The 272,226-nt window shown below is 35.6% G+C and overlaps 17 protein-coding genes and 1 pseudogene across 34 annotated transcripts; 9 read left to right on the top strand and 9 right to left on the bottom strand.

Annotated features, from left to right (window-relative positions):
* Nucleotides 1-23,228: 23,228 nt before the first annotated feature.
* Nucleotides 23,229-25,443, bottom strand: LOC126714504 (N-alpha-acetyltransferase MAK3). Its single transcript, XM_050414678.1, has 4 exons — nucleotides 25,180-25,443; nucleotides 24,958-25,078; nucleotides 24,261-24,316; nucleotides 23,229-23,606 (listed from the first exon to the last, which is right to left on the bottom strand). The coding sequence occupies exons 1-4, from the start codon at nucleotides 25,375-25,377 to the stop codon at nucleotides 23,361-23,363; spliced, it is 621 nt and encodes a 206-aa protein (XP_050270635.1). The 5' UTR covers nucleotides 25,378-25,443; the 3' UTR covers nucleotides 23,229-23,360.
* A 12,457-nt stretch (nucleotides 25,444-37,900) lies between these two features.
* On the top strand, nucleotides 37,901-40,688 carry LOC126714503 (ethylene-responsive transcription factor ERF113-like). The gene is made up of 2 exons (XM_050414677.1): nucleotides 37,901-38,444; nucleotides 39,657-40,688. The coding sequence occupies exons 1-2, from the start codon at nucleotides 38,312-38,314 to the stop codon at nucleotides 40,346-40,348; spliced, it is 825 nt and encodes a 274-aa protein (XP_050270634.1). The 5' UTR covers nucleotides 37,901-38,311; the 3' UTR covers nucleotides 40,349-40,688.
* Nucleotides 40,689-56,408: 15,720 nt separating this feature from the next.
* LOC126714502 (protein TRIGALACTOSYLDIACYLGLYCEROL 2, chloroplastic-like) lies at nucleotides 56,409-66,535 on the top strand (annotated as a pseudogene).
* Nucleotides 66,536-68,461: 1,926 nt separating this feature from the next.
* Nucleotides 68,462-71,316, bottom strand: LOC126714501 (uncharacterized). Its single transcript, XM_050414675.1, has 4 exons — nucleotides 71,149-71,316; nucleotides 70,913-71,067; nucleotides 68,992-69,117; nucleotides 68,462-68,872 (listed from the first exon to the last, which is right to left on the bottom strand). Exons 1-4 carry the CDS (start codon nucleotides 71,191-71,193, stop codon nucleotides 68,743-68,745), a joined length of 456 nt encoding a protein of 151 aa, XP_050270632.1. The 5' UTR covers nucleotides 71,194-71,316; the 3' UTR covers nucleotides 68,462-68,742.
* Nucleotides 71,317-107,467: 36,151 nt separating this feature from the next.
* On the top strand, nucleotides 107,468-108,501 carry LOC126714500 (40S ribosomal protein S29). Its single transcript, XM_050414674.1, has 3 exons — nucleotides 107,468-107,635; nucleotides 108,106-108,205; nucleotides 108,309-108,501. Exons 1-3 carry the CDS (start codon nucleotides 107,574-107,576, stop codon nucleotides 108,315-108,317), a joined length of 171 nt encoding a protein of 56 aa, XP_050270631.1. The 5' UTR covers nucleotides 107,468-107,573; the 3' UTR covers nucleotides 108,318-108,501.
* A 6,960-nt stretch (nucleotides 108,502-115,461) lies between these two features.
* LOC126701966 (uncharacterized) lies at nucleotides 115,462-116,364 on the top strand. The gene has a single exon (XM_050400449.1). The coding sequence runs from the start codon at nucleotides 115,462-115,464 to the stop codon at nucleotides 116,362-116,364; it is 903 nt and encodes a 300-aa protein (XP_050256406.1).
* A 192-nt stretch (nucleotides 116,365-116,556) lies between these two features.
* Nucleotides 116,557-117,477, top strand: LOC126701956 (uncharacterized). The gene has a single exon (XM_050400441.1). The coding sequence runs from the start codon at nucleotides 116,557-116,559 to the stop codon at nucleotides 117,475-117,477; it is 921 nt and encodes a 306-aa protein (XP_050256398.1).
* Nucleotides 117,478-126,765: 9,288 nt separating this feature from the next.
* On the top strand, nucleotides 126,766-129,941 carry LOC126714497 (cytochrome b-c1 complex subunit Rieske-4, mitochondrial-like). The gene is made up of 2 exons (XM_050414672.1): nucleotides 126,766-127,126; nucleotides 129,027-129,941. Exons 1-2 carry the CDS (start codon nucleotides 126,931-126,933, stop codon nucleotides 129,668-129,670), a joined length of 840 nt encoding a protein of 279 aa, XP_050270629.1. The 5' UTR covers nucleotides 126,766-126,930; the 3' UTR covers nucleotides 129,671-129,941.
* A 129-nt stretch (nucleotides 129,942-130,070) lies between these two features.
* On the bottom strand, nucleotides 130,071-132,201 carry LOC126714499 (protein COFACTOR ASSEMBLY OF COMPLEX C SUBUNIT B CCB1, chloroplastic). Its single transcript, XM_050414673.1, has 4 exons — nucleotides 131,755-132,201; nucleotides 131,485-131,609; nucleotides 130,542-130,694; nucleotides 130,071-130,462 (listed from the first exon to the last, which is right to left on the bottom strand). The coding sequence occupies exons 1-4, from the start codon at nucleotides 132,109-132,111 to the stop codon at nucleotides 130,276-130,278; spliced, it is 822 nt and encodes a 273-aa protein (XP_050270630.1). The 5' UTR covers nucleotides 132,112-132,201; the 3' UTR covers nucleotides 130,071-130,275.
* Nucleotides 132,202-144,482: 12,281 nt separating this feature from the next.
* LOC126714496 (uncharacterized) lies at nucleotides 144,483-155,943 on the top strand. The gene is made up of 10 exons (XM_050414671.1): nucleotides 144,483-144,872; nucleotides 146,697-147,115; nucleotides 147,196-147,332; nucleotides 148,053-148,166; nucleotides 148,270-148,353; nucleotides 149,094-149,270; nucleotides 152,287-152,443; nucleotides 153,155-153,315; nucleotides 153,400-153,526; nucleotides 153,834-155,943. The coding sequence occupies exons 2-10, from the start codon at nucleotides 146,798-146,800 to the stop codon at nucleotides 155,511-155,513; spliced, it is 2,955 nt and encodes a 984-aa protein (XP_050270628.1). The 5' UTR covers nucleotides 144,483-144,872; nucleotides 146,697-146,797; the 3' UTR covers nucleotides 155,514-155,943.
* Nucleotides 155,944-158,634: 2,691 nt separating this feature from the next.
* LOC126714495 (uncharacterized) lies at nucleotides 158,635-170,327 on the top strand. 6 transcript variants are annotated; one of them, XM_050414667.1, is made up of 16 exons: nucleotides 158,635-159,016; nucleotides 159,611-159,705; nucleotides 159,813-159,926; nucleotides 161,080-161,184; nucleotides 161,331-161,402; nucleotides 163,235-163,347; nucleotides 163,732-163,863; nucleotides 164,500-164,568; nucleotides 165,068-165,155; nucleotides 165,280-165,351; nucleotides 165,431-165,531; nucleotides 165,955-166,072; nucleotides 169,106-169,177; nucleotides 169,283-169,393; nucleotides 169,753-169,846; nucleotides 169,959-170,327. In XM_050414667.1, exons 1-16 carry the CDS (start codon nucleotides 158,920-158,922, stop codon nucleotides 169,976-169,978), a joined length of 1,473 nt encoding a protein of 490 aa, XP_050270624.1. In that variant the 5' UTR covers nucleotides 158,635-158,919; the 3' UTR covers nucleotides 169,979-170,327. The 6 variants fall into 6 exon arrangements, with proteins under 6 accessions (XP_050270624.1, XP_050270622.1, XP_050270626.1 ...); XM_050414665.1 differs by having other exon boundaries at nucleotides 169,949-170,327; XM_050414669.1 differs by having other exon boundaries at nucleotides 158,636-159,016; nucleotides 169,753-169,879.
* Nucleotides 170,328-170,786: 459 nt separating this feature from the next.
* Nucleotides 170,787-178,075, top strand: LOC126714494 (uncharacterized). Of its 2 annotated transcripts, none has more exons than XM_050414664.1 (15): nucleotides 170,787-171,139; nucleotides 171,839-171,933; nucleotides 172,015-172,128; nucleotides 172,348-172,452; nucleotides 172,623-172,694; nucleotides 173,521-173,633; nucleotides 174,006-174,140; nucleotides 174,589-174,660; nucleotides 175,051-175,138; nucleotides 175,234-175,305; nucleotides 175,396-175,496; nucleotides 175,831-175,948; nucleotides 176,539-176,598; nucleotides 176,731-176,841; nucleotides 177,681-178,075. In XM_050414664.1, the coding sequence occupies exons 1-15, from the start codon at nucleotides 171,043-171,045 to the stop codon at nucleotides 177,684-177,686; spliced, it is 1,359 nt and encodes a 452-aa protein (XP_050270621.1). In that variant the 5' UTR covers nucleotides 170,787-171,042; the 3' UTR covers nucleotides 177,687-178,075. The 2 variants fall into 2 exon arrangements, with proteins under 2 accessions (XP_050270621.1, XP_050270619.1); XM_050414662.1 differs by having other exon boundaries at nucleotides 177,653-178,075.
* Nucleotides 178,076-178,307: 232 nt separating this feature from the next.
* Nucleotides 178,308-182,700, bottom strand: LOC126714493 (LRR receptor-like serine/threonine-protein kinase RPK2). Of its 2 annotated transcripts, none has more exons than XM_050414661.1 (3): nucleotides 179,111-182,700; nucleotides 178,691-178,802; nucleotides 178,308-178,572 (listed from the first exon to the last, which is right to left on the bottom strand). In XM_050414661.1, the coding sequence occupies exon 1, from the start codon at nucleotides 182,371-182,373 to the stop codon at nucleotides 179,191-179,193; it is 3,183 nt and encodes a 1,060-aa protein (XP_050270618.1). In that variant the 5' UTR covers nucleotides 182,374-182,700; the 3' UTR covers nucleotides 178,308-178,572; nucleotides 178,691-178,802; nucleotides 179,111-179,190. The 2 variants fall into 2 exon arrangements, with proteins under 2 accessions (XP_050270618.1, XP_050270617.1); XM_050414660.1 differs by having other exon boundaries at nucleotides 178,691-178,758; nucleotides 179,111-182,699.
* A 29,045-nt stretch (nucleotides 182,701-211,745) lies between these two features.
* On the bottom strand, nucleotides 211,746-215,375 carry LOC126714491 (uncharacterized). 2 transcript variants are annotated; one of them, XM_050414658.1, is made up of 6 exons: nucleotides 214,808-215,373; nucleotides 214,633-214,713; nucleotides 213,997-214,117; nucleotides 213,512-213,814; nucleotides 212,367-212,432; nucleotides 211,746-212,137 (listed from the first exon to the last, which is right to left on the bottom strand). In XM_050414658.1, exons 1-6 carry the CDS (start codon nucleotides 214,996-214,998, stop codon nucleotides 212,021-212,023), a joined length of 879 nt encoding a protein of 292 aa, XP_050270615.1. In that variant the 5' UTR covers nucleotides 214,999-215,373; the 3' UTR covers nucleotides 211,746-212,020. The 2 variants fall into 2 exon arrangements, with proteins under 2 accessions (XP_050270615.1, XP_050270616.1); XM_050414659.1 differs by having other exon boundaries at nucleotides 212,008-212,156; nucleotides 214,808-215,375.
* Nucleotides 215,376-228,638: 13,263 nt separating this feature from the next.
* LOC126714490 (UPF0496 protein At3g19330) lies at nucleotides 228,639-232,082 on the bottom strand. Of its 6 annotated transcripts, none has more exons than XR_007651616.1 (4): nucleotides 231,771-232,082; nucleotides 230,754-231,683; nucleotides 230,220-230,437; nucleotides 228,639-229,891 (listed from the first exon to the last, which is right to left on the bottom strand). XR_007651616.1 is itself a non-coding variant. In XM_050414654.1 (4 exons), the coding sequence occupies exons 1-3, from the start codon at nucleotides 231,919-231,921 to the stop codon at nucleotides 229,809-229,811; spliced, it is 1,164 nt and encodes a 387-aa protein (XP_050270611.1). In that variant the 5' UTR covers nucleotides 231,922-232,080; the 3' UTR covers nucleotides 228,639-229,363; nucleotides 229,788-229,808. The 6 variants fall into 6 exon arrangements, 5 of the variants coding, with proteins under 5 accessions (XP_050270611.1, XP_050270612.1, XP_050270613.1 ...); XM_050414654.1 differs by lacking the exon at nucleotides 230,220-230,437 and having other exon boundaries at nucleotides 228,639-229,363; nucleotides 229,788-229,891; nucleotides 231,771-232,080; XM_050414655.1 differs by lacking the exon at nucleotides 230,220-230,437 and having other exon boundaries at nucleotides 228,639-229,237; nucleotides 229,788-229,891; nucleotides 231,771-232,080.
* Nucleotides 228,639-245,787, bottom strand: LOC126714489 (UPF0496 protein At3g19330-like). Of its 4 annotated transcripts, XR_007651614.1 has the most exons (4): nucleotides 244,535-245,787; nucleotides 243,995-244,203; nucleotides 243,564-243,667; nucleotides 242,447-243,002 (listed from the first exon to the last, which is right to left on the bottom strand). XR_007651614.1 is itself a non-coding variant. In XM_050414652.1 (3 exons), the coding sequence occupies exons 1-2, from the start codon at nucleotides 245,763-245,765 to the stop codon at nucleotides 243,585-243,587; spliced, it is 1,314 nt and encodes a 437-aa protein (XP_050270609.1). In that variant the 5' UTR covers nucleotides 245,766-245,787; the 3' UTR covers nucleotides 242,447-243,002; nucleotides 243,564-243,584. The 4 variants fall into 4 exon arrangements, 1 of the variants encoding a protein (XP_050270609.1); XR_007651613.1 differs by lacking the exons at nucleotides 242,447-243,002; nucleotides 243,995-244,203 and adding an exon at nucleotides 228,639-229,596 and having other exon boundaries at nucleotides 243,373-243,667; XM_050414652.1 differs by lacking the exon at nucleotides 243,995-244,203.
* Nucleotides 245,788-247,312: 1,525 nt separating this feature from the next.
* LOC126714488 (probable serine/threonine-protein kinase PBL3) lies at nucleotides 247,313-253,316 on the bottom strand. 2 transcript variants are annotated; one of them, XM_050414650.1, is made up of 8 exons: nucleotides 252,280-253,316; nucleotides 250,769-250,986; nucleotides 250,463-250,671; nucleotides 249,288-249,414; nucleotides 248,924-248,995; nucleotides 248,515-248,701; nucleotides 248,139-248,271; nucleotides 247,313-247,818 (listed from the first exon to the last, which is right to left on the bottom strand). In XM_050414650.1, the coding sequence occupies exons 2-8, from the start codon at nucleotides 250,917-250,919 to the stop codon at nucleotides 247,555-247,557; spliced, it is 1,143 nt and encodes a 380-aa protein (XP_050270607.1). In that variant the 5' UTR covers nucleotides 250,920-250,986; nucleotides 252,280-253,316; the 3' UTR covers nucleotides 247,313-247,554. The 2 variants fall into 2 exon arrangements, with proteins under 2 accessions (XP_050270607.1, XP_050270608.1); XM_050414651.1 differs by having other exon boundaries at nucleotides 250,769-250,945.
* Nucleotides 253,317-268,714: 15,398 nt separating this feature from the next.
* On the bottom strand, nucleotides 268,715-270,838 carry LOC126714487 (chalcone synthase). Its single transcript, XM_050414649.1, has 2 exons — nucleotides 270,471-270,838; nucleotides 268,715-269,959 (listed from the first exon to the last, which is right to left on the bottom strand). The coding sequence occupies exons 1-2, from the start codon at nucleotides 270,649-270,651 to the stop codon at nucleotides 268,956-268,958; spliced, it is 1,185 nt and encodes a 394-aa protein (XP_050270606.1). The 5' UTR covers nucleotides 270,652-270,838; the 3' UTR covers nucleotides 268,715-268,955.
* Nucleotides 270,839-272,226: the final 1,388 nt, after the last annotated feature.

Below are 272,226 nucleotides of genomic sequence, written 5' to 3'. Positions count from 1 at the left end.
TCGTTACCAAACCAAACCATGATTTCCTCCTATATTGTTTGCTTGTATTTATCAAATCAAATTGACAAACTATTACGGGAATATTATTTAATGTATTGTTTTCCAAATAAAAATGTAAGAGTAATGTTATAATTATAAACTATTTTATAACATTTTTACAGATATCTTGTGTGAACAATTATTCTTCACCTAAAGTAATGCTACAAACTTTTTTATAAACAAATTTACAAACTGCTGATGTAATCAGTGATTATTGGTAAATAAAAATGTGATATTAATGATAGGCCTAAATGAAAACTAATAAAAGTTAGCCACATCAACCGTTTGTAAAAATGTTGTAAAATAGTTTGTGGCTATAGCATTACTCTTTCACCTAAACCCACCATTAACATTACTTTTTAATTTATCAATAACCACTTATTACATCAGCAATTTCTAAATTTTTTTTGTAAAAAAGTTTGTATCTCTAACATTATTCAAAATGTAAAGATTTCTAAAACTACCTTCCTTAATTTAAATTTTTAACAAAAGAGACGTATTGATTTTTAAATGAAATAAATATTAAGTTAATAATTTATTCAAAAAAAAAAACTTTTGCCTTTGCGAATAATGCTAGAGATTTCAACTATTTTACAAAAAATTTTACAAGCTGCTAATGTATTGAGTGATTATTGGTAAATAAAAAAGTAAAATTAATTGTAGGCCTAAATAAAAACCAAAAAGAGGCTAGCCACATCAATTTTTTGTAAAAATGTTATAAAATAATTTATGGCTATAACACTACTCTTTGCCTTAATATTATTGACTTTAAAAAAAAGTACGTATTCAAGGACATCTCAAAATGAAATAAACAATTAACATTTTGGGATGAAATAGTGATATGAGCTAAATAATCCAGTCTTTACGAATAATTCAAGGTAGAAAGTAATCCTAAAATAAGAAGGAGAAAAAAAGTATTTAGGGCATGTTTGGTTAAGGAAAATAAAAAAGTGGCGTTTTCAGTATTCATTTTTGGTTTTTTGTGAGACCCACCACCAAAAAATTGCTTTGGTTGTGTTTTGTACTCAATATCTATTTTCAATTTTCAAAAAAAAAGTGGATTTGAATATAGAAAATGAATACAACTTTTCAATGTTTTCATTTTCTTTGAATATGAATATAGTGGCATATTTGTAAATACTATGAAAACAAAAAATATACTTTTTTTTAGTGATGTGATGTGTGTGATTGCGAAAAATTACTTTAAAAGAAAAAAACAATGACCAAATCCAAGTATAATGTATTTTATATTCAAATTAGTATTCAAAACAACTTATCAAATACTACTAATTGTGAAAATTAGTGTTTTTTTTCTATATTCAAAATCAGGATTTGATAGAATTAAAAAAAATAAAAAATTAATACACCACTTTTTGAAACCAAACAAACCCTTAATGCTTCCATTTCTGCAATTGAGGAGGGGACACGACCTTTAATGCTTTATTTCCCCCACCCCCCCCCCCCCCCCCCCCTCTCCTTTGCTTTTACTTCTACCTTCCTTTATCACATCACCTGTCATTTTATATGACAAACAAAAATAAATCAAAATTAATAGATATATTTTTTAGAATAAAATTAATGGATATTATGACCTATTATTTTGAATACACGTGAAAATGGTAGAGAAGAAGCTTATAAATTTTTTATTTTTTTATTTGTTTAGAAAATAAGAAACTTTGTAAAGAATAGTATGCAACTTCTTTTTTTGTCATTTTCTTTTTCTCCTTACAGAAGATATATTTTTTCCTCTATTTCCCCTTTCTCTTAGCCCTTTCCCTTTTCCTACCTCTCTCGAGGTGCTACCAAACATTATGTGAATGGCCAAAATAGTAATTTAATATTTAAATTATTTCAAATATAAATTCAAAAAACCACCAGTTAAATGGTCAATATTTTCACACCTACCATCCTGATCCCTTTTCATTTCTTGTCACCTCAATGCTCAATATAATAACCACTTCAATGCTCAATATAATAACATTAGTCGATAACTAGTGCAATGCAATAAACAAATTAATTTTTTTTTCTCTTTTGTGTTTTTGCTAAATATAATTTTTTATAATTATTTTATGACATTTATTTACTATGAATGTATTTGTATATAGAACTATATATTATGACATTAGATATTTATTAAGATTTTTTTTGTATATGAAATTATATATTCTACTATTTAAAGAATATATTTAGTTGATTAGCATGTGAAAATTTTCACTTTTCTTTTATATGTTGCATACCTCTCAAGAGTCTAATAAGATTCTTCATGTGATTAAATAAATAAATAATCCTTTTTTTTGTGATAATGTCCTGAATAATTAATTTCCATGTTTGCATCACCCAAAGGCAAGATTATATTCCTCATTGATTTTACTTTCTTAATTTTAATATAAAAAATAAGAATAAACAAATATTTCATTGTATTATCCACAATTCTGCACCTTTGGAGAATGCTGGGTGTCTAATTAAAATTTTAACTAAAAAAACAGGGAGAAGAATAAAGAAAGAAAAGGCAAGGGATTGAGAAGAAAAGTTGTGGAGAAAAACAGTTGAAAATGGCGTCATCAATGCTGTAAATCATAGTATTGCTTGTTTTGTGTGAATTATGGGTTACAAGTAGGGAAAATTATTGTGTACTCCCAGAATACTATAAATGCGTACTCTCTCCTCTCACATGGATGATGGATCTTACTAATTAAATTTATGGTGGGACTCACCATTTATATGAGAGGGGGGAGTACATATTTATGGTACTCCAAGAATACCTTATAATTTTCCTTCAATTAGTTCAATTGATAAAATTTTCTATTGTCAAATAATAAAATTTGAAGTTTAAATCACACTTATATTAAAAACCAACTGGTGTTTTCATCTAATGATAAAAAGTAGATGTAAATTAAGATTCAATTGTACCTAATGAATATATATATTTATAACAAATAATTCATTATGTTATGGGTTCGTTTGAAATCTGCTTATTTTGCTAAAACTGAAAACTTTTTGTTGAAAGTACTGTAAATAAAGGTAAAAGTTAGCTGAAATAGTACAGTGGAACCCATGAATAATATCAAAAATAAGCTGAATAGTAAAATAAATCGGCAAAAATAAATTTTGTCAAACGGAGGCTATATCTATCTTTGGACAATATTGGTTGCATGATTAGAGTTTGACTACACAAAAAAGGAGAGCGACAACGCCGACAAGAGATTGAGAAGAAAAGTTATATGTGATGATGTAGTGAAATACAAACTATAGTCAGAAAAACAAGAACTTAAAGATAAATTTTATTGAAAATAGAGATTTTGATAAATTGAGATTGATCATTATGGTGGAAGTGATCTCATGAAAATCGTAGCTTCAAGATACAATGCCTAACGTAAGAAAAATTAAGGTCTAACTCTTCAATTACCTGTAACAACTTTTTAGTAATTTTTTTTTTTGGGGGGGGTGGGGTTTCAAATATCTATTTATAAATCATTAAACACGTTTAGAAAAGTATGACAATAAGAGAGAAAGGAGAAAAGCCTTTTTTGAAAAAAATATATATATCTTTCTTATTGTATCTCTATTTAAGTATTTATATATAAATTAAAAGACACATTTTTAAAGTTGACCATTTTTTATAAGTGGGGTATTTTAGGAAAAAAAATTACTCAATTCGATATTTCATGAACAATTATTCCATTTTGTACTTTATTATGTTATATATTAATAATAAATATCTGGTGTCTTCTTTTTTTTTTTTTGAGAAAGAAATATCTAGTGTCTCAAGGTCCTGTTTGGTAGAGTTGTTAAATAACTCATTTTTAGTTTTTAAACAATATTACACACATTTGCATACACTTTTTCCCTCACACATATTTCAAAAAATTACAAACAACATTATTTAAACTCCTCTACCAAACGGGCCCTAATAGTTGTGCACTTGCCAAGGTTGTTTATTGTTTTCTTTAGTGAATTTTTTAGTTTATATTTTTACAAACACTTTCTCAAAAATATTTTTTTTTTCACAAACAATTTCCCAATTATTCTATTTGAAGTGTGTTGGGAAATATGATTTATCTTTCATATAGATTGAATCAAAAGATTGATTATTTGGTGTGAATTATGAGATCGAATAATTGACTTGTTGCAAATGGCATTTAGGCTGATTGAAATTTGTGAGGTCTCCCACTATGATCTAGCAACCTAAAAAAAAGGACAACAAAGTTGACTTAAAATACCATTTTTTGTGTTGATTTTGTAATTCAAATATATGGAATTATTTTTCTTCATTTCATCACATTATTGTTGGGGCATACGCTAGATCTCAATTCACAATTACAAGAAAAAATTTAGGACCACAACCAATTCCATACATATTTTTCACAACTATTTGTGAATGGTAAGAAAAAAGTAGTGGATTTTTTTATTTTTTATTTTTTATGGTAGTGGATTTAATTATAAGATAGTTATGAAAAAATGAGTGTAATTAATTGTGATCTTACAATAACTCCAGTTATAAATATGAACTTTCATTATGTCGATTTGTGGTGGTGAATTACATTATGTCATTAACTGTTTTTGTTTCAATGATTTGTTTTCAACCTTTCCTATTTCTTTCATTATAACTTTTAATACTTTGGAACGAAGAAAAGAAGTGTTAGAAATACATAATAATTGTATTGTATTTCATAAATAAAAGAATATACATCACTGTCTTTATATAGGAGGCATATGTGTGCAGTACAAGTAGAATGTAGTACAAATACAAGTGTGCTATACAAGTAACCTAATTGGGCCTAAAACCCATAACATAATATACATTAACAGCCCCCCTCAAACTCAAGGTGGATGTGAGACCAATTTGAGGTTGTCAACCAAATCACGAGTGCGTCCCTTAGGAAGTGACTTGGTGAAGATATCTGCAAGTTGATCTTTGGAGGAGACGGAGAAAAGCTTAAGAGCACCATGGACAATATGATAATGGATAAAATGACAGTCAATCTCGATGTGTTTAGTCTGTTCATGAAAGACATCATTATGAGTAATATGAATGGCACTCTGGTTGTCACAATAAAGGGGAGTAGCAGAGGAGGTGGACATACCCAAATCCTTAAGGAGCCATCGTAACCAAAGGAGCTCAGATGTGATATCAGCAAGAGCATGATACTCTGCTTCAGTACTGGAGCTGACCACAAAAGTTTGTTTCTTACATCGCCAAGAAATCAAAGAAGAACCAAGGAGAAAACAGTAACCTGTAGTAGACCTACGATCAGTAGGATCTCCTGCCCAATCAGCATCAGAAAATGCACGGAGTACAAGAGGAGACTGAGCTGAGTAGAAAAGGCCATGAAAGAGGGTGCTCTTCAAGTATCGAAGAATGCGCAGAACAGCAGCATAGTGAGTTGATCGTGGAGCAGACAGATAGTGGCTCACCTAATGAATAGCATAGGAGATGTCTAGACGAGTAACTGTGAGATAAACTAGGCTGCCAACCAATCGTCTGTAAAGAGAGGGAGTAGACAATGGTTTCCCCCCTGAGGGAGTCAGACGCGCATTAAGCTCAACTAGAGTGTCAACAGTCTTGCTATCAGTGAGTCCAGCTCGAGACAAGAGTTTAGAAGCATACTTAGCTTGAGTAAGATAAAGTCCATCAGTAAAATAAGTGATTTCAAGACCCAAGAAGTAGCTGAGATGTCCAAGATTTTTCATCTCAAATTGCTGACTGAGAAAATTCTTGAGTTCTTGAATGCCACTGAGATCATCACCAGTTATGATCATATCATCCACATACAGGAGAAGTAAAATAGTGCCTTTGTCAGTGCGACGAATAAATAAGACAGAATCATAATGACTGGCCATGTAACCCAAATGAGAGATGGTAGAGCTGAATTTGGCAAACCAAGCTCGTGGAGCTTGTTTAAGACCATAAAGTGCACGTCGAAGGTAACAAACCTTGTTTGAGTCAACAGAGAGACCAGGAGGAGGTTGCATATAAACTTCTTCATGTAAATCCCCATTAAGGAATGCATTTTTGACATCCATCTGAAAAAGATCCCATTTACGGACAGCAGCAACAGCTAAGAGGGCACGGACAGATGAGATACGAGCAACCGGAGCAAAGGTCTCTTCATAATCAATCCTATACTCCTGTGTAAAACCTTTTGCAACAAGACGAGTTTTGTAGCGCTCAATGGACCCATTAGAGCGAGTCTTAATCTTGTAGATCCACTTACAACCAACCACAGATTTCCCGGGAGGGAGTATCACCAAATCCCAAGTATGGTTTTTAGATAATGCATCAAGTTCCTCTTTCATTGCAATCCGCCATAAAGGGTCAGTGGAAGCCTCACGATAGGTGTGAGGCTCATGTAATGTAGCAAGAGCAGTGTAACAATGATAGTCAAGTAGATGTGTAGGAATAGATTTTACTCGAGTTGAGTGACGAGGTGGAATGTCTTGTGCAAGATCTTCAGGCGGAGCAGGAGCAGGGGACCCAAGCTCAAGGTTGGGGTTGGGTAGCTCGTCTTCAACCTGTTCATCTTCCACCTGTTCATTAAAGGGTGAACTAGAAAAGGGATCAGTGATATCTGGTGGTTGGACAGAGAAGTCTACAAGAGAATCAGGAGCAACTACAGGAGGATCAGGAGCAACTACAGAAGGAATATGTGCCTCATCTGGAAAAAGATCTAAAACAGAGGAGGAAGATAGGGAGGCACGAAAGTGAGAGAGCTCGACAAAGAGGCGATGTTCCCAAAAGACAACATTGCGGGAAACACGAAGACGATGAGAGACAGGGTCATAACACCGATACCCCTTTTGAGTTTCGCCATAGCCAAGAAAACAACAAAGCCTTGACCGAGGCTCAAGTTTGTTATGCTCATGTGGCTGAAGAAGAACGAAACAAGCAGAACCAAAGGAGCGAAGGTGGTGATAGTCTGGAGATGACCCAAAAAGGCGCTCATATGGAGTTTGATTTTGGATAACCAGACTCGGAATGCGATTAATAGTATGAACAGCATAAAGAGCAGCTTCGCCCCAAAAAGGAGCAGGAACTTTGGCAGAGAGAAGAAGAGCACGAACAGTGTCAAGAATATGACGAAATTTCCGTTCGGCTCTACCATTTTGCTGAGAGGTACCTGGACAAGTTAGTTGATGAACAGTGTCATAGGAATGCAAAACAGCTTGGAAAACATATTGAGTATATTCAAGAGCATTATCAGATCGAAAAATTTTGATGCGTTTGGAAAACTGAGTTTCAACCATTTTTGCAAAATTAGAATATACTTGCAATAATTCAGAACGATGTTTCATATTAAAAATCCAGCTATAGCGAGAGTAATCATCAACAAAGACAACAAAATATCGAGACCCACCAATACTAGAGACAGAAGAAGGGCCCCAAACATCAGAATGAATAAGGTCAAAGATATCAGTGGATATTGATTCACTAGAATTGAAAGGTAAAGCTGGCTGTTTTCCTAATTGGCACGAAACACAATCAAAATTTTTTGTAGACACTGAACTTAACAAACCTTTAGAAGCTAATTGTTGTACCCGAGAGGAAGATGCATGACCAAGTCGAGCATGCCAAAGTGCAAGGGAAGGAATTGAAGAAGCTATAGCAGCTGCAGCAACAAAAACAAGAGCAATAAGTGGAAGACGAAGGTTGTCCACGGGAAACATACGCCCAACTCTGGGACCAGTCCCAAGCTCTTGTCCCGTCCTCGGATCATGCACAATACACCCAGAATAATCAAAGATAATGCGATAACCCAACTCAGCTAATTGTCCAACAGAAAATAAATTATAAGAAATGTCAGGAATATTAAAGACTCCAGGAACCGAGAGATTGGAGGTCACAACGAAACCTATATTATGACCAGACATTGTGGAACCATTTGCTGTGCGAATATTAAGAGGGTGCGGTGCAGGTTTAAGGTCAGAAAATAAGGACGAGTGAGGTGTCATGTGATTGCAACAAGCAGAATCCATAAGCCAAGAGGTAGGAGACATACCAAATAAAGTTGAGAGAGAAGAGGAATAAGATGCATTACCAACCGTACGAATGACATTGGCGATGATATTTATAAGGTCATCTCTGGAAATGGTGAAAGTGGATCCAGAAGACTGAGACTTTGCAGAGACAGGAACCATAGGTTGGACACTCTCAGTGTTAGCAACAGTAGCAGCAGAAATGGAAACAGCTGATTTGTTGCGTTGATAGCAAGTCTCAATATTATGGCCAAAACGTTTGCAAAAATTGCAAAAACGTTTGTTGGATTGTCGGCGACGATTGTTGCAAGAGGAAGAAGACTTGTCCTTATTCTTCATTTTGAAGCAAAATATGCAAAAATAGACTGCACAAATGAAATCTACGCGAAAAACTGAGTAAAGAGAACCTGGACAGAAAAAGTCAACCTTGGAAAAGTCAACGGTCAACGGCTTGTCAACGGTCAACGGTCAGTCAACGGTCATGGTCAGCAGATGACGTCACAGGATGACGTGGTGATGATGTCAGCAGAACAGTGGATGCTGACGCAGCTAGGGCTGACGTGGCTGAGGGGATGACGTCAGTAGACCAGGTTCCGGCGCGTGAGAGCGCGTGTCAGCGCGTGCAAGGAAACTGCGGCGCGTGGTGGCACGTGATCAACGTCGCAGCAGCTTTGAGCGGCGCGTGGGGGTGCGTGCGGTCTCCGATGGCGGGGAGGCTTCCACGAATGTGTAGATCGGCACAGGACGATCTTAGTGGTACCTTCAAAAATGAAATCAGAGCAATATTCGCAGCGGTGATGCAAGGAGCAGTGGTCTGTGCAGTGTGAAACTCCTTGACGACGGCGGCTGCAGGTCCGGAACCCAAGGACGACGGCTGGATGACGTCGGAGGTTCAACGGCGAGAGGCTGCGGCTGCAGTTGTGATGGCGGAAGCGTTAGTAAAAGAAAGGAAGTCACACTAATGAAGACAAGACTGCTAAGAAAAGGTCAGAGCAGTGGCTCTGATACCATATTAAAAATATAGAATAATTGTATTGTATTTCATAAATAAAATAATATACATCACTGCCTTTATATAGGAGACATATGTGTGCAGTACAAGTAGAATGTAGTACAAGTAGAATGTAGTACAAGTACAAGTGTGCTATACAAGTAACCTAATTGGGCCTAAAGCCCATAACATAATATACATTAACAAGAAGATCATTGAAATTCATTAACTAATACATTTGGATAAATGTGCAAATGTTTCTTTACAAAAGTCGGACACAATTTTATTTTGTTAAAAAAAATCTCAAATTGTTAAAACAAAATTACAAAAGACACGTTTAATGTTTTATTTAAACATCTCCAAAATCCCACCGGTTCCTATCTATTTCCTCCTCCTCTTCTTCTTCTTCTTCTTCTTTTTTAATAAACCTATCTATTTTCAACTTTGGTTGTAAATTTATGTAATTTTTATAGCTAGAGTTTTGATATACACCACTATATATTTAAGAGTTAGGTCATTTTGGATATACACTACTGTAAGTTTCTTTAAAACTATCTCCCTTCTCCCCTCTCCCCGTGTGTGTGTGTTAAAAATATTTAGTATTCTCAAAAGAAAAAATAGTGGATTAATCCCACATTAGAAAATGAGTGTAAGTTAAAAAAGTTTAAAGCATGTGCTGTATATTTAAGAGTTATGTCATTTTGGATATATACTACTGTAAGTTTCTTTAAAACCCTCTCTCCTCTCCCCATATGTGTGTGTGTTAAAAATATTTAGTATTCTCAAAAGAAAAATAGTGGGTTAATCCCACATTAGAAAATGAGGTTGAGTTAAAGAGGTTTAAAGTTCGTGCTGTATATTTAAGAGTTAGGCCCTTTTGGATATATACCACTATAAGTTTCTTTAAAACTCTCTCCCCTCTCCTCGTGTGTGTGTGTTAAAAATATTCAGTATTTTCAAAAAAAAAAAAAAGCTAAGAGTTTTGAAGTTCAATTGATTTGGTACTACTCTTGCAACTCCCCTTGAAACAATTCTTTACCCCCAGAGTACTAGTCAACTGTTACACCTCAACTCTTTAATAATGAAGCTACGAATTTATCCTTGGGGTCAAATTAAAATATGACAATTAATTTATTTACATAGGTTATGTTTGGATTGGGCTGAAAACTAGCGCGTCTGCGTCTATGTTTTTTTTTTTTTTTTTTTTTTTTTTACGCGTTTGTGAGACTTACGGCTACTGTTCATGCACTGTTCAATGAACAGTAGCCGCAAAGTTTGACTTTTCTCACTTTTTTCAGCCAATAAGTGTATATCATATACTGTTCACGAACTCACAAATTTCACTTTTCAGCAACTTTTTCATTAAAAATGGGTCCCACGGTACTATTTGCACATTTAAAAATTATTTTGCTATAGTGTTTTTCAATTTTCAATTTTCAGCTGTATCGAAACGGACCCATAATCTATGTTATGTTATATATAGTAGTGTAACACAAATCACGTGAGTGTTGGTCTAGTAATTTTTAAGACCTCATAAGATTCATAGGGTCCTAAGTACGCATACTCAAGCATAGTCATACTCTATACTAGTTTTTGGTCATTTTGGACACCCACACAAACAAAAAATAAAATAAAAGTAGTAATGTAAAAAAATTTATAAACATTTTCAACATGTAAAATTAAGTATTTTATAGACTAATAGATTTATAACAAAAAGTATCAATAAACTTAATAGAATTCAACTTAATAGAAATGTGCTAAATCTCATTGTGCACTAACAATAAGAGACAACATATCAGATGTAGAACACTAACATTGTCAAGCCAGGGTAAATTTCAATGTGCATCACTCTAATGAAAAGGGTGAGAATGAGCTAGCGCTCCCACATTCAGTTCCTTCCAATGATATACGCCATGTCTTCATGGCTTCATCCTATATATAACTTTGTGATAGTTGTCCCCTTAAGCATATCAACGTTAAATTTATATGCATCTAGATAAGAACAAGACTTCAGACACAATTTAACTAAAATAACTCCACATGAAAGAGGATCGAGCAATTGTGTTGGCATCTCTTGGTGTTTTCCAATGAGACGTTCCGGGTCCAATTTCCCTCCTCCCCCCAACTATCGAATTATTAAAAAATAAAATGACCAACAAAGTTAACTAACAGACAATCTTAAATATTAAAGCTCCATTTGTTTTGATGGAAATCATTGTATAAAGATAGTTTTCCATGTTTTCCAGTTTTTTTGTAGCATTAGAAAAAATGAGTTAAAGGAAAATTATTTTTGGTCAATACAAAAAATATGGCTTATTTTTAGAGATTATTTTTCACTAATTTTTTTTGGAAAACAACTCTATCTCACCTTAAGCTAAATAAGAGAAGTTAAAATATTGTTTTTTTAACTTATTTAAGGTTACTACCAAACATAGTAAAATAAAATAGTTTTATATAAAACATTTTTTAGAAAATGACTCATTTTCTAGAAAATATTATTGCTGAAACAAACAAAACGTTAATTGGTGAATGTTTGACTATATAATAACATCATTAACCATCACATACCCTTGGTGTGATAGTCACTCCACAAGTATAAGTGCTTGTGGGGTGTGACGGAACAAAAGTTGGAGTTCAAGTTTCCAGGAGGGAGCTTCACACACATACACTTAGATTAAACTAGAGTATAATTTATATCTTGTATAAAAAATAAATAAATAACACCATTAACTACATGCTTTTGCCATATATTTTTTTTCAGGGGATGTTTGGTAGGGGTATTCAAATAACAGTTTTCGTTATTTAAACAACATAACACTTATTTCCACAATACTTTTTCACCTCATGCATTTCCAAAAAACTTAAACAACGTTACTAGAATAACATTACCAAACGGCCCCTGAATCACCGAGTTTTTGGAGACACGATTGAATGTATTAGGTAATTTTTTTGTTAGGAAATATTATGAGTTAAATTTCTCAGCTCATGAAAGGACAATTTTTCTTTCTCCAACTATATGACTTATATTTTTATTATACAGGGAACCAAATATAAACCAAGGGGGCCATGGCGCCAAAACAGTTTAAAACTTTAAATAGTTTTTTTTTTTTTTTTTTTTTTTTTGAGACAGAAGATTTAAAGAAAGAAGCATATTTACTATTTATAGGCAAAAGATTATTAAATTTGGATTAAAATTTATTCCTGGCCCCTCCATATTGAAAGTTGACCCAACAAATTCAAAAAACTAAAAGTCACTTCATTAACGTTTTCTAGTGGCCAGTGACCGCTTCAAAAATAAATAAATAAGTTGATTTCTATATAAAATAAAAAATAAAAAAAAATTATGAATGCGCGGTGTTTTTTGGTTTGTTCAATGGACAAAGTAGCTATAGTAGCTTCTTCTTCCCCTAAAAAAAAAAAAAAAAAAAAAAAAAAAGCTTTTTTTTTTTTTTTTTTTTAAGTCATCGGTTTGTGCTTTTTTTTTTTCTTTTAAATATTTATATGAGCCAGCATATATATTGTTATACTGACACAATAAATTTCACAATATTTTTACAATTATTGAGGTGTTAATTTCTTATAAGTCGAAATAAAATAATAAAATGTGAAATTGTGACCAACGCCTGAAAATAAATTTTTTGTGAAAATATTGTAACACTTGTTGTGTGAATATATAAAAGTTACCGTACTTTTTAGTTTGCTCAATATGTACTATTTATCTTCAGCAAAAAAAAAAAAAAAGTACTATTTATCACTTCATTGGTTTTTTTTTTTTTTTGTTCAATCATCTGTTTGTGCTTTAAAATATATATATATATATATATATAATATTTGTATGAGTTGTTATCACTTGTTGTGAAAATGTTGTAATACTTGTTGTTATCACAATATTTTTCACAATTTTTGATATTTTAGTTTCTTATAGATCAAATAAAAAAAAGGCTAAGTTCACAACATTTTCACATTAATTTCACAACAAATCATAGGTAAGCTATTATTGATGGATAAAAAAGTGATATTAGTCGTGGATTCATTTTAAAATCAGTAACAACTTGTCATCTATAATTTGTTATGAAAGTATTATGGAGATAACATTTTTATAAAATAAATAATAATATATCAAACCGAAACTTACCATGGTTGAAAATAAAGGTATTGTGAAAATATTGTGACATTTTATTATGTTCCCAGACTTCTTTTTTGGTTTAGTCAAATTTGGTGAGCAAAAATTCACTGTTTCACTATTTCACGCACAATTTTCTTTTCTTGGTTTTTTGTTTGTTGTTTCTTTCAATGCATAGTTTAAATTAGTTGTTCCAATTAAAAACCAATAACAATTTACCACCTAGGATTTATTGTGAAAATGTTGTGAATGTAGTATTATTCTAAAATAAAATCATAAAAGATCATACCATGGCCCACCAGAGCTAAAATAAAGGTATTGAGAAAATATTATGACATTTATTGTGTTCATGACTTTTTTTTTTTAGCCAATTTGTTGAGCCAAAATTCATAATTTTACGGACAATTTTCTTGGGCTAACTTTTTTTTTTTTAATTTTTTTTAACACATTGGTTAAAGTAAAAACACATAGTTTTACTAATAAAAAAGAATTATGGAAAAAAGTACTTTTCCCCTTTATGTTTGAGGTAGTTTCATCCCCCAACTTTAAAGTTGAATAATTTCCTCTTTTATATTTTGTAAACAAGTATATAGTCCCTATTATTACTCTCTTATTTAAACCTCAACAAAATCTTATGATTCCTAGAATGTTTCATTGTGCAATATCTAAAATGCCTTACGAAATTTTAATGTCCCATAAATTTTCTTCGTGTATTTTGAGTTTTATATGTTAGTCATATTTAGAAAGTAAAAATAGTGATGTATGGTATTCTATTTGTTACCTAGAAAACACTAATTTATTAGTGGTTTAAATATTCTAAATTTATAATTTTAACTATAATAGAAACTTCAACGACATATGTTTTTTTCTTATTTTTTTTAATTTGTTTTCTCTCTTAAAAAGGTATTCATTAAAAATTAAGTAAGTTAAGCGTTGTAGTTAGGCTCATAAAATAAAATGATAAAGAAGGAATTATGAACTATGAATAACAAAATATTGGGGGAAAATGGGCTTTTGCCCTTATTTTTTTAAAATATCTAGCACAATGCCCCTGTTTTGAAACTTGATTTTTAGAAAATCAAGTTCTATATAAGTTCAATCACTTCAATTTTTTTGAAAATTTAAGTGGAACTTGACATTGCTAATGTTGAGTTACACTTAAAAATATACATAATACTCGATTTTGAGAATATTGAGTTTTACACAAAACTCAATTTGTTAAGATTAAGTTTCAAAAGCAAGGGCATTTTGCTAAATAGTTTCAAAACATAAGTATTTTACTGCATAGTTTTAAAATTAGGGGTAAATGCCCATTTTCCTCCAAAATATTCATTGCAAATGGTTGTAGGTATTTAATTTGATAAAGAGTTTCAATTGTAGCATATGTCATCATTTATTGTGAAAATTTAAATATTGTGACAATATTTTATCAAATCTTAGTTGTTTATTATTAGAAGATGACGACATTTGTTATCATTCTTAGTAGAATTTTTTTTGTGAGTAGATATATATTGTCTTTAATAAATAGGTTCTACGAAATAAAAGAGTATTTTATATCATTTTTTTTTTTTTTGAGAAACCAAACCAAAACTTGGCCTAGCAGAAACTATTATTGCTTAAGGAACATCAAAAGAAAGGAGGTGAACAATATCATCCGGTACATCTTCAAGCTAAACATCTAAGCTCAAGGAATTTTTTGCTCTTTTAGCGAGAGCATCAGCAACTACGTTACAGTTACGTTTCACATGACAAAACTGAAATGAGTTTAAGTCTGAAGCTAAAATCCTAATATCTTCAATAATGTGACCAAAGTCCGGGTGGTTCGAATTCTCTTGGGTGACTACTTGGATCACTTCTGTAGAATCACCTTCAAAGATCATGTTTGAGAGTCTTATTTCCTTGGCGAACAGCACCGCCCTACAACAAGCCAAAGCTTCCATGGTTGCTATTGAGTTGGCTAAAGGGATTGGCATTGTTAGAGCTCCAATTGCTTCTCCCATGCCGTCTCGAATGATCACACTAATACCAGCCAAGGATCTGGTCTTGAATATCGCAACATCGAAGTTTGCCTTGAAAAATGGATACTCTAGAGGTCTCCATTGGTGAAGAGCAGCAGTTGTGGGAGTCGTAACAGGGGAGGCTTGCACCGATAGAAATTCTTGAAGCATGGCACTTGCCTTGGAGTTGATACAGTCCACGGCTACTGTTGGGTGGCCAAATTTCAATGAGTTGCGATGGTTCCACATAGCCCAGGCCACCATGATGAATAGTTCCTTCCTGTAATCCTCCTATACTTGTAGAAAACAATCCAATAAATCGTTAAAACTTTGAGGGCTTGCTAGAGAAGTGGGACGAGCCCAAGATAGAGAACCCTAAACTCCCTCCAACTCTTTGCACGCCCATAGAGCATGGATGGTGTCCTCGGGAGCAGCCTTGCATTGCTCACAAAGATCAGAGGTGCTAATGTGCAGATGTGCCAAGTTGGACATTGTGGGGAGAGCATTGTTACAGTTCCTTCACGCAAAATGTTTAACCTTGTTCGACACTCTTAAACTCCACAAACCCTTCTAGAATTTCCTTTGAGAGGCTCCATCCGAACTGCCTGTAGATTTTGAGTTATCAAGGGAGACCAACAGCTTGTAGGCACTCTTTGTAGAGAACAATCCATTGGCTGTTAAGCCCCATGTGGGTAGGTCAGAGGGCAACCTACTGCTAAGTGGGATACCTAAGATTATTGAGGCTTTATGGGGGAGGAAAAAAATCTCAAACATCTTTGTTTTCCATATACCAAGGTCTTGATTAATCAAAGCACTTACCTTGGTTTCGGGTTGAAGAGAGGTAAGGGGAGAGGTAACAGATCTATTGGACTTAACGGGCAATCAATTATCTTCTTTAATCCTAGTCGTACTACCATTCCTAATCCTCCAAACCATTCCCTTTCTAAGCACATCTCTAGCACTTAGGATGCTCTTCTACACATAAGACCCAGTGGATGAATCTTTTGCTTCAAGAATCGAACAATTTGGAAAAAATCTAGTTTTGAACACACGGTGGCATAGAGAGTTCGGGTTGTTGATCATTCGCCAAACCTGCTTAGCGAGCAATGAATCATTAAACTTCTCTATCTCTTTGAACCCCAACCCCCGAACTTCCTTAGCCTCACATAACCTCTCCCATTTTACCCAATGAACCTTTCTATTATCACCGCTATATCCCCACCAAAACTTTCGTATAAGAACCTCCAACTCCTTAACAAGCCCTTTCGAAAGCTTGAAACAACTCATCGTGTAGGTTGGGATAGCCCGAATGACGGACTTAATGAGCACTTCTCTACCTGCCTGGGAAAGGATTTTTCCCTTCCACCCTTGGAACTTCTTCCAAACCCTCTCTTTGAGATAGATAAAACTTTGTTTTTTTGCTCGACCCACAGGTGCTGGTAACCCAAGATATTTTTCATATTGGCGAATAGCAGGCACATCTAGAAGCTGTTGTATGGCAATTTGATCCCCAGGAGGAGTATTAAAGCTGAAGAAAATATTAGTTTTATCCCTATTAATTTTCTGCCCTGATCCTCTTTCATAAATGGAGAGTAAATCAATTATTTTTTGACATTCCTCCTCCTTAGCTCTACAAAACACCACACTATCATCTGCAAAAAATAAGTGAGAAATTCTTGGACCATTACGGCAGATAGCAACCCCATTAATTTCACCATTAACCTTAGCTTTATGAAGCAAGCTTTGCAACCTAAGAGCACAAAGTAAAAACAGGTAAGGGGATAACGGGTCCCCTTACCTTAAACCTCTGGAAGGTTTTATATTCCCCACAGGTTACCCATTGAGGAGAACAGCATAAGTGACAGATGACATACACGACATAATCAGTTTAACAATACTTTCAGCAAACCCCAAATGCCTCATAACCTTCTCCAGAAAAGTCCATTCAACCCTATTGCAAACTTTGCTCATGTCTAATTTTAGTGCCATATACCCATTTTTCCCTTGGGTCTTACATTTGAGGTAAGGTAGTGTCTCAAAGGCTACCAACACATTATCAGTTATAAGCCTCCTTGGTAGGAAAACACTTTGGGAATTATAAAAAATGTTACGAAGGATTTTTTTTCAACCGATTAAACACCAATTTGGATATCAATTTATAAACCACATTACATAGACTAATGGGCCTAAAATTTGAAACCTTTTTAGGGTTTTTGAATTTTGGAATAAGGGCAATAAATGTTTCATTGAGGGATTCATGAACACACCCCGAGTTAAGAGCATTAAGCACTGTTTAAATCATATCATTACCCACAATATTCCAAAAAGTTTTGTAGAAGATAGGAGACATACCATTGGGTCCAGGGGCAGTGGTAGAGGCCATTTGCTTAAGGGCATGTTGAATCTCATCAGCAATGAACTCCCGAGTCAAGACATCATTCATCTCATCTAAAATTGCCGGTTGGATGCCACTAAGAATGTCATCAAAATCAGATGGATAGGAGGTGGAAAATAAAGAGTTGAAGTAGCCCTCAATCAGCCCACCCATTCGGCCTTCATCCTCCCACCATGTACCCGCATCATCCTCCAAACCTGCAATATATTTTCTTTTATTTCTTTGGTTAGCCCTGCAATGAAAATACCTCATATTTTTATCACCCTCCTTTAGCCACTCAGTTCTAGACCTTTGCTTCCACATACACTCTTCTTTATTCTTTAGCTCCTCAGTATGGGTTCTAAGCTGAAAGATGTGCCCCTGATTGGACCTGTATTCAACAGATTCTTCTGCCAACTTCAATTCCCTCATACTTCGTTGCAAAGTGTTACGAACATGCCCAAAAGTATTTCGGTTCCACACCTTAAGATTAACTTGACATGAAGAAATGTTTCTGTTGAAACTCCACACTAACCCAAGCAGATCAGATTGCTTCCAAGAGTTTCTAATCACCTCCTCACTTGTGCTATCTTTGAGCCACATAACTTCGAACTGGAATGGCTTGCTTTTCCTGTAGAACTTGTTCAACTCCAAGTCCATGCATAGGATAATCGGTTTGTGATCTGAATGAAAACAGTCCAAATGGTGGATCCTAGTAGTTAGGTAGCGAAGGATTCACTCAACTGTTGCCACACCCCTATCTAGTCTAATCCACATATTCTAATCTCCAGGTCTCCTGTTACACCAAGTGAAAGGGAAGCCATTAAACCCTAGATCTTTCAACCTACAACAATCCAAAGCATCTTTGAAACTTTGTATTTGAGCTTCAGTCCTATCCAAACCCCTTTGTTTTTCTTCAGCTAAAATAATTTCATTAAAATCCCTCATAGCCACCCAAGGATAATTGCTTCAGTGACTCAAAGCTCTAAGCAAGGACCAGGAGTTTTCCTAGTTGGCGGTCTTCGGATCTTCATAAAAACCCGTAAACTGCCAGGTGTCATCGACTCCATGGTTTATAAAAGCATCAATGTGACAATTAGAATACATTTGAATATCCAAGTTAATCTTCTCTCTCCATAACAATGCTAGACCGCCAGCCATGTTCACACGTGGCATAACAAAAATATTATTAAACTGCATCTTACGACCTATTCTTTCCATTGAAATTTTCTCAAGTTTTGTTTCCATTAAGAAAACAATTTTGGTATCTTTATTGCTAACCAAAGCAATTAGTTCATCTTCAGTCTGGGGGTTCCCAAGCCCCCGACAGTTCCAGCTTAAGTAACTTATTGCATTCGGTGGTGCTAGAATCCAGCCACCACCTAAAAATTCTCCTTATTATCATCCCTACAAATGTCCATACACTGCCTCTTACCTCCTCGTTCCTCATCTTGATCAATACTTGGCCTATGGTCTGAGTCCATAATCAGTGGTCCATTAACATTACCTGTGCTAGATGCACGAGCTGTTTTTGTCCACTTCCTAGTCAGGTTTGAAGGTGTCACAGTTGGAGACCTGTTAGAATAGTCACCCAAAGGAGTGGTAGGCGTACTAGCCACCTGATCAGCCCCCTTATTTCCACGAAAGCCTTTTCTTCCTCTCTTAAGTACACTTGGTGTTGATTCAGCACTGCTTTCTTCAGGATTCAAGTTCAAACCTCCTATAATTCTCATCATAGTTTCCTTACCTACCTTCTTACCCCACCCAACCACCTTCAACGATTAGCTAGAATCCTCCTCGGACTGACTTTGGCTAGAGGCAGCTCTGCTACTCGGCTTCCTCTACCAAGGAGCTTGTGTGCATGATGCACCAGTAATGACTGTGACAGATTTCCTCACCCCACAAATTGAATCAGCCCTAAGCCACTCACCAAACTGTTGATCCTTCTTTCTCAAATTGCCTTTACTCCTAAGCCACAATGCACAATCCCTCTCTCCATGTGTCACTCTACCACACCAATAGCAAAAATTTGGGAGGCGTTCATATCTAAATCCCACCCACCCCACTTGTTTACCTTCAAACGATAGTTTTCGACACCTTGGTAATGGTTTCGATATATCCATGGCTACCATGACCTTGAGGAACTCATTCCCACTACCATCATCCTCTAAATCCACAACCTCCACAACCTTCCCAATGGTGCTGCCCACTGCTTCAGTTGTGCCTTGAGTAAGGGAATTTTCAAGTACGTTGTGGATCTGAACCCAAAACGTAGCCGTGTTAAATTATATCGTTGGGATTACTTCAATCTCCGCAGCACGTTCGAAAACCACCATGTGCTTATCATACTTCCACGGTTCCAGGGTTAAAACTCGTTCCAAGTCCAGACCATCCTCAAAATCAAAAACTAGAATATTATCTCCAAGGTTGCGAATTTTCACTTCCCTGATCAGTTTCCATAAAGGTTTGAATGTGCACCCCACTGCCTCCACATTCAATACCTGTTTAGTGAAGAAACGACTAGCCAACCTATGGATCTCCTTTTCATTATGTTTTGAAACTTCCGCACCAACTTCTTCATCTTTAGATAACGAAAAACGGGACCACATGCCTTCCAAACCTTCCATACATCCTAGAAGAAAATGCACAAACTAGAGTCACAGCCAATGGACTCACTCCTGCCACCTAGCACTAACAGTTTGGCCTACCAAGATCAAGGGAAACTTGAAGGGAATGAAACCTAGACAAGCAAGGGACAAATATTCTACAGGTGGCTAGAGAGGAAAAACCCTAACCCTAACAGCCAGAGAAACATAGGTATTTTATATCAAATGATATCACGTTATCCGTATTAAAATCTAATAAACGAAAGACATGTGTGCAAAAATAACTACTTACTAACACATGTATTTTAATTGTTAGTGAGTTAGTTATTTTTTGATGACATGTTTCACATTTATTGGATTTTGATACTGCTGACATGGTATTATTTGATACCAAATACATTTTCCTAATAAATTATCATACTAAATAAGTAGCTGATAGTCATATATTAAATATTTTTTCTAAATTTAAATATTGATACTACTTCAAAAAAAAAAAATTTCTATCTTAAATTTGGGCAGCAGCACGTGCAGTCCATATTCTTACTAGTGTTTGTAATAAATCCGTAAGTGTTATTGGAATCAACGCGTTTGACTTTTTTATTTTATTTGATTTTATTTATAGGAGTAATATTAAAATGATTGTTTTTGGTATTTCCAAACGTTACTGTGTATGGCAATTTGGTTGGTCGGTGTTTGGAAATTGGAACACAAAGGGAGAAGTTTGAAACTTTCATGTTGTCAAATTGTTGCTCGTCTCCACCTAAACGACTCATTTAATTTCTTAAAATAAAAAAGGAAAATTAAAAGAAAAAAAAATCTTCAGATCAGTGGTCAAATTGCTAATTGGTTAACAAAGTGCCTGCAAATGGGAAAAATAGCTTGTAATGCCTCAGTGGAGATATTTTCTCAAAATATTATACAGAAATACAAATGAGTTTTATTCTCATATATCCTGCTGACTTGTGCTTCCTGATATATGGGCTTGTTCATGAGACATTTTACTTGATTTTGGCCATATTGCCATCACGGTCATTTTGGGCTTAAAACATGGTGTGTCGACACTCTATTTTGCGTCTCTTATGATTCAAAACTAATAAAGCATTCTCACGAGTTACAATATCTTCTTTTCTTCTCCAAAGAAACTTAAAAAGGAAAAAAAATCAGGTAGAAGTAGAACTACTGAACTACCATCAACTCAGTTGGCTGGTTGGCCTTGGCATACTTTCTTCAAGTACAAAGGTGGTAGCTATTTGAAAATTTATGAGAAATTTTCTCAAGCACTAAGCAGAAATCACAAGAAGAATATCCCATATGTTGGTTCTCAATGATTATCCATTGTCCTTCCACTCATCATAGTCAAAATCACCACCCGCAACACCGTCAAAATCTGAGAACTAGAATCCGGTCAAGTGGTGCTATATATTTGCAGTTGTTGCCTACTTGAAAAAGGTTGGAGAAATCCATGCCCAAAACCCAAATTCGGATACTTGAAAACCTCAAAGATTTTGAAATTTTGTAATAGTAATTCTAGTACTACAAACTAATCCTTACTATGTGGTACTAGAATTACTCAAGGTTAATACGAGTCATGCTCCCCCTGCCTAGTTATTAGAGAACTCGTCCACATCCATAAACCATGGTTGGTTTTCCTCCTGCCCTGTTTTTGGATCAGCCTCTACCCTTTCGGGTTCTATCTTTTCATGATGCATGAGTTCTACCACAAAGTTTGCCAATGCTTGTTCTTTGATAGCTATCTTTAGGCAATAACTCACTCAGTTCAACTGACCATTGCACGAGACAACTAGTGGCATCTAGCCTATAGAAGGGCTTTTTAAGCAGGTGGTCAATCGTTACAACAATGATGTGGACATAGAAATAAAGTACTACACCTAAGAAAAGAAATTGTATCTAAATTTCATGTTAATTTCAATAGCTATTTTCTTAGAAATCACCTTATAAATAGCATTACCCAAACTAATAGGTCTAAAGCTTATTAGCATTTAAAGCACTATCAAATTTGGGTATTAAAGCAATATAAGTGTGATTTACCTCTTTTAACACAGCCATTAGCAACTAACATGACTTTATTTTTCCAAAATTGGCATTAGGGTTTATAAAACACAGCAGACATGATTGCTTTGAGTCTTCCCAAGCTGAACATCGCATAAATTAACTCAGCATTTTCATCTTTTGTGATGGGCTGAGGAAGAAGACCCTTCAAACCATAGAAAACTGGGGAGAAGATGTGAAAAGAGCCTAAAAACGATTTATGAAACTAGCTCCAATCTACTCTGGCTGATATCCAATTGCCACTGCCATCTTTGAGAATGTCAAAAAGTATTTCGTAGAAAGATGAAAAAACTTACAAAGATTAGCTACTGTCAGCCACACTTATTTTTTTTCTTCCATAGCTATTCCTCTTTGGTAAGAAGCTCAAGAAGTTCTTGTTCAAGAATCTTTCAGTACCAAGGGAGTTGAAGATGAGGGCTGCTTTTGCAATTCTGAGACCTGGCTTCTTCTATCTTGGCTTGTATAGCATTCAATAAGATTACACTTATCAAAAAAAAAAGCATTCAATAAGATTATAATTGAAGAACAGAAAAAGATTAATGAGAAGGTTTCTCTTCATGATACGACAATAACAGTTGCAGACTGGGCTAGTTACCCACTTTCTTGCAAGTTATACCTTCATTTTGCCCAGGTTTATGAACAATAACCTCACCAAGCAAAATTCTAAGTCTGCTGTCTGCATGCACCAAATGATATGCTTGCTTCCAACTTTGAGGTGAGGCAAAGACAAACTTTTAAGCATATTACAAAATAATAGGAACTCAAATTTGGCCAACAGGTTGGCGGTTTGCTACACATTTACTCTTCCAGAAGACTTGTTTTGTCTTCCTAAATGCAATATGTACTGGGAACAACAGGTTTTCACTGCTTTTAAGACACAGCATTTCTAATATGCTACGGTATCTTTATCCATTCCATTCTAGTGAATACCTAGTAAAAAAGTGTATATTGTGTAAAGACAATAAATTCTAAAGCTTTCAAAATAAGCATGGTAAACCAATTAGCAATATGAAAAAAAAACAGAGCTTTCTAAGAATAAGCATTGCAAATGATGGATCATGAAGATAGTATACATCTCATTGCGAAATTATGTCAGAGATAAAAAGTTATAGATAAATCATAAATGACTCTAGCACTGAACTGCACAATTTTGTGGATAAACATATACTGAGCTGGAAAATCTAAATTACAAGTGTTGATGTAGCTCACAACATTCTTCATGTGGTATGTGATCATTGTGACTGTAGCTTTCATCTTTGTTTGCTATCATAGGCAGGGAGGGATATAAATCTGGACAAGGGAATAAAAGCTTCAGACGGAAAGCATCAACTCCATTCAAGTAGTACCGGAAGAGCCGTTTTGCCCTAATAAAACCCAGACGGCCATACAGTGCTAATGCTCCTTTATTTGTGACTTCTGCTTCCAATGTTACCTTCACAAAGTAATAATAAAAATAAGAAAGAAGATTAAGAAAATAACAATAATAAGCATGAGTCAGTATATTCCCTGCTGAACATTGCTAGAAAAAAAATGACAAACTCAAGAACACCATGAATCATACTAAAGAATAATTGTAGTTGGGAAATGTTGGTGCAAATGAAGAAAACATCACTATTGGTATCCTCATGGAAGCACACCCATATTCCATTAACCAAGTCATTGAATTTTAATCTTTTGAATGGACCAATCAATTAAATATGCTATTTCAGGTGTATATACCAATCATTTTTTTTTTTTTTTTGGAGGGGGGGGTGGGGGGGCGCAATAGCAAGAAACAATAATGCAGGCCATGATTTAAAAAACAGAATGAAATGGGAAGCCAATACATCATTGCTCAATCAATTTACAATTCTATTGACCTTCTCTGCTTTACTTTATGAGGATGAAGGGAAAGAGGTAAAAGCCAAATAAATCCTAATAAACCACTTAGGAAACCTTAAACAAGTTTGTAAAATCCAAGCTATTCATTTAAATTACTTTCTCTATATGGATCATCACCTTCAAAAATTATATATGGAGGAGTATTTTGGAAAAAATTGATACAGCATAACACACAATGGTAACATTAGAATCCACATTGACATACCTCTTCACAACCAGATTCCATCATCACTTTGATAGATCTGGTAACAAGTTCTGTAGCTGCAACATAAAGGAAATCTCAACTTAGACAATAATAATACAAAATTGTATAGCCAATAAGATGTACCTAAATAAAGTTTTAGAGACACACTAAATCATAAAAGTACTTAATAATGCATAGATATTATGAGAAGCCAGTAGCCTCAAAATTGCACTAGACCATCATTTTCTACTACAACAATCTTATCATTCCTAAGTAACCCAACAACTTAAATATAAGAAATGCATAATCACCAAACAATCATTACATATGTTACTCAACTAAATGGAACAAGATTCTCTTCAATTCAAGTCCTATCCATTTAGTGCATTTCACGGTTAAGATTTTATTTTATGGATCTAATATTGATGACGTGACAGTAAGCACACCTTTAGATTTGTAAAATTTAATCTGAACCATGAAATGGACAAGACTTGAAATTTAGAAAAAACTTTTCCCATGAATGACATCGCATTCTTCATGATGCTTTCTCTTTACAAGCTCACCTCATATCTAAAGAGTTCTATACACACACACACAAACAATCAGACACAGCCACAAATAAAACTAAATAAAATTCAGGATGATCAAATGCAATTAACATAATTAGCTCAATGAAGTTCCATCCCAGTAACTAGATTGGATGGAAGGGAAAAGTTACCAATGCCTTTGCCTCTATAAGGCTTGATGACAACCAGCATAGCAATGTAGCCTCTGAACGTATTTCGATGCTGACCCATCTTACACACCACCGTCCCCACACACTTCCCATTGTGAAAAGCCTAAACCCACATAGAGAAAAAAACCAAACGAATTACAGAGTGAGTGAGTGAGAAATTTTTGGTTTTGAAAGAAACCCAATAGAAGTGAAAGTAAAGGGTACCAGGAAAGAAAGTTGGGGCCAGAGATAGACGAAGTAACGGTAGGTGAAGATGGAGTAAGGTTCACTGAGTTCTTGGTCAACAAGGGACATGACAAGGGGTAGATGGTGTTCACCTCCATAGCTCACGTACTCTATTTGCGATGCATCCAATTCTGATTTTCCCGTTTCTGTTTCTTCTTCTTCATTCTTTCTTTCCATTCCTCCTCCTCTCTCTCTCTCTCTCTCTCTCTCTGCACTCTGTGTTGGTGTAGGGTTTGAAGCACTGGGCTTGGTGTAAGAAAGAAATCAGAGAATATGGATTTTGGGCTCTTTATGGGCCTTTGCTTATAAGGGAGAAGAACAGGTCCATTTAAAAGGCCTAAGTGCTCTACCCCTTCAAAAAAAAAAATAGGCCCATTTTTCAGCCCAAAAATAAATAAGGAAAAATAGACTAAATCAAATAAAAACAACTTGCTATGACCATTTGGTCCAACCACAAGAGTTTTATTGAGGGTTCAAGTGATAGTTCAATTGTAATGACATTTTTTGTTGTATTTGATAAGAAAATATATCTTAGCATGCGATCTCCTAGAAATTTGAATGTGATTCAAAAATGAATTTTCATTAAATTATGTATTTTGTAAGTGCCTTTTATGAGTATATATTTTTATGGTAAAGATAGTGTAGGTACTCAAGAATTTTTGGCTTTGGCTTTGGCTTTTTGGCTTGATTGCCTTGTCTTGAATTCTTTTTGTCCCACATTGGAAAGATGACTTCCCTCCTTCTACCTTATAAGGCATGAACCAATAAGAAAGAGTACCACTAGTTTGGTTAACCAAACTAACTAAACTAGTGGTACTCTTTCTTATTGGTTCATGCCTTATAAGGTAGAAGGAGGGAAGTCATCTTTCCAATGTGGGACAAAAAGAATTCAAGGCAAGGCAAGGCAAGGCAATCAAGCCAAAAAGCCTAAGCCAAGAATTCTTGAGTACCTACAATAAAAGGATTCTTGGGTACCTATAGATAGCATCAACATGACACTATGAAAGTTGATTGTTGTAAGTGTGCATGCATCTTTTTTTGTGTTGCAGAGATATTGTTTATGATATTTCTTACTCTTGTTCGGAAATTTGAAGTATTGTTGCCATTTCTCTCTTTAAAAATATATTGAAACACTTATTTTGGGCTCTTTATGGACCTTTACTTATGAGGGAGAAGAATAGGTCATTTTAAAGGCTGAAATACCCTTACCCTTACTCTCTCTGGGTTCGCCGGTGAAGTTGAACGTTTGGCTGGATCGGCGTTTGGCTGAGCTCTCGTTCTTTCTCTCGCTCTCTCTCTCTTTTACGCGTGACCCGGAAATGATTTGAAGTGAAAATGAAAGTGTAAAATCATTTCCGGGTCAAAGGAGTAAATTTTGGTCAACAGGAAATGATTTTCCAAAAAATTTCATTTTCCGTTGCTGCCAAACACGCGGGTTTGGAGGAAAATGATTTCCTGAAATCATTTTCCCCCAAAACAAACGCACCCTAAATCAATAAATAAGACTTGCTATGACCATTTGGCCCAACCACAAGGTGCTTCCTCCCTTGTTAATTGTGAGTTTAAAATAAACACTTACAGGAAGTAATAGTAGAAATAAGAATTTTCCTAGCAGAAATAGATGAAAGGTTACAAGGTAAGATGGGGGTAGGGAAATCTAACGGGAGTTTTAGAGCTATAAAAGTAATAAGTTCTGAATACAACTTGAAAGGGACAGCCCTTTTATAAGCAAAAGAAAACACTATTTAAACAGTGAATATATATATATATATATATATATCTTAGCATGCGATCTCCTAGAAACTTGAATGTGATTCGAAAAATGAATTTTCATGTATTTTGTAAGTGCCCTTCATGAGTATGTATTTTGATGGTAAAGAAAGCATAAACATGACAATTGAGTGTTGTAATTTGTAAGTGTGCATGCATCAGTTTTTTGTGTTGTAGAGATATTGTTTATGGGGTTTGGTTTACTTCCGGTACTTTTTTTAATTGGACATGTTCTTTTATTTTAATTATACAATAGCAAGTAGTAGTGAGTTTTAATATCCATATTTTATTTAGTTAGTGAATAATATGACAATTTCTCATTAAAATAAAATGAGATTCTAGTTAAAAAAGTACTGGAGGTAGCTAATTTTTTTTTGTTTATGATATTTCCCTTACTCTTGTTTGGAAATTTGGAGTATTGTTGCCATTTCTTTCTTTAAAAATATGTTAAAACACTTATAGAGGTAGGCAATTTCCCTTCAAAGTGGTAAATTCCTCTATTAGTGTGCATGACACACACCCACAAACATGGAACATTGCTAGTGCACCAAACACGAAACGCTATAGATTGATTTTGCCCACACAAATGCAGAACTTTGTAAAATTTTGGCCATAAGAACTATATAATATAGTAGATACATATCTTTGTGTGTTTAATTTAGTATGTATAATCCTTATTAAAGGCCAAACCACATTGCTTCTAATTATTTGGTGGCATCTAGATTATGATTGGCAAAACCAAAAAGCGTTGTTGCTTTGATTTATGTTGAATTCTGAGTACATTATAATATTAACTCATTGACAATTCACAATTTTCAAACTATGAGTACTATTTTTTTTTTACTTAACCCCCAATCAATCAAAACCACTACTACCAGCCACTAAAGTAAAGACAAATGTTTTCACTTATTTTCCATTTGAATAACATTATAAAGAGATAGAATTATCTACCATCTTTGAACGAGCATCGAAAGGGGGGGGTGAAACACATTCTCTACGCATAACTGAGCATTCAGATCTGTATTTCCAATTCGAGACATTATTTTATTATTTAGGTTAAAATACTTTTAGAACTTTTTGGACCTAGACCTTAAGTTTAGAACATTTGAATTGAATGATCAATTATGATTTTGAATTGGTGGTAACCACTTTTTAAACTTATTCCCCAAACATACGTGCGTCATCATTCAAGTGGCTGATATCCCCGGACAAAAAATTAGACTTTTATACATAAAATTTATTTATTTTAATGTCAATTTGTGTAAATGAGTGATAGGAAGAAATTTCAAAATTTTGAGATTGTATTTGGATACTTGAATTTGGATCTGGATTTAGATTTGAATTTAAAAGTGATGGATTTAAAATGCCTTAATATTCCAAATCTATAAATATATTTAGCCAAACAATAAATTCAAGTATGAGATTCACCCTTTTATGGATTGCAAAACAAAAAACTATATTTAAATGCTCTTACCAAACAGGCCCTAAGTATGTCATATGAATTTCTAAAATGTTATGAATTTAGAAGTTATTTCAAATTTAAAAATTTTAAGGTTTAAAATCTTTGATAGATTTGTCAAATTCAAGTCTTTGACCATTAGTAAACTAGTCAAACAAAGTATTTGAATTTTAATCACCTAAATCCAAATTCATGTGCCCAAATTTTGCCATCCAAGCACTCCATTAGGTTGTGTTTGGAAACTTGGATCTAGATTTGAATTTTGATTTTAAATTAAGATATTTGAAATGTTTTGATTTCAAATCCATTGATTTTAGGAGTTATTTTAAATCCAAACATTCTAAATGTTTAAAATCCTTCGTAGATTTGTCAAATTCAAATTATTGACATTTTTTTAACTGTCCAAACAAGATATTTGGATTTCAATCACCCAAATCCAAATGGTCAAATTATGTCATCCAAACACACCATTAGAAAATTTTAGTCATGACTTGATGGCTCAAAATTCTGTATATAAATTTCACCTAGAAAAAACTTATTTCCAAATTTTGATATCTATGACTTGGAGTGAGAATAAGGGGCTGTTTGGATTTTCAGTTTCCATCATCCATAACTCTGTTTCTATCATCTATAACTCAAAATATATGGGTTCGACAGCTGAGAAGTGTGTTTGGCATTGTTTCCAGTTGTTGTTTTCATCACTCAATTCTGATTTTTGAGTGATGAGTTATGGAAACTGAAAACACATTTTAAGTATTTCATGTTATCAAAACTGAGTTATGATGGCAAAATTGTAATTTCACTCAAGTTATGGGCCCCACAATCAGTGTTTAGTCATTTCAGTGGTCAGCTTTTACTCCCAACGTCTCTCTTTCATACCAGACCAAACCCATTTCATTCAACACCCTTCCTTTACTTTCTTCATCTTCTCTTCCCAAGCACAACCTCTCCATACCCTTCCTTTACTTGCTTCATCTTCTCTTCCCAACATCAATATCATGAGAAAAGCTAGCTTAGAAGGAGATTCATACCATAGTTGAAGGAGATCTCCATCTGACGTGCTCCCCACCACCTATGACGGCAAAGACCAAGGACGAAGCTGCAACAAACTCACCGATTTCGGCCTTCACAGATTAGATCCATAATCTTCCTTCCTTGCTTCGTCGGTTTGGGTGTTGGGTTTTTTTTTTTTTTTTTTTTTTTTTTTTTTTTAAGTTTTGGGCTGTGAAAGTTTGGCTAGATCCCACAAGTTTAAACAAATCTCATACATAGTTATGTGGGGATGGGTTTTACAACTGAACAAAAAAAAAAAATGATATTTGAGTGAACATAGATAATTACATCATCCATGATACACAAAAGAAAAGAAAAAAGAAAAAAGTGGGGTTAAAAAAAAACCATGACATAACCCAAGGAAATAATGAAAATAAAAGAGGAGTAGTAAGGACAATGAGAAGTGAAGAAACAAGGCTGAAGGGGGAAGGGGGAAATGAGAAGTGAAGAAAAATGGTGGGGTTCTGAAGGTTCTGTGGGTAACCAAATAGAATTCTCTGAGTGAGGAGTCAGGCATGGGTCTCACAAAAAGTAGAAAAAATTGAGTGATAAGAAGTTGAAAATATGTGCCAAACGGGTGGGGCATAGGAAATTGGGGTATTTTAAGTGATGAGTGATGAGTGACGAGTGACGAAAATTGAGTAAGGAGTGATGAGTGATAAAATTTTAAAAACCAAACAGCCCCTAAATTGCCTTGAAACAACCAATGATAACCTTCTCATTGAAGTGAGGATAAGCTTTTGAGCAACGAACATTTCACCATTGCTAGTCCACCTCCACTCCACCAATGGAACCGCTTGTAGTTAAACTCAACCATTATAAGTTGCGTTAGTTCATTGACGGAGAGTACCACAAGTTGCCCAACCACATTAGATTCTTCATTGTACAAGGTCTTGTGCTACTCAATGGTGTGTATGACCATAGCACTTGCCTTGGGTTCATCATTATTTTTAAACAAATGAACATTTACTTTTTTTTAGTTGATGAGAGGGGGAATTGAATTTTTTGATAGTTTGATAGTTATAAAAATAGGGGATAATTGCGAGGACTTAATATATGGTATTAAAAACTGGACTGGAAGAAAAACCAGATTTACCTTCGATTCCTGAATATATATATTTTTTCTGGTTTTGATTGGTTTTTCTCGGTTTTAGGCAATTTTTGGACCGGACTAGCCTCTAGTTCTCGGTTCAACTGATTGAACTGGCCGGTTCGGTCCGGTTTTTAAAACTAAGGAGGACTATGGAAGGGTCCTATGCATGCCAAGTGGTTCTGCAAATTTGTTTATGTATTTTCTGTAATGGGAGTGTGTTGAATGTTAATTCAATTATTGTATTTATATATGAAAATATGGTTTAATAGTGAGCTTAATGATTATGATATACTTTTTCAAATTTTTTTTCTTCTTATATTTAGGTTAGTATAATTTTTTTTTATGTATATAGTATCCAAATAAATTTAGGGTCGTAAACAAGTCATGCTTTGTTGAGTAGTTAATGTTCGAGTTCGGCTTGACAACAAAAGTAAAGATTTCAAGTTCGACTCAAGCTTGGATCAAACCTACAAACAATGTTTGAACTCAGGCTCATCAAAAAGTCCATAAGCTTGAATTTGTCAGCTTGACTTAATTCATAAATCAAGCAGAACTTGAGATTCAACATGAGTGCATTATCAAATGCTTAAATCTCCAAAAATCAAGTAAGCATAATTAACCTACCAATTACATCATGCTTCTAATCCTACATGTGTATTTGCAATTATTTAGATTACAACTTTACATGATTATATCCATACATTCATCTCTCATTTTGCTATTGTCACCTCACTTTTCACTCCACCTTTGTTTACAACTAATTGTTTTTGCTTCCTATAAGCTATTTTACGACTTAAACAAAGCTTTCAACTTTCAAGTACCTATGGTATTGTGTTGTTGCACCCTTTCCATTTTAGGGAAGTGTTTTTAGGTCGTAAACACATTAAACCTTTCTTGTTCCATTGGAAGGACAAGTTTTCTATAGTGATTCCAAACCATAAAAATTCTCTTCCTTTTTCTAAATTGTTTTAATTTTTTTTTTTTTTTAAATGGGTTCTCTTTACGTTCACTCTCATTTTCTATAAATACTTCATTATCATGAAGACTAATTACTATGTCTATATTTTCAAAAACAGCCATTTATTGACTCTCCACTTCACAATTCTATATTTTAACATTCCAAAACTTATAAGAATAAACAAGAAATTAACTTTAATATAACATTTAAAGAACTTATGGCACATATCACAAAACAAAGATAATATAACAATTTCAGTAGCTACCCAAACAAAGGACTCTACACCTCAACAAAAAAGAAAAAAGAAAAATAGAACTTCATTCCAATTTACACACCAAACTCCCAATTTACAAGCTAAGCTGCTATCAAACAAATACAATAAAAAAGAAGTTAGCGAGTTTTATAGAAACTTCAAAAACAACCATAAGCTGAACATTAAGATTGTTAGAGATATATGATAGGTCAAAAACGTATTGACCCATTGTGATGAATTAATTGATTAATTAGCCAAGTTTATTAATTAATCAAATTAACATACAAACGCGTGGTAGCACAAACAAATAACCAATTAAACTAAGTGCAACGGAAATTAAATTGACACGGTGATTTGTTTACGAATGGGGAAAACCAACACGGCAAAAACCCCATTGGGTGATTTTAAGGTCACTACTCCTGAAATTCCACTATTATCACAACAAGCGGTTACAAGTAAAGGAATCCTAGTACCTTATACCAACCTACAGTTGAACCCTTACCCCAATACCCAATTAGACTTGTTCTGTAGTGACAATTTCTCATTTTGATGCACAGCTCCCAGTACATGACTAACTGATTGCGCGGATCCCAGTACGCAACTTCAATCACCAACTAGAGAAGGTTGTTGGCTACAAAGTTTTTCAGTTCATCCAGAGAATGAAGATCAAGAAGATGCTTGGTTACAAAACCCTATAATATACAAACACAACAACTTCTTCACAAGAATGATGAACTAGGGCAACTTCTATCTCCGGTCACAATTTGCTTGAACAAATTTTACTCAACACTTGTGTAACTTATGAACACTTTGACAGCCCTTAAAATAATCCTTTTATATGTCTAGGGTCGTAAAAAAAGAAAACCCAAATACATAATCATGGATTGAAGTCAAAACAGAACTGAAAACTCTGTTTTTCATAAGCCTCGACAGATGCCTATCTGTCGAGCTGTTGTCGAGCTACGGGGCTGGAACAGCTTTTTAAGCTCGATAGATGGCTAGCTGTTGAGTTAGTTGTCGAGCTTTAATGATTAACACTTCTTTAGCTTGTTTCTTGGACAGACTCGCATGACTTTAACACTTGATCTTGAAACAAAGTTTCTTAAAGTATTAAATACATCCTAGATCTACCCAAATACAAGTAAAGTGCGTTTTGTCAAAGGATTAGTTAATTACATAAAATAGTGATATATGTTCCTAACAAAAGAATCACATATGTCCTAACAAAAGAATCACATATGTCCTAACAATATATTTATATATTAGTCCAATAGTATATGCCCAAAACCAATCCTAATTTGTGTGCAACAAGATAAGCTCCTATTTGTACTAAAAAGTCTATTAACTATAGGATTTAGTCTACTATATATACTCATGTTGGGTTCATTGTAACACGATTTATACTACACTTTCATATAACAAAAATGTAGGCCTTAAGAGTTTTCTCTGTAGATGTAGGCCGTCAAATTGAACCATGTAACTCTCGTGTTCTTGTATTATCTATTTTATGCTTCCACTTGCACATATATTTTAGCATATTCAACATGATAGTAGGATTTAGCCTACTATATATACTCATGTTGGGTTCATTGTAACATGATTTATACTACACTTTCATATAATAAAAATGTAGGCCTTAAGAGTTTTCTCTATAGATGTAGGCCGTCAAATTGAACCATGGTGTTCTTGTGTTATCTATTTTATGCTTCCACTTGCACATATATTTTAGCATATTCAACATGATATTAGAGCAAATATTCAACAAAGATGTTTCTAAGTTATCAAAGAAACAACAGTGGCTAACAACTATAAAAAAAATATAGACATTTTAAGAATTTTAAACCAAAAATAGAAATTGAGAGAGAGAGAGAGAGAGAGAGAGAGAGAGAGAGAGAGAGAGAGAGTTGAATTCTTTGAGAAAAATTGAAAAAACAAAAACAATTGAAGTGAAAGAGAGAAAAGATGAGGCAATTCAAGGAAGCCTAGAGCTTAGGATATAGAATATGTTGATGAAAACACAATAATAATAATGGAAATAACAAAAAAAAAAAAAGAATAATACTTTTGAATATTAATTATTTGGAGATAAAAAAATACACAATACTATTTGGATTGAGGAGCGACATTCGCTTTCACCTCCTCCCTCTACCTCCCCTTGCGCACATATCTAGCCCAATATTTGATTTAATATATATTAGCCTATTAATCACCATAATTAAAAAGAATAAAATAGCCCCTCTCCTTTTCAATGTGGGATTAAATATTTTACTAAATCCTTATCTTCCTTATTAACTCCCATATTTTTATATTTTAGTTATATTATTAATTCATTTTAATTATATAATATTAATATGCCCCAACAGAATATTAGAGTACTACTCTCATTTCTTAGTTAAAAATATAAAATACTAGAGTACTAGACAAAAAACATTGAGGATGATTGCGTGAAAAGAGCTAAAGAAGTCTAGAACGAGCTAAAATGAACAGTAATTACTAAGGGTCTGTTTGGTAATATTGTTTAAACAACAATTTTCGTTATGTAAACACACGTATTTTCACAACACTTTTTTACCCACACGTATTTTCATAACACTTAAACAATATTACTAAAAATATCTTACCAAACAGACCTTAATTTTCTAGAAACATAAGCAAGTTGGGGGGAGAGGTTTGGCTAAGTTAGGCTAAGGCAAAAAGTTAAAGTAACAAGAGAGAGAGGGGGAGGGGGTTTCGCCTTAAAGATGAGAAAGGACCCATAAAGGATGCGGTTACATTAGATGCATGGTGGGCGCATGGCCCACTTAGATGAAAAAAAAAATTGTAACTAAGGGGGCTTCACGTCTAGTCAGCTAAGAAAGAAGAAAAAAGAAAAGGAAAAAGGAGTAATGGATATTGGTCTCAAGTGGGACGTTTATGTTCAAGTTGTTTTTTTTTTTGTTCCTAAAAAAAAAAAAAATTCAAGTTGTTTTGAATTAAGCCTTATTGTTCATGAGTATGTTCATGAACAATTTAAAAAAAAATTTATTTGGACTCTACTTGTTTATTAAATAAGTTTAAAATTAGGGTTTAAACTTGACTCATTTATTAAAAAAAAAAAAAAAGCATAAATGAGTCTTTTACTTTTTTATTTTATTTTTTATTTTATACAAGATAGAAATTTTACTTTAATTTAATCCAAGTGTATATGTGTGTGAAACTCTCTTCTGGAAATTGAAACCTTGGCTTTTGTCCACCACACCTCTTAAATACTTATACTTGTGAAGTGACTATTACATCAAGAGTACGCGGTAGTCAAATAGTCTTTTACTGAGCCAAACATGAATTGTTTATGAATCACTTAATTTATTAGAACCCTACAAACAATGAATTAAATATTTGACAATGAATTAAATATTTGATTAAGTGTGAGTTTGGATAACACTGATGCGTTGGGCGTTTGGCATTTGGCGATTTTTTCCTGGTCTCGTGCACTGTTCACGGACCAGCTTGTACGAAAAAACGCGTTTGTAACTTTAAAACTAGGTCCCATAGACACTGTTCATAGTTTAAAAATTATTTTGTTACAGTGATTTCAGTAATAAGCGGTATCTAAATAGATCCTAAATGATGGAGTTGCACACGGTCATTTTTAATTCTCTATGCAAAAACACAACATTTTTAATGTGTTGCACACAAACTTTGGACTTTTTTTGTAAAAGACAAGTGACCAGTAACCGACACCTTTGATCTCGTTAGAGCTTAAGAGATAGATCAGAACTATTGTGACACATTCTTCATGCCCCTTCAAAATTCAAAAACAAATGCCTACCGCTACCGCATCATCATTAACTTTAATAATGTTTATCTATTCCAGTAAACCACTGAGAATATAAAGTGATAAAATTAAACACACGCTCAGGGGAAAAAAAAGGTAGTTCAGAAAAAGGATAAGATAAACACATATTTCAAAGCCCACCATTATCACTATGTCATTTAGTTCTAATTTCGTACTCACACCACTCCACTTGTCTTTATGCTTCTCAGACAAACTCTAGCAGTGTAGCTGCTTATTACAAAAAACATTGTGGGAGTAGAAAATGAATGAACAACCAAAAGAATTGACAGACAAGATGCCACCAAGTCATGGCTTCCCAGTAATTGGGGAGGTGTGTTTAAGCTTAGTCAAAAAAGTCCTCATGCATGTCCCTAAATTTAGGAAGCCCCCCTTAAAAGAAGGGATGTTAACTTTATAAATATAGAAAGGAAGGAGATGGAGATGGTATTTTGTATAAAATGATATTATCGTGTTACCACACATCTTTGAAGTGATGGTCACTGCACAAATATAAAGTTTTTGTGGGGTGTGGGAGGGGGTAATAAGGGTTGAAATTTAAGTTTTTAGGAAAGAGTTTCACACACATATACACTTAGATTAAATTAAAGTAAAATTTCTACCTTGTTTAAAAAAAAAAAATTGATACCATATCAACGGTATCATAATCCAATAATTATTTTATATACATGTCTTTTGTTTATTAGATTTTGATAAGAATGATGTAATATCATTTTATACAAAATAATTTTTTTAGAGGTGGTGACTGTGGGACTTCACAGCACCGACATGGATGAGATAAAGACAAGTAGTGACTATCCGTCAGGGTTGGCTGATTCTCACTGAGGAGTGCCTTTGCTGCTCACGGAACCTTTGCCGTGCACATCACATGCCCAAAGCCAAACCTTGCAAATTTTTTCTTCTAAATATTTAATATTATTAATTAACTTGATTGCCTCTCGTTTATAGATAGACTTCAGACATGGCAACCAGATCAGAACATCGGGTTTAGGTTTGACCATGATTGTGTTTGGATTAAAAAACAAGATTTTTTTATTTGTTTAAAAAAAAAAAAGTTAGACTAAACGGGTTGTTATTCTTATGACTTTTATCCGGGTTTTTTATGGGTTCAGTCAACATATGATTACACAGGTAGCATTTTTATTCAAAATATAAAAAATCTAATATAACCTTAAGTGTGTAATGTTACCTAATATATATAAATGAAAATTAGTAAATAAAAAAATTAAAATAAAAATTTTATAATACAAGCTTGGCAAGCGGATTTGGATTGAGTATGGCAAATCCATTTGTAACAATCTAAGAAAAGCGCTGCACATTTTTTGTGCTTTAATACCCTAAAAGGATTAGTTAAGTAACAATTGAGATTCTTCATAATCATTTATAAATTTGTGATTGCAATTATCTGATATATGTAAGACTTAGTAGTTAGTACATGATTACACAACACACATTAAAACAATTATATCTAATAAAATCCACACAATTTGGAGTAGTACAATATTTATCCATTACTCTTTTTTTTATTATACGTGTTCAAGTGGACTAATGAGTTTGAATCCAATTTTACCAGGTTTATTACTATGGCAATTTATAATTGAAACAATAGCATTTTACATGGATACATTATTAATATTATCTTTATTATGTACCATAGTAATAAAAAGTATATTAGTAATTATGAAAAAGAAGCTCGTGTACTGCATTTATATTAGATATCTAAGCTCCCATTGGTTATAAAATTTAAAGATTCCAATGGCCAAACTTGCAACAATTTGCTCTATTTTTTATTATTATCTCTAAGGTGTTTATAGTTGAACCTTGTGTGAAAATCAGCATTGTTAAAATTTTTAAACATTTTAGAAGTATATATTTGCACTTTTTTTTATTCACACGTTTTATGCATATTTCTTATTTCGTAATATTTGATTTTGAATATAAAATATTAAGGAAAGTGATAAAAAGTGGCCATGGGAGGTTAGTTCCCGTAGATCGGAGTGAGATTTTGACATTGCAACCAATTGGTTCATTGCACCTGAAATCAAAAATTGCCATTCAATTCACGTGGGATTAATTAGAAAATGACACCTGTACCCCTTAATTTAGTTTGGACGGAAAGGAAAAAGAAAGATCATAGTCTTGGAAAATGAACATTACCACATGGACGGTCCAGGCGTGGCAGTGTAGACCTCTTAAATTACATTGTCTGGTAGAAAATCTTTTCCCTGATTTAGACTTCCAAATATTTTCTTTTCATTCTTTTTGGCTCCTCTTGGAGACAAATATAACCTAACTTTAACGTGTATCAATGAAAGCCCTCAAGCAACCCCCTCTCACTTCCCTTCTCTCTCTCCTATTTTTTCTTTCTTTCTTTCACTCTTCCTTTTCCTTCTCTAATATGATCACTACTCTTTATTTCTCTTCTTTTTCTTGATCTTATTGATCTTTCACAATCGATCACACACAATTTTTATTAGATCTGCCTTTTGATATGGTCACAAGCCATAAACTACTAATCAAACAACTTGGAGAGTTTCATGAGCTAGAGCTACAAGCTCAGCCACAAAGAGATTAACAAGGTGGATCCAAGGCATGGTAAGAGGGCTCTTCCTTATGATGCATCGGAAGAGAAAAAGGAAGATCATGTCTTTTCTGTAGAATCATCAGCTTGGGTGCTTCAAGATCCCTCAGCCATGGATTCATCAACCTTTTCACCAATTATTGGCACTGGGGACAGCAGCCCAACTCAGAAGCAAGCAGGCATGTTAGTTGGGTCAGAGTCTAGCATGAAAGAACCTGCCACTTCTAAACCTACACATGATCAAGGTAAGTTAATATATACTATATTAATTCCTAAATAATACATATTTTTTTAGATGAACATATTTCAAAATTATAAATCCAATCTAATTATATATTATCATATTTAAGAATGATTATATAGCTCATATATAGTACAATCTCTAGCTCTTGGCCTAGCTAGCTTGTTACTAGCCATGGGATTCTTGTTTGAAGTATCCAATCTAACAAGGAAGTAAATTACCATGTCCATTAGTCCATGTGGCCTTAATCACCATAATGATTGACATACATTAGTTGATATTTTAAAATCAAGATGATTTGGCTTTCAAATCATAATGATAGATATATATTGCAATCTGATCAAAATTAAAATGAGTTTGCCCTTGTCTGTTTTGAAAGAAAGAAAAAATCTAAAATGTATATAAATGACTAAAACTCAACAATACATAATCTTGAACTATGTACCAAGATATAATTATTTCAGTGATTAACTGGGTGCAATCACTCCCTATCTCACTTAATTAAACAAACCCCATAATTGTATTGTTTAAGTATTAATTCGGTTCTATTAATTTCTTAGTCAGCCATACAAAATATCTGCATGTAGTTACATGCTTTTAGTTTCTCCCGAAGCACATATATACCATAAAAAAACTTCAATCAAAGATATAAGACTAACACATTATTTAATGGATATATTTAAATTTGTAATATTTAATTTGAACAATGAAACGTTCTATTTCTTGACCATTCTAATGAAATATTTTCATGTTCTTGTAAAATAACCATATTGGTTACTGAAAAGCCTACCTCAATCTTTTATTACATAAACATTGTAACTTATATGTTTAATTATTATCATTCCTAAAAGATCTTGCTATTTTATGCTATAGTGTTGCACTTGATAATTTTTGTTAAATTATCGATTGCATGTCTTAAATGCTTAAACTGTTATAAAATAATGAATTTAATTACTTAACCATTATTCTAACAATGTTCACTATTTTATGTGTAGATTTATTTATTTATTTGAATGTTACAATGGGAGAGGGACATTTGAATCATCCAAAATGTAATAATTGAGTTATAAGACACTTAAAGATTTTGTTATTTCTGTACTACTTCTCATTGGTTTTCAACATATGAAGCATTTGATCTCTCATTCTTGCATCTACATTTGATCCTAAACTACAATGTCTTAAACTTGACTAATCAAGGGCCTTGAACTTCTTGTAGCGAATAATGTAATAAGAAGAAGGCATTATCGAGGAGTAAGGCAGAGACCATGGGGCAAATGGGCAGCTGAAATCCGTGACCCAAAGAAAGCAGCTCGAGTGTGGCTTGGAACATTTGAGACAGCTGAGGCTGCAGCTGCTGCTTATGATGCAGCAGCTTTGAAATTCAAAGGCACAAAAGCTAAACTCAATTTTCCTGAACGCATTGAAGGAGGGACTGATCAGATGGGCTACTTCATGAATGGCCACCAAGGTTCTTCAGCCATTAATGTTGCACCAAGTTTTCCCAATTACTCATTTTCTCATTATGCTCCTCTCCAATCTCCACCACCACCACCACAAACACTTTATCCTCTCCCACCTCCATTGTCAGCTGAAGCATTCCCAAACCTTTTACAATATGCACAGCTACTTCGCAGTAGTGATGATAATGCATTACCCTATGCTACCTCAGGTCTTTATAATTATGACCATGGCCCTTTATTCTCTTCATCAACTTCTTCAGCAATATGTCCAGAACAAATGGAAAATTTTCAGAGCTCTCAGATGGGGGGTTACTCTTCTAGTTCTCATCATCATGTTCTTGAAAATCTATCCAGCTCACAGATGGGGAGTACTTACTCTTCTGGTTTTCATTTCTTTGAACAGGGGAGGGATTCTCAAAATAATAATCCTGGACCTGGGGAAAAGTAAGGTCCATGCATGTAGTTTGCGGGTGGAAATAATGTTGCCAAGAAATTAACATTCTTGGTTTACGCTAATACTTTATCCAAATGCATAAAATATCAAGCTTTCGTGGCTGTACCTTTTGGACAATTATTCATGTTCAGAAGAGGGAATAGTATCCGGCATCTAAGAGTATAAGTAACTAGGATGTGATATGCTTGTGAGATTGGTCTATATATATAAAACCAATTCGTTTAGTACAATTGAGAGAGAGAGAGAGAGAGAGAGAGAGAGAGTTTTGAATATGTATTCGAATTGTTTTTTAATGGCTATCCTTCTTATCATCAGCAAGGATGGCTTTGTTGCACATGTTTTGCATATTTCTTTAGTTGCTACTCTCAGAAAATATTATCTTATTACAACCCTAAAATGCAATGTCATTCTTAAAATGTGGCAAAGATTGGGTCTAAATGCTTTAATGTATTGAATCCATCAAGATTATAACATATGATTACCTTTGGTCATATGTCACAATCTTGATGAATTTAGTGCACCCGAACTAATTCCCTCAAAACATGTAAATTTCACAAGTGAATGGGGTCTACCAAATATGAGAGGGACATTTCATGAGACCGATCTTAAAAGATGATTTCTCCTAGTTGCACCAAAGTTTTGTTGAAAGAGTAAATTAAGCGACTTCTTACTTTCCAGATATGATATTTTTATTTGCTTTTAAAATACGCAGGCCATTTCATGATAAAGATTTGATTGTCCACAAATCTAAACCTAGGATGTGATATGCTTGTGAGATTGGTCTATATATATAAAACCAATTCGTTTAGTACAATTGAGAGAGAGAGAGAGAGAGAGAGAGAGAGAGAGAGAGAGAGAGAGAGAGAGAGAGAGAGAGAGAGAGAGAGAGAGAGAGAGAGAGAGCTTTGAATATGTATTCAAATTGTTTTTTAATGACTATTCTTCTTATCATCAACAAGGATGGCTTTGTTGCACATGTTTTGCATATTTCTTTAGTTGCTACTCTTAGAAAATATTATCTTATTACAACCCTTAAATGCAATGTCATGCTTAAAATATGGCAAAGATTGGGTCTAAATGCTTCTATGTATTGAATCCATCAGAATTATAACATATGTCTATCTTTGGTCATATGTTACAATCTTGACGAATTTAGTGCACTCGAACCAATTCCCTCAAAACATGTAAATTTCAAAAGTGAATGGGGTCTATCAAATATGAAAGGAACAGTTCATGAGATTGATCTTCAAAGATGCTTTCTCCTAGTCTCACCAAAGTTTTTTTGAAAGAGTAAATTAAGCGACTTTTTGCTTTCCAGATATGATATTTTTATTTGCTTTTAAAATACGTAGACCATTTCATGATAAAGATTTGATTGTCTACAAATCTAAACCTTTACATATTTTTAGATTATTTAAGATCATTAATCATCCTTACAAGGCATCCTGTGCATTTTTATACTTCCAAAAAAATTAAATCTTTGCTATGAATTAGACATTCTCTAATTTAAAGACTTGTGCAAGAAGTCGCACCAAAAATTCTTCTCTTTTACTTTTATGCTTCCGGTTCTTGACTTTCAACTGCACAGCCACAAAAATGGAACATAGCGACAGAATAGTGATGACATTAATAAATAGGGAAAAGGTCTTCTTACACTTGCTTATATCCACTATTTTATATAAATATCCACAATTGTTCAAAGGATGGTGATTAACGCACTAGTAAGATTAATGCACCAATAAGAAAGAATGAGTTAATCAAAATTGAGAAAGAATTAAAAAAAAAAAAAGTAGAGAAAGACTCAAATTAACATTGGTAGAACTTAGAAGTAATAAAAAAATGAATTATCAATTAAGAAAGATTGTGATTTTAAATAAAATAAAATGGAGAAAATGAATATATGGGGTTGAACCTAATTAATCTGTTGAGAATTAATAGCATATTCCAAAAATTTGAGATTAATACTTATTATTGTTGTTATAGTATCCATAATTGATATGAAAATATTTATATTTTTAAAAATCTAAAAAAAAGAAGAAGTCTACATCTGGATATACAAAAATGGAGGTAGAAAAAAAAAAGAGAGTGAAGGTATCATTGCCCCTCAATATACTACCAGTGTGTGGACCAAACAAAAGTAAAACCATGACCCTCCAACTTAAATTGACATTGGATACGATTTCAAGTTCAAGCACACAATAGGAAAGAGCATATATTAATTTATGAAAATTTTTGGTCCAAGTTATACTCCTAAGACTTCCAAAAAAGATAAAAAAAAAAAAAAAAAAGACTTCCAAAAAAGAGGTATAAATTATTAACACGTTAGTCCATCTTCTGATCTCATCACTTGGAGTTGGATCTCCTTTAGCCGCCACCCAGAGCGTTTATTTATTCTAACAAAGTTCCTTACTTCAACAACTAATCAGCCGAAAAAACAAAGAGGAAAATTGCACAAACCGGAAAAGAATTTTGCTATCATGTCTACACGAAAGTCCAAAAGAGTAAAGAGCGAAGGGAATCGGGAAAGAATTTTCTAGCTAGTGGACATGAGAGAATAGAAGCTTCGTCACCTCACATGTTGAAAAAAGCTAAATTTGAAATTTCATCAATTGATTTGTACGGAGGGCGTGATCAAACGTGGCACCGCCCACTTTTTTTTTTTTTTTTTTTTCGGAGTGATTTCCTTGTACTATCTATCAACTATGAAAGAGGAAGGGGCCAAAATGGCCTAATTCTACATATTTTTGAAAATTTCAGCAAAATAGCGTTTTTGTAAACTATGTAGCAGAATATGAAAATCGAGTTCCACGTAAAACTCAAATTTTAACGATATTGAGATCCATGGGCAAAAAATGCCATGTAATGCGGCTTTTCTTTGTAAAAAATCCCACATGAAACTTAATATATATAAAATCGAGCTATGTAATTTTCTGCCATATGTAGTATTTGGCCAATTTAGCCAGAGAAAGGTCATAAATGCAAAAAATGACAATACTGATGTGACAGGCTACTCCCGGTAGATAAAAAATATCGTTAGTAGTAGATTTAAATGAGTATTTATAAAAACTTGCCACTTAACAGTTGTGAAAAATATTATGAAAATTTTTGTATCTTTTTGTGTGGCTCACTATATAAACGTGAGATATATGTAGTTTTCCTAGGGGAACTGTTTTTTAACATCTGCACAGTCCATAAATCGGCGGATGGAGACTTCAAATGAAAGCGTGAAGTTTTGCTTTCGGCTCCAACTTAACTTACGTGCGTCAATCTTTGCGGCTGTTAATGTTTGCTCTGATTCGATTACATGTATCTGGAAGTAATCAGTCAAGTACTTGGCCAGACCAAGTAAAAAGCAAAGCCATTCAAGCCTTATCAATTACCCTTTTAATTATTTTGTGACTCACTAACCCAACATGTCATAGATTTCTCTTTTTTGATAAACAAAAGAAGGTTTATAATTATATTATATTGATCTCATCCTAATCTCGTACAAGCTTCTCTTTATGGCTATAATTGGTTGGGAGAGAATAGAAAATATATGGAGTATAAAAAATTAGAAGAAAGAAAAATATTTTTTTTAAAGAGAAAAATATTATTTTAGTACAAATAGATAGGATAGAAATGTGTGTGTATATATATATAACTCTTTTTTGGTTTGGTTGAGAAAAAAGAGAGGAAAGAAACAATAGTTTTGTGTTAATTATTATTATACCTTATTATATAAGAAATTATTTTTTTAATTATTTTTATACTACTTTTAAATTTTATTACTAATATATTAATATTATATTGACTCATGAATATCTATTATCTAGGTTATATGAGGGCCAAAATTATAATTGTACTCCTTCCTATTTTACCCTTTTCTTTTCCCATCAGTTTGGGAGGATTAAATTTTGTGGACTTGGATGGAAACCTATATTCATTTTCATTTTCCATTCTCTTAGTTTTCATTTGTACCAAACAAATGAAATCTTAATCCCTTCCTCATTTTTTACCCTTTTAAAAAATAAAATCGCTTCAACCTCAACTAAAACAAAATATAATAAAATCATCTCAACCAAAGATGGATATTGCCTATGCTAATAAAAATATAAACACTATTTAATTGATTATATAATGTTGGAAATTTATGTGTGAATTATATGGTTAGTTAAATCATCAAGTCTTGCTTATGAGTCATGGTAATAAGTATTGGCAATTAATATACATTGACTAGCCAAACTTAGCGTTGTATCAATTTCTCACGAGGAGACTCTTCAAGATATAAAATTTCAACCACCGTGCATTATTGGCATGATGATCACTATAAAAGTACAAAATTATTGTGAGGAGAAAAGCTGAGGTTCAAGTCTTGAGAAGGGAGGTTCACACATATATACACTTAGATTTTTTTAGAGAGTTTCAACCTATGACGTCTGCTCCTGATTATGCTTTTTACCATCAGACCGAGACACCAATAGGTTTTTGGTGTAGGCGGAAATTGAATCCCAGATTCTTTTATTCAACCATTAGAGATTTTACGAGTTTGAGTTAATTGGAACCCACACACTTAGATTAAGCTAGAATAAAATTTCTATTTTGTATTTTAAATATATATATATATATATAATTTCAAAGGTTGAATTTATAGATTGAGCTCATTCATGTGTTTTCAAGGCGTTAATCATAAAGAAGCAGTCAAAAAAAAAAAAAAAAAAAAATTATAAAGAAACATTCGCTACTAATACAAACATTCTTTTTCCCTTGGTGTCTCACTTTCCACTTCTTTTTAAGGAGAAATATATCAAGAAGAAAAGAAATAAAAGAGGGAATTAAGGTGATTTCTAGGCTGATTGGTAAGAAGACAGGAACGCTCGAGGAAAATCATTCTTTGGTGATATTTATGGGGCTTCCAAGGTTGGAATTACTACTAGGCTCTAACTAGAGTTGGGATGGACGATTCATAGAATAGAAATTTGCTTTTACAAGTACTCTTTTTTTATTCAATTATTATTATTATTTTTTGAATATGAGAGAAACATGAGATAGAAAGCTTATTTACGTAAGTTATAGTTAGCTAAACTGGTAAAGTTATATGTTGTTGAATAAGATATTTGGGTTGGAAGTTGGAACTTAGCCTATGCCATAAATTATTGACTCTTGATTAGAAGATAAAGAGTAGTCATTATGAAACAGACATCATAATGAAACAGACATCATAAGTTGAAATTTTGTTTATATTTATAAAAAAAGAGAGCATTGAAAAAGAAAGCTTATCAGCAGGTGAGTTTGGGGTATGATAAGGCAAAAACAGGGGAATGAGAACGATGTTGTCCTCTTATTCCTCGGCTCATGTGTTTTGTTTTGTTTTGTTTTCTTTGATTAATAATGAATAATAGTAACTTAGGGACGTTGACAGTGAAAGGTTAACAGAGTCGGAAGGAAGGGACAATTTGTCCTCAAAGTTAAAGGCGTAACCGGGTAAAATGATTATTTGAAAATACAAAGAACCAAAATGACAGTAAACACAAATTGAAAAGGAGCAACATGTAGTTTTCCCTTATTTATTTATTTATTATTATTATTATTTTTTTATATCTGAGTTTGTGTCACACGTGTCCAAGTTGTACCTCTGTCAATGCCTTAAACCTGTGTACATTTGTATGGTAGCAAAAGTGCAAAATCCAGAAAAGAGGAAACCATTAGAGCAATGGGTCACATAATTCAAGTCATTAATTTGGTTGGTTGGGTGGATGGAAAAGTAGAATGGTAGAAATGACGATGGTTGAAAAAGTGAGAGGATAGAACTCATAGAACAGATTTTAATTTTTTCTTGTGATGTTTGGTTAAGGATGAAAAAGTGAAAGGATGTAAAATTCTCTTATTTAATTGAAAAAAAATTGAAATGATAAAAAATATAGTTTGTATAAATTTACTTTCTTTACCTTAACTATTAAATTATAAAAAATAACAAATTATATTTTTATTAAAAATTTTGTATGGATGTGCACTTCCTTTTTTTTTTTTTTGGTTACAATAATCCAAACCAAAGAAAAAAACGAATGAAAAGTATCAGAAAAAGACAAGAAAGGGACAAGAAATGTGGGGTCAAAAAAAGATAAGAAGAAAACGACAAAAGCCAAGTGAACGTTGCATAGGGGATAATTTGGTCTCTCTCAAGTGGGGCTTTTTTGTTCAATTTTCTCTGGAGTTTTTTCTCCAAATTGGGGATATTGCATTATGGCGGATTTAGGGAAAAAACACCTAACCCCACTAGTTTTCATTCTCATTTTTCTCTTTCAACTAAACACACCAAAATACTATTTTCTTTCCACTCTTCTCTCCCCCTTTTCCATCCCTCCTAAAATCATCCCAACCAAACGGACCTAATATCTATAGAACTAAACCCAATATGATGGGGGTGTACAATTGCATAGTTTTAGTTAATTTTAGCATGAAAATGAAAATCATTTTATGGCTTAGGGACTTTAGAAGTTGAAATTAAAGCCCATTCTTGGCTTATTTAACAGCATTTCGGCATTAGACCTTCCAATGATAAAGTTATTTGCATAAATAAGATATATTTGAATTTATGACATTTGCTTTATGATGATTAATTTTTATTACCAAATTAAGACACTAATTGATTTTTTTTTTTTGTAGGTAGGATTTGAATTCAAATTCCTTATTATTCAATAATAAAAAACTATATCAGTCTCCGATCAAAAAAAAAAAAAAAAAACTATATCAGTTAAACTAATTAGAAACCACAAGAATGTTAAATTAATCTTATGTAATGTTAGTTAATGGATTCAAATGCGCCATAGCCCAATAATATTTAATATTCCAATGCTGTGGAAGCATTAGAGATGAAATAAAAACAAGGTTTTCGACTGTTCAACACAATATCTTCAACAAGAATTTGTAAGCCAGAGTCTGTGCCTAATATCATGGACTATGAGAAAGAGACAGAGGCATCGTGGATGTGAGAGAGAGAGAGAGGGGCAAGAATGAAGACTGAGTGATTTGTGAATTTTGATAATGAAGTATGGAAATATATGGTTGTCGAGTGTGGACACAGGACACCCATTTTATGACTACTAAAAAACTTAAAAGTTCTCGATCCCTCAATGATCATGAATTAAGGAGAAATAGAACATCACTTTTAAGCATCAAAGTTAACAAAACCAGAAACTGCCCAAAATTTGTTCCAACTTGCTGTTGAAAAATGATATTCCTACCTTCTTATCCATATCTCACAATCGACAGGGATATTGGACTGAGATTAATTTGATTTGAAAGTAGACATATATACAAGGACTTATACTAACTACTGACTAATGACTAATGAGTACAAATTTGACTAATTTTGGATTAAAAAACAAATGAGATATGACTTTTTTAAGTTGGTGCTACTGTGCAGCCCGTGAAAATATGGGATTTTATCTGTTAAATTGGCTGAAGTCCATTTTTGATCTCAACTATCCAAATTCCAAAATATTTAGGGTTTCTTTGGACTACTAAATTAAAAGCATGGAGTCCTAATTATTTTTGTATAACCATGCTTTCTCATGATCAAAAGGGATCCATGGGGAGGGAGCTTTAGAGAGGATGATTTTGATATAGCCCAGCTAGGTGATCTTGAAATCTTGATTCATTAACGACCCTCTTAAAGAGTTTCTCAAATGATCTGGTCATTCTCTAAAACAAATCTTTCAAATCACTAGCACAATTGTGTTCTTGTTTCCATATCTTTGTACCTGTGTTGCTCACATATCAAACATAAAAATATGTAATTTGAAATTATTATAATTCTATGTAATATTATGAATGTGTACCATCGATTATTTAGAAGAAAAAAATGTGCACAATTTAATACTTATTTAAGTAAAAAAGATTCATATGTGCGTATGTGGGGAGTGGAGAGGGGGGGGGGTGGATTTAGGTCCAATTTCTTAGATTATATTTATTTTTTAGATGATATTAATTAGCTTGACTAATAAAATATAAATAAATATATTTTTCAAAGATAATTAAATTCTATTCCCTTATATACGTTGTTTAAAGCTAATATTATAACCTAAATTCTATGCATATATATATATATATAATATTTTTAATTGCATTCTACATATACAGGGCTTAATGGTCCGTTTGGTTAGAGGGCTGAAAAAATTGGAGGATAGAAAATGGCGGGAGGATGGAAAAGTAGGAGAATAAAAAATATTTTAATTTCCCTTCTTTTTGTTTTGTTGGGAGTGAAGAAGTGGAGGGATAGAAAAAGTGAGTTTGTATAAATTTATTCATATACTTTTGTTAAAAAATGATGCCCAATTAAAACAAAAAAGTGACAAAAAAAAAAATACAATCACCCAAATTTATTAAAAAAAAAAAATCATGTTCCAAAAAAAAAAAAAAAAAAATCACATCTAGACAAAACAAACCAAAAAAAAAAAAAAACATTGTCACACTCATAGCCTAAGAAAGAAAGAAAGAAGAAGAAGGAAGAGGCAATGTCCAGTGGAAAGCAAAAGAAAAAAAAAAAAAAAAAAAACAACAACAACAACATACAAGCCCATACAACTTGCACATTGGCATTTTTGTCATTCAGTCATAAGATTTTCTTCATCAAGTTTCTTCCCATTTTGGGCAGAAAACTTTTTGATGGGTTTGGGGAGAAAATACCCGGCCTCACCATCATTCTCCCCTCTCCCAACTAAATACCCTTCAAAAAGTTTTCCCTCCTCATTCCCCCCCCCCCTTTTTTTCATCCTCCCTAAAATCCACTTTACCAAACACACCGTAAATGATTTATTTTAATATATAAATAAGAAAAAAAAAATGAAAAGAGGGGAAAATATGCAGGGCTTAAGTTAAGCATATTTAGTTAGTATTGGCAGTGGCTTGGATAGCCTAGGTCTATCTAGGCCCAAAGGGTGCCTATATGGGTGGTACAATAAAAAATAAACCCTAGCTCTAACTAGGAGGATGCAAGGGCATACACACACACACGCGCATATACATGATTTACCCTGCCCCCCCCCCCCCCCCCCAAAAAAAAATCACATGTATATGTTCCTCCCTAATGAGTTGTCACCCTAAAGAGAAAAGAACAAAATTTCTCTCCAAACTAGTTTGGAGAGAAACCTTTCAAACTCTTCATATATTGTTCTAGTTTCCATTCCAAATAGACCTCATACTCTTTTCTACATATACAAAAGGGTTTTCAAACTTCGTTATTCTTGTTCACCATTAACTGATCTAGGTTCGTGAGGAAATGGAATTTTTGGAGCATGTGAAACAAGGCTTTGTTTGTTTGTTCTTCAATTTTGTTTGGTATATCTCATCATCTATCATCTATTTATATATATGTGTGTGTGTTATAAAAGTTAGATTCCTAAAATTGGTGGATACACAAAGTGATGATATGTGTGTTCTTTTATCAAAGCCTATAACAATGACATGTATAAAAACATCTAATAATTATCATATTTAATAAAAAAAACACCTTGGAAAGAAAAAGGATGGCCACACATTTGATGTTGAAAAGACGTTTGGGGTGAAGAAACTAAATAGAAGAAAAAAAATGCCAAAATTAAAACAACTATTTTCGGTTGCAAACCTTAATTATATGATTATTATGTCATAAATAAATATTACAATAGAAGTCTCCAAGTCTTAAAGCACACTTATAACTCACCAAAATGATTACCATTTGCATCCTCTCTTTTTTTAAGTAGGCCATTTGCATCTTATTGATTTCCCTAGTCATTTCCATTCCAATGTCTATTCAATAATTTTGTTGAAAATGCATAGTTGACTAGTATTTTTTATAAAAAATAAATCCAAAAGAAGATTGAAGCATTGAACTAATAATTAAAAAAATAAGAAAAAAAAATTAGTGTCATTATAATACATAGGCATTAATTTCCTTCAATAATGCCACTTGGTAATTTGTCAATAATCCTTTGACAATAGAGTGCTTAATAATTACCATTTTTTTTTTTTCAAAAAGGAGAGATGTCTTGTTAAACCAATATATATATATATATTTAAATAAATTACAAAAATCATTCGGTCCAATTCAGTCCACTTCTGTCCTCTATTTCGGTACATTTCAGTCCATCTAATAATATCAAATTTGTTATATTAAAAAAAAATAAAATCAAACACACTAGAAAATAAACAATGCTAGGTGTGGGGTGTGGAGTACTGACTCTTCCACTCCCTCCAAAACCCTTTCCAATTCTAATTCCCAAACCTCCTCCCTCCTCTTCTCTCGCATGGACGAAGAGGAATTCGAATTCCAAGACACAGATGGCGAGGATTATACCGGAGTTGACGCTGATGCGCTCAAGGAAGAATTGGTGATTTCAGAGCCTAATGTTACAATCGAAAAATTAGCACTATAAATTTTAGTACTATCTCATTTCAAAGTAATGTACTTTGTTAATAAGGAAGTGGTTTGTTGCTAATGTTGTGTAACTTGTAATAGGTGGTAAGAATGAGTAATTCTTGTCCAGTTGATAAATATATATTTAACAATGTTTTATGTATGTTAGAATTCGTTATATGTGATGGCAAATTCATAATCTTATTGTTTGAGGTACATAAGGTTGTTTTATTGCAATCTTTTGTCTGACAGTTGAAATTCTTGTTATACATTTTCTTGCTAGCCCTATGATCTCCTATCTCAAAGGTTGAATTTGTATATTATTATTAGCTTTTTAAGTTTATGAGTAGAGATTACACTTACAGTCCCATTGATTGGACCCTTGATCACACTAAGATTCTTTATATAGATGTGTCACACATCAAAACTCAAAAGCCTCTTTGTCGATTACTACTTCTACTTGTATGGGATGTCATTGCAATAACAGCAACACCAAGCATGAAGAAAAAGCACAATCGACCAAAGGGTCGTTGTTCATATATCAAAATCCAAAGATGTTACATCCTTATTCCTTGTGCTTTTTCTTGGGTTCTTTTTCATCTTCAATACCAACTTTCTTGTCAACCTCTCCTACCAAGTTGAATCCTCGTTCTACTTGTCCAGTAAATCTGTAAAACTACATGCAGTCCATCACTAGCTACATAATCTTTTGTGTCTATTGTCTTACAAGTTTGCAACAACATATCATTCTAAGAATTCAAAAGCTGTTGGTATACAATTTCTACATGCCTATAAATTAAAAATTCTCATCTGATCGCCTTATGTTACACCCATTACATCTCTCTAAATTCACAATTGGGTTCCCTAGAACCTCTAATAAGCTCTATTAATTTAGAAAATTCATACATGAATATCTCAGTTTTGAATGTCTCATTTAATGCTTCCAATTCCCATATTTGTATAAATACAATGTGAATGGAATCAATACGGAAGTTCGAATTTGATATGACCTACGGAAGTTTGAACATAGCAATGATAATGTTACTGTTATGTTTTAGATGTTAGCTAATTTTATGTGACAAAAATAGTCAGAGAATTTTGAAATTTATGTATTTGGGTTAGGTTAGATGTCTAAGATGAGCAAATGGAAAAATTTAAAGAATAGCACTATCGCCTAGGTGAAACGCAGACTCACTCTAGTGAAACATTAAGGCAGCGTTTGGATTGCATTTTTGGGCAGCGTTTCAGCGTTTGTGTTTTCCCTTTTTTTTTTTTTTAATTGAGAACAGTGTTTTCACGTGGGATGTTGTCTGTCAGTGGGTCTCATACACTATGCACGGGACCCACTATAGTGCACGGGATCCATTACCTCTTTGACCAGCAAATTTTGCACTAAAATGTGTCTATCAGTAGGTTCCGTGCACTGTTTATGAGACCTATAAACTTCTTTTTTCATACAAACTTTCATTAAAAATGGGTTCCACGGTACTATTCACATATTTAAAAATTATTTTGCCACAGTATTTTCAGTTTTCAGCAAAATAAGCGATATCCAAACGGATCCTAAATAAAATTATCTGGTGTTAAAATTCAAATTTGGCTAGAAGTGTGATTTCTCAAAGTCTTAGCCCTAACTATATAAGACACTCTTAAGTCTCTCTAAAAAAAAAAAAATAAGACACTCTTAAGGATGATTTTCTGTAGAGAATGTTGTTGTACTCATAGCCATACAAAGCCAAACTATAAAACTTTCTCCTTAGGCCTAAACAGAGAAAATCCATTATTGTACTTTGATCCTATACAGTAATATTCATTGGTTTTTCATTTTGTCAAAAAAAAAAAAATTTTTTTTTTTTTATTGGCCTTTTATTGTTATAATTATTATTGCTTTGGTTTGGTGATTGGTTACTGTGTTTCAATTAAATGTTAGAATATCTTAATGAAATAACTTGGTCAATACATAAATTAATCTATTGCATAAGCTGTTTGGGGTCTAAATAGAAAATTTCAACTGATAAAACTAAATGCCAATTATGTCAAAAATTGGTTTTTTTTTTTGGGGGGGAATGAAGATAATGACTCCCCCAAGATAGTTGAATTTATAGAAACTCTATAATAGATTAAGTGATTCCAAAATTAGACGTGGAGTTTGAGACTGACCAAGAAACATATAATTTTATTAGAATTATGCTCGTTTAGTTGGATTTAGCAATAGACAAAGTAAAGGGAATAATGATGGTATAAGCAAGTGCTTAGATTGAGTTTATGTTGTTCTTTCCAGTGCGTACAAGGAAAAAATAAAAGAGACAACAATGTGAAATATCATCGCCCAAAAACAAGACGTGATTGCTTAGTAGAGATGGATGTTAGTAATAGATCTAGTAATAAAGGCTGTGTTGTAAAATTTGTGGCAAAGCATACTTATGTATTAGCTTTTACTTGTAAGCTTATGTTCTTTAGATCTTAAAGGACTATCAATCATGCTTAAGATATTGAAATAGGGGAAGACATCAGAGATCAAGGGAGCTCAATTTCCACACAAAGCATTCTTACATTCTCTCAAACCCATTCCATTATATAATTTCCATTTTCAACATCCATAAAACTAAACTCATTATCCAATTTCCCTCCATAACATAGTTCCAACTGTTCTTAAACGGATCATCAATCATCCTCATCAATGGATTGACACATCCACAAAGACTTACAACACCATGAGGTAGCTTTCTGGTTTCTATTATATTTTTTATCATCTCATAAAAGAGTGTATGGTATACATTACGAGGTTGCTTTTTAGGATGAGTTTGGTATGTCATTGAATCTAGTTAGTTAAGATTTAAGAACAATACATTTTATAAACTTTTGGACATTTGAATAAAAATATAATTTTAATAAATTAATAAGTTTTTTTTTTTTGATACCATATGAAAACATTACAAACACCTTCATAGGGCTGTTAGAGTTCACTTAAGTATTACAAAATTCTGGGTAAACCCAGTGGTGGTGGACTGGAAATCTAGAGGCTATAGCTGCCAACTTAACCGGAGGATATAAAACAAAATTGGGGACATAGATAGTATGGAATAACATCCTCTGTTGCTCTAGAAAGGTTAGATCAGCTACCATAGCTTTGTCTAGCCAATGGGGTTTGCATCTACCATTGCAAATCTTCACCAAGTTCCTGCTTTTGGTTAGGATAAGGATAATACCAAAAACCAGCTCTCTAGCTTTCAAAATTGCCTCCATTAAAGCTTCCTGCATTGCCCTTGAAGGTGTCTTGGCTCTGCTGCTTTGGCAACCACCAAAGATTATATTGCCCATTCTATTTTTTGCTTCATAAGCATACCCGCATCTTTTGTATTTTATGCTTCTACAGTTCTTCTGCCGTCCACTTTGAGGATGAGCTGCCAACTCCTATCTGGTAAGGCTTGGCTGGGTGGATTCTGGAGTTCTTTGGAGTGGGGAAGTTCTCTATTGAAATCAGCATGATACCTGCATGAAAGACATTTGGTGGTTAGAATGATTTTCCATAGGATCAGGTCTATTCCCTTCATGAACAACTTGATTCCTTTGCAACCAAATTGTCCAAAGATTTGTGAAGACCGTTTGGAGGAAGAACATATTATCTTGATGCAGATCTTTATTTCTCAAAATACAATCTGCCAGCAAGCTTTTTAAAGAAATCTGGGCCATATCAGAAGTTCTAATTGCTAAGGAGGAACAAACCAAACAGCTCTGGCCAAGAATAGGTGTGAGGATGATTTGATCTCTTCCTTGCACATGGGACAGTTATTGTCAGTAGGAATGCCTCTGTTAGTGAGGTTAAGTTTAACAGGCAGGCAGTCATGTAATAATTTCCAAATGAAAGTATTGATTTTCACAGGCAATTTTACTTTCCAAACTAATGGCCAAGTTTCCTTAGGTATGTCTGTACTTCTGAACTTTGTAGGATTAGAATCCCTGTAATCTTTATGCAAGAGGTCATAAGCCTTTTTAACTTGAAAGTCACCAGAGTTGGAGTGTTTCCAAATGATTCTATCCTGACCTCCATCTGTTTTGGCCAAAGGTATTTGCAAAATCTCCTCACTAAGGGGATAATGATATAACATCCTCACTAGCTCATGATTCCAATTGTTGGATGAGTTGTCCACAAGGTCAGCAACATTTTTATTGGCCAAATTGAGATCCTCTCTAATTTGAGGGCAGCTAAAATACCAAAGAGGGTGATTCAAAGGTAATTAAATAATAAGTTGGCAAATTAATTGAGAACAAATGGGAGTTTCATGTGGTTAAGAGTCTTAAGTGATAAGTTATTTAGGGTCTATTTGGTAAGGGAGTTCAAATAACAGTTTTCAGTGTTTAAATTGGTTTGCATATTAAGACTCTAGACTAGAGTTCAAAGAACAAAAAAATGCGCTCATGTTGCTCTTGAAAGCAAGACCTCCTCCAGTCCTCCTTATTGCTAGAAATGTCTTACTGAATTTGTCATGACCAGGAGATTCAGCCATTTGAACTCCAAAAGGTTGTATTATAATTGAAACTCTCCATATTAGATTAACCTAAGCTATCACAATCTTTGAGGATAAATTAGCCACATCTATACTATTCTTAAAAAGACTAGTAACAGTTAGGTTCTTTATAATCATTTGTTGGGCTTTGTGGAGTTTAGTTTTGTTTGATTCGGTTGACGACCCGACCCAACCCGAATAATGTTACGTGGTTTTTAATGGGAGATTTTTTGAGTCTTAGTTTGTGGAGTGGAGGCTTGGGCTAACAAGCTCAAGCTGTAATGCTCATGGACAAGCCTCTTGGGGGTCTGGGGGCAACGCTTCCGGGAAAATTTTTTGGCCTGTTTTGTAGCCCATTGTGAATCCTATGCGCAGGATGTAGAAAACGCAATTTTGGTGATTAGGGTTTGTTGTTGTCGTTTTTGAGAGATTGAAACACTGTATTGCCACACTTTGTATTCTTCCTTGATAATAGTGAAATCTCTGCAACTCCATGAACGTAGGCAAATTGTCGTACCACGTAAATATTGTCTTGTGTGTATGATTGTTTTTTTCTTTGGCATGAGTTTTCTCTATTTTTGTCTCTCACAGGTTGGGAATTTCAGGTTTATTCCCTACATCATCCACAAAACCCAAATCGACCAAGTACAGTTGATGTAAAACTCAATAAACAATTAAGCATATATCCAAATGTCACAACTTTTAAAATTGTGCTGAATGCAACAAACTTACAATTTTCTAAATTTAAGTTAAAAGATAATAATCATTACAAATCTACATATTATTAAGGCTTGAATCCATTCATGAATTTCTTTAATAATAATAAAAAAAATACAGTTTTTTAAACCTTTCACTTTTTTTTAGATACACAGCATTTTCAACCACTCATTTTCAAAAGGCTAAAAAATAAGTTGTACCAAAAGGACAAACTAAAAACTGAAATTTAGATCATTCTATTTAAGTACTTCCGTACAAATCCAAATGAACCATTATAGTTTTTGATTCCCTAAACAATGTTGCAAGTTTGCCTAGATAGATTTATTTACAAATTGTTGCATTTACTAGAATAATGAATTATAAGCAAGGGAGGTTGTCCTGAATCAAATTGTGTCCATTTCCTATCCTTTGCATGAACTAAAGTAGGATACAGTGATATAACCCTATGATTATTACTGCACCGCTGACTAAAAATGTCTTCAAAGAGGCCAAGCACATAACAAGAACAAGCATCAATGCAGGAGGCAAGCAAAGTATCGTCACCCCAAATGTTCGTCAATTTGAATGACCCATTTGGTGCAAAAATTTCTCACCTGGGGTTGAGTAAAAGATGGTTGGAAATCCTATGGCCCATGTCCCAGGATGCCCAAAGGTGCTATACTCACCGATTCTTACTTTACCGAGTAGTTCTTCAAATTGCTTGCCTCAGTTTCCAACTTTCCATCGAGATCACAGAGGAAACCAGCCCGGATAAGAGCTACATCCGCTGATACAGGACATAGTCACCCACCCTCTATTGTGAAAACTAAGAACCCATTTTCTTTGATTTTGGATGTTCCTCAAACTATTTGGAAGCAAACATTGCCGCCATTGAATGATTTTGGGTTTAGTCGGAAGAGCATTTGGGAAGGTGGGGTTGGGTTGTTTCTAGTGTCCAGTACTGTCCTCATAGCTCTCAATTTGTCTTGGTTGAGGGGGTATCTAATACGGCATAAATTCCAGAAGTATCAGGCTGTGTTTGAGTTTGCTCAAGCTTGTGGTATTAGAACTGGAACACCAGTGAGGATAAGAGGGGTGAATGTTGGTAATGTCATCCGCATTAATCCTTCATTGAAAAGTAATGAAGCAGTTGTTGAGGTGAGTTTGACACCATAATCTTGTATACACGTCTTCTTACTTATCAATTTTTTTTTCATGTTTCCATCTCAACAATGAAATTCTTGAATGTGATCAAGATTTTGTTGATTTTACTTGGTGTATGTATTTTACTTTAATGTATCGCCTTCTCTTTGTAGGTTGATGATGATAAAACGGTCATACCTCGAAATTCACTTATAGAGGTGAACCAATCGGGTCTTCTCATGGAAACTTTAATTGAAATTACACCTTGCAATCCAATTCCAACACTTTCAGTAGGGCCACTTGACCCAAAATGTTCTGAAGAAGGTCTAATTGTATGTGGTAGCCAAAAGATAAAGGGAAATCAAGTAGTAAGTTTGTATGCATTGGTTGGGGATATTCACCCGTTTGGGATGTGAAGCGGAGGACATTGGTATTGCCAACCACTATTCACTGGCTAAACGAGTTCTATCTGCTATTGAAGAAGCAAGGCCATTGCTCACAAAGGTAGGATGTGCATCTCTTGGTTTATATGTTTAACTGAAAATAGTTATTGACTGCTTTGTTGAACTAGATAACGGTATTACTATTGCAAATGCCAAGCAAGTTTATGGAAAAATGAAGAATTTGTTAGTAAAGATATAGAATGTAGTAGCTACATACTTTCCTATTAAGCTACCCTATTTGATTTATTAAGTTACATAGTTAAGGAAGTTATATCTCAAGTTTGCAGTATTGGCCCTTAAAAACTTGATTTCTTTAAGAACTTTGCTGTTGTCCAATTATTTTCTCAATTTAAGACAATCCTTGAGGAATTCACCCATTTTATATTCTTGTAGTCCTCTTCAAGATCAAATTTTCAAAATTGTTTAGGAGGGTTATTGTCCTCAGGGAATTGACAAAGTGTGTAAATGAGATAAACTTCCTAGTCTGCCATCTGTGTCTAAGTTTGACAAGTCCACTAGCAAGAATTATCTTCTTGAGCATTGTGTGTTAGACTCTTAAAGAAATTAGGTGTAAGACGTATTGTGAGTGGGAACTTCTAACATCTTTGGCTTTGGCTTTAATGGCCTGTTTGGATGTTTATAAAGGGAGGGGAGTAGAGTAGAGGGAGGGAGGGTAATTCAATTACCTTGTTTGGAAGTTTTTTAAGGAAGGAGGGGGAGGGGTTTTGAGGGGTTTCAATTACTTCTAACCCCTCATTTTTAATTCCCCAAATTGGAGAGATTTGGAGAGAGAGTAGAGTACATAAATTATTGACCAAGTAAATTACCTAATTTACCCTTATTATATTAACAAAATTACAATGTTTTGTAACGTCAAAAATAAAATCTGTAACCCACAAATTTCTCTCAAGCTCTCTCAGCTTTGTAACCCACAAATTTCTCTCAAGCTCAGCTCTCTTAGCTTACGCTGGCTCTCTCTCTCTCACACGACTTCTTCACTCTTGGACTGTCTTTCACTCTTCTCTCTCTCGCCTAGCATTCTCTCACAAAGGTAAACTTTGTTTTAATTTCTGTTTCATGGGTTTCTTTTAAGTTGAATCAAATAACTATGTTCTTAAAATTGTGATTCTATTGGGTAATTTCTTATTAATTGTGATTTTATGGGGTAATAACATGTTACTTGTGGGTGAGTTTCGGATTTGAGGGCTTTTTTTCTTAAATTTAAAGTTTCAAAGTATTGCTCATAATGTGTTTGATAAAGTGCTTGAGTGAGTCTAGATTGTGAACTTGCATAAATTTGTATATTGTGGCTATATATAGATCTGTGTTTCTTGTTTATTTTTATTGGGTAATTTCTTGTTTTTTGTGAATGGGTTTCTGATTTGGGTAATTTCTTATTTTTTTTGTGAATGGGTTTCTGATTTGGCTCCTCCTAAGCCCCAACCAAAATGGTACTCTCTCAGCTTTGTGATGTTCAAGTTTGAACTGGAAAATGGATCTGATTTATGTTTTTGGGCATTTGGGTTTTGAGAAAACTATTAGCTTTTAGCTTGAAATCGTGTTTGCTTTCATTTTTCCCTGTTATTTGGTTGCTGAGAAAATAATAAAGGAGAATTTTTGTTTGTTTGTTTGTTGTTTATATGATGTTATTATGCTTTCCCATATGCTGGTTTAGCTTGAATCTAATGATTTTTTCCTATTTGGATATTATTATATCATTTATTTTGAAAATATTTGATTTGAAATCAGCTTAAGCAAACCAATTGAAACAGATGGTTTAAGTAGCTTAGAGGCTTTGAATCCTATTAAAGATTTTTTGGGTTGTTTATATTGTGTTGGAATTTTTAATTGCTGAAGTAATATTAAAAGAAAATAGCTCAATCCTGTTTGAACAATAGTATTATAGATGATTGTCTTCTTTTTACCCAGAAGACAATGGTTTAAGGTTTATATGTTTTGATGTGTTGTGATAGTGTGTATTGGAGTATAGGGGTGGTTCTGTTTGTAATGGTATGGAGATCCTATAATCTTGGTCATGCTATGTTGGGTGGTAACTAAAGTTGTGATTCCAATTGGGTTGATATGAATAGGTTTAACCGATTTTTTGGGATGTGTACATTTTGCTTCTGAAAATGTCGATGCAACTTAAGAGTGGTAGTACTTGTGCACTGCTTTTTGGGTCTACTTTGTAGTTTGATATCCTAGGCTGTTGTTTTATTGTCCTATTTTTGTGAATGCATGTGTTGCAGTGGCTGGTATTTTACATTGGTCCAAAAGGAAAAGTTTATCATAAAAACATGCATTAATGTACAAGAAGATGGACTGCTCTGATTGATTCCTTTTGATTTTTTGCATGCAGGGTGTTGTTGATCGTGTTTGTCTCGGTCTCATTCCAACAAGTGAGGGTAGCTGGGTCACTGCTATAAGGGCATTAAGGTAACTGCTAATACTTTGTATATGGTTCCATTCAATCACTTGTTTTTTTGTTTTGTTTTGCGGTCCAAAATGTCTTCAGCTTCCAGGAAATGTTTAAGACTGCATTACTTCCAATTTTTGTTATTTACCTTTCAAAATGTTTAAAATTTCTAAGTATCCTTTCATTGCATTGTTTCATGTTGCTGTTTCGTTTTGTAGTTTGAAACATCTCAAATGTCCAGGAAATGTTTCAAATTTTGAACAACCTCAGTGTTAAAACTTCCATTCTTGGTTTAGGTTTTGTTTCCAAATATACTTTAATTTCCACAAGATTCTTTCTTATCCAAGGCATGTGGACTAGAATTTTAAAGTTTCAAAGAGTTACTCACAATGTGGTCACAATCTGACAATTCAGTAGTTTTTACAATCTCCAGGACACTAGATTTAGCATCTTAGTAGATTGAATTCTTTTATGTCATTGTACTGGTTGTAACTCTTCTTATTTCATTTTTTGGCTAATTGGTTGTAAAGCTAAATTGTCTGTTTGTGTGTTGAATTCTAACTAATTGGAGTTTTTATGAATGTTGGTTAGCTGTTTATTGTGCAATTTTGATTATGTCATTCGCTTTTTGGCTTTAATTAATGTCGGTAGCTGGGAAGGGTTAGTATATTAATCGCAGTTTCTACTGCAGCAATGATGTTCATTAAGTTATATTATGGTGATACTTTTATTTGTCTTGTAAAGTTGTTGATGCTGGCTATGAAGTTGTTTCTTTTATTTGATTTTAGTTTTACTCATTACTATAACCATGAAGTGGCATTTCACTAGCAAGCCAAATACTTTCTAAGTTTTATATTCTTATATAATAGATTACACAAAACACACTGAATTGTAATAGCTTAGTGTATTTATGCATATCATGGATTGTAATAGCTTTGCTGTCATGGGATAATTTTATTAGATGGATAGACAAGAGAATAAAAGGAGACGTGTATTGCTAATTTGGGAATGGAGACGTGGATTATGGGATTGGGAATGGAGACGTCAAATGGCAATTGCTTATGTAGTTTGTCTTGTTGCCTATTGGTTAATACTTCGAAGGAGGCCTCAAAGGAGACAAGTAGCTTACTCAATTAGTAGTTTGAGTTTAGAAAGACGAAGTGTTCGCGATGAACTAATGAGAGAGATAATTGAAAATAAAAAGTGTTGTGATATTATACGCATGGGGCCTGGAGCTTTTTTAGTTTGTGTAACATGCTACGTAAAGAAGGTGGCCTCCAACCAACACAACGAGCAATGATTGAAGAACAAGTTGCCAAATTTCTTTATATATTATCACATGGTGTAAAGCATCGGGAAATATCTTCTTTTTTTTTTTTTTTTTCGTCGCTCTGGTGAGACTATAAACCGTCATTTCCATCAAGTATTAAGATCTATGATACAACTAGAAAAGAAGTTTTTGAAACAACCTAATGGATCTCAAACTTTAGTAGAAATACTCAACAGTTCTAGGTTCTTCCCATATTTTAAGGTAAAAAAAAAAAAAAAAAACATTATTATACTCTAATAGCTTAATTGTGGTATATATAAAGATTTTAATATATAGAAGTAAGTACTCAACAATTTTAGTTCTTCCCATGTCAGGATTGCATTGGGGCAATTAATGGAACGCACATTCAGGCAAAAGTTCCTATTGAAGATGCACCAAGATATCATGGTAGAAAGGACTATCCAACACAAAATGTGCAAGCGGCATGTACATTTGATTTAAAATTTACATATGTTTTGCTTGGATGGGAAGGAATTGCGTCAGACTCAAGAATTTTAAAAAATGCATTAATTTGACGCGATAAGCTAAAAGTCCCCCAAGGTAATTTTGTTAGAAAAAAAAAAGAAATATATATATATATATATATAGCCATTAGTGTATAACAACATAATGAAGCATGTCATTCCTATAGGTAAATATTACCTTGTTGATGCTGGATTCATGTTGAGGAGCACACTTCTTGCACCTTATAGAGGAGTTCGTTATCACTTAAAAGAGTATTCAAGAAATCCACCACAAAATCCTAAAGAGTTATTCAACCTTCAACATGCATCCTTACGCAATGTGATTGAAAGAGCATTTGGAGTCTTGAAGAAAAGATTTCCTATAATAGCAAGCTCAAATGAGCCGTCTTACGGAGTTCCAACCCAGAAAAAAATAATTTTAGCATGTTGCATTTTGCACAATTACTTGATTGGTGCAGATCCGGATGATAGAATTCTTCATGAGGTGGATGAAGAAATTTTAAACAATCCTAAACCCCATGAATAGCTTGGTGCGCAAAGAGAGAGAAATAATGATGATGCTGCCCAAGGAGAGATTTTAAGAAGCTTAATAACAACTGATATGTGGAGGGATTATACATCCAACCCAACTTGATGTTATTCTAAATTTAATAATTGTAGACAAATGCTTCTAGTGGATTTAGAACTGTCTTTGTTTTAATGGGCTAATTCTCATTAAAATTGTTTTATTATTTAATTTTCTTTTTATGGACTTATCATTTTGTATATGATACATTTAATTTGCTTGGGATAAACTATTGAATGAGTTTTGATTGTGACTTGAGAACGTGTTTCTTCCTGTGAGGTTTGTGTGAGACTTTCCTCTTTAGTATGCAAAATGAATTATTCCTCTATATTGTGTTAGAGCAGCACTACCACAGCAAGTTCAAGTTTGTTTAGTATAATTTTAATAAACTTCATTCACTATGATAGTGGCAATTTGCAGGTAATCTTTCTTTTTCTATTGTTTTGCATTATGTCTTTGTCCTTTAAGTTGCATTGGCAACCTTTTGCTTTCGACTTGCTTACGTTTGCCTACTTAGTTGTGTAGGTAAAATGAGCTTTTATTATTTCAACCATGGATAATGTGCAAATATATTTATTTGCTCAAATATTTTTTTATAGGTTCAAATATGTTAGAAAAAAAGGACTATTGATGATGTGGTTAAGAATGATAGAGAATATTGGACAGTTGTTATGGATGATGCACTTATTGATGCACTCTTGCATCAACATCATCTAGGTAATAGAAATGGTTCAGTCTTCACCACACATGCCTATGACAATATTGTGAAGGAATTGCAAGAAAAATTTGAAAAACCAATAGACAAGCAAAAAGTGAAAAATCGCATTAAAACCATCAAGTATAATTGGTCAGACTGCTATGATGTGTTTAAGAATGGATTAAGTGGTTTTGCTTGGAGTCCAATCACCAAAATGTGAAGTGTTGAATCGGAAGTTTGAGAAAGTCTAATCTAGGTTTGTCACTTATACTCTAGGAGTTCATATTGTTTCTTGTGGTACATTTTACAGGCTACTGCATAGATGAGGTCCCTTCTATTCTAATCTTATGTTAAGCTTCCTCTTTACCTATTATAAAATAATTGTGAAGGAAGTTTTTGTTAGTGACTGTCCTCTGTCCAATGCTAGACTTTGTTCTTCATACTAAGTGTGGACTAGCATTACATTATTGTGAGTTTGTTATGGTATTGGCTTAATGATGGTGATGCATTTGGTTTGGATATAGTGATGTATTAAGTGTAACTTTGTAAACTGAAAATTATGTATATAAAAGTTCAAGGCAATTTAATCAAGAATTATCCAAGAAATATGAACGGTTACATCTTGGCACCTTTGATATTGTGACTTTTACTTTGTGTGTAATGGGCTATATATATATATATATATATATATATATGTTACTTTGTAGAAAGATATTTCTAAGGATTAATAGAATTAATAGCTTTGTGTATAATGGGTTTATTTTGTTGTCATTTTCTAACAAGCTAAACCTAAAGCAAAAGAGCTTAAGAACAAACCAATTCCAAACTACGACAAATTGGTTGAGCTTTATGGAAAAGATAGACCAACTGGGGAATAATCTGAAATTGCATCGGAGATGAGGCAATGGTGGGCTACTTCAACCGGAGAGGGCTCTATGGAGAACATTGAAGATATTGATCATTTAGTTGCTCAAAATGAAGTTACTTTGGAGAGCTATGATAATGTGGGTGATAATAATGTGGGTGAAACCTCCTCAAAAGCCAAAAAGAGAAAAACATCAAAAAATGAGGACATGGAACGAATTATGGGAGCAATTCAGGATGTTGCTTTAGCAATGAGAGAAGGAAATTCAGCACTTAGAGAAGGAAATTTAATTTTTGAGAGGAGCTTGGCACGTCTTCCCATTCCTGAGCAAGACGTGTTCCATCTCTTGGATGAGATAGGAATTGATTCTAGATTGCGAATGAGGGCTTATCTCTATCTTATTAAGAATCCAGATATGTTGAGAGCTTTTATTGGCTATCTAGTGGAGAAGCGCAAGGAGCTATTGTTCACAATGATGTCTAATCCTTAAATTTCTCTAACAGTTAGACAAGTAAATGTTCCAAGACAATTTTAGCTTCTAAAACCCTTTTCAATTGATCATTGAAAGGTAAACTCTTGGGATTAATTTTTCTTTGGCACTAGCTTGTGTTTATTTTTAGTTTTTCTCTTTGAAACAAGTCTATTAGTAGTTACAGATATGGTCATAGCTCATTGTAACACTATCCTTTTTTCAGTGGCTTGAAAACTTTGTCTGCTTACATCCATTTTTATGCTTTTCACTTCTTAGTTGTCTAGCATGATACAATGTCGTTGACTTCACGAGTTGACTTCTTAGGTCTTGTGTTATGTCCCTGGTTGTTCAATACTGTTTACTAGTATAGGTGCCTTAGTTGGGGCAGTGGTGGTGGGATCCATGAAAGCTATGTGACAGAATCTTTCATTCTTGTGATATGATCATATGAGGCCTTTGATTAAAAAATTGGCCATATTGCCGATGCTACTGTAGCCTGTGGGTCATACTATGCTCCTCCCATGTGGCTTTGTTGAAATTGAACTTTACAATGGTCTCAGACATCTTTGTTATGTGATATAGAATGAAGAAAAGAAATATGATGGTATGGTCAATGATGATTAATACGTATCAGATTTATTTATATAGAATTCCAAGGGACAAACTTGTGTTCGTGCAACCCACTATTCCATTTCCTCATGTTGTGGAGGTCTTATAAGACTAGTTGTTTATACTTTTTTTTTTTTCTCAAATAATGTTCAGTGATAATGAAGTTTAGACTATAAAAGTATTTCAGGTTAATATAGACAATTTCATCATCTAAATTTTTTTTATCCCTGTGCACATTGAAAACTTTTTTGTATTTATCAAGCTAAACAACAGTGGAAGAATGAAAGTGAAAGAACAGAAGGAAGAAAGCTAGAGAATTTTGAGTAAACTTGTATTTCAGCCCCTGGTTTAATCTTGTTTGTAAGTGATTAGGCTCTCTTTTTTAGCCTGGTCTGGACTTGCCTTAGTTGTTAGACCACTTGAATCTTGATATTTTTTTATTGAAAGTTTTAGACCTTGTTCTATTAAAAAAAAAAAAAAACTACATTTTTTTCTCATTTTAATTATTATCAATTAAGGATGTTTTTTTTTTAGTATAATAAAAAAGCAGAAAAAATATTTAATCATAGACCAATGTTGATTATTTAATTCACATTAAAAAAAATTATCAAAAAAAAATATTGCATGCTATAGTCATAATTATTTAATCTAACAAATTAATCATAGACCAATGTTGCAAGTTCATTTTCAAATAGGGGTAAATTTGTCTATTTAAATCATTTTCACCTTTCCCTCCTAATTTTTAAAACATCGAAACAAGAGAAATGACTAATTACTCCCTTCTCCCTTACTAATTTTAAAAACATCCAAATAAGATGGAGGATAACCATTACCCTCTACTCTCCTCCCTCTCTAAACTTCCAAACAGGCCATAAGTGAACATATAATGCCTTCAGTGTTCTATAGTTATGCTATTTACGGGAAGCATTTGGGCATTTTCCACAGTTAGTTATTGCAGTAAAAGTAATTAAATCAGATGGGTGAGAGTCAATTAAAAAGTTGCTTAATGGGGCTGTGATCCTTCAAGGAATCTCACTTGGAGAAATGTCTGTGTTATGTTGAAGAAGTTGGTAGATCTTTCACAACTCTAGATATATTGACACGTTTCCAGCATACCTGATCCTCGCATATTGAGTTATATTATCTGTAACTGTTGTTGTGTCTATTTGTTTGTCATAGAGAACCACATCATGGCAAGTAAGATAACTGTGTTTCATCATTCATGTTAAAACTAAAATGGTGAACTGTTCTAGTTTACCCTAGCCTTTTTCAGGAACATGGTAGCAGTGCCTGTTGTATTGCACTAAGATTCATGACAAGTTGGCAACTTCAACAATATTTAGAAAATTCGTTATGCAGGAGAAATTGGAATTTGTGTGTCTGCGTTATGTCATGTGCATGCATCTATATGACTAAGAAAGATCCATTTGTGTAATCAGCATTAATGTATTCTTAATTTTATTGTAGTTATGTCTCAGATCAAAGCCCTGGCTGAAGATGTTCAACCTTTGCTGGCTGAAGTTCGTGATAGTGGTTTGCTACAGGACGTTGATAAATTAACCAGAAGCCTTACAGAATCCTGTAAGGAATTGAGGTGAACTGTCCAACCTTTATTTTATGCATAAATTTGGTCATAAATATTAATTGAGAGGTATTGACATCTTGTATCACATGGTTACCGTTTTAGTAGATTCCAACTAATTTCTATTGAGGTGAGATCCTAAATTGACAAACTGCCTAAAATATTTGCTGATTATAAGTCGTGAGCTGTGTTTATTTATTTATTAATTTTTCCCCTTCTCTATACATTTCCATTTCTCGGTCCAACCACCATTGCAGAATATATGCTCTGATATTCAGGGATTTACGGGTGATGAGGCTACAAAACAGAATTTGAAGACACTTGTCAGGTCCCTTTGCAGGATAACGTAAAGACAAATGAAAGTTGGAAATAGGGAAACAGATTACGACAGTTAATTAGATGGTTAAAAATGGTGTTCTTCTTCCATTGTCATGTTAGGGAGAAACTAAAGTTTGTCCTGTTTGGGATTTTTTTTTTTTTTGGTTGCACTTGCATAGAAAGGCTTTGATGCTAGAGGTACAAGTTGCATACTTTTATCTGGTTTAAATGTGAATTCTAGTCAAAGTATGCATTCTCAGCATTTAGCTTGGGGGTTCCGTCCGTTTATTGCAACATCAAACATATGATCATAGATAAATTTCTCATATCGGGTTGTCTCCTCCCCTTTAATTTTTAAAATTTGAGTTTGCAGATGCAGCTAAGGAAAAAGAATGCCTAGATTAGCTCATGACATTTTGAATTTGTTACTGATGATTTACAATCTGATGGGACTGAATGACATTCACTTTTATTAAGTTCTTTTTTTCTTCACTTCTTGTCATTTTACCCTAGTCGTCTAGTAACTTATAAGTTATAACTAGACAACAGTTGTTGCTATTCAGCCAATATTTTTCTATATGCCTGGCAATTTGAGACTCGATTTCCATGATTATGCCAAAGACTCCTCGTTATAATTGGGTGGTGGTTGTCTTGTCCCTACTGGTATATTCGAAGAACACATCTCCAGAACAAGGACATGCAGCAGCTTCTAGAGCATGTATTTGCGCTGCCTTGGTCTTCTCACTTACATGGAATGCCATTTTTGTTGCACAGTAGAACATGGAAGTTTATTGGCCCCAAGAATAGTCCAATATGAACAATCTGATGTATGTGCTATCCATATAGAAAAGGCCGTGAAGCCAACCCCTAGCAAGATACACTTGCTTCACGCATGGCAATGCCATTCCCACCCTGCAACTCCCATCAAGTTAAGACAAAGCAACACAATGGTGGTCCTAAGAAGTTGAACAATAAATGAAAACACTAAATGGTCCAAAGTATAACCATCTGGCTCTCTTATAACATAAATGAATAGACAGCTAATACCAGACAACCTAACAATTCTTATTAATTCACCTGACCAACCAGGCCCAGTTTGTCTCTTACTTAAAAAGAAGCCACATGTTTTTAGAGAAAAGGACTGCATCAGTTGAGAAATTTACACCATTCTTGCGCAGCTTGAAGGAACATCTCAACCTTTCTGACTCCACAGACATTACCCAAAATGCCCCACAAACTGTGTTCCTTAACGATAAAACCCTATGCCCGCTTGTCCAGCATGTTCGAACAACCAAACATTAATGACATCCTCTAAAATGGCACATTGTAGCATCTATATAAGGACCCTGTAATTTCATGCCTTGCGTTGTATAGTAGAGATTTTAATTGAAAGAAACAGGTTTGATATACTACTCTTAACCTTTTGTGATGTGCATCATCATACAAAGAGACGTATAACTGTAGCTTGGCTACTGCTAGACATTGCCACAAAGCTGAGGATACCAGGGCAAGGCAACCAATTCAAAGAATGCCATACATACACAGGAAAAATTTGTGCAAACCTAAATTCTCATTTTGCAAGTGACTTGCAATGTGCCCACTATAATCATTCGATGGATCCATATGAGATTAAAAAAAGCCCTTTCATATATGTGTTTACCTTTGGTCAGGTACAAAGATGGCTTGCATATCAGAAAGTCCAACTTATGCACCGGTCATATGACAATCATATATCAATAATCTTTTACAGTTTCCTATTTAGTGTTGGATTTAAGTGAGTAGTACAATGAATCTCCAGTCAGTTCAAACTCCAACCCTCCTATGCACCAAAAGGTAAACCTCAAACTTCCACAGCTTGATCATGAACCCTCAATCCCTAGCTTGACAATCTTGCAAGCTTAATTATTAGACTCTGCGAAATGGTGGAGCCTCACCAAATTTAAGAATGTAGGCTGTCTCATAAACAGGTCGCAGTTGCATAATCACTTGAGCATCCAAATAGGCATCGCAGGAGAAACACCAAACTGACAGATCACTGTTTCCAAAAGTAAACAGAACACGACCAAGACAGCTTTGTAAAACATTGCGGAGAAAATTAAAAAAAAATTAAAGAAGACAATTTGAAGAAAATAATGCTAATTGTAATATGTATACCTGTAGCTGAGTGCCAGGCAATGATTTGACTGTTGAAAATGCTGCAGCATATGCTTGTTCACAAAACGGCTACAGAGCACGTCCTTACAGCATAAACATAACCAGTTCTCATTTGGGTGTTGGCACCTTTCATATGTCAGTGCTTCCACAGATTAGATAATGCGATATACAGTTCAACGGCCAAGCTTCGCTTAAGGTAATTAAATTATCATTGACATACATAGCAAAATATAAAGTCTAAATGTTTCTACAATTGAGGGCTTTTAAAGGACTAAGGTAGACTACAAAGGTGAGACATGAGTCATTACCTATAAATTACTCGAAAGATTAAACAATATTTAGAAAGACAGCAGTGAATATTCTAGTTTGAGCTTGCATCAGGTTTTAGTTTCATTATGTCAAGGTCACACATTTATAAAAGCAAGTATGCAATAAATTGTAAACAGAATACAAACCTTACTCAGATTCAACTGTATAGTTCAAATCAAACCTAGCTTTTGCAGAAAAATAAGGGGCCTTAATTCTTACTTTCAGTCCCAAATGGATCTGTGTTCTTCCTTTCATCTCAAAAATGTGTAAATTGTAAAATATTCTAAGATTTATAGGTAAATGAGTATAGAACTAGACAGCTTCACTTCTTAACAATGTTTTTTATTTTTTTGTAAAGACAAAGGTAAAATATATAACCATGCTCTCATGCTGTTTAATACAATACTATTGACACTATATAGGTTTCTATATTACAAATCACACCACAAGATAACACGATATGCAATTGTTCTAATAAAATTCTTGAACCTACAGACTCACTCACCCACATCACTCTGCAATGGGGTTACAAATTGTGTTCTAATTGAATACTTTGACTACATGAGTCGACATTAACACGATCTATTTAGCAATCATGTCAAAACCCTAGAACATTAACATTGCCTGTTTAGTAAGTAGGTAGAAAACACATGATTCACGAAACACTTAATAAACATGTAGTATTATGTTGACAAAGACGACATATTTAGCTCATTTAATAAACAGGTTGTGTTGTATTGAGTCTATTGGCATAGACCTAACTCATTTCAACCCGTTTAAATATGAATATATGACTCAAAAATTGACAAGATTGACATTTATTTATTTATACGCACATAAATTACAATAATTTTAATTAAAAAGAAAAACAAATTCTATTCCATAATAACATCAATTAAAATACCGATAGCATATAATCTAAAAGTTCTAAGTTCAACCCAACGAACTTTCATCCAAATTAAAACACACAATTTTTAAGAAATATAAAATTAAATGAATCTTTTCCCCCCTTTGTTTTTTGGTAGAAGGGCCAGTTAAAGACTTTCAACATTGTCCATAAGAAAAGGGAAAAAAAGAGAGTATCAACATAACCATTAAAAATTTGTTTAACTATTCACCTATACTTCAAATCCAAATTTATTTTGGAAAATGACACTTACTGATACGGGTTAAATAGGTTGGCGTCTTGGCAACAAAGCATGAATAATGAACCCAGTCTCTTCATCTTGATTGCGGGTTGAGCGAGTCAGCACAAAATTGACCCATTTATTAATCATGTCACGACCCATTTACACTAAACAGTAAACACTCACCAGCAAAAAAGCATATGGTTTACACAGTTTGTGTCAAGCATTGCCATCCTTAATCTATAGACTATAATGATATAATCAACTAATCACCTAATCATAACCCGTGTGGGTCCAATTATTTTCATGCGAGTAATTTTAGTGAATGATTTCAATTGTTGAAATTGATGGAAGTAGTTGATCATAACAATTCCAAAACAAAATGGGTATGATTATAATTTTTTTAAAAATAAAAATAAATGTTTTGTAAAAAATGGAAATGGTAAAAGTAGAGTAGAGTTGGGGTGTGAGAAAAAGAAGTAAACCTGTAGCAAGGAGTATCGGGTGTGGGAATGTGAGCGAGGTCGGCCGACAGAGAGGCCAGATGGTCACAGCTCGTTCGAGCTTCAACCCAACCCGATTCCGCTCCGTATATTGATAGCAACTCTTCCTCTTCTTGCTGAAGTTGAACTTGGTGGCCCTGACTCAAGATTATTCAGAAACCCATATTACAATCTAATACAAAAAATAGAAGAAGAAGAAGAATTGATGGTTTGATTACCTGTGGAGCAGAGGAAGAAGACGAACCAGTTTCTTGATTCGCCATTCAGAGAGAGAGAGAGAGAGAGAAACCGTAGTGTTAACTTTCAGTAATCGCGTGGAAGCTGAACCGTCAGGTAAAACGACGACACTTCGCTCATTGGGCTTTTGTGAGTCAAAGAATATGGAAAATTACTACTTACCCACACACTTCACCTACCCGAGCTAAAGTTCTACATCCTACTTCTGTTAAAAACATTGTTAAATTTGTAAGGGGTGTCAGGGACATTTTTGCGACAATGGCCAAAAATGCGAGAATGGCTCAAATCCCCCATTCGATTCTTTAGAGGTGTTTATTGTGGAGAATCAAGCCCAAAATTTCAAATGTATGATAAACAAAAGGCTAATAGTGCTTTGACAAGAGAGAATCAAAATGCTAATAACAAAAGTGCAAAAAAAGCATAAAAACATAACAAGTCTGAAACTTCGTCCCACAGTCACCGAGAAGAGGAAATTGAGAGAGGTTATGAGGAAGAGAGAGAAGGTTCCCCTATACCCATAATTCCACTCCTAAGGTTCAGAATTGTGAGAATGTTTCCTGGCTCAGTGGGTTTTTGCTCTCAAGTTTTAGCTCTATGGAGAAAACGTGGTTCAACAGGTCTGAAACTTCGACCCACAGCCACCGAGAAGAGGAAATTGAGAGAGGTTGTGAGGAAGAGAGGGAAGGTTCTCCTGTACCCATATTTTCACCCCCCCCCCCCCCAAACTTCGGAATTGTAAGATTATTGACTGGCTGAATGGGCTTTTGCTCTGAAGTTTCAGGTCTGTGGGTAAAACGTGGTTAGTTCCTTTTAAATTTGATTGAGGCCTTTCGTATTAAACTTGGGGTGCTCTAAGTGACTGTTTTTGGTCAACAGAAGAGGCTTTGAACCCCAAGATATCAATCAAAGAAGATATGGTCAGATTTGATTTAATTGGGTAAGAGGGATGCCTTACTTTTTGCATAATTTGGGAAATAAAGTAGTCTAAATTCATGGGCTGATGTTTCCTAGACATGGTAGGTCTTTGGAGATTGTATTTGGTTGTTATAGCAGACAAGGCCAGCCATTTAGGGTCAGCTTTGTGTTTTAGGCAAAAAAATAGGAGAGCAGAAAAGTTAGGCCACAGTCACCCAGAGCATAAAAGCTGTTTTGGGGTGAAAATTTTGGATACAAGACCTCCTCCATGAGCTTGAGGTGCTACCAGTGTCCCTTGCCCACTTGGTAGCACGCATGGGCTGGGCTCATGCAAAAAGTCTAAAAGGAACTGATGCATACTCTCCAAACCACACTTTCTCAATTTTCCCCAATAAGTCACATGGGCTTGGGCCATGTTTAAAAAAATAAAATAAAATATAATACATGAATTGAGCCCACAAGGAAGTCGGGCTTGGTTGAATCAGGTTTGTAGAAAATGTGTCGTGAAAATGGGTATCAAAAAGGGGTAATTGCAGTAAATCCACATGTGATTTGACCAGTTTTGACTAAGCCACCTACATTTCAAAAATTGTCACTTAACCTGCCAGATGTGGATTTTTTTTTCAAAATAATGCTGATTTTAAAAAAATTTTGTTAGCTAGCACGTTTTTAAAACAATTTAGGAAACTAACATCTCGAGTGCAATAAACTCGATTTCGATGTCTAAATCGAGTACAATGAACTTGATTTTAACATAGAACTCGACCCTATTGGACTCAATTTCGTTGAAATTTTAGAGGAATTCTTACCTTCAATAAACTCCAGCAAAACCCAGGTCCGATCCAATCAGAGCAAAACCCAGGTGAGCTTCAATGTCCTCACAGTTCCGATTCGATCCCAACAACTCCAGCAAAACTTGTCCGATCTAATCCAAGCAAAACCCCATCCGATCCGAGCAAAACCCAGGTGAGTTTCGATGTCCTCACAGTTCCGATTCAATCCCAACAACTCCAACAAAACCTATCCGATTCAATCCGAGCAAAACCCCAAGTGGGTCTTGGGTTTATTGATTTCATTGTTTCTCTTTGGTTGTTGTGTTTGATTGTTGGAGAAGAAGAGTTTTGGAAATAGGTTGTTGTGTTTGATTGTTTGAGAAGAAGATTTTTTGGTTTTTCTCTTCGTTGTTTTTGTTTTTGTTATGAGTACCGAAATCGAACCTGTAAGGCTCGATTTCAATTGCCAAAAAACGAGTTTGGTGGACTCGAGTTTAGCATTCCAAAATCGAGTTTGTTACACTCGAGATGTTAGTTTCCTAAATAGTTTTGAAAATGTGCTAACTAACGAAATTGTTTGAAAATTAGTGTTATTTTGAAGAAAAAAAAAAAAAAAAAAACTCACCTAGGTTCTGTTAGACCACCATTACCCACCTTTCCTATTGCAGTTAGAAAAAACATATTTTAATAGAAAAACATAAAAGAAAACAAATCAAACACCTCTCAAGAAAACTTTCTCACACTATTTTCTTAGAACTCATTAACACAAGATTAGATTACTACAACTACCTGTTTTGTTTGTGTATAAATTAATCCACAAAGACACACAGATTATTCATCAAAGAATAAAAGAGACACAAAAGAGACTGACAGAGCGCTCAAATCTCTCTACCACCACTTTCCACTTCTTCAATCTTTGCCGATCTCGATAGTCACGTTGCTCTGCTACTCGCCGCTACTCCGATCTCGTGAGTTTAATGCTTCCTCTTCTCATGATTTCGTTTTTCTAGTTTCTTTGTTTTCACAGCGGTAGTGGTGTTGGAGGTGGTAGTTTGGTGAGGTTATGACATGATGGTTTAGTGAGTTAGTTGTGGTGTTGGATTTGCTGGGTTGCTGGGTTTTTTTTGCATATTTTTTTCCTTGCAGATCTGGGTTGTTTTACTGAACCCACAAAAGAGAGAGGGTTGGAGTTTTAGAGATAAAGAGCCTAGGCTAAAGATAGAGAGAGATAAGGGAGAGATTAAAGCAGCGTTTTGATATAATTTCACTTAACAACTATTTCTCTAGTCTTTATGGGCCTATTTGGTATGTGATTTCAAACAACAGTTTTCAGTGTTTAAACATTGAAAACTGTGGTTCTAAAAAATACAACACGTTTGGTAAGAGTGTTTTTTAAAAGTTTTTGAGTTACGTTGCTCATTTTAGGGTGTTTAAACTGTGTTTAAACACTAAAGTTAGAAAACTCCTCTTACCAGTTTTCAGATTTCAAATAACGTTGCTCAATGGTACTTTTGTAAATATTTTGAAAAACATGGGGCTTACTTGATTAGACAACACATAAAGCTTCCTTCTTTAATTCTAACTAGGGGGCCCACTTGTTAGCTTTTCTAAGAAAAAATACGCACATACCAAATACATAATTATGTTTTTTCACACACTGAAACATGTTATTTGAAACATGGTACCAATCATATTTTTTGCTTTATGAATACTGTAAACACGTGTTTTCATAACACTTTTTAAACCATAGTTTTCACATCATTTGAAACAAGCAACCTCAATGCCTTTTAAGTATTGCTCAATCGCATAGTAAGTTCTCTCTTTTTCGTTTTGTGTAAATAAATTTCTTTTTTTAATTTATTTTAATCTGAAGAATTAGGATTTATAACAATTTTCTTATATATAGGGTTGTAAATGAATCAAGCCGTTCATAAACAGTTCGGGCTTGGTTCGATAAAAAACTCGTTCATATTTGTTTGTTTATAAACAAGCCAAGCTTAAGCTTTAGTTTTAGGCTTGTTTTATAAATGAACCGAGCCCGAGTAAAAAATATTGCTCATGAACAAGCTCGTGAACACCAAGGCTCGATACAAAAGTAACAAAACAAGTTGAGTTTAGGTTTATTTATGAATTTAGTAATAAAACTGATATGAGCTTGGCAAGTTAACTCATATCTTTCTAAAACTTTAATTAATTATAAGTTGAGACCACTCATCCAAACCAAATAGACTAGATAATAAACTTGATAAAGACTTGATAATATACTTATGTTGGATCTCAAGCTCAAAAGCATGATATTGAACTTGAGTTTGGGCTTGATATTGAGCTCGAGCTTGGCTTGACTAATGAATCTAGCCAATCCAAGCCGAGCTCAAGCTTTTATACTTTATAACGAGTTCAAGCTTGAACATTATTTGTAGGCTTGTATCAAACTCAAGCCAAGTTCGAAGATTCTATTTTTGCTATCGAGCCGAGCTTGAACATTCACTACTTGACAAAGCTTGGCTCGTTTACAGCCCTACTTATATACACTTGAAGAGAGAGACAAATGTGTCTGTAATGAGTGTGTAGTAAGGATGAAGGTGAACACTTGAGATTGAGACTGCATGAAGAAGTGAAAAAAAAAAAAAAAAAACCGAAAAGCGGCAACCAAAGGCAGAGAGAAGAAACAAAAGCTGCGGAAGAGAGAAAAAAAAAAGTCTCATTTTAACATTAACGTCGAGGGTTATCTAACTTAAAAGAAAGAGGCTAGCTATCCAAATTTTATTGATGGAGTATGGAGTGAAGCACAATATATGAGACAAAAGATTTAGACTCTACATTTGGGTATAGAATGCATTTAGTTAGTTAGTTAGTTACAATCCCAAACATGTTAATCACGGGTAATTCTACCGTACCCCCGATTTTTTGGGCGGGTATGATACCCACTAGTAGGCGCCTAGTTACCAAATCCTCACATGTGATAATTCCATTCTTACATTGTGCAGTTTCAACATCACATGTGATAGTTCTTTTGTCACATTTGGTGGTTTCCTTATTTTTTTTCTTACATTTGATGGTTTCATCCTCACATTGTGCAGTTCTAACATCACATGCGCAGTTCCAACATCACATTTGGTGGTTTCCTTATTGTTTTTCACATTTGACGGTTCCATCCTAATATTGTGTAGTTTCAACATCACATTTGACAGTATTTTTATCACATTTGATGGGGTTTTTTTTTTTTTTTTTTCCACAATTGACGGTTCCATTCTCACATTGTGCAGTTCTAACATCACATATGACAGTTCTTTTGTCACATTTTGTGGTTCTCTTAATTTTTTCTTACATTTGACGATTCCATTAACACATTGTGCATATCCAATATCACATCTGACAGTACTTTTGTCACATTTGGTGGTTCCTTTATTTTTTTTTCTCACATTTGACGGTTCCATTCTCACATTGTAAAGTACCAACATCACATGTGACTGTATTTTGTCACATTCGATGGTTCCTTTATTTTTTTTCTCACATTTGATGGCTTCATTGTTACATTAGGCAGTACCAACATTACATATGACTATACTTTTTCCACATTTGGTTGTACCCTTTTTTTTCTCACATTTGACAGTTTCATCGTCACATTGGGCAATACCAACATCACATATGATTGTACTTTTGTCACATTTAATGGTTCTCTTATGTTTTACTCACATTTGACAGCTTCATCTTCACATTAAGCAGAACCAATATTACATACAAGTGTAGCCAACCCAACCAAACCCCACTGAATTACCTAATAATCGATGAATATATATAACAAAAATATTCTTAAAACCTCTAAAATTTTCGAAATACCTTTAAATATACTAAAATTACCAAAACGCATCCAAACACTTAAAAATGACCAAAATAACCCCAAAACTCTCAAAAATTACTAAGATATCCTTAAAATCTAAAAAATGACCCTAAAACCTAAAAAATGATTGAAATACACTCTAAACCTAAAAAATAATCGAAATACCCTTCAATACTTAAAAAAAAGACCTAAATTACTATGAAACCTAAAAAATGACTAAAATTACCTTGTAACTTAAAAAGTGACTATAATGCCCTTAGAACATAAAAAATGACCGTAATGCACCTTAAATCTAAAAAATGACCGAAATACCCACAAAGTCCCAAAAATGACTGAAATGACCCTGAAACCTTAAAAAAAATTTGAAATACCCTTGAAACCTATAAAATGACCAAAATACTTTATAAAACTTGAAAATGACCAAAATACCCCTTAAAACCTCAACAATTACCGGAATACCCTTTGAACCTAAAAAATTATCAAAATATCTTTAGAAATTACCCTAAAACATTAATAAAAAAAATAAAAATAAAAATAAAAATAAAAAGAAGAAGAAGATCAAAATAACCAAAAAACCTAAAAAATGATCAAAATACCCTTTGAATATAGAAAATGACCATAATGCCCCTATACTTAGAGACTATCTAAAATACACTTAGAAATTTAAAAATGACCAAAATACCTTTAGTACCTAAAAAATGACTAAAATGACCCTGGAAACTTTATAAAGGACTGAAATATCCTTAAAACCTAAAAATGACCAAAATACCCCCAAATTCCCTCTAAAATTACCGAAATGCCCTTATAACCTAAAAAATGACTGAAATGACCTTGAAACCTAAAACATGACTAAAATACCCTTAGAATTGACAGCGTTTAGATCTATATGATATTGATGGTTTGTTTTATGCTTTTTGCTTATATGATATGGAAAAAGGATTGAAATTGTTAACTTATAAAAAATATAATTTCCTTTAAGCTTGGGAATTTAGATACCCACCTTAATTCCTTAGTGTAAGCAAGACCTATTTACTAGGAGTAGAAACTTAGTTATCTAATTTATGGTCTTGTTTTCTTTTAATTGCTTCAATCTCTATCCCCTCCTTTACACACACACACAAGCTCTTATTGGAATGGATATTGAGAAATAGAGAGACATCGATAATAATGACAGTTTTCCTCCATCCCAAGATACAACATTAATGTTTTTGAATCAATCCAAAGAGGCAACTTAAGGCCCCAAAATTTTAGATAAGGCTCTAGTGTTGTTGTCCTTAATCGTATGCTAGACAAGTTGGCATCATACCTACGATTCATTATTTCAGTGTGAATACATAATAATGGAGCTACATGCATCGTGTACCCCACAAGAAATCACTAAGTTTAGGGAAGATTGAAAATGTTGGGAAAATTAAAAACATAGAAAGATTTTAATCTTTCAAAATTCATCTTCCGTTGATGTAAATAATGTATATACAAGTTACAGTGTCTTTGACAAAATCTTAAACATAATCTCTTTCTCCCTCTCTTAACCTCCAATGAGCTTTTGTTCACTGGGTTGACATCATTAAAATACTAAAATTAGTAAAATTAATAACATCAAACAAAGCCAATCTCTTAGCTATTTGTATTGAAAAATTTCTCATCCATTTGTATCTAAACAATTTTGACAAAAGCAACTCTAGCAGCAGTGGCAGCTTTATTTGCAGCAATCTCTGCAGTTTTTCTCGTAGCCTGCAATTTTATCACATAAAGAAATGTGACAGTGTGATTAGGAACAACACTTGACAATAAGGAACATGAAAATATTGAATCAATAGGATATTAATGTCAATAAATACCTAAATTGCTCAAAGGACTGTATCAGTTAGTTAGTAGGGGTTAAACATGCTTAAGGGTGCTAGCATCTTATTAACCACATCTTTTTTCTGCCTTTCGGAATGTATACATACCATATTCCTACTTAAAACTTTCATGCCACAGCCCCTCATAATAGTGACCATTAGCGAAGTGATAGATGCCAAATACATGGATATCATTTGTCACAATCATTATATTTGAAAATGAGTTATGGGCATCCAAACAAATGGTGAATGGAAGACCAATTTAACAAGATAGACATATATGTCTATGTTTGAAATGGATATGGGTAGGTAGTCAAGGTGTCATCATAGAAAATTATTAAAACTATATGGTCAATATAAGGAACATGGACATTAACCATGTTAAAGAATTTAACAAGATAGACATATATGTCTATGTTTGAAATGGATATGGGTAGGTAGTCAAGGTGTCATCATAGAAAATTATTAAAACTGTATGGTCAATAGAAGGAACATGGACATTAACCATGTTAAATGGCCTTTAACATGGATCTGCATTTAGTATTTTGGACTTATGTTATGCTATGATATTTGAACCAAGACTCACTAATTTTCTAAGGTCAGTATCATATTAGAAATCTGTCCAAGTCTAAAATCCCTCCATACTGCAAGTCGTGCCAACATAAAAGCATGATCTCAAGATTAAGCATCTAGTTTTGTGAGAGTGTCAACACAAAAGCATTTACCATACACCCAAATAAAAAAATCCAACCTTAAAGTGTATTTACATCAAATCCAACTTCCCTTTGATTAGGCTCTACACAAAAACATTATGGTCTTCTATGAGAGTTTCCCCAACTTCAATCTATGTGACAATACCCAACTAACTACGTCTTTTTACAGCTTCTCCACAGAGTTCTCCATTGCTCTTCCATGATTCAAGTCCACTAGCTGGAATTCTAGTTCTTGTATTAATACAAAGTAACATCCTGGTATTCCACTAATTCCTTAAATTTCCTCAAACTTTTCAGATTGAATAAATGGCCAAAATAGATAGCTGTAATGATCCAATTGCCCCAAATCACAAAGGTCCAATAATCAACTTCTAATTCCAACAAGTCAAGCTATTTACATAGATGGTATGTTAAATAATATAATGAAATATATCTCCCATCCAAGATCTTAAGAATGGAATTTTGATATGAAAAGAGGAGTCTCCTTTCACCCACCCCGTACCCAATAGCCGCTAGAAAAATGAAGTATTCTACCATGTTGAATAGAGCAGTCATGTACAAACAGCACTAAAAATTTGAAAAGGGGTGTTAAGGTACAATTTTTTCATTCATGCCACGTGCCTTAATCCTATTTAATCACATTTATTTATTCACCAAAAATACCAAAATTTCACCCATAAATTATTTTGGGCCTCCATGAATATTTCTCATCCCATTGGCTCACAAGTATTTCCTATCTCAATATCTAAATTGGGTCACGATATAAACCATCACAAAAGCCCAAAACTCAAATCTTATCAAATTTCATTATCATTATTTAGCTAAACCCAAAAACGGCCCTACAAGCCCAATGCACACATCCCATTTTTTTCAAAGCCCAAGACTAATTATACTTGGTAATATTTCAAAAGTCCATGATTCAAGTCCATGGAAAAACAATTTTATTAATGGAATTCAAATCCCATAAGCAAAGCCCATGGTTCAAGCTCATGATAATTTATTTATCAAAAGCTCAATTAAGATTGGTAATATTAAAAGCCTAATTCACATTAGTAATATAAAAAACCCAATTCACATTGGCAATATATCAAAAGCCCAATTCTCATTGATAATATCAAAAGTCCAATTCTTATTGGCAATATCAAAAGCTTAATTCTCATTAGCAATATATCAAAAGCCCAATTCTCATTAGCAGTGATATCAAAAGTCCAATTCTCATTGGCAGCAATATCTAAAGCCCAATTCTTATTGACAACATCAAAAACCCAATTCTCATTGGTATATTAAAAACCCAATTCTCATTACCAATATCAAAAACCAAATTCTCATTGGCAACATCAAAAGCCCAATTCACATTGGCAATATATCAAAAGCCCAATTCTTATTAGCAGTAATATCAAAAGCCCAATTCTTATTGGCAACAATATCTAAAACCCAATTCTCATTGACAACATCAAAGCACAATTCTCGTTGGCATATTAAAAACTCAATTTTCATTGTCAATATCAAAAACTCAATTCTTATTGCCAATATCAAAAACTCAATTTACATTGACATTATTAAAAGCCCAAGATAACTACTTGGCACTATTTTATCAAAAGCCCAAGGCTATTAATACTTGGCAAAATACTATATCATAAGTATTTCACTTAAAGTCCAATGATGAACAATGTTTTAAGTTCTTAAAACTATTACTATAATATTACAAGCCCATGAAATCTATGACAATTATCTATTTTCAAAACCCATGACAATCATCTTATAAAAGCTCAAGGAAAGTTGTGATTAATTTTCTTAGACTCATGACATTTATTTATTTCATATCATATTATAAACTCATGAAATTTATATAAGAACCTATGGTCACTATCTATCTTATATCACAACATTCATAATATTTATTTCCAAAACTCATGATTATTATTCACCTTACAAGCCCATTATGATTATCTATAGAAAAATCCAGGAGAATATCAAATTATTCCACTATAGTGGTTGTTACCATATTTTATTTGAAACCCATGGATATTGCTTCCATTAAAACCCATGGTAAATATTATTCATAAGAAACATTTGAGGTTACTATTTAAAAGCCCCAAAAAAAATATCATTTACAAAATAATCAATGGCAAAAATTATAAGAAATTATACAAGTTGTTATTTAAAGCCTATAGAAATTAATACCCAAAACCTATCATAAATATTTATTAAAGCTCATGAATACATTTCATTTTTACTAACAACTAAAGCTCATGTGGAATAAAAATTCATGGCAATATATGGCAGATTTTTCTATTTTATAGGGCTTACAATGAGAAAGCAAAAGGATAGGCCCAAGTGGAGAGAACCACCAAGTTAGTGGCCCACCAAAATACCCAACCCTCATGGCTAAGCCCAAACTGAAATCTCAACCAAAATAGCCCATGTGTGCAAACTAACCCAGTTGGAGAACTCTCTTCAATTCTGCTTTCTACTAGAGATCACCTCGAGAAGAAACCAAACTCCTAAACCAAGGACGGACCCAAGTGGGGGCCCGGGGCCCCCCCTAGGTCCAAAATTTTTTTTTATGGGTCCAATTTTTTTTTAATAGTTATAATATTTTTCATTTTTGTAGTTAGGTTCCTTTTTCCACAATAAGCCTAATTAGCCTCACCCAAATTGCAACAATCCAACAAAAAAACTTAATAAAAACAGTAAAAATATTCATAATGATGATTGTATTTTAGCAAAAAAAAAAAACTATTTTACTATCAAAGAACCAAAAAATCATGTGTTATTGGAGAAGTTAAAGCTAAATTTTTTGCAATTACAGTAAACTAATATAAATACTAGTTGACTGTAGCAAGTTGGTAAAAATAAAATAAAATATTTTATTAAGATTATATCTCTTCTTTCAATTAAAAAACTCAAATTCTCTCACTTCTTTTATTATTTTAATGAATTGTTTATATTATTTTAAATCAAATTAAAAAAAAAAAATAGAACATTTGATATTGGGTGTATTGTAAAGTGGGGTGGTAAAATAGATAAAGTAACTTTTTGAGGTGCTAAAAACTAAAATTTTTAGCACCACCAATGTGAATGCTCTAACTTTAACCAAAAAAAAAAAAAATCCTAGTCAGCCTAGTATTAAAAAAAGACATTATTTTGTTTTTGTTTGTCTTTATTGGTAAATGTTTGCATCTTAATGTATTTAGAAACAACGATTTTGAGTATTTATAATTTTTTAATACTATATAAATTCCTATTTAGAGTTTTTTTTCTTTATACTTTGGCCCTCACTACCTTAAAATCCTTGGTCCGTCCCTGTCCTAAACCAAATTAGGAGCCTCTCTACCACTGCCAATTTTGACGTGAACAGTACCAGAGGTTAGGCTGACACCTAAAAGCTAATGGGTAATAAATTCCCTTCTTCTCCAAGTTTTGGTCACAACTCAAGGAAGTCATAACCAAGACTTCCAAGCTCATGAAATCCTCAACTAAATAGTTTATTTTATTACTAAAAATGTATGTAATTGATTCATGAATCAAGCTCATGAATCCTAAAAGGGGAAAATTAGGGAAAAGTGATTTGGAGGGCATAAAGGGGTGTCCAGCAGAAGCTCCAATAGAGGCATCAATGGTTGACGCCTGGCTTAGAGCGTCAACCAACCCTCTTGAACTCTGATCCTAGTTGCAACAAGCAAGATCTCTAGTCCTCATACTTGCCCTAATCTTATTTGACGAAATTAATCTTAAAATCCTAGCATTTAATGCTTAGATTAGGAGCATTTCAGCCTCTAGCTACATTACCCAAATAAGCAAAACATCCAAAAAGCAAGTCTCACCATTTTGGGCCAAATCTCAAAAGAGATATTCTAGGATTTTGCAACTATCAGACCTGGTCCTCTTCTAACTTTTGCTAATCAATCCCTTAAGCTTCACTATAAAAGGAACTACCATCAACTCATCAAGGGGACAAGATCTTATCATAAAATTCCTCACCCATCATACTATTTTCAGCTCACAAATCAGTCATTTAGTTCATAAATCAACTTCCTTAAATACCCATGTACACCTACCCACAAACATCCCATCTCCTCTGAAAATCCCAGCACCTTAAAATAGTCATAAACAGCTCTCTTTACACCATATTCAAAAATGGCCAAACACCACTTCATCTCTCTTTCATATTTCCATATATTCACTCATACTTTCCATAAAGTAACTCCCACCACTTATTATACACATATTCAACATTATGGGCATGATATGGCACATGGAGATCTTATTCAAACATTTGCTGCACTAGATGGACACTCTTTCTCTCCCATCATTCCATCCTATTTTTTCCTCTTTTACTTATAATTATAAAGCCTTTAATCTTTTTTTATTGCTATTATAATGAAGACCATAATGTCTTGGATACTATGGGAGTTTTCCCTCATGTTGACTTAATAATAATGAGGAAAATATATGATTTTCATCATGTAAACACATTTATTGACTAATCAGATGTTATTGCTAAGGTCTGTCATATTCACTATTGGACCATTTTTCCTCTTATGTACTTGTTACAACGGGCCCATTTTTATATTAACTGAATATGAAGGAAATGAATAATTTTTATTGTGTGTATACATTTATTAATTTTCCAGACATCTACCACTGGACGTTTCTCCTGTTTACCGCTGGACTATTATTTAAGCACTTGTAGTTGTGGGTCATCCTTTGTGCTATGCAGGAGATATTTTTGAGGCCTTATTATAATATTTGTTGGATGCAACCTAGCCCTTGAGCAAAAATAGGCCTTTCACACTTCACTGATAGCCTTTAGACCATATTCTAAGCTCAAAGTGGAGTTTCAATCTTGGCTTCCAAAATATCATATAGGCGACGAATAAAAACGCCCCCAACAAGGGCTAATTACAATAAACCCACCCGTGGTTTGGTCCAAAATCACTTTGTTTACCCGTGGTTTGAAAAGTGTCACTTTACCCACTTGAGTTTCTTGAAACCCACCACTGTTAAAAATAGGGGTAAATGTGTATTTCTACTCCCCTTTATGTCTCTCTCCTCCAAAAACCCAAAAAATAAGACATAAAAATACTTGAGAAACAAGATCAAAAATTGGTATTGGTTTCTCTCCATTCATAGAAATCTTGAACACAAAGAACACACCCCATAAAAAATCAAACCTAAATCAACCTCCACAAAAACAAAAGGACAGCAACGAAGTTCCTCGCTAAGGACAACAACAAAGTTCCCCTTTTATAAGCCCCAGATGATGACGACAAGTTATAATGCCAAACGTAGCAACTAATTTCTTTTTTTTTTTTTATGGTTTTTTTTTTTTTTTTTTTTTTTTTTTTTTTTTTTTTTTTTTTTATGAATGTAGCAACTGATTTCAATTATATGTTCCCTTAGAAAAGTCCATCTTAGGTCATTAACAGTAGCCCCATGATATTTTCGAAAACGTCATCTAAAAGGACGTGGGTGATCCTATGCTTTGAGGGTATTGTTGTGGGTTAAATTTCCTCTCACATCCCCAAGACAAATTAGTCATGAACATTAAGCAGGAAGGAGGCCAAATCTACATAAACTTGATATGGAGGCCCTCCATTGATGAAATCTACTTGTCCTAGCAATTGCAAATCAACGTAGCTACTTAAAAGTTAAAAGGAAAAATAGTCAAGGTCCCATTTAAATATTTAGCAATGGAGAAAGAATTTAAACAAAAACAAAAATAATTATACACAAGATGCAACCCATCCGCAGTAAAGTTGAAAAGAAAATGAAAAGCTAAAAGAAAGAAATGGAAGTGAAAAAGAAGAAGAAAACATAACCGACATTGTTAAAGCATAAAGATTGAAGAGGAAAGAGAGATCAGATCGACCACAACCAAAACCCAAATCACAAGACAGCATGCTCCTCCTCAAAACCCAGATCCAACCCAACGTCATGCTCCTCCTCAAAACCTAGACCCAATCCAACACTGTGCTCCTCCTCAAAACCCATATCCAACCAACTTGTGCTCCTCCACAATCACCACCCAAGCCACCACGACTCGAAGCTAACAATGATCTAAAATGGAGTGTGAGAGATGAGAGAGACATGGACAGAATAGAGAAAGAGTGTGAGGAATAAATTAATGTATAGAGAAGAAAATAAGTTAATGGGTTAAGTAAAAAATTCTGTTTGTGTTATTTTCTTTTGAGTGTGTTACAAAAATATATTTTGTTAGGCCTTGTTTGGTTGCAGCATCACTCATCACTCATCACTCATCACCTAAATATCATCACTCATCACCCTGTAACTCATCACTCATCACTCAAAAATCCCCAAAACAAACCCAACTTTGTTTGGCAACTAAACCCAGTTAACTTTTCTTTCTTAAAAACACAAAAAACCTCACCTTTTGTAGGACCCACTTACTGTCTATCTTGCAGAGGCACAAAACGACTACCCATGTTCCTTTTCTCTTTTTAGTTTCCATTGCCTTTTTTGCTTTCCCTTTATTTCCAACCTTTGTCTTCACCTCTCAAACCCCAAAGCCAAAAGACCACCGAAGCATCAACTCCTTCATCCTTGCCCACCTGCACCTTACCACAGCATCATCCTCCTTCCTCGTCCTTGAACTCAAGCCGCTACACCTCCGTCCTCCAGCATCGACCCAACATCACCTTCAACCACATTTCACACTTCTGCTCTCAAAACCCAAACCTGCCGACCACCGTTGACCTCAACTCCTCCATCCTCACCCAATTGTGCTGCCACCACGGGACCCACGTACGTCAGATTCCCCCTTCGTCATCCCTGACAACGAACCCAGCGAACCTAGCGAGCGCTGCTACACCTCGAAGAGGACGCTACAGCTTCATCCTCCGCAACACCTCCGCCCCTGAAACTGAGCCTAGACATCCACCATCCCTCCTTTGCTCCTAAAGGCTGATCAGCGGTGGGTAAATCCCAATAAATCTCTGAAGGTAAAGGCACCACTGTATGTCAATTTGTCCCCCATTTAATCTACAATTTTAGGAAATAAATGTTATAAATTTCCCAAAATTTGCCATGGTGTTGAATACATTTATTACAGATTTATAGTTGCAAGATTGTTTATGTGTCTTTGAAGGGGTATATGCACTAGTGAACTCATTGGTAGAGGTAAAAAAAATCTATGTTTTGAATGAGAAACTCACTATAAGAGAAACTCTAGATGGAACTTATGATAAACTTGAAGGACATGCCCATGGACTCAAGGGAAAGTGTAGATGGAATTTTTGTTTTATAGTCTATGAATGGCATCTGGTTAGGGTCCATTGATGAATGTTGGATAGTTGATGTGTGTTAGAGTTTGGATGGGAAATTTTGAGGGTTTCAGTATTGATGATGGATTTCTAGTTGTATGGGATGAAGTTAGTTTCAATTGTGTTAGTAATAATCAATTTAAGCATTTTGCATTGCTGATTCCCTCTTTTACTCTCTCTAACTAACAAGTATGATAGGCCAAGAATGTATTGACCCCTTGTAATAAATTAACCAATTGATTTAGCCAAGTTAATTAATTAATTCAATTAATATGCAAAACGCGTGGTAGCACAAACAAATCACCGATTAACTAAATGCAGCGGAAATTAAATTGACACGGTGATTTGTTTATGAATGGGGAAAACATATACGGCAAAAACCCCACCGGGTGATTTTAAGGTCACCACTCCCGAGAATCCACTATTATCAAAACAAGCGGTTACAAGTAAAGGAATCCCAGTATCTTATACCAACCTACAATTGAACCCTTATCCTAATACCCAATTGGACTTGTTCTATAGTGACAATATCTCCTTTTCAATGCACAGCTCCTAGTATGTAACTAACCAATTCAATGCGCAGATCCTAGTACGCGGCTTACTCACCAACTTGAGAAAGATGTTGGCTGCAAAGTTCTTCAGTTCATCACATGATGAAGATCAAGAAACTCCTTGGTCACAAAACCCTACGGTGTACAAACAAAGCAGCTTCTTTAATAGAAAGATGAACTAGGGCAAATTCTGTCTTTGGTCACAATTTGCATGAACAAAACTTTGCTTCACACTCGCGCAACCTTTGACGGCCCTTAAAATAATCCTTATATATGTTTAGGGTTGTGAGAAAAGAAAGCCCAAGCATATACCCACGGATTGGATGAAAATCAGCTTTGAAAAACTGAATTCCATAAACCTCGACAGATAGGGTATCTATCGAGCTAGCTGTCGAGCTTCGGGTTTCAGCAGCTCCTTTAAACCTCGATAGATACTAGCTATCGAGCTTTAAAATCTAGCACTTCTTCACTTGTTTCTTAGATAGATTTGTATGGTTTTAACACTTGAACTTGAAACCTTATTTCTTGAAGTATTAAACACATCCTGGATCTACCCAATTACAAGTAAAGTGTATTTTGTCAAAGGATTAGCGAATTACATAAAATATTGACATATGTTCCTAACAAGATTCACATATGTCCTAACAAAGTAAATTAAAACAATATCTAATTTGTCAATCATGCTATCTACCAATATCTAATTACTCAATCTAATGCTTTAAAGACATGAATTAGGAGTTCTGGACTCGTCATGGTTTGCCTTCTTCATCAATTGACTTTGTGTATATCCTCATTAAGTGTATCTATAGCTAGTGTTCTTCCCTAGCTTTGTTTTAATTTTTCACCATTACAATTAAAATTTAACTTTACTGCTTTTCACTTCAATATCTTCCTCTGTATTGTCTTTCTTTAACACAAGCATTCACAGCCAATGTAAAGAGTAAACACAAAGCAAAGTAACTAATTGACAGTGAATATATATGTAGGGGTGGACATTTCAAACAATGTCGGAGGCAAGTGCAAGTAGCTATAACTCCAACTATAGGGGGCATGTGTGTGACATGGATTAGTGCGTGTTGCGGACATCTTTGCAACTCCATAATTTCGATAGAAGGTTTTATGGTTGTAGACATTGGAAGCCTATAAGTATCAACTGCGCTTACTATCATCGTCCCTTCATGGTTAAAGTTGTTATGCTCCTCAACTCATGTACTTACTAGCTTTGTTTAATATGCAGGGCAGCGACGAACATTGTAAGTCCTTTAAGTAGTTGGATGGCATGCCATGTAGGCGTGGTGCTGAAATAGTACCGACTGTCATTGTGAAATTTACCAGGCTTGAGGCCGAGGCAGCTATGGCAAAAAATAATGAGACGGAAGACCGTGCAATGGTAGCAAACCTTCTCCACAGGGAAAGAGTGGCAAAGCGTAGTGCTGAAAAAGCAAGGGTTTAACAATGTATGGCCAATGCTCAATCACATAAATACAAGAATGCTCTACTTATCTCATGGTTGGCATTTATGGTATTGTTTATATTTTCACTTGGTAATAGGGAGGTTGGATTACGGCAAATGTGTTTGCCATGATTCTAAATTTGGATTAGTGGTTTGCATAATGAAATTCTATTATGTGGTTGGACATGGAAATGTATTGTAGGTGTTAGGAGTGCCTAGTAGTGTAGGTGTTGGACCTGGCAACGTATGTGTTGAATGACAGACTTATTGTAACCTTATATATAACATTGCTGTTTTGTAATGGTAGCATTCTTATTTTTTGCCATTCCTATTGTTTATAATTTAGTTGTGTTGTTAGTGTATTTAAGCATCGATATGAATAATATGAGGCAAGCAGAATTTAATCCCAAATATCCTTCTCTCCCTTTATTTCTAGGAGGGTAGTCGCCTCGAATACAACTAAGTTATCTAACAAACTGCAGTTCACTGCACATAGTTTATAAAATCACACTATACCATTACAAAATCACCCATCATCACTAATGTAAAAAGTAGGCAAAATGTGGACTTGACAGAAACTTCAAATACCATTGACCTTACAATAATAATGCATAATACAATGGTACAAATACTAAATACCGAACTTATGCGCATCATACATTTGTGGTTCCAAAATAGCGCAATACCGTTATAAAAAAATATATAACATCTGCTGAAGATGCACCTAGTAAATGCTAATCGCCTGGCCTATGCTACCAAGTCTATAAATATCAAAATGTAAGCATTTACAATAGAATTCATGTGCGAAATCAATGCCGACGGGTGACATAATCAGCCCACATAGCATCGGTGATGTCATCCCTAAAGTGGGCCATACGTCTCTTTGATGCATCTGACATCTCCACAACATGCCTCTGGTTTGTAGTGCTGGTGGAAGCTCCATTGTCCACTACCAAGCGGGATAATAGGATTTCCTTCATATTCAACAACGTCCCATGTGTTAAACAATTCATCACTCACGTTATTAATGCGTATAAAATTGTGTAGACAACAACATGCAGTATTCACATAGCGTTGCTTATTGTGCTTGAAATTTGGCATTAAATTGAGGATGGGAAAATGAGCCTTTAGCACCCCAAATGATCATTCAATAACCATCCACAAGGAAGAATGTCGATAATTGTACAACTCTTTCTTGGTTGTTGGATTCCTGTTACTAGAATGGAATTCCTAGGCATGATACCTAGTTGACTTGTGAGGTGGAAGGAAACTTGTGCCAGTAGGCAGGCTTAGGTCTACCAAGTAGTATGACCCTACATGTTTATGAAGCTATTCAGAAATGGCTACAATAACCATAATAAAAACATGTAAAAATTGATAACCTTTGAGATTCATTGTAGTACCCATAGGTGGCCATAAAAATCCATGCTTCGGGGCATTAATCGCTTCCTCCAACACCCGTGAGTCATTAGCACTACATTCCCACCCTGCATGAACATAAATAAGTTGCATGTCCATGTTGCACACACATAAAACATTTGTGGATACGGTAGCCTTCCGGCTCCTATACGCTTGAATCGTATGTTTAGGAGGTCGAACACTCACATGGGTGCCATCCATTGCCCCAACACATTTTTGCACATGACTAAGTATTGATGATGTATGTACCTAGTTAAACAAAATATGTTTACAATATAATTAAGTGATGTATATTACCTCGAACCATAGCCAGTACTTGTTCACCTAAAGATGTTCGGGGAGGCAAATTACATTTGGATCTGGCTTAATCAGATGCCTCGCATACAAGTGAAGAGCCCGCAACACCTTGTGGAAGTGGCGGGACACTGTCTCAATTAAGTGTTGGAACCTGTCTATAATGCACTTTATTTGGATATTGTGGCCAAGTATGTTTAACAACATGGAGACCGCCTACATGGCATCCACATCACCCTGCCCTTCCATCAAGTATCCATGACTGAGCAACTCATCCACTAAATGTAACAAATACGGGTGTGTTATGCGAAACATCTCAAAGCACTTATTAGAATTACTGTCAAGTTCATCCATGTATCCTTGCCCCGTGAGGATACTATCACGCATGGGTTGTTTATCATAATGTCACTGCATATAGGCAAACATCTCACCTACCAAAGGATTCATAAAGTCAAACTCTGCTTCATCTTCGCAATTGCACTCTGAACCCCACCAGTCATCATCATCAGTATCATGACCAGCATCATCGTAATCAACGTTGTTGAAGTATGATTCCTTAAAATCATAAGCCAGGAATGCATCTAACCATTCACTCCTTGATGCCATTGTCACCTACACACCACAACAACATACTATTAACTTATGTGATGTATACAGTAAACCAATGCGAATAACAAGCACTCAATAATAAACCAAGGTGAATACGGGAAATTATCATAAATATTCCAAATAATAACTTAAAATTGTTCAACATATAGGAATGCAACAAGCCTAGAAATAAAAAAGGCAACTTGACAAACATCCATAATAGAGAAAATAATAACCAACAAAACAACGGTTTTTGTGACAGAAAGTACAAGTATTACAATAACCATAACATGATAAAATATGATCCATGTCTTAATCCTCTGGGTTAACAATATCGTTCATCCATGCCCGCCTCTTATGCTCCAGCATGCCCATGAACACTACCTTATTCTCCTTCACATGGAGAGCCTTTGAGATCTTCAAATATGCCTTGATTCCTAGATCCTCATATTGATTAAGCATGTCAACAGCTTTCCCTAGAGAACATGGATCACCTTCAGTTGCTGATTGGGCAAATTGCTCTAAAGTACCACCTGACTTGCCCCTGTTACTGCTAAACCTCTCCCTCGTCATTGCGGTGTACTCCTTTAGGGCCACAGTCATCTTACTTACTTTATCGACTTTCTTCGCCACTTTCTTACCCTTAGCACTTGCTTCTTGCATGGGATGCTTGCCTGCAGCTTGGGTTTGGTCAACAACATCAGTCTCCTCCGTAGTCTGAAGAATACTATCCAAGTTGGGGGTGTAACAGTCATCATCAAGATGGATAGGCGCAGCATTAGCGGCAAGCTCCTCCTTTAATGCACGCTCTTCATCGTTGTTCAGTGCAGGTGTGTTTGATGAAATCTAAAGGTGCTCATTTGCAGTACTAGGGGCAATCAACTACTTTAGCTTATCATAGTCGGGGCATCCCTTCTTTCGCAGGTTATTTGCATTCCGATCAACCTACAACAACACAAGCATAGGAACATTTGTTAGGCAGAAAAGTAATCACAACAATGCAAAGGCATACCATATTAACATGAAACTTGAAATGCATAATGTAACATACAGCCACCACATGTGCCCAAACCTCATCAGTACATGTAACAGTTTGGGTGGCCTTGTCTCACCCCAACCTCGTACGATTCAACAATTGACTCCACTTGCGTTGTTTACCCCAAAGCCTATTGTGTTTTTGGAAAACTTTCTTAGCGGTGAAATTTTTACTAGTCCTTTTATTAAATTCCTGTGTCATTGTTTCCCACATAGGGCCCTTAAAAATACCATTCTCCATTTTACCCTTTATTTGTTCCTTCACCATAATCTCTATAAATATGTGTTCTATGTGGAGAGGCCACATTTTATCATCCGCATCTTGGGATTCATGTGTCATCTAATTCAAATATCTCACATGGTAAGATGAACACACTTTGTATTGACAAGTAAATAAATGAACAAGGAATATTAATGTTTTACCGCGACCAAGTATGTTGTGTAATGATAAAGTGCACAAGTAACTATACATAAACAAGCGGTACATGTAAATAAAGATAACACTATACTGACCTATATTCCAGTTCATAGCTAAACATGTACATTGTGACCATGTAATATACAAAAAGACAAAAGACCGAAGCATTGTTTTACTACAAAAGTGGTCACTAATAGCCATAGGATAGTGCATGTGAAAGTGTATGCTAACAACACCATAGTAGTCTACAAACCATAGTAGGAACAAAATAAGTTAGTAGAAATAAAATGGTTAGCTATGCACTACAATGCTTCAGCTATTAAATCACCTCGTACTAAGATAGACCAGCCCCCTCATTCGGAGCCATCAACGGCCACCCACGCCTTGGCCCATAACGAACTCCGTTGACCCTACAATACTCCCTCTGAAGTACAGTAAACTGATGCACAACCTGCCTCTTGCAAAAATCCTTCCCAATTTGAATGTTGAGAGTGTTTGTGATCACATCCCACAATGGCTCATGGGGAAGCCCTGCCACAAAATTACCCAACAGGAATTGGCTGAAGACAATGTCACATAGTTCATCAACACAGTCATTGTCCTACCTCCATAAATCCCCAGCCATCTAACAACAACCTCTGATCATGTAACAATCACATGTAAACAATAAACATTTCCATGTATTCAGACAATAGTGTTTAGGGGTCTTATCTTAAGGTGCAATAGTGCAAATTTATCCTCCCTTTAAAAACCACCATATCGTTTATGGATACAGTGTATATTGTTACATACTCTATTGATCTATTGAAAAGACAGAATTGATGTATATTCTGTCACTAGCTACATCTTATCAGTTAAACTAAGTAGTAACTAAAGTAACAATCATAATAAAAAAAACAAGATAGAGCAACTAAGGCACATCCATCTTTGATTCTAATATTTTTTTTTGAAAAAGGTACATCCATCTTCCATTATAAGAAAATCACATGAACTATGTTGAAAAATAGTATAATCAGTAAGCAAATAAGCAGGGGAACCCACAGCACGGATTAAGCAAAGAAAAAAAAAAGAAACTAGAAATAGGGGCATACCACCTTAACTCCAACCACCTTTCTTAACTTGATAACTTTCATCAAGAATAGGGTGAGCCACATTGGAAGTAAAGACTAAAACCATTCATCAACATGGGAAAAAAAAAAAGCATAAATGCTTTTCAAAATACCAAATTAGTATGAAGTACATTCGTTTAAGTAATTACTGAATTTTATCTTATATTAGCTACAACATGACTAATTCCCAAGCTATTACTTGTTATTGACCTTTTTAATAAATAAACCAGTGATTAGTAATTGTAAGAGTAAATTCTTGTATGGAAGCTAAAGGGATAGTGGGAAATGAACCATGGTTTTTTGGTGTAATTCGGAAATCATGAGAGGGTGATTAGTTTTCTTAAAAAATGCTGATTAAAAAACTAAATCTAAACCTCAAGGAATTTGTCCACACACCCTTAAAAATCAAAGGCGATGTATGACGGTGTTTTGGTAGAGTTTCAGTATAGAAAGCCTAAGAAGTTTTTTTTCCCAGGCCAACAGCAGAGCAAAGCAGACATTGTTCATAATACCATGGTTCTGACAAAGGAACAAGACAGAGAAACTTCTAAAATATAAAAATATAAAAATAAAAACAAAAAAAGAGGCATAAACATGAGTAGCTATACTTAAGTAGAGAGTAAAAAAAGAGGCATAAACAAGCATTCACAGTCAAGTAAGCCAATGTCTCAATAAACACAATAAAAAAAATGGAGGAACATGGAAAAAAAAAGGCGGAACCCAGCAGCTTCAAGCATGTAAACAGATGGAGGGGGAGCGTTTGGGTCTCATCAAAAAATGGAATCGATGAATGGAGTTTCGTTGGAGCTAGGCCTTATGCTGATCGGCGAAACTGGAGCTTAGATTTTCGGATGGATTAATAGTGATGATTTTTGGTTATGCTTGTGTTGTGGGTTTGGGAGAAGGGAAAAGGGAAAGTGATGAAGTGCAAGTGGTCTGGGTGATTGGGAAAGTAATGAGGTAAAAGATCCGTTGGAGCAAAAGTACTCAGTGATGGGACGAGACACTGCTGTGTGGGACCCATTTATGCTGAAAATTTACTAAATTGCCACTAATTATTCATAACCCATAACTTGAAAACACCTCCGGTGTATTTCTAAATTAGCTCACCCATATCTCAAAATATTGAGATTTGTTAATTGAGTTAAGTGCTTGAATAATCATCCAAACAAGCCTCCTACCTGTTGGCCCCACTAATTTTGGGTTATGAGTTAACAAAACTCAGATTTGTTAACTTGGTTCACCAAAATCCAAACAAGGGCTAAATTCTTACAAATAGCATCTTTTGATCTTATTTTCTCTTGTTTTAGTGTCTTTATTTTTTTGGGAGGAGAGAGACATAAAAGAGAAGAAAAAATACCTATTTACCCCTATTTTTAACAGAGGTGGGTTACGGGAGACAAACGAAACTTACCTTATATAGGTAAAGTGATATTTTTTAAACTATGGGTAGACAAAGTGATTTGGGCTAAACCACAAGTGAGTTTACTATAATTACCCCTAAAAGTTATGTTTCGATAATTACTCAAGCACAACCCATCGCTTCTCTCTTCACTCTTCATGCTACCTCTCTCTCAAACGCAATCCGCAGAAACCTAGAGGACAATGCTAGGGCACAACCATGGGTACCATCGTTTTCGTTGAAGATCAAATTCTACCTAAATTGTTATTAGGGTTTTTCAATTTCTAGGTTTTGTTTTTATAGTTTATATTGAAGAGCCTACCAAATTGTTATTGAAGATCAAATCCCACAGGTTTTGCCTTCGTGAGTTTCACAAGTTCTGTTTTGTTTTCTTTTTCTTTTTTTTCTTTTTTGCTTGCTATTTGGGTTATTACTTATTAGAGAAGAAGAAGAAGAGGGGTTAAAGAGGAACTATTAGATGATGATTGAGGACATGGAATTTTTGGACTTAACCAACTAAACTGGGTAGCACGATGTGCACACCAATAACTTATTTGGACATATATGAATGTGATAGTTTTACATTGAGCTCAATATCTTCTTATTCTGAATGAAAATTTGTTGAAGCCTATTGTGCATGCTCATCTCATTAGATGTTTGTAATTCTCAAGTGTTCCTGTTACTGAACTTTGGTGCATAATGTCATTGCCCAATTCTTTTGATTCGTTCTTATTTTGATCATTTATCAGAACTTTCTACCTATCAAAAAAATTATTAGAACTTTCTATGAAATTTGTGTTCAAATTGGCACTTATTTATCAAAAAATAAGTAGGTTCTAAACTTGCCTCTTTGCATACATGTTTGAGGTTATCTATATGGCCAATGTGTGCATGTGACAAGCTGTTTCAAATCCACAATGATTACAAGGTTGCTTGGTATTTTCACGTTTTGCTATATGAATGAAATTAGTCTAATAAGTGTGTGATAAATCCCTATAAGCCATTACTTGTATATGGTTTCATGTTTGGGCTATGTTTTATGCTACATCATTTGTTTTTTGCATAACCTGTTAATTCATGGTTAACTAGAATGTTTTTATTGTGAAGTGAATGTGATAGTGGTCTTGAGTTTTAATGGTTTTGTGTTTTATTGTTAGGGTCATATAAATATGTAATTGGCTAATCCTTTTACAAAAAACACTTTACTTGTATTTGGGTAGATCTATGTTGGGTTTAATACATCAAGAAATATGTTTTTCAAACATATCAAGTGTTAGTATTAAAGACATGAAGATTGATCCAAAAAACAAATGAAAAAAGCTGTTTTATTAAAGTTCGACAAATAACTCAACAAATAGCTACCATCGAGACTAAGTGGGAAGTTGACACATAGCTCAACACAAGCTCAATCTATCGAGAATTTTGATTTTAGAATTTTTAGATCTGAAATTCGGCCCATGTTGTGTTATTTGTTTAGGGTTTTTTTTCTCACAGCCCTAGACATTGTAAGGCTTATTTTTAAGAGCCGTCACACACAGATACAAAGACCAAGAGTTTATTTTTCTTTGTAAGAAGCTATTGCATTTGTATGACATAAGGTTTTGTAACCAAATGCTTCCTGATCTTCATTGTTGATGAAGTGAAGAACTTTGTAGCCAACAACAATCATTCAAGTTGCTGGAATTAGTCATGTACTGGAACGTACAAAGGAGTTAGTCACAAATTGGAGATTTATGCATCAAAGGAAAGAAGGCTACTACAAGATCAAGTCTAATTGAGTATTGAAGCGAAGGTTCAATTGTAGGTTGGTATTTTGGGCTAGGCTAGGGTAATGGTAAGATTCCTCATACTTGTAACTGCTTGATTATTGATTACTGGATTCTTAGGAGTGGTTAAATTCACCCGATGGGATTTTTGTCTTGTGAAAGGTTTTTCCCATTTGTCAACAAATCACCGTGTCAATTTATTTTCTGCTACATATTAGCTTATTTGGTGATTTATTGGTGCCTCCACGATTTGCATGTAATCTAACCTAATTAATCAATTTAGGTAATTGAATTAATTAACTAAGGTCAACCTATCTTAACCCAACATTTATTATGATGTGAACTTTAGCAAAAGATTTTTAATTTTGTTTTGAGAAAATTAAAAAATGTTTGGATTCAAAAATTGGAACATGTTTTTTAGAGTGAGGTTATGATTAGCACAAAAACCCTTTTATGATTGAGCAGGAAGTACCACTTGAATTTTTCTATGATGCAGGAGGTACAATTTTTATGTGTCACAGTATATATTCTTTTGCGAAGATGTTTGTCATTCTTCATCGCTTAGAGTTTTTAAAACGGTTAGTTATTTTTTTACTTTAATTTTAGGATTTTCCCTCTTACCTATTCTCTTTATTTGTTTGTAGGAGTGAAATTGTGTTTTTGCGTCTAGTTTGGCCCTTTGGTTTACTAATTTTTTAAAATATTTTTCTTTTAATTCAAGGTTTTTGAGTAAGTTTTTGATCTTATCTGTAGACACTCAATTTTGCACCCATAATTTAATCTTGGAAGATGACTAAAATGACCATTTCAAATACCCAAAAATCATAGTTGCATTTCATGCATTAAATCATTCATCACATATCATAAAAATGATCTTGAGATTCTAATGGTCACAACGATATACCCATTCCCAAATCGGACCGTCGAATTGAAAGATATCACAAGATCAAGTTTCACAGTCTGCATGCATTGTATGTAGGTGAAGTTGATCACGTGTGATTAAATGAAATTAATTCTGATTGGTCAAAAGTTAAAATTAATTGAATAATTTATGTGATTCGCTATTGGTTTTTATAAGAAATAAGCTTGGTTGCATAGGAATAAAATGGCTAATCAAATAACGAGGGAATTGTTGATAATTAAGTCTATTTAGAATATTTATCTCTCAAATAATTATTATTTTAAGTACCTGATTATCAAAATAGAAGGGATTTATTTTGAAATACGAGTTGAAAATATGTCCAGGTGCAATTCCTGACTCAAAAAACCCCTAAAAGGAGTCCAGATTGAACCAAAAGAGAAGATTGGGCTCGGCACTTAAGAGTGCCAATCGGTACTTCCATAGTGCCAATTGGCACTACTTTGAGGCTCAACCCAAAAATGTCTAGATCAAGACAAAACACATCCAATTCGATTTTTTAAGGATAAAAATTCGACCTAATTTGTATTTGATCAAACCTAACTTATTTTCTAAGTACCAAACCTCTATAAATAGGGAGTTAAAATCATAAATGAGCACCCCTTTCTCCCCTTACGTTAAAGAAATTCTGAAAGCTTTGCTTTAGGAATTTCTTTTTTGCCAAGTGGCCCTTACTTAAATCTTTGAAAAGTTCATTCTCCTTGATCTCTAGGATAATTCTCTTCTTGTGGAATACGTTCATGTAGGTAAGTTTCCATCTTTCTATCTCCATGAAATTAATTGAATTCTCCATGCTATTTATAACATGCTCTTTCTTTTATTTGTGTTGATTTTTCTTTCTAATGATTATATGATGAATGTCTGTTTATGCATATGTGTTTTGTTCATATAATTATGTAATGCATATGATTGAATCCTAGATTTGTTGCTTTATGTAACTTTACATAAACCAAAATTAAATCTGAATTTATTTTTCAAATCTCCATTCTTTTCTTAAAACAAAAATTAGATCTAAATTTATTTTTCACATCTCCATTCTTTTCTTAAAACAAAAATCATATGTGAATTTATTTTTCAAGACTCCATTGTTTTCTTAAAACAAAAATCAGATCTGAATTTATTTTTCAAAACTCCATTCTTTTCTTAAACCAAAATCAGATCTGAATTTATTTTTTAAATCTCTCTTCTTTTCTTAAAACAAAAAATTATATCTAAATTTATTTTTCAAAACTCCATTCTTTTCTTAAACCAAAATAATCAATTCTGAATTTATTTTTCAAAACTCCATTATTTTCCTAAGCCAAAAATCAAATCTGAAATTATTTTGCAAATCTCCTTTGTTTTCCAAAACCACAAATCAGATTTGAATTTTATTCTAAACATTCATTCTTTTTGACATTGAAAAATCAGATCTGCAATTTCTTTTAAAACCCATTATGTTTCTTAATTAAACAATTAGATTTAGATTTTCCTTTTGGAGATTCATTCTGTTATTTAATTAAGAAATCAGATTTGGAAACTTTTCAAAAATCCATTCTCTGTTATTTAAAAAAAAAAAAAAAATCAGATCTGAATTTTTCATCAAAAATTCATTTTGCTTAATTTGAACTTCTCTTATAAATCCTTTTTCCTACAAATAAAATTCAGATGTGATTTCTCCTTGCATAAATGCAACAGATCTAGTATTTTGCACATTTTAGATCTAGGAATATTGACACAACAATTTGCATGTCATTTTTTATAATGGGTATTCAAAAGATCATTTAAAGTCTAGAATACTAGACTTTGTCTGGGCAAGGTGGGTGCCTAACACTTTCCCATCCTGTAACCTAGCCCCCGAACATTAGAATTATAGATTGGTAGATTTAGTGTCTTATTTTATTTTGGATAGATAGTAACTAGGAAACAAGGTTTTGTATTTTCTTTTTTTTACTAGATTGTACATAGGAATCAAAGCAATGTAAAGTTCTTTCTACTTAGATGTATTTATTTCAAATTAATGAGAATGTGTATTATTCAAGATATGTTGTAATTTGTATAGTTTTCTTATTTAACTTATAAAAAAGTGGCAACTCCAAATGATCCTGAAAAGGGAAGGTGCCGATGCCTACACCCTTTTCCTGAAAGCACCCATTTTTCTCCCAATCTCTCTCATTATCAAAATAAAAACCAAATGCTTAATTATAAGACCTAAAGAGTGATTTTTCTTGAATTCACTTATGAAAACTTTCTTACTTAAAATTGTTGACGTACAAGTTCAAAGAGATCAGATTTAGGAAGGAGAATGCTAGGGTCAAAATTGTCATAACATTAAGCAACTGTGATAGTTATTGCTATATGGCTTATTTGTAAATTAAATGCCTAAAACAGAGATAGATGTGGCAATAGTGTTTATTGAAATTCTTGATAGTGTCTAATTTACAAAATAAATTAGACCGAAAAGTGGATTTGTGTAGTAAGGCTGTTGTATGTTTTTTTGTTGCAAAATTGAATTTGGATTTTGGCTTTGAGCCAAGTAAACATACAAAGGTTGCAATTCTTTGCAAATAGTTTTCCCATTGTCTTTGTTGCTTTAGTTTCCAACATTACACTTTTTTTTTCTTAATCTCTTCTTTTCTTTTTTTCTTTTTTCTTTTTCTTTTTTTGGTGGCCAAATCAATCTCTCAATTATTATTTTAGCCTTTTCTTTTAACTTTTAACGTAACATTAAACTTTTTTTTTTCTTTCTCAATCTCTTTTCTTAATTTTTTTTTTCTTTTTCTTGGTGGGCAAATTAGTCTCTCACTTATTCTTTTAGCTTTTTCTTTTAATGTGAGGTTGGTTAATGATCCTTTATTTAATTACATGTGCATCACACGGGTTAGCGACTAATTTTATATGTAACTTAAGTATTGAATAAATATTGTAAATTAATAAAAAAATATTTTAAATATAGAAAAAAATGAAATAAAAAAAATTAATGAAAAATTCAAATCAACATAAGTTTGAGCAAAGCTTACAAATTTTGTTTCATAATATTGGCAAAAAATAATATGCAAAAAAAAAATCATCTTATGCATTCTAAAAACAAACATATTTATAGCACTCTTTTAATTATTATATATATATAATGGTAAATATGTTTATATCATGAATAAGATATTTTTTCTTATATATAATTTTGACATTATTTTTAAAAATAAAAAAAATGTTTAATTATCTTAACCCAACAAAAATGTTACTAATTTTACTTCTTCAAGGTAGGTTTCAAATAGTCAACCAACTTGGTTCTTCAATTTTAATATTTCTTTTTTTCCCAAAAATTTCTCTTTAATTTATATTTATGGAAGAATATATGTTACTGATTAAAACTCTTAAAATACAAATACATAATGATAATCATAGTGAAATACCATATCAAACCCTCAAAAAAATAAAATAGCTATCATGAACTTTATCAAAAAAACACATGCAATAAATTCAATGCCTTACAAAGAATAAGAAAATTAAATACAAAAAAAAAATGTTAATTCAAGAACATGGTTTCAAATTATTGGGGAGACATCCTCTAGCCATATGTGTACATCGTTTTCATCTTTAGCAAATCCTATTACCAAAAAAATATATATAAAGTTATGCAATTTTTCATGTAAAGAAAAAAGAGATTGAAAGATTAAATTTGCTTAATTACTCAGGAAGATCAAACCAATCCGATATAGTAAAGATCAAATAAAAAGTAACGTAAATGAAGCATCGAAAAGAAATAAATATAAATTAACACATAAACTCAAAGTTACAGAGAAGTTCTTACTAAAAAATTATAAATAAATAAAATAAATAAATAAAATGAAGTTACCGTAGAGAAATTGAGAGAATGAAGTCATATGTGCAATGTTAGCAAAAGAGTGAAGGAAAAAACAAAAGATAACAACAACTAAGTTTTTGTATTTATCTAAAAAATTGATAGAGATGTATAGAAAAAGTTGATAAGAATAATTATAATTTTATGTCTATCCATGAGGCGTTTAAAAAAATAAATAATAAAATTAAATGTTGATATTGGACTATTAGTAATTGTATACGTGTAAATGAAGTAGATTTCCAATTGCTAATTAAATAAATCACAAGTCAGTGGCCTTCCATTATGGGATATTTTCCAAGATGAGAAATATGTGTTACAATTCAAATTTCAAACCTAGCCTTAAAGGATGAAGTGATATAATCCCTATTTGGAATACAAACTAAAATACCCAGCTTGTTCCCACTAAGAAACTCTATGTGAGACAATATTTCACACCAAAAGGATTGGGCTTAACCATTGCCTAACTTAATAGGACTTAAATGCACAAAAACAACCAAGATTTGAGGAATAAGATAGAAATTCTTATTGATAATATGAATGATTACAAGTAACAAATTGAACAAAAGAAAAAAGATTCAGCAAAAAAAGTAACAAGTTTGCAGAATTACATAACGAAGCTAAGTAAACAAGCCTAGATAAGATGCCTACTCCTTGATAATTCATGCAAGGCGATAAACACAATTACAAGCATGAAGATAACCGTTTAATTGATAGGAAATGAGACTAGTTGAAACTAGAAATTGTAGCTAAATAAGACAAGGGATCAAAATAAACGAAAAAAATTGTCACAAGAATCACAAGTTCTTATTTAATCAAAGTAGCTTCTTAAAAGAAAAGCATTAACTGAAATCTTTTAGTTGTAAAAGAAAGCGAAGAGCTAAAATCTTACAAGATACAACTTGCATATTTCATTTTCATTTTATACCTTCGGCCCAGCTGTTTTCTTCCATAATCTTTGCATCTTCCTCAAAGCATATTAAAGAATGCAAAATTATTTTTATTGCCAAAGCATCCCCTCCGATCATACCGCCAAAGAAACCACTTGGTCCTCCTTCAATAACAAAGCATCTAGTAACTCTCTAGATTCAAGAATGATGCAGCCTATCAACAGATCTAAAACCCTGAGTCTACCTGGAAAGACACGGGGGTCATAACCGATTGATAATCTCACCACATCTACTACTCGTTGCATTATCCAATGAATGGGAACAATAAGCATGTCTTGTTGTCACTACAGCCAACTAACAGGAGCAAAAAGCTTATAGATCAAAGTTCCCAAGAAGACACCTTGAAAACAAATACTTGTCTCTGACACAAGGTTTCTCGTTAACTTTTCAGGTGCCATAAAATCAATCCATGCTGATACATCATCTTGAACTATCTTTAGATGCAAACGCCCATCATGAATACAATACGAAACATGGTTAATGCGATAAGCTCTCATGGGCATATGTGGATCGTTCGCAAATTCATCGGTGACAATGACCATCCCTTTCATGCCCCTCCCAAAAATATTGACATGAAGTTGACCGTGTTCATATCTGTTATTGATTTTGATGACCAGGAAAACAGGATTAATGGTACGTGGTCCGATGGCAAAATTGCCGTCAAGCACTGTGATGAGGAATGTATCAACATCATTCAAGAATCCCTCAAGATGAAATGATTCATCGTTCTTGAATATAAACTCTGCCTCACAAAGATGAAGCCACTGCAAATTTTCCATTCTCAAGGTGAGAGGGAGTGTGAGTGTGAGTGTGAACGTGAGGGTGAGGCTGAACGTAACAGAGAGAGAGAATGAAAAAGGGCGGGATTTGGTTTCACTCTTAACAAACCAACCAATAACATCAACTACCCCTAATTGATACAAGGCAAAAGCTCCTTTAACGGTGTAGTTTGTTCGTTTAAAAAAAAAAAAAATAGTGTCGTTTGATATTTCAATACATTCGAGTTGAGAGGATTTTCAACTGTTTAAAAAAGAAACTAATTGAGTTTTCGCACAATATGCGGTACAATTTATTATTAGTTTTCTCTAATATTTCAATAAGTTGTACCAAAAAATTTGTAATTTAACTGATTGACAACTCAATTTTCAATAGAAACATTCAGGATTCACATCCCCACCCCAACTATCAATGAATAAAAAAGATATTTCAATAAATTTCATTGTAAAAATTTGTAATCTTTAGTTATTTTATATATAGACAAAATAGAAATACACAAAGTAGTATAGTGATTTGATCATACTATATATATATATATATATGTGTGTGTGTGTGTGTGTGTGTTTACAAATTGAAAATTGCATGATATAGTAGCTGATATAGATAGGCATGTTTCATATGCCTACTAAAAAATGTATATATCCTTCATTTTTATTTTTTTTACATTCTTGATTGTGTGTTACTAAAAGATTTTCCCTTTTTTGTTGGATATGGTTTCAATTGTTGCAAAAACAACTAAAATTGAGTAAAAATGCCATATTTCATATCAATTGTTTGTCACATATATAATGAAAAATAAAAAATAAAAACAATTGTTTCTCATATAAATCTAATAAAGATGATATTAAAATTTCATTATACTTAAAATAATCAATATAACAAAATAAACATATTTATTATATTAGTAATCTTTCTAATCTATATATATATATAAAACCGAAGTCTTTGCTAGCACTACAATTTTCCACGTCAGCACAATATTTAAAAAATAATAAATAAATAAAAATTATAACTCCTCAAAACCCTAGCAACCTTACCCCTCTCTCAAGTTAAGAAATATAAAGCTACGGTTTCTGCAAACTCTCTCTCTCTCCAGACGTAGGAAGCCCTAAAGTATTCAAGATCTACAATGCACGGTATAGATTTTAGCTTATAAAGTTCAGCTTTTGTAAGGTTAGTTTTGTTTATATATTAATTAGTACTTTGTTCACCATTGAATACTCATATAATCAATTTCCAATTCAGTGTTCAAGAATTAAACCAAAATTCTAACTGCACTATCATAAAATATTATTATTAGTATGAATTTTATGGAGTTGCGGTGTTCAAGAATTAAACCAAAATTCTTTTAAATTATCTATAATATTTTGTCCTCTGAAAATTTTGTCTCTTTGATTTTATTATATTGTGTTTCTTAAGCTATAGAGAGATTTTCTTTGGTTTCTGCAAACTCTCTCTCTCTCCAGATGTAGGAAGCCCTAAACGCACGGTATAGCATTCAAGATCTACAACTCACGGTATAGATTTTAGCTTATAAAGTTCAGCTTTTGTAAGGTTAGTTTGTTTATATATTTAGTCCTTACGTTTAGGTTTAGGTTTTAAGAGATTTATATATTACTACTATGTAGCTAAATTTCCCGTGACATCAGTTTTATGTTTTTAACCAAATACATCAAGAAAGCAAGAGAAGGCGCATAAATATTTAGTCCTTACGTTTAGGTTTAGGTTTAGGTTTAGGTTTTAAGAGATTTATATATTACTACTATGTGGCTGAATTTCCCGTAACAACAGTTTTATGTTTTTTTTTTTTTTTTTAATTTGTTTTATGTAAGGTTAGTTTGTTTACATCAGTTCTTTATCTCAAAGATAAGACTTTTATTTCTACCGCAAAAACTATTTACGTATGTATCCCTTGCAAGCACACATGAACTTAAATTGTCTTTTAATATATGCATGCTTTATTATTTTCTAATAGTTTTCCCGTGCATCGCACGGGTTAGCGACTAGTTATATATAATACAAATTACAGTGTTAGTTCCACACAAACACACATACAAAGGAGTTAGGAAATTTAAAGGATTAAGATTAATTTTAGTGAATTCACAAATATTTAATTTTTTTTTGTGGATTTTGTGACAATTGTTGTCAAAGCAACTAAACATGAGTAAGAATGTCATATTCTAAATTTATTATTATTATTCCAACTAAAAATTATTTTCTATATAGAGTTTATAAAAATAATCATATAAATTCATTTAATATAAATAATTAATGCACAACAATAGATAATTAATATATGCATTTATCTTTTGGCTAATTCAAATGAACTAATACTTTAATTTTTCGCTTCCTTTTGGATTTCCTTTTTTCGTATACTTGTTGGTTTGGAACACGGTATTCTGATCTGTGAGCAAAGAAGTGGAAGTCAGAGTGAGTCTAAAATTTCAATCGGGAAATATGGTGTTTGTGTTATAGGGTTTGCGTTTGTTTTTTTTTTTTTTTTAGAAATACCTTTGATGAAAGTGAGTCTTCCAAACGCACCGTACGGTATTTTAAAGAATAAATTGTAGATGTGTTTGTTTTTTAAGTGGCTTTTTTTCTTAATGTGGCAACACCTCTTTAATTGCAGGAAATGTTTATGCTTTTATATATAATAATATAGGGTTTGAGTTTTTTTTTTTTTTTTTTTTTTTTTTTTTATATAAAAACCTTTGATGAAAGTGAGTCTTCCAAACGCACCGTACGGTATTTTAAAGAATAAATTGTAGACGTGGTTGTTTTTTAAGTGGCTTTTTTTCCTAACGTGGCAATATTTCCTAATACTTCCTTTTCTTTTCTTTTTTGAGAATGATTCCTAATACTTCCTTAATTGCAGGAAATGTTTCTGCTTTTATATATAACTAGTCGCTAACCCGTGCGATGCACGGGAAAACTATTAGAAAATAATAAAGCATGCATATATTAAAAGACAATTTAAGTTCATGTGTTCTTGCAAGGGATACATACCTAAATAGTTCTTGCGGTAGAAATAAAAACCTTATCTTTGAGATAAAGAACTGATGTAAACAAACTAACCTTACATAAAACAAATTAAAAAAAAAAAAAAACATAAAACTGATGTCATGGGAAATTCAGCTACATAGTAGTAATATATAAATCTCTTAAAATCTAAACCTAAACCTAAACGTAAAGACTAAATATTTATGCGCCTTCTCTTGCTTTCCTGATGTATTTGGTTAAAAACATAAAACTGATGTCAAGGGAAATTCAGCCACATAGTAGTAATATATAAATCTCTTAAAACCTAAACCTAAACCTAAACGTAAGGACTAAATATATAAACAAACTAACCTTACAAAAGCTGAACTTTATAAACTAAAATCTATACCATAAGTTGTAGATCTTGAATGCTATACCGTGCGTTTAGGGCTTCCTACATCTGGAGAGAGAGAGAGTTTGCAGAAACCAAAGAAAATCTCTCTATAGCTTAAGAAACACAATATACTAAAATCAAAGAGATAAAATTTTCAAAGGACAAAATATTATAGATAATTTAAAAGAATTTTGGTTTAATTCTTGAACACCGCAACTCCATAAAATTCATACTAATAATAATATTTTATGATAGCGCAGTTAGAATTTTGGTTTAATTCTTGAACACTGAATTGGAAATTGATTATATGAGTATTCAATGGTGAACAAAGTACTATGTATTAATTAATATATAAACAAAACTAACCTTACAAAAGCTGAACTTTATAAACTAAAATCTATACCGTGCGTTGTAGATTTTGAATGTTTTAGGGCTTCCTACGTCTGGAGAGAGAGTTTGCAGAAATTGTGACTTTATATTTCTTAACTTGAGAGAGGGGTAAGGTTGCTAGGGTTTTGTAGATCTTGAATGCTTTAGGGCTTCCTACGTCTGGAGAAAGAGAGAGAGTTTGCAGAAACCGTGGCTTTATATTTCTTAACTTGAGAGAGGGGTAAGGTTGCTAGGGTTTTGAGGAGTTATAATTTTTATTTATTTTTTATTTTTTAAATATTGTGCTGACGTGGAAAATTGTGGTGCCAGCAAAGGCTTCGGTTTTATATATATATATAGAATATATAGATAATATTATTAGATTAGATATGAAGTATATGATATTGATGATTAGGGTCAACTGTAGGGGGTCTTGAAACAGGCCAAACAGGCCCTATATTTCCTTTATTTTACAAACGCGAATTCAATTCTTCTAATTCTTCAACTAAACCTTTGGGCTACCACCAAACTAAAAGTGGGCCGACTAGTATATACTGGGCTTAGATTTGAACTTCACAGCCTTAAACACAAGGGAAAGGCGATGCGCAATGCGCACTCCGCGCACAATAAGAGAAGCTAGGGTTTTTGGAGACTTTTCCTATATAAATACCAACATTTCCTACCAGTTCTCCTTCTATTGCTAGGGTTTTCGATTTGCTCTTTGCTCTCGCGCAGCTCCGCAGACTTACAAAGCAAAGAACCAAAATCAAATCATGGGGCACTCAAACGTGTGGAACTCTCACCCTAAGAGCTACGGCCCTGGTTCCCGTACCTGGTATCAAATCCTTTGATTCTATTTATCTTCGGTTTTTTTCTTGGTCTATCTATGTATGTTTTTTTAGTTATCATCTATGATTTTTTGTTTTGTTCCTAGATTACTGTTTTGACCTGTTTGTAATATGGGTTTTGGGTGTTAATTACTTTTAGATAATCTTGTTGTTTTCTAATACTCTGTTTAGAAATGATCTGTGTTTCTCTTTGAATATTAAAGCAACATACTAGTCTGTAGTCTGAAACAAAATGGTTTTGCTACCAAGAAGTGTGTTATTTATGGTCTTGGTGATTAGTGAGAAACATATGAGGGTTTTTTTCTTTTTTGGCGATACAGTTTCCTCTTTGAAGATTTAATTACTTGGGGTTTGTGAGTTGTAATGATTTCAAAAATATTTCAGATTAGACTACATTTTCACACATCAATCTTTGTTGTTGTATTGATTTTGTGTTGTTTTTGTTTTTGTTGGGCAGCCGTGTGTGTGGAAACCCCCATGGGTTGATCAGGAAGTATGGTCTCATGTGCTGCAGACAGTGCTTCCGCAGCAACGCCAAGGAAATTGGCTTCATTAAGGTAATGTTTTTCGATTTTCTCTGTACCAATGGTGATTTGTACTAGATATGATTCTAGTTGTTTTTAGCATGTTCTTATGTTTTGAAAATTTTTTATTTTGCAGTACCGTTAAATGGTTGTAATTGGCTACGGCGCAAGAATAGAGGTTTTGGCCCAAGCAAGATCTGATCAGATTAGTTCTTTCAAAGTTTGAAGCAACTTTTGAGAATTTATGTTTTGCTTTATCTAATGTTGAACATGTGGTGATTGTTGGATAATGAATATTTTTGCATTACTCATTTGAAGAGATTCATTTATCTTGTTTGCGGCCTTTACTTTTTAGTATTACTATTATGAGGTATCACAATGGTATCATAGATAATTGAGTGCACTGGATTCTTCTGGTTTACTGTTATGGGCATCAAATATAGGAATATTACTTATTGAGATTCCAGTTGGTTGAGTGAAACTGAAATCTTCGAGACTGACTGCTGTCGCTCTTTGATGCTAATGGTTTGATGACTATGGCTGTGTTTTTTTGCATTGGTTGGCATGGTGCAATTAATTTCATTTGTAATATCCTCTGTGGTTTGCAAACAATTGTCATAACCAACATTCCATAGAGAGTGATCATGTTAATCTGTTCTCTGTTTGGGTATTACTGTTATACCTATGATCTCTTCCAATTTCTCTGTAATGCCTTTGTGTTGCACCACAATGATGACTAGGATGATTTATTTCTGGCACTGCCCTATAGTCATGGATCGATGTCTCATGAAAATCCCCTCATTCTCATCAAGAATGATGGGAATCATTATTGATCCCATTCTTTTACTTAATCCAAAATTTAAAATTAACTGTACCTTCTGTTACCATTAGAGGCCATAATTCTAACCCGAGAACCAGGAACCCGCTCCTAAGTAACTTGTGGCATTACTCAATCCCATGCTGGTGCACCCTGTAGCCCTCTGATTTGTTGGCACTGGACATGGATCTTTGGGCAACTCCTCCAATACATACTTTAAAAGTCAAATTCAAAAAAGAAATGTAATCTGTTCTCTTTTTATTTCAATAAAAGGAAGGAAAAGTTGTGGTACGAGTTCGCCCTGAACTTGCACTCAGCCTTGGGCAAGAGAAAGAGAGAAATGCTCTCATCGGATTCCATCCCTGGCACCAGCAATGACATTAGTAGTTGACTTGGGCTTCGTGTTAGGAAAGCTCATATGCTCAACAAGCTGGTCCTTGGATAAGTCATAGGTCCTTAGATCCCTTGAACCCCTAAGTCTTGGGGATCTAAGCAAAACCTTAATAAGCATTCACCAAGGTCCCAACATAATAACCAGTTAATTTTCAATTCAAGGCCTGTGAAGTGTGAACATGAGGTGCCCCATCTCGTCTTTGATCATGCAAGTATCAAACCGCAAATGTGGAGAGGCTTGTAGCTGTGGCTGTTGATCTTGAAGTACTCAATTGTGGTGTACCTGAGGGAAGAGTTGGGCAGTGAGGTTGTCATTTGGGATGGAGTAGTTGGGAGGGAAGTGGTTGCCCTAGAAGCAGAAGGGGCAGATCCAGGAGGCAAAGTTGGCATTGTGGTATTTGTCATTTTTGGGATTTTTCTTTTGGTTGCACTTGCATAGAAAGGCTTTGATGCTAGAGGTGCAAGTTGCATACTTTTGTCTGGGTTAAATGTGAATTCTAGTCAAAGTATGCATTCTCAGCATTTAGCTTGGAGGTTCCATCCACTTATTGCAAAGGGTTTTATTGCAACATCAAACATATGATCATGGATATATTTCTCATATCAGGTTGTCTCCTTCCCTTTAATTTTTAAATTTTGAGTTTGCAGATGCAGCTAAGGGTAAAGAATGCCTAGATTAGCTTGTGACATTTGGAATTTGTAACTGATGCTTTACAATCTAATGGGATTGAATTACATTCCCTTTTATTAAGTTCTTTGTTTCTTTCACTTGTCATTTTACCCTAGTTGTCTAGCAACTAATAAGTTATAACTAGACAACAGTTATTGCTATTCAGCCAATATTTTTCTATATGCCTGGCAATTTGAGACTCGATTTCCACGATTATGCCAAAGACTCCTTGTTATAATTGGGTGGTGGTTGTCTTGTCCCTACTTCTGTTGAGGCTCGGCTGGCTGGGTGGAATCCGGAGTTCTTTGGAGTGGGGAAGTTCTCTGTTAAGACATTTGGTGGTTAGAATGATTTCCATAGGATCAGGTCTTTTCCCTTAATGAACAACTTGATTCCTTTGCAACCAAATTGCCCAAAGAGTTGTGAAGACCGTTTGGAGGAAGAACATAATATCTTGATGCAGATCTTTATTTCTCAAAATGCAATCTGTCAGCAAGCTTTCTATAGAAATCTGGGCCATATCAGAAGTTCTAATTGCTAACGAGGAACAAACGAAACAGCTCTGGCCAAGGGGCATTATAAGAATCGGTGTGAGGATGATTCGATCTCTTCCTTGCACATGGGACAGTTATTGTCCGTAGGAATGCTTCTGATAGTGAGGTTCAGTTTAACAGGCAGGCAATCATGTAATAATTTCCAAATGAAAGTATTGATTTCACAGGCAATTTTAATTCCCAAACTAATGGCCAAGTTTCCTTAAGGTGAGTCTGTACTCTGAACTTACCTTGTAGGATTAGAATCCCTGTAATCTTTATGCAAGAGGTCATAAGCATTTTTAACTTGAAAGTCACAATAGAGTTGGAGTGTTTCCAAATGATTCTATCCTGACCTCCATCTGTTTTGGCCGAAGGGATTTGCAAAATCGCCTCACTAAGGGGGTAATGATATAACTTCCTCGCTAGCTCAAGATTCTATTTGTTGGATGAGCTGTCCACAAGGTCAGCAACATATTTATTGGCCAAATTGAGATCCTCTGTAATTTGAGGGCAACTAAAATACCAAAGAGGGTGATTCAAAGGTAATTAAATAATAAGTTAGCAAATTAATTGAGAACAAATGGGAGTTTAATGCGGTTAAGGAGTCTTAAGTGACAAGTTCTTTTTTTTTTTCTTTTTTTCCTGAAAATATGTTAAAGTATATTTATACTTTGAAAAGTGGTTTTAAAGAACGGTATTAAAAAAAAAAAAAAAATCTAGCATATATGATCCTCCCAAACACACCAAAAATCTCACACTAATAAGAAAAAAGTTTCTTATTAATTTATAAGTGTTTTAATTTAGAGACTCTATAACTATTATTATTTTTTTTGGAGGGGGGGGGGGAGTAGCTAATTTATAGCTCTTTTAAGTATCTAATGCAGGAGAAACAGTCCAACACGCCCATGGGGCAAGTTAAAGAAGAGGAGGTATGAACACAAAAGACAACAAGCCACTCAAACACATTGCACTCAAATACTTGAGATTTATGGCAAATAAGATGTTCTTATGATTGAGTTTTAGCCTCACCTACTTGTGTAGAGTTGGTTTGTGCCAAACAATGAACTGTTGGTCTATTGTATATAATAGGAAACAAGTCAAAAAGAAGGTTTATTGCACTAGTATTATGGACTTGAATCTCCTTAGAAAGGTCAATATTTTCGTGCTTTAGTCCAATTGTGTTTGAGATAATTTTCAATTTGTTGTAATTTCAATTGATTCATAAATTCACCAACATACAATCTATTTTAATTGTTTCAGCTTGGTAATATTTTTTGGTTTAAAAAAATTCGTTGAGAATTGGACCAAAGATATTCCAATAGAAAACTTGTTTTAAATTTGGCTCTATCATTCCTTCTAAAAATGATTGTTTAAATTTTGGTATTTTTCATATGTATATTTCTACAAAAGCTAGTTTTGAATATGGTGTTCTCTCATACATATTTCCACTAAGTATGGTTCTAACCTATAGCTTAGACAAACTTGATATAATAAAACCAAATATGAACTATTTTTTTTGTTTTTTTCTTATATGAAACTATTTTTTGTCATATCTCAAACACTCTTTTAGGCTATGTTTGGTAACCATTAATTAATGCATTCTCATGGATTTCTAAACATAAAATGCATTCTGGAAAAAATTGAGGTGTTTGGTCAAAAAATTGAAAATGCATTTTGTAAATCAAAGACTTTAGAGCAAAAGTCAGAAGTGAAAAAAAAAGAAAGGTGAATTCTCGATCTACTACTACTTCTACTTCTCATTTTTGCTTAAGCAATTGAGACATGTTGACTTACTCACAATGGGTCTTTTCTCTATTTTCTCTTTCTTTTTCGGCTTTTTTTTCTTTTCTATTTTTCCAATTTGTTTCTCTTTACAAAAAACCACCGCTAGTAATGCTCTCTTCACAAAATCCATTTCTCTCTCGATCAACCTTTCTCTCTTTCAACCAAAAATTAAAACTACCACAAAATCCCAAAATCACAACAAAAAACCACAAAATACAACAATAAACCTCTTCAAATTTGATCGAATCATATTTGGAACCAGAGAGAGCGAGAGATGGTGAAAAAAAAAAAAAAAGACATGGCAGAATTAGATTAGTGGGGGGAGATTATTATAATGCTTTGTTTGTTTAAGCGTTAAAGTTTTCTAGCGAGTCATTTTTCATAAAACATTTTTTATAAAACATTTTTTTTTTTTGTATTTAATAGCAATCTTAAACATGTAAGAAAATAGTCTTCTAACTTTCTTTAGTTTCGCTTGTCATGAAATAGAATTGTTTTAAAAAAAAATATGTAATAATAAAATAAAATAACTTGTTGCTTTTTTTTTTTTTCTTTTTTTTGATGAACAAATGCATTGACCAAATTAAAATGGACTCAGGTTATTAACAACTTTGATCCGTACGTTGATTAAATTGTCAACATTTTAAACCCCTAAGCCTTAATTAATCCGAATCAAAATCAACAAATCAAATCAAACCACAGGTAACCTAAAAAGCAGAAAAATTTTGTAGGCGAAAAACACATTTTAGTTCCTACATTTTCAAGCGATTCCCATTTTAGTCCCTACATTTTATTTTTACCGCTTTTAGTCCCTATCTTGAAAAAAGCTTCTTGTTTTGGTCCCTGCCATTACATCAGAGACGGAAAATGCACACGTGGCAAACGGCAGAATTAAAAAATATTAAAAATATTTTATTTTAAAATAAAATAAAATTTTAGTTATCAATAATTTTAAAATAAAAATATTAAAAATTTTAGTTAAAAATATTTGTTCTTCATGTTCTTCCCCCAAGAACATGATTGCCCAGAAATTTTAGTTAACAACGATTCGAAAAAAAGAAAAGAAAAAAAAGAAGAACAACTGACAACGCCATCAGCCAAATGCATATCAATATTGCTCAACAAAAAAAAAAAAAAAAAAAAAAATTAGCTTCCAAAATCCACACCATAAACCCCCAAATCACTTCACACTAAACCATGAACACAAAAAATTCCAGTAACCCAATTCATTTGAATGACATAAGCCTCCTTCTATATCACCCACCCACCAAAGTCAAAAACCCAATTTCCTTTTGGTTTACTGACATTTCCTGAGCTTTCTCGGCAACCAAACACCCAATAATGAACATAAAGAAAAATGAAAGAAAACCCACAAAAGAAAATTCGAAGGGGAATTTGATGAAAGCTTAAGAACCTTGAAGAATTTGCAAGAGCAGTGACGGATATGAAATCTCTTCCATGCCGTTGAATCTTCTTCTTCTTCTGCTGTTGTTGCTCTTGTTGTTGTTTGTGAAGAGGGAATTGTTGAAGATTCGTAAGGGAGCAAGTGGTAGCGAAATGATGGGTCGTTTTTGACCTCTGCTCTGAGTTCATCCCATTTGAAGTCCTTGGAGAAGTACTCTACCTCTGCTGCTTCCATTTTTTTTCTACTTCTTCCCCTGTTTTTCACAAAGCTACCCCTTTTTATATTCTCATTAAGTTAGTATTATTTAGTTTAAAATTTTATTTTTCCAAAAATATAAATTAAGGACAAATGTTTGAAATTTTTTTTCGAATCATTGTTAGTTGATTGTGTTAGAGTATCTGAGTTTGATCATGGTTTTGTATATGTTTTTGCTTGTTTGGATGCTAAGAAAATGAAATAAAAGAGAAAAAAAATCTTGAATTTCTGGGCAATCATGTTCTTGGGGGAAGAACATGAGGAACAAATATTTTTAACTAAAATTTTTAATATTTTTATTTTAAAATTATTGGTAACTAAAATTTTATTTTATTTTAAAATAAAATAAAATATTTTTAATATTTTTTAATTCTGCTGTTTGCCACGTGTATATTTTCCGTCTCTGATGTAACGGTAGGGACCAAAACGAGAAACATTTTTCAGGATAGGGACTAAAAACGATAAAAATTAAATGTAAGGACTAAAATAGAAATCGCCTAAAAATATAAGGATTAAAAGGTACTTTTCACCAATTTTGTATTTTTCTAGCACAGGAACACGACCTAGGTTCTAGACACATGTTTTGACCCGTTTTGTTCTCGTGAAAATGAAAGAGAAAACAAAAGGGAAAGGAATAATGCTCTAAACTCTAAACAATGTACCGCTTTTGCTGATAAATTGCAGCTTTATGAGGTAATCATCCTTAGTTTAAAAATAGGTATTTTTGTATGTTAAGAAAACCCTGCCATGTCAATAAGTAGATAGCTCTTGATGGCTTAAGTGGATTTTACCAAAGGCGTGGCTTCTCTCTAATTTTCAATTGTAACTATTTTTATTTTTTATGAAGGGGCAAAAATTAGCTCAATGGACTTTCACGACATTGGGTTTGACGGATCCGAGCCCATGGGCCGGCAATGGTAGAGCCCAGTAGCCTAGAGCAGTTCCATACTCTTGGCACGCACGTATGGTCTCCAAGGAAACTAGAAACCTAGCGCAAGGAACATTCCAGAAAATACGCGCGCTGATCTCCTCTACAAGGAAATGTCTTGTCCATCACGTTTAGGATTACTCAAGGGGATTCCCATAAGGAAAAGACTTCTAGTCCAAGGAAGAGAAGCCGACTTTCTTTTACTATAAAAGCTACAATACTCTCGCGAATCAAGGTACGCATAATTTACCCTCTCTAGCACTCTAGAGTTGAGAACAATTCTAATTTGACCGTCGGAGGCTATTTGGTCGACACCACACCAGTGCCCACGGCGAGATCGCTTTTTCTTCTTGCAGGTTGTTAACGGGAGCGAGCGTGGATTATGTTGCTCACTGGTGATATTACGACATCATCAGTTGGCGCCGTCTGTGGGAATGCGAAAAGTTTAAGCCAGAGCATCGCCTCCCGGACATAAGAGTCACATGGTACTCACTCGCTCGATGGCTACCACCAACAACGCTCAAGAAGACGAACCACCGAGATCTACTGCATTAGAAAGGCAGGTCCAGACACTCATGACAGCAGTAGAACGACTCACAAAGCAGAACCACGATCTGGAGGAGCAACTACGACAAAGGGATGTAGGACCCAACCTTCAGGAGCAAAACCAGGAAGGTAACAGTGCCGAGCGAAGGGAGCAGGAAAAGCCTGAAGGCAGCAATGCCCCAAGCCGACCAGAGCGGCAAAACGTGAGCCTTCCGTCTCTCATGGATTTTGCCCCCCCACCTATCGTTGCCGAGATGCAGGCGATGAAGGAGCAGATGGAGGTCATGATGAACGCCTTCAAGGGGCGAGTATCTTCTGATCTCGATGATTTGGTGAACAGGACTGACTCACCATTCACTGCGTCCGTCAACTCATTCCCCCTGCCACAAAAGTTCCGGATGCCGCAGATCGAAAGTTACGACGGGGTCAAGGATCCACTCGATCATCTAGAGACCTTCAAGACCTTGATGCACCTTCAGGGCGTACCAGACAAGATCATGTGCAGGGCGTTCTCGACCACGCTGAAGGAGCCTGCGAGGGTCTGGTTCAGTAGGCTGACACCAAACTCCATCAATACTTTCAAGGAGTTGAGCGCCCTGTTCACCTCACACTTTATAGGCGAACATCGATACAAAAAGTCCACTGCTTGCTTAATGAATATCAAGCAGCGAGAAGACGAGACGCTGCGAGCCTATATAACTCGTTTCAACAAAGAAGCCCTTTCGATTGATGAAGCTGACGATAAAATACTCGTAGCCGCGTTCACTAGCGGGCTACGGAAGGGTAAGTTCTTGTTTTCCCTATACAAGAATGACCCAAAAACCATGACGGACGTCCTCTACAGGGCTACCAAGTAAATGAATGCAGAAGATGCGCTGCTGGCCCGCGAGGAAAGGCCTAAGAAGAGGGAAAGGTAGGAAGACACGAGACAAGACAGGGGGCGAAAGGTCGCTAAAACTGGGGATCAACGTGATGAAAAGCGCTCCAGACCACCCACTGGAAGGTTCACCAATTTCACCCCGTTAACCGCCCCAATCGACCAAGTATTGATGCAAATCAAAGATGAAGGAGCATTGACTTTCCCTGGAAAGTTGAAGGGAGACCCCAACAAAAGACCTAGAGACAAGTATTGCCGCTTTCACCAGGACCACGGTCACGACACAGCTAACTGCTACGACCTGAAGCAGCAGATTGAGACCCTAATCAGGCAGGGGAAACTACAGAGGTTCGTCAGCAGGGAAAGAACTGATACGCCGGAAGAACAGGCTCCACGAAGGGAGAACGATCGCCCTAGACCACCCATAGGAGACATACGAATGATCGTAGGGGGCACAACTGCGGCCGGATCTTCCAAGAAAGCCCGCAAAACCTACCTCAGGACGGTCCATAGCGTCCAACTCACAGGATCAGTACCAATGATGCCGCGGATAGATAACCCCGTCATAAACTTTTCAGAGGATGACGCTCGGAGACTTCACCATCCTCATGACGACACGCTAGTAGTTAGCTTGCAGATTGGGGATTATAATATGCACCGGGTCCTCGTCGACAACGGCAGCTCAGCAGACATCCTGTACTATCCAGCATTCCAGCAGATGAGGATTGACAAGGAACGATTGTCCCCAACGAACTCCCCACTCGTAGGATTTGGGGGTACGAAGGTCTTCCTTTTGGACGCGATAACGCTAGCTGTGACGGCAGGTGACTATCCTCAGCAGATCACTAAGGAGATAACGTTCCTCGTAGTCGACTACTCGTCCGCTTACAACGCCATCCTCGGGCGACCCACTCTCAATTCCTGGAAGGCGGTAGCCTCTACATACCACCTAATGATCAAATTCCCGACGGAATATGGGGTAGGAGAACTGCGGGGGAATCAAGTAGCAGCACGAGAATGCTACATCACCATGTTAGAGATGGAGGATCAGCAGCAGACAATGTGCATCGGGAAACAGCGAGCATTAGCATAGCCGATTGAAGAGCTAGAAGAAGTAAGACTTGACGACACACGGCCTGAACGAACGACTAAGATTGGCACACTAGCCAGTTGGCCCGTACGCCAGACGATCACAACTTTCCTAAGAAATAACCAAGACGTATTCTCCTGGAATCATGAAGACATGCCGGGAATTGACCCATCGGTCATGGTCCACAAGTTGAATGTATCGCCCTCCTTCCCTCCAGTCCGGCAAAAGAAACGAGTTTTCGCCCGGTAACGGGATAGGGCCATAGCCGAGGAAGTTCGGAAGTTACTGGAGGCAGATTTCATCCGGGAAGTATATTATCCCGACTGGCTGGCGAATGTAGTTATGGTTAAGAAAGCCAACGGAAGCTGGAGGATGTGCGTAGATTTCACAGACCTTAACAAAGCTTGTCCCAAAGACAACTACCCGTTCCCACGGATAGATACCCATGTGGATTCAACTGCAAGACACCAGCTCCTCAGCTTCATGGACACTTTCTTTGGCTACAACCAGATCAGGAGAAGACCTCTTTCGTCACAAGCCAAGGATTATTCTGCTACAAGGTGATGCCTTTTGGACTCAAAAATGCTGGAGCAACATACCAAAGGCTAATGAACAAGATGTTTGCACATCAGATTGGTAGGAATGTTCAGGTTTATGTTGACGACATGTTGGTTAAAAGCGTGCATGAAGAAGATCACCTAGACGACCTCAGAGAAACATTCGATACGCTTCGATCGTTCAATATGAAGCTGAATCCGAACAAGTGTGCGTTTGGAGTAACTGCGGGAAAATTCTTGGGTTACATGGTATCCCAAAGAGGAATAGAGGTCAACTCGGAGAAAGTACGGGCGATAATGGAGTTGGAACCACCAAGGACGGTCAAGGAGGTCCAAAGTTTAAATGGGAAGATCGCAGCACTAAACAGGTTCGTCTCAAGGGCGACGGATAGGTGTTTGCCATTCTTCCGAACTCTGAGAAAGTCATTTGAGTGGACGGATGAATGCCAAACAGCTTTCAACGACTTGAAGACGTATCTATCGTCTCCACCGCTGCTCAGTCTGTCCATACATGGAGAGGAACTCTACCTTTATTTGGCAGTCTTGAGTGTCGCTGTAAGCGCAGCCTTGGTAAGGGAAGAGGACGGTATACAGAAACCCGTCTACTTTACCAGCCTAGAAGAGAGGTGCCCTCAGTTGGAGAAGTTGGCTTTCGCGTTAGTAATTGCTGCGCGGAGACTTAAGCCATACTTCCAGGCGCATAAAATCATTGTCTTAACGGACAAGCCGCTGAGAAAAGCCATGCATAACCCAGAAGCAGCAGGAAGGATGGCCTTGTGGGCGATAGAGCTAAGCGAATTCGACATCCAGTACCGCCCACGGGCGACCATAAAAGGACAGGTAGTAGCTGACTTCATCGCTGAGTTCACACTCAGGGAGGACCAGTTGGTAAAAGAGAAGGAACAGTGGAGTATCCACACAGACGGATCCTCAAACAGACGAGCCGGAGGAGCCGAAGTAGTGATAAAAACTCCGCAGGGGGACACGATACAGTGCATGATCCGACTGGATTTTCCAACAACCAACAACAAGACAGAGTATGAAACCCTGGTCGCGGGGCTAGACCTTGCGAGGGCCGCGGGTGCAAAAAGCATAATTGTCCACTGCGATTCACAAGTGGTCACAAGTCAGATCAATGGCAACTACGAGTGCAAGAACGATAGAATGAAGAGATATCTGGAAGAAGTGAGGTACCGAATCAACAGCCTCGAAGTCGAATTCATTCAGGTCCCAAGAGAAGAGAACGAATGGGCTGACCAACTAGCAAAAGCTGCATTAGCCGAATTCATGCTGGTTCCCGAACAGGTATTATCATTCGTCCAAATATCTTCACTTATCGATGACGGGACAAATATGCAGGTGGTGAACTCTGAACATAACTGGACCACGCCATTAATCTCCTACCTAAGGGATGGGGTGTTACCAAAGGAAAAGGGCGCCGCAAGGAAGCTGAAGGTCCAGGCGTCACGGTTCGTGCTGATGAAGGATGTCCTATACAAAAGGGGTTTCTCTCGACCGTACCTAAGGTGTTTATGCCAAGAAGAAGCAGACTATGTGATGAAAGAAGTACATGAGGGTATCTGCGGAAACCACTCAGGCGCACGATCACTGGTACACAAGCTGATCCGAGCAGGATACTACTGGCCTACAATGATGAAGGATGCGCAAGCTTATGTCCAGTCTTGCGACAAATGCCAGAGGTTCAGCAATTTCATAAGGCAGCTGTCCGAAGAGCTGACACCTATGACGGATCTGTGGCCGTTCGCACAATGGGGACTTGATATTATGGGTCCGTTTCCGACGACTATCCAGCAGCTGAAATTCTTGGTCGTTGGCATAGACTACTTCACTAAATGGGTCGAGGCAGAAGCTTTAGCCACCATCACGGAGAAAAACATCCGAAGCTTTGTCTGGAGAAATATCATATGCAGGTACGGGATACCTAAGGTACTGGTCTCTGACAACGGAAAGCAGTTCGACAACAGCATATTCAGAGACTTCTGCGCGGAGCTAGGGATCAAGAATCACTACTCATCACCCGCACACCCACAGGCAAATGGGCAAGTTGAGGTCACAAACAGGTCCCTGCTCAAAATAATCAAGACCCGTCTCGAGGGGGCAAAGGGTATCTAGCCAGACGAACTACCAAGCGTCCTATGGGCATACCAGACCACAGCGAGAACCCCTACTGGAGAAACCCCATTCCGACTCGCATATGGAACCGAAGCTATCATTCCCGCAGAAGTGGGGCTCACGAGTTACCGAGTGGAAAGCTACGATGAGGATACGAACAAAGTGGGTATGCGCCTCCAGCTTGATCTACTGGACGAAGTTAGGGCAACAACAGAACAGAGGTTGGCGCGCTATCAGGATCTCATGGCGAAACACTACAACAACAAAGTGAGGCACAGGGACTTCCAGGTCGGGGACCTCGTACTACGGAAAGTAATGGGTGCCACAAGAGATCCTTCGCAAGGAAAACTCGGCCCCAACAGGGAAGGACCCTACAGGATCGCGTCATGGCAAAGGAAGGGAACCTACCACCTCAAGACGTTGGACGGACGAAAGCTACAGCACCCTTGGAACACGGAGCATCTTCGGAAATACTACCAGTAGAGGAAAATGTGGGGAACCAACGATTTCCAAAGTTTATTTTATTCTATTCTTTTAGCAACAATTTACTAGTTTTTCCTTTTTACTTTTACTACAATCTTTTTGTGCCTTTTTAAGCCCAAGGGGGCGGTACTTTTCTACAAACGCATTTTCTTTAAAGAAGAATATTCAGACAAAACTTTGAATTTTCACATGGATATTACACAGGCTAGGTCCACAAAGTGGACGGATCACTAAGGTGATGAAAAATGTCCACAAAGTGGACGGATCACCAATAGCGTAAAAATAACTGCCCACGAAGTGGACGGATCTCCAAAGCGCTGAACTATTTACAAGTCCACAAAGTGGACGGATCACTGAGGTGATGAAAAACTGTCCACAAAAATGGACGAAACACCGAAACGGTGAAATAACAAGTCCACAAATTGGACGGATCACCAAAACGGTGAACTATTACAAGTCCACAAAGTGGACGGATCACTAAGGTGATGAAATGACAAGTCCACAAAGTGGACGGATCACCAAAACGGTAAACTATTACAAGTCCACAAAGTGGACGGATCACTAAGGTGATGAATGAACTATCCACAAAGTTGACGGATTACCAAAACGGTGAACTATTACAAGTCCACAAAGTGGACGGATCACTTAGGTGATGAAATAAAGTCCACAAAGTGGACGGATCACCAAAACGGTAAACTATTACAAGTCCACAAAGTGGACGGATCACTAAGGTGATGAATGAACTATCCACAAAGTTGACGGATTACCAAAACGGTGAACTATTACAAGTCCACAAAGTGGACGGATCACTTAGGTGATGAAATATTGTCCACGAAAGCGGACGGATCACCACAACAGTAAATTAATATACATGTCCACAAAGTGGACAAATTACTATAAAAAAAAAAAAAAAAAACTGTCCTCAAAAGAGGACGGATCCCCAAAAAATGATGAACTAAAATACAAGTCCAAAAATGGACGGATCGTATGAAATAGGCAATTATCCAATACCAAGTAGACGGGCTACCAAGATTTCGAAGAGTTGACGGATCACCAAGAGGATGTCATACATGTCTTCAAGGTAGACGGATCATCCAAATGGACGGATCGAACGTTGGCTTGAAGTACACTAGGATAGACAAGTATTTTCTTAAAATCTCTCATTCATGAGGTGGATGGATTTTTTCCAAACAATAATAGAAAGCATAAAAATAAAGTATAGCATTAATAAGCGAATAAAAAGCCCAGGGGGCAACTGTTTAATACATGGACGGATTGTTCTCAAAATAAATTACAAAAAAGATAAGTAATATCAATCTATTTTTTTGGGTCGGCAACTTGGGCATCCTTCGACAGGACCGATTCTCCGTCACCCTGAACCGCATCCTCGCCAAAAAGGTCGTCCGTATTCTCTGAAGCGGCGGGCAGAGTAGACGTCTGATCTTGATCATTGACGGTAATCATTGACACATCCAGGTCAGGGTAGGCTTTTTTAAGCTGATGGAGTGCATCGTCGAAGCCTTGAAGGAACGATCCCCCCAGCTCTTTCAACAAAGCCTCAGAGTCTCGGTACTCACTGACAGCATCCTCCTTGGCTTGACGAAGCTTTTCCTTCAAGTCCTTTGTCTCCTCGTCTTTACCCTTCAAGGCCTTCCCAGCTTCCTCCGTCCTCTGCTCAAGCTCTTTCCTAGTCTTCTCTGACAGGTCGAACTTCTTCTCTATTGTAGACTTCCACTTATGAAGTTGACCGAGTTCATCCTCCGTCTGCTCCGCTTTTGCCCGTACACGTTCCAAAGCCGCCTCACGATTTAGGCACCGTTCCATTAAGCCCTTCATCATAACCAAGGACTGGAATAAACAAGTTAAAAGGGTGTTAAACAAAAGGCTAAAGAAAGTGGACAGACACAAATTGACGGATAAAAGTTACCTGTGCAACAGCAAACAGACCCGTCTCCCCCATTGCCTCCGTCGAATGATTACCCAGGTCCTCGTAATCCTCCGTGGAAATTATCGACGAAAGTTTCTCCAACGCAAATTTCGAGTCATCACGGAGAAGAGGAGGAGGCTTCTCCTGGCTGGTGGACGGGGCCTGCATTAAGCCCTTGCCAGACCCATGTTTTGCTGGGGTGACGGTCTTCGCTCCCTCAGCCATCAAGCCCACAACGGGTTCCAGAGGAACCTTCTGCTGCTTATGTGGACGGTCAGACTTGGACGGCTGCTTCCTCTTCGCCGACGACCCCAACCCCTTGGGAACCACAACCTCGCCCGTCTCCTTTTGTTTGAAGACCAGTGATTTTATCAGTGCCTCCTCTTTGCGTCGTCCATTTCTATAATACAGGACGGATGAAGCTATCTACATAAATTAAAAACTACTTTCGAAAAGTAAAAGTTGACGGACTTACGTCTGTGGACTCTTTCGTCGTATATAATGCCTTCATAGGTAGGTTCGGGACCGTCACAATACCAGTGGATTGTTTTCGGATTCACCAACTTTGCCCAAGTCCACTCTTCTGGCTTTGTCTTCTGAAAAATTCTTTCTAGAAAGCTAAACTCTTCCACGCTGACTTGAGGGCGCCGTCTACCTGCAGATGAAGTAGATGGTTAGAGAAAACAGCCAAAGCTAACGAATATAATATATTAAGTAAAATGTGACGAGTTCATACAAGATGAATGTAAAACACCCCATGTTGTGTCGACGGGAATAAATTCCGTCTCCCTCGGATAGCTCATCCATCCGTCACCCTCTATGAAGAAATAGCGACTCTTCCAGTCTCTATTTGAGTCTAGTGTTTCAAAAATAACCTTTAGCAACGGGCTCCTACTGGCAAAACTGTAAATTCCCCTTGACTTATCAATCTCATCTGGACGGTAGCAATGAAGGAATTCACGCACCGTCAGCCTCCGTTCACCGTCAGTCATTGCACCATAGAGTATCTCCATGGCAATGAAGACCCTCCAGGCATTTGGGGATATCTGGTTGACGGAAAGACCCAGATACTTTAAAAGCTCTCTATGCAGTCTACTTAGAGGAAATCTAAGCCCCGCCTTCAGCATCTGTTTATACACTCCGACACCTTCCACCCCGTCGTAATAGCATTTCTCTGATACGTAGGGCAGACGGATTGGAATGTAGTCAGGAATTTGAAAGTTAACCCTAAATGTGTTGAAGTGTTTCTCCTTAATGACGGATGTAAATTTGTGCACCGTCCACTTTGGTAGCATGATGAACTTCCTAAGTCCATCAGCACAGACGACGGGTTTCGACGGTAGATCCTCGTTGTCGTCAGAAGATTCTTCTACTTCGACCATCTCCATGTCCTCATTTATTGAGGAGGAAGAGGCGGACGGACTTCTATCTTCGCCAGGACTCTCTTGGTCTTTATGACCGGACGGGTATACTTCCTCGTATTCCGTCCCGTCACGAACCATTGACTAGTTACTTGACGCACTAGACATTTCCTACAAATGACGGCAAAACCTAAGACTGATGGATCTAAGAGTATTGACGATTGTATAGGTCTGTCTATATATAACTGCCAAATTCAAAAAAACCTTGCATATAATAATAGCAATACTCACCGTTCTTTGAAGTAACTGGGAGTTGACGGTTGTATGATCAACTGTTTTGTATGGGCGACGGACTGTTCTGACAAAGATGACGGTTGCGCTCTGACTATGTGTTTTGTCTGTGAAATGAAGAAATGAGGATTGGGAGGTGTAATATATATACCTGAAATGCACGGAAGACGAAGCGACGCTTCGATCCGATAGAAAACCCAATTGAAATGCGACACGTGGCACGCTCACAAATGCTTGGCTATCTGCCTTAAAAATAGTCGCAATTTGTCTCCTCCTAAGAAAACTGTCAACTTAAAAATCATATGGATCCGTCCTAAATTTTCTCTGTCCGTGAAATCCAAACGATATCTAACCGTTACCCTAAGGGTTCATCTATATAAGAATTGACGGACCCATAGGGTGAAGGGGGCAGCTGAAGGGGCAAAAATTAGCTCAATGGACTTTCACGACATTGGGCCTGACGGATCCGAGCCCATAGGCCGGCAATGGTAGAGCCCAGTAGCCTAGAGCAGTTCCATACTCTTGGCGCACACGTATGGTCTCCAAGGAAACTAGAAACCTAGTGCAAGGAACATTCCGGAAAATACGCGCGTTGATCCCCTCTACAAGGAAATGTCTTGTCCATCACGTTTGGGATTACTCAAGGGGATTCCCATAAGGAAAAGACTTCTAGTCCAAGGAAGAGAAGCCGACTTTCTTCTACTATAAAAGCTACAATACTCTCGCGAATCAAGGTACGCATAATTTACCCTCTCTAGCACTCTAGAGTTGAGAACAGTTCTAATTTGACCGTCGGAGAGTATTTGGTCGACACCACACCGGTGCCCACGGCGAGATCGCTTTTTCTTCTTGCAGGTTGTTAGCGGGAGCAAGCATGGATTGTGTTGCTCACTGGTGATATTACGGCATCATCATTTTATAAGATCAATAAGGAGTATTGATTCTTCATCCCTACAAGAAGTGTTGAGTGCCCTAAGACAATGGTTAAGAGACTCAAGACAATGGCTAAGAAAATGCAACTAGTGTAACTTTTATATATTTTTTTAATCACTCTCGGATTAAAACCTCATTTTAAAGAAGTATAAGAAACATCAGCACATCGCTAGTAGAATTAGAGTGACTCAACCCAAGACTTTTGGACTAAGACCTTTTTCCTTTTCTAATTGCACATGCAAGCTTGAATCCTTTAGAAGTTCTTAGAAAACTCGTGACATAGGATGGGACAAGTGAAATTAAACATGTGAAATTAAACACTGATGGATACTCAAAAAATCTAGTACCACAACTTTCTGTGATATAACTTTGCCACATTTTTTATGTAGCAAATTGTAAGAGATGAAAGGAAAAATAGTGGGTTTATGTAAAGTGACTAACAACTAATCAAAATCTAACCTCTAAAATAGTTATTGAAAAAATTGTAATAATTATTACTATAAAAAAAGTAATGCTAAAACTACAATTTTTGTCACAACTTGCTCATATGACAATAGTTAGTAGTCACCGGCAATTTGGGAAAGAGTAGTAGCTGAAATATAGGCGTAACCAGAGGACTCCTACTTCTTTGGGAATATGGGATGAGGGTTAAGGAATATTCTCTTTGTGGTAGTCTCTTAGATTCTTTTAGTTATATTTTTAGTTTTTTCACTGTCTTTGTGCTTGTGACTCAGCCAACTACAGGAATCTGCTTGCATAAAGTTAGTAAGTTAATTTTTATTTTTATTTTCTTAAAAATTAAATTACAAATTACACACTTTAATTTTGACATGTTTTGAAGTCCACCATCTTTAAAAATAACTAAAAATAAAAATTTTATAACTTCCATTCATTTTCAATGCAATCTTTTTTTCACTCCTATTTCTAAATGTAGTTGGAAGCTGTTTCAAACCCAACTTGACATTGTTAGGATGAGAAATTTCGACTCATCACATGTTTAGAAATTAATCTGACCAGACCCAACCCACACAATGGGGTTTGCACTTGTGCTTATCTTACATATTTCATATCTTTTATAAAAATTTTGAACTTTTATAAATCATTTAAGCAATTTTTGTTCAATAAATTATTATAATTATAATTTATATAATACGTCTAAATTATATTTCAAAATTCATCAAAACTAAATTCTCAAACTACCAAAATATAAAAATTATAATAAAATAAACTAATATATACACAGGTTGATAGGTTGAATGCACACTCCTAATTAAGTCCACCAAAATTACATTGTTTTGGAAAGTTAAAAAAAGAAAAAAAAAAAAAAAAAAAAAAAAAAAAACTAAAACCAACCGTAGTAAGATTGGATAGCACTAGATGGAAGAATTAAATTGGAAAGCTTCCTCTCTCTTTTTTTTTTTTTTTTTTTTTTTTTTGTAGTCTTTTTTTGAGTATACTCTCTTTGGTTCCTCCAAAAAAAAAAAAATATATATATATATATATATACTCTCTTTGACTTTGTATGTGTGAATAAACGACATGTAGGATTTGTTTGGGTTTGGGCCTAGTTGATCAATGAAATGACGTGTCAAAATCAGAGACAGACAGACACTACCTGAGGAAACCAAAACGATCACAGTCTCCGTTTCCTCTTCCTTTGTCTCTCGAAAAAAAAGGTTGTCTTTCTCTCTCTCTCTCTCTTCCGAAATTCCCAGAACTTAGCGAAAGCGGTGGGCACTGGTTTTGTGGAGCTAATCGAAGTTCGAAGAAGATGTTGAGGGTTGCAGCGAGGAAGCTCTCTTCTCTGTCTTCGCCTCCATGGAGACCCAACCAGGTTCAGGCCTCCTCGGCCCTTGTCTCCCGTCATTTCATCAACGGCGGTGATTCCTCTTCCTCTGGTGATCCCAGATCCAACGGCTCTGCTTACTCCTTCTCTTTCGGACCTGACTTCCACGTCCCTTTCAGAGGTTAGGGTTTCCTCTTTCCTCTAAAATTTTCTACGAAGTTTTCAACTTTCATTCTTTTTTGTTGTTATAGGAAATGATTAAGGTTAATTTTTAATTTTTAATAACTGGGATTTTTTTTTTTTTGGGTTTTTTTTTTCCCCTGGGTTTTTTCGATTGCTTTTACGTAATATGGTTTTTGTTGTTAGGGTAGGAGAGCTGGACTGTTATAGTTGCTTGAAATTATTTGAGGGGCTTTGGAGATTTGGGTATGATAGCTTTTTGAATAATTGATAATGTGTGTGTGATAGTTTCCAAGTTTCCTGCTTTCCAATGAGTTTTGATTTGAAGGAGCTCACAACCAAAATTGGGGTGTTCCTCTCTCAAGTTGCATCTTTAAAATTGCTTTGGCACTCAAGGAAATGTAAAGTGAAAGTTGAAACATGAGAGTGCTTGTCCTAATGATGTTTGATTGATGATGTCAGGCAACAAATTTTTTGTGTGGTGTTTTGATGAATATTTATGTGTTTGTCAATGTTAAAGATTAGATTTTTATGTAAACAAAGATAATTATAGGTGTCAAGATATTAATGTCTGGTTTACGTTTTTGAATCCAACAATCTGAGCTTACTATTGCTTCTCCCGATAATGAAGTGTTAGCTAGATGATAATGTTGTGTGTGTATATATATATCTGTATGTATGTTTTGTTTATCAACTCTTTGGCCTCACATACAGTTGTTTCTACCTATTGATAATTATTTGTTACCAATGGAAACCCCTCAACGTGTAATAACAAGTTGAGACTAAAGTTGTGGGGGACTTCTTGTTTAGCTTACCAATATTAAAAAAATGTTTGTTAATTGAGAGTTTGAAGACTGGAATCTTTTTATATCCAAAATTTGGGTTACCATCTTTTAGATTTGTAAATCTGTAGTCCTGTGGTACTCTGTTGTTAACCAATTATCAGTGATTGGAAAATTTTACTTTCACCAAAGAGTTGCAGGCTTTATGAAGGTTGTGGAGTTAAATGTTATTACTCATCTCTATACAATCCTTTTTTCCCTTGTTTATATGCTGCTTTTACTCATTGGAGATGGTGCATCCAAATCTTTCATGCATTAAAATCCTCTATTGTTAAGACAAGATAGCAATCCCTTTTTCTAGGGTTTATTATGCACTTCTTTGGACGGCTGTTTAAGCAACTATAGTTTATGTTTGAAATAAAATTTTGAGGAAGATTGATTTAAGATGGCCAATGGAATAATCTTTAATGGCCCCCAGGGCTGTATCTTCAGTGTCTACCTTTCTTTAGCAAGCCCTAGGATGACTAGTTATGGCACACACATATCCTTTTTAATGCTTAGTACTTTTCATCTTTTGTAGGAAAACTCCCTTCTCTAGTTTCACGAAATTGAAGCGACCTGCCCTATGGGACTAAATTGTTTTCCACATGAGATACACGCATAGCCGTATCCAACTGCAATGTGTTGATATGCATGTCAATTCATAAGAATATGTATTTGCATAAAACCCCATTCCTAGAGTTTGCTCTTACATTTTTTGTGTTTGTTGGGTGATTGGGAAGGGAAAGTAAGGGCTGCTGACGAAAAAAGCTATAAGAAGTATATGTCAAGATGATAGAAAGTTCAAAAAGCCCTGAAAATGAATAAATGTGTAGGTTCTTTGATCATGGTGCAAGTTGCACATGATTATTAGTGGCTCTTTGAAGCTTTCCCTTTTCCTTCACCCTTTAAAGATTGGGCAGCCTTTTCAACTGGTTTAGGCCACAGTATACCTGATGACCACTGCTCTCCCTTTTGGTGTATAAACCTGTATACTGTAATATAAAAGGTTGACCAAATCTATGGTTTTGCAAGTTGCTTCTTTTGCTTTTTCTTATTATTCTTTTTTGTTTATTCCAGGTTTTGCTTCTGAGTCTCTTACCCCAATAAAGGAAAATGGAATAGTTTCAGATGTTCCTGCAACTGTGGCAGCCGTGAAGAACCCTACTTCAAAGATAGTTTATGATGAGTACAACCATGAGCGTTATCCTCCAGGGGACCCCAGCAAGCGGGCATTTGCATATTTTGTCCTCACCGGTGGTAGGTTTGTATATGCCTCACTGATTCGTCTCCTTATCCTCAAGTTTGTGCTGAGCATGTCAGCTAGTAAGGATGTTCTTGCCATGGCTTCCCTTGAGGTTGATCTCTCCAGCATTGAGCCAGGCTCCACTGTGACTGTTAAGTGGCGTGGAAAGCCAGTCTTCATCAGGCGCCGAACGGAGGAGGATATAAAGCTGGCAAATAGTGTAGATATTTCATCTCTTCGTGACCCACAGCCAGACTCTGAGAGGGTAAAGAATCCTGAATGGCTTATTGTTGTTGGAGTATGCACACATCTGGGTTGCATTCCCTTGCCAAATGCTGGTGACTTTGGTGGATGGTTTTGCCCATGCCATGGTTCCCATTATGATATCTCTGGCAGGATTCGCAAGGGGCCTGCACCATACAATTTGGAGGTACCGACTTACTCCTTTTTGGAGGAGAACAAGTTAATGGTTGGTTGAGAATCATAAACTGCTCTCTAGCAAACTGCAGTTATTTGAGATCCCAATATCATTTAATTTAGTCAGATAATGTCGAAGATTTGTCGCAGAAATGTTGGATTTCAGCCCATCGTTGTTGGGCATGTTTAGAAATGTTTATGTAACTTGAGTTTTGTAAACTGCTACTGTTGGTGTTACTCTGAACTCTCAATAATTTCCCTAGCCTTTGAGCTTTGATGGTTTTGAAACTTCACAATTTGAGGAAGCAACTATGAAATTGTTATTTTAGGTCTGCTGTGATGTTATGGTAATGAATTATGGTGCTGTGTGTGTCTGTGGTTTGGATAGGGGAGTGGATGGGGTAAGGGGTTGACAATCAGGTATGTTCCCATGTAATGCTGCACTGCAAACACATGATTCATTTCTCTACAACTCATAAAATTTAATTTTAATAAATATCACTTATTGTTTTTAAGAAACCTCATGCCATGACCTCTTATCTGTGACTAATACTTTGAATTGTTTGAGCACAAAGGTACAGGTCAAATTCTAATGGTACAGCTCGAGCCAATTCTGTGTGGGTTTTTTGTTTACAATCTATTTTTTTCTAGTAAAAGAAATATCGGTCATCTCTCGAAGATGCCCTTGACATACACCATGCCTTTTTCACTCAGCTGAAGCTCCTTTCTCATCTGCTCTACTTGCTGGTCATCTCCTTGAACGACGATCTCTGAAAGGGTCCCATCTTCTGCAACCATCAATTTAACCTTGATTTGCTCCTTTCTTGATGCTCGTTTCCAGTAATAAGCTCCTCTGTGGCCGCTCTTAAAGTGTTAGTACATAAAAGTCACAGATTACTCAGATAAAACACACAAAGAGTGCCTGCACTTACGCCAATGGACTTAGGATCGTAAGCCAGAACCAATTATTGCCAAAATCAGGAACAGTTATTGTAAGAACAAGGGCCACGCTTGCCATGCTGATGCAGGTGCAGAAAGTTAGCAATGCTGCTTGGCCTCGGCTTGGAACCATCATGCCTTCAAATCTTTAATCAAGAGAAAAACACGTTATATAACTTCACCGAGGGGGAAAAAAATTAAAATGCAATTTTTTTACTTTGTTATTGTGCTTAATGGTTTCACCATGGAAAAACTATTATGTACTCCCGAGTATAGTCCGTGTGGTGCTCTCTCCTCTTAGTCTCAGCTAATAGTGGGATTCATAATTCATACAAGATGAGGGAGTACTACTGCGATGTATTTCAAAAGTACTAAATAATTACTCTTTCACTGTGAGATTTCACACTCGCCATACATGCCCCAGGATGTAGTAGTTGGTTACCTTAGTGTAGTTTAGCACTTTTTTTTTCTTTCTTTTTTTTAGGGAAGTGTAGTTTAACGCTTGAACAAACATCAAACAAGCATTTTGGTTAACACTAATCACCTCTTACTTGAGTTAGAGTCAAGCATGCATAGCATTCAAAAGAAGTTGATTAATGTTAGGATCACAAAATTTTTCATAATCTTTTTCATGACTATTGACATAGCAAGTTGAGGTTAGAATGTCATTTACAATCATTGATATCATTTTTACTAGTAATGCTTATTACACACACCGTATACACACTTGTTTTTAATTGAAATCGTGATTTTAAGTCCTTATCTCAATTAAAAACCAGATATGTGTAATAATGTGGTGGAAGAGTAATTACGGCATTTTTATTAGCACCAACCATAAGTTCACAACGTGTCACCTCAGCAACCGTGGAGAAGATAGTTAAAAATTTTGTGCAGACAATTCAAAGAAGTACTGGGAGGAGGATGTTGGTGGCTTACGTAATGGTCTCTCCTCTATCAGTCACCACAAAATTGTTGCGGGTGAAGAAAGATAGGATTTCTCCTGCGACAAAATTAGGTGCCTTTTTCCCTTCTCCTTCACCTATAAACGTCTTCTGCACAATCTGATATAGCACCCCCCCCACCCTCATTGGGATTATTAGCTCGTTAAAAAGAAAAAATCAAACAAACATAACCATTGAAACTTTGAAAGGATCAACTTTGACAAAGGCACTAAAATTTAAAGATAATCATGAAGTTAGAAAGAACCTTGGACTTGACAGAGCGCTTGATGAGGGACCATAGGCCAGGAACTGAGATGACAAAGAGACCCAATGAAGTATAGTAGCTAGCCAAGGAATAACTTGCTGTATCTGCAAGTAATATGAGCGAGGATGGGTTATGGTGGTAGAGGTGGTGAAGCTGCTCCACAAGAGCAGAAGAAGAAGAAGATAAGACATGTGGGTCCTGGAGAGAGACACGAAGTAGTAGCCTCTTGGGTCTTGTGGGATTCCAAGCAGGTCGGAGCCATGGTTTATGGTGGTGGGTGAAGAAGTCCCTGTTGGAGGAAGGAAGAGAGAGAGAAGTGAGAGGGTGGGGATGTGAGGATAATATCTTAGCTGCCATTGGTCTCTTGGCTCAGAGGAAAAGGATCGAGTTCTTTAGCTGAGATAGGTTAACCACAGAGCCTCTCATGGTCAGTCAATTGAATGGTCCAGATAAAAGGATCAAGTTCTTTATATATATATATATATATATATCATGACAGAATGAATATGTTATAACACAAAGACATACTATAAACTCTGCTCAAAAGTCTAAAACATCTCAATTTGTTTTAGTAGTAACTTAACACACATTTCAGCTTGTATCAACATTAGCTTCATTCGTATCAAAAATAGTTTTTCCTACTTGGATTTAAAGAAACATTTTTTTTTAATCTCTTTTACAATTGTTAAGATGGTCTTTTGTAATTAGTGTTAATAAAAATAGTGTTAGTATAAGGTTAATTTGAAAGTGATGTTACTTTGATCATAATTTGCTAAGTTAATAATTGTGAAAAACTTTATGTCTTAGCATCAATGAGAAAAATGAGAAACTACTTTTATATGTATATATATATATATAAAAGAAACTATATATAAAAACCTTCTAAGGTTAATTCCGTTTAGCAAAAAAATAATCCTTCACTTTGATTATTTTATTTTTATAACTTTTTTTTAGAAGGATTCTATTTTTATAACCTAAAAGTCCATTCCTATCAAAATTGTCACATAGATGATCATGGTGTTAATTAAATACGAAGAAGAAACAAAAATACTCTAAAGTAAAATATATAAAAACCCATAATCTTTAAAAGGAAATGCAAAAGTAGTAATTAAGGCGAAATTTGGTTTTAGCATTACTTAAAACTCTAACCCATGTCTTGTATCATATTCTCTATTTTTCTACTCACTCAACAATGTGTTTTTCTCAAATATTGGCTTTAGTTTTCAGCTTAAAAACTCAACTTTAACTAAAAAGGGTGGAGCCCACACATTCGATTAGGCTCTCTCCCTTCCTCTCAACTCTCAACCCATAATGTTAGTTCTACACACTGCCAACACAGAGAACCTAGAATCACTCCATCACAAAGAAACCCAAGTCAGTTGCCAATCAGAACCTAATACCACCATTGGCATCACATGACTACCACTTTGTGTATTTATCATTGTTTTACATCCACCACCACTCAAATCACAACAAATCAAACACATCCACCATAGCAAATCCACTTACACCACCACCACCTTTAACACCACACCAAATTACCCCATAAAACCCCAAAACTCTAAACATCAAATTTCAATCCTATAAAGCACATTTCAATCCGGTCTAAACGCAAATCACAATCCAAATTGGAGCTCTAATCTAGTTATTGGGCCTCCGGCATCACCGCTGAAGTCTGATCTTCTTTCTTTTTATGTTGAGAGAGAGAGAGAGATGAAATCGTGTGGTCTTAAATTTTTGTTTGTAGGTGCTAGATCCCACTAAAGTTTAGTTTTTTACAAAAATGCCACTTAACTTAGTTCTCTTCTAGTTAAAAACTTCAAATATTTTTTTTTTCAATCTCCACAACTCTAACTTAGTTTTTTTTTTTTTTTTGGAGTAATTAATTATGGAAATTGAGAAAAAAAAACTAACCTAAACTAGCATGCATGCTTGAGGTGGAGCCCATGAAATTTGGGAATTGAGTGATGAAAAACAAGAGTTAAGTGATGGAAATAAGCAAACCAAACATAGCCTAAGTCTTTCCATAACTTAGCTACTCTCCCAAAGGGGTAGTGCCATTTTATCATCAACTATCACTTTTTTTAGCCTCATTATTTGAGAATGTAATTTTCTCTTATTGTCTCAGATCCCTTAATGGGCTGACCCATAATTTTGTTCAATGGGTTTCTGTTTGTTTGGTTTAGGGACACTAATCCATCAACTCTCCTTTTCGGTCCTTGTTGATGACTTGATGTTGACAACATTCCCTGGTCCCACTTTTATTTTTTTTCATCTAAGTGTGCATTTGGCATGCTGAAAGTTTGATGCGTTTTGATTATTTTTGACAAAAACGATGCGTTTAGCAACGGTCATTTTTTGAATGTCTGCTTTCTCTTCAGCCGTATCTTACAAGATCTCCCTTCTTCTTCGTTATCAATGCCCCAACCTCCTCATCAATGCCCTAACTTCTTCCTCATCAATGCCCCAACTTCGTCCTCAAGCACTTAAATTTTACATCTACTACCAACTGCCCAAATTTATGCAAAGCATTTGATACACAAACTCTCTGGAACAACTTTATTCGGACAAAGTGATATAAACTCTCTGGAACAACCTTTATCATTGTCATTTTTTTGGCTATGAGAGAAAATCAATCATAAAGCTAATGCCGCCACTGTGAGGGAGAGATGCCGATGTCAGACCCTTATGGGTTGTATTTAAATTTTTGAAGTTTTCTGATGTGTCGATGTGTTTTCCCTTTTTGTTGGGTGTGGCCAAATTTTGCATGAACAAAATTTCAATGGAATTGTGTGGGTTTGTTTGTGGGTTTTGTATTTTTGTGTGACTTATTCGTGGGTTTCTCTGTATTTCATTTACTTTTGTGGGTTTGTCTTCCTATCTATGAAGTGACTCTAATTGAAATGTAATTAACTGTTTGTTGAAATGCCTCTATGAGCATCTATGGAAATAAGATACATCTGTTGAAAGGAGGGTCACCTTCTTCAATTTTTAGAACCCTTCTTCAATGTTTTGAAATATCTTTTATAAAACATAGGGTTAGAATAATACCATTTGTTAGGCTTAGAACCAGAAACTTGAGCAAGTTGGACCTCTAAATCATAAAATAAGAAAAAAAAATGGTTGACATATATAGCTTGGAAAGAACTTTTACTACATCCTCAAAACTAGTGTGCAAAATATGAGGAATGAGAATATTAATAAAAAGAAGGGAGAACTTCTAAAATATTCATTGAACTGGAGATGAGCTTTCTTTTCTTTCCCCCCACCCCCCCCCCCCCCCCCAATTAAAGAAGTGAGATCTTGAATTTCAATTTAAGACTCGAATGTGTTGTTTAGAAAGAATAATTATCTAATGATAGTTTCTTGAAAGACCAAACAATTGGTAAGCTTGTCTTGAGTTATATCATTTTGCTTTCCAAAAGCATTGAAACAAAAAATTTCACTGCTTGTGCAAAATCAATGGCTAAGGTTTGTAGAATTATGGTGCTGCTACTCTGCATTGGGACTGCCTAATTTACCATTTAATGTAACTCTTATGTAATTTTAATATTTGCTTCATGTGACTATATATATATATATATATATATATATATATATTGATAAGTAATTGATGTGACTATTTATATATAGGCAATTAATTAGTACACGACCATTTAAAATATCCTTGAAGATCAATTTTAGTGATGGTTGTGGGTGTCGGAACACAAAAGTTGAGTTCCCTGTCAACTTTAAGGTGCAAATTTCTTCTTTTTCTTTCCTTTTTGACTAGGCTTTAGGTAAAAACTTAGTTCTTGATTTTGTATGCCTACCTTTTTCTCATGGAAAAATAAGCAAAGATGGGTGGACAAAGCTCATATGCTTATCCTAGAAGTACTATGTTTATATATATTTACTTGTTTCTTCAGTTACCATGAAATAGATAGACATAAATCTGATTGTCTCATTGTGCTAAACATCAGTTGTGTTGCTAGATCTCACTGTCTTTGACTTCAAATAAACCAAAAATTGAGTCGAGAAACTTTGGGTTTGGCAAAAACAGCTCCTCTACCTCTACATAAACAGTTACACAGTCCTCACTACATCCAAAAACAGTTTCACACATCAGTAGGAACAACTCCATAATAGGTAACTCTTTCATTAATAAATTGTTACTCTTGTTTGTTGCATGTCTTTATGTACACAATGTTTATTTAAATGAATGTGCAATAATGAAAAGATGCTTATGAGTGTGCAATAATGGGCTGTTACTTGGACTTATGTTATTTAAATGATAGTGGTCTAATTAAGAAGGGTTAATGGAACATGGCTTGGAAGGTGTTTGAGTTTTATACCAGTAATTTTTTTAGCATATGAACTATACAAAAGGATGCTTATAAGTATATAATTTCTTTGTAGCCAAAATGGTTAAAGGGAAATCAAAGGATGCTGAACGAAAAGATGAGTGAACAAAGTGGAAAGATCCAATAGAACTAAAAGTCTTTTGTGATTTGTGTGCTGTTCAAATCCTAGCAAGCAATAGGAGCGAAGGATGTTTGAAAAATGAAGGGTATGATGAAGTGATAAAGTAGTTAAGTGAAATGAACAAAGCGGTGACTCACCTATAAGTTAAAAACAAATGGGATCATCTAAGTAGCCAATGAAAGGTATGGAAGTGGCTTTTTGAGCATGAGACTGGGTTGGGTTATGATCCTGACACTGGGAAGATTGATGCAATTGATGAATGGTGGGAAAGAAAGCTTAAGGTAGTTTATTTATGAGAATGTTGACAACCTCAATTTTCTACAACTAAGAAAAAGTACTATAACTATTGTTTGTAAACATGTAGGAATGTCCTAAAGTAAAACCGTTTCGTAAAAAAGGTTTGTCGAATGCTGCTTCCATGGAAATCATGTTTGAAGGCATGGTTGAAACGGGAAAAAATGCATGAACCCCAAGTGGTCAAATACCAAAGGAAAGCGCCGAAGGTTCTGGGGACTCCTCTAACGACAAAGAATTTGTTGATCCCCAATGTTAGTCCCCTGTGGATGTTGACCCAATGGATGTTGAATGCCCATTATTGTCAAGAGCATGACTAGAAATGAATAAGGAAAAATGTTTGGCAAGAAATGTTCAACTCTTCAAAGGAATTCAGAAGAAGTGTGGTAAAAAGTGTTCGATTGCGCAAGAATTGTCTGACTCTTTGAAAAGCATGACAGATGTAATCATTGAAAGTAAAAGTGTAAGTAATCCTGCACCATTTACTTACGCAACGGCTACTGAGATTCAAGCAGTTATAGACATGGTTTTGAGTCTTTTAGGGGTGCAATCAGGAGATCACCTCCATATGTTTAGCACATTTTTTTTCATGTAAAATGAAAATGCGATGCACATGTTTGTAGGAAATAGGCATGATAAGTCGTTCCAATTGACGTGGCTATAGAAATAGTACGAAAAAAGGCTTGATCTTTAGTGAAGGAAAGGGGATTGTATTGAAAGAGTTGATTGGAATGGTGTTGTAGGGTCTATTTCTCTACGTTGCTATTGCTTTTTTTTTTTTTTTTGGCAGAAACTATGCTTTACATTGGGTACTCTTTTTGGTGGGTGTGGAACTAATGGGTACTCTTTTTTTCTATTCTTTTTTTGATCCTTTGGGTTTTGCATTAATTTCCAGTTTTTGAATGGGTATTGACAAATCATTCATTTAGCTATTGAAAATGGCGGATATAACTTTGCAAAGATCATGTGCTAGATTTGTCTACCACTATAGTTGTTTATTTGTAGGCATCAAATATGTGTGGGGGATTGGTATTTGTGATAAACCAACAAGTGCTCTTTTTTTCTTGGTGATTTAGGGGCACCATTTACTATTATAACCGACAGCAAGTTGAATAGGATGGACTACTGCCTCCTATGGTTGGATAATAGTGCTTAAAATTGCATTTTTTTTCCATGAATTTTTATATTTTCAACATATTCACTCAAGCTTTATTAAGGAATCCTTTTATGCTAAATGAGTTACCACATATATGTAGGGAAATGAGTTTTGAAATAAGTGTCGAGCTTGTATACGTAGCATATTTAGCTGGGTATGCAAGTGTCATAGCTTATATGGAGACGTATATGAACAAAGTACCAATGCATACAAATGTATAAACATGGTATAAATGGGTACAATATATTTTACATGGGAATGAGCGGAAATATTGCAATGTATTTAGAGTATCACGTCATATTTTTGGAGAATTGTGTAATACATTGCGCACTCAATATGGATATAAGGGTAGTAAAGGAGTTCGTTTGGAAGAGTCTGTGATAACTACATTGGTGGTACTTGGTAATGACATGTGTAATAGAATGCTTTAGGATAGATTTCAGCGTTCGGGTGAAACAATTAGTCGACATGTGAAAATGGTAGTTACATTGTTAGGCAATGTTATGTCACCAGACATTATCAAGCCTGCTGATCCTACATTTCCTAATGTGCCACAACATATTCTCAATTCAGATAAATATTGACCACATTTTAAGGTGCTTTGTTATTTTGGTATATTAATTTAATTTAATTTTATTCAATTTATCTTTATGATGAAAACACGTTACAAATTTCACATGGTATTTTTATGGCAATGATTAGGATTGTATTGGTGCGATTGATGGGGTTCATGTCCTCGTGGTCTTACCAGTTGATAAGCAACATATATACAGAGGAAGGAAAGGGGAGCCAGCAATCAATTGCATGTGTGCTTGTGATTTTGACATGAAGTTCACATTCGCATGTGTTGGACGGGAAGGGTCAGCACATGACACAAGAATATTTTTAAGTTGTCTCAATAATGAGAATGACAATTTCCCAAAACCTCCACCTAGTATGTATTGTTGCATTTTAGGCTGTGTTTGGTGAAGTGTAAAATATTTTCAGGTGAAAATATTTTCGGGAAAGGAAAATATTTTCAAGTGTTTGGTTGCATTCCAAAAAATACTTTGGAAAATATTTTCTAGTGTTTGGTTGTGTTGCTGAAAATGCTCTAGAAAACCCATTTTTATCATGTTTCTCACATTTTCTTAGGATCCAAACCAATATTATTCTAGAAAATCAAAATATATAAACAACACAAGAAACAAAAATCAAGACAAAAAAATCAAAACCATAAGACCAATCGTGAGAGAGGGACAGAGAGAGATCGGTTCGTGGGTGCAACTCGCCGGTGGATGATCGGTGATGAGGGAGGGGTGGATCGGTGATGAGGGAGAGGCCCAGCCCAGACAGCAGTGCCGTCGATCTCAAACGTGGGCTAATGGTCGGTGACGGCCAGATCGGTGACGTTGAGCGGTGACGGCCAGATCGAGAGAAGAAGCGTTGAGGAAGAAGAGAGAGAAAAAAAAAAAAGCTTGGTTGGCGCATGATCTGGGCGGTGGGGTGGCGCGATCTGGGCGGTGGGGGTAGCGATGGGGGCAGCACGATCTGGGCTGGCCAGAGCTTGACTGGTCGAAAGGGTGTGCTCTCTCTTCTTGCTCTCTCCCTCTCTCTCTCTCTGTCTTTGTTTGTGAGGGCTGGAAACCATTTGAAGGTAAAATAAAAACTGAAATTGATTTCTGGCTTGAGAGGGGTATTTTACAGTCAGAGTTGAAATTAATTTCCGTTGACCCTATTTTCTTGTGCTTACCAAATACATATAGGAGTGTAAAATGATTTCCTGAAACCCTTTTCAGCCAAAACAAACGGACCCTTAATTACTATATTAAAGTATGTGCTATATAGTGAAAATGCTAATGTAATAAATATTCTCATTTGCAATAAAACATTATCTTGTTGATTCAAGGTGCCCTATAAAGAAAGGGTTCCTTACACCATTTAAGGGAGAGAGGTACCATCTCCCCGATTTTCAGCAAGGTTGAACACCACAAAATCCAAAGGAGAAATTTAATTATCTCCATTCATCACTTTGTTTTATCATAAATCGAACTTTTGGAGTTTGGAAGAATAAATGGAGAATTTTGAGAAATATTTCATCCTATGATATACGCATTCAAGAATGCATTATTGTTGGTACAATGGTTCTTAATAATTTTATTAGAGCACATGAAAACAATGACATTGGATAAGAGCTTTCTAGAGGGGGCACATGTCAAAGTAGCGAGGGAGGTTATTACGATGAAATGACACATGTGATCTCTTCTTTAGATGAACTTGAGATGAAAGTGTTTCAGAACAATATCACAGCATCGATATGTGGGATGCCTCCATCCTAGGACTTCCTTTATTACTAATGTTGTAATTACCATTCATATTGTGGTATTTTTTTTTTGTCAAAATCTAAAAACTTGTGGTTATAATTACCATTAACATTATGTTATTCTTTTTTGGTAACCATAATTGATAGCTTTGATGAAATATGTATCTTAATTATGATACACAAACTTGATAGTAAATTAATATCTAAGACAAAAAAAGAAGAAGTTATTATTATTGTTGTTGTTAAATATTTGGCTTTCATATTTGGTAGTCATTTTGTATATTCAAGCATTATAATAGGGTTCAAATTACACAAAAAATAAAAAATAATTCTACAGTATTTTCAGCACTTTCAGCTTTAGCTATAGTACTTTAGCACTTTCAGCCAAAAAACCAATCAGCTAGCTTTTAGATTATTTTGCTACAGTAATTTTAGCAATAAGTTTTCAGTTTCAGCAAAATAAATGGATCACAAACAGACCCTAAATATGTTACTCTTATTTACCAAAAATATTATAAATAAATAAGATGCAAAATTGTTGCATCTAAACGCATACTAATGTTCCAAATCTATCAAACCAAAAAAAAAAAAAAAAAGTTTCCAAATTCAGGTAGAACTGTACCATGATTACCAGAGAGTTTTCATATTATTTTATCATAAAGATTTTGAAACTTTATTTGGATAAAAAACAAAAATCATGTTTTTGTTTTTGGGGGTTATTTTATTCCGGGAAGTACCGTATCTTCACCCAACCAGAAAAAAGTGAAGGGAAAATTAACAAATCTCTACCAACTTTAGTGTTAAATATATTTAATGGAAAAAAGGTATAATTGAGCTGAATATAACCTATACTATATGGTTGTTGGAACATAAGGCATAAATAATGAAGACAAAAAAGACACATCTAAAAAAAAAAAAAAGAAAAACCAAACGAAGAAGAAAAGGATATAACGTTTACTTGAGCACCAAAAAGTCCACGCGATCCAAAGAAAGACTTCTCTACCTCTAATTGGCAATGTCGAATGACGAAACAACAGCTCTAATCTAATGGCTCGCTAGTCGCTATCTAAATTTCAGTAGCCAGCCGAGCCGAAACAAATAGACAATACTTTGTTGTTATTATTGTCATTTGGTACTTTTTACTTTGTTCCTGTTTTTGCTTTCTGGGATTTGATTTCAGAGTGAGCTGTGTTGTTATCTATTTTTAGGTACGAGTATTATTCCTATTTCTTCAGAATTCAATTATACTTCCCTTTCATTGTGGCTCAAAGTTCAAAAACCAGCTGCGGATGCAGAAATATATAAGAAAAACAAATATTTATTTTATTAAAATATATTTGATTGATAAAAAAAATATAATGTGAATATGAATTATAATTAGTTTTCTCGTGTTTGATTTCAATTTACTTTTCGAGCATAGTACTAGGATTAGTATAATCATTGTTATTATTAAGCTATTTCATAATTTTTTGAGAGAGTTTCAACCTATGACGTTTGCTTCTGATGATAGCTGTTCATCATCAGACCAAGACACTAATCAGTTTTTGGTGTAGGCGGGGATTAAACCCTAGATCTCTTATACAACTATTTAGGGGTGTGCAGAAAACTCGCCAACTCACCAAACCTGTTGGGTTGGGTTAAATTTTTATTTATTTATTTTTTTTTATAGCTGTTCGGGTTGAGTTTGGGTCATAAAATTACAAACCCGCCAAACCCAACCCGACTCACCCATATTTTAATATATGTTTAAAATATATTATATATTTAATAAATTTTTTTAAAAAACCAGTTGTAGAGTACGTCCTCGATTCCTACTATTATATATAATATAAAATCCTATTATTACTTTTAATACATATTTAAATATATTATATAATTAATAAAAAAAGTTTAAAAATTTTAGATATATTTTGTTTATAACTGAGTTAGGAACTCATGTATATTTTGTTTATCAACTCAGTTAGATACTTAAACATATTTTGTTTACAGCTAAGTTGGAATATTAGTTTATATATTAATGTATATTTTGTTTATCAACTCAGGTGTCAAGTGTGATATATTTTTTTCTGCTCAATTTAATAATAATAGTAATAAAAAATTGTCCAACCCATGGGTTTAACCCGACCCGACCCAACCCAATCCATGTGTGTTGGGTTGGGTTGGGTTAGACTTATGTGATGGGTTGGGTTGAATTTTTTTTAACCCACCGTGGTGGGTTGGGTCAACAAATCTCCTCAAACCAACCCAACATGACCTATGCACACCCCTACAACTATTAGAGATTTTACCAGTTGAGCTAACTGGAATCCACAAGCTACTTCATAATTTAAGTTTTGTTATGAATATATATTTTAAACAAGTAAAAAAAATCAATAAATAGTCATTAATAATGAAGTTAAAAGATTAATCTAAATATAAGATATTGAAACAAGTTATTTAAATACCCTAAATAAAAATAAATTAAACTTAGAAGTCTTAAGAATACGATCATATGCTTGAAAATTTTAGAATGTTTTGTGTATGCCTTGATTTTGTTAATGATGTTGTATGGTTTTTTTTTTTTTTTTTTGTTGGAATTAACTTTAAAATATCAATAATTGTTTTTTCTATCTTATATCTCATTTTCAACTATCCAATTGCGAATATATTTCAAAAGACCTTAAAAAGTAGTATATAGCATTGTGATTTTTTTTTTTTAAACCATAAATTTTGGCACATTGGTTAAGGAGATATTTTGATAATATAACATGCTAACATTTTTTCCTTGATTACTTTAGGAGAGTTAAAAGTTATTTCCAATAAAGTAGTTTTGAATTTGGAATATTAATAAATAAAATTGGAGTATAATTTTCTTAACATAATTATGAGCTTTCTTTAGAACCTTTGGGGGGGGGGGGGGGGGGAATTGCCTCCTTCTCTGTCCCTAGCTTAATTTCAAGTGCCATTCAATATATAGAGAGATTATTTCAATATTTTAAAATATTGGTCTTTTGCTTAATCTTTTTGATATGCTCTCACATCCCAATATATATATATATATATATTGATAAAAAGGGACCAAAAAATCAAGAAACTAATATGATATTTTGATTTTGATAAGCTAATATGATGTTTTGTTACTTAAATTTAACCATTGATGTCACATGATAAGCTGGGCTAGGAAATAATTCATGAGATGATGACATGCACTTTAGATTAGGGTTTAGCTTAAGGGCTCTAGAATATTTTTTATTCCCCTTTTCGCAATAATTTTAGGGTTATAACTTTTAACATTGCTCATTTTTTAAAATTATTTTGTTATTGTCACCAATTACCCTTTTTTTTTTTTTTTTTTTCATGAAGTAATTTTTTGTTGTTGCGGTGGTTCCTTTATTGCCCATTAATTCACACGAGAAATTGACCATCAGGTCAAGTAGGATGGGTGCTTAATATTTGTTTCATCTTGTGAATTAGCCTCTAAACTTAAATCGAATGATTTAGGCTAGTGTCTTTTCCAAAATAATTTTTTATTTCTATAGTTTGTAACCAAGAGTCAAAGTCTTTCAATTTTTTCACTTAGATTGTTTCTAGGAAAGAATATTCATATCATTATTAATTTTCTTTATTTATTGAATTGATGTATTTTTAAATAAAATTTATTTTAATCGGGCTTATGGATTTTATCTAGCAAAGAATTATGTGATGAGTCCATTTATGATTCCCTTAATCTAAATGATAAAATATTATAGTTAAACTAAAATGTAGTGATGAAATTAACTATAATCCCAAAATGTAGGAACCAAATAATATTTTGCAAATTAAATAAATAAGCTTAAACTTTTATTTCTATTTTTTTTTGGTTGATGTGTTTATTAATCCTACTTGAGTATATTCCCTACTCCTAAAAAAAAAAAAAAAAGGCTAAAATGCAAATTGCACATTCTAATTTTGACTGAAACTCATTTTAGGCTTCTAATTTTACTATTGTTCAATTATTGTGTATTCTATAAAAAAAATTTACCATTAAGTAAGCTATTATTAACTAATAAAAGATTTATAAAATATTTCTTTTAGTGTGAGATATTTTTATAATGATTTAAAAAAAATAAAAGATCTGGCTTTGAATAAAATAAATTTCAATTAAAGAAAACGATTTCAGTCAAGGTCAACTCAAATGAAATAAACAAATATTACTAAAATACATCCCTACTTGGCTACTCCACTATATAAAAAAAAAAAAAAAAAAAATTAAAAGCAATCTTGTTGAGTGACATCACAGCCACACAGACATACCGACGCCAACCAAACACAACAACACAACAAAAAACAGAGAGCAAAAGAGACCCACAGACCACACTCCTGACTCCACAGGGTTCGAGCTTTTAGCCAAAAGCCAAAGCCAAAGCCAAATCCAAAGCCAAGCCCCGTCCGTCGTGCGCACCAAGGAAAGTATTCCTATTCCAATGTGAAAACCCCCAAAAACGGGGGTTCCGATAAACCAACCACAGTCGTCTGATCTTTTCCTTCCAATCCATCACAACACACACACACACACACACTCGTGTTGCTGCCTTGTACACTCGTGCGTGTGTACGAGACTCCATCTCTGTCTCTCTCTCTCTCTCTCTCTCTCACACACACACATTCACGTACTATCTCTCTCTTCTCTTCTCTTCCCCAAAACCCCCAATCAGATAATTCATAAATTTATTAGATAATACTCTCTCTCTCTCTCTCTCTCTCACACACCTTCTCCTTCTCTCGTTTCTAGGTTTGTTTAACCCAACTGTTATTTTGGGGGGAACCAGGTAAAAAAAAATATCGGCTTTTACTGTATATCCCAGCTATCTATTTGCTACGCTCTTCAAGCTTCGGTTTTTTTCCTTCTTCTTCTAGGGTTTCGCTCTTTCAAATTCCAAAGAGGTACCTTTTTTTTTTTTTTTTTTTTCTCTTTCCTTTAATATTTTGCCCCTAATTTCTTCAATGTATATAAGTTTTTCTTTTGGGCTAGATATTTATTTTTTTATAATTGTATGTTGGTGGGAAAAAAGGGTTTTTTTTTTTTTTTTTTAAATAAAGTTTTGTTTTTTTGGGGTTATGTCAGTGGGGAAAGGGTTATTTTATTTTATTTTATTTATTGTAAATTTTGTTTGCATAATTGTACTTAGTAGCAATTTTGTTATTTTCTGTAAATGTCAATGGGAACTTTTATATTCATTAAAATAAAGAGAAAAGAAAAAAAAGAAACTTTGAATATGTTTATTTATTTATTTTTGTCAATTTTTTAATTTTTAATTTTTGCTTGAAATGGTTATTACAACTTCTTGTGTTTTAGCTCCAAATAGAGTGAAAAAATTTCCATGTTGTGCTTTGATGGTGACTGTTTCTTGAAAGTTGGTGCCTATATGAGATATACAATTTACCCAGGTTGGAAATTGGAAAATGACTCTGTTTGTTGTATTTATTCTGTCTATATATGGTTGGGATTGAGTTTCTTTGAGTTGGGGTTGTTGCAAATTTAGGGATGACAAAGGGAATTTGGATTTTGAAGCCGCCGTTACTGCCCCGTGGGATAGGAAGCTTTGATTTTTTGTCAATTTCGGAATTTTGACAGTTATGTGTAGGAATGTTGTTGATGTTCTAGGTAGACTTTTTACAATGGCCTTGTAGGTTATTATTATTATTATTTTTCTTTTTTTCTTTTTCCCTGCCATTTAATGATTTAAGGGTTTGTTTTATCTGAAATTTTAGAATAAATGCCACCAGGGAGAGGATGATTACTTTCTTGTGAATCATGATTTCTTCTTCTTTGAAGAATGCAGTTGCTTTTGTGTCAAATCTCCTTCTTTACTCCATTAGGGATTATTTATTAAAAAAAAAGGTCATACCCAATGCACAAAACTTCCACTTTTGTGGGGTTTGGGAGAGGTCATGGTAGGCAGCCTTATCCCTAATTTTTGGAGAGGCTGCTTCCCGGGCTTGAACCTGCGACATGTTCCTTTTGGTGGAAGGCACTTGCCCTCGCACCAAGGCCTGGCCTCTCACGAGGGTCTTTTTGTCCATGCTATAAAATGATAATATAGGAATCTTATTATGGTGTATATATGGTCATTGTGATGAATATATTGCCAGGAAGTTGTTGGTGTGTGTGGGAGGGGTGAGAAGCAGCCATCTTAGTCAACAGTCACTGTATTCCACATTGGATCCTGTTTGATGCATCTAGTATTGTGGGATGGGTGAGAAGGAGCCATCTTAGTCGATAGTCACTGTATTCCACATTGAATCCTGTTTGATGAATGTAGTATGGGTGTAAATATTCAGGATTTAATTACCCTATAAAAAGACGGTACAACGTGATCCAATGAGCAATCTATATTAGCATGGAGTTTATTCATTTTTTTAAAATAGCATGGAGTTTTCACAACAGGGATATGATATTCGAAATTTGCTTAAAAGTGTGTTTCAAACAGCACTCTACATCCTGATTCGGTTACGCTGTGGCATTAGATTGTAATAAAGTCTATTACACTGACTTTGAAAAATGCACTGCATGCAGTTTATAACATGCTTCTTAAACAGCAGCATACTGTGCTCTAAAGGGGATAAAAGGAAAAAAAAAGGGGGGAGGGAGGGGCTACACCCACTCATATTTGTAAATTGTAATTCTGGGGCTTGTTCTTGATGAATTATTCTTTAATTCAAGAATGATGATCCTCTGCCTCTTTTTTTAATACCTGATGGTTTCAGGTTGTATATGAAGGGAAGATATTTGTTAAAGATGACGAAGACAGTATTTCACAATTTGTTGGTGTAAATTCCTGCGGTGGATTTTTTTGACATCTGTGCCAATGGCGGCTGATCAGCGCAGAAAACGTTTGCATGGTGCGAGCATTATAGGTTCCAGTTCTAGGGAGCAACATAAAGTAAAAAGGAAGAATCTAGGATTGCCACACAATGAATCAAATACGAAAGCTCATATTTCACTTCAGTGGGATGGCAATCAAAAAAGGGTTGTTGCTAAAAGGGAACAAATTGGTGTAAGTCGGAGAGATTTGAGGCCATTTAATGGTTCAGTTCCTGAGCATCACAACACCATAGCAGATGTTTTTGCTATTCCTCAAGAAATTTTTGAGTTAGAAGATTTGACAGAAGTTCTTTCGCATGAGGTACCCATGGTTCATGGTATACAAAATGTTCTTCTATTCTGAGATTATGTTCTATTCATTTGGTTTGAAACTTATTACAGGTTTGGCAGAGTCATCTTTCAGAAAATGAGAGAAACTCCCTTATGCAGCTTCTCCCTAGAGGACCTGAGCCACAGCAAGTTATGCAGGCATTGTTTGCTGGGGATAACTTTCACTTTGGGAACCCCTTTCTCAAATGGTAAGTATTCATATGTGATAACTTATTTTGAATCTGCTGAATTGTTTCCTCTTTAGAGACAAGGTCATATGATTACATAATTAATTATATCAGTATGGATAAATGATTTTGTAGAAAAAACATGTGTGTGCATGTGTGTGTGTATTGTTATACACATATTGTGTTGGTAATATATGTCGAACGGCTTACTGATAAAAAAAAAAAACCAACAACAACATTGAATGGCTTAACTACGTCACTTTTACACACATGTTGCATCTATAGATGTATATTTTTAGAGCACTTGAACTTTTATTGTTGTGAATATTTTGTGAGTTTTTGTGCGTGGATCTGTTCTTTTGCACTGACTTGAAATAATTGACCTTAAAGATACAATTCTATTACGTCTTAGTATCTATGTAGAGTAGGGGTGCTCACGGATCGGGTTTGGTTGGGTGTTTGTTCAACCCAACACCTGACTGAATCGCTTCAGGTTAAGGAAAAAAACTGCTGCTGACTGACAATGATTGGATAATCAATTGACTGGTATCTTTGGATATCAGTTGGTCAGACCTGGTGTATTTAATTATTTTATGCCATCTCTTTCCACTGCCTGACTATTGATTTCCAAAATACTATGGTTTTGCTCTTATTACACTGAAGCCTCAAAGATAGCTATCTTTTTCCCCCCCTAAGTTTAGAGTTTAATTCAATGAATGTCTTTGGAACATTTGTTTTCAGGGGTGCTTCACTTTGTTCAGGTGGTCTTCACCCTGATGCAATTCATCATCAGGAACAGTGTCTAAAGGCTGAGAAGAAAGCATACTACTCAAATTTGCAGAAGTATCATTCTGAGTATGTGAAGTGTTACCCGCTTTTCCTGAATATTTGATGTTGTTTTAAGTGTTACTTTTTATTAAATTCTTTGGTTGCAACATCTTTATTCTTCTTTTGGCAGTATGGTAGGATATTTAGTGAAGTTGAAAGAAAGATGGGAAAGCTGCAAGGATCTGGAAAAGGAAACTGTGCAAAAATTATGGAGGTTATATTCACCACATGTTCTGATTTATTTATAGCTGTCAATGTTCCATAATTTAATTTGCTCAACCCAGTCAACACATTATAGTGGCAAAAATGTGTATTTTGAGGGCTATGTTTCTAAATTGTCACTGCTTTTTCTCAGATCAAAAGAATGCGCTGCTCAAGAGCTTCTAGTTTAGTATATAGTGTTAGTAGAAGTGTGATATGCTGATGATGGATTCTTAAATTTGATATATACTTTACTCAATGGTGTCTGATGATATTGCACTTGCCATATATCCTCTGTTTGCATATCAATTCTAGAAGATTGGTAGAGCTTAAGAGGGGTTTTGTCTGTATTTGTGTAAATAAGATTGCATTATAATTCTTTGGAAATGATCCAGCATGTATAAAAATAGGTAACCTTTACAGTTATTATTTTTTTCTTTTTTCCAAATAAATGGAGTACCAAAGTGCAAAAATTCTCAAAGTACTGTGGAGTGATATATATATATTTTCCCCTTTTTAAAATTGTGTAAAACTTGCATAAATATTAGTACTTCTAGATCTATCAAATGCAAAAAAGTGAATGAACTCTTCTGGGATATTACTTTGAATCATGATTTGGTTATTGAGAGGTTATGTTGCATCCTCATTGACTTTCAAAGATTTATTGTAATTTATGGTTTGTATTGTTCTATCCCTCTCAATCTGATTTCTTAAGGTGATATATTTTGAATTTCATTTTGGTTTCCCGAGCAGGTCAAGAAACGGTGTGGAAAAAAGAATTACCTCACATGGAAATGAGTCAAGATTTCCTGATCCTGAGGAGGATTTGACAGCTACATCTGAATCTTGTTCCTGGGCTGCAGATGACAAAGCATGTAGTAGTGATAACCAGAACACCTCAGGGATGAAGGGTGCAGAACTTATTAAGAGGTAATTCAGCTAAGCTTTTCACAATGAGCCATATTAGTTCATGTATATATTGCTATAGGATGTATTGTCATCCTGGTAGAAAATTTGATGCTGGATCTTTAATTCATTTGAATCAGCATTGTCTTAATGGTATTTGGGATTATGGATTGATGTTGGTGGCCTATGGTTATGCTTCTGAAACTGCCAGAAAATCTCTCTGTTCCTAAATAAGGTGGCAGATTTCGAAGGCATTAGGCTGGTGACAAATCTTTCCTATTAGGAGTAGGGTTTTTTAATTAAGAGGGACAAAAAATTATAAATTAAGCTGGAGACTAATGAAAGAAAATCTTTCCTGTTTGGCATTAGCTTATAAGTTCAGTTTTTAGCTTTTATGTAGTATTTTAAAACCTCAATTTTTCCTGCCTTTTCTCACTTTTTCACAATTTTTCAAGGTACAAGTATATTTTAGCACACTTTTAGTAAAAAGTTTTCAGCAACAGTTTATTTCAGTTAATTTGGAAATTACTAGATTGCACTTAAATTACATAAGTTTAAAGAAAACCAAATCAGCTGCTTTTAACTTTTAAGAACATAAATGAACCCTTTGAGATGCAACTCCAAGACTAGAAAATTTCCAACTGGGCTTGGTGTCAATGTAAACCAAATTTGAAGGTTTTTCTTTGTTGATAAGTAATAAAATTTAGTGGTGTGAAGTCTTTTTGATGTTTGCGATTCAGTGGGTGATGCCAAAGACGGTTGCCTCTCTTCTTTTTGGATGGAGGAATTGGTTGGTAAAATATTTTTCAAATATTTGGATTATAGCTCTAGCTTGTCTAATGTGGTTAATCTGGTGGGAATGTAATACCCATACTTTTGAAGATACGGATAGACCCTAAGATTTTTTGAAGTCTATGCTAGTTGGGACTTTGTTACAATGGTCTAGAGTTTGGGGTTTCACACAATGTATTTCCATTTCTGATATTCTACAATCTGTCAGTTTCTCTTCTTCAGTTACTTGTAATTGTTTTTAAGCATAGTGTTCATCATGAACACAATGTAATTTTTATTCAATAAAACTTTGATTACCTATCCAAAAAAAAAAAAGAAATTTTTTTTATTAAAGATGAAAATGACTTCATGCTTGCAATGATGAACCCAAAATGTTTAAAAAATTACAGAAATCATACAGAAAAGGAAAGAGTCTCTTGGATTTAACAAAGAATTACAATGAGTAACTCCCCACACTCTAGGACAATCAAAGAAAGTTCAAATTAGCAGGGATTGCAGTTGTTCCTAGGTGCTCTCAATATTCTCAAATGTGCATTTACTGTATTCCTTCCACCCAATCCATATCAAATATGAGGGAGTAAGGTTCTAAATGGATGAAGATTGTTTCCCAAACCAATTCCTCCATCCAAACAATAAAGCTGCCACTGTAGAAGGCATTACCCAGTGGATCCCAAAGATCTTAAAAATGACACCCAACAAATTATAAGCCGCACTGCAATCGAAAATGATTTTTTTGGGGGGTACAATGGATACATATTGTTGCTTTCTTGTACTTTAAATATTATGTATTTTCTTCCTTTTTTAATGAGAAGGCCATCTAGTGTGTATCTTTAAAAAATGTCCTTAATTTGTACTCAACTTTTCTAGAAAACTGGAAAAAGGGGTTTTTTTATTTTTTGTGGGGGGAGGTGGGGGTGGTGGGTGGGGGGTAAAGCTGATTTTTTAATAAGATACACTAAATCAACATAGGAAAAAATATACACTAGACACTGATTTAGTGTATATATTAAAAATAGTCCTCAATTTGTATTTCTATTTTTTTTAATTTTTTTTTATTCATTAATTATGTGCAAAAGGGGCAACCCATGTACACAGGAGGTGTACGTAAAGTACACCAACAGTAAGCACAAAACCAACACCTATCAAGCATCTCAAACATATTAGCAAAAGAAAAGAAAAGAAAGTGTTTTTGTCCTTGATGTATACTTCCTGTATACTCAGGTGGCTCCCTTCTTCTTTTAATATATTCTTATTACTTATCAAAAAAAAATATTAGCAAAAGAAAATACAGAATCGAGATGTGAAGGTTAACTCTTGGCAAATCTGTGAATTTGACTTTCAAAACATAAATTTGACCATGCATGAACTAGTTTCTTGAAAAAGAATGAAACAAGGGGAATTTGTAGGAGCCATGGGGTTGAGCATGGGACCTAAACCCTAGAACAGCAAAACACAGTGCAATACTATTAGGCCAACCCTCTTGTTTTGTATGCTGATGGTATTTAAATAATATTTTTCCTTAATAAAACAGAAGCTGGACAGAGTACAAGCACATAAAAATGTCAATTTAATATATATATGCTCTGGACCTTATAGCATTTGTAATTAGTGCTCTCACTTCCACTCCACGATCTTTATCCTGGGTTTTCACTTGTGTTTTTTTTTTGGTCTATTAAAAAAAAAAAAAAACTTTTTGTGACTGGTAATATTGATGGAAGTTTTAAACGATAGGTTTTTGAGACCATGTTATGACTTCCTTTTCCATTTTAGAATTTCTTTGATCTTTTGAACTATAGATTGTAATTATTTGGAGCAGTTATTTTTAAAATAATTAAATTGGTATGTTAGACATGCAGCCAGTGAATTTTGAACCCACTATCTCACCCTTGACCACTATTTTGAGAGGAGGAAGTCTCATTTGAGTCAGAGTTCATTGGCAATTATTTGAAGCAGCTCATGTACAACCAACCCCCTTGTACTTTATTCTTCTCTCTCTCAAATGGATTTCTCTATTTGCTTGTGGAAGTTTCTTCAGTTCTACTATGATCGGCATATTATTCTCTTTTTTGCTTTCTTTTGTTGGTGATGCTGCTTGTTTCAGATTTTTATGGCTCTGTACCTCATCTTAGAAGATGAATTATGCTCAATCAGTGGATTCATTTGCTTGGTTTGACCAATTATGTCTCATGGTTGTATTATCTGCTTGTAATAGCTATTTTGAGCCATAGTAGTTTCTTTATGATGACAGGTTGTCTGAGAAAGGCTTCATGAAAGACAAAGGTAGAAATCCATTGACTGCTTCAGATAATGTGCTTAATGTAGGAGCAAGGCCCAGAAATGGAGACAAGATACACAAGCGTAATATTCACTGTAGTGATGGTGCCAAATACATGTCTTATTTCAAGGTTGGTGTTTCCTTTTTGTTTCTTAGTTTATTAAAAATCTTGAAGGGATAATAACTAGGTACTTGATCAGTCACTTCTCAGATAAAAGCAATCCATCATCATTTCTGTTGTAAGTTATTACTAATTTGCCTATTACGTATCCCAAGCATGTGGAAGCGAACTTGTTCTAGAATTGGAGATTTGGAGGCCAAGTTGATTAGGAATAATACTATTTTTGCCTTTCAGTTCTTTTTTCAAAAACATGGATTCTTGGTGGACATATGAGTCTCCTATTATTCTTTCACTTTATTTTAGAAACTCTTTATTGTGGTCTACAATGTCGAGTCTCAAATCTATTAAGTTGATATATTTGCCTCTTACATGTTCATGCAAAGTTAATGATTAAACCTCTGATAGGGTATTAAACTGGTATCAATCATTTCCATGATTATAAATACTGATCACAATCTTATGCAGAACAATAAGATATGATACCCAAAATTTTATGTGGAAAGAAAATTGCAAGTTAAAAAAAACGTAGGAGTCACCAAAAAGTTAGATAGAAAACTGAGGAGTCAATACCTAGGGTTGGCTGAAGTACAGCAGACCATGGGAAAAATTCCCAAAGAAATTTTATTAATCAGGCAAACTGTCTCCATAGAAGTACAATAGTGTGCTTATATAGACTACTAGGACTAAACACTAATTCCAATTGCCTACGATATGTTTCAGATCAGCAAGAAGCAACATGAACTTGTCAAGAATATGAAGCAGTCTGGTAAAAGCATCCAGTCTAGGTCTCTTAATCGTGTTTTGGGTAATCTTGATAGTTTTCATGTGCAACCATATGAAGTTTTTGTGGAAGAAGAACAGAAGAAATTGCATCAGCACTGGTTAGTGGATTGTGAAGGAAACATGTCTTTTTTAAACTTCAACCTACTGTTCTATCCTTCCTCATATTTCTTTCTTGTTTATAGGTTGCAATTGGCAACCAAAGTTCTCCCAGTGGCATTTGATAACTGGAGAGGGAGACAGCTTCAAAGATCGCTAGTGATTAATTCTTTGACACAAGAACTGAAAGATTATAAAAAATCTCTGATGAAGGTTTATGACTCTGCCCTGTCTTCTTTATTGTTGCTTTATTATTGGTTTTATGCATACCAGTGCTATTATGTTCATAACAACACCATCACCATCACCATCATCATAATCATTATTATTATTCATATTTTTTCTGTTGCCATTTAGTATATGCGAGCACGCGAGTTTGTGTAATGTTTTGTTTATTTATTTTATAAGTCTGTTTGTGTAGTGTTAATATCCAGCAGATTTTGATTATGTCTCTATTGTTGTACCACGGCAAGAATCATCCTTAGGGGTATGATGTTGAATCTATCAATTTGTTATTCAGGATAAGAATAATGTGAACCTTGAGAGCATGCTTGAGGATGAGAAGGAAAACAAATTGATAAGCAATGTATCTAGTGTGGAAGATGATGAAGAGCTTGTTCCTGGTTCCCCATGGAATCAGGAGTCTGTTCCTTACTCGCCAGGGAATCAGCAGTCTGTTCCTGGCTCACCACTAAATGAGGAATCTGTTCCTGGATCGCCACAGAATGAAGAGTCTGTTCCTGGATCGCCACAGAATGAAGAGTCTGTTCCTGGATCGCCACAGAATGAAGAGTCTGTTTCTGGATCGCCACAGAATGAAGAGTCTGTTCCTGGATCGCCACAGAATCAAGAGTCTGTTTCTGTCTCCCCTCAGATTCAAGAATCTCTTCCTGGCTCCCCACAGAATCAAGAATCTATTCCTGGCTCCCCTCAGAGTCAGGAGTCTATTCCTGGCTCCCCACAGAGTCAGGAGTCTATTCCTTGCTCCCCACAGAACCAGGAGTCTATTCCTGGAACCCCACAGAATCCGTCTCTGCAGCAGATTTCTTCTCCTAATGGTGACCATGAGATCGATCCCATTGACATGGATGCTGAAGACAATCATATCATGTCAAAGTCAGATAATGCTCCTGCTGACAAATCTGGGTACTCAGGGGATTTGAACACTGCAGATGATGTCATTTGTCGGGGAGTGCCTCTTACTTCTGGAGAAGACATTTGGCCAGCTGTTAATGTGTCCCATTCTTTCTATGATTCCACTGCAAGCCATGAGTTCACATCTGCCAGTGGGTTGCCACTTGAACATTCTCAAGTTAATGAACATCATCGGACCCATATGATTGATCTAGAATCTGACTTGCAAGTGGAAGAGAGTGGGAAAGATTTTCTGCAAAGACAATCAGGTGATTGTTCCTTCAGTTCTTACCCAAACCAAGACAGAAATGAGTTACTTCAATCTCTCTTTAAGAGCCAGGGGATGTTGTACCATCAGGAGCAGAAACAGACAGGTTTGGAATTCCAGCCACAAGTCAATTTGTCAATGGAAAATGGTCAGTTTCCTGGGCATTTCCAGGAGCAGCCGCAGCAGTCACTGCCACTGGAACTGGAGCAGAAGAGACAGAACGAGGTTTATATGCAACGAAACATCTCAGGGAACATGTACTCTGATGGAGGTAGATACTTGATCCCAAGGCAAGAACACTTGGCACCGGTCAATGTGCAGGATTTGCCAGTCAATACCATCTGCATGCCAGCACCTCTGCCATCTGGCTTAAATGGTGGAGGATTGTTAAGTCAGAACTGGTTTCCTGGTGAGCATCAAGTTCATAGTGGCTGGGCTGGTTCTGATGGTGCTAGCGTCCGGAGTCAGAGCATTGGGAGTGGAAGTGGTGCAGATCAGAGTTTATTCCATGTTCTATCTCATTGTAACCAATTACGTTCTAGTGGTCCTTATGATTCAGTGGGTTCCACAGAACAGTTCATTCCATCGAGGAACTATGGAATGGTGGGTGGGGGTAATGTTACTCCCCGGATCAGCAATGTTCTACCACAAGCATCTCATCCACTAGACTTCTTGAGTGGGCGTGAAGCAGCTACTACTGTGATGCCTGATGATATGGGATGGATGAGCTTGTCACATCAAAATTCTGTTTTACACGATCCAATGGGAAAACCATACTTGAGGTCATGGAACCAGTAAAAACATCTTTTCTCCCTTTTCGGTGATTGAGTTCCAATTTATGAGCTTGGTTGGAAGACAAGGTAAGAAAAAATGCTGCGTTCAAGATTCATGTGATGGGAGTTTTGGTTTAGGACTTCTCCAAGCATACAAAGATAGGTTTTTGTACATACTTATACAAGAGCCAAACTCAAACAGCATGTATATATCTAGATGTTAGATGGGCAAGTGGGAGGGAATTTATGGGACGTAAAAAAAAAAAAATCCAGGTTTCCCAAAGTTGTTAGATTAGTTATAAATTTCTTTTTTATTATTGTTGGATTTTTTTTTCTTCTCTTTTTTCTGAAAAATGTCTTTCAATAATTTAGGAGATCGTAAATTGTTAGACTAAATGCTTTACATGACTATGATCTCTTGATATATTTGAAAAAAATTTCTTTTATTGTTGATATATTTATATTTTAGGTCGAGAAAATATAATTTGATCTCCCTTTCAACAGTTTGTACCAGATTTGGTACATTTAACTATTAACCATGTGATGTGCTAGTGGGCGTTATGGTGCACCACTTAACATTTTTATGACGGTGGTGTTTGGAAAATGGGAAGATATGAACTTGAATGTCTTTGTTGGGAATATTAAAAAGTTTCAGTCGAGTTACAAGGCTACTTTATAGTGAATTATATATATCAAAAAGAGACTTTCAGGAGATGCTGCATTATCGGTATTTTTTTTTTTTTTTAATATGGCTTGGACCCGTTTGAATGATTATATAACTTGGAATTTTTGGTATTTCACCACGTAGTGGGTGACGATGTTTGGTTGGAGGGACTCCACGGATCTCTCACCATTTATAAAAGTAGCTTGATTCACCTTTGTCTCAAATTAGTAGTTGGAGCAAGAAAGGGCACGTGATATAAACAATATTGGAGCCCGGTTGGGGTAACTTTGTTCTGTTTAGTAATTGGTCATCAGGAATTCTATTAAAAATGTATAAAGGTTGATCATGGCAAAATCTGGCTGAGAAAACAAGAATTACAGCTCTTTTTTAGTTGGCATAATTGCCATAAACTCACATCAACTGGATAAGGATTCAGAACTAGTACAATTTTGAGTGTTTTTTTCTAGAGCATTTCAAACATTGAGGGAAGGTGATAATTTATCTTTACTTGATAATAAGAAGTATCAAGAACACGAAACATATACATTCAGATTAGGTTAGGGTAGAATTTTTATCTTGTATCCAAAAAAAAAAAAAAAAAAAAAAAAATCAAGAACACTAAACATCAATTTAAATGATTAGTTTTGAGGTGCATGTGGTGAACATGATACGCTACGTCAGTGATAAAACAAAGCTTTAGCCCAAAAAAAAAAAGAAAAAAAAAAAAAGAAAAGTAATAAAGCAAGCTGTTTTTACCTCTAGTCAATAATATTGGTTTTAAAATTTAATGAGTTAGTGGTTCTTAAATTCTCTTGAAATTTATGGGATTTTGGATTGAATATCTTGAGGCAATTTCTAAGGTTTTTCTTGTTATTGATGTGTGTGGGATAGAAAATTAGACATTGAAGCTAACAACTTTGACATGCTTGTTGTACGAATAAAAGAAAAAAAGTTATTGGTATTAGCTAAGTAGAGAGAGTGTTTTGTCTCCATCAACGTTTCTATTTATGTATAAATGCAATAAATTGAAAATATGATAACTACCGCACACCTTTGGTGTGATGGTCACTCCATAAATATAAGTGCTTGTGAGATGTGGGGGGCAAGGGTCGGTCGGGGTTCAAATCTCTAGGAGACCACATACCTTTGGTGTGATAGTCACTCCACAAGTATAAGTACTTGTGGGATGTGGGGGGCAAGGGTCGGGGTTCAAATATCTAGGAGGGAGTTTTACATACATATACACTTAGATTAGACTAGAATAGAAATTCTATCTTATATAAAAAAGAAAAAAAGAAAAAATGATACCGTGAAAGTGATGTGAAATAATTACAAGGTGGATAATTAAATTGGTGGATAACATGCATGAGGTGAACCATTTTAATTCTCATGCTTAAATGTGTGACTTTTTGTTGGGGGCCCTCTTTTTAAGCCGTTATAAAAATGGGTCTTCAGTTACAATTTTTTTTCCCTACGTTTTACTCTTTTTTTTTTTTTTTTTTTTTTTTTTTTTTTTTTTTTTTTTTTTTTTTTTTTTTTTTTTTTTTTTTTTTTTTTTTTTGGGGATGATTACCCTTTGCAAGTTTAATCAATAAACTTGTTTATTCTTATAGAAAAAACTTTAATTTTTTATTATTAGTGCCTAATTTTTTTTTTATGAGAGCTTATTTACATTTTGAGTTTTCATTAAAAAAAAGGAAAAAGTTAATAGACACTTTGAGAATATTAGTTTAGAATTATTTATAAAAACTTTTTATGGAAGAAGAAGTAACAATTTTTTTAAAACATTTTATATTTCTCATAAAAATAGTATTAATTTTTTTCTAAAATGATCAATTACCAAATACTCTAAGAACACCTAACAAAAAAAAAAGTTAATTTTTTACCTTTTATATAAAATACAAAAAATGTGGTACTTGGCATTTATTCAAAAAGAAAAAAAAAGGAGAGTTAAAGTTGGTATTAAAACATAGACACTGTCATTTGTAAAAAGTTAAGGGCTTGTTTGGTAGAGGAGTTTGAGTAATGTTGTTTGTAGTTTTTTGAAATACGTGTGAGTGAAAAAGTGTATGAAAAAGTATGTAATGTTGTTTAAAAACTGAAAATATGTTGTTTAACTACTTTATTAAACAGGGCCTAAAACTCTGTAAATAAAAAATACAGATATTTTGCAATAGTTATAGAACAAATGGTTTTTTTTGATAAATTTTTATATTTTTTATAAAAATAATATTAAAGTTATTTTAAAATTATCAATTAGAAAATACTCTTAAGTACACTGACAAAAAAAGAAAAAGAAAAAAAGAAGTTATAGTTTTCTACCTATTATGATTTTATTAAAAAAAAAAAAAAGAGAGTCGGTAGCTGGCATTTATTCAAACAAAAAGAATAAAAGGAGAGTTAAAAGTCGGCATTAAAAAACAAAACATCGGCATTTGTAAAAAGTAAAAACTCTGGAAATCAAAAGCACAGAGATTTATTGTGGCAGTTACAGAACCAAAAAAAAAAAAAAAATGTGGCTTGGTCACAGAGAAATACCAATCCCTTTCATGATGGAAATGGATTTTATCACAAAACCCTCTTGTTAATCTCACGAATAATTCTACTTTCTGCCTTTTGTTTTCAATAAGCCTTTTTTTTCTTTCAGTTACTGTATCCTTCCTCCACTGTCCTGTCTCTCTCTGTCTCCCTTTTTATTTAAACTGAAGCCTCTGACCCTCTGAAACACAGAGAAAGTTCAGTGTGATATTTTTCTTGTTTGCACAGAATGAGTGGAAAGACGAAAGATGTGATTCGCTTAGAGCGTGAATCAGTGATTCCAATTATCAAGCCCAGGCTTGTCATGACCTTGGCCAACCTCATTGGTATTCACTTTGTTCTATTCCTTTCTGGGTTCCTCATTGTTCAATGTTTGGTGGGTTTTCTTTCAAATTTGTGCTTGTTTCTCCGTAACTCAAAATGGGTTGTGGTATTTTTTGACCATGTATTGCTGTATTTTGTCTGCTACTAGATTTTGAGTTTGTTGCTTTGCTTCATTTTGCTATTGAGTTTTTTGTTTTTGTTTTAATATGCAACAGGTTTGCTAAATATTTTAAGTGTCAATCAGTTATTTGCTAAATTTGCTGTCTTGCACTTTATCCATATTTACTTCTGGGGTTTAGGAAATGTGGCAATATAGGTATAAGCTTTTGTTTAGGTCTTAATTACATTCAGCCTTAGTATGAAAATCCTCCAGTTTTTGAATCACACATGAGTAATCTTGAATGAGTTTGTTTCTTGAAAACAAACTATGGGTTTGAATTAGTTTTTCATCATAGAAAAATTAAATTTAACTTTCACTCTGTCTGTTCACTTGAAAAAAAAAAAAAAAATTTAATGCAAGGGTTTATTGGCTCATTTTTCCAACATGCTGTTCCTTTTTAATCTTCACTGTACCTTGCTTTTTGAACACTTTGCAGAACATGATTCTGACCGGGCTGAGTTTTTAAAGCTCTGCAAAAGAGTTGAATACACAATTCGAGCTTGGTATCTTCTACAATTTGAGGATTTGATGGTATTATCTTGTTTCTTGGTCCTCTTGGCAGATAGGCTCCATTGCTATATTTATTATTTGATTTCAACCCCTATATTTTTATATTTTCTTGTAATTTGTGTTTACAGCAACTGTACAACCTCTTTGACCCTGTACATGGGGCTCAGAAATTGGAACAGCAGAAACTATCACCTGAAGAAATTGATTCACTTGAACAGAATTTCTTGACTTACTTATTGCAGGTATTATGGTGACTTCTTTTTGTTTTGTTTGTTGATTGTATTTCAACCCAACCAAAAGATAGAAAGGGTAAAAGGCATGTATCATCTTAAATGATTGTCTTTCTTAAAGTAAAGAAAAAAAAAATTCACTCATAGTATGTATATTGAGAAACCCTTACCAAAGCATTAGTTGTAGTGATGACTCCTAATCATAAATTGCTACATCAATATTTCATTTATAGTATAGACATGTTGACCCTCATTGAGCATAGGAGATTAACACCAAAGCAAATGCATTCTTCATAGAACAAGAAATCATGCCTTGGGTAGCATCCCGTCCTCTCCTTTATTAGAAATTTAGATCTTTTGAACTTGAGATGTAATTTTTTAGGAGTGATTTGATACACACAATGTATAGTTGAAGTCTTGAACTATCTCCTCTTTTGAAATTGAATTATTATTACTTTTGAGCTCATACGTGAGGGGGAGTGTTTGAAGTATGTGGATAAATGATTAAATTTACCAACTCTCAATAGTTTAAGCTTTTAGGACAATCGGTAATTTAACAATTTGTTTGCAATAAAACCATTCAGTTCTGTTGGGACATTTCATGTCTATGCGACATGCCTATAGTGTTAATTTGTGACTCATTTTGTCAAATAGTCTTGTTGTTTTTTTCTTAGACATCAGAGTATTTTGAATTCTTCAACATTTTTCATTTCCATCCTTGATCAGTACATATTTCTGATATGTAAATTTTTCATTAAAATAACTCAAAAAGGTTAACCATCTACACAGAGTACACTGACACTAAGCACAAAATAAACAACTATCAAGCATCTCAAACATATTATCAACAGAAAGTAGAGAGGGAGGCATTCAACAACTCAAATAAAGATTTGAGTAAAGAAAGCTTCATATTCAAACTCTAAAGGAAAAGCCTATTTATTGTTTGCACAGCATAGAAAATTAGGGGTAAAAAAATATGGTTGGGGTAAATAGGTTAGTTTTAGGGTTATGTGGCTAATAAAGTTCTGGATAATCATTGAGAACTTACGCTGAGTTGAGAACATTGCATTCCACTAAATGAAACCATACAATTTTATGTATCTAACTTGGCCACCAATGTACTGCTAGAAATGGATTTTTGAGAAAATTCTTATTATTTCTACAGGTGATGGAAAAGAGCAATTTCAAGATAGCGACTAACGAAGAAATTAATATTGCTGTTTCGGGGCAGTATCTTTTAAATCTTCCAATCAAGGTTGATGAATCTAAGGTTTGTACTTAAACATATCTATTTAATATTACCTAGTTGAATGTGTATAAACATGCACAATAACTGTGTCAGGAGGTACCTTTGGATATTTTCATGTGCTCTTTACATTAGTTGATCCTAATGTTTTTTGTTTTTGCTGGGTGTAGCTTGACAAGAAGCTTTTGAAGAAATTTTTTACTGAGCATCATCATGAGAACCTTCCAGATTTTGTTGATAAGGTATTGCTTTAAGTAATTCAAACGGGGAAATTTTGCTGGAAATGACTGGTTTGCGAGTCTCAATTGTTTGTAGGGAAAAGTTTTCCTATGGACAGGTTTGGGAGAAGGGACGGGGGAATGGGGAAGAATTTGATGCATTATTGGGTCTTGCTTGCTCATATGTATGATCTTAAGAAAGATAGTTGAGCTAACCACAAAAATGTTCCATAAAACTGCTAACTAATATTGTGGTTTGATAAATTATTGATTATCCTAAAAGCTTAAGTTGTCAGGATTCAAGAATTGGTGAATTTAATCATTTAACCAAATATTTTAACACTTTCCTTAGTAATTGTGGCGCTGCAGCCCAACAAGTGGATTTTTTGACATTTTAAATGAGAGGTAGAGTGGAGACAGAGATCGAACTTAAGACAACTTGGTTTGATACCATGATAAATTACCAATTATCCCAAAGGCTTGAAATGTCAGGAAATGGTGAATTTAATCACTTAACCAATATTCTAACATGGTTGAAATAAATTCAAGGAAAAACATTGTTTGTCTTTATTATACTGCTTCCTACTTGTGCTAAATGTTAGTGTCCATCTTTGAATCTTGAATGAACCAAGCAGTCAGAAGTCAAATATCTATAGATCACAATGCTTGCAACCAAGGCGTGATACAGCATCATGCAAATCCCATCATAGGATGGTCATCATCTTATCTGCTAGAAGGATGGAATGAATATTATATAGGAAAAATACCCTTAAGTTGATGAAACAATAGTCTTCCCCTCCCTACCCCATCCCCCAAACTTCTATTTAACTCCTCCATTACTAGAAGAATGACTCTCATTCTGAAGTTAAAGCAAAGAGTGAGATTCCCTTGTTCTCAGTTGGAAGGGTGATAATAGAACCATTCCTCCCCTCTCCCTTTTTTTTTTTTTTTTTTCAGAACAAAATGATAATCCCTAGCCCCACAACCATAATGCATTGAACATAAGACCTCCTTAAAAAGGGGAGACACACCATGCATGGGTTGTTTCTTTCTTAATCTTCTTTAATGCTTATCTTAATACACAGTCCCACTGAAGTTGGAGAGACACCATGCTTGGGTTTTCTCTTTCTTATTCATGTTATATGCATGTCTCAATACTTAGTTTCAAGTTGTTTGGTCTTTCAAGATGTTAATGGCTAAGAGGGTTGTGTAATTTGATGTTATATCAAATTCTTTTTTTTCTTTTTTTGATAGGTAATGAAAAATTTTATTAAGAGAAAAAATAGCCAACCCAAGTACATTGGGGATGTATTGTGGGGGCAAAAATCAAGAGACAAAATTACAATGATCAAGTAAAACAGGAAGGGAAAAACAAGAAAAATGTGACAGAGCCACACTCCAAACAAGGAGAGTATGTAAGAAGAAAGACTTAATCTCTAGCAAGGATTGCTCACAACCCCCAAAACATCTAGCATTTCTTTCAATTCAAATACTCCACATCAAGCAATGCGAAAACTAGAATCAACCGTGTTTATTCAATTGGGCAACTTGATTGTATTGACTGTTCTATTTTTTTTTATTTTTTTATTTTTTATGGTAGTGATGTAGACTTTATTTGAATACATGTTCTTAGACAAGTGGCTGAGTAGGATTTCTGTTTCTGGATTGAAATTATTGAAAGATGACATTTTATTTGGATTGGTACTTATAAAACAAAAATTATTTTACATTGGTAAATACTATATATAGAAACCCTAGTTTTTTGCTACTCTTTATACATGTTTGATGCTGGGTTACTAATTGACTCTTCTCTCTCTCTCAAGCTAATATGCATTGTTTTTTTTATTTACTTGTAGTACATTATCTTCCGGCGTGGTATTGGAATTGATCGGACCACTGATTTCTTTTTCTTGGAGAAAGTGGATATGATCATTGGTCGCTTCTGGGGATATCTTTTGAGACTAACTAGGTAAGTAATTTTTTGGACCATATTATAAACAAATAAAATCTGTTGATTGGTCTTAATATATTAATGGGGGCAGAACATTCATGGACTCATAAAGAGCTTTGATATAAATACCCAACATTTTAAGGTCATTTAACCATGTTTAATATTTAATATGAAACATCAGTTGCACCATATTTGGGATAATTTTGTATGTGCTGGCATTGGCACCATTGAGTAAATAGCTTTTACTCTTAGTAAGTATTATGGTTCATAAGCTTTTAACTTGTAAGATTTGACAATTATTTTAGCATGTGAATTAATTCATTTTGTATTTACTTCTAATCCTTTTGAATTTAACCTGCTTTAAACATATTTTTAATCTTTCTGGGTGTATGGCACATGCAGGCTGGAAAAGCTTTTTAAAAGGTCAAGTGGACAGCATAAGAAAGATCCAAAGAAGCAAGATGATATTTGTCCTGAAGCAGATGCGGAAGACCTATTTGTTGAACGGATCCGTCTCGAAAATATGGAATTAAGGTCTTATATAACTTCTCAATGTTGCATTATTTTTTTAATGAATACCATATTGCAGTTATTATGCTGACAGAGTAATTATGGAACTTGTTTGAGTATTATAGCTTTGGGTTTTGTTAAGAGCCTTGTGTTTCAATGGCATTACTGTGTTCTCCCATGTAGCAGAATGTGGGTTCAAATCCCCCCTCCCCACTTGTTGTAAGGCAAAAAAATTAAAAAAAAAACTCTGGGTTTCTATGGTTGCCGTCCTAAGCAGTTTGAATGATTCTGGTCTGCCCTTGCTCTTGATCACTTGGGATTTCTTGAGTTAATCCAAGAATTGCAATTTCCATTTAATTAGTGAGATAGGCAATTAACGAATAACTGTTGACTATCCTGAAACTTTTCTCTGGAACTGGAATATTTGGGAATATTTGGTCTTCTTGTCCATTCAACATGCTTTAGTCACCTCTGGATCAAGGGTTATAACCTCTTCTCTGGCTTTTATTGGTCACTCCTAATTAACACTAAGTTGTGTAAGTTAAAAGCTGAAAGATCAATTGCATACAAGGTTGTAAGATTTTGATTTTGGTTAAATATCAGTCTAGACTCTAGAAGCTGAAATTAACTTGCTGACATGTTTAATTTTGTACTCTCCAGTTTTAGAAATTTGCTGGGCAAGATCACAATCCAAGAACCTACATTTGATAGGATCATTGTTGTCTACAGGTACTGCTTTTTTTTTTGGTTTATATATATTGCTTCTCAACATGTTATTATGAAGAATTCCTTGCATTGTTGAATCAATACATGTTCTTATGCATTCTAAATTAAATCAATTAGGTGATTATCTTATTTTAATCTTGAGCATGTTGATGATGGATATTGATGGTGGTGGTTAAATTGTATCAATGAAAGTGTTAGAAATCTCAAAACTTTTTTACTTGAGAAGATTAATCTTCTTGAAAGAGGAAATGGGCAGGATACATTCAATATTGCAGAAGATTCTACTCTTAAATCTCAATAAGATATGGGATTATCTTCTTTTTTTTTTTTTTGGGTGGGGGGTGGGGGGGTGGGGGGGGGGGGGGGGTTGGCTGTGGATGTGAGGTGAGGGTTGGGTTGAGGGGACTAACTAGATCTTTATATGGAATTGATGCACTCTGAAACTAATCTGGAGAAGACCATGAAAGTAATGTATTGACATCTAAGGAGGAAATGAATTCAGGCAAGAAAGTACGACATCAAAAACAGAACGAGGAATATTTGTGAAGCATTTCAAAAACATTCCAATGGCTGATATGGAAATAGTTCTTGTGAGTCACTGGCCTGCACTCACTCTCTCTCTCTCTGGTTTATTAACTACTCTGTAGCCTTATTTTTCCTCTGATGTTCATCCAACTGTTGACCTAGTATTGGAACTTTTTTTTCCTTCTACAGCCTGAAAAGAAAAATCCTGGATTAACTCCAATGGACTGGGTCAAGTTCCTTGTATCTGCTGTGGTTGGGCTGGTCAGTGTAATTCATTTGTTGTACTGTTCTTATCTTTCCCCCATTTTGTTTAAATGGCTTACTATGTCTTTCTTTACAGGTTGCAGTATTTAGTTCTCTTGAAATGCCTAAGGCTGATATGTGGGTCATGTTTGCTGTTCTATCAACAGTGATTGGTTATTGTGCTAAGACATACTTCACGTTAAGTATTCCATTTTAATTTTTTACTTTGAGTTAAATGCATATGGATGACCATGAATGTTGCACATGGTAGTGAGTCTGAATTCTGATTTATCCTATTATGGTTCCATTGATAAAATCCTTGTGTGAGGAGTTAATCTGGTCAAATAATTATCTATCTTTTGTATATTTTCTCTCTCTCCTTGAATGCTGTATAATAGGTTAGTCAGATTAGGATAATTTCTGAGCAAAGAATTATGGGTTGGATTCACTGATTATGTATTTTCCCTTGAGTACTGATTGCATATTCACTAGTTCCTTTATGCCACTGGCAGGCTGTTTGTGTAATAACTTGGTGCTGCTGTTTCTTTTAATGTTTAGTTAGTCTTCATATATGAATTTTAGAATTACTAATGTGGCTATCCTTTCTTCAACTTCCTGTAGGTTTCAAGCAAACATGGCTGCGTATCAGAATTTGATAACACAGTCCATGTATGACAAACAACTGGATAGTGGAAAGGGTACTCTTCTTCACTTGTGCGATGATGTGATTCAACAGGAAGTAAGTAGCTACTTGATGAATTTTTTTATTTTCAGTAGTACTTGACTGCGCCTCTCTCTCTCTATCTCTCTCTCTGTAGTAGGCAATAATGGTTCAAATTGATTAAAATACTTCGTAGGAAGAGTAATTAACTAATCAAAGCTTTGTAAATTATCTACTCTTAAAAGAGAGAGAAAGGCGTGTACTAGCATGAATGCTTCTAGGAAGGTGCTGTATCTATGTCAAATGATACTTCTTGGATACTCCCTTCTCATTTTCTTCTCTTTGGTAATATTGACTTATCCAAAAAGAAACGAGGAGTGCAAAGCCCAATTAAATGATTTTGAGAGCATCCAACTTAAAAGTTTAATCTACAAGATGGGGAGACCCATCAAGTATATGTGCCTATAATTAAGAACATATTTGACTGATATATGATTTCTCAACACTTCCTCTCCCATCCAGGCTTAACAGAAACCAAAATCCAAGACAAACTTTCTGATGACCCAACATGCAGAGTCCAAAAATTAAACAAACTGAGCTTTGATACCATGTTTGGGTGTCTAAACCCGTAAGCTTAAGTTACTAGATAGAGAGAAAAAACAAGTACATATACCCATATCAAACACATACCCAATCAATGTGCAATTCTTTACTTAGGTTTTATAATCACATTCAATCTTTCTTGAGGGAATGCATAATCGTAAGGGAAAACATGAAAGTCTTTTCTGTTTGGAAAAATGGGAAAAATGTAAAAAGACCCAATGGGATTTGAGTTAATTTCAAGTAGACCTTTTGACTCTCAATTTAAGGGCATGTTTGGTATGTTGTAATAGGTCCTATAATGGAATGGCTATTCATGTGGAATAGCTATTTGATTATTTGGTTGCATATTTATTACAACTAATAGTTATTCCTTAGGAATAGTTATTTCTATCTAAAATGGTTGTAATAACTATTCCTTAGTAGGTGTAATTGTTTTCAAAATTAATATATATCCAAATACAAAGTTTCATATGCACATAACAATTATATAAATAAAAATTCATAAAAAATAACCTTTATCTCAAATTTGAAATTTTTTTTTTTTTTTTTTAAGTAAATATAATTGTATAAGATATTTCCTAAATATAGATCTTGAGTGTTATTCTAATGTTACAACTTAGAACTAAACCTATAAATAGGTTTAGTTATTCCATTCTAACACCTTTTATTCCCAATAATAATGATTATTATTCCTATTATAATTTGCTACCAAATGTGCCCTTAGTGTTATTGATGCTTGAGGTATCGGAAATGAAAAAATCGACCATTTTGTCTCATTTTCGCCAATTGTGAGTGACAGAAAGTGCTCGTGTGAAAAATACATTTCTAAAAAAATAATTTTTAATAAATACTCACTTTAAATTATAATAATATTATTTTAAAATAAAATTTAATATTTTTTCTAAAATTTAATTAAAAAAAAATGAGAGAGAGAGAGATCTGTTTGGTTGGTGGGAAATTTTGGGAAAGTGATATTAAAAAATGAGTATCTAAAATGAAGATGCTAAGATGGATACATGGAAATACATAGAAAGATACGATTCGAAATTAGGAAATTCGCTTAAAGATTGGGTGGGCAGCCCCATATGGATGAAAAGATGAGGGAGAGTCATTTGAGTTAGTTTGGTCATGTTCTGAGGAGAGTGACTAATACATTGGTAAGAAAGAGTGAGTTGATTCAAGTTGAAGAAACAAAAATGTGTAGAGGAAGACAAAATAATATCAATAGAAATAGTAAAAAATGACATGTCAATCAAGGAATTAACATAGAGTATGAATTTGGATAAAATAGAATGGAGGAAAAATTACATGTGGCTGACCCAAACTTTGGAACTAATGCTTTGTTGTTGTTGTCAGTGGTGGTGGTTTGGTACTATATAGTATTAATTTATTACTTTGTTGATTGTTGAAGTAAATTCTATTGTGGTTTTTGGCTTCATATCAGTGTTATTTCTAAGTTTTTCTGTACCTGCAGTTTGAAGCTCAAGGTACTTCTTGTATCGTTGGTGTTTAATGAAAAAATTTCTCATTCATTAAAAAAATAAGATGGGGATATATTTTTCAGGAAAAAAAATAAATTGTTCCTGTTTTTATTTATTTATTATTATTTTGTAATCAATGTTTCTATCAATATTCAATTGTTTTTTAGTGATTCAAAGTTTATTCCTTTATTTTTCCTTCATTTTCTTGTTTTCTTATTAACGAAACACATTTTTGTTTCTTAATTTAAAGAAATTTGTATTAGATTATAATTTAAGATGAGTATTTTCTTAAATCTTATTAAAAAATGATTTTTTACCACTTTTGAACACTTTTTCATGACTTGCAATTGACAAATTGAGACAGAGGGATTAATTTTGTCATTTACGATATCTGAGGGGTCAATAAAACTAAATTGAGAGTACATCAATTCGAGGTATCTTTTGCATCGGGTATATGCATCTTTCCTATCTCAACATGTGGGCCCCCCGTAGTGGTGGGGTCCTCATATTGTGAGAAGAAGGATGTATAAAATAATTATTGAACTTCAGGGGGTATTTTTACATTTTGCCCTTAAATTATTGTGGGTCATATTTAAGAAATTTCAAAATAGACACAGAAAGACAAATAAGCACACATGTTAAAGTTGTTAAACTTCATTATAATGTCATATATTGGATCTTGTATTTCATATCCATGGTTCATGTTGGAACTAATTACTAGTGTAGAACATGGTAATCAAGATAAATAATTGGAATTAGTTGTCTGAACTTGCATGAATTCAGGGTTTGATTTTTGAGTTTTGTTTTGCATATAATGAATAGGAACTCTTGTCATATTTGACATAACTAACAAGGTTGGACAGACTGATGCCATTATAATGGGACATGCTGTCGCTACATGGTACATTTGTATGCTCATTTTAACATTTTGAATCTCTTTATTTGAGCATTAGTCCAGATTGAGGAATATCTTATATGCAATTATACATTTTCAAATTCTTACAGCCCCTCATTTATGATCATGCAGGTCAAAGAGGTGATCATTTCTTTCTTTGTATTGATGGAACAGGGCAAAGCTACAAGACAGGCATGTATCACCGTGGGCTCTCTGTACCCTTTTTAGTCATTTTCCTAGTAATCGTAGGATAAAGGATGTGGATTCTTTGTGGCATTATTGATGTAACTTTTTGTTAATGTGAAATAGGATCTTGATCTGCGGTGTGAGGAACTAATAAAAGAAGAGTTTGGTGAGAGCTGTAATTTTGATGTGGATGATGCAGTTCACAAGTTGGAGCAGCTAGGGATTGTTGCTCGGGTGAGACTCCCTACAGTTTATTCCCTTATCAAACTTGAGGGTGCTGTTAGTGGATATTTAATTTTCAATAAAATTATCAATTTGTTGTTGACATCATTCTGAGTTATATGATCTTAAAAAGACCTTGAAAAAAGAGCGAGTGGATGATTGGGACTGTTTATTACACCTATTAGGTGTGAAAAAATCATCATACTAAAGTTTATCAAATTTTGCATTTCATTGATTGCAGTGATAGTTTCTCCAAGGCTATATGTGGAGGACTAAGAAATGTTACACATTTTGTTGCCTATGGGGGTTTAATTTAAATGCTGCTTTATTGTGTGAATCTTCTCTGACTTGACACTTGATTTCAAATTCAGGATAGTGTTGGACGATATTTCTGCACGGGGCTAAAACGGGCTAATGACATCATTGGCACCACCACTGAGGAGGTTGTCCTTATGGCAAGACAGGGTAATGCTATTCCTTGATGCTATCTTGGAAATGGTGAGCTTCTGTTGCTTATATCTGTAAAACTGTGCTTCAAACTAGTAATGCTCTAAGACTTAATTGCAGGTGATTATAGAGCTTCAGAACAGCCCATGAATGGTTCTCTCTGATGGTGACAACACATAAAGAGTGCTCGGTTCTCTTTGGTGGTGACGACACAGAAAGAGTTCTCAGAGATAGGCGGCTTTACGCAATTATGCCTTTCAATTGATCTTCTATTTCAACCGTTTGTTAATATATATAACTTCATTCACAAACTACCCCACCTTCCACCCCCCCCCTCCTTAAATTTGTGTGCCTGTTACCTTGCCAGTGTCTGAGAATGTAATGTGCTTGGAATGTTAATAGAGGAACAATGTTGATTTTTGTCATTGAATCTTATCTATATGTAAACATATATTCTACTTTATTTTTTTAAAGAGAAAAGTCACCATTTTCGTATCCAGTGATTCCAGTTAACAACTTCGAGATAAGCGAAGCTCAATGAGTGTCTTCTATGTATAGAAGCGAAACAAGTGGCAATTGCCTTGGCGCTTAAATACAAGTGCGAGAGTAATTATTCAATATGTTGAAGTGTAATTACGTGGTTCTCTTTCCTCTCATATGCTAATAGTAGTCACGCTAATTAAAGTCATGGTGTGAGATTTACCATTCATGTGAAAGGAGAGAATACTACATAATTAATAATTTTTTAGGAGAGTGCAACTGCAAAAGTAAATGTGACAATAAATAAAATTTTGAATTATTTTTATAATTTTGTGTTTAAAAATTGACACATCAATTTGATAAATTTATTATAGGAAATTTGTAAAAGAGAATTTGTTAATATGTGGAAGCTTTTTTAGTTTTAGAGCAAAAGACACCTTTGAAAGTTAGTAACAGCAACAAACTAAAACCGTTGGGAGTGAGTTGAGAGTGTCCGAACCCGCAGGAAGACACGTGGCAGTCCAGTTTGTTCATTACTATGTAACAATTAGCAACTACCGAGAAGAATTTCCCGCCGAAAAGAGTGGCTGTCTCTCTCAGACAATGCCTACTTGGCTTCTTCTTCTTCTTCTTCCTTTTCTCAAGGCGGTTGGAGAGAGAGAGAGAGAGAGAGAGCTTTTACCAATTAAGGTTGTGGGTTATGCATGTTGTTTATGGTGTAATAAAACAAAAAGATGGGAAAAAAGAAAAAGGATATCATACAGTTGGAGAGGGAATCAGTGATTCCAATCCAGAAGCCAAAGATTATAAGCTCCTTGGCCAACCTCTTAGGTATTTACTACAAATCTTTAACACTACATTCATAACTACATACTTACCATTCGAGTTCCTACATACATTTATATACATATATTCGCATGCGTGGGATTGTTCTTCACCATCTTTAAATGGGTGTTGTGATCTTTTTTGTGGGTGGCTGGAATTAATTGCTTCTTTTTCTTTTTCTTTTCCGAATCATCTGATAAATGGGCATTGTCTGTTTTACCATGTTAGAAAATTTGAGAATAGTTATTGTACACAATCAACTTTATATAATCTGGCTAGATAGGTTTATTAGTTAAGGTAGTACATGGTAAAAGCAATACAAGTGCAAGGTACAACAGACTATTGGGCTCAACCGACCTAGACATATTAACATGTTTTTATTTTATTTTTTATGCCTGAACTCCCTTTTTAGTTTCCAAGGATGAATATTTTTTTGGTTTTCTTAGCTGCAAAATTGATTCTTAAATGTTTTTAAAACGTGGGATATAAGATTGTTTTGACAATATAGAACTAAGGTAGATGCTATTTACTTAAACTTGATTATGCCTTTGTATAGGAAACCACTAAATGATTCCAAGAGCAACAAGGTTCAATTATATCTTCTCTTATGCCATGCCAAGTTGCAAATTTTTTTTTTTTTTCCAATATTAATTTATGATATCCTATTTATTGTATAACTGAAATTGAGTTCTATATGTTGTGCAGAACAAACTTCTGACCGAGCCGATTTTTTAAAACTCTGCCAGAGAATTGAATACACAATTCGAGCTTGGTATCTTCTACAGTTTGAGGATATGATGGTATTGTCATTTTTTCAAGGCCTCATTGATCAAAATTTTTATCTATTTTCAGAACTCTTAATCAGATTGGTTATGTTGCAGCAATTATACACCTTATTTGACCCAATCCATGGGGCCCAGAAATTGGAGCAACAGAACCTAACTCCTGAAGAAGTTGATGAATTTGAAATCAAATTCCTGATGCACTTATTTCAGGTAATGTGGCTGCTGCAACTTTTTGTGAAATTCTTAAGGTGTCTTCTTATTTGCTCTTTGTTTGAAACTATTGTTTATAATTTGAAAAAAGATTAGGTCGTCTATGTTCCAGTAATGAACCAAATCAGGCATCATAAAAAATTACAATAATCTATTGTTTGGAGTTTCAGAGTCCACTTGGCTTTCATCTAAACTTTCCAACATTTCCCTTCTATACAGGTGATGGATAAGAGCAATTTCAGGATAACAACAGATGATGAGATTGAGGTTGCTCTTTCTGCACAATATCGCCTAAATCTGCCTATCGTAGTCGATGAATCTATGGTGCGAAACTACTTTAACATGTCTATTGAGCCGCCCATTACATTATAGACACAGTTCAACATTTTGAAACATCATGCACAGTATAGTCAAGCATCTGTAAATACGTTTATTTGGGAACTGTCACGTTTCTTTGCATTTCTGATTTCATTTTCTATTATGGCTGAATATAGCTTGATAAAAGGCTTTTGACAACGTATTTTACGAAGCATCCTCATGACAACCTTCCATACTTTGCTGATAAGGTATTGCTTTCAATCCAGTTTAAGATATTGCAACTTGATTTATGTGCCTTTTGGTTGACTATTTTTGTGGGAATTGATCTTTGTCACACCCCCCCCCCCCCCCCCCGGGCCCCCCCCAAAAAAAAAAATCTGTATGGAAATTAATAATTCATTGGATTTTATTTTGTTTGAGAGGTGGTGGGAGAATTTATGTTGGCTTAAGTTGGGGAGCCAATATAACTCAGAAAACCTGATTATCGCAAAATCACGTAAATATTGCAAAATAATCTTAGTTTGATGAACTAATAAACCAACCTTAGACTCCTCCAGACCATAATCTACTATTTTTCTGCACTTCTAAGACAATAACCACCTTTCGAAATAAAGTAACTCTATGAATTTCCTCAAAGAAATGATTTTGAGGTCATCATTAAATTTTTTGTATGATATCAAACTACATTAAAAGCTGTGATGTGTCAAATACTCAAATGTCATCTTTACAAGATAAAAGCTTATTGCCAGACGAAAGTCATGCAATCAAGTTTGGCATGTTGGTGACTAGAATCATATTAATGTGTACACGAGGTCTCTCCTCTTTTTTTCAAGAAAACTTTTACTTAAATATATAATAAAAAAGGACTATATAGTTCTTTGTTGAATGCAAGTTTTTTTTGTGAGTAATTGCAAATGCACTATGGTTGGCCCCCAGATAATTGGAGGCACAATAGTTGTAATGAATGTAGTAATGGAATACCATTCTCCTTTTTTACCTTATATACTTGTTTGAAGTCAGGGGTACTCTCTCTCTCTCTCATAGAACTGATGCGATCCATCTTTTTCCTTCTAGTACATAATCTTCAGACGTGGCATTGGGATTGATCATACAACTGGTTACTTTTTCAAATCCAAAGTAAATACGATTATTGTGCGTGCGTGGAGATGTTTTCTGAAAGTGACTGGGTACGTACTTATATTGATGTATCTGAAAGTGACTGCTTCTATTGGATTGCAAAACAATAACCTAAATGTTCTACAATATTGCTTATTTCATACGTTTAGCTATACTGGAATGTTATTATTAATATTCAATTGTTTGTGTTATTGAGCTATTACATTGACCTAGGGAAATTAGTGATCAATATTTGTTCTTGAAATCTGAACTTACCTGATTTGAGAGTTGTATTTAGTATGTGAATCTGCTTTCACTATAAGTCTGAGCTCTCTTTTTTTTGCATTTAGGATGTGAACTGTTTTCAATATAAATCTGAGCTCTCATCCTTCTGTACTTATTTTGTGAATTTCTATAATTATTCTGTTTCTTTTTTGTGGCAGGTTGAAAAGAGTTTTGTTCAGAAAGTCAAGACCACAGTTTAAAAATGATAAAAAAGAATCTATTGAAATTAGCACTGAAGCAGAGCAAGATGACTTATATGTTGAACGGATCCGTGTTGAAAATATGAAACTCAGGTTCAAATGGCAACTTGATAATTCAGATTTAGTTATTTATGGTCTGATTTTGGCTGAAGTGTTAAAAGATTGGGGTAGGTCTTAGGTTTAAAACTTACCAACCAGGAAAGAAAAAAGTGATAAAGAAATGCCAACATGGAAAATTTCCAATTGACAGAATTGGCTTACTTATAAATAGTTTACACTTGTGTTCAAATTATATGTCATGATTATATGTGGTTATACATCAATTTTGCTGAGATTTTTTTTCAAAGACTAAACTGCAATTTTTTCATGGAAGATTGCAGAAATTTAAATCCTTCCATTGGTGCTTATATACATAAATAGTCTAGCCCGGCAATGATTTCAGCAATCTGGTTTATCAACCTGAAAATGGACATATGTGTTGTTGGAGTTACTTAACTACGATTTCTTATAATTTATGATGTCTTTCTTCTGTCTGTCCCAGTATTTTTTCAAAGCTGCTGAGCAAGATTACAATTCAAGAACCCACATTTGATAGAATTATTGTTGTCTACAGGTATTGGCTTTTTTTATGTAATTTTTCTTGAGTTAGTGGTTTTAGATGGCTGTATGGAAGCATATATTTATCTCACTCAAATCAAGTTGATTTTCCTTATTGAACAAAAGAGCAATAAACTCGTGGTTGTCAAAAAAATTATCAAAAGCATATTTATGGTTGTCTCTTATTTTGAGAATTTTGTATTTTCACTTTGTTCCAAATGAAGGCACTTTGAGAAGGATTTGTTGCGTAACATAGATACTTTTATAGATGATTCAGTCATGAGGCCTGGAATTCATTCTTATTTCCTTCAAACTTACCGGCTCTTTGTCTATGATATGCAATTCTAATTTTTAAAATATCATGAAAAATAAATCACCATTTTCTAATGGAAACGTAAATCTGTAGGCGGGCAAATACCAAAAAGGAAAATAAACGGGGTATATATGTGAAGCATTTCAAGAACATTCCAATGGCTGATTTGGAAATTGTACTTGTGAGTTTTTAGTTTTATTCTCTTCTCTCGCTCTCTCTCTGTCCCCCTGCCCTTCTCTCTCTCTAACCTGGCGTGGGAAGTTTATCCTTTAACAGCCAGAAAAGAGAAATCCAAGTTTAACTCCAATGGACTGGGTCAAGTTCCTTGTTTCTGCTGTAATAGGACTGGTCAGTTATTGCATATCCATGAAATTTAATGTACTTCATGGTTGTTATTTTTTGGTTCTTCTTGCTAACATGCATAATCTTTTTTATCAGGTTACTGTTATTAGTTCACTTAGCATGCCCAAAGCAGATATCCTGGTCATATTTGCTATCCTCTCAGCAGTGATCGGTTACTGTGTCAAAACATATTTCTCGTAAAGTATCTTCCTCTTCCTATGTGTTTAAATGTGTGCATGTCAGTGATTGTGTTTCTGGATCTGGATGCTATGGATATATGGCATAGATTATGGGTGTTGATCACATCTGACATCGAATGGGACTGCTCAGAAAATACACTCAGCTGGACCTTTTCCATATGTTAGATGCGTACAACTAGATCAGAGTAACTTGCTGAGGAGGATTTCTCCTTGGTTGGACATTACTCTAAATCATGTTTGGGACAGGGATTCTGCTACATATTTCCGAGTTTTTCTGTTATATGCCTTGCTATAATTGATACATACCTCTAATTTTTAATATTACATGCAGGTTTCAGCAAAACTTAGTTACATATCAGAGCCTAATCACACAGTCTGTGTATGACAAACAACTAGATAGTGGAAGGGGAACTCTTCTTCACTTGTGTGATGAGGTGATTCAACAGGAAGTAAGTAGTATGCTAGAATTTTTTTGCCATTCAATATACAAAAAATATATCTTATAATTTGTATGTAATATCACAAAATTAAGGAAACCAATTTTTCCAAAAACACAAGTTATTATGAAACAGTCCTGGCAATGTATATCAAGCTAACACCAAGGCCAAGCACATGCATATGGAAGAAAAGAAATGGGGAATTAAGATAAAAATGGCAAAGCCAAGACTTGAGAGTCAATTGCTCTACACCGTGTTAGTAAACCTATTGTTCACAGCAATTTTGATTACAGACCTATTTTATTTTATTTTTGTTCAATTTACGGTGAATTTTAGGCAACAGGGTTATTATTTCCTTATGTTAAGGGTCAAAATATATAATCATTACTAATTTGTGAGAACAATCATATTCTGCACTTGGTAAACACACTCCACATATTTGATCTTTTAGCTGTGTTTCAAATTTAAGTTATAGTGATAAATAAATTCCAAAAGCATTTTTCGTGATATTTTTTCTCAAATCCACCAAGTCTATTACCTGTTTCTCAAACTTGATGAAAAACAACCTCCAAATGCTTACACTAGCTCATTTGTATGTCCAGGTCAAAGAGGTAATCCTTTCATTCTTTATGCTGATGAAGTGGGGAAAAGCTACAAGACAGGTAAGCATAGCTTTGATGCTGATTTCTTTTCTTCTTCTCTCTTTTTTTTTTTTTTTCAATTCATGATTCCTAGAGGAAATGTAGGTTCTTTAAGGCATTGCTGATTTGTAACTTTGTGGAAATCTTAAGTAGGATCTTGATGTGTGGTGTGAAGAACTTATTAAGAAAGAATTTAATGAAAGCTGTAATTTTGATGTGGATGATGCTGTTCAAAAGTTAGAGAAATTAGGTATTGTTGCTCAGGTGAGATTTTCTTTCCTTTCTTATTTTTCTTTCACTTTTTTATTTTTTATTTTATTTTTATCAAATTGACAATTTCAGTGCAATGTTACCATCAGTATGTTGAGTTTGTCTTCTACATGCAATAAATATTCACTGATTTAATAAATTTCTCGAAGATCTCATATATTTGGACCTTTGATTTTCATTTAAAGTGATTTTATAAGCAATGGAAATAAGGAGGGACTAATCCATTTTTCTTTTGCTCATATCAGTGAGAAGTTATTATCATACAGAGTAGGCAGATTTATTCTGGCATTCATGTGAATGATCCCATTTACACGAATAGTTGATTGTTATTGCGTGTGTGAAAATTGTACTTTTCTCAATGGAAGTGTATACTTTATAGTCTATTCCTCCTTTCATTGTGTGCCTATATGAGGGTTAAACTGATTTTACTTAAGTGGCCGTCACACAATTTTGGTCCTGCCAAAACAAGATTGTAGGAAGGAACGTCTAGCGGCAATTCTAACATATTTACATTAAGGCCTTTTCACAACAGTTTTAACATATCTATATAAGGTCTTTTCTCAACAACCAACTTGGGCACTAGTGCTTAACAGCCCAGGACTTTCAACATCATACTAGGCAATGACCCCTTAAACTATTTCTTATTATTAAATTAAAATCTACACAAGCAATAATGGTGTCCCTACCAGAGGATTTAATTCTCTCCACTCTATTCTTTGTAATGCATATTTCCCTCTCTGCTTGTTCGTTGTGTTTGTGTTGTGGGCTTAGTGCCTCTTCTAACTTGGAGAGTAATTGATCTTAGGATTCTAAGGGAAGCTATGTATGTGTAGATTTGAAGCATGCTAATGAGATCATCGGCACCACCATGGAGGAGGTTGTACTTACTGCTAAACAGGGTGACAGCACTCTTTGATGCTGTCTGGAAGGCTTCTTTCTTTTTCCTCTTCTGCTTTAGCATAGAGTCTAATGGTCTAGAGGTGATATTCTGCTTTCAAGCAGCCCAATACTGACAAAGAATGTATAAAGTTTTTGGTTGGTGAGATTGAATCTAAGACCTTGCCTAACCCATCCAACCTACCACCAATTGCCAAGCCAGTGCCCCAGGGACTGGAAGTTCAATTTTCATGAGTCTATATGTACAAAATTTCATTGTTCATTTGAAATGTAACATATTTTGTAGCACATCAGTCTAAAGTTTCCAGAATTTTGATTCTATTAGCAATGCTAAAATCTATTTGTTTGAAAAGATGATATTTGGCTGAGTTTCATTCTTCATTTATTAAAGAACTGTAACACCTTAATGGCTTCAGATTGGATAATATTGCTAGCCCCAGATCTCTTTATAATGGTTGATACATTATAGATTTGATCAGACAACCAAGAAAAGAGAAACAAAACTATCACTTGTTGTGCATATGATGTGGATAATCTACTTAAGTAAACCAAAGCCATGCACATTGATCTTAACTCAGCCATTTTAAAGCTGACTTGGGGTAAGAAATTGCATAGAGTGATATTTTATTAGGGAAAGTAATTACAAAGAGATTTTCTATATACAATGAGTATTTAAATGTTGACAGTTCAAAATTGTTGAATCCTGTGAATAGGTCCATTGCAATGAAATAAATAGGCCCACTGCAATGGTTATAATGAGTCCCAACGACTGATTTGTACACCACAAATTTCAGGTGAAGATTTCATAAGCTCTACAGCTGCAATAACCTGCCATTGATTTCGCAGAAAAGGGGTAAAAAGTTTTAATAACGAGGCTTGAGAAAATTATCATAGTACAAACTAAGATTAAAGACTAAAAAGAAAGTTCGTGGAAACCATTTACAACCTTAATGGTGGGCAAGATGGATTATGAAGACATGAGTCCTGGCAGCCACAATTCCAATGGAATCTTACCTATAAACAATCCCAGAAAATTCACAAAGTCACATCTCATTTCCCTGTCAATATATCCCAACTTTAACATAAGAAGTGAACATTGTGCAAGCACACACACCAACAGATTGTATATAATGAAACATGAGCAAGATTACATGTGCATTTATTATACTGATTTGAAGTGAGAAAATAAGCAGAATACTTAAGGTATTCGATGTCATTATTCACGTGAAATTTGTTATATAAAGATTTTCAAGTTTATCTTCATGTATATAATGTGTATGTATGCATGCATGTGTGTGTGCGTGCACAAATATTGCATTATGACATAAGCATTTTCTAAAATGAGCTTCTAGATGAGGTTGATCACCTCAATGAAAGGAATATCCTGTAGACGTGAGCAACTTCACCTTCCCATCACAATCCAGTGCTAGTTAATGTGTGTCGTTTTTAATTTTTCAACTGTCTCAATTTATCAAGAACCTGCTTCATTGATGGCCGAACAGAAAGTGCCTCTGCTGTGCAAGTTGATGCAATCCTCAAGAGTCCTAACAGGTTCTCCTTAGGCCCTGTTTCCCATAATTCAGGAGGGAAAAGCTCAGAAGAACGATTTTCATTGGTCAACAACTTAGCCCATGCCACAATATTGAACCCATTCCCATACTCAGAAAATGATGGGTCAAGTGACTTTTTCCCTGAGATCAGTTCCAACAGAACAACACCAAAGCTATAAACATCTGATTTGTCAGAAACCCTGCATGTGGTTGCATATTCTGGCGCTACATACCCAAAGGTGCCTGCAACATCTGTAGTGGCATGGGTCTCAGATACTTCAAGGAGCCTAGCCAACCCAAAGTCCGACAGATAGGCATTAAGCTCCTCATCAAGCAGGATGTTGCTAGGTTTTATGTCCCGATGAACTATCCGAGGAACACAGGAGTAGTGAAGGAAAGCAAGAGCCTGTGCTATGTGAATTGCGATCTTGTAGACAACTGGCCACTGTACATTATTGGCCGACCTGTTGTGAATGAAGGTTTCAAGGTTTCCACCAGAAAGATAATTGTAAATTAGGAACATTTCAGCCTCGCCCCCATAATATCCAATAAGAGTTACAAGGTGCTTGTGTCGAATTCTTCCTAATGTTCTTATCTCTGCATCAAATTGTTGAATGCCTTGAAACCTACCTATAGAGAGCCTTTTCACAGCTACAAGGAAACCTGGGACCAATTCTGCCTTGTAAGTTGACCCAAAGCCACCTGCACCTATAAGATTCTGCATGCTGAAATTCCCAGTAGCTCTAACCACATTATCATAATTCAGTTCAATTGGAGAATCTGCAAAGGTCACTACTACTTTCCTTCTCAAGCTAGCGAGTCTACCAAGCTTTCTCCTCCCAAAAATAATGACAAGAACTATTACTAGGAGTACACATAGTACAAGAGAAGCAGAGGTTACAGCAGCAATTATGGCAGACTTCAGTTTTCTTTGTTTGGGCGAATTTTGAACTTCAGGTGAAACCGGAAGCCCAGCAGGTGAGGCAGAGTATAAATCTGGGCAAGAATGCAGATATCTATTCCCTCGGAAGGAATCACAATCACTCAGGAGCTGAAGATGTGGGATATGACCAGAAAGGTTGTTGAAAGAAACATCCAGTTTGGTAAGATTAGTTAGAGTTGAGAAAGATGAAGGTATGTCCCCATAAAGCCCATTGTGATCGAGCAACACGATTTCAAGACTTGAGGCATTTGTCAAACTTGCAGGGATAGTTCCTGTTAGAGCATTTCGAGATAAGTCCAAAACCATAAGAGAAGTCAAATTACCTAATTGAAAAGGGATTCCTCCTGTTAACTTGTTTCCTCCTAGAAGCATCCATCTCAGATTTTTCAGATTCCCCAATTGATAAGGAAGAGGTCCAAACAGTTTATTTCCACTTAAGTCAATACGTTGAAGCATCATAGAGCCACCAATACCAGGGCTAATTGATCCACCGATCTGATTCTGTGCTGCTTCAAACTCTTTCAGCTGTAGACAGTCAAGAAGTAGTGCTTGATGAAGTTCACCAGATAGTTGGTTAGCACTCAAGTTAACCAAAAAGCTATCCAGATCATTACAGTTTGAAACTATCTGGCCAGGAAGTTTCCCATTGAACTTGTTATCATTCAGTAACAATCTGTATGTGAACTTTAAATTGGTTGCCAACAACCCTTCGCCTAGAGAGAACAAAGGTAGTGAACCAGTGAGGCTATTCCAACTAAAATCATGAATGATTTCTTTATTCTCTCCCAACCCCAGTCCATAAAAGGTATTCTTCTGAGAACCCCAAACAGGAATGTTAAAGTATGCATTTTGAATATCTTCCTTATCTAGGTTATTAGGATATTGCCCATGAGAGATCATCCTGGAAGCATCACAACTGCCATTCTCAAACCTTGGAAGAAAACCAGAGATGTTGTTCCGGCTGACATTGAAGTACACCATACATGGAACCCGCATTTGAGTAGGGAGGTATCCCAGCAAAGCGTTTGAACTCAAATCCAAGAAACTGAGATTCGTACACAACCCCAGACTTTCAGGTACCACACCAGTGATATAATTCTGCCCCAAATTGAGGACTCTCAGCGAGCACAAATCACTCCAATTACCAGGTAACCGGCCACCAAGATTCGCTCTAGGCGCCCACAAAACCTGTAAGCTGGGAAGCAACAAGACCTCAGAAGGAACACCCCCAAGAAAGGCATTGAATTCAACTCCATAACTATCCACCAAGCTATACTCATTGTAACCAGACCCAGAGTCAACCTTAGTCAACACAAGAACAGACAACTTCCTGCAATTGCCAAGCTCTTGTGGGATCTTATCAGTTAGGCTATTTCTAGAAACATCCAGAACCCGGAGCTCAGAAATCTGGCCAATCGTGGCCGGGATCCGGCCTTCAAATATGTTCCCATCAAGCAAAAGGGTCCTCAAATTCCAACAATTTCCAATCTCAGGTGGAATAGAATCAGTCAGAAAGTTGTGAGAAAGCCTCAAATGATTCAACAACTTACATTTACTCAAACTATCTACACTAATTTTAATCCTACCAGAGAGCTGATTATGGGACAAATCAACATCTCGTAAATTTCTCAAACCAATCAGTCTATTGGGTATGGGACCCGAAAGTGAATTATGGGACAAATTTACCAAGCTAAGATAGTAAAGACGGGTTATCTGGGTCGGAATATTTCCTGAAAAGTTGTTACCTTGAAGCTCAAGAACCTCCAAAAACCGAAGCTTTCCGATGCTGCTACCTGGGATTTCACCAAAGAACATGTTGTGGGGAATGGACAAAGTTCTGAGCTGGGTGAGGTTTGCAATGGAAGCTGAGATTGTTCCAGAGAGAGCAGAGTCTTTGGCCAAAGTGTTTGTGAGGTTTAAGGAGATGACTCTGTCCCTGTGGCAAGTGATGCCATACCAGTGGCAGTGGTTGGTGGATGGGGTCCATGTGGAGAGGAGGTTAGAAGGGTCAAGAGTGATGGAGTTTTTGAAGCTCAGGAGGGACAATGCGTCACTGGGAAAGAGGATTGAAGAAGTGATGAGAGGTGGGTTGGTGAAGGAAGAGAAAAAAAAGATTAGAAGCCATGGAAGAGGCATTGTAATTATTGTTGTCAAGAAAGAAAGAAAGAAAGTAGTGTTGCAGCAAATGTCAGCAAGTACTTCTTTGCTGTGAGTGAGAGAGCAAAGTGAGAAGCTGTAAAGCTTTGTATGAAAGAAAGAAAGAGATTATAGTAAGATTTGTTTCTTGTTTGTTTGGTGTTGCTGTGTTTGCTAGTGTGTTGAGTAAAGTTTTGCAAGAGCAGAAAGAGTTTTGTGTCCAGAGAGAAAGAAAGAGAGAAAGAAGTTAAAGTTGGGATAAGCACTTTTTAGCAGAGGCTAATGTGCAACAAGACAAAGAATAGCCGGCGAAAGGACCGGGAAGTTGTACAGAACGGTGTTTGTCTCACATGCATGACCCCCTTTTTTTTTTCTTTTTTGCCTTTTAATATTTCAAATTCAAACTTAGAATAATACCACTAGAAACTAGAAAGTATAAAAGTTGGGTTGCATTCACATTGGTTTATGTTACATTTTCTCTCGAACCTATTTTTATAATTTAATTAATTATTTTTCAAAACACTTCTAAATTTTATTTTTGAATATTCATTTTTTTTTTTATAACATTCAATATTTTTTCCCTCTAGTTTTCCTCTGCCTCATTTGCAAACAAATAGAACCTCAGTCTAAATCCATGCCCAAATCAAGCCCACATATCAACTCACAACACAAATTAAACCCACGGATAAATTAAGGGAAATAATACTTTACCACTCTAAACTATACTTTATATTTCACTTTACACCCTAAACTTTTCGAATGCACAATATACCTTGAAATATGACTATTATTACACTTTGCACCCTTGATGTTAAGTTTACTACGTAACTTGGATGAAAATTCAAAATTTAATATGCAAAGTGTAATTAAGATTATAGTTTAGAGAAGTAAAATATAATTTCTCATTTGTTTTTAAGAGATGACAATTAGGTATTTTCATGTGGTACCATATTTTTCTATCCAAGTTAGCAGTAAATTTGATGTTGGCGTGCAAAGTGTAATAAGAATCATAATTTAGGGTGCAAAGCATGTATTTGAAAAGTTTAGAGTGCAAAGTATAAAGAAGTATAGTTTAGGTTAGTAAAGTGTAATTTTCGCAAAACATCATGTTGCTGATAAAGAAACTCACAGATGCTACCTAAAGGATGAATGACTTAAATATTACCTTAAAACTAGAGCCACTACCTCCATCGTCGTTGAAATCATCATATCAACTGTCGATTGTCGATGAGGTTTCAATCTTTTGTTTTTCCCATCGTGTCCTTCAAATCTTCAAGATATGAGAGAGAGAGAGAGAGAGAGAGAGAGAGAATAAATAAATAAAATATTCATGTAGAGAAGCTACAATGTTCTCTATTTTTTTAGAAGTATTGTAGCAAAATTTTATTTTGCTTAATGGGTGCATAAGCCAATGTGAGTTTTTTTTTTAGGGTTTATTATACGTGTATTTGGGCTCATCTAACCTAGTGTGAATGTTCTCAAGTAGTTTATTACATTCATGGACTGGTAATTGAAGGGATTTACCATAAACCCCCCTCTCCCCCAAACAATGATAATATTAATTTAGGCATGTATAAGCTGATAGGTGCATAGACCTATGTGAATTATTTTTAGGGTTTATTATAGGTTTATTTGGGGTCGTCTAACTTAGTGTGAATGCATTCAAGTGGTTTATTACATTCATGAACCGATGATTGAAGGGATTTACCACGAAACCCCCTTCCCCAAAAAAGTGATAATATTAATTTAGGGATTCCCTACTCACTCTTTTACACTTTTTTTGTAAACTATTATGAGCTTGCTCATTTAGTTACATTTTTTTTTCTAGGTTGCTCATTTAGTTACATGTCTAGGGGTTTCATGTAGTTTTAATGGCCTGGTTGTCACCACAAGAAATGTCCTGGAGTTCAAGCAAAAGGCAGTGCAACTTGCTGATTGTCATAAAGGATTGGGTGGATTTCTTGCTTCTTGCTTAGAAGGCTCACATGACCCACTGTGTGAATCAACAAAATAATAATGGAAGCCTCTATTTCCCAAGATGCATATATAAACAAACATATCAAAAAAGTTCCTTCACTTTTCGATAAAAAGGCGACCATTCCAATCCCTTTGTAACCTGTCTTCAAAAACAAATGACTATATATACTTTCTATCTGATTGATTTTGCTGGTCCCTTATTGTATATAAAGTGCTTGCATGCATTATGCATGAATATCTTATACTCCCCCAGAAGCATGCATTACAACTTACACCATTGCATACATGATGATACAAATCTAATAATCAATGTGTGTGTCATCTGGATATGGATTTGCATGATAGCTAGGCATTCATTTTTCTAGGTCCAAAAAAGAAAAGAAAAAGAAAAAAAGAAAATGGGAGAGGTTTTGTTTGGATTTGTGTGAAATGTAGATTACAATAATCGAAATGAGTGGAACCCAAACCCAAGGCCAAGGGAAGCTGAACATTTCCTTGGGGACACAAGAGACCATGAGCCAAGAATCGAGCTGAATGTTTGTCAGCTGCCAGTTTCTTAGTATTAATTCAAAAAAGGAAAAAAAAGGAAAAAAAAAGAAAAAAAGAAAAAAGAAAAAGAAATCTGATTTAAAAAATAATGAAAAAAAAAGTTGGGAAAAGAAATAAGAATCTTTCACCTACTAATATAGGCCCCCCCAAGATTGGCCTTTTCTTCAGTGCATCCCCTCCTGACCAAAATAAATTGAACCATTGAGGCATTGACCACTTGACCTGTAACTTTCTTTTTGGAATTTTCACGCCAATCCAATTTTACAAGGACTTTAAAACTCGGGGAGTGAAAGGGACCCTGATATGAAGTATATTGATTATTGTCTAGTGAGTGTGACTTCAGAAAACATAATTTGGCAGTTGGCATAGACTTTTAACTAACTGAAGAGAGAAATTAAGGAACTACACTTTACTGTGATACGTGTGATTAATAAAAAATATTCATTACACTATTTGGAAGAAAGAATTTAAGAGATTGGATGAGATGCTTAAAAAATGTACTCCCTCCGTCCCACTTTGTTTGTCCTCTATTCCATTTTGGGATGTCCCAAAATATTGTCCTATTTCTAAAAATAAAAGTTATTAATTTACTAATGTTCCTATTATACCCCTATTGATTTACTAATTCAATTTCTTGATAAATTTATTTAAGGGTAGTTTTGGAAACTTATACATTTTTAAAAGGTAGACAAGATAATAAATGATGTTTCCTTAAAAAGTTTGACTTTTCAAACAGGACAAACAAAGTGGAACGGAGGGAGTACTAGATATGGATTTGCATTAGGCCGTGACACTAACTTCAAGGACCTTTGAGTCAAAGGAAATGTCATAAACAAAAATAATGAAAAACAGGTTGTCATGGAAAACGACAACAATAATAAACGAACAATAAAGCGAGGCAGGGCTTTGATCCGATGGACTCATGGATCCATCGGAAATCCCCCCTTTAAATTAAGGATTTTGTCAAGAACTCAGTTTTTTTTTAATTAATAAATTATTTTAAAAAAATTTTATATCATTTTTATGAAAAATATATGAAACCATCAAAATAATAATATTTTTTTTTCATAAATTTTTTTTTAAAATATTTTCTAAACTAATACTTTTAATACATTCGTTAACTTTTTTTTTTTTTTTTTTTTTTTCTCTCTCTAGAGGATAAGTAACAAGAGGGGGATCACTTATTTTTTACCCACAATATCTAAGATGGTCGATGATGATTAGTGCGACATCAATTTCAGGACCATATATTACTTTTATTGTATCTTAATCATAAGACTTATAAACTTATATTTTAGAATCAAGAGGTGCATAGTATATTGAAGGCTTGAAGCTAGAGTTCGTTGTTTAAGACTCAAAATGAGATTTGGGAAAGTCATTGGTTTGGTGGTTTTTAATTTTAACAATGCTACGTACATTACAAATTTCACAACTTTTTTTCGCAATATTTGAAGTGACAAATTATGATTAGTGTAACATCACTTTCAAATGAAATCACCATTAACATTACTTTTATTATACATTAATTATAATATGCCACATTTGGTTGTGAAAAAAATTGTGTATCTAGACTTATTATCAAACTTTTGATAAGATTGACTTAGCATAATGTCATAAATAATTTAATAATTTACTTTTCTATATTTTGTTATTATTGTTCTTTTATTTTATTTTTAGATGTTTTATGATGATGCCGAAAAATTAATAGTAAGTCACGCGGTCTTACGTGCTAGAAACAATGCTTGCACAACAAAAAGAGAAGACCTAACATAGAGCACTGATGTAGTGCCAGCCAAATACCCTCCGAAGGTCAAGTTAGAACTTCTCACAACTCTAGAGTGCCAGAGCTGGGGTGAATTATACGTATCTTGGTTAGTGAGGGTATTGAGACTTTTATAGTAGTAGAGGGTTGACATCTTTTCTTTAGTTTAGAAGTCTTTTCCTTATAGGAGTCCTTATAAACGTATTTTACGGAACCCTTTCCTTGTAGGAGTCTTTCTAAACATGGGACACAAGATATTTCCTTGTATACGCATCGTGGAGGCCAAGTTTAGGTTATGTCAGAATCGTCAATCTCGTGCATACCCTTTAGCTTAATTGTCGTCAGCTTTTTCATCTTTGCCCCAGGTTGACATAGTTAGCTTGGAGCCGTAGACTCCATACTGTTGCCATATGTCAGTGGATACAAGGCTAACGGGTTTGTCTAGAACGTCGCTCTTCGCCTCTATATCAGTGAGTATATTTATAATTTTATCCTTATCATTTTAAAATATGATCACCTTAAAAAGATTAGTAGATAAAATATTGATAATTTTTTCAAACATATCTTAGGACTAAATAGATAATAAATAGTTATCTAAAAAAAGAAAAAAGGATAATCAATAGCATTGATTGAGCAACTCATTTTGCACCCAACTGACTACCTCAAGCAACTCATCTTGCACTAAACCGGCTGCCTCAAGCAACTTTTTAATGTTTGAGACGGTGTGGTTTGGTTGTTTGAAATACATACTTATTGTTGACTAATGCGGTTGTCAATTAGAGGGTGCGAAAACTGCTAAAACAAAACCAACCAATCTTTATTACTTATGTGACAAGTATATTCAAGCAACTTCTAATGCTTGAGACCAGGGGCGGAGCTATAGCAAGGCTTGGAGGGCCATGGCACACACCACCCCCCACCCCCCCCCTCCCCCCCCTCCCCCCAAATTTAAAAAACTATATTATATTATGTGTAAGTATTAAGAACTTGAAATATTTAACTACAAAAATAGAAGTTGGCCCCTCCAAATGTTTGAGTTAGTCCAATGATGCTCTTAAAAACCAATAGAATTTGTCAATTTGTCTAGTAGTTATAGAGACAAGATAGTTTTTGTTTTCTCTAATTCGTTTTTTGTACATGTTTAATATCAAACTAGACAACTTTTGTATACTCGTTGTTAAATTCCCCTAAAAAATTATCTTGCAAATATACATATGTGAAAGTTGTTAATTTTATATACAATATATTTATAAATTATGACCTACTCTAGTGTCAAAATATTAATGTCTATATTTGTATATGTGCATTTACGCATATGTGTGATGGTTTATTTTGATTCAAGACTAATATATTAGTACCAAAATTTGGCTCCCCAAACAAAAAATCCTAAGTCCGCCCTTGCTTGAGATGGTGTGGTTTGGTGGTTGAAATGCCTACGGATTGTTGACCAATGCGGTTATCAATTCGAGGGTCTGCAAAAGCCACTAACGCAAAACCAACAAATCTTTATTAATTATATGACAAGTATAGTAAACTGATGTTGTTTTTAAATGATGTTGTTTTATATATAAAAAATTGAAATAATATAAATATTAAAAAATGATATCATTTTGAATCACAACCTGGACTTTTTCTAACTCTCTCGATCTAGGTCTCTCTCTCTCTCTCTCTCTCTCTCTCAACCAAATCCTTGAATCTCTGTTGATCTTCCAAGTCTTCAAATTTCCAATGCTTCTAAATCCTTCAAGAACCACTCCCACCACTATCAGTTTCTCACTCTCGACAGGCGGTGGACTTGATGTTTGACGACAACAACTAGGCTAGCTTTCAATTTTCTATTTTTAAAATCTTGTAATGTTTTAGTCAATTTTGGTGGCTTTTTTTTTTTCGAAAATTTTAATTTTTGGGTGAGATTTATTTAGATTCCCTCATATTTGTGAACTTAATTAAAAAAAATGGATTTTTTTTTTCTTCTATTCAATTGTGCAAAGTTTGTAATAAATTACTAATTATCTAAAAAGTTTAAACTATTTAAAAATAATGAATTTAATTATTTAATTTACACTCTTCCTTCACATATGGGCCGCCTTATCTGCCATTTTTAAGTGGAGCACAATTGTCCCAAAAACTTAAACTGTTAAGAAATAAAGAATTTAATCTAATAGTTTATTTGGTTTTATGAAAGGAACAATGAAATCATTTCATGGTTTTTTTTCTCCTCAAAATTCCCACTTATAGAAATGGTAGGTAATTATTTACTCTCTTTTCTTACTCTTTTGAAGCATCCTAATATGAAATATCTATGTGATTGGATTTCCTGGGATCTTTTGTTGGTCATTATGAATTTATGATTGATCACGTTTGCTTGATCCAATTCTAAAGTCGTTGGAAATTGTCAGACGGACAACAGCTCGTTGGCATGTATTGTTGGTATTTTATAGTGAAAATCTGACACGTAGTGAGAAAGAAATGTGCTCTCACATGCGTTTGGCAGTTTGGCCCATTTCCTTTGTATAAAATCCGAACTTTTATTTTCTTCCCAAAAAAAAAAAAAAAAAAATCCAAACCTTTATTTTATTTTAATGAGTCATTTCAAAAACCCAAAATTTTAACGTTTGAACCTTTTTATGATATTTAAGTGGAAGGAAAAAGGAATGGAACCCATTAATCAAATTTTTTATTTATCCTTCTAATACTATGTTAGGAGTTTATAAAAAAAAAAAAAGAATAAAGTTAAATATTAATTTTTTTTTTAAAAATGTTTGAAATTATCAATGAAATAAACTTAACTAACTTAGGAGTCGAAAGGAAATGAATAATTTTCTAACAGCATTAGGATTGTGTGTAGGTCGGATTAGGTGGGATGAGAGATTTTTTTAACCAATTTGCCATTGGCAGGTTAGAAAAATTAAACCATTGTAGACCCACTAACCTCCAAAAACAACTATTCAGTTGAAAATTTGGGAAATTTCAACTCAACAGATTGTACAAGTTAGCTTTAGTTATGTGTTGTATATTAAACTTTAAAAAGTATTTTATCATTTAGATAAATTTAAGAAATTATATTTCTTCTAACTTCTGTTGAGGGCCATTTATGAGAAAGAAAGCCCAATAACAGGGGCAACAAAGAATTGACGAAGTAGACAGCAAAACTATTAGGCCCAAACGGCAGGAATAATAGATCACAGGCCCAAGAAATAAACAAATGGGTCTTGAAGAGGTAAGTGTGCTCAAAGAAATCCAGAAAGAAAGAAATAGCGTCCCATGGACAGTGTATGAGGTAGAAAAGCGAGAAAAGGCTGCCGCAGGTTTAAGGTAATACAAACTAAGAAAGTAAGGGGTTTATGGTAGGCCCATAAACCCCAAAGATGAGAATAAGGTTATTGAGCCAGGGAAGCCCAATGAAGTTAGTAAAAAGCCCATGGGAGTGTGGAATTAACAAAAGGGCCGAGGAAGTCCAAAGAAAGCAAATGGGCCAAGGATGCCCAAAGGAAAGCCCAAAGGGACATAGGAGCCCATAAGTAAAAGCAAAATAGTGGCCATGCCAAGCCACTAAGAGAAGGAATAAACGGCTGACCCAAAAGAGGCCCAGCATGATTAAAGTTATTACAGCAGGAATAACAGTATGACATTGCAAGAAATAAATGAAACCAAGGAATGGACCAAAGAAATGTAAGGCCCATCATCAGACAAAATCCAGCTCTTGAATGGAGCGGGAAAACAAAGAACAGCCCATATAAGAAGTAAAAAAATACGGACGGCGAGCCTCCAGATCACGGCAAACGAATGGGCAGCAGACAAGTTTTGGACACATATGGAATGGAGGCACGCACAAGGCCCAGACACCACCAGCCTGTACCCAGCCAATACAGAGCATGGTGAGGTCGGGGGGTCAGAGGATCAGAGGGCATGGTTTGGTGGTGAGGAGAGGGGAAAAATCTATTTTTATGGTTCTGGCTCAGGCTCTTTCGGGGAGGTGTCCTGCTGGGATGGCTTACTACCCAAAGGAGGCAAGCTGAGTTGGAACCATTAGGTGCATGCCATGAGGGATAAGGAGAGAGAAATAATCCAGACCGTGGCAGGAAAGGGTGCCACGGCAGACTAGCAAACAAAATACTCTTCCTTGTTTGGCAATGGAAGGGCGACACATAGATGGCATAGTGATAGTTGGCCAGTACACCCAGACCAGACAAAGGGAATTAAGGGTTAAAACAGTAAAATCGGGTCACGGCAGGCACTATAAAAGGAGGGTCTTGCCGTGAACAGGAAAGAAGGAATGAAACTTAGAGAAGGAAATAGAAAACTTAAAAGAAATAGAAAAGGAAAACATAGGGAGAAAAAAGAAAGAAATAGTGAGAGTTAGAAAGGTGGGCATGCACCGATAGATCAATCCCTTCTCTCCCTCATGAAATCCGGCCCTTTGTAAGAAAAAAATCGAAGGTCCCTACGCAGAAAACCACTCAGGCCCGTTTCTCTCAGGGCTGTTAACCTCTACAGCAGGATTCTTTCTTGAGAGATTGACTGCTTTGAGAAGGGACGTTCTCCCCTTTGTGACTCTGCTCCTGCGGATTGAATTTCCAGTCGAATTCCTCCAGTATTTCGATTAAACCATGATTATAAACATTTGATGTTTCTCTGTTATTCTTTTTCCTTCTCTTCCACAAAAGGAAAACAAATAGTGTTGTTATTTTAATTGATGTTAAGGGCTATTCAGTCAATTCCCCATTAAAAGTGGCTAGATATTTTTTGTTTATTTTATTATTATTATGTCTGCTGCCACAATTTTTCTGAAATAGTTTCGCCTGCCGTGAGCACGTCCCTGGCAGATTTGGCCTAATTTGCGCATAAGCCGAACCAACTTAAGCTGAAATTGCGCCGGTCCCGACTCTCTTATCCAGAAAACTTGGGCTTAGTGCAGCAGGAGGCAGCCCAATACCACTAGCACAGCCCACCCTCTTACAATTGGCGACTCCACTGGGGAGTTGGGAAGCAGATAGGGGCAAAAGAAAAAAGAAAACAGAGCCCCTCGTAAACAATGCCACCAAAGTCCAGAACGACACGGAATATGAGTGTCGTACCCTCGCAAGCAAAATCCAGGCCAACAATGTCTCACCAACAGCAACTTAACCAAACGGAAGGTGCCAACAGAACAGGGGCTGATCCTCAGCCTCAGACAAGAGTCCCCGCGGACAATGTCAACACTTTCATTGAAGTATTGCAATCACTGTAGCACTCGCAGCAACAAATGATGGAAGAGACCCGTCAACTGAAAGAAGACAAAACAAAGGAAAAAGGCAGCCAGTATGACCCAGATCATGCGGCAGACAGAGAGGAGATACTGGCAGGAGGTGTCCCACGGAACGCTGAACAACGCTTCATTACTACGGCTGAAGTAGCGGCTCTCTTGGAGCAAGAGAGAGCCAGAACACCAAAGGAGAGGTTTTACTCATGAAGACCTCCTTACCCTCTAAAGGTACTTAGCAAACCATACCCCGAGAGGTATGAGCCAAGGGCCTTTGCACAGTATGATTGCAGGAAAGGAAGTGCAGTAGAGCATGTGAGCAAATTTATTGATACCCTTGGCCCTTTCGCAGCAGACGAAGACCTATGTCTGCGGGAATTTTCAAAGTCACTATGTGACCGGGCATACACCTGGTACATTGGCTTAAAATCAGGATCGATCCCAACTTGGGATGACATGGTGGATGTATTTTGCACTAAGTACTTCCACGGAGAGGAAACAGTAACAATCGCAATTCTACAAGCGACCAAGCAAAGGAATGGCGAGGATTTGATGGAATACATTAAGTGGTTCAGGGACATAGCACTTGACTGCTAAGATCACTGTGAAGAAAGGACCTTGGTAGAAATGTGCATGACCAACATGATTCGGGAATTCAGAGTTGTCCTAGAAAATCTAGAGATTTCCCAGTTCGCACAACTATTGCAGAAAGCTGGAAAGACGGCTCAGTCTGTAAAACCCAGTTCAGACAAAAGGAATGCCCCGCAGGTTATGGCAGTGTCCACTGGAGAGCGGAGAAGGAAAACAGAGGGGAGGGAGTAGGATATGCCCCCATCCCTACTATGTACTCCAAAGGAGCTAGATGTGCTGCTTGACAAATGGATAGCGGACGGGATCTTTAAACCCAACTAGGTTTCCAGAGAACCCACAAAGGAAGAAAGGAGAGATCCTCGCTTCTGCCGCCTGCACAACTATGTACAACATCCCACCGTAGAATGTTGGGCGCTTCGCAGGCTAGTGCACCACAGGATTAAAGAAGGCACATTGGAGCTAACACAGCAGGAAGTCCAAAGAAACCCGCTCCCAAACCACAAGGGAAAGGGTGTAGCAGCAATAGTAATATGCGCAGACCCGAGAGAAGACGAGGAAGAGAACTTGGCCCTGCCTGCCGCGGCGATTACCACTTTATAGCAGAGTGCCAAGTTCAAAAACCTATTTGACCAGTTGGGACTTATAGCAAAAGAAAGGAAAATAGCCACGAAGGCTTTGGTAAGTATCGCCTCCGAGGCAGGGGTGGAGTGCCTGTTAGTAGAAATGCCAGAAGATAGAGCCCTCCTATAGAAATCAACAGAAATCACGTTCAGCAGTGAGGATATGAAGGTGGGACACCTGGATCACAGGAGGCCTGTCTATTTAGCAGCATCCATCAATCAAATCCCCATCAAGAGGGCCCTGGTGGATACAGGTGCTTCCGTAAACCTCATTCCGTTGAGCACCTTGCAAGCAGTAGGAATTTCAGAAAGAAAGATCCAAGGATGCCCGATGGAAGTAACGGGGCTCGGTGGAAGAGGTGAGTACATCGTAGGCCACATTCAGTTGTGGTTGAAAGTAGGCCTTATAGCTTTTTTAGCTCGTTTCCATGTGGTCAAAACGGAAGTATTCTATTATGTGCTTTTGGGAAGGCCCTAGTTACACAAACACCGACTAGTCTCATCCACCTACCACCAATGTGTGAAAGGAAGATTGAATGGCGGGATGATACGCATAGCTGCAAACCCCTCGTCATTCGAGCAGGCAGAAGCCCACTTGGTGGAAACTATGTTTTATGACCAATGGGCTCCATCTGGGGAAAACTCGGTTTCAAAGCCACGAGGTACCTTCATGCCTAGGTGGGAAGATGTCCAAGACGACCTAGAAACCGATTTAAGAGAACTATTGGCGCGAAAGAAGAAAAGAAAAGAAGCGCCTGCCGCAAAGCTAGACGAAACACCTTAGTGCATCAGGGTCCGAGGCTTTGATGGCAGGATTGTGTATAAGTTATGAAGGTGCGTGGGGCCTATGGGTGAGATGCAAGTGGGTCCCACCCAAAAAGGGCAACACAAGAGTTTGGCGTGTTGCGTCGCTGAAGAAAGTTTGGGAAAAGAAGAAGAGAAGGATGAGGAAGTTACGACAAAAAAGGATGCACAGGTTGTGGCAGAGGAAGAATTGGAAGAAGTTGACTTAGGGTCTGATTTACGAGAACCGAGGCCTATCTCAATCAGTGCAAGCCTGATAGAAAAAGAGAAGTCAGAACTCATACTGTTGTTGAAAGAATTCAAAGACGTTTTTGCTTGGGACTACAGTAAAATGCCAGGATTGGATCCCGGGCTAGTTGCGCATACATTGAATGTAGACCCAGAGGCCAAGCCAGTGGCCCAGCTTGCCAGGATATTTCACACAGAAATAGAAGAGCAAATAGTCAAAGAGGTGCAGAAGTTGCTGGCCGCAGGATTTATCAAGCTTATTCAGCATCCTCGCTGGCTATCCAACATAGTACTAGTGAAGAAGAAGAACGGCTAGATAAGATGCTGTGTAGATTTTAGAAATCTCAACAAAGCTGGTCCAAAGGACGAATTCCCATTGCCGAACATGGATTTACTAATAGATTTCGCAGCAGGAAGCGCCATGTTTTCATTCATGGATGGTTTCAGCGGATACAATAAGATTAGAATGGCATCAAAAGATGCAGAAAAAATTGCTTTCAGAACACCCATGGACAATTTCTACTACACTGTGATGCCCTTTGGGTTAAAAAATGCAGGTGCAACTTATCAACGAGCACTGATGGCCATATTTCACGATATGATGCACCAGGAGCTAGAAGACTATGTGGATGACATAGTGGTTAAGTCAAAGAGGAGAGAAGAGCACTTTTGTGTGTTAAAAAGGGTATTCGAAAGATGCAGAGCTTTTAAGTTAAGAACGAATCCCCTCAAGTGCACATTCGGAGTGTCCTCTGGGAAATTCTTGGGTTTCCTGGTTCACAGCAGGGGCATAGACGTGGATTCGGCCAAAGCCACGGCCATAGCAACTATGAGACCTCCGGCCACAGTAAAAAAGTTGAAGAGCTTCTTAGGAAAAGTCTCATATATCCAGAGATTCATCCTTGGATTGGCATCAATCACCCCTGCCTTCACCAAGTTGCTCAAGAAGGGGCAAATTTTTTAGTAGGGGGAAGCGCAGCAGATGACCTTTAAAAGGCTACAACAGATGATGATGAACCTCCCCACGGTGCAGGCCCCTATTCATAAAAGACCACTACTACTCTATTTGGCCACCAACTCGTATGCCATTAGCGCTCTAATTGCTCAGGAAGATGGAGGTGGTATCGAGCAGCCAATATACTACATCAGCCGCACTTTAAAAGATGCAGAAACTCGTTACCCAAGGGTAGAGAGAGTGTGCCTGGCCATTGTATACACTTCACAGAGGTTGCGTCACTATTTCTTGGCCTACGAAGTATGGCTGATGATTAAGTCCCATGCCATTAAAGCTCTGTTACAACAGCCGATCCTTTCCGACAGGATATCCCAGTGGTTGCTACAGTTATTACAATACGACTTAAGAATGGGGACACCTAGGGCAGTGAAAAGTTGGCTATAGCAGATTTATTGGCACAGTTTCCAGGAGAGGAAGAATTCCCACTAGATGATGAAGTTCCAGGGGAAGTAGCCATGGCAGAAGAAGTTAGAGAACAGTGGGTAATGAAATTCGATGGGTCTTTTACTACCCATTCCGGAGGGGTAGGAGTAGTTTTGTATCATGAAGAAGACAAGGCAGTGGCGCTGTCATTTAAGCTGGAATTCCCCTGTTCAAACAACACGGCAGAGTACGAGGCTTACTTAACCGGACTTGCCACGGCTCTTGAAATGGGAGTCAAACATTTGAAAGTATTGGGAGATTCGAACTTGGTTGTTTGCTAGGCCAAGGGAAGCTTTTCCTTAAAGGAGCCTAGCCTAGCCCCGAACAGAGTGATGACCCAGAGAATGGAAGAAAAATTCTCAACCTTTGAAATAGAGCATGCTCCGAGAAACGAAAATCGGTTTACGGACGCATTAGTTGCACTGGGTTCGCAAATAATCTTTAAAGGGAGTAGCACCAGGATAGAAGTCAGCAAGAGGGAAGAATCCATCATTGAGGTGTTGAAGGAAAAGTTCCGGGAGGAACAGGGCGAAGGGGATTGGCGGATCCCCATAAAGGAAATCTTGGTAAAGGGAGACGATGCAGCAGAATTAAAGATGTTAAAAGACTATGCCTTGGTAAGAGAAGAGTTGTACCGCAAGATGCCAGGTGGGGTCTTATCCAAATGCGTGGGGTAGGAAGAAGCCTAGAGAAAATTGAAAGAAATACACGACAAGACTTGCGGGTCTTACGGAGAAGTCAGTCTTTACCGCAGACTTCAGAGAGCAGGCTTTTATTAGCCAAGTATGGGTAAAGATGCAGATCAAGTCCAAACCCAATGTAGGACTTGCCAGCTTGCGGCAGATAGGGAAGAAAGTTATGCTGTATTTGTCAGCGAGGATTGGAGAAGCCCTTTCATACAGTACCTAACAGAAGGCATCCTGCCACAAAAACACAGTGAAAGATACAAGCTTAAGAGGTTGGCAACACGTTACTTCTTGCATGACATGGTCCTTTTCAAAAAAGGGTATGATGGGGACCCTTTGAGGTGTTTGGGCCCTGAAGAAGTAAAAGAAATGATAAAAGAAGTGCATTCAGGAGAATGTGGTGAGCACTAGGAAGAAAAAGTTTTATAGATGTCTGCTGCAGATGGGCTACTATTGGCCAACCATGAAAAAGGATGCGGCAGAATTTGTGAAAAGGTGTCACAGTTGCCAAGTACAAGCCAACTTTATTCATACCCATCCACAGGACTTGAACAGCATGGTCACCCCATGGCCCTTCCACACTTGGGGGCTAGATTTGGTAGGGCCAGTCAACCCACTATCACGTGGATACATATGGATATTAGTGGCTACAGAGTATTTTACTAAATGGGCAGAAGCAGTGCCATTCCGTAAGGCCACAGGGGGAGTAGTGGCAAACTTCATCAAAGAAAATATAATTGTGAGGTTTGGGGTGCCCCGCAGGATCATCAGTGACAATGGCACACCATTTGTCAACAGTGATGTAAGGAGGATGCTAGAGTTCTACCAAGTCAAGCACTACAGGTTATCACCTTATTAGCCTCAAGGGAATGGGCAGGCAGAGGTAACAAACAAAACTCTCATAAAGATCATCAGCAAAATGAGTCAAGAGTATACAGGAGGATGGGCGATACACCTGCCAGATGCTCTCTGGGCTTACAGAAAATCACCAAAGTCAGCTACAGGCTTTTCACCCTTCTCCTTAGTCTACGGAACTGAGGTAGTGAGTTCGGTAGAAATAATGACACCGTCCCTGAGGGTCATGTAGATGCGAGAAAAAGAAAATGAGGGAGAAGTCTTTGCGGTAGAAAGGTTCGAGGACCTAGAAGGACTTGATGAAAAGAGAGAAGAAGCCCAGGAACGTAGCCGAAGATACAGGCAAAAGATGACTGAGGCCTACAGCAGGATGACGAAGGAAAGAGTGTTTGCAGAAGGACAACTAGTGTTAAAAGTGGCAAACCATGTCAGGCAAAGCCTGGCAAGACCATCTAAGTTTGCACCAAAGTGGAAGGGACCCCTTGTGATAAAGGAAGCACATCAAAGTGGGTATTATCACCTAACTCAAATGGATGGCAGGGACTTGATGGATCCCATCAATGGGAAATGGCTGAAACGTTATTTTGCTTAGGGGAAAGAGTTATGCGGTTGTCCCTTTCTTTTGTTAAAAAACTTTTATGTTTTCTTTACTCTCTTTTTTATTCCTCCAAGTGACTATGTCACAGAAGAAAAAATTGTAACGTGCTTTCATGAGTATGTAATGAAAAAGTACGAAATATTAGCATCATGTCATAGCAATAGTAAAAAGAAGTAGTAAAGTGTAGCATCATGATTACAAACCCAAACTGTGGCAAACACACGCCAAATAACTACTGTAGGAAACATATAAGTGTTCTGTGCGACATAACGAAAACAAGAAAGCAAAGAAAAGGGAAGGGAACTGCGCCATAATGAGACTCTGGTCTCTAAAACGACTAGGCCCATTAACACTGGAAAGAAGGCGCTCACGACGACCCTCAAAATCCGCCACCTCTTTCTTCAAAAGCTCGATACGGGCATCTATGGCATCAACGGCTGGCTGAACTCTCCTCATAAAAAGGGCTCGGGCAATTTCACGAAGATGATCAAGAACAAACTCCACAGCAAAGCCCACGCTGATAAGCTCCTGAATCACGGCCCTCTACTGCAGGATTCTCTCGGCAGAAACAGAATCGATGAAGTTATGCTCAATATCGTTCAGCACGCATCTTAACATCTTCAAGAAATGCTCCCTAGCAGAACGGCCAAGACGGAATGCTTGCATAAAGTTGCCACAGCTGCTGTAGATCATCACCAAGTAAGAAACGCAATCCTTAGGGACTCGGAAGCCATAAAAATCCACGTAAGGAGGACCGGAAGCCCAGAAGTCTGCCGGACCAAGGTCGTTAACCTTCGGCTGGTCAAAGCGGGCAAAGAAGGTCGCAGCATCATCCGGGACGACGGAGGAACTGCTACCCACCTCAAATTGAGAAGGGGCAGTAGGAAGTGGACCTATATAAAAAAAAAAAAAACGCAAGGCAAAATGAGAAACCGTGGCCTGGGAAGAGAGGATGTACAACAAAAAAGAGGATATAATAAAAGGAAAAAGAAACTTGCCAGAGCTACCAGGAATGGGGGCTGCGGGTGTAGCAGAAACAAGTACTGTAGGCACAGCAGTAACAGGAGCAGTAGGTACGGCTGAAAAGGGTGCTGAAAGTGCGGCAGGAATGGACGCTACGGGTGTGGCAGGAGCAGTCATTCTCACACCTGCTGCAATTCCTGACCCTTCAAAAGTCTCTGCAAGTAAGGAGATAGGCATGCAAATGAAACGCAAGTACAAAAAAGAAGGGGAAAGAGCAGGGGAGGAAAGATACATTCCCATGAAGTTAGGCTCGGGCGAAGCACTCTCCTCTTCATTGGAATCAGAAATCTTCTTCTTCAGGATGGGCGCATCATCAGGATCCTCAAGAATGTCATCGGACCCCTCAGAGGATAAGTCCGTATCAGGACCACGGGTAGCGGAACCAGGAATGGAGGAAAGGGTAACAACAAGGGAAGCACCGCCCTTTACAGCCTGGGAGATAGCTGCAAAAGGGTCACTGGTCGAAATAACAAGTGGCAGAACGGAAGGAGCGGTCTTGGTTTGAACGGCGGTGGGAGAAACGACTCTCTCTGGAGGAGTGGGTGTCTCGACGGACAAAGGTGTAGTCTCACCAACCCTTTCAATATGAGTACCCTTTCTGGATACCGGCTCGGCGGAAGGGGTGGGAGTTTTGGCAAGATCCTTATGTGCAGCAGCAGAGGGAGCGGGTGTTACGAATACCATATCGGCCCCATCAAAAAATCCTTCCATGGGTACACCCATGGAAGCGGAAATCTCCTCAGCAGAAGGGCGATATATGGATAGAGGTTCGGGCTCCACCTAAAAAAAAAAGAGAAGGGGAAGAAGGTGAAAACAAATACCGACGTGAAGACCAAAGGAATTATTAAGCAAAAAACAAAAGACACATGGCAAAGGGAGCATGTGCAAAAAAAAAAAAAAAAAAAAAAAAAAAAAAAAAAAAAAAAAGTGAAGAAAAGAGACTTACCTCAGATTCGGGCTCATCAAGCAAAATAGGGCGGGTAACTGACGAGTCTTCCTTATACTTAGACTAAAAGAAAAGAGGTAGAGGAAATTGCAAGGTTAGCCGCAAGAAAGTTGTGAGAGTGCTTTTTTTCTTTAGCACACAGGCCCAAGGATCCTGGGCCAAATAGTTGTATTTTGGTGGACTGGGCTTGGTTCACCGCAGCTAAATGGGGGCTGATTACGAACCAAGTTGTGCGCAAGTCACATAAATCTCCTCAAGGCAAAAATGCGATTCCTCCTAAACAATAAAATACCATTATAAGTGTTTTAGTATCATAAAATGACCCTTTACTCTTACAAAATAAGTAAAATAGATGCTCATAATATTCACAATGAGAAAGAGATTGAAATAGAATATTTAAGACTTATCTTTTATCGTATAAACATTTTAAAGAATTCCTTCACTTGGTACCCCGGGCGTACTGTCGTGGGATCCCGAGACGTACTGTCGTGGGATCCCGGGGCGTAGTAGGCCTGTAAGAACCCAGAATCTCTGGTTCTCTGCACTATACAATCTTTCTCCATGCTTGTTATGCAATGGAGTTTTGTCCTTTCCTTTTACCTCTATAGGTCCTACATAAGAACAACTATACAATGCACATATCTTCAAATAATTGTTAGTTTCTTAGATTAGGATATATATATATATATATATATATATATATATATATATATTAATACATATACATATATGTAAATGAATTTCATAAGAATGATTCAGCCACGAGGATCTTGGCCCCAATTCTCACAGACTTAGTGCTTTTGCACAAGATTTGTGGGATTTGGAACTCAAGTCTGAGTGGCTTTGCTTGGGAAAAAGACTTAACTTTACAAGCAAGATTATATGTATTGAGCAGCAAGAAGCAGTAAAGGAAGATAATATGATAAATAAATATGCAAAGTAATTGTTAGAAATCCTCAAATCAATATGAGATATTTCATTATTTTTCTTGATTGTGGATTACAAATTTGCTCACTAAGACGTGATACAAGGTTCAAATAAGTTCAAAAATTACAGACTTCGATGGCTATCCAAGCCTCTAAGACTTGCAAAGTTTGAATCCTTTTGAATCCAAGTATGTGCTATAGTGGCTGTTTCTGGGATACCGGGAGACATTAGTGGCTGTTTCTGGGATACTGGGAGACATTCCTCTGTTTTTCTTGAATTTTACAGAGTTCTAATGACTCTGTTATGATATTCTTTCTACTGAAAATCCCCCCCCCCTCTTCAACATGGGTTTTCTCTTCCTTTTATAGCGTGTTTTCTAGGGCTCTGAGGTACTAGTGACTTCTCTCTTTTGCCCCTCAGAGCTCGTGCTGTGACATTTTCTTAGGGGCTGGTCTCTTCCCTTTCTTCTCATGGTTTTCGTCTTTTAATACTGTTTCTCTAAAAGTCACTTGCTGACTTTCCATTCCGGGGCGTCCTTAGCAATTAGCCTTCAATCTCTCTTCTTTCAAGGTTTCTCATTTTTCAGACTTAGCTGTCGGTGTTATTTCCTTGTTGTCATTATTCCCAAATAACTGGAATCTTTTACTGCTGGGTTGAAAGTTCTCTTCCAGTCACTTCTACGTATGATTTTCTCATTCTTGGTTCCTTGTGGTACAGCTCATTTGTTCATGAATGTTTGCTTTATACTTTCTGATTCTTTGCTGCACCACTGGGTACTTGAGAAGGACATCTCTGTTCTTCATTTCTTGTATTTCGTGGTACCTCTCTTGAGCTGTCTCAATCCCACAGTAGCTGTGCTGCATTACCTGAGAATCCCGGGCCTCTGGCAGCCTCTGGGTATCCCGGCCCAGTTCTTTTACTGGATTTTGTTGGACTTTTTAATGACCTTTTTGCTGGAAATTTGAACATAAATAGGGTCTTAATGTTAATTCTTCTTGCTGCTTGAATTGGGCCTTCTTTACTTTTCATGGAATGGGCTTTCTTGTGAAATTTTACCCTTCAACAAAAGTTAAGAAGTATTTTTGTAAAAAAAAAAAGGGGAGAGATAACTTACCTTCCGTTCAGCAGCAGATACGGGGTGAGGGGTTGTCTTCCTTTTGCTACCGTGAGTTCTGCTAGCCAAAGAAGCACCTGTAGGTGGTAGTGAGGTGGCAGGCTTGGTTTTGCCGGCAGACTTAAGCTTGGTAGGAGTTTTTTTGCTCAGTACAGAGATGTTTATTACTTTGACTTTTTTCTCCCAACCGGGAGGATAATTACCCGCATGCTAGAACCATCTTTTTTTCTCTGCGTCCCATTCAAAAATGGCCGACCGGTTTTGTTTCCTAGCATACGCCATAATAGACTTAGAAGGAAGAAGCAAGCGAGGGTTAACCGAGACAACCATACCTAGCCCATCAGGGGGAATAAGGGAGAAGCCACGGCTACCCGCTAGCTCATCCACAAATGTAGTCATCACCGCGTGCCAATAACCGTGCATGGGAAGAGTACAGAGACCCTCCCTTAGTGAACCGGGAACTGTAACGGCATTGAAGCGCTGCCTCCAAAACTCAAAGGTAGTATGCCGCAGGAAAGGGCGGATTGAAGTAGGAGATTCCATGAGGAAGGAAATGTCATCGGGGATATCTTGATCCAACCCAAACTGCCTTCTCACCCGGTTGGCAGGATAGTGAACAAACCTAATGCCTTCATCGGCTAGGTAAGGCAGCCATCCGGTATTAGTGGCTGCCAGATAAGTAATCTCTATTTCATCAAAACTAACCAAGGGTGTGGTAGTCCCAATTGTGTCAATAAACGAACCCATGGCAGAATCTATACAAGTATAATTTGCACCCAAGTTTCTATAGGCCCTCAAAGAAAAACCAACACCCTTATCAAAAGATTCAACCACAGAATGGCCAATGGGCTTCAAGCCAGACCAGTGAAAAGCAAGCGGAAAATCGGACTCAAACCTATCGCAAAAGTCAGTAATTACTCTCGGACATGTCTGGTACTTATTTCTAGTAAACCGAGCAGATCTACACTTTGTCAAGTACTGAGCACAACGCTCAAACAACAACTGCTGAAGTATGGTACAGTGAACGGAAGAGGTAACAATGTGGCAGGACCCAGCTTGACTCTCATCACTATGAAGGATGTCTAATTGGACATGCAGATGCCCCAGGAACATGGGGGCCAGCGGTAGGTTCACCCCAGCAGATATTTTAATAGCCAAACGAAAGTACAAAGGCTTTATGGCATAGTGGGGGTGGGACCCAAAAACACATTTGCAAAGCCAAAACGCAACAAAAGCCGCGCGGCGAGCAGCAACAGAAAACTTAGAAGAAGAACTAACCCAGTATGACAGCTTGGCGTTTTCGGCCATCATTTTCCTTAATTCGGCCTCAATGGCCTCTTCCTCCGGAGAAAACTTTAGAGTGGCAGGATCAGCATCACCAAGAATAGGCAGGAGTAACTGATTGGCCACATCTTCGAGGGTAACGTTGAGTTCGCCGCACGAGAAAAAGAAGGTGTGGGTGGTGGTACACCACCGTCGGACCAAGTGTCGAGGTTATAGAGGTCCCGGAAGTTCGACAGGCAGCGAGATGAGGCAATAGCTTTCAAGACGCCGGCTCGTTGCAACAACCCCATAAAGCCCGTATCGGAAAGCTCGCTGTCAACCCATTCCCTCCAACCCAAGGCAGTGCCAGACCCAAATTCGAAATGAATGGGTATGGGAAGCGAGATGCCTTGGCGAATGGCCAGATCAGGGATTGAAGATGTTAGCAGAGCCCAAGAGACGTCGGGGTTTCGCCGGACAAGGGCAAGCCATACACGACCCGGCGGCGGCGGTGCATAGTCACCAGGAACTTTTGGAAAGTGAGGGTGGACTTCATACCATGGGTCGATCAAAGGAGTGCATTCATTGTTAAGGTCGCGCTACGTCTCTTCCTCAGCGGACTGCTCCGACTCAGAATGTTTCATCTCCTCGCCTACATCAGGAACGGTGGGAGAGTCGGAAGCGATTGCCTTCCCTTTGCGGCGGGAAGAGCCTTGGCTTTTCACCGACGACGTGGTGAGAGGTTTTAGTCGGAGAAGATGGGTACGGATGTTTGAAGGGGAAAAGATAGTGAAGAGTAAGAGACGGAGAGTATATGTTCTTGGAAAAGAAGGAGTTTGTGTTTAAAGTGCAGAAGGATTCTTCCTTTAATACCCAGGTCATTAATAACGGCACGAAGGAAGGTGACGGGTCAGCCATCAAAATGGGATGAAGTTAATGAAGCGGTGGCTCTGCTTAGAAAATAACTACCAAACTAGGAAATTCGAAGAGACAACCCTATTCGCAGTAGGAAGGAAAATATATATATATATATATATATAAGAAGGGGTCCACAACTTAAAAAAGACCCGCGAAAAAAAGAGAAGAAGAAAAAGCTGAGAAGAGAGAAGGGCAGAAACGCCTTTTCATTCACATATGAACCGTAGGAACGTTTCATATGTTTAGGAGGCTAAATGTTGAGGGCCATTTGTGAGAAAGAAAGCTTAATAACAAGGGCAACAAAGAATTGACGAAGTAGACAGCAAAACCATTAGGTTCAAGTGGTAGGAATAATGGATCACAGGCCCAAGAAATAAACAAATGGGTCTTGAAGAGGCAAGTGGGCTCAAAGAAGCCCGGAAAGAAAGAAATAGCATCCCATGGGCAGTGTATGAGGTAGAAAAGCGAGAAAGGGTTGCTGCAGGCCCAAGGTAATGCAAACTAATAAAGTAAGGGGTTTATGGCAGGCCCATAAACCCCAAGGATGAGAATAAGGTTATTGGGTCAGGGAAGCCCAATGAAGTTTGTAAAAAGCCCATGGGAGTGTGGAATTAGCAAAAGGGCCGAGGAAGCTCAAAGAAAGCAAACGGGCCAAGGAAGCCCAAAGAAAGCAAACGGGCCAAGGATGCTCAAAGGAAAGCGCAAAGGGACATAGGAGCCCATAAGTAAAAGCAAAACAGTGGCCATGCCAAGCCACTGAGAGAAGGAATAAATGGCTGGCCCAAGAGAGGCCCAGCAGGATTAAAGTTATTACAGCAGGAATAACAGTATGACATTGCAAGAAATAAATGAAACCAAGGAATGGGCCAAAGAAATGTAAGGCCCATCATCAGATAAAGCCCAGCTCTTGAATGGAGCGGGAAAACAAAGAATAGCCCACATAAGAAGTCAAAAAATACGGACGACGAGCCTCTAGATCACGGCAGACGAATGGGCAGCAGGCAAGTTTTGGACACATATGGAATGGAGGCACGCGCAAGGCTCAGGCACCACCAGCCTGTACCCAGCCAATACATAGCATGGTGAGGTCGGGGGATCAAAGGATCAGAGGGCATGGTTTGGTGGTGGAGAGAGGGGAAAAATCTATTTTTATGGTTCTGGCTTAGGCTTTTTCGGGGAGGTGTCCTACTGGGATGGCTTACTACGCAAAGGAGGCAAGCTGAGTTGGAACCATTAGGTGCATGCCATGAGGGACAGGGAGAGAGAATAACCCAGACCGTGGCAGGAAAGGGTGCCACGGCAGACTAGCAAACAAAATACTCTTCCTTGTCTGGTGATGGAAGGGCGACACACAGATGGTACAGTGATGGTCGGCCAGTACACCCAAACCAGACAAAGGGAATTAAGGGTTAAAACAGTAAAATCGGGTCACGGCAGGCACTATAAAAGGAGGGTCTTGTCGTGAACAGGAAAGAAGGAACAGAACTTAGAGAAGAAAATAGAAAACTTAAAAGAAATAAAAAAGGAAAACATAGGGAGAAAAAAGAAAGAAATAGTGAGAGTTAGAAAGGTAGGCATGCATCGATAGATCAATCCCTTCTCTCCCTCATGAAATCCGGCCCTTTGTAAGAAAAAATTCGAAGGTACCTACGCAGAAAACTACTCAGGCCCGTTTCCCTCAGGGCTGTTAACCTCTACGGCAGGATTCTTTCCTGAGAGATTGACTGCTTTGAGGAGGTACGTTCTCCCCTTTGTGGCTCTGCTCCTGCGGATTGAATTTCTGGTCGAATTCCTCCAGTATTCCATTTAACCCATGATTATAAACATTTGATGTTTCTCTGTTATTCTTTTTCCTTCTCTTCCGTAAAAGGAAAACAAATAGTGTTGTTATTTTAATTGATGTTAAGGGCTATTCGGTCAATTCCCCATTAAAAGTGGCTAGATATTTTCTGTTTATTTTATTATTATTATGTCTGCCTGCCACAATTTGTTTGAAATAGTTTCGCCTGCCGTGAGCACGTCCCTGGCAGATTTGGCCTAGTTTACGCACAAGCCGGACCAACTTAAACTGAAGTTGGGCCGGTCCCGACTCTCTTATCCAGAAAACTTGGGCTTAGTGCAGCAGGAGGCAGCCCAATACCACTAGCACAGCCCACCCCCTTGCAACTTCTAGAAACCATTGAAGAAAATCATTAGAAGTGATCCACTTTTCCATAAATCAAAGAACACATGTCTTAAGCTATGAGTACTCTCTAAATTTTTTCTTAAAAGAAAAAAAAAATGTATGAGTACCATACCCATGTCGTTGTATATGCTTACGAATATGTTGTGAAAGTATCATTCGTTTTAATAGTTAAACTCACCCAACTTGCTTGAAAATCAATGTCCTACTCATGTGGTGAGTGCAAGATAGAATGGGTCAGACGAATTGGGTGGATTGAGTGGGTTAATGCACATGCCTAAACATTACTATTATGCCATTTGTTTTTTTTTAAAAAATATTAGCTTATAAGAATGGAATGGAATATACTATTTTTAAACTTCCAAATAAGAGAATTAAATATTCTTTTCCATTTCATCCATTCCTGTTCCTTTAATCCAAAACAAACCGTAAGGAAATAGAGCGAATGGGTTTTAATAAATTTTATTGAAAGCCTCATAATACCCTCATTTTCTTTCTTAAATGCTTGAAAGAAAATTAGGGTATTAAAATAATTGATTTTCATTGTTACTTTCCATTTTATTTTTCTTTCCAAACATTCAAATAAAAGAGAGATGAATATTTAAATCTTTTCCATTTCATTAGTTTCTTTCATGAATTCTCGAAAATATTTAGAGAAAGAAGTAGCATACCATGACTAATAAACATTCGATAAAATTAAGGAAGGCCCAAGTTCTTCAGGTACTTTATCCTTTGTTTTTAAAAAACTGGTAATATTTATAAATTGGCCTTCACATACTTATCGAATGGGGCCTGTTTGCTTCAGGCTCATCAAAAACTGGGCAAGAACCATACACTCTGCTTGAAACTCATATAAAATTTTGTATTACTTTTCTCCAATTTCCTTTTGTTAACTGAAAAAGAATAAGCAAAATGCAACTAGACCACCTTTTTGTTTTTTCATCTTAAAAATGCTGGATGAACACAGACCAGGACCATGTGCACGCCAAGTGTTATACCTAATCTTTTGAAAGGGATGTGTTATGAATTTGGTAGTTCGAAGAAAGAAAATGGAATCAGGGAAGGAGTAGACCACTAATCTTGTGTACCTATGAGAGTGTCTGAAAAAATTGGGGGTGTAGGGTTGGTTTGGGTTGGAAAAGTGGTCAATTTTTAAATGGTTTTGAATGGATCAAAATTGACATGGATGGACCATACTTACTAAATACTAATAACACTTGGATCTCCTTTTTCATGCTAAAACAAGATTTTGAGGGTTGTCTCTAAATGGGAGGACTAACCATTAGTGCTTCCTAACAAGATTTATATTATCAACATTAAGGGCACATGAGCCATGATAGACATGGAAGATTTATTTGGCTGCCGTACATCCATGATAGACATGGGTGGGGTGGGGTGGGGTCAGTAGTGCGACAAGCATAATGAGTGAAAGCACAAAATATTAGGGAATGTAAGTAAATAAAGGTTCCTAAAACAACACTGAAAAATAGGGCTTTGGTGCATGTCACTATCTATGTTCTGTATTCACATCTGCGATGGTTTTCCACATGGAAAAAGAATATCCTACCATTGCATCATCTTTTCCTTGTGGAAAGGCAAAAAAAGTCAAAAACCCCACCAAAAAGTGGCAAGACTAAAAACTCTTGGCCAAGGTAGAGGTGAAGTCAACCCTGTCGGTACTCACTAGTCACTACTAACCCTAAAATAAAGGAGAAAGAAGAAGAAAAAGAAGTCAACCATGTCTATTTAATAGTTGTTTATAGACCTATAGTTGGTTGACATGGTATTGCATACAAAAGGAAGTGGTGCAACAGTCAAAAGTAGGAAGGAAAAAGTGAATCCAATATATATTATCTGATTATCATGTATTTCAGAACTTTCGAAGTTGGTGAGGAATGAGGGGTAGAGAAGTGCTTAAGGGTTAAGCTCTTAAGTTGAAAATGGCAATTGTTAAAGAACATTAAGGGGACCCTTAAAGCTGAAAACAACTTTAAAAGACTATAAAATTTGGAGTAAATCCAAAAAATTTCTTTCTTGATTGATAGATAGTGGGGAAAGGGAGGTTGGATCCACAAACATCAGGCATGATAGGTACCACAAAGGATGTCACAATGTAAAACTTTAAAACACTGTTTACTATAATTGGTCAAACACTCAAAACCCTAAGAGCTTTTCAGTAAAAGCTCATTTGACAAGAACTCTATTATTAAAGCTTTATGGGTAAAGTTCTACTTATTAGTTCTTACAACAATGCCAAACGGGCACTAGCTAGAACAGAGTGGTAACATAAATGTGAGCAGCTGTGATTGGAGGCCAAAAAGTGAAGGCAAGACTTGCCAGATTTTTATTTTTTGATGGAAGACTTGGCCAGATTTTGATAGATAATTATACATTACAAAGATGACACTCCACAACTTTCAACACAAAGACGGATATTAATTCCAAAATATCAACTAGCTGAATATACAAGGCAAAACATGTCACTTCCAATTGTGGTAATAATAGGCTTAGAGCATTAGCATTGAAGAATGCTAATGCTATATCTAAGGCCTTTTTGGCATTTCATAGCTCAAAAACCTTTGCATCAAAAAATGGTATACCTTACTATTGCAAAAATTTTTGCAATAGTGCTACAGTACAATTCTAAGTTTAGAATTGTACTGTAGCACTATGATAAAAAAAAAAAAATATATATATATATATATATATATATATTTTATTCCACCCCTTTTCCGTTGGAATCAGATCCTTAACTGAAAAAAAGTGATGATGTGAAAGAAATAATAAAGAAAGATTAAAAATAATATTTTAATGAAAAAGTAAAATAATAGAGTTTTTGAATATAAGATGTATTATAAAATGGTATGGTATAATTGATAAAGTAGCTTTTTGGGATGGTAAAATAAGATAGAGTAACATTCTTCAATGCTGATGCTCTTAAGGACTAATAAGTACAGCTAAAGCGCTCATTGCAAAATCAAGGTCTAGGAAAGGGCCCACTTGGAATAAAATGGGGTGTTAGTTTATAATAAAATTTACTAATATAAGAGAAAATTTAGTACACGACCTTTTGTGCCACAACTTTGCCACAATTTTGATGTGACATAATATGAGTGTTGGATATATGTGAAAGTGATAAGTATATATGAAAGTGATAAATAGCTAGTTACTGCCGCCATAGTGTGGTAAATGTTGGTCTTGGAATAACTCTTAATATAAAGATGGATGTTACTTCACCACCTGTCTCTCCGTCTTGAAGTCAAAAGAATATGGAAAACTCACTTCTTTCCTGATCAAATCATCATAATTTATGAGAATGATCAAATTGTCATAATTCTTGAGAGAAGTTAGGCTCCCACTATAACTATGAAGATAAATGAGTCAGAATTCAGAACATCAGTTTAGATTGTAGCTATACGGAATTACGAACCACGCAAAGATGATTGCAAAAATAGTAAGGAACAGTGCAGCACCAACACCAAAAAAATTATTTATAATTGGTTTCATAAGTTCCAGTTCCACAACCCCATATTCTCTTGCGTCACGTTTTGCCCAGATCTCAATCATTGTGGTTAATATAAACCAATAATCTTTGCTGTCGAAGTTGGGTTGAGGAGTTCGGCAAAATACCACTTTCTTGGTGATATAACCTATTGTTCTCTTTGTGCTTTCCTTCAGTAGAAAGTTCTGTATGGAATTATACCTCTCGCCTTCATGTTTTGCTCAAAGTGCAAAGTTTAGCCTCCAATAAATCCTTTCTTTTGGAGAAAATATGAACAATCTTGTATGTGTATGTTATAGAACAATATCCCATATCATAATGGTGAGAATGGCGGAAGTCGAATAAACTTGCATCTCACACATTGTCTTCATAGAATTGAAGGCCTCTAACCTCAAAGGTTCGAAAAATAGTAGAGAGAACAAGACAAACGGTAGAATATGGATGTACAACAGTATAAGGCATATCTACGAGAAGGAGAGAGCTTGAATCACATTAGCTAGTACTTATATGTGAATTGCATTTCATTGAAGATTTCTTTGTAACTTTTCAAGATCTCTTCAACTGAGAATAAAAAATAACGCAACTGAAGTAAGACAATTGCTTTCTATTTCCCTCTAGGTTAGTCTGGCATCTTATGTTTTAGAGGACCACAATTTGACTTCCTATAACCACTCTAAAAATAGGCCCGTGTGGTGTGATGTCAAATGCCATAAAAGATTTAAGTGTGTCTTCCTTATCACCAATTGATTTTGAGGTGGAATGGCATAGCTCACGGTTCGACATTATGATTTTTGAAGATTAAGCTTTCTTGTACATGTGACATGACGAGGAGGGAAGTCATGGTAGGGGACGTGGACGGTCCGGGAACCCATCTAAAGACTCATCACAGCTCAAGCAATAAAAGATAATCCATTGAAAGAAAGTATGAGATGGAAGCAGTTCGGAATGACGAATATCATGTGAAATTCTCCATTGGAGAAGCATCAAGGGGAAACGTTAAAGAGGGTGAGGCCTTGGAATCATCAGGTCTGGAAGCTCGGAAAGATTTGTTATGGATAGAGATTATATAAATGTGGAGGTAGATGGATAGGATACAGTGCCCATACATACAGGATTGAAGAACCTTAGTCCAGACAGAACAGAGAGAAATCTTGCAGTTAGAGTACCATGCTCCATAGAAGATCAAAGGAACTGTGGCAGTCAGACCACCAAAGGAGGCAGTTGAGAAGGGCACATGTAAGTGGGAAGCCAATTAAGTAGGCCAATTTCAAGGTTAACCTCTTCCTTCTACACTGGTCAAGAAAACCATTGTGGCACTATGGAGTCTATATGGTTCAGTGGAGGTATTCTCTCTTGAGAATGGCTTATATCTTATTAAATTTGGTGATTTGAGATGCAAGGATAATGTTGTCAGAGCTGAATGTTTGATCTTATGTAAACGGCAATCAGGAATGCAGCTACTTGATATTTTTGAGCAAAATACCAATCTAAATCAAGATCAAGAGACTCCCAATTGCGTACTGGACCCAACCTGTCTCAGTCATGTAGCCAGTGGGGCGAGTAAGCCTCATTAATCTCTATGCTAACAATTTATGGAATCTAGGCCACTCTGTAAGTAAATGTGGGTAAGGTACAGAGTAAGAAAAGAGGAAGGTATGGAGTCCAAAGAATCATGATAACAAAGTAGTTTCCACTGCCAATCCAAATGCAGAGACTAAAATAAACATATTGTAGAGAAGATTGTGGAAACACCTCAAGTCATAAAAAGGTATGCAATTACAAGCCCCACTCCGGATGAAAATATTGCAGAGAAAAGAAGAAAGTAAGAAACCAATCATGTGGATTGTTGCAAGCCCCATCAAGGCTTAAAACTGACAGTGGCGAATTATTATTGATGAGGCTCTATAAGTAGTACCAAAATTGAGTGTTACGACGAAGAAAGGAGCAATACATGGGAGAGAGGTGAATCATCAAGGAAAGGAAGTGAGTTCTCAACATCCCCAAATATTTCTCTATGAATTTCATGATGTGGAATGTAAGTGGTTTGAATAACCCCTTCAAGAAAAAGGAGGCCAAGGCAATAGTGAAAAAGGCATAAGTTTTCATTAACATTACTTAAGGAAGCTTTAAAGGAAAGAGGGGAAAAATAGACTAAAATCCACAAACATTTAACCTTGTAAGTAAGATTCATACTCTGTGACAAGAACATAATCTCAAAGTTACCCAACATTTCTATGTTTCATTTAAAAAATAGTAATAATAAGAGAAGAAAGGATATGTGTAGCTCTAGAGCCAATTGTAAGTTCTCTATGAAACTTGGAGAGCCAAACTATAAATATAGAAAGAGGGACCCTTGTCCCTTGTAAGGATAAAGCATATTTTCAAAACTTAGCGGGGACAACAAACATGGCCCCCCTTGGCCCTAAGGGAGATCCGCCGTTGAAAGTATTGACACTAACCCATCTATCTTTTTTCCTTTGCGTGTTCTCTTCCTTTGCCTGCCCCTGGATCTCATAGAATTTTCGCCATCTGTCTTTTCCTGTATTGAAACTTCAATGCTTCAATCACAGGAGTGAGTTAAAAAAAAAATCAAGAAAGTAGTATTTTTCTTCAGCCTAGCAAAATCCAAATAGTGGAAGCTCAATACTTCTTTACCTATCATAAACAAGAAATTAAGCACAAAAAGAGAATAAAGTTTTTTTTTTTTTTACACAGAAACATTAAAAATAAAGTGTAGAAGCATTAAAAAATCATAATGCAAAGCTCACCCTCTCTGGAACAAGATTTGGTTTGTCTTGGCTCTTCTTCTTCTTGCATGAAAGTGGGTTTGGGCCCTGCAATTTTCAAGATAGCGTAAGCCCATTAGCATCAATGACAATTATGAAAAAGAAAAGGTCCATTTTATAGCAACATTCAAAACACCACAGTCAATTCAATTTTTACTGACATAATTAATGTCAAACAGATTGAGCTGTAAGAGTTAATGGTGATATTAGAAAGTTGAAACAGTTCTCTATAAATCTGGTCTCAAATATCCTGTTACATGATTCTAATTAAATGATCTTATACAAGCACTGTTCATTTTCTATCCCAAAATAAGAAAATAATTTCTTGCTATTTTTAATCCTAAGCACCTTTCAAAATTTGAGAGGTAGTGAGAAATTGATGACCTACGTAGGTAGAACAGTGCATTAGAACAAGTAGAAATTGGCTTTATTATGACAACGCCAACAACAAAGCCTTAGTCCCAAAACTTTGGCATCGGCTAGCTTATCATGACAATGTGCTCAAAAATTGACAATGCTTTATAATAATATCATTTCTCAACAATCATGTTTGTCATTTGAGATTTGTACTTGAGCATGGTTATATAAGGTTTTTATGCACTTCCAGCTCAGCTATGCATCTTTTAGCACAAACTGCAAAGTATATTATTTTTATATGATTAGCTAAATTAGATTATACCACACATCAGATACAAGTACAAGTATCTTTACTCTGAAGAATCAAGGATGGTAGCAGCTCGTAAGGTACAATCAAGATATATACCCCCAATATAGCTACATAAAGTTCTAGAAATTATTCAGCTGAGTAATAATTTAAGATACCTTCATCATTTTGGGTTGACAAATATTTTTCAAATACCAGTTTATCAAAAGCTCTATCTCTAGATGAAGCACTCAACAAGGCTCTTCATATTAACACCATGAATGCCCTGTGATAAACTTCCTATCCTTCTTTAGAACCTCCATGCCAACTCTAGGTTTTGAAGGGTCTATGTCTACAATAATTTTAACATTTCAAATCAAGTTTAAGATGCACAGACAAGTGAGAATGTAAGGAATATTAATCAACAAGAAACAAGCTTGAAGCAATCAAGAAAAACAAAAAGGAAATGAGCGTGGATGATAACCTTTGCCCTCTTTCTCTTAAATTGAACTTTATCCTTCACATCTATTCCTTTTCTTGCAGTTTTTGGCTTTGTTACAATCCCCATCCCATTGTTGTCATCCTCTGAATCATCATTTTCATCGGGAGAATCATTTGTTTCCTCATCAGCCGACCTATTCTTCCTCTTCCGTAACATCTTATATTCCAACTCAGTCATATGCATGCGTTTTTCTTCAGAGTTTTTGACAAATTCCCGTTGAAATGAAGATGGAGGCTCTAAGAAAAGGGCTTTTCTTAAACCATATATGACCGGAACACCTGGAATCTGCAATTGAATAGACAATGTGATAAATCAAAGCATATAAAGAGCACATTTCTATACTTGCATTGTGCGCATCAAAAAAATAAAAAAAAAAGCATAAGAATTCAAATAGATAATAAATCAATAACAATAAATTAAAACATCAAGCAAGCTATCGGGTCAAACAGAAAACAAAACAGACTAACCTCCTGCAAACTCTTCCGCAAATCAACGTCTTGAGAAGCAACAAAGAAGTGTTCGGAATTATTTTGTCCAATAATATCCTTGATGCAAGCATCAGCACTTGTACTATTCTCATGATCACATCTGTCATACAAGTTTGATTCCAAATAAGAAAAACCAAAAAAAGAAAAAAGAAAAAAAGTCCTTATAGAAACATGACAAACTAAAGTTTAAGCAATAAATTCAACAACAAAAAAATCTTAGTCCCAAATTATTTGGGGTCAACTATGAATCCTCAACAGATTAGTTAGAGTCGGCCACATTTATTATTTTCCTCCATTTCTATACTATTCAAAGTCATTTGTTCTTTAAGCCATTAAATATAACAAAAACAACAACAATAAAATAATAATAATAATAAAAAAAAAAAAAAAAAAATCTTAGTCCAAATTATTTAGTCAGTCTGCCACATTTATTATTTTCCTCTATTCTATACTATCCAAAGTCATTTGTTCTTTAAGCCATTAAATACAACAACAAAACCTTAGACCCAAATTTTCTGGGGTCGGCTAGAAATCCTCAACAGATTAATCAGAGTTGGCCACATTTATAGCCATTTGTTCTTCAAGCCATTAAATGAAAAGAGAGAGAGAGGTGACCTGGCAGGAGCAAGGAGATGAGCAGCCTGAAGAGATTCAGAATAAGAGATGCCAAGTCCCTTTAACTCAGCAATAACACACCTAAGTAAAAACAAATAGGGGGGGTTTAATGAAATAATAAAAAAACTCAAACATTAAAGAAATGAAGAAGAAGAAGAAGAAGAAGAAGAAATACTTGGTAGTGAAGAGTTTGACAGGGGCAGACAGAATGTTGGAGAGGGCATTGTCCGCAGGTTTAATGGCATGGGAAACGAGGTGGTGAACAAAAGTACCGTCACATAAGACCTTGAATGGCTGTCTGAACCCAAAGCATGCTGTGTAGAACCTCACACTCTTCCTATGTCGCTTCTGCTTTTTCACTCTCATCTTTCCTTTTTTCAAATTCGAGGAGGAGGCTCTGTCTTCGGGTGTGGAGGTTTTGTTTTGGTTTCAACGAGAACAAGGCGGTGGGTGTGGTGTGTTCTACTGTACTTCTAATTTTCTTAGGGTTTAAGGGTTTTTGGGCTTTTTATTTTGGGTAAATTTCAATTCGGGCTTTAACCAAAAAACAAAATTTCTGTTATACCCGGTTAAACATTGCAAGCCCAAAAAAATTTCTTGGTCTAAATAAAAAAAATTGTCCCAAAAATAACATCATTATCTTCTAGACAAACCAAAATTCAACAAAATAAACGACAAATCTGGTCTAAGAAATTAAACACAAAACAATCAATAATCAAAACGGATAAAAAATCTCAAATTCCTAAAAATTTTACCATTCTTTTTCTCATTCTTGCTCTTCTTTTTTCTTTCAACTCTTGCTCTCCGCCTCTCTCATTCTTTCTCTCCACTCCCACTGTCAGGGCCGGCCCTAGACCAAGCTTCCTGCGATCTCATCTTTTTTTTTTTTTTTTTCCCGCTGCTGCGTTTGGGTTTTGATTCTGCAGAACTTAAGAATGGCTGAATGGGTTTTGAGTTTTGACTTTTGAGGTATTTGGGATTTCTGATTTTTTGCCTTTCACTAGACTCCTCTTTAGATTTGTTAAAGACTTAAGCTTTCTCTGGGCAGTGGGCTGAAACGTTTCACCATGTTTGGGCCTTCAAGCTTCTTCTTTTTTTTTTTTTTTGGGTGTGTTATAGGTGCAATAGGATTTGTTTTATGTTTTTCGTGGGTGCCTTCTTGGCAGACATCTTCTTGGCTGAGCTGGGGCGCTGGGCTTGTACAGTGTTGTGTTATTTTTTTTTAAATCTTGTGTTTATATATATATATATATATATATATATATATATATATATATTAGTTATTGGTAATATAATGAATAAATCTTTATTTATGCAGGTTGAGATAGCTAAAAACTTGTTATTATTCGGTGAAATTACAATAATACTTTTTATATAAATCAGGTTCTATTTCTCGTTTGTTCTACACTTGAAAGTTATTTTTTATTTTAGTCTTTATAAATATATTGTTTGATTAAAAATGTCTTGTGGGGCTAGTGAATTCGCGGCCCAGTCCCACTCTACATGGGGGCTCAGGGCTTAGGGCCCAAGCCGAGGAGAGCCATTGCCGAGGATGACCCCTTACTCGGCACCTCACGAAATGCCTGAAGAAAAGGAGAAACTAAGTTTAGGGGCAGGGTAAGGGAAAAACTACCAACATCATAATACCAAACCATGTATTTGACAAGTCCATACTTTAAACCATACCCTTTAACTTTCCCAACGACCCCAAACCATACTGGGTATGGGTTGACAGGACAGGTCTGCACCCCAGAAAAGTGAAACTTACACGTGGACTCCAAAAAGGAAAACAAACATGAGTATAAAAGGGGGGGACAGCGTCCGAGGACAGGGCCTGGAACTCTCACGAATGGGAGGGCCTAGCGAGTCAAGCCAGACCCGCCCATACAAGAATTCCCATAAACGCCACGATCAAACCGTTCACTTGTGCCCAAGGTCATGCCTTTCAAGCCCACTCTCTACAAATCATATTGTTGGGGCCCTTTGCATGTGAGCCCAACGTCAATCTTGGGCCGTTAAACAAATCGTGCTCTTACAATTGGCGCCGTCTGTGGGAAAGGCTTGCGCATTGGCGCAGGTGGTGGTGGAGTTGAGCCTCTGTCAGGCAAATGTCTGTGAAAGTTCCTCCATTTCCAGCGACGTGCTGTTGTTGCTCCGACATAGATTTCCACTAGGGGCTACGCCTCGCAGTGCCAATGGCATGGGCAATTCTAGGGGCTTCAAACATCAAGCTAGCTCCCCCTACCTTGTTCGAGGAGCTAACATTCGGAAAATAAATAAATAAATGAATGACTACAAGTTTTGGACAGAACCAAGGCCTTGCATGGTCCTCGGACTCAAGCCTCTGGGGAAACCAACTACTTACAAGAAAAATCACAAGTTTTGGACAGAACCAAGACCTTGCATGGTCCTCGGACTCAAGCTTCTAGGGAAACCAACTACTTACAAGAAAAATCACAAGTTTTGGACAGAACCAAGGCCTTGCATGGTCCTCGGACTTAAGCCTCTGGGGAAACCAACTACTTACAAGAAAAATCACAAGTTTTGGACAGAACCAAGGCCTTGCATGGTCCTCGGACTCAAGCTTCTGGGGAAACCAACTACTTACAAGAAAAATCACAAGTTTTGGACAGAACCAAGGCCTTGCATGGTCCTCGGACTCAAGCCTCTGGGGAAACCAACTACTTACAAGAAAAATCACAAGTTTTGGACAGAACCAAGGCCTTGCATGGTCCTCGGACTCAAGCCTCTGGGGAAACCAACTACTTACAAGAAAAATCACAAGTTTTGGACAGAACCAAGGCCCTGCATGGTCCTCGGACTCAAGCCTATGGGGAAACCAAATACGCAAAAGAAAAATCACAAGTTTTGGACAGAACCAAGGCCTTGCATGGTCTTCGGACTCAAGCCTCTGGGGAAACCAACTACTTACAAGAAAAATCACAAGTTTTGGACAGAACCAAGGCCTTGCATGGTCTTCGGACTCAAGCCTATGGGGAAACCAAATAGTCAAAAGAAAAATCACAAGTTTTGGACAGAACCAAGGCCTTGCATGGTCCTCGGACTCAAGCCTCTGGGGAAACCAACTACTTACAAGAAAAATCACAAGTTTTGGACAGAACAAAGGCCTTGCATGGTCCTCGGACTCAAGCCTCTGGGGAAACCAACTACTTACAAGAAAAATCACAAGTTTTGGACAGAACCAAGACCTTGCATGGTCCTCGGACTCAAGCCTCTGGGGAAACCAACTATTTACAAGAAAAATCACAAGTTTTGGACAGAACCAAGGCCTTGCATGGTCCTCGGACTCAAGCCTCTGGGGAAACCAACTACTTACAAGAAAAATCACAAGTTTTGGACAGAACCAAGACCTTGCATGGTCCTCGGACTCAAGCTTCTGGGGAAACCAACTACTTACAAGAAAAATCACAAGTTTTGGACAGAACCAAGGCCTTGCATGGTCCTCGGACTCAAGCCTCTGGGGAAACCAACTACTTACAAGAAAAATCACAAGTTTTGGACAGAACCAAGGCCTTGCATGGTCCTCGGACTCAAGCCTCTGGGGAAACCAACTACTTACAAGAAAAATCACAAGTTTTGGACAGAACCAAGGCCCTGCATGGTCCTCGGACTCAAGCCTATGGGGAAACCAAATACGCAAAAGAAAAATCACAAGTTTTGGACAGAACCAAGGCCTTGCATGGTCTTCGGACTCAAGCCTCTGGGGAAACCAACTACTTACAAGAAAAATCACAAGTTTTGGACAGAACCAAGGCCTTGCATGGTCTTCGGACTCAAGCCTATGGGGAAACCAAATACTCAAAAGAAAAATCACAAGTTTTGGACAGAACCAAGGTCTTGCATGGTCCTCGGACTCAAGCTTCTGGGGAAACCAACTACTTACAAGAAAAATCACAAGTTTTGGACAGAACAAAGGCCTTGCATGGTCCTCGGACTCAAGCCTCAGGGGAAACCAACTACTTACAAGAAAAATCACAAGTTTTGGACAGAACCAAGACCTTGCATGGTCCTCGGACTCAAGCCTCTGGGGAAACCAACTATTTACAAGAAAAATCACAAGTTTTGGACAGAACCAAGGCCTTGCATGGTCCTCGGACTCAAGCTTCTGGGGAAACCAACTACTTACAAGAAAAATCACAAGTTTTGGACAGAACCAAGGCCCTGCATGGTCCTCGGACTCAAGCCTATGGGGAAACCAACTACTTACAAGAAAAATCACAAGTTTTGGACAGAACCAAGACCTTGCATGGTCCTCGGACTCAAGCTTCTGGGGAAACCAACTACTTACAAGAAAAATCACAAGTTTTGGACAGAACCAAGGCCCTGCATGGTCCTCGGACTCAAGCCTATGGGGAAACCAACTACTTACAAGAAAAATCACAAGTTTTGGACAGAACCAAGACCTTGCATGGTCCTCGGACTCAAGCTTCTAGGGAAACCAACTACTTACAAGAAAAATCACAAGTTTTGGACAGAACCAAGGCCTTGCATGGTCCTCGGACTCAAGCCTCTGGGGAAACCAACTACTTACAAGAAAAATCACAAGTTTTGGACAGAACCAAGGCCTTGCATGGTCCTCGGACTCAAGCCTCTGGGGAAACCAACTACTTACAAGAAAAATCCCAAGTTTTGGACAGAACCAAGGCCTTGCATGGTCCTCAGACTCAAGCCTCTGGGGAAACCAACTACTTACAAGAAAAATCCCAAGTTTTGGACAGAACCAAGACCTTGCATGGTCCTCGGACTCAAGCTTCTGGGGAAACCAACTACTTACAAGAAAAATCACAAGTTTTGGACAGAACCAAGGCCTTGCATGGTCCTCGGACTCAAGCCTCTGGGGAAACCAACTACTTACAAGAAAAATCACAAGTTTTGGACAGAACCAAGGCCTTGCATGGTCCTCGGACTCAAGCCTCTGGGGAAACCAACTACTTACAAGAAAAATCACAAGTTTTGGACAGAACCAAGGCCCTGCATGGTCCTCGGACTCAAGCCTATGGGGAAACCAAATACGCAAAAGAAAAATCACAAGTTTTGGACAGAACCAAGGCCTTGCATGGTCCTCGGACTCAAGCCTCTGGGGAAACCAACTACTTACAAGAAAAATCACAAGTTTTGGACAGAACCAAGGCCTTGCATGGTCTTCGGACTCAAGCCTATGGGGAAACCAAATACTCAAAAGAAAAATCACAAGTTTTGGACAGAACCAAGGTCTTGCATGGTCCTCGGACTCAAGCCTCTGGGGAAACCAACTACTTACAAGAAAAATCACAAGTTTTGGACAGAACAAAGGCCTTGCATGGTCCTCGGACTCAAGCCTCAGGGGAAACCAACTACTTACAAGAAAAATCACAAGTTTTGGACAGAACCAAGACCTTGCATGGTCCTCGGACTCAAGCCTCTGGGGAAACCAACTATTTACAAGAAAAATCACAAGTTTTGGACAGAACTAAGGCCTTGCATGGTCCTCGGACTCAAGCCTCTGGGGAAACCAACTACTTACAAGAAAAATCACAAGTTTTGGACAGAACCAAGGCCCTGCATGGTCCTCGGACTCAAGCCTATGGGGAAACCAAATACGCAAAAGAAAAATCACAAGTTTTGGACAGAACCAAGGCCTTGCATGGTCTTCGGACTCAAGCCTCTGGGGAAACCAACTACTTACAAGAAAAATCACAAGTTTTGGACAGAACCAAGGCCTTGCATGGTCTTCGGACTCAAGCCTATGGGGAAACCAAATACTCAAAAGAAAAATCACAAGTTTTGGACAGAACCAAGGTCTTGCATGGTCCTCGGACTCAAGCCTCTGGGGAAACCAACTACTTACAAGAAAAATCACAAGTTTTGGACAGAACAAAGGCCTTGCATGGTCCTCGGACTCAAGCCTCAGGGGAAACCAACTACTTACAAGAAAAATCACAAGTTTTGGACAGAACCAAGACCTTGCATGGTCCTCGGACTCAAGCCTCTGGGGAAACCAACTATTTACAAGAAAAATCACAAGTTTTGGACAGAACAAAGGCCTTGCATGGTCCTCGGACTCAAGCCTCAGGGGAAACCAACTACTTACAAGAAAAATCACAAGTTTTGGACAGAACCAAGACCTTGCATGGTCCTCGGACTCAAGCCTCTGGGGAAACCAACTACTTACAAGAAAAATCACAAGTTTTGGACAGAACCAATGCCCTGCATGGTCCTCGGACTCAAGCCTATGGGGAAACCAACTACTTACAAGAAAAATCACAAGTTTTGGACAGAACCAAGACCTTGCATGGTCTTCGGACTCAAGCCTATGGGGAAACCAAATACTCAAAAGAAAAATCACAAGTTTTGGACAGAACCAAGGTCTTGCATGGTCCTCGGACTCAAGCCTCTGGGGAAACCAACTACTTACAAGAAAAATCACAAGTTTTGGACAGAACAAAGGCCTTGCATGGTCCTCGGACTCAAGCCTCAGGGGAAACCAACTACTTACAAGAAAAATCACAAGTTTTGGACAGAACCAAGACCTTGCATGGTCCTCGGACTCAAGCCTCTGGGGAAACCAACTATTTACAAGAAAAATCACAAGTTTTGGACAGAACCAAGGCCTTGCATGGTCCTCGGACTCAAGCTTCTGGGGAAACCAACTACTTACAAGAAAAATCACAAGTTTTGGACAGAACCAAGGCCCTGCATGGTTCTCGGACTCAAGCCTATGGGGAAACCAACTACTTACAAGAAAAATCACAAGTTTTGGACAGAACCAAGACCTTGCATGGTCCTCGGACTCAAGCTTCTAGGGAAACCAACTACTTACAAGAAAAATCACAAGTTTTGGACAGAACCAAGGCCTTGCATGGTCCTCGGACTCAAGCCTCTGGGGAAACCAACTACTTACAAGAAAAATCACAAGTTTTGGACAGAACCAAGGCCTTGCATGGTCCTCGGACTCAAGCCTCTGGGGAAACCAACTACTTACAAGAAAAATCCCAAGTTTTGGACAGAACCAAGGCCTTGCATGGTCCTCAGACTCAAGCCTCTGGGGAAACCAACTACTTACAAGAAAAATCCCAAGTTTTGGACAGAACCAAGGCCCTGCATGGTCCTCGGACTCAAGCCTATGGGGAAACCAAATACGCAAAAGAAAAATCACAAGTTTTGGACAGAACCAAGGCCTTGCATGGTCCTCGGACTCAAGCCTTTGGGGAAACCAACTACTTACAAGAAAAATCATAAGTTTTGGACAGAACCAAGGCCCTGCATGGTCCTCGGACTCAAGCCTATGGGGAAACCAAATACGCAAAAGAAAAATCACAAGTTTTGGACAGAACCAAGGCCTTGCATGGTCCTCGGACTCAAGCCTCTGGGGAAACCAACTACTTACAAGAAAAATCATAAGTTTTGGACAGAACCAAGGCCCTGCATGGTCCTCGGACTCAAGCCTATGGGGAAACCAAATACGCAAAAGAAAAATCACAAGTTTTGGACAGAACCAAGGCCTTGCATGGTCCTCGGACTCAAGCCTCTGGGGAAACCAACTACTTACAAGAAAAATCACAAGTTTTGGACAGAACCAAGGCCTTGCATGGTTCTCGGACTCAAGCCTATGGGGAAACCAAATACGCAAAAGAAAAATTACAAGTTTTGGACAGAACCAAGGCCTTGCATGGTCCTCGGACTCAAGCCTCTGGAGAAACCAACTACTTACAAGAAAAATCACAAGTTTTGGACAGAAGCAAGGCCTTGCATGGTCCTCGGACTCAAGCCTCTGGGGAAACCAACTACTTACAAGAAAAATCACAAGTTTTGGACAGAACCAAGGCCTTGCATGGTCCTCGGACTCAAGCCTATGGGGAAACCAAGTACTTAAAAGAAAAATCACAAGTTTTGGATAGAACTAAGGCCTTACATGGTCCTCGGACTCAAGCCTATGGGGAAGCCAAGTACTTAAAAGAAAAACTACATTACATGGACCTTAGAATCTATCCGAGGAGAACTCTCCATTAACAATTTGGTTAATTCCTAAACTGCATGGATTCTCAAGTCTGCTCTCGGATCCTCAGTACCAAAGGGATTGATGCAATATAGAGCAATATGTTACCAAAAACACAATTGGAGTCCCTTACTGCTCGGTTACCCCCTCGGATGAATTATTTAGAGTTTATCGTTCTCGGACGGTTTCCTCGCACTTATTACAGAATATTCAGCTGTTATCTCGGTTAGTTTCCTAAGTTTAATTTACTGTGAATTATCGTTATTATGCCTGGTAATGTCGGTAAATTAGAATTAGTTGGATTATATTTCAAGGTTTCCTGCTCTAAGTATCATTGAAGAAAAACACACATGGAGCACACCTATTCACAAAGTAGTGTTGCAAAAAAGAAAAATATTCAAAACAAGTAAATAAATTCCCCTTTTATTAAAACAAAGAAATAGTACAGCGTACAATGAAAAGTTGGAATCAGCTTATATTAAAGCTAACTACATAATCGAAAAGAAAGATACAAGAGAATAAGATAAAGCCGAGGAGCTAGTACAGAGGAGAGGTTGGCTGCTGCTTCAAGACTTTGTTCAAGGAAAACCATTCATCAACACTTTTACATGCCCATAACTCAGGCAGCAAAAGAACCCAACGTGGGGCCTGCACCATTGAAGAAAAGGTGTAGAGAGCCCAGCTTCAGGCTAGCGCAGCTGAAGAAAAGGTGCAGGGAACCCAACTTGAGGCCCACACCGTTGAAGAAAAGGTGCCGGGAACCGGAAGTTGAGGAGCCTACACAAAAATTTGCCTGCGACAAGGCAGACGGCGCTGATGGCGGAAAACTTCACTTCTGATGCACCAAGAATCTGGTGTGACCAGTACCTGCTTCGGATTTTGACTAAAAGAAGGAGAAACACCATTTCCCCCTTTGTCAAGACGGAGTATTTTCTTGAATCTGTGCCTCCCTTGCCCAGACCACGCTACCTTGAGTCTCGGAAGGATCCGACGCCTCTGTGGCGGAGGGAGTTCTTTCACCCCAACCCGCGCCTCAAACATATTATACTAAGGGTGGATAACACCGGATATGGAAGCTGTGATTATGGCTGAAGGATTATGGTTTGGGAGGAAACTGAAGGATTTGTGTGTAAGTGGAGCAACCTCCTATCCTATTTATTTAAAAGACAAGGAGGTGGCATTTAATTCACGCAGAGTTCCAAGGAACGCTACAGACAAAATGGTTTCGGCTCAATTCCCAACGCCACCTGCAACCATAAGATTAAAGGATTCTCGTGAAGGCGCATCTCGAACACTGAAACGTCAAAGGGCACCGCGTGACTAAAGACTAAAGTAATGCCTCTTAATCCAGTGCATCTCCTATGTAAAGGGAAAATCCCAAACATCAAAAAGTACATAATCTGAGTTAGATGTGATGTGGGCCCAGCATTATCAAAATCCTCATCCCCAACTAAAAGTCGGGCAGCAGGATTTTGAGGGGCTATTGTGGGGCTAGTGAATTCGTGGCCCAGTCCCACTCTACATGGGGGCCCAGGGCTTAGGGCCCAAGCCGAGAAGAGCCATTGCCGAGGACGACCCCTTGCTCGGCACCTCACGAAATGCCTGAAGAAAAGGAGAAACTAAGTTCAGGGGCAGGGTAAGGGAAAAGCTACCAACATCATAATACCAAACCCTGTATCTGACAAGTCCATACTTTAAACCATACCCTTTAACTTTCCCAACGACCCCAAACCATACTGGGTATGGGTTGACAGGCTAGGTCTGCACCCCAGAAAAGTGAAACTTACACGTGGACTCTAAAGAGGAAAACAAACATGAGTATAAAAGAGGGGGACAGCGTCCGAGGACGGGGCCTGGAACTCTCACGAATGGGAGGGCCTAGCGAGTCAAGCCAGACCCGCCCGTACAAGAATTCCCATAGACGCCACGATCAAACCGTTCACCTGTGCTCAAGGTCATGCCTTTCAAGCCCACTCTCTACAAATCATATTGTTGGGGCCCTTTGCATGTGAGCCCAACGTCAATCTTGGGCCGTTAAACAAATCGTGCTCTTACATGTCTACTAGAAAATATGCATTTGGATATAAAAAACATAAAAAAAGAAAAAGAAAAATTAATTGAGTCTAAAAAATGATCAATAAATAAATTTGTTATTAGTAATAAATAAAATATAACACAAAATTTAGATGAAAATATCACAAATGGGCAAGAAATTTACCAAAAAGAGTTAGAAGATAATGAAATGATACAATTGCAAGATAACAATGATGTTCAATTTTGCAATACAACAAATCTTGATAATGAACTTCAAAAGAATTTAGAAGAAAATGAAAATAATGATGAAAATGTCACAAATGAACAAATTCACCATAATGATGTTCAACTAGAAGAAAATGAAAATAATAATGACATGTTGAATTATATTCCTTCAAATATTTATGATCCAGGTAATTGGAAAATATTGACACAAAATTAAGAGATTTATTAGTAGAAAGAAAATTAGATTTTAAATGAAATATATTATAATATAAAAATATTAAATAAATATTAATTTAATTAATACATAAGAATAAAAAAAAGGTTTCATTTTAGTTCTCGCCTTAGGCCCAAAATGTCTAGGGCTGACCTTGATTGTATGAGTAGGCCTTTGGTGTGTGTGAAACGGTCCCCTTAGCTTTTTGCCTTTTTAAAATTTATTTTATTTTATTTTAAATGAATTTCAATAATTGGGAGGATTTGAACCCTTGGTTTGAATTTCCTCTTACCCCTCTTTCAATAGGTTGACAACTTAAACCTACCCTTGTGGGTACCTGTCTCACTTGCACTTACTAAATGGGTTTTACCCACCTTGCATAGCAAATGAGATGGGGATGGGAATTAACATTTTTCTTCATACTCACCTCGTCTATATTTAAACAATTAAATAATATTTTTATAGGATTTAGGTTATATATATGCTTTTTTAGCTTTCAAACTTTAAATTTATGATTTTTTTAATGTATTGTTGAATATATATTTTTATGTTTTAAGATTTAAATTGTTTATAAATTTAAATTATTGTATTGTTATGTTTGAATTATTTTTGTGTCTCTAAATACTTGAATTGTTGTATTGTTATGTTTTGAGAATGTTTTGTAATATTATAACTTGTTTAAAAAAAAAGTTTTATGAGTTTGATTTAATGTATTCAAACTTTTAATAAATTGCATATGTAAAAAAAAAATTTGATGTGGCAAGATGGATACTCGCCTGCTAGTAAAAGGCGGGAAAAAAACCTGCCTTGAAGCTAGTGTGGGGCATGGGCAAGGAATAAAAAAACTACTCCATGCCTGACTTCTTGTCATTCCTATTTCTCAATTTTAGTTAGCATGTCTATTTTACCAAAAATTCTTATCAAAGTCATCTTTTTCAAGAATATCTCTCGTTCTAAGTAGCAATTTGAAGAGTTTCTTATCTTGTTGATGTACACAAACCATGATCATTCAATTCCCTCTAATTACAGAACTTCTTGATTCCATTTTGTTTCTTTTGGATTCATTTTTCTTCACGATTTTGTTCTTTGTCTTTCTTCTTTCTAATATGTTTTTTTTTTTTTTTTTTTTTTAAATTTTCCGTTAGTTTGGTTTTTCTTTTCAAAGTTAATGATCTTGAGTTTGTTTGAATCATGTAATATGGCCACTACCCAACGGTCTTGTATAGTCATCTGCTTGAAGAGATCTAGTTGCTTCTTATAACTATTGTTGCTTGGAGTTTGCTTTTGTGCATAGAGATGGGAATAGAGTGGCTAGATTGATGGCAAACGGGTCTTGTTCTAATGTTAATATTTGTTTGGATAACATACCCCCTCTTGCTTTGTTGTTGCTTCAACAAATGATGTACATTCCCCCCCCCCCCCCCCCCCCCCCCCTCTTTTTTTAAGTTTTGTGAATAAAATTTCTAACATTTTCTCCAAAAAAAAAAAAAAAAGTCCTTCAATTGTGGTTTCAATTAATTAAATTGATAAAATTTTTGGTCCTAGAATAAGGGATTTAAATCCCATACACAAAATAAAATAAAATTCATTGGTCTCTTAACTTGTTGGTAAAGAAAAATCATTATGAAACAGATACTATAGGTTTTAAAATCTATCGTATCTACTAAAAGAATTACTCCCTCGATTATTAATTGTGTCAATTCAATCTTCAAATATACTTGTGTAAATTTAGTCCCTAAACTTTCAAAATCAAATCAATTTTTATTCTAAGATTTTATTTATTAAAAAAAAAAAATTCATATTCACTTAAAATTGAACAAAATTAACTCAAAGTACAGTTCAAAGGTTATTACGGAAATTGTAAAATTTATAAATCATCTCAATTCCAACTAGTAATTTTGTTAAAATTTAAATGAAGAGAAGATTAAGGATGGCATTTACTTGATTTTGAAAATTGTAGTCTAAATTGATACAAATCATACAATTAATATTTAAGAGATCAAGTTGATCATTTTCCAATGGTTGGAGAATAAACTTAGTAATTTAACCTAAAATTTTAGATGACAATAACTTCAAAACTAACACAAGATAGCTATGAGCCTATGACACATCAAAATCTTATTATTATTATTAATTTTTGATACTTTTTTAAGAGAAGTGTTACATTCACAATATTTTCAAAAAAAAATCTTAGGTGGTAAACTGTTACTGGTTCTAATTTTAATCCACAATCAAAATTACTTTGTTGCCCATAATAACAACCCACTACCTAGAATTTGTTTTGAAAATATTGTAGATATAACATTTCTTTTTTTAAAATGATCTTTGAGAGATTTAAAGCCCATTTGGCTTGAGCTTATAAGTTTCAGCTTATTTGAGTTTTTAGCTTATTTTTGGTATTATTCATGAGTCCCATTGCACTTTTTGGAACTATTTTTCATTGTATTATTCAGTTAGTCTTTAATTTTTTTTCTAACACTTTCAACAAAAAATTTTCAATTTCAGACTCACCTAAATAAGCTGTTTCCAACTTTCCATTGCCTAGATGACAATAAGTGTTAGTTTGGATACAACGTTTTTTCCTCAATGTTTGCGTTTGTGTTGCACTATGCGTTTTTTAGTGGGTTCCGTACACTGTTCACTGGACCTGCAAGTACTTTTTTTCTTGCAAAAATAACTTTAAAACTGAGTTCAACGGTACTATTCACACATTTAAATATTATTTTATTACAGTGTTTTCAATTTTCAACAATAAGCGGTATCTAAATTGCCACTAACTTCTAAACCAACCCAAGGTAGCTATGGCACACATATCAAAGACTAATAAGTATTATTATTATTGTGGAATAGTCATCTTCTTGGGAGCACCCAAGTTTTACCAAAAAGAATTTGACTAAAGAAAAAGTCTTCACCTTTGTCTCTTTGTTGTGGCTCTTTCGAAAATTAGAGGTTTCAAGCCTCAAATAATACAAAAAGATTATATTTTAACGAAGGAAAGGTCTTTAAGTTTACCGCGTACAACAGGAGAGGAGATTTGGAAGGAACTTAGGAAATGACCATCCCATTGCGATAGAAAAGTAAAAAGGGACAGAGTGAGAAACCAACCCAAGATAGCTATGGCAGACATATCAAAGACTAATAAGTATTATTATTGTGGAATAGTCATCTTCTTGGGAGCACCCAAGTTTTACCAAAAAGAATTTGACTAAAGAATAAGTCTTCACCTTTGACTCTTTGTTGTGGCTCTTTCGAAAATTAGAGGTTTCAAGCCTCAAATAATACAAAAAGATTATATTTTAACGACGGGAAGGTCTTTAAGTTTATCGCGTACAACAGGAGAAACCACTTGAGATTATTTCCAAGGATTACAATGAAATTGTGACACTTGAAAGTTGAAACCACCTTTATCACTTCGACACTTCGTGATATATCATCCTCCTTCACTCTCATGCAACCTTTTCTAATTTATTATCTTTCTCCTCAAGAAGAAATCAGCATCCTTGATAAAGAACCATCCACCCCAAACAAATTGCAACCAATAACCAAACAGAAATCACAATTAAAATAAAACTAAAATCTGACTAGTGAGTCAGTGAACAGCCCCCAGCTTTCACTTCTAAATTTACAAATATTGGTTAACAACAGTCTCAAACGCATTGTTATCATTTTAAAATAATGAAGCTGTTCTTTATAACCTTACAAAAACTTGGATATCTCTTATGAAAGATCAATAATTCATTAAATTCGGAGTTAACATCTTTGATGCAAAACAGATCTCTTTCATCTCATAGCTCATAATAGCCATCTTCCAAGGTCACAAATAGGGCAAATTGGTATCTTCCTCCAAGATTCTTGTTGGCCTGATATCTTAATATCCTCCATTCTTTGTGTCATAGCCACAACTCACTTCGATATTTGAAGTATCTGAATTTGTTTGAAGTCACAATTGGGCATCTTCCTTCGTGAGTGTTGTTGGCCTGATATCTTCTATCAAGTATCTGATTGTGTTCTGTAATCAGATAGGCTCATAGTTGATTGTCTCCCAATATAAGGACACACAGATCAGATAATGGTATGAAGCCATTCTCAGATCAATGAAGTTGAAAATATCACTAGAATCCTCTACAGTTTTGTACCTTCATAAAGAGAGAGGGGGGTGGGAGGGGGAAGGGGGCAAGGACATTTGTTTTCTTAGATAAGTTTATAAGTTATACAACTAGTAGTTGAGAAGATGTCACATTTCAGACTTTGTGATTGTGTCACTGCAAAATTATTCATTAGCGTGATAAGCATGGTGGAGATTTCTTGGCTACACATGCATGGATAGACTGTAAGTATACCCACTTCAAAAAAGAAGAAGATAGGAAGTACTAAAATACAGTTCCATATAGCAATGCAACTACAGAATTCACAATGAACTTTATCATGGAATGTGCAAAAACTCCACCAAAGTATACACAAAATAATTGAAATCTTGGAATACACAAAGCATAACCTCTACGAAGATCATCAATGTTGACTATGAAGTTGAAGTGTTAAAGAATTCTAGTCTTACCCTGCTTGAGGGGGGAAAAACTAATTTGTTTCTAATAATTTTATTCCATTAATTAGTCAATCAATGAAAAGGTTCAAACAAGCAACTGCAATATAGATGGAATAAAAGACATTTCTGTTCAAGAGAGTAACCTTAAAGCCACAGTTGAAGCTTCAGCCCGTACTGTATACAAAGTTTTCGTGAGAGTTAGTAGCTAAGTCAGCTCCTTGTCTGTGCCTGCAATCTCTTGACATTGCTGCCCATAGAAACTATTAGTACCAGCAACAGGGAAACCAACCCAAAACCAAGCACAAAACAACCACCAATTTCACTGTAACAGTTGAATACTACCAACATGAAATTATCTTGTTATGTCATTATAATGGCCCACAGAGTTCATGAAATTCAACTTCTCTAATATTTTTATGTCATTTGAGGGAAGCTGAGAATTTCCAACTTCTTATCAAACACAAAACCAAATTAGATGTACTTTTTTTTGGTAAGTAAATTTACATAATCATGCCATACCCACCTTTAAATATCATATATGTGCTTATAAAAAATGGGGAAGGGGGGATTCAAACCTTGGTTCTCTGATCCACAGGGGAGATTGAGCAGTGCCACACCCACCTTTTAAATACTAAGAATCACTAGCCGCCATTGAATTTTAAGCAAGAGGGCTAAAGTCTTTCGCTAATATTACACACTAATACAACTGATGGACGCAATTCTAGCCAAAGACAAAGAGTTGCACATGAAATTGCCCCAAAGCAACATGATCAAATCACATCACAAAGGACCTCTACTTCCTCAAAAAAAAAAAAAAAAAAAACAAATCAGCTTCTACACAACATATACGATTCAATAGAAGATAAAAAAAGAGAATGTTTCATGAAGAATGATTCAGTGTCATTGTTCATGAAGCTAAAAACACCTGTAATCACAAATGATCAAGGATTGGCAACTATAGAGCCGTTGTAGTACAATCAGAAATCATAAGAGAGAGTCAATCCTCTATTTATTTATAAGGATTAGCAAGAATGTTACCCAAAACAAAATATATACATTGACAACAAAATAAAAATATTCATGTGAGCAAAAGGGTCATCGGGAATTACAAGATTGATGACGATAGATCTCCTGGAGGAGCAGAGCTCTGGCCCTATTGATGGTGATAAAGCATAGGTTTATATGTTCCTCAAGAATTTCAAGCGTGTGCTGGATACTGACTTGGTCTATTTGGAGGCGTTTCATCACCATTTGTATGGGATGCTTTTCGTTGCCCCTCTCCAATACAAAGCGAATGAGGAACTTGTGATTGTCAACTGCATCTCTGATACGATCAACGAGGCAGTTAATGGTGACAAGGTGCTCGTCCAATTTATAAGTGCCCCTAGTAGCAGCCTCAAGCTGCGCTATACCGGCAACTTCTCTGTAATCAACTCCAGCAGCAGTGCAGATGAAACAGAGGGCAGGCCCAGTTGTGGCGTGGCGGATGAGGCGAATTCTAGAGCAGGATTTGCGGAGGCGGCGATCAAGCTGTGGTTTGAGATCGGAATAGCATTGGTGCATTTGGTTGAAGTTGTGAGAGTCAGGGGAAGGAAAAGGGTTGTCGAGGCGATCAAAATCAACTAATAAGTTGAAGATGTGATCGCATTGGGATTGGGAGAGGGAAGAGTCTAGATTAAGGACTTCAAGGAGGGTTTGAAGAGGAGAGTAAAGGGCACGTGCGCGAATGACACTAAGGTGTAAGAGAAGGCACAGAGTGGTGGTGTTTTCGCTATGATCAAAGTAGTCTTTGACACGAGTGGTGAAGGGGCTAGTCTTGGCACGAAGAAGTGCCTCTTCTACGCATTCTTTGTTGGGGTCAAGTAAGCTGTGGCTGTGGTGGTGAATCTCACCGTTTTGTTCGGGTAATTGTGATTGCAAATGATGAATTTTGGAACGCATTGAGCTGAAGGAATTGGTTTGGACAGTGAGGGTGTATTCGCGACTGAAGTTGATGTTGGTGGGTGAGGGTTGAGGTGAGACGGCCTCCGTGGAATTCCCTGTACACCAAAAACGAAAAAACCGGTTAGCGCATTTAGACAAACAGGTGGTGCGCGGTGAGAAAAATTGATGCAGATTAAGCTTACCGTGAGAATTCTGCGGCGGCGGTGGCCGCGGTGGAGCAGAGGAATTTGTTGATGATGATGATGATTTGAGGGAGAGACACTGAAGCATTTTTGGTATCTTGATGGTGGATTTGGGTGCTATTGAATTTGATTCCCAATTCTCAATTGCCATAAGAAAGCATAGATAGGGTTTTTGACTAGGCCTCTTCTTCAGTCTTGACCGTGGACTACATACAAGATACAACTACTACATCATGATACTATCCTTCTCTACTTCTCTCACAAGTCACGAAGTCAAAAAATCAGAAATAGCTCAGAAAAGGTTCAAGGATCTAAATTAGAACCCCCTTTCCAAATAACATTAATATTCTAATAATTTCCTTAGATGTTCGGTTTTGAAAGTATATGTGAAATTAGCATCTCAAGTTTATAAAACTCGAAATTTAATTAGAACTCGAGTTTTTAAAGCTCGAGAAAAGTTCGAGTTCACTATTTTTGTGATACCCTTACGCGGACAAATTTTCTACGTGGAGTCACGTAGAAATCGAGTGTATAAGACTCGAAATCTGCACACTTTTACCCAAATCACAAAACCACAGCACTTTCAAATGGCTCATTACAAAATCTTCAAAGTTCAAACACAGAAACACGAACTCACTCAAACTCTCAAACTCATTCTCAAACTCACTCACTCACTCTTAAGCAATCATAGCCTAGTGCTGAAGCAAAATCGTAGCCCATTGTCACAAAGGTACTCACGCTCAAGCAATCGTAGCCCACCGTGCCGAAGGTACTCTCTCTCTCTACTCAATACATTGTTGTTTTTGGTTCTTAGATTCCTCTGTCTCTCTCTCTCTTTCTCCAATTTTAGATTTTGGAATTTCATGATGTGACCTAGGGTTTTTCGTTTTTCAATTTTGGATCTTTTTGGGTTTTTTTTTTTTTTTTTTTTTTGGGTGTTCTAAGAATATGGTTATGTTTTGGCAATGACATTAGTTTTTATGTGATTGTTAGAATTAAAAAAATAAATAAATAAATAAAATGTGTTATTTCAAGGAAACCCAAGTACCCATTTTTGGATTTGATTCAAAGATGGCATTTTGGAACTTTGATTCACTTTTGAGGCAAACATTGTTGATGTTTGATGGTCTTTCATGGTATGAAAATGCAGTTTATAATGTAAAGAAGAGTGGAGCAACAATTTTTTAGATTATTGGTCTGGTTGTTGTTTCATGTCTTTTGCTGATCTATTCCTGGACTGGGATATAAGTAACAAATATGAGCCATGCTGCTATGCTTATTTCCTATTGTTAAACTAGTTGATTAATAGAAGATGTTGTGAAACTTGTTGTTAGATTAATTAATTTATAGAAACTTGTTGCAAAACCTATTGTTAGAAAATAGAATAATTAATAGATCCTAAATTGTGCTAAGGATGGATTTTCGTTTTTCAATTTCGGATCTTTTTGGGTTTTGGTGATTCATGTTTGGTTTTCGAGAAAACCCTACCTGATGACCATACCACTGGCTAAAAGTTGGCTGTAAAATCTAGAGAATATTATTGTTCAAGACATCATTGAGTAAGGCACAAAAAGACATGGTTTACATGTCTAATTTTTTTTTTGATAAAATGTGTGTAATTGTTATTGTCTAGATTTGAATACTTTATTTCTACTCAATTTCCTCTTCTCTCTCTTTTTCTCTTTGCCTTTACAAGTCAATGTGGCTTAACTTCGTTGTTCTTGTATGGTGCTTTTTTGGTTCCAATTAATGCTATAGTAAATAATAGTTGGTGGTTGTTTGCAAAGTTTAATTGATAGGAGAGTGAGTGTAGTTTGTCATTTGAAAATTTCTGAATTTTGGTGGGGATTTTGATTTAATACACAATTTCCTAAATTTTGTAAGTACACAGGTTTTATTTTTGAAAAAGAGCTTTTAGCTTGCACTTGATACAACATACACGAATGGATGAAGCTGATAGTTTTGGGACTTTTTGTAGAAGTAACCTAGTTTTGTAAACAAACTTTAGTGCCAATTCCATATGTACTTTGTGCTGATATGATTTTTATGCATTCAAAAACTGGTGATTGTTAGAAGAATGCAAACAATAGAATGGAAGATTTGTATTTTTGAGAAATGAATATGAACAATTTTTCACTCCATTTTCTGTTCTCAAGAATAAGAGTATGTTGGTAGTTTTTCAAATTTCAAGTCCTCCAAGGAATGAAGGTGGTTTCATTTATAGTTGTATTTCTAAAACTTCAACCGGAACCAGACATAAAATCTAAAAGTATCTTTTTGTCTGAAACTTTTTGAAAGTTGCTTAAAAGGTAGTGCTTCATTTAATTTCTCTTTACTTACATATATAAAACAAGGTAATGCTTCATAGAATAATCAGTAGGTTTTCTGGTTGGAAAGTTGTGCTATTTGCTTTTATAAAATTAAATAATTATTTTCCTAGAATCTTTACACAATAATTATCATAAAGTACTGTTTGATGGAAGAACTAGACAGTTTGCTAGTTTATAGTTGCATTCTTGCACAGAAGCCTATTACGAAATCACTGGATGCTCATTCTTCTTTCCACTTGATTTTTGGTAAAGGCCTTTTTTCTTTTTCTTTTTAGAAACTTTTTTGGTAAAGACCATTTTTTTTTCTTGAGAAATTTTTTGTAAAGACTTAGTTTTACACAAACCCAACATGATTCTCACTGAAAAAAAAAAAAAAAAAAAAAAAAAAAAAAAAACACCAACATGAATCTTTAGTGTTCAACAATGAATCTTTAGTGTACAAACTCAATACCATTTAGCTTAACTCAAATGAATAGGTAAACATAGGAACAGAAAAGATCAAGGTTGGATTGAATCCCCAATTACAGCAAAGTACTCTATTTAATCCTGAGTTATAGATGTACTTCTTCTTGCTTTCCATTCATTTAGCATCCTTTTTTAAATAATGCCAATAAGCTGCTCTTCAGTATAGATTTTCCTTGCATGTAGAATAACATTCCTTTGCCCTCACACTATTAACGATCTCACAGTAGCACTCTTTGCAGTATGGAGCCTCGGATTGATGAGGAGCCAGAGATCGTGCGCCTTGGTCTAGAAGATGATTCTTGTTGACACGACAATGATATCATCGATTAGAGGACATTTGGAATGGCGAGGTGAAATATCTAGTTCTAACAACCGCTTTAATTTTTACGTTGCCTTTGACTTTTAGCAAGTTGTTTCAAAGTTGTATATCTAGTTCTAATAACCGTTATAATTTTTATCGATTTTGTAGGACCCGGGCCCACTTACGTGCCGTGGTCGTGCTAAGGAGATGGCAAACATAACAATGTGAGATAATCGGGCGATTGACATTATCAAGTTGCTAAGGCTAGAAGGATTGTTTAGGGCCCCTTCCAAAGAGATAGATCATTGCCTAATATCGGCCCTAGTTGAGCGATGACGGCCGGAGACTTATACGTTCCATCTTTCACATGGTGAGATGTGAATCACCCTACAAGATGTGGAGGTCATTTTCGGACTTCCTATAAATGGTGAGGTCTTGGTTGGGTTGACTGCTATGGTGGATGGGGATTGGAGGCAACTGTGCATGGAGTTGCTTGGTTTACTTTGGTGAATGACAACAAAACTTTGGTGGGCCAAAGAATTCTCATCAACTACCATGTTGATGTCATTGCAAAGCCACTGCCTCATGATGCAATGGAGATTCAGATACATCAGTATGCCTGGTGCTATATTTTAGCGTTACTAGGGGATAAGCTTTTCTTGGACAAGTTGGGAGATAGGGTGCATCTGATGTTCTTGGAGTTCTTGTGGAACCTTCATGATCCGCCACAGTATAGTTGGGGTAGTGGTTGCCTGGCATGGTTGTACAGAGAGTTGTGCCGGGTAAGCGATAAAGAGGCATCGCAGATTGGTGGGGTGTTGCAATTGGTCCAGTATTGGCCATGGGCGAGATTGCCATTCTTGTGCTCGAGGATAGAGCCCCTGCCTGGATGTGATTATGGCCTATGGCCAAAAGCTCCACTTGCATTTAAGTAAGTATTTTCTTGATATTTAGTGTGTTATGCAATGTACTTTTCTTAGTAAGTAAGTGTTATTATCTTATCTTATGTTATTCGCTCATAATTGTAGGTGGGTACAGGTGCCAAGCTCGAAGAGTAGGCCATCCGGCATCGCGTTGATCCACTATCGTGAACAATTAGTTAGAATGCAGCCGGACCAGGTAATAATATACAAAAATCCTGTTTGGTTATGTTAATTTTCCTTAAGAATATGTTAAAATCATTGCTTTAAAATATCTTCTACTTTAATTTTTGTTTTTCCCTTTATCTATGTATTCTCCCTTGTGATCATGTCAATAAGATGTTAAGATAATTGTTTTTTGTTTCTATTGTAGATTATGTGGCAGCCATATGAGGTAGACTTCAGCCACCTTCATGACTTCTGCGTTGCAGGGAGGGATACGTGGACGGCAAGGGTGCCACTTGTGTGTTTTTGCATGGTAGAGACATACCACCCAAAATCGTGTCCTTCGACAGTTTGGGTTGGTGCAGGAACGACCTGACCATGTTGTGTACGATGATAGACTGTATAGAATAGACTGGCGTGGGAAGGTGGAAAAGAATTGGAAAGAGGAGCATGGACCGTATATCCTTACATGGGATATGAGACAACAATGACTTTGCCATGCACCTCTTCAGATTAGTGAGATGCCCCGCGATCATGCCTATTACCGCTAGTACCGTCTAGTCATTTGAAAGTATGTTGACCGCAACAGCGCTAAATTAGATATGATGGTAATGTGTTCTAATTAGATTTTATTACCTGGGTTGTTTTTTCTTCAGTACATGTATGAACGTAGAATCAATTGATTTCTTTTTTCAGCAAATTTGGTTTGATCTGACTAACATCTAATGAAAAAGACTTTCTGTTATATATAGTATTCTAATAAAACTTTTAGTTCTTAGTTGAGTATTTGAGTAGATTAATAAGTACTATATTATCCATTTTATAATTGATACATAAATGTCTCAAATCTGATTATACTGGTTCTTTCTCTGTTTCAGATTGAAAGCCATTTAGCGCTGTTGGAGATGCTTCCTGTAGGAAGCCGAGAACACAACCATGTCCGGTGCGTCCTAAATAATGTGGCTAGGCTTGGTGGTGGTCTTGCAGCAAATGGGTAGGCAAACAATGGGCATGAGACTGAATCAGTAGCTATTGCAACCTCAAGTACAAGCGCAGCACCCGTAAGTACACCGACCCGTGGTCGGCGAGCTATTGCAAGCCCAAGCACAAGTGCAACTAGGGGCTGTGGTCGGCCTGCTACAACAAGCCCAAGCACAAGTGCAGGTAGGGGCCGTGGTCAGCGTGCAACAACCCCTCGGGTTGTAACTTGTCCTGAGATACTTGCACCCATCCCGTACGCATCTCCTCAGCCCGAGATCCTTCCACCCATCTCAGATGCATCTCCTTAGTCTGAGGTCCCTCCACCCTTGGTAGATGCATCTCCTCAACTCGAGGTCCCTTCACCCACCCCACCTTCGCAACCTAATTTTGATCTCGGTATTGATCAAAATTTGACCCCTCCTATTCTCCTCGAGACATGCTCATACCCACCCACTAGCTCTAGCGCACCCATTCCTGGCCTCTATACAGGGCATCATTACCCACCTACCTCATCCTTATCCGACCCTCTAGGACCTCCGGATGGGATTGACACTCTACAGCCACATAGAGGTGTATTGGCCGAGCATCCCCCTCATCAGCCATCACCCCCACGAGGTAGATTGCAACGCACTAGAAGAGCACCCACTTGTGAGACAGGTGGACACAAAATAGGACATCGAGGTAGTTCTATGGTATGATAACATTAATTTGCTTGTAATGATATATATTTTGTAGTTCACTTTATTCTTATCATTACACCGAATATTGATTGTATGCATCTAATGTCTTTGCAGCATAATGATGAGCCTAAGGATGATGCCCTGCAGCCTCCTCCCTCGCCCAAACATTACACGAGGGTTAAAAAACGCAAAATTGGTGAACCTTAAAAAAGAGGTTTGTTAAAGAGGTTTGAAAGTACTTTTTTCTTGCTTTTGAAAGAAAATTTGTCATGACCCAAATCCATGGAACATGAATTCGGATGCATGACTAACCTGCTAAACTTATATAACTCTATAAACATAATTAATCCAAAATAAATTAATACTCCAAAGAAACAATACTCTTAAAAACCTCTTACAAAAATCTAAACTCCACAAATAGGAAATAATCTCCACTATATAAAACATGAATTACAAAATAAAAGTAGCTAAAATTCTATAAGTCTTCAAGTAATACTGAAATCGCCTACAACTTCCGTGCCCTACCTTGCACCTTATAAAGCGATCCAAAGGTTCTAAATTCCCAACTACACTTTAATCTAAAAAAATAGTAATTGATGGGGTGAGCCATATATCCAATAAGTAATTATACAGAATATACAACAGAATAGAGTCAAGCCAGGCACGAGTATTTTGATTTTTCACAAACTCATTCAATGATATCAAAAATAATTTTTTCCAAAACATATAATGGATCACTTAATATAATTGAAATCACATATTAAAATCATTAGAAAACACATACACATAATTGATCAGAGCATAGTGTCTCATATACACATCACATATTCTCACATACAATCCTGTGAACGGATACCAACATCTAACCCCTGTTGGTGAGGGATCAACACATATTCTCACATACAATCCTGTGAGCGGATTTACACATATCTGATATATCTGATCAATTCTAAAAAAACACTTATTTTTGAGTCACATATCACAAAAGTAAAGTTTATACAAAATATAATAATTTACTTGATATTAACAATTATTCCAAATACAGAGGCATATCGAAGGTCACAATATCGAATTGAACATAAATCAAAGGATGCTTGACTCTCTTAGGAAATGAATAAGAACTGAAGAGTTTATATAAATATTTTTACAATTCTTGAGTAAGTTTGAAAACCCAATTTGCTAAAAGAAACATCTTAAATACCATTTGAAAAATAAGAATATGACTTTGAAATCACTTGGTTTTAAACAAACTTAAAGAACAAGAACCTTTTTAGAAAACTTACATTGAAACTCAATTATTTTCGGAAAATAGTTTAGTTTAGAAATCATCTTTTAAATGAGATTTGGACATTCAAAACTTATTTAAAATTCGAAGTATCTCTTTATTTAATCCGTCTAACTTAAATCTTACACTAACAAGAAAAACTAAAGCACTAACAAGGGAAATTATCAAACACGGACACTTGGGCTAAACCTAGATGGAATAATTATTTAAAAAGCTCAAATTTTTATAAGAAAAACATACCTTCAAACTTGAAAAAATCTGAATTTCTGTTGGTAGGGGCAAAAGGGATTTTCAAGGTATGGGTGAGGATGAAGCTGATTGTGAGGAAAAGGGATTTTCAAGGTATGGGATTTTCAAGTCTGAAGCCAATTGTGAGGAAAAAGAGAGTGTTTGAGGGTGAGGGTGATTTTTGTTGCATGCCGAGGGGTTAAGGATGACTGATTTGGGTGTTTGAGTGAGAGTGTTTGAGAGACTGAGTGAGAGAGTGTTTGAATTGAGAGAGAGTGTTTGAAAATGTTAGATTGATATATTGTGCAGATTTCGAGTCTTATAAACTCGATTTCTACGTGGCTAAATCTCGTCCACCTGAAAAATTTGTCCACGTAAGTGTAATAACAAACCGGGCAAAACGAATTTTAAAAGCTCAAGTTCTAATTGGATCTCTAGTTTTAGAAACTTGAGATGCTAGTTTCACATATTATTTCAAAACCGGGAAACTAAAGAAATTATTACCATAGTAAGGTTATTTGGAAAGGGTGTTTGCGGTGGGTGTGTTCTATTGAACTTCTAATTTTCTTAGGCTTTTGGGCTTTTTCTTTTTCTTTTTTTGTATTTCAACTTTGAAATCCAAATTGTATGAGTGGGTTCTTCAAAAAAAAAAAAAAAATTGTATGAGTGGGCCTTTGGTGTGTGTGAAACGGTCCCCCTAGCTTCTTCTTTTTTCTTTTTTTCTTTTTTTTTTTTATTTTTTTTTTTTTTTATAAATTTAATTTTTTATATATGTTTTTGTAAAAATGAATTTCAATAATTGGGAGGATTTGAACCCTTGTTTTGAATTTCCTCTTTTTCAATAGGTTGAGAGCTTAAACCTGCCCTTGTGGGTACCTGTCTCACTTGCCCTTATTGAATGGATTTTACCCGCCTCGCATAACAAATGGGATGGGGATTGGGATTAATATTTTCCCCCATACTCATCTCGTCTATATTTAAACAATTAAAAAGTATTTTTATAGGATTTTTTTTATAAGGTAGTATGCATATATATATATATGCTTTTTTAGCTTTCAAACTTTAAATTTATGATTTTTTTTTAATGTATTGTTGAATTTATACTTTTATGTTTTAAGATTTAAATTGTTTATATATTTAAATTGTTGTATTGTTATGTTGAATTGTTTTTGTGTTTCGTAATACCTGAATCATTGTATTGTTATGTTTTGAGAATGTTTTGTAATATTATAACTTGTTTTTTTTTTTTTAAATGTTTTATGAGTTTCATTTAATGTATTCAAACTTTTAATAAATTGTATATGTAAAAAAAAATTATGTGGCAAGATGGGTACTCACCTGTTAGAATGAGGTGGGGAAAAAACCTTGCCTCAAAGCTAGTGTGGGGCGTGGGCAAGGAATAAAAAAAATGCTCCATGCCTGTCTTGTTGTCATTCCTATTTCTTAATTTCAGTTAGCATGTCTATTTTACCAAAAATTCTTATCAAAGTCACCTCTTTTCAAGAATATCTCTCATTCTAAGTAGCGATTTGAAGAGTTTCTTATCTTATTGATGTGTACAAACTATGATCATTCAATTCCCTCTAGCAATTACAGAACTTCTTGATTCCATTTTGTTTCTTTTGGATTCATTTTTCTTCACAATTTTGTTCTTTGTCTTTTCTTCTTTCTAATATATATATATATATATATATATATATATATTTTTTTTTTTTTTTAATTTTCCTTAAGAGTTGTTTTTCTTTTCAAAGTTAATGATCTTGAGTTTGTTTGAATCATGTAATATGGCCACTACCCAACAGTCTTGTATAGTCACCTGCTTGAAGAGATCTAGTTGCTTCTTATAACTATTGTTGCTTGGAGTTTGCTTTTGTGCATAGAGATGGGAATAGAGTGGCTAGATTGATGGCAAACGGGTCCTGTTGTAACGTTAATGTTTGTTTGGATAACATACCCCTTCTTGCTTTGTTGTTGCTTCAACAAATGATGTACATTCCCCTTTTTTTAAGTTTTGTGAATAAAATTTCTAACATTTTCTCCAAAAAAAAGGCCCTTCAATCGTGGTTTCAATTAATTAAATTGATAAAATTTTTTTTCCTAAAATAAGGGATTTAAATCCGGTACACAAAATAAAATAAAAATTATTGGTCTCTTAACTTGTTGGTAAAGAAAAATCATTATGGAACAGATAATATAGGTTTTAAAATCTATCATACCTACTAAGAAAATTACTCTATCGATTATTGATTGTGTCAATTTAGTTTTCAAATATACTTGTGTAAATTTAGTCCCTAAACATTCAAAATCAAAGCAATTTTTATTCTAAGATTTTATTTATCAAAAAAAAAAAACTAAAATTTCATAATCACTTAAAATTGAACAAAATTAACTCGAAGTACACATTAAAAGGTTATTAAGGAAATTGTAAAATTTATAAATCATCTCAATTCCAACTATTAATTTTGTTAAAATTTAAATGAAGTGAAGATTAAGGATGGCATTTTACTTGATTTTGAAAACTGTAGTGCTAAATTGATACAAATCATACAATTAATATTTAAGAGATCAAGTTGAGCATTTTCCAATGGTTGGAGAATAAACTTTGTAGTTTAACATAAAATTTTAGATGGCAATAACTTCAAAACTAACATAAGATAGCTATGAGCCCATGACACATCAAAATCTTATTATTATTATTATTATTATTATTATTATTATTAATTTTTCCTATTTTTTTAAGAGAAGTGTTACGTCTATAATATTTTCAAAAAAGATCTTAGATGGTAAACTGTTACTGGTTCTAATTTTAATCCACAATCAAAATTACTTTGTTGCCCACAATAACAATCCACTAGCTAGAATTTGTGGTGGAAATATTATGAATATAAAATTTCAAAAAGTCTTCAGCTTTGACTCTTTCTAGTGGCTCTTTCGAAAATTAGAGGTTTCAAGCCTCAAATAATACAAAAAGATTATATTTTAACGAAGGGTAGGTCTTTAAGTTTACCGCGTACAACAGGAGAGGAGATTTGGAAGGAACTTAGGAAATGACCATCCCATTGCGTAGAAAATTAAAAAGGGGCAGTGAGAAACCACTTCAGATTATTTCCAAGGATTACAATGAAATTGTGACACTTGAAAGTTGAAACCACCTTAATCACTTCGTGATATATCACCCTCCTTCAATCTTATGCAACCTTTTCAAATTTATTATCTCTCTCTTCAAGAAGAAATCAGCATCATTGATAAAGAACCATCCACCCCAAACAAATTGCAACCAATAACCAAACAGAAAACAAAATTTAAAATAAAACCAAAATCTGACTAGTGGGTCAGCGAACAGCCCCCAGCTTTCACTTCTAAATTTACAATAATGGTTAACAACAGTCTCAAACACATTGTTATCATTTTAAAATAATGAAGCTGTTCTTTATAACCTTACAAAAACTTGGATATCTCTAATGAAAGATCAATAATTCATTAAATTCAGAGTTAACATCTTTGATGCAAAACAGATCTCTTTCATCTCATAGCTCATAATAGCCATCTTCCAAGGTCACAAATAGGGCAAATTGTTATCTTCCTCCAAGATTCTTGTCGGCCTGATATCTTGAAATCCTCCATTCTTTGGGTCATAGCCACAACTCACTTTGATATTTGAAGTATCTGATTTTGTTCGAGATCACAATTGGGCATCTTCCTTTGTGAGTGTTGTTGGCGATATCTTCTATCAAGTATCTGATTGTGTTCAGTAATCACATAGGCTCATGGTTGGTTGTCTCCCAATACAAGGACACAGAGACCAGATAATGGTATAAAGCCATTCCCAGATCAATGAAGTTGAAAATATCACTAGAATCTCTTGACAGTTTTGCACCTTCAGACAGAGAGAGAGAGAGAGAGAGAGAGAAGGGGGGGGGGGGGGGGGGGGGACATTTGTTTTCTTAGATAAGTTTGTAAGTTATACAACTAGTAGTTGAGAAGATGTCACATTTCAGACTTTGTGATTGTGTCACTGCAAAATTATTCATTAGCGTGATAAGCATGGTGGAGATTTCTTGGCTACGCAGGCATGGATAGACTGTTAGTCTACCCACTTCAAAAAGAATAAGATAGGAAGTGCTAAAATACAGTTTTATATAGCAATGCAACTACAGAATTCACAATGAACTTCATCATGGAATGTGTAAAAACTCCACCAAAGTATACACAAAATGATTGAAATCTTGGAATACACAAAGCATAACCTCTACGAAGATCATCAATGTTGACTATGAAGTCGAAGTGTTAAAGGATTCTAGCCTTACCCTGCTTGAGGGGGAAAAAACTAATTTGTTTCTAATAATTTTATTCCATTAATTAGTCAATCAATGAAAAGGTTCAAACGAGAAAATAAAATATAGATGGAATAATAGACTTTTCTGTTCAAGAGAGTAACCTTAAAGCCACAGTTGAAGCTTCAGCCTGGACTGTATACAAATATTTCATGAGAGTTAGTAGCTAAGTCAGCTCCTTGTCTATGCCTGCAATCTCTCAACATTGCTGCCAATAGAAACTATTAGTACCAGCAACAGGGAAACCAACCCAAAATCAAGCACTAAACAAAAATCATTTTCACTGTAACAGTTGAATACAACCAACATGAAATTATCTTGTTATGTCATTATAATGGCCCACAGAGCTCATGAAATTCAATTTCTCTAATATTTTTATGTCATTTGAGGGAAGCTAAGAATTTCCAACTTCTTATCAAACACAAAACCAAATTAGGTGTACTTTTTTTGGTAATTAAATTTACATAATCATGGCATACCCACCTTTAAATACCATAAATGTGCTTATAAAAAATGAGGAAGGGGGGATTCAAACCTTGGTTCACTGATCCACGGGAGATTGAGCAGTGCCACACCCACCTTTTAAATACTAAGAATCACTAGCCGCCATTGAAAGCAAGAGGGCTAGAGTCTTTTGCTAATATTGCACACTACTACAACTGATGGACACAATTCTAGCCAAAGACAGAGTTGCACATGAAATTGCCCCAAAGCAACATGATCACATCACATCACAAAGGACCTCTAATTCCTCAAGAAAAAAAAAAAAAAAAAAATCAGCTTCTACACAACATATACGATTCAATAGAAGATAAAAAAAGAGAATGTTTCATGAAGAATGATTCAGTGTCATTGTTCATGCGTTTGAACTTTGAAGTGAAGCTAAAACACCTATAATCACAAATGATCAAGGATTGGCAACTTTAGAGCCGTTGTAGTACAATCAGAAATCATAAGAGGGAGTCAATCCTCTATTTGTTTATCAGGATAAGCAAGAATGTTACTCAAAACAAAATATACACATTGACAACAAAATAAAAATATTCATGTGAGCAAAAGGGTCATCGGGAATTACAAGATTGATGACGATAGATCTCCTGGAGGAGCAGAGCTCGGGCCCTATTGATGGTGATAAAGCATCGGTTTATATGTTCCTCAAGCTCTTCAAGCTTGCGCTGGAAACTGACTTGGTCTATTTGGAGGCGTTTCATCACCTCTTGTATGGGATGCTTTTCGTTGCCCCTCTCCAATGCAATGCGAATGAGGGACTTGTGATTGTCAATTGCACCTATGATACTATCAACGAGGCACTTAATGGTGACAAGCTCCTCGTCCAATTTAAAAGTGCCCCTAGTAGCAGCCTCAAGCTGCGCTACACCAGCAACTTCTTTGTGATCAACTCCATCAGCAGTGCAGATGAAACAGAAGGCAGACCCAGTTGTGGCATGGCGGATGAGGTGAATTCTAGAGCAGGATTTGCGGAGGCGGCGAGCAAGCTGTGGTTTGAGCTCGGAATAGCATTGGCGCATTTGGTTGAAGTTGTGAGAGTCAGGGGATGGAAAAGGGTTGTCCAGGCGATCAAATTCAACTAATAAGTTGAAGATGTGATTGCATTGGGAGTGGGAGAGGGAAGACTCTAGATTAAGATCTTCAAGGAGGGTTTGAAGAGGAGTATAAAGGTCACGTGCGCGAATGACACTAAAGTGTAAGAGAAGGCAGAGAGTGGTGGTGTTTTCGCTATGATCAAAGTAGTCTTTGACAAGAGTGGTGAAGGGGCTAGCCTTGGCATGACTAAGTGCCTCTTCTACGCATTCTTTGTTGGGGTCAAGTAACTCTGCTAATAGTAACTGGTAATGGTCATGGTTGTGGCTGTGGCTGTGGCTGTGGTGGTGAATCTCACCGTTTTGTTCGTGTAATTGTGATTGCAAATGATGAATTTTGGAACGCATTAAGCTGAAGGAATTGGTTTGGACAGTGCGGGTGTATTCGCGACTGAAGTTGATGTTAGTGGGTGAGGGTTGAGGTGAGACGGCCTCCGTGGAATTCCCTGTACACCAAAAACGAAAAAACCGGTTAGCGCATTTAGACAAACAGGTGGTGTGCGTTGAGAAAACTTGATGCAGATTAAGCTTATCTTGAGAGTTCTGCGGCGGCGGTGGTGCCGGTGGTGCAGCAGAGGAAGTTTTTGATGATGATGATGATGATGATGATGATGATGATTTGAGTGAGAGACACTGAAGCATTTTTGGTATCTTGATTGTGGATTTGGGTACTATTGAATTTGATTCCCAATTCTCAATTGCCATAAGAAGAAAGCAGAGATAGGGTTTTTGACTAGGCCTCTTCTTCAGTCTTGACCGTGGACTACATGCAAGATACAACTACTAAATCATGATACGTATCGTTCTCTACTTCTCTCACAAGTCACAAAGTCAAAAAATCAGAAATTGCTCAGAAAAGGTTCAAGGATCTAAGTTATCTAAACCATACTGGCTACCCGTTTCTGAATAACTAACCCGGTCCTGATTTGTGGGGGGGGGCTTCAAATGTCCAAACTAGTTGTCTTTAAGGCCCATGCAATAAAAGCTAATATTCAGACCCAAGAAAAATGAAAAAAAACAAAACACTACATATTGCTTTTGTTGCATAAATCTGTTACCTCAAATGTAGACTCTCATGAGCTCATGGATTTTGCAACTAACGCTACCCAATTTGTGAGCAAATTGCATCCAATCTCTGTTCTCTTTGTACCAGCTACTCTTACTGTGTGGGCTCGACCAGTTTTATTAGAGCAGTTGGCTCGAGATAGAGAGTTTCCGGAATTTGAATTACACCATCAATCTTCCATCCAAGAGTCATAGTTATTTATCAAACTGGATTAGAAAGGGTCATAATTATTGCAAGGAGAAAGAACAAAACATGGGAAAACTATTTTTCTTATCAAATTTTTTCCGTGAGACAAATCATCTTCTGATCCAGGACAGTAACTAATATTCAGAAGTGGGCACTAGAAAAAGAACAAAAAAAAAAAAAAATAAGAAGATAATAAAAGCAGAGAAGAGTACAAACAAAATTCGTATGTCAAAACCATTTTTAACATGATTTTCCTTTTTTTTATATAAAGTTTTCTGCAAAATTATTCTTGATAAGAATGTCAATAATTAAATCATTAAATGCCTTGTTATTTGTTAGAAGCTTCTATGCACTAAGAAGCTAGCATTATGTAAGATAGCCAAAAATGAATAACAAAATGCTAATATACAAATATTAGATCCAATGTGTGTATAAAGTGAAAAAATAAATGGGGAAGTAGAAGATTATGAAGAAAAGAATAATGGTAGCACGAACGGACCATTTAGGTTCGTGCCAAATTGGGCAGAGGTGTCTGACAAGAGACAAAAAGAGGGGCTGAGAATTGATGGTAGCCAAAAACATGCATCATGGTCTATACCAGCACAAATGAGCCTTTAGAAGCCTCAATACTTTGATTTCTCCTGAGCAACTAAACTCAAAAGGGACAACCTTTATCCAGACACAAAATTGTCACTCACATCCCAATTGAAGAAGAAAAACCCTTCTTAATTGTAATTTTGTAGATTTCAAAAGCCCCGAAACAGAATTTGCAAGACATGAAAAAATGCCAGTGAATCGTTTTCATTTCTGAAGTATCTGAGACAACCTTCAAACATAAGATCGTGATGTCTTCTACTTTTTAAACAAGTGATAACTGTGTAAAGAGAAGTAACCGTTACTAATTCTACTATCTTTTTCCCTCAGAAGAAACCGGCATTATTTAAAATCAAGCACAACCCGATGAGAGAAAGTGATCGAAGCATCTAATGTAGACACAACAAAAATCAAGCCCACCCCAAGCTTCACTTTGATATTAACAAAAATAATGGTTACATCAAGGTTTCTCATACATTTATGGAAAAAAAAAAAAATAATACAGCTGTTCTTTATACACTTATCAAACAGCTGGATTTCTTCTCTCACGTTTCAAAAAAGAAAAATATAACAAATAGAAAGTAAAAAAAAAAAAAAAGGTATGTAACAAATATCACTCTCAACATTATGGTTGCAAACAAATATATTTTATTCTGTTGTTTTAAATAAGAAGCTTCCAAGGGCCACGTGTGGGGTTCCTTCCCCCATGACTGTTGTCAAGCTGATCTCTTTCTCTCGTATTCGATCAAGTTCCATTACCACATAGCTCATGGTAGGTCGCCTCTCACTTGAAGGTTGGACACATTGGACTATCAGTTGTATGACCTCTTCCATGCCTTCAGCTGTAAAGGTATTGTCCAATCTTTGATCAATGATGTTGGAAAACTTGCTATCTTCTTGATTATTTTGCACCTTAAAGGAAAAATACAACAAAAAAAAAATTTAGCTCCAAATAAATTCCAATCAAACAAACACCTCAAAGCTACTGCCTTTATAGCCATATTGTCAATTTGCTTCAAAAAAATCACTTAAAGCTTGCATAGGACAGTTAAAATCTTGAAGGCTACAAAGACATAAACATGCGCAAGCAAATGCACATATTTCTTTTTGAATGAGATACCATGATGATATCTGCTGTGACCGACCCACAAACACACAATCATCTAGTGATCAACATATGATTTAGAGAAGCTGATAGAAGCCTTCACTATTGTATTAAGACAATCGCGTACCCATTCAACCAAGTTCTGATTTGAGTCAAAAGAAGGTGATTCAGTTGCTTCCCGCCCACTTACTAACTCCAGAAGGAATACCCCAAAACTGTATACATCACTTTTTTCAGAAAATCGTCTGAACTCTAGCACTCTGCATCAGTGAACAGAATATAGATCGAGTGATTAACAATGTATCATCTAATTAGTCATAAGAAACACGTGAAATTAAAGAGTTAACCCCGAGAGTAGCGTAGCAATTGAGGACCACACCTCATGAAGTGAAAGTCACAAGGATGACTCCCCCACCCCTTCTTGGGGTCATTCATGAAAAAACAAGGACAATTAAAGTGTAATAGTCTGGAAAATAAAGAAATGGAAAATTATGGAGTATTACTCCGGGGAGAGGAATATCTCATCTGCTTGCACTTGAGAAGATGGGCCCGCAATATCACCTCTTCCGAGGAAATTACGAAGTCCTGCATCTGCAACCTTAGGTATAAAATTTTCATCAACAAGAACATTGGCTGTTTTGAAATTCTTATGTATCAAACGGGGAGACTGGGAGTGAAGATGAGCCAAACCTGCACAAAGACAACAGGATCAATGAGATCTAGATGACTAAGGTAGCAGGTGCTTCAAGACCTTTTGAATATAAAGGAGGAACTTTCAAATAACTGAAAGCCTTACAGTAGCTTACAAAAGAATTTGTGGGACTGATATCAATATTTCGATATTTTATCTAAAGAATAGAAAAACGGATACCAGGAAAGCCACAAATGCTCACTGATTTTGCAGAGGATCACCTTTAGCTGCACCTAGGGCTATTGTAAGTCTAAGCTTGAATTCTAGCAATTCTTTCGGAAGTTGGCCAGTGCCTGCAAAGGGAAAATAAATTCTTCAACATGGATCGGAATTAAATGTTGCAGAGGGCAAAGTCTATGTATATACTAAGCTGATATCTAGAACACAGAAGAAATGTCATATTGATAACAGTATTTTATATATATACCATAGTTTTGGTTACATACTGGATGCTGTTTAAGGTGAAGATCTATGGATAAAATTTTGCATGGAGAAAAGATACAGTCAAGAAATGTCAGCTTCACCAAAATACTTCAGTTAACTGAGGTAAATAAAAGCAAATATGGTGACTGGATAGAGAGTTACCGTACAAGTGACTGGAAATGTTTTTATTAGGTACGTGCTCATATACAAGAAACTGCAGATTATTTTCCTGACAATAGCCCAATAGAGTCACAAGATTTCGATGCCGAATAGGTGAAAGGTAGCGTACCTGATAGTTAAAGTCAGTGCTGTTAGATCCAGCCATGAAAAATACTAAATTAAGAGGTTTACTGCAGTACAAAAACATGACAGGAAAACCGAGGAAAAAGATACTAGGTAAATCCATATACCAGTCCATTAGATTCATGAAATAAGAAAAGCAGGAAAAGATAAGAAACTCTTTTTAAATGTTTTAGTGTATTCAACTCCAAGAAGCCCGGAAAAGGTGTTCTTCAGTTTGAACTGACTTGTTTTTCAATATATAACAAGGGAGAATGGACATGATGTATGACATTAGATTGGTTGGGCAGATTGGCAAAGGATTAATCAACATCTCACCAATTAACTGGGAGAAGACTTTGCGGAGTTGACTTTGAGTTGTAAATAATTCATTACCGGATTCTGCAGTTCCAATGTATAAAATAAAAACCCCAATGGCTTTTGCTACTATAACCTTCCCACCCATGAATTTTTTATTTTTATTTTATTTTTTTATAGGCATTTCACCTCGAAATAAGAAATAGTATTGATATTGATAATAGATATTAAAAAAAGCATATTAATATTAAATAAAACAAAAGTAGTAAATATAAAATATAAATGAATAAAAAAACAAAAAAAAAACCCTTCACCCTAGCCTACGCTACAGTCCAAAGGATTTCTCATGTGACAAGCACTGATCAACATCAGCAAGGCACTGCTTCAATCATCCAGAACAAGGAATTTGGAAGAGAAATAGAAAAAAAAATAAAGGCAGCCCATACCATACCATGACATGTCATGGTGGAAGCAAAATTGATTACTATAAAGAAGCATAAAAAGGAAAGCATTGTTTGTGATAAATGTTCATATTTGCTAGTCAATCCTAGGAAAGTTTGTTAAGTATGATTTCATCTAAAGTGAACCTTAAATATAATAGGGAGATTTCCGATTCAAAAGAAAAGTGCTTTTGCATCTAGAATATGTTTTTTTAATCTGCTTCAGCAGTTCCCTAATATGTATATGATTTCATTTTTTTGTTGCTGGGTTTAGCTGTCTGGGAGGAAAGTGATGATTACCTCATTGATAAATTCCTGGCTAGGTGCTCCAGATCGCTTCTTGATGGCCACAAGCACCCCATCATTAAGCCAGCCCTCGTATACCTCCCCAAATTTTCCTTCCCCGATTAATTGTTTATCACTAAAATTTTTTGTGGCAAGAGACAATTCTTCCATCTCGAAGCGCCTTGTTTCTCGAAATGACAACTCAACTCCAACATGTCTTCCCACTGCAGGTTATCATAACAGACTATGAACTGATTGTTGTTTACATTGAGCTTGCCTCTTTTGAAAACCTCAAAGAAACGTATATGGTGTAAAAGTTACCTTGAACAGACGGATCAGAGGATCCTGTCTCAGAAGTTCTTGAAACGCTTCTTTTGTGAGAGAGGCAGAACCATATAAAGAAGATAACTATCCCCACCAATGCCACGGCTCCTGCAGCAGCTCCTATTATTGCTGCAAGATGCCTTGACATCTGGTATGGGAAGCACTTCAGCTAAGCTGTACAGTATAATTGGGATACAAATAGTTATGCATTGAACCTGGAATACAAAGGATACCACAAGAAAAAGAATCATAATCTACTGGGGAAAGAAAAGGGGCAAAAAATAAAAAGCGAGCAGCATTCATGCTTATTAAATTTCTATACGCAAATGGATAGTAGAAACACATTGGGCAGCAATGATAACCCTGAATCAAGAGTGGATAATTATTCAGAACATAGATGGCAAGTCTATTACAAAATTTCTGAAATTGAGTAATCCAAACACGAAACAATATTCAGAATTAGGGAATGTATATGTTAGTAATTGGGTTGGATTTGACCTGACTATAACCCACAGCCCATGGATCATCCAAATGGGTTATCTGATAAGTGGATTTAAAGTTGAGTTCAAAACTGATCGTGGAGTGATATACAATGAGTGGTTGGGCGATTATAGGATCACTCATCCTAATACTGGGTTTATCCCTATTTGTATTTAAATACTCCTTCAACAGTCTGATTACAGAGATGAATTGGGAGAACTAAAGTGTACTCACAATTTCTAATTGCTCTCTCAAGCAAGTCATCTAAGTTTGAATACAGAGAGAAATTGTGAGAACTAAAGTTTATTTACAGTTTCTAAGTGCTCCCTAAAGCAAGTCATCTCTCTCTAGGGACACCATCAAGAGTACTCTAGAACTTGGAGTGTCGGGAATCATGAAAGAGACTATAGTATCCTCTCCAGTGACAAGAAGGTGCTCCAAGAACAGTAGAGCTCATGAGGAGGAGTTTGTAAAGCAAGCAAAGATAAAGATCTGGCAAGTGCTTAATCGGTTCTACAAAGGTAAGTGAATAATATGGTCATCTAATATATTCAACAGTTTGGAACAGAGAGAGAAGGGAAGTGGCTCAAATAACTAAAAAACTTGTAGATTCCAGTATTTTTAGTATATTTGAGCTACCTTCACCTCTCTTTCTCATCTCCCTACATCTCTCCCATCCAAACATAGGGTATGCAAAACAAAACTGACTGTTTTTACCCCCAAAGAGAACTGCAAAGAACATGACTAAAAGTGCAGAAAGCTTGCATTGATGTTGAAATGAGTATAGAAAAACTGACATCATGACTGATTATGCGAATTAACCACTTAAATAAAGTCTACAAATACCAGTTCAATTCAGACATAGTTACAAGGCTAAATATGATCATTCAGAGACTCTAATTGCATGCTTTGTATTCAATTCAGAGATGCATCTAATGTAAGGTATTGAACCAAAACTCAAATCACTATCTGAAACTTTTGAACCAGTTGAAATTAAAAAAGCATAGATAGGAAAAGGGGGTCCAGACCTGAATTCCTAGGGAAGTAATGCAGCCAGATCTCTAAGAACCGCAGCTTCATTTGCCAATGATAAAGTGAAATGAATCTTCTAAATACCACTACTAACGACCAAATCAGTATTCACCCACATTCCCAACATTGAAAATGAATGCTCTATTTAAGGCAAAACCCAGCAATGAAATCAAGAAGATACCCCAAATAATATATCCTACTTAAAAAAAAAAAAAAAAAAAAAAAATCAATGAAACCCAGTTGGGATCACGACCAAATCTTCAAGTCCCAGTGTACCATGTCTATGTCCAATCAAAATCAATATACTTCTTCAGTGGGCGATGATACAGACATACCAAAAAGGGTGATGATAAATACAGATACGTACCAGCTACTCTCTTAAGTCCAAGAATGAAAACCCGGAAGCCTCTCTTAGCTGTCTGTCTATCAAACTTTGTTGTTGTACTTTTAGAATAAAAAAATTAATGGTAATGCTTTCTTACACTCACTCACTCACTCACTCTCTCTCTCTGTTCATCGTTGTATACAAACAATGCCGACAGAAAGTGACATAGCGCCGACAACACTTTCAGGAGTTTATTTTCACACTCTACCAAACCACCCAATTCAAAAATTATAGATATAAATACAAAACCCCACAACCCCAAAAACCCAAAAAATAACTCCTTTTATACTCTTGATGATTCAAAAAGACACAAACAAAAACAAATCCATACCAGCAAAAAAAGGTGAAAAAATATTGAAGAAGCACAGGAATAAAAACTTATCAACAAGGAAAGAGAAAGAGAGAGAGAAGGAGTGTGTGTGTTAATTTTTAGTTTGTTGTGTGTGCTGTAAAGCAGTACAATGGTTGTCTGATACTGCAAGTTGAAGAGGGTTTATTTTTCTAGAGTGTCCTGTACAGAGCATCTCTGGCTGTAACAGATTCACAGTATATATGAGAAAGAGAAAGAGACAGACTCAGAGAGAGAGATACAGAGAAGAAGAGAGAGATAGTTGCCCCTACCAGCTTGGCTGTACACTGATATACTATTCGTATGGCAGAATTATTTTTTGTTAATTGAAAAATAATAATAAAATATTGTTTATTTTGGTTAAAAAAAATATTGATATTGAGAATTGAGATTGATGAAGAAAGAAAGAGATTCCAAAGTGTTTGTAGCTTGTGGGGTTGCTATCCCACCAGCCAGCTATGTTGACATCGCTCCTACTCACCTGTTTTATATATTGCTTATATTAAATATTATCTATAAAAAAATATTGCTTATATATATATTATATATTAAATAAATACATTATATTATATAAATAAATACATTATTAAAAGGAAAAGGAAAATATAACGGCTACCTCTACGGCTCTACACTTTTTTTTTTCTTCACTTTTGTTTACTTTTTAATTTTTATTTAATTTTCCCTTACCTGAACACTTCGGATTCTCGGCACTATTAGCATATTACGATGATAATGATGATGATCAATAGTTTAAGGGCTGGCCTGAATTGTTTGAGATGTATCCCCCATGATAGATAGAAAGTCATTCTTTATTTCTTTATTTATTTTTTATTTGGAGCTCTTGAGAATAATTAATGGGGGAATATGATCACATCTTTTTATTTTTATTTTTTGAGAAACATATGATCGCATCTTATGTAACTAGGCGCGAAACACATGATATTTATCTAATCTCGATCAAAATTGGGAAAATGACTTCTACAAAGTATTTAAATTGTGATATCATTAGTTTAGGACATAACATATAATAAAAGGTTTCAGGTTTTTTAAGCGTTTTATAGATAAAAAGAGTGAAATAATCTCTCAAAAGGCTAATAAAATGTCAATTCTTTATTTTTTATGGAAAAAAAGAGAGGAGGAGAAATTTAATTGGAGTGTGAGAGAGTTTTCATATATATATATATATATATATATATATATATTTTATGCCTGGTTATGATTGGTTTCGGAAGATCTAAGAATACAAATTGTGACAGCTATTTACTAATGACAACAATAATGCAGTAACCACCATGGTTTAATAATATACGAGATGTCAACATCCAAAATTATTGTAGCTCAATGATTTTTAATCCTTTCTAATAACCAAACTTCGCCTTGTTTTCTTTTCTTTTCTCTTCTTGGTCTCACTTAAAGTGGCACACTGGCATGTACCACTGGCCTTTGTGTCGGTTGATTGATGTCATAAACTCATATCATATAAGCTATAGACCATTTAAAGCAGAATAATTGGCCCCATGCTAATTCCTGTTCACATTAATTGCTACATAATCAAGCAGTTCACACATTATTCTCTCCAAAATTTTCACGCAGCATAATCAGTGATGCACTCTTGCAATGTCGGAACTGGAAACAGGTGTTAAGTGTCTCTTTGGGAATAATTTATTTATTTTATTTTTAAAAATATATTAAAGTATATTTATACTTCGAATTTTTTTTTTGTGGTAAAAATGAGAAAAAAAAGGAAAAAATAGAGTTTTAAAAAACTGTACATAAAAACTAAAAAATAAATTTTCAAACTCATGCAAAACCGACATCTATCAAATTATTAGGAATACCTTAGCCAGAAGCAGAGCCTTTTATTTTTGTGTCCTCTCTTTTACATTTTATTATTATTTTTGAATGTTTTGGTCAACAGTCATTGTTTTTGGTACAATGATGAAGTATTAGTTGTCAAACGTAAGTTTGAATTTGATTGTAATTTTGTATTTCCTAGTCCTTTCTTTTATATCCTTAGGCATGGCAGGTGGATTTGTTATTTCCTACTCTCCTTTTGTTTACCCATCTCTTTCTTTAATAGAGTTTTTTTATAAATAAAAAAAGGTTACCCGGGCTTGAGTCTTAAAAATTACAATTTTCATTGAAACTGCTTAACTTCTACTGGTGCATGACTTTGTCAATACCCAATTACATTGTCAGAAATTTTCAAAGATTGTATAATAAATTTGATTTGGCTCAATTTTCTTGGTAACCAGCCTAGATCAAGCAAAAATATGTGGGGGACAAATTTTTCCACCAAGCTAGATAGGTGACCTCCAACCAATTTTGTGAATCTTGATGAGACAATTTATGTGTATTTAATCACATGATTTATTAAATTATTTAAACAAGTCATATGTCTCATTAAATAGGCCAAGTAAATTTTTTTTTTTTTTTTTTGAGAAACAAACAAACACACATACACACAAGGGAAAAGGGAAATGGGTTCTAAAATAGGCTAGGGTAACTAAAAGCACACATTGATGGTTTTATGCGTTGTTTTAAAAATTGGATCGGACCAATCGGTTCAATTAGTTGAACCTGAAATTAGACCTAGAATTGGTTTGGTCAAAATCGAGAAAATTGGCAAAAAATTGGTCAAAATTGAGAAAAACCGATCTAGAATTGGGTTAAACAGGGAACCGGCCTTTTTTTTGGTTCTTTGACCGGTCGGGTTTTTAAAATCATAGTTTATGAATCTCCACATAGTGGATTGGAGAAATTTTTCTATAAACCAATTTGGAGGTAAATTCTATATTTGTGTATGCAATAACATTAAGAGTAGCATAATTAGCTGGAGATTAGGTATCGTAAGGTTATTAGTTTAAATTTCTCTTTTCCCTTTCCCTTGGGACCAAAACTCAATAAATAAAAAAGAAGGAAATGAGATAAGAACCATTTAGGCTTTGAAAATGGAGATATTATCAGGTCATCAAATAGACTCCTCCCCTCTCTCATAAGGAGTGGCCCTATCCATGGGTTCCATATCGAGGCTAAATCATAGTGATTGGGGAGGAGTCCATGTTGTATATGTAGTTATATACAAATGTATGTTGTAATATACATAAGTAATCTTATTTTGGCAGTAACAGAATCAAGAGAAAAACCAAGTTTTAATGGCTCACTTGAGTAAGACTTAAGCCCACTCAAGCAAGACTTTTTTTTTTTTTTTTTGACGAAAGGAAACAAACCACTCACTCGCTCAAGCAAGACTAGTGCTACATGAATGTGATCAGGAAATTGAATACATTGATCGTTGTACAAAATTGAAGTATAAGCACTTTAATGAGCCCGCTCAAGAAAACATGTCAAAGTACAAGTGTGGCCGAGCAAGCTCGAGTGAGTGCTCAGTGCTCATTCGATGTCCATTCGAGCTAGATCATGAAGCTCGCTTGAGCAAGACAGTTATAGTAAGTGTTTTTTCTAAAGAATTTTTTTGAAAAACAAGGGGAGGAGAGACATTTGTAAGTTTCTTTTTAGAATTTTGTCTCTAGCAACTAGTAATAGCCAAGGCATGGATTTGAGGGTTTGTATTAACCAAAGTGCACATTCATTCATTTTCAGATGAATCTCTTCATCGTTTATAAATATAGCCTACATATTCAGTGAATCAGTTTTCTTATAGCTTTTACACCATTAGAGAGAAATTCACATCCTCCAAGTTTGCTACTTGAAGAATTCTGATTTAGTTGTATTAATATAGAGACAAATTTGCCTATAACCCTTTATCAAATTTGTTAATGTTATTTCATTGTTTGCCCTAAAATCCCCAACAGCACATCTGACAAACATAATAATGTGAGCCACAAGCAATTTTTTCTAGAAATCCAACAAGGTATTGCTACCTTAGATGATGTGTTCCACCGCGTTTGTAATGATAGCAACTGAGTCAACTTGTTCTATGTTGAAATTGTTTTTTGTTTTTTGTTTTTTTGTTTTTGTTTTAAAATTTTTAAATTTTTTATAATTATTTTTATTTTAAAACAAATACATATACACAAGGGAGAAGGAAATGAGTTCTAATACAAAGGCACACCACAAACTCCATTCAAAAGCCCTAGAAGCAAAATTGTTGTTGGTTTGAGATTTAGATTTGATTTCTAAATTGTTCTTGTGAACGTCACAAGTTTGAAGAGTCAAAGGTGAAACATTGTCCCCCTCACCTTAAGGTGTGTTTGGATACTACTTATTTGCTGAAAATACTGTAAGAAAATAATTTTTAAATGTGTAAATAGTGTTGTGGAGCCTAAATTTACCTAAAAATCTGTGTTTTGCTGAGTTTGGTGGTCCGTGAACAGTATCCATGAGAGCCACTAAAAAAACGCAAAACGCACAGATTGAGCAAAATGCCAAATCCAAACTCACGCTTAGTGCCCCACAGCTAACATTACTAAATTGGGGTTCATCTATGTCAAACAGTCGAGCTTTCCAGTGCACCATGACTCTTGAGTCTATTCTGGACATGTCCTTATGAGACCTAGGCACCTAGCAAAGACATCTTAGTTTTTCTTCAAAAAAGATTGAATAAGACTTTTCAACTCAAATATCAAGAGGGATCCCACTCGAATGACATGGTTCCTCTCTATCATTGTCAATGCTAACTTCTTTCAATTTCTCTCCACTGGTTTTTCTTGATTTTGGTCATCTTCTTTCATCCCTATTTCTCCTACCACTAATGCCTCCCTTAGGTGATTGCCTTTTTAAAATGTTACTATGAGAACCAAGACCCAGTGGGAGGGGACTCGACCTTTTTCTAGGCTTTTTACTCCTTAACAAGTCTAGAGAAGACATCCATTAGTTTTAAATTTCAAGGTGGAGATTCAACTATTAATGATAGTACCCCTAAGCTAAGGGACTTAAATGAAGTCTCCACTTAATCGATTATAGAAATAATGATACTAAGAATAATAATAAATAAAATAAAATAAAATAAACCTCTAAAGGGATACATTTTTATTGATAAGTAAGAAAAGTTACTTGAATTGTATTAAAAGATTACTGGTTTTTGGTCCTAAATACGATTTAATAAAATAAATATTGCAAGACTAAATTTTCTAGTCACAATCTAAGCAAAAAGTGGAAAGAAAATTATATGGAATCCCACGTCTAAAAGATTAGCTTCAAGGACTAAGCAACTAGATGAGAAGATGTTAGGCACCCCATCCTACCCAACATAAGTTGTTCTCCCAAGATACAATGGCCAATATAATTTTATTTTATTTTATTTTTTTTGCTTGGTAATTGCGGGGGATAGAACCCTCGAGCAACAGGTTACATAGGAACTTGAGTGCTACTTGGCTACAAGGCCATTGGCCAATATAAATGATTCACCAAATTGTCATACAATTAAGTGGTAAAAATATCAAAGCAAAAAATATGAAGAAACTCCATACATGTATACAAGAATAGTAACTAGCCTGTCAAATGTCACTACGGGTATGATATAGCCATTAAAGAAGGATTGAACAAATAACATAAAGGTGAAAGAGCAACCACATCAATTCGTGCAAATTTTCTATCTATTTTGCAAGAAAAAAAACTACTTTTTCTATTTTACACATCCACTTTTACAAAACACCCATATTAGTTTATCTATTCTACACATTTATTTAATAAAATATTCATTATTTTTACATTTTTTATTATTTCCTTCCCTCTCCTCTCTAGAACTCTCTCACAGACCCAACACAAACCCAAAATCACCCACACCCAGCCACCGTCTTCTTCGTCGAGCTATAGACCCAACATAAACCCAAAATCACCCACACCCAGCCAGCCGCTGTCTTCTTCGTTGAGCTACAGACCCAACACAAACCCAAAATCACCCACACCCAGCCACCAACCACCATCAACGATCAAATAGAACAAATCTGTCGGAATCACTGATGTTCATTATGGCGTCACATCAGTGGATGCATAACCCACCATCAACCTGATCAATACCCACGGATCAATACCTAGTTACTGTCGCTTCCGCCAAACCCACACATCATGTCCCTGAGAGCTCCGCCACGGCATCGTTTCTGGGTTTAGTGCATTGTGGTTTGCTTGTTGAGATCGTATCAGCGGTGAGTGAGATCAGTGAGATTGGTGGCCTGAGGTGAGATCGGTGGACTGAGGTGAGATAGGTGGATCGAGGGAGAGATGAAACGAGAGAGAGGTGAGAGTGAGAATTTTTTGTCCGAGAGAGAGGTGAGGTGATAGGAGAGAGAAACAAATTATAAAATAATAGATACACGAGCTACAGTAGTTGTGTAAATATATACGGTTACTGTAGCTATCGTGTATATTTACACATTTTTACACCCACGTTTTTTTGCTCAAAATGTGTAAAATGGGTACCTTTTTATATTTTAGAAGACTATACAAGGCATGATGTGATTGCTCTAAGATGCATAAACATGATTTAGATGTATGGATATGCATGAACATATGTGAATGTGCAAAACCTAGATGCTTTTTCTATATGAGAAATAAGCATATGTCATTTACAATCATGAAAATTTAGATTAGAACACAAATCTGGAAATTCATCATTTTAACTTATCGTACACGATTTCAAGGAATCAACATTATTCCTATGCAAAGAAAATGCTTAAAGCTATCCTGATGATATGTGGATAACAATAAACAAGGGAAAAACATAATTTTATTTTCGTCTTTTCATGATTTCATGTGGTGCAATTAAACCTAAAGAAACATTTTGAATTTTATTCTAATGATGTATGCACACATTGTTTAATCTAGGAAATCCTAGTTATGATAAATATAATTCGTATAATTTACCTAAACGTATGGATCTACACATCTAAACAATGGGTGCATAAGTGACATATTCAAATTATGGAATTTACTATTCTAGTGATGAAATCATATGAAAATATGAATGCAAGATCATGGACATGTAATTCACAGATCTAATGCTACCATGATAGATATTAAAACATGACTTAAGTAAATTCTACCCTTCCTTAAAAAAAAAAAAAAAAAAAAAATGTAAATTCTACCAAAATGTATTTTTTTGGATTTATAAAAGCAAAATGGACCTAACTAGACGTGAATACTAAAAAGATTAGCAACAAGTTAAAGTAGGAAATTACCTTCCATTCACTTTCTGGGTTTTAACCCTTTTAGCTGTTTGCCATGTCCTCCAAATGCAATTTTCTTTTGGGGAGGGTTACGATTTATGAATGCTTTTATCTTGATTTTTCTGATAGTTTATTTTTATTTTTATTTTCATAATTCAATAGTTGAGGGTAAGGGGATTTGAATTTAGATGTTCCTATTGAAAATACGAGGAAGTGTCAACATTTTGATTTTTGATAGTTGTGTGTATTTGTAGGGTGGAAAATGTTAGAAACGTTTTGTTTTCCTGGAAGTTTTGCTGGAGGCCTGGTTTGTATAAGGCTGTGAATTTCTGGGTGGCACTGGACAGAAGTAACAGACTCCACGTATACTTTTTTTTTTTTTTTTTTTTTTGAGAAACCAGACATTCAGCCTAGGAATTTATTAGAAAAAAACAAAATCAAGGAACATCAAAACCAACTAGCTGGGAGAGATATCCTCAGGCAAGCAACCTGACCAATCCTGAATCCCCACTTAAGTTTTTTGCCTTTTTTGCTAACGCGTCGGCAACAACATTACAGGTACAATGGACATGAACAAATTGAAAAATTGGAAAATAGAAACTAAAGCGCGAATATCGTCCACAATATTCCCAAAAGAAGTCAACACTGCGCTCTCCTGAGAGATGGCGTTGATCACTGAAGCTGAATCCCCTTCGAAAATAGCATCGGGAAGATCATTTTCAATAGCATACATCACAGATCGGTGGCAGGCTAGAGCTTCCAAGTTAGCTATGGTCATGGATAACGGGACTGGCATTGACAGAGAAGCAGTGGCCTCTCCACGCCAATCACAAATAATAACCCCTATACCTGCCAAGTTGAGAGTCTTGAAAACAGCAGCATCATAATTCACTTTGAAGTAGAGCCTTGTTCTGGGGGCCGCCACTGATGCTGGGTTGGGGGCAGAGGCACGGGCAAGTCATCTTCTTCCTGAGCTACTAGGAATTCTTGTAGCAGATTGCACGCCATTGAGCTGATGTTCACGATAGGTTGCACCACTCGCCCAAAGTGAAGAGCATTCCTTCGGTTCCATAAACACCAAGCCGAGACAGCAAAAATTTCCTTCCTAAAATCGTCATTCACATGCAGAAAACAATCAACCAAATCGCAAAAGTTAGGGGAGGGGGGTTTAAGACTTGCTGGGACCAACTGTGAGTACTCACACGGCTTCCACCACTTTACACTTCCACAAGGCATGTAATACATCTTCAGAACCTTATTGCAGAGCCCACACACCTCCAAGGAGATGATCTTTTGCTGCCGAACCAAATTACATTTTCGTAGGGAGTGCATTGTTGCATGCCCTCCAAACAAAATGCTTAATTTTGTTGGGCACACGCAGGTGCGAAATTGCTCTCCAGAATCTCTTTTGTGGCTCCAGATTGGAACTTCTAGCATTTGTCACTGTGGTAGTCGCAGCCAGCAGCTTGTAGGCGCTGCTTGTAGTGAACACACCCGATGGAGAATAAGCCCAAACCACCCGATCAATTGTGTTTCTAATGCTCAAAGGGATCCCTATGATCACAGAGGCCTTACTAGGCAGAAACAACTCCCGAATTAGCTATGCTTTCCACACTCTCAGATCAGCATCAATTAAGGAACAAACTCTTGTCTCGGTTAAGATAGTAGGTAGAGGAGAAATAATAGAGCTACTAGCTTTCATAGGCAGCCACTTATTTTCTTTAATACGCACCGATTGACCATTCCCGATTCGCCATACCATACTTTTTTGGATCACATCTCTAGCACCGAGGATACTTTTCCATGCATAGGAGCCAACTACAGAGTCCTTAGCTTCTAGGATGGAACAATTTGGGAAAAACTTGGCTTCGAACACTTGAAAGCATAGGGAATATGGATTGTTTATCATCCTCCAAACCTGTTTTGCTAAGAAAGCATCGTTGAACTTTTCAATTTCTTTGAAACCAATACCACCCACTTCTTTTGCCTCATATAGCTTTTCCCAGCAAACCCAGTGCACCTTCCTCGAATCACCACTATATCCCCACCAAAATTTTTGATTAAGGATTTCCAGTTCCTTGATTAGCCCTTTGGGAAGTTTGAAGCAACTCATGGTATAGGTTAGGATAGCTTGGATAATAGACTTGATGAGAATTTCCTTGCCAACTTGTGACAGCAGCTTCTTTTTCCACCCATGTAGCTTCTTTCATACTCTCTCTTTCAAATACACAGCTTTTTTTTTTTTGCTCGACCAACTAATGTTGGCAATCCCAAATATTTTTCATATTGGTGAATTGCTAGTACACCTAAGAGATGTTGAATCCGAGCCTGCAGTGGGTATGAGGTATTTGAACTAAAGAAAATATTTGTCTTCTCCCTATTTAATTTTTGACCAGAACCTCTTTCATAGATCGCCAAAATATCCATAATCTTTTTGCACTCGGTCTCTGTTGCTCTACAAAACAATACACTATCATTTGCAAAGAATAAATGGGAAACTTGATGACCATTTCTATAGATAGCAACACCCCAAATATGACCATCCACTTCAGCTTGTTGCATCAAGCTCTGCAGCCCCATAGCACACAATAGGAACAGGTAAGGGGATAAAGGGTCTCCTTGACGAATCCCCCTTGTTGGTTCGATGTTGCCCACAAGATACCCATTAAGAAGGACTGCATAAGAGACAGATTGTAGGCAAGACATAATAATTTTTATTGTCCTTTCCTCAATGTCCAGATGATGCATTAATCTCTCTAGAAATTCCCATTCCACTAGGTCATACGCTTTGCTCATATCCAGTTTAAGTGCCATATACCCTAACCTCCCTTTTGTCTTCCTCTTAAGGAAATGAAGGGTTTCAAAAGCCATAAGAATATTATCTGTAATTAACCAACCTGATAGAAAAGCACTTTGAGAATTTGGAATAGATTTAGCCAAAACTTCTTTAAACGGTTAGCCACCACTTTAGCAATTAATTTATAAATGACATTGCACAAGCTAAAGGCCTAAAATTTGAAATTTTCTTTGGATTTTTAATTTTGGGTATTAGAGAGATAAAAGTGGTATTAAGGGATTCCGGAACATTACCTGTATTCAAAGCTCGAAGGTCAGCCGCTATTACATCCTCACCAACACTATGCTAAAATGACTTGAAAAAAATTGGGGATATACCATTAATTTGTTGATTGCACATATACCAAAATGACTCCACATAAACTTGAATTGCAATTAATTTGTTGCTTGCATTTATAATGGGCTGCAAGATATTTATCCGCCTACAGAAGTGGCCTTTTATCAAAGAAGGCTCAAACTAACCCACCGGATCTATGAATGGGCTGTTGAGAAGGCCCATAAGCCATTTGGAATAAATTTTCAAACTTCTTTCATTCGGACGAGCCTTTTGCTTCCTTTCTAAGAAAAAAAAAAAAAAAAAAAAATCTAGGGTCACTATTTTGTGCCTCAACTTTGACCGTAATTGTGAGTAGTGAAGAAATAATGGTGAATTCATGTAAAATTAACAGACAGCCAATCATAATATATTACATAAAATAGTTGTAAAAGATTGTGATGTTCTAAAATTACTCTTCTTAGTTGGGGGTAATTTTTATGTTAACTTTCTGAACTTTTTTCACCAATTTAGTACATTCTATTAATGTTTCATCTATTTTTATAACGGAAAGAAAATGTGTGGCTCTGCATGAATCCCAATATATTGACTCCAAAATCCAAATCATGAAAAAAGTTAAAAAAAAAAAAAAATCTCATTAAAAAACATGTGTAAAAAAAATGAAGTGAACAAATGAAAGAAGTGGACAGAGATTGAGAGGTTGAGTGGCTTCTTTATACGCATTCCATGATTAAAGAGACAGAGAACAGAACAGCAGCAAAGAAATGTATAATATTATGGCTCTTTTGTTTCCTCCCCTTTCCACCGTACCATTCTCCGCCTAGCAAAGAAATGTTTCTAATATGATTAATTTAAACTCAATTTGATTGTCAAATAAATAAGCATTCGGGGTCTGTTTAGATACCGTTTATTGTTAAAAACTGAAAACATTAGTAAAATAATTTTTAAATATATGAATAGTACTATGAAACTCAATTCTAAAGAAAAAGTTGTTGAATAAAGTACTTGTAGGTTTCGTGAATAGTATATAAGACCTAAAAAAAAATACTTATGTTGAGAAACGCTCAAAACACGCTTTCCAAACGGAGGCTTGTTCGTTTCAATAACAAACAAAACTAAAAATATCTAATATCGTATCACAAAAGAGATTTTCATGTACGAAACATTAATCACCAATTGGTTGAGGGAAATAGTATGGCGTTGAAAACATTCAGCAAAAGGTTGTAGCTCTTCTGTTCGATGATAGGCCCTAAATCCAAACAATTGAAGAAATCAAGGATGCAGAGGTTTGTTCTTAGAGGCTTGGGCTCGTAAAGGATTACTAGGGCTGTAAATGAATGGGGTCGTATCACTTGAAAAAAAGTTTAGTAGGCTCGAGCTTGAGAACAAATTTGTTTATATTTGTTTATTTGGCAAATAAATCAAGTCTAATTTTAGACTTGACCCTTAAATAAGCCATATCAAAACATAAAAATGTGCTTAAGAACAAGCTCATGAATATGATACTCTATTTTAGTGCATATAATATTAAATGTTTATATGTATAAATATTTAAAATAAACTTATATAGATTTGAGATTGAATGTAGTAAGTTCGTAAATAAGTTCATAAGATATTAAATTATTAATTATAATTTATTTTGATAATATAAAAAATTTATTTTGAAGTATAATATATATAATTTTCAACATTACAAGATTGATGAATCTATTACTCCGTTCCGTTTGTTTCGTTGTAAAATATTTTTTAAAAAATATTTTAAGCATTTTACATTGTTTGTTTGTTTTTTTTTTTTTTTTGTAAAATGTTGGTCAAAGCTGAAAACATCTTCCGTTGACAGTAAAACCCCTTTATAAAAGTTTGTAAAACATTTAACAAGTAAAACCCTTTTATAAAAGTTTGTAAAACATTTAACAAAAAAGAACTTAGTAAAACATTTTACAATTTGACTAACACTTGTCATACATCTCCCACTCCTCTCTTGCTCATAAAGGTGGTCGTTGCAATGCAAGTATGGATCACAATGGTGTTTGAAGCCTAGTTCATTGTGGTTGGGTTTTGGGCCTTTTGGGGAATTGTGGCGATGAAACTTCGATTCATGGCTAGAGGCTCTAAGCACGACTGAAGGGCACCAATGGTGGTCGAGGGCGTTGATTTGGTGGCTGGGGCCGTGAATCCCTCAAGGTTGTGTTGATCTAGTGGTTGGGGTCGTAGTCCAATCGGGTTTTCGGCAGATCTAGTGGTGGCACACTTTGTAGGCGTCAACTTAGTGGGTGGCTAGCTTGAATTGCACAAATTTGTTAGAGAGTGAGCTTAACAAGAAAACTTCCTAGCAAATTGGTTATGGGCCTTAGCAAATAATATCCATGTCAACATGATATAGTGCGCAAATTGATAGGAGTAACAGTCCTCGGTCAAGTCCGAGGATGAGAAGTTCTTATATCGATTGGGTTTATCTGTGTACAGTGTATTCTATCTTTTTTTTTTCTTCCTTCTTTAACTACATGCCCCATTTTTGTGGTGGCTATTCCCTTATATAGTCACTCATTTTTTACATCTCAGCCCTCTACATGTTGATTTCTTAAGAAATCCCTTGGACGCTTGTCCCATCAGGACCTCCTGGAAGCTTTGTGAGGAGATATGAGCTGGGATGATATTGTTCAGGTGTCATTCTTCCATAAATATGGCCAATTCATTTGGTGCAGTGCATTTAATGTGGTAGTGATAGCCTCCTTCTTAGATATTTCTTTTTTGGTTGTTGGCCTAGCTCTACTACTTTCCCCGAAATTTATCTTCCCAAAATGGTTAACTCCCTAAAACTCTTCTGAGGTGTCTTGGCTCCTTAGCAGCCTCAGTGGCTTCGTCATTCTCCTCCTTTCTCCTTGGCCCATTATCTTAGGCCTATATAGACCTTTTGACCATTCTCGGGTGTTTTCTTGTTCTCGGACGTGGCCCATAACCCAATGAACGTGCTCGATTTGCTTGTCCTCACACCCTCAAACTTCAAGGAAGGGGAGTGTAATTACCCCTTGTTTTGGTTTTATTTTTTATTTTTATAATTTTTTTAATGTGAGTTTCTTTGGTTTTGTGAGAAAATATAAGAGTGAAATATTGTGATATTGGTTCCGGATTGGGTTATACTTACTTTCCCATTCAGCATAATGGAAATATGTAATTGTCAATTAAATCTTCTCTACTTTTTTTTGGTTGCAAAGTTTGATTTAGTGGGTTGATTTATTTTTATTTATTGTGAATTGGTTACAAAGTTTGTTTGGTTGGTGGAAAAGGAGACCTCAATTGGTGGTTTTAAGTTTATGGGAGTGTTTTGGCTACAAATAAAGTATGACAAAGAAGAAAAAAAATTACTATGATGTTGTTAATACCTTTTGTTTTATCTGTATATAACAGGAATTGAGATTTTAGTAATTATGTGGTTTTTTGTTTTTGTTTTTGTATATGATAGGAATTGAATGAATCGTCAACAGTAAACATAGGAGCAAATATTAAATGATGGATATGAAAGAAAAAAACTCAAATAATTAATTATCCTATTGATATTATAATTAACATAATCATTAAAATATTATATTATATTATATTATAGGTTATGCTATCATATTATTTATGGGAATGGGAAGAAAAGGATGTCCCCATAACAAATATTCCCACTATTGTATGATGATGCTTAGTAATACAGGTTGAATCTAGTTCAAGTTACACTAGGTGTAACTTAGAGTTACATCTTTTTTGGACTATTGATTATTATTAGATCTAAGGGTGAAAATACACTCATATTAAAGTCATTATTATTCTCTAAAAATTAGGGATTTAGGAATTAACTCTTCTTATTAAAGGAAAAAAAAAAAAAAACACAATATTGACTCCCACTCTTTTCCACATCATCATTTTTTTTCTCTCATCCTCTTTCACATCTTTTTTTTTTTTCCTTGCACTATGTACTTTCAGGTCACCACCACTGATTTCTTAACAATATTGTCTTGAGGTACTAGAAAATTTTAGAAATAGTCACAATTTTTTTTAGAGAAAAATTGTTGAGGATGAGTATTTCTAAAGATAAAAAGAACTCATGGCCAAAGTCAATTTAAAAATTTGGTGCTCTAACAACGTAACACTATCTCTTAGCCATATCATCATCTCCCACCATGGTCCTTGAAAGATCTTAAAAAAGATGGGCTCTCTTACATCAATATATGCATAGCATCATGCATGGTTTATAGCTAAATATGTTAGCACTTAATTTCATGCCGTTATTTGTCTTTGTCTAACCAACAAACACTCCAAGGACCACCACTTTGGAGTTGAACCTTAATGTCCTCCATGATATGGCCCTACAGTCTCTAATGCTTGCCATACTCCAAAATAAATTCTACAGTGAAGGTCACGGCAAACCTAAATAGCTAAATATACAGTCAACATTTGTCGTGCTTCCTTACAATTTGTTTGCAAGAGAGCTAGAAGATTATGTGAGAAAGGAAAAAGATGATGGCGTGGAGAGTGAGGTTTAATTTTTTTTTTTTTCATTAATAAGAAGAGTTAATGCCTAAATCACTAATTTCTAAAAAATAATAATGACATTACCATGAGTGTATTTTCACCCTTAAACCTAATAGTAAATAATGGTCCAAAAAAGGTATAATTTTTTTGAAGTTACATCAAGTGTAACTTGAACACATTTCATTTAAAATATATGTTAAACATGATATTGTTATTTTTTAAATTAAAATGGAAGGTGAGTAATAGTAGTCTAAAATCATAAAGCTTCCCCCAAAGGAATTGGCAGCTCAGACAAAGCAATATTCAAGTTGTTTATTGCTAAAATCACTATTATTATTATTTTTTCAATTTGATAGTCAACTTTTTTGATAATATAAATAATTCATTTCGAAGTAAAATTATATATAATTTTTAACATTACAAGATTGATGAATCTAAATTTGTAGAAGTTCATTAAAAAATCATTTTATTTAATTAAATTAAATAATATAATTTCAACTATAATTTAGTTATTTAATTTAATGGACATGATGATCATTTTGAAAATAAGATAAAAGTTGATGGACCCAAAAAAAAAAAAAAATTTAAACTTCAAGAACCAAAATAAAAACAACCCCAAACTTTAAGAAGCAAAAAGTGTAATTTAATACATTATATTCAAGAAAAATATGGTCATGATTTATTACTTTTATTTTTCAACTAATTAAATACCAAGCGAATGACCAAAAGTGGAAGAACCTTCTCCACATAAACAAAAGTAAAAACATACAACAAATATTGAGATTCGTAAGAAGAAATGGATTCAAGGGTAGATCTGATTTTTAGAGTACTAGTAAATTGATTAACAATAAACCCAAAAAAGAAAAGAAAAGGAGAGGAAAATTAAAAATAAAATAAAAACAAGAATTGAAGGGTAGTTGACTAGTTGTTGAAAGAACGTGAACCAACCCATTGAGCCGTCACGAGGCCATTTGTATTTTTTAAATGCTAAACAATTAATACAAATTACAAACAATAATGTAGTAGAAGAATATTATTACTAAGGAGCACCAATCAGCGTAACGGTCTCTTTATTGGAAAGTGATCAAATTTTTTTGCCTGTAACCCAATCGAGATAATTTCAATTTCACTCATCACGAGCACACACAGATATTCATCATCGATCATCAGTGACTGGTTTCCACGGGGACACTGTGTAACACAACTGTCTCGACAGTCAAACCAGGTCCAAATCCAAACAAAACACCCCAATCCAACCCTTCACCTGTGGTGGCTTTTCCATTTTCAGCAGAGCTCTTCCTCATTTCATCTAATATAAACAACACACATGCACTAGACATGTTCCCATACTCACTCAGAACGTGACGGGTCGATCTAAGTTTCTCTTCTTTGAGTCCTAGCTTGATCTCAACCTGGTCAAGAATGGCAGGACCACCTGGGTGTGCAATCCAGAACAGAGAGTTCCAATCACTTATACCAATTGGAGTAAAAGCTTCAACCAAGCTTTTCTCTATGTTCTTTGATATAATCCCAGGTACATCTTTTAGCAAGTGAAAAGTGAGACCCACTTCACGTAAATGTCCATCGATTGCACCATCAGAATCTGGTAGAATTGTCTGTGCAGCCGACACAAGTTGAAACAGGGGACGCTCAATTTTAGTATCTGGGTCAGCCCCAATAATCACAGCAGCTGCACCGTCGCCAAAAAGTGCTTGACCCACCAATGAGTCCAAGTGGGAATCAGAAGGTCCACGAAAAGTAACTGCTGTGATCTCAGAGCAAACCACAAGAACACGAGCACCCCTGTTGTTCTCAGCCAAATCCTTAGCAAGACGAAGCACAGTCCCACCAGCAAAGCAACCTTGTTGATACATCATGAGCCTCTTCACTGAGGGTCGAAGGCCAAGGAGCTTGGTGAGTTGGTAATCTGCACCAGGCATGTCTACACCTGAGGTTGTACAGAAGACAAGGTGGGTGATCTTGGATTTGGGTTGCCCCCACTCTTTGATTGCCTTTGTTGCTGCTTCTTTTCCCAACTTTGGAACCTCCACCACTACTATATCTTGACGTGCGTCAAGTGATGGAGCCATGTACTCACACATCTTTGGGTTTTCAGTCAAAATCTCCTCATTCAAGTGCATATAACGCTTCTTTATCATCGATTTGTCACCTGTAATTAGTACAAATGGTGCATGGATTGGAAAAATTAGTAGTTTACAGGAAAAAAAAAAAAATCATCTAAATTTGAAATGAATAAGACGTCTTGTCTTGTCTTGCGTATACAACTCATGTGGGCTTACATATCAGTCTCACATAAATTTTATACGCCAGATCTATACAAGGTTTTTTCTAAATTAATTTATTTCATGATTTCAGACTATAAATGTATAAAACTAACAAATTATTTAAAATTTTTATATAATCTAAGAAATAATTAATAAACTCCATTTCAAGTGGAGATTTGTTTAGTAAGAGTAAATAGCACCACTACGGTGCATTTTATAACTAACAAGCATGAAGTATTAAGTTACTCGCTTATAACAATCAAATTATGAAAAAAAAAAAAAAATTAATTTAGTTCATCTTTGCTACACAATAATTTAGGATGCATGTGGGATGCATAAAAATTACTAGTACGTACTAAATTACTAATATTACATATGATAGATGCGAATACATACACATGCGTTTGAACTTCTCCTTCAACTCGGTCATGTGCTCGCTCTTGGTGATTCGGAAGTAATAATCTGGATAGTCAGCCTGAGAGACACAGTTGGAGGGAGTGGCTGTGCCAATGGCTAAAATGGTGGCTGGACCTTCTGCTCTCTGAGCCTTACGGATTGCATCCAAAGACGAAGCCATGTGTGACAGCCTGAATTTGATCTTAGTCTCTCTCAAAGAGCTAGCAAAGACCGAGTTAACCAAGAACTCGATCGGACTAAAATTTCTTTTTTAAGCTCTAAGTGATGCTTGTGATACTGAAATTAATTTTCTGAAAGAGTTTGTTTGTGTTTTGGTTTTTGGGGACGAGATGACAAGAAGAGCAAAGGCAGAGTTTATATAAGACGGAATGAGGTAGGTTGAATGGACGGCCATTTGGTGATCCACGTGAGCTTTGGGGTTAGGCACTTTAACCGGTGGTAGATATAGAGCCACATTTATTCATGAAGTTGGTTTGCATGTTGACTCCTAACATTTTGAGATCTTTTCACTATTCCTTTCTGTTTCCAATATTCTCTTATAAGCCACTTATGTTTTTAACTAACCTCACCAACAACAATTCGGAACAATTTAACAATATTCCTTTATTTTTCTTGATACTCACGAATGAATAGCTCAAAATATAAGTTCTAGTTAACTCAATTGATAAAAAAATTTGTCATTGAATAAGAGTTTTTAAGGTTTAGACTTGACCTATATCATAAAACTAATTAATTTCTTGGCCCAATAATGTAGAGCAATAATCATGGAACGGATGCATTTAGTTGAAAATCTATTATATTTATCAAAAATAAAAAAATAAAAAAATAAAAGAACCATTGATATACAAATTCTAAATTGTAAATTATGATGGACCCAAATGTGAAGTACTATGTAAATATTAGCTATTGTTATGAATTTTTATTGTGATCCTAATTTAACTCACTCAATGTATGCTTTGTTTCCTAGGACTAAATAAATTTTTTGAAATTATAAAAATTGATATTAAAAAAAAAAAAAAAAAAGAGACAGAAACAAGATTTATAACAAAAAAAAGAAGGGAAAAAAAAGAAAAAAAGAAAAAAGAGAGGAAACTTGGAGGTGATTGGGGGAAAAAGTATTTTGTCCTAAAGAAGGCCTAAATGCCTTGTATTAATGTTTGACTAGATGGTGTACCATTCACAAGTATGGACACTCCACCTACTGATCTACCATTTTTTTCTTCACCTCGGACAGACATTGCATTTAAGGAAAATATAACACAGGAAGGCAAGGCAGTTAATTATGGTCCCAGACCATCTCTCTCGTATGGTCATATTGTCATAATACGAGAACATCTTAATAGACATTCTGAGGAAGAGAAGAGACGGATAATAACGGCCCAAAGTTTGGGCTGAGACAATTCACCTAGCTACCTACTGCTGGTATGGTAATTGGAATAATTAAACTAGGCTTCATGTTGAAGAAGGTCTTGTTTCATATCTATACTCGTATATGTAGACTAAATAGTTAGATAGGGTTTTGAGGATATGAGAAATAAGGTTTCTTCACAAGTCTTTTAAAAATGGGAAGACTCCTTAACTTGGAAGAGGTGGTCTAGCTTTAGTCATGTCATTTTTTTTTTTTTTTAATGGTTCCCTATGTTTCTTTAGAATTAATTAATGATTCCCTTGGTGAGGTGAGGTCATTAAACTTGGCTTCGTGTTAAGGAAGGTCTTGTTCAATTTTTAATCTCGT

Source organism: Quercus robur, chromosome 2 (genome assembly GCF_932294415.1).
Source record: "Quercus robur chromosome 2, dhQueRobu3.1, whole genome shotgun sequence".
In the NCBI taxonomy this organism is placed as follows: domain Eukaryota; kingdom Viridiplantae; phylum Streptophyta; class Magnoliopsida; order Fagales; family Fagaceae; genus Quercus; species Quercus robur.
The sequence above is the reverse complement of the archived record's forward strand: the minus strand, read 5'-3'. Positions and strand labels throughout refer to the sequence as shown.

What these genes read in the sequence shown, in the direction of transcription:
- LOC126714504 (XM_050414678.1), bottom strand. Translation starts at nt 25,377, where the DNA reads ATGGAAAGAAAGAATGAAGAAGAAGAAACAGAAACGGGAAAATCAGAA. An exon ending in GGCCCCAACTTTCTTTCCTG is followed by an intron (nt 25,079 to 25,179) that starts GTACCCTTTACT and finishes ATGTGGGTTTAG; the next exon opens with GCTTTTCACAATGGGAAGTG. An exon ending in TTATAGAGGCAAAGGCATTG is followed by an intron (nt 24,317 to 24,957) that starts GTAACTTTTCCC and finishes TTTATGTTGCAG; the next exon opens with CTACAGAACTTGTTACCAGA.
- LOC126714503 (XM_050414677.1), top strand. Translation starts at nt 38,312, where the DNA reads ATGGATTCATCAACCTTTTCACCAATTATTGGCACTGGGGACAGCAGC. An exon ending in TAAACCTACACATGATCAAG is followed by an intron (nt 38,445 to 39,656) that starts GTAAGTTAATAT and finishes AACTTCTTGTAG; the next exon opens with CGAATAATGTAATAAGAAGA.
- LOC126714501 (XM_050414675.1), bottom strand. Translation starts at nt 71,193, where the DNA reads ATGGCGAATCAAGAAACTGGTTCGTCTTCTTCCTCTGCTCCACAG. An exon ending in CTTCTTCCTCTGCTCCACAG is followed by an intron (nt 71,068 to 71,148) that starts GTAATCAAACCA and finishes ATCTTGAGTCAG; the next exon opens with GGCCACCAAGTTCAACTTCA. An exon ending in TGCCTGGCACTCAGCTACAG is followed by an intron (nt 68,873 to 68,991) that starts GTATACATATTA and finishes TTTTGGAAACAG; the next exon opens with TGATCTGTCAGTTTGGTGTT.
- LOC126714500 (XM_050414674.1), top strand. Translation starts at nt 107,574, where the DNA reads ATGGGGCACTCAAACGTGTGGAACTCTCACCCTAAGAGCTACGGCCCT. An exon ending in GGCCCTGGTTCCCGTACCTG is followed by an intron (nt 107,636 to 108,105) that starts GTATCAAATCCT and finishes TTTGTTGGGCAG; the next exon opens with CCGTGTGTGTGGAAACCCCC.
- LOC126701966 (XM_050400449.1), top strand. Translation starts at nt 115,462, where the DNA reads ATGGCTACCACCAACAACGCTCAAGAAGACGAACCACCGAGATCTACT.
- LOC126701956 (XM_050400441.1), top strand. Translation starts at nt 116,557, where the DNA reads ATGCAAATCAAAGATGAAGGAGCATTGACTTTCCCTGGAAAGTTGAAG.
- LOC126714497 (XM_050414672.1), top strand. Translation starts at nt 126,931, where the DNA reads ATGTTGAGGGTTGCAGCGAGGAAGCTCTCTTCTCTGTCTTCGCCTCCA. An exon ending in CTTCCACGTCCCTTTCAGAG is followed by an intron (nt 127,127 to 129,026) that starts GTTAGGGTTTCC and finishes TGTTTATTCCAG; the next exon opens with GTTTTGCTTCTGAGTCTCTT.
- LOC126714499 (XM_050414673.1), bottom strand. Translation starts at nt 132,111, where the DNA reads ATGGCAGCTAAGATATTATCCTCACATCCCCACCCTCTCACTTCTCTC. An exon ending in GATAGAGGAGAGACCATTAC is followed by an intron (nt 130,695 to 131,484) that starts GTAAGCCACCAA and finishes TCTTGATTAAAG; the next exon opens with ATTTGAAGGCATGATGGTTC. An exon ending in ACGATCCTAAGTCCATTGGC is followed by an intron (nt 130,463 to 130,541) that starts GTAAGTGCAGGC and finishes GAGCGGCCACAG; the next exon opens with AGGAGCTTATTACTGGAAAC.
- LOC126714496 (XM_050414671.1), top strand. Translation starts at nt 146,798, where the DNA reads ATGGCGGCTGATCAGCGCAGAAAACGTTTGCATGGTGCGAGCATTATA. An exon ending in ACTGTGCAAAAATTATGGAG is followed by an intron (nt 148,354 to 149,093) that starts GTTATATTCACC and finishes TTTCCCGAGCAG; the next exon opens with GTCAAGAAACGGTGTGGAAA. An exon ending in ATAAAAAATCTCTGATGAAG is followed by an intron (nt 153,527 to 153,833) that starts GTTTATGACTCT and finishes TTTGTTATTCAG; the next exon opens with GATAAGAATAATGTGAACCT.
- LOC126714495 (XM_050414665.1), top strand. Translation starts at nt 158,920, where the DNA reads ATGAGTGGAAAGACGAAAGATGTGATTCGCTTAGAGCGTGAATCAGTG. An exon ending in TTCCAGATTTTGTTGATAAG is followed by an intron (nt 161,403 to 163,234) that starts GTATTGCTTTAA and finishes ATTTACTTGTAG; the next exon opens with TACATTATCTTCCGGCGTGG. An exon ending in CAAGACAGGCATGTATCACC is followed by an intron (nt 169,178 to 169,282) that starts GTGGGCTCTCTG and finishes AATGTGAAATAG; the next exon opens with GATCTTGATCTGCGGTGTGA.
- LOC126714494 (XM_050414662.1), top strand. Translation starts at nt 171,043, where the DNA reads ATGGGAAAAAAGAAAAAGGATATCATACAGTTGGAGAGGGAATCAGTG. An exon ending in TACAGTTTGAGGATATGATG is followed by an intron (nt 171,934 to 172,014) that starts GTATTGTCATTT and finishes GTTATGTTGCAG; the next exon opens with CAATTATACACCTTATTTGA. An exon ending in ATGAGGTGATTCAACAGGAA is followed by an intron (nt 175,949 to 176,538) that starts GTAAGTAGTATG and finishes TTGTATGTCCAG; the next exon opens with GTCAAAGAGGTAATCCTTTC.
- LOC126714493 (XM_050414661.1), bottom strand. Translation starts at nt 182,373, where the DNA reads ATGCCTCTTCCATGGCTTCTAATCTTTTTTTTCTCTTCCTTCACCAAC.
- LOC126714491 (XM_050414658.1), bottom strand. Translation starts at nt 214,998, where the DNA reads ATGAGAGTGAAAAAGCAGAAGCGACATAGGAAGAGTGTGAGGTTCTAC. An exon ending in CATCTCCTTGCTCCTGCCAG is followed by an intron (nt 214,118 to 214,632) that starts GTCACCTCTCTC and finishes CTTGTATGACAG; the next exon opens with ATGTGATCATGAGAATAGTA. An exon ending in CAAATCTTGTTCCAGAGAGG is followed by an intron (nt 212,138 to 212,366) that starts GTGAGCTTTGCA and finishes GTTTCAATACAG; the next exon opens with GAAAAGACAGATGGCGAAAA.
- LOC126714490 (XM_050414653.1), bottom strand. Translation starts at nt 231,921, where the DNA reads ATGGCAATTGAGAATTGGGAATCAAATTCAATAGCACCCAAATCCACC. An exon ending in GCCGCCGCAGAATTCTCACG is followed by an intron (nt 231,684 to 231,770) that starts GTAAGCTTAATC and finishes TTTGGTGTACAG; the next exon opens with GGAATTCCACGGAGGCCGTC. An exon ending in GATCTATCGTCATCAATCTT is followed by an intron (nt 229,892 to 230,753) that starts GTAATTCCCGAT and finishes TTCTATGGGCAG; the next exon opens with CAATGTCAAGAGATTGCAGG.
- LOC126714489 (XM_050414652.1), bottom strand. Translation starts at nt 245,765, where the DNA reads ATGGCAATTGAGAATTGGGAATCAAATTCAATAGTACCCAAATCCACA. An exon ending in GATCTATCGTCATCAATCTT is followed by an intron (nt 243,668 to 244,534) that starts GTAATTCCCGAT and finishes TTCTATTGGCAG; the next exon opens with CAATGTTGAGAGATTGCAGG.
- LOC126714488 (XM_050414650.1), bottom strand. Translation starts at nt 250,919, where the DNA reads ATGTCAAGGCATCTTGCAGCAATAATAGGAGCTGCTGCAGGAGCCGTG. An exon ending in GCCAGGAATTTATCAATGAG is followed by an intron (nt 249,415 to 250,462) that starts GTAATCATCACT and finishes TTTAACTATCAG; the next exon opens with GTACGCTACCTTTCACCTAT. An exon ending in AGCCCTAGGTGCAGCTAAAG is followed by an intron (nt 248,702 to 248,923) that starts GTGATCCTCTGC and finishes GTCTTTGTGCAG; the next exon opens with GTTTGGCTCATCTTCACTCC.
- LOC126714487 (XM_050414649.1), bottom strand. Translation starts at nt 270,651, where the DNA reads ATGGCTTCGTCTTTGGATGCAATCCGTAAGGCTCAGAGAGCAGAAGGT. An exon ending in GGAGAAGTTCAAACGCATGT is followed by an intron (nt 269,960 to 270,470) that starts GTATGTATTCGC and finishes TACTAATTACAG; the next exon opens with GTGACAAATCGATGATAAAG.